This window comes from Chrysemys picta, chromosome 4 (assembly GCF_011386835.1).
Source record: "Chrysemys picta bellii isolate R12L10 chromosome 4, ASM1138683v2, whole genome shotgun sequence".
NCBI lineage: Eukaryota > Metazoa > Chordata > Testudines > Emydidae > Chrysemys > Chrysemys picta.
Window position 1 is genome coordinate 49,757,249 of NC_088794.1, and position 238,472 is coordinate 49,995,720.

The window sequence follows — 238,472 nt, forward strand, 5'->3', positions numbered from 1 at the left end:
TAAAGTCAGTGCTGACATAGAGGGGCCAAGTTTTCTGCTGGTGACAGGGGGTCAGATCAGTCTGACTGTTTACATGAATGCTGCCTCTGTCTTTCACATTGCGCTGGGTCACAGGTATGGTCATTTTATAAAGATCCTTTGGTCCCTATCCTGGTGATTGCCCTCAGCTCCCACTGACTTCATATTTCCCACAATAAGATTACAACACAATGCATGTTACACAATACAGTGCTCCTGCTGTGATAAGGCAGGTCAGATGGAACAGTGTGATTACCTGCTAATGGGGTGGGGAAAGTGTCAGACAGAAGGTAGAGCCAGGGGCGGGAGTGGCACTATTAACTCTGATTTCCATTGTTTTTTGGAATTCAGATCATGCAGAATAATGACCAATGGAGTCACTTCAATGCACAGTGACAGACATTTTCCAGAGCTGGACTCAGCACTTTGTAGGCAACATCGCTGACCCTTCAGGTCAAACAAGTAAATATAAAGTATATCATGAACAGTAAACAGGAGCCAGTCACGGGGACGCCTGCTTCGTCAGAAACACATTTTGTGCTTACCAAAATAACACCTGACTTTGGCTTCGATGATGAGGGCACTCAACACCTTCTGGCAGACCCGTATTATGCACATTGATTTTTTATGATGCAGAGCATTGGCACTTGGTTGATACAAGTAGTACTCCTTATTCAGCCCTGCAGGCAAAGAGATTACTAAAATACAGCCTTTATCATGGCAAAATCATTATTGTAGGCGTGTGGTATTTTAAGAATGTGTATCATGCAATGTCTTAACATGTCAGAAAGATATGGGCCACATCTGCTCAGACCTTGTGCACAGTAAATATGTTTTTGTTGATAAGAGTTTTACTCTGCTGAGATATGTATCATGATATGGCCTGAAGTTTCCCTTGGGGATGATGAAGACTAATGATTTCCAGAAGCTCTTCAGGAAAATTAAATCCTTTACAAGGTATTAGGTCTAATCATTTTGTAAGCATTTAAAAACACAATGACCACATTCTTCCCTCAGTTACTCATGTGCAACTCCAGTGCCATTAATGGAAGTTTTGCACATGCATGCAGAATTGGACAGTACTCCAACTAAACTGTGTAACCAGTTACTGATCACTGTCGCATCATTTCTTGGGAGAAATGTGTAGGCCATTTAAAATCTGCACTAAGGAATTTTAAGCATTGTAATTCTTGAAACAACATATCAAATCTTTCTTGCAGGAGTGGCACAGGCAGCAGTAGTGGAAGATATATGGGGCTAATTTCTGCTCTTATGTATATCTAATTCATTTTTTTCAGCTTAGAGAAAATGTAAAGAATGCTTATGCTAGGCTCTCAGTACTCATCGAAGCCAATAGAGATGCATGGGTATAACTAAGAGCAGAATCTGGCTAATGGTCTTTACTTTCATCAACAATAGTTGACCATTGGTTAACTTGTAATCTTGTTTGACTTTCTAAGGCCGTGCGCACATGGACTTTTCTTTTGGGGATTTTTCACCTAGTTAAATATGTCATAGGTCTTCCCTTTGTTCTTCTGCAGGCAGTATTATTTTCCTCCCTCTTCTGCTCTCATCATCTTTCTTTCAACTTGTTTGTCTGTGTGTTTGTGTGTGTCTGTCTGTCTGTCAGTCTCTCTCGCTCTCCTCCACCCTTTTTCTTTTTCCCTATTGAATGAGAGGCTGCATGTTACAAGTTGTTTGGTATCCTTAGCTGAAACTCAACAGAGCTCTCCCACCCCCAAATCTAAAGCAAAACTGATTACAAAGAGTTTTTCTTTTGAAATATTATGCATCAGTTTATTTTTCCATATTCACTGTTGCCAACTCTTGTACTTTTATTGCAAGTGTCTTGATGCTGATGTTTTTTCTTCAAGCCTGAATTCCTGGAGTCTTGTGATTACATGAGACTGTCATCTTTCATTTAACGCCCCTCCATCCCTAAGATTCTAGTGCTCATGATTGCCGAGGAAAGCTTGAAAATGTGACCGGAGTGCATCCTAAAGGCTCAGAAAGCAAAAGGCAAATAAAAAGAACCCAAAATGTATTGTTTTGTTTTTTAATGTCATGATTTTTTGGGGTCTGGGTCATGAGTTTTAAACATTTGAGGCTGGCAATACTGCATGTGTTATCTTTTATTTTTATAGTATTATTTAAACAATATGACTCTGTTTAGGCTTGATGGGAGGTTTTCCACTGACTTCAATGGACTTTGAATCAAGCTCTTAATGAGCATTTAGACACACCTACCAGTTGACTTCTTAGGCACATGGACAAGGGTAGATTGCTGTAAACAGGTCTAGACATGTGTCTGCCTAATTATTCACCCCCTCTGCAGTTTAGCTGTTATTATCAAATGTATTTTTATGGACTGCCCTGACGATCTCCTGATTGTTGGTTTTTGTGTGTTATGGGTGTATAATTATGGGTTCTGAGCTTTGATCTTTGGGAATGTGGTATGTTGAGTGGTATATTTTAAGGAAAAATAAGGAAAAAACTAGTTTATGTTAAAGATTGTAAAATGGTTTTAATGCAAAATTACATATTACTACTAAAATATATACAGGTATTCACTTTGCTTTGTTTTCCTTTAGCACAGACTATTGTATGCCTTAGAAGCAGGGCACTATCATGATACCATTTTGTCCTTATTTTAAAATGGTAAATTGCACTGCACACATATTTCATGTAATAAGCCAACCAATTCTGTATTTACATAGCAAATTAGCTTAGCATCTCCCTTTGATTCCTCAATAGTGAAATGTGGAAGGACATTTGAAGAGTTGAAGCCTTGATTTTATGCTTCAATTAAGTTTTAGGAACTTAGTTAAAATAGTTAGAAGGAAATATTTTAGGCCCTGATCCCACAAAGACTTAAGCACATGTGTAACTTTATGCATATGAGTAGCCGCATCTAATAAATTTGTTAGTCTCTAAGGTGCCACAAGTACTCCTGTTCTTTTTATGGAATTCATTGGGACTGCTCAGCTACTTAAAGTTACACAAGTGCTTAAGGACTTTGCTGATTTGGGGCCAGAGTTCCGAAATGCACCCTGTAGAAAATAATTTAGAAATGTGATGGGAATTAAATTGTTTGTTACAATTTACCACTAGTTCTGTATTTCTTAAGAATGCAGATCTCAAGCCTAGATTGTTAATAATATTAATGTTGTATTTCCACAGAGCATTACTTGAGGTCAAATTTAGTTCAAAACTTAGCATTTTAAAACAGATACTTCCTAGTGATAGGGGAACTTTTGCTCTTTAGCAGCACTGAAATCAATATACAAGTTCTTAAGACATTTTTAGATGTGAATTTGCTGCTGGAGCCACTTTCTAATAGCAGGCACATGCTGCTGTGAAATAGTTTGCATTTCATAACCCAAGATTTACAGGCTCCATATCATTGCAGCCTATAAAAAGGGGTTGAGTTGTTATGCAACGGTTAAGAGCTGACTATGGAAGGTAATAGAATATGATGACTTTTTGGAATAAACTACAGAAACTATTGAAATAAACATCCCTGTACTTTCTATTGAATGTATTCATTATGTATTACTTATAAGTGAATGTTAGCATAATCTAACGAAAGCTTATGCTCAAATAAATGTGTTAGTCTCTAAGTGCCACAAGTACTCCTGTTCTTTTAGCATAATCTAGGGTGCTTATAATGTATTCCCAGGATTGTGTTACATACCAGAGGTGGGCAAACTTTTTGGCCCTAGGGCCACATTGGGTACAGAAATTGTATGGAGGGCTGGGTAGGGAAGGCTGGGGGAGGTTATGCCTCCCCAAACAGCGAGGTGTGGCCTGGCCCCCGCCTCCTATCCAGCCCCCCAAAACTCCCACCCCCATCCAATCCCCCTTGCTCCCCACTCCTGACTGCCCCCGGGACTCCCGCATCCTAACCAAACAACTCTGCTCTCTGCCCCCAACCATCCCCCTGGGACGTCCGTCCCCTAGCCAATCCCCCCTGCTTCCCACCCCCAGACCATCCCCGGGACTTCGCCCCATCCAACCTCCCCTGCTCCCCATCCCCTGGAGCGCCCATCCAACCCTCCCTGCTCTCCCAGCCCCATGTTATCTGTGGGGTGGGGGAAACGGGGGCTCAGTCCTTTCCCTGTGCGTTTCTCCTGCTCCTTTGGCTGCTCTCCCTGGCAGTCGGGCAGGGCTTGCACCCTGTCTGGGCTTGGCTGCTGGGGACAGGGGCCAAGCATGCTGGGTGTGGAGGGGGGCCCTGGCTTGCTCTGCCCCTGGCCCCGGCAGCAGGGCCCAGGCCCTTGACCACCACCCGCCCCCGCAACTCCCCCTGTTCCTCGCCTCCCCCCCCGGAATTCCCCCTGCTCCCTGCCCCCTGACCACGCCGCCCTGGAGCACCAGGTCTGGCAGTGCTATAGCCATGCCGCCTGGCTGGAGCTGCAGCCACGCTGCCCAGGCGCTGGGGGAACTGTGACTGCGAGGGAGGCAAAGAGGGAGGGGAGCAGAATGGAGGGGCCAGGGGCTAGCCTCTACCCCGCTCACCGCGCTGCCGGGGAGTTGGGCTGGCTCCTCCGCAAGCTTGTCCTGACCCTGCTCCCTGGCAGGAACTCAGGGGCCAGAGGGAAGGGTCCTGCAGGCCGGATGTGGCCCACGGGCCGTAGTTTGCTCCCTGCTGTTATATACTATAGTATTTGTGCTGTTTGATATATGGATACTGGTTATCAATAATTCACAGTTATGGGGTTTTAAAATATGTCATTCACACTTTGTGTTTTTATGGTATCTAGCACAATGGGGCCCTGATCTTGGTTAATCCCTAAACACTATCATAATAAACTTGATTATTAATAATAACTATTCACAGCTATTTTCATTGTTCTTTTTCTAAGATACAACCACCTTCCCCACAATAAAAACATTAAACAAAAAAAATAGAAGTAATAATAATCATTCACTCAGAAAGTATAGATTTTGAAGAACAAATGAGCACCCCGGTCCCAAGTAGTTATTCCCTTGCTGTTACGCCTTTAAAAATCAATTTCCGCTTTACCTAAAGGAAAATTCTTAAAATATTAACTATTATCTCAATAAAAGGAGCTAAGCTGCAATAAAGAAAGCAAAGGCTTTATCATTATGCAACCCAGACACACACAGGGCGATAGCAGATCCAGGGTTGCAACATCCCAACTGCAAATTAGAACTTGTAATGTCAGTTTTTAACATTTAAAATCCAACTTGGTAGTGGCCACAGAATATTTATAACCAGCATGATATTTCTGTTTCATAATAGATTTTGCTTGTCCATCTCTTTCTCTGCCCTTTTGTGTTGATTCCCAACCTCTCAGCCTCGAAAACATGTTAAAGAAATAGAACTTAATTTTTAACTGAGTTGAGCTGGCTGCTGGCAGGCTGCAAAGGCCAAACCCTTGGCCACATTTTATGACAAAATAACTCAGCCGAGAGCTATAAACACTCACAATTTAACTTTTGGAATAAATGGTAGGTTTTAAGAAAAAAATTCTCGAAGTTGCTATACTACGTAAACGCCATCAAAATATGCAGCCAGGAGTAAGCCAGTTTGTATTTGCAGAGCAAAAATGAGTAAGCACAGCACCTGCTCTGGACCACACAAACCCCAAACGGGCTGCTGAGACATTTTCAAACATCTCCTAAGCGCCATCTCCCATATATCGACACTGATGTAACCCAACACCTCCTCAGTCATACGCGTCCAGCCTCCCTGCCTGGTGGGCCTCCTTCCATACACAGGACAGGAAAGCTCGTGAGAGATCTGACAAAAGTCCTGAGTGGGGTTCTCCGCCCTCCCTAACTTAAGCAGCACAATGAGAATCAGGAACAACTTCCACAGGTGAACCCAAACTTCCCAGTAAATTCTCCAGCAGACCAGTTTTTCATTAGAACAGAGCAGCTTTAGCTCAGCAGAAGCATGTCAACAAGTCCTAAACATCTGAGAGCAGATGGGAGTGAGATACCATTAATTATGATGAAATGTAATCCTTAACCTACAGGAAAGCAAAAGTTCTTATAGGATTGCCAAGAAAACCACGCTAGGACTTTCCAAATGGGTATGACTGACTGTTTATAACTGGAGAACTCGTAGGGCAGGGAAAAAAATGGCTTGCTCTCAGCAGGTTTTCCTTTCTATATTTACCCTCACATGAAACGAACACTATTGCACACTGCAACGTTTATTCCTTATGACTGGGGAAGCAGGAGAAGAAAATAACAGACCACACCACATCAAATAAATTGTTAATTTGATGCTTGTGTTGGGGTGGGCAGGTGAAGAGGGAGTCCCAAGCTTCTGGGCAAAACAGAGGTCCTGTATCATCCAAAGCCAAGTCTCTGTTACTGTGGTGAGTTATAACTTCCATTCAATCACAGCAGTGGACTTCGGTTTTATTGATCCCAGTTTACACTCATTGTTAAGACACTGCGTTCCCATAGCCACCTTCTGTGGGTGCTGATTGATGTATCAGGTAGCCAGGATGGGTAGGGATGGATTTTTTCTGTTTGCCAGAAGCTGGGGAACAGGGATCACATGATGATTTACCCGTTCTGTTCATTCCCTCTGGGGCACCTGGCATTGGCCACTGTCAGAAGACATGATACTGGGCTGGATGGACCTTTGGTCTGACCCAGTATGGCCATTCTTATGTTCTGGCCCCTATCACTGAGTGCCTCATGATTGTTAAAGGATTTATCTTCCCAGCATTCCTGTGAAGTAGTGATGTGCTATTATGATGGGAAACTGAGGTAGGTAGAGGCTAAAGGTATGTCTACACTGCAGTGTATGCCCGGGCTCAGACTTGGGTTTGAACCCAACCCCCCTTCCATCTATACACAAATGTGTCTCACTCAAGCCAGTAAGCCCTAAGGACGGGGGCCACAGAACTCGGCAGGAGGGGAGGGTCGGAGCTCAACTCCCACTGGGACTCGAGTCCCAACTCGATCATTTTGCAGTGTGGATGCAGCGCCGGCCCAGTTCCCAGACTTGTGCCCTGAGAGTCCACCGTTATCCCACAATCCCTTGGGCCAGTGTCCTTTGGCTTTTCTATCCCAAGACTAGCCAATCGACTCCCAGGAAACAGAAGCAACCCCCCCCCCCCACCCCACCCCCGGGTTTGAGTACAGCTGCTCAGCGCTTAACTCTTCCATTTTGTTCTGACTGCTGTCCTGCAAAAAGAGCGAACTGCTTCCTGCATTCGCAAAGGCCACCGACAAGAAGTTTTTTGCTAAGTATGCTGCTACCAGGTCACGGGACCACAGCCAGATTCAGTAAATCCCCCTCCCCCCAACCACCCCACAAGCCTACACCCCTCCCCATGCTTCAAAGCCTGAACATCTACACAGCGCGAGCACAAGTCTGTCAACCTAGGCTCTGAAACTCACTGCCACGGGTTCTGAAACACAGTGTAGATGTAGCTTTGGAGTGCCGTTTACAGCTGGCTGACTTGGCTCCGTATTGAAACGCCTATCGCCAACTCACTCTGTTCTTGCTGGATGAAGATTTGGTTTCTATGCACATGCCTGATTTGAGAAGTTCACTAAGGATTTGAATGGGCATAATAATTATTGGGCCAGATCCTCAACTGGTATAAACCAAGACAGCTCCATTGACTTCAAAATGCTCTGAACAGACCCAGGAGGTACTTAGCATCCCAAGGGGACTGACTTGGTTTACATGTCACTATCTAAATCTTAACACAAGGCTGGCCTCTCAGCTGTGAAATCTCCTCCCCATAATCCCAGTAGACTCAAGAAACAAGAGGAAGGGGATATCACATGACCCTCCCATGCTTTTTTCACATCACATGGCCCAGTCAGTCATATCTGCTCAGCTCACCAAATTCAAATCTGAGCTTGACCTCAGCTTTACCTTGATGTTTACCAGCTAGTAATGCAAAGAGCTTGGTAACAGACACATGCAGAAAGGGGTTCACAGAAAGACAGAGTGGAAGAGTTTGGGCCCAAGCAAATTCACTCCTCGGCTTTAGAAGAGCCCATCCCCCTCATAATCTAATAAATCTTTCCCCCCATGCAGAGAGCATTTGCAGCTTTTCAGGTTAAAAAAAGGCAGCCTCTCCTGCTTCCTCCTGCAGTGCCCCAACGCCTTCTTGACATAGCATCATTTCAATCAGCCGACCACTTAGAACAGGGAGCGATCACAATCCGCCATGGGATCCCAAGAAAGAGAGCTACGTGGCCCTCTTCACAAACAGGGTCATGCACATAAGACCCACACTCCAGTAGCAGTAAAGCAAAGGCTTTGACACTGGTAACGACCACAGCCAGCCAGTTAACGATTTCTTAAGCCTCTGGGTCCATCACGTTATTGCCCGCCTGCTGGAAAATGGCAAATCCCGGCATTAATGGGCTAAGTCCTCTAATGTTTTAGTTTCTCAAACATCTCCTCATAGACTTATTTTACACTATTATTTCCAAAGTCTGAACAGTGGGCAAGGCGCTGGTCAGACACATTGGAAGACAAGGTCTCTGCCCCAGGGAAGTTCCAATCTAGCATTATCCCACAGTAGGTTCTAGTTTCCGCCCGGACATACACCCCATTGATTTTCACAGGGCTGTGCATAGTTCAAATCAGGCCAGGATTGGCCCCTCCAGAAGTGTCACCTTTTTCTCTCCTGGACCTTTGCTCCTCCTTGAATCTCCTCTGGGAATAATACTCTGCAACAGCAGAGTTCACTGAATGAAGTCCACTCTTTTTGCCCAGCTACCCATGGGAACGCTAGCGTTTTGGATTCCATCCATGCATCACCACGGCTGACCGATCTACTTCGGGCACCGTCTGCAATGTCTTGTCATGATGCTCCTGGAGCTGCTGTCGTGTTGGGGGATAGCCTGGAGTTCTCTGGCGCTCCTTCAGCGTTCTGGCGGAGCTTCTCTTAATTCCCACCCCACAGCATGATGTCCCCTGACACTAAGCCTTTCACAAACACAGGGTGATCCAGTTCAGCACCAGATTGTCCTCTCACTTACACCAGCAAAAGACAGGAGTAACTCCAGAGAAGTCCATGGTATTAAAGAGGGAGGAGGGGGGAACCAGGCTCATAGAGTATTAACAGGCCACATTTGGTGCAGGCATAAGGGGGCATAACTCCAGTGAATTCTGGAGAAGTTAGCCCGTTATTATTTATATTGTGATAGCGCTAGGAGACTCCGTCAGAGACCAGAACCCTGCTGTGCTAGGTGCTGTACAAACACTGAAGAAAGAGGCTGTCTTGGTCCCAAAGAGCATACAGTCTAAGTAATAGGGATTGGAGTCTTGAAAGGCAAATCCATTCCTTTCTGCATTCCTTGACTCCTTGTCTATTCTTCCATCATTCTGCTGATCTCACGCTCAACACCAGCTCTTTCTCACAGATTTTTTTAAAGCTGCGGGAAGGATTCTAGGATTCTAGCCTGGGCCTCCGGAAACCCGGTTGCAAGTCCCTGCTCTGCCACAGACTTCCAGTATGACCTTGGGCAAGTCATGTAGCCTCTGCGCCCAATCTGTAAAAACAGGGATAATAGCACTACCCTACCGCACAGGGGGTCTGTGAAGATAAATACATTTAAAAAGACGGCTGCGCTACTTCAGTAAGGGGAGAGGGCTATAGACAGGTGAAAATAATTCAGTACATTATAATAAACAAACAATCATATGAAAGGAGACGCAGCAACTCTGACTCAGCCAGTGCAGAGACTCAGCATCTTCCCTAATGCTCACAGAGCTCACTGGGGAGGTGCGTAGGGGCCCACGCAATCTAAAGGGCAGTGGGGAGTGGTGCTGGAGCGGTCTGGAGTGATGCTCTGGCATCTGAAATCCGTTCCGGCACTTGGCACACCAAGTCACAACGCCAATCAAATTTAGCCCCGCCACCACTCTAAAATTCAGTGGTGTTGCAACCCCGTGCACCAGGTCACAACACCAGTCAAATCTGGCCTGGCTGCCAACATTCCCTTTCTGCCATGCACACACACGGCTTGCACAGCAGTAACTACTTCACGCGTTCGGAAGCGGGCTGGCACCCGCATCCCACTCCACCAGCCAGGCCCGCTGCCGGATTGCCCAGGCCTCTCTCTGCGCTGCAGGAAGCCTGGAGTCGAGGGGTAAGGAATGGAGCCGGGCTGGGGATGGGGGAGGCAGTGCAGCTGGGTCTTGCTCCGCCTGCTGGAACCTGTGGCAGCTGCTCTTGGTGCTGGAGACAGGCAGGACACCTTGAGCCAGCAGGGAGGGTAAGGAGCAGGATGGGGGAGGTAGGGGTCAGGGCAAAATTTAGGTAGGGTGGGAGTGGGACAGGGCAGCTGTTTATGGTCCCATCCCAGGATGCATGGAGCTGGCTGCAGAGAGGCTGGTCCCTGCCACTGGTAACAGCATCCAGGGGCTGGCAGTGCTTGAAGCAAACTCCTGCTGCCTGGCCCAGCAGGGAGCTGCAGCAGGAGGAGGGATGCGGGGAAAAGGGGCCTGTGCCACGGTTGGAGCCAGGGTACCCAGTCCATGTGCTCAGGGCTGAGCTGGCAACTCCACCCCAGGGACCCCAGAGTGGGGGGAGGAAGCAGGATTAGATGAGGGGGACAGAGAGGGGTTGGATTTTGGAGAGTCTCTCGTGCATGACAGAGCAGTTGAATTGGCATGTTTGATGGGAATAAGAGTTACACTCATTAAAATTTGAGGGAGGGGGCCCCCACAATAAAAACCAGCACGGGCCCATCTTTCAGTTCCACCACCGCTCCAGCCATTGAAATTGCACTTCAAAGCTTCGGTCACACTTCACTTGGATTACACTTCACTCCACTGCACCCCAAAGGCTCTGCAAGGGCTTATTTCACAGACAACTGCCCATGTGGCATCAAATTGGAACAACACACCTAATTTGTCAGCTCCATGGCCCTGGTCTGCCCCTGGGATTTCACCTGGTAGTGACTGGGGCTTGGTCCCTTCAGATAAAAGTATTGTCATATTGCTAAATGTGGTGTCTGTCCCTGGGGTTAACCCTGGCCTTCCCAAAAGGGGGGTTGTTGTGCAATTAGAGGTTGTGGGACCTGGGTTTTGGGATATCCCTTATCATCTTCTGAAGGATGCCCTCCTGACAATTGCAATGACTTTCTCAATGACAATAGGGTCTTCATGGCAATTCATTTTCTGGTTGTAATTGTTTTATCTTCCGTTGGATCCGGTGACTTGAATCACCTCTCACATCACTGTAAATCAGGAGTAGCCATGCTGAAGTCAATGGAGTTATAGCAGTGTAACTGAGAAGAGAATCTGTTCCATATGCGTGATTTACGTTTCTCTGCTGGTGTTCCACAAGATCAATTCTGACTCCCTTGCTGTCTGAGATATCATTCAAAATCATATGCAGCTTTTCACTTTCTACTGCAGATGGTACACAACTGTATTTGTGTTGGTTTCTCATGAGCTAGAAGCAGCCTGTTCAATCCTATTTGCCTGGAGGAGGCTTGGCTAGCCTTTTGGGAAAAAAGAACGGATAGTAAAGGTTTTGAAATATACCCTTGCTAAATGTACTGATTTTATTCTTTCTTTATGTGGAATTATTTACAGCTACTGTATCCTGTCTGGTTTAGAATGTGGGTGTTCTTTTTGCTTCTTCTCATCTGTCATTTGAGAACCATATTTCAAATGATTCAACATTTTCTTTTTACCATTTGTGGAATAGTATTGGATCTTGCCTCTGTCATCCCCAGATCTTTTGACACTTGCCAACACTTATATTGACAGTAGGCTGGATTACTGCAATTCCTTTATAACTGGTCATCCAGACACCTCTATTAAAAGATTTAATTAGATACAAAATATTACCCTAGAGCTTTATCACCTTTCTAAATATTCTAGATGCATTACTGTATTATTGAAATCTCTGTATTGTTTACTGGTTTATGCCCCTCTTGATTTTAAATTCTTGCTTTTTAATTTGTTACAATATGTATATCCTTGCTTGTTCCCTATCAGTGAAAAATATATGACTAGTAGGGTTAAGGACAATAAGAGGAAATTCTTTAACAATATTGGGAACAAATGAAATCCTAGCAATGGTAGAGATCACTAGACAAGGATAGTAAAATTATCAATCACAGTGCAGGAAAGGCTGGAGTATTCAATGAAAGTTTCTGTTCTGTTTTGGGGAAAGAAGCAGAATGATGTATTCCTATTTCATATTTCATAATGAAATACTTTCTATTTCATCCATACTCAGGAAGGATGTTAAAGAGCAAATAACTCTGACGACAGCTTGCACTCAAGAGTATTAAAAGAACTGTCTGAGGAATTCTCTGAACTACTAATATTGATTTTTAACAAATCTTGGAGCACTTGGGGAAAAAAGCAAATGTGCCAATATTTAAAAAGGGTAAATGGGATGACCCAGGCAACTTTAGGTCAATTAGCCTGACATTGATTCCAAAATCATGGAAAGGCTGATATAGGATCCAGTCAATAAAGAATTAAAAGATGGTAGCATAACTAATGGCCATCGACATGGTTTTATGGAAAATAGGTCTTGACAAACAAACTTTTGTTTTTCGATCAGATCACAAATCTGGTTGATAAAGGTACTTGTGTTGACATAATATACAATTAGACTTCTGTGAGGTGTTTGATTTAATCCCACATGACATTTTGATTAAAAAAAAACCCTAGCACTATACAAAGTCAATACAATCCACATTAAGTGGATTAAAAACTAGTTAAGTTATAGATAGCAGAAAGTAATTGTAAATGGGGGAATTGTCAGTGGAGATTTTTTCAATGGGGTACAGGTTGGGCAAATGCTATTCAATATCTTTGTTAGTGACCTGAAAGAAAATATAAAATCATTGCTGGTCAAATTTGCAGATGACGCAAAAATTGGTGTAGTGCTAAATAGTGATGGGGACAGGTCAGTGATACAGACTGACCTAGATCACTTGGCTCATTTGAACAATGTGATTTTCAACATAGCCAAATGTAAGGTCATATTTAGGAACAAAGTATATCAGTCATGCATACAATGGGGCAATGTACTCTGGAAAGCAATGACTCTGAAAAGGACATAGGCATCATGGTAGATAGCTACACCATAGCACTGGGAGTTCATTTTCAACTAGTTCAGAGGGTGAGTGTGATCCCCGGATGTACAGTCAAGTTGGGGTAAGAAAGTGGTATAACCTCTGTATATGGCATTAGTGAGATCATTACTGCAATATTGTGTCCAGTTCTGAGGAACGCATATCTAAAAAGATGTTGAAAACTTGGAAGGGCTTCAGAAAAGAGCTACAAGAATAACTCAAAGTCTGGAAAACCTGCCTTACGGCGAGAGACCAAAGAAGCTCAATCTGTTTATCTGGTGGAAAGTTATGAGGTAACTTGGTCATTGACTACAAGTACCTGCATGGGGAAGAGATTTCTGATAGCTGACAGCTCTTTAATCTAGCAGAAAAATGCAGAATGAGATCCAATGATTGGAAGCTAAAGGAAGGCATATTCAGTGGGAGTGAGGCACCTAAATACCTGTGAGGATCTGGGTGTAAGTTCGTGTACATGAGCAAAGTAATTAAAATGAAAAAATATAGAAAAAAGTTTTTTTTCATTATTTTTTTTTCTGTTAGGTTTTGTTTGTAGCTACAGCAAGTAAAAACTGTTGGTACTGTAGTGTGATGTTTAAACTGCTGGTGTTCCTTTAAGTCTTTGGATTGAAACTGAAGACATCACCTTTCTTTTCTGATTTGCTGGGAAGTCTATTATTATACACGGCAAAGTTAATTTCATACTGCTTCCAGTATTCAGTTTTCCCATTAAATGTATCATCCTGTAGCCATTTCCTTTTCTCTCTACAAAGAAAACATCATGAATGGGCCTCAGGGAGCTGGTCCCATATTTCTGGGCTCTCCCACACTAGGCTTGCTTTCTTGTAGGAATCACATCATACCAGGATTCTGTTCTTTCAGCATTCTTTCCAGGCTTCTTCCTAATGCAGGTCTTTTTTTTTAAACATGCTGGCTAGTAATAACTTCAAGTGGCATGGAATGGAAGCTTAAGTTAGTACATTTTTAGAATTACAGATAGTGAGCCAAATTCTGCTCCTGCTTGCAGAATGGGGCCCAGTGACTAGAGTTTTCTTACCTGGCAATAATGCTCAATATCACAAATCCTTATGGTAGTTTTTCTCCCAGAAGGGCAAGAGTTTTCTATTGAAAGCATATATTGAATAGAAATTATCTATAATTTATATAATATTGAATGATACATATTCAAAACTGAGAAATTATCATTCAAAAGGGAATTTAGTGAGACATGTCAGTGCTTTATATTAATTTCCTATTTCTTTATGCTCTGTATATGCCTGAACTCACTCCATGCAATCTGAAAATGGTATTTGACATCAGAAACATAATGCCTTTTATGTTGAATAAAAAGTTATATAATTAAAGTGTTTAATTATAACCTGGTTGACTCACTTACCTTTCCAAATCCTTATTTCCTAACAATTTTACAATAAGCTGATGTTTGCCAATTTTTGTTTTAAGTATTTCCCCTCATGTTTATCATTCAGGTTTGCTCTTTAACCCTCTTTCTTTCTTTCTCTGTTGTTTTCTAGAGCAAAGCCCCAGGCATTCAAACTTAGGTTGTTGTCCAAGTCTATTTTAAAATATCATTTTTGATCAAAACTTCTTTCAACTGTTGGTCTATGGTCATAACTACTAACCCTGGGTCAGCAAGAGAATTTGTGTTGATAATGGAAACCCCACCTCATCCTTCCCCTCCCCCAGAACACATACACAGACAAACAGCCATAGAGATTCTGATTTTCCCAAAGAGATCAAGATTACAGTGTCACATATAAGCTCAAGTGGAAGAAAATTTTGCTGGGCTTTTCAATAACAAGATAAAAAGGGGCTGATCCTCGCCTTTGGGTCTATGACAATTTACACCAGCTGAGGATCTGCCCCAAAGCCTTTAGGGTTTCGCCTCAGTTGATAGAAAAGACATAAACAGAAGCGCATCTACTCTTTGCTATACCAATAAGCAGATGCATTATTAACATGATGGAAGTGCAAGCTGTTCAACACCAGAGGCAAAGAAATGCAGAAACTGACGCAGCACAACAGACAGTGGCTGTTAAAAATTAAAAGGGATGGAATTGATGATTAGTGCCTTTCTGTACAAGACAAACAAGATGAGAAAAAGTAAATTTGTACCTAGCTCAGGCCTTCCACCTTTATTGCCTTATGAAACTGTTTATTTCGAGTACACTAAAGGAGGCTCTGAATTGATGACATATCTGCTCTCAAGTGAATTGGAGAGTAGAAGTCTCAGGGTGAGTATTGCTTCTAGACTCACTCAGGTTATGTGTTCCCTGTGGACCTCAGAGGGCTGTATTTTCTAGAGTTTCTCCATGTGACTCGATGAGCGACCATGTGTATCTGTCCTGGCCTGCCCAGTCTCCTCTCCTTCACACAATGATGTGTCCCTAGGTGTGTGATATTAGTAGAGTGCTGCGTTGTCATCTTGAAGACCCTGCTTCAGAAATGGTATGGTCTCTTCTCTTGGTGGAGATTAGTGTGCATTGTTGAGGGGACTGAAATATTGGAAGCAAATATCCTACTGGAGACAAAAATTGCTAAATAAAGTGCCTTCCCAGACAGAGAAGAAATTATGGCATCATGTGCATACCCACATAAGGCTTTCGCAACAGGTAGTGCAGCATTCAGGTTCTAGTCAAGACTGGGGAAAATGCTTCAGTGGTTATTTCATCTTCATCCACTCTCCATGTGGAACCCACAGCTGACAGATAGAAGGATAAATGACAAAACTGAATATAAGGAAATTGTAACGTATTTTACACATTTATGTCCAACAATATTTCATGGTTTTGTTTTTCCTAAAGGTTCTTTGCTGTTTCTCTCCCCCCCCCCCCATGTCTTTCAGCTGCTTTCAAGGCACTCTATAATACTGCTGGCTGAGAAAACAGGATAACAACTTCTCTAGGTAAAAGGCCAACAATGATAGTGCTGGAATGTGACCACCAGGATAGGCATTTATCTCTTTGATGTTGTCTGTCAGACATTGAGGCATTCTTATTTTTCCAACAACCTGTGGCATGGAATCAGGTCACTTCCGGAAAGTTGGGTCTGTTGCTTTACAGTGCAGTGCTGCATCTTCACCCCTTACTGGAATATTCTGTTTTTAGGACTCTCAGATTCTTCCAGGTACAAGGGTGTCTCTTGAGTTAATGATAAAATTATCTAATTCAAAGGCCTTATATATCTCTACTGTATACAGATATTGAATAATCTCTACCCCCTCCTTTTTTTATTTGTTTGACAATAGGAACTACTGGGATTAGAGAGGGAAGGAATTTTTAGTAACAAATAAGTTTGAAATGAAAATAGAACGAGGCAAATTTTCATGCCATACATTACAATTACTCCTTTGCTGACAAGACTTGGAGGTTTGGTCTACACTACCAACTTATGTTGATAAAATTACATTGCACACCCCTGAGCGACGTAGTTATACTGATCTAAACCCTGGTGTAGACAGCACTATGTCTTGGGAAGAGCTTCTCCCGTTAACATAGCTACAACTTCTCGGGGGGGGGGGGGGGGAGTACCTACGCTGATGGGAGAAGCTCTCCTGTCGGCGTAGGAGCGTCTTCACTAAGCGCTACAGCGGTCTAGCTGCACCGGTGCAGCACTGTAAATGTAGATAAGCCCTGAGTCTATAGACTGTAAAGTATTATAGCTTCATGCTTTACTCCATCCTGCCTCTGGACAGGAAAGTGTTTACCAGAAAAGAAAGTAGTATCTCTAAGATAGGATAGAAATATAATATCTTAAATATAATTTAACATAGTTTTCTTCACTCCATCATTTTTTTACCTGGAGTTTATGCAGATAAGTGGTTTGGTAGATAGAATAAAAAGCTGAAAGTTGGAAATGGGTGTAAGAAAGCATGAGTCCTATTCCTAGCTTGGCCACTGGCTCACTGTATGACCTTGGGCACATTACTTAGCCTCTTTGTGCCTCCGCCCTAAGTGGAAAAAAAAAAAGGGCGATCGGCGGCAGCTCATTCGCACCGCTCTATTCTTCAGCAGCAGTTCGGTGGCGGGGCCTTCAATCCCTCTCTTCCTGTTCAGCGGCACTTTGGCACTAACTCAAAGAGGAAGAGAGGGACTGAGGGACCTGCCGCCGGATTCCCGCTGAAGACTCGGACGGGCTTCCCCAATAGCGGACAGAGTGCCGCCCCTTTGTATTGGCCGCCCCAAGCACCTGCTTCCTTAGCTGGTGCCTGGAGCCGGCCCTGAATAGGGATAATGTATTGGTAAAGCACTGAGAGACCTCACAATGAAAAATCACTATGTAAACTCTAATTATTATTATTTTTAGTTAAGTATTGCTACAAAATTTGAGATTTTTTTTTTTAATTTCAGGTATCTCCCAAGTGGTCCCAATCTGACAGGAACATCTTTGCTATTGTAATGGTCTGCACAGATAATGCAAGATAAATGCAAGGCCAATTGCCATGAATATGGATACGGCAGAGTCTTCATGTTGAACAGTCAATCTGACAGCAGTGTGTTCCTTCTGCTGTTGGAGTGAAAGGAAATATTTCAGCTTCCCTTCTTTTACTGTGGGATGTGGAGGAAATTCTGTGGTATGTTTCTGTGATGAATCATGCAGATGGTAGCTAATACATAGAATTTTTAGACTATAGGTCCATCCTTAACTATAGGTCTATGCTCCTGCTTTTTTCAGGGGAATGAGGTTTGCTGACATTCTGTATATCATTCCACTTCTAAATTCTCCTTGCCAAATAATATCCTGGGTAACATCTATGTATTTAAACAGCTTCTACTGAGTTATTTGTGCTCAGAAAACATACAGGAGATCTCTGAGATCTATATGAGAGATGACAGATTCACAGGGCATAAGTGTAAGTATTTGTTTTTGGTGAAATATAATATCCTTACACGGCGTTGAAATAAATGAAAAGCAATTAAATGAATGAGTGGGTAAAAATAATAATACAATTACTTTAAATTGGTTTCCAGATTTCTAAAGGCAAACATGCTCTTCTTTTTTAATTAGAGCCCCAGTACATCTAATGACTAAATTGTGCAGCTTCTCATATATTTCTGGTGTGTAAAGAACCAATTTGTACATGCAAGCTTCAAGATTTTTGCAATATGCTCATAATTTTTATATGAGTTTGGAATCCTTTGTGAAGAGTTCAGGAAGTGAATAAATTGCCCGAGACACTTTCTGGTGACTGAGTGATGTGTCTGAACAGGAAACATATTGCAAAAAGTTTAAAGAGGGTTATAAATAGAACATGTTCTGAGAAAAAAAAAAAGTACAAAAAAGCAAATTCTATTGATCTTGTCAAGACCAACAGTATACATGGACAGGATTTATTACATGGAGCAAGATTTTCTGTGAAAAATTGGCTTTGATTTTAAAAACTGAAAAATATATTAGTTTAAGAAATCTTAATAACGCTCATATTTTTGGGCTTTTAGCATATTAATCTAAATGTCCAGGGACAGCGTAATGATTGTTAAGCTTTAAAATAACCTGCCTTGGCAGCTAACCTTTTCAGGCTTACTTTAAGGATTTCAGGAATATATTTTTGAAATATATCTGCTAAATTACAAAATATTAAAAGCCTGACTACTGAGTATTCCATTGCAAACAAACTGGGTCATATGTGCTTTCTCACAGTATGTAGTACAGCATGGAAGATGGGAGTGGAAGCTAGGAAATCCTGAATTTTAATACAGGCTCCGTCACTGAACTGGCAATTCATGTTACCTTTACCTCAGTTTCCTTAGTAAAGTTATTTGTTTTTAGTTTGGCTCTTCAGCAAAGGTATTTTAACAAACTGAGGCACAATTCAGCAAGGTACTTAAGCATGTACCTCGTCCGAAGTTCATGAGTAGTTCCGGGGTCCTTTCTACAGTCTGATTGATTTTTTAAAAAATAAGTTAGTTTAACACAATTGAAAATCCTCCTTAGCACCCACATAGACCTTATTCAACACTTTATTGATCATCTTATCTAGTTGTGTTGTAGCATAGGCTACTGCCACACTGGTGATTTGACTGAAAAGAATAAATGTATTGCTTTGGGATGAAGTTATTTCATTAACACAGAAGAAAGTGTGGGGGCCTAGTGGAAATATATTTCACTACAACATGATCAGTGTTTGAAATGAAGCTCAGAACTTTGTTGCTCTGGAACTTGCTCCAGAGCTCACCGATGTCAATGGGAGTCTGTCTTTCCATTGACTTCAGTGGGCTTTGGATCTGGCCCACGGTCACTGAGAGATAGGGTAGCTGAAGGTGTAACATATTCAGCCTCTGTGAATCAATCTACTTGCATTGTTCTCAACTGACCTCCCTCTGGCCATCACTAGAGCACCTTGAGTAAGAGTTGTTATGCAGAATGCTCTCGGGTGGTGGCAATACTAGTGAAGTAAAGTATAAGAGAAAGAGAAGTGCTCTGGGAAAACTCCTCCAAAAAAGAAACCCAGTAAAATACCTGAATATTACGGATTCTGTTGGTTCCAGGCAAAATCTACATATTTAAAAGAAATGAACCATAAACATTTATTTGGTTTAAAGCTATTAACTGATGTTTCCTAGCATCAAGTTTAAGTAAAACAGAAGGCAAGACTGGGCAGGTTTCCAAAAATTGGGCTTATTGTGCAAAAAAGAAAAGAAAATAGAATACAGTCCATATGAACATTCTCTCCATGAGTGCCAAATGAAATGTACACATTGGCTTAAAGTACTTACTATCATATATTTAAGAAATTCCAACTCTATCAGTGTCCAGTGTAAATGATAAGAGCAGCAATAGGGATCATGAAGGAAAACACTTCCTTCATTCAATTAATTAACTAAGAAAGCTTATCTGAAATCTGATATTTTTAAAAATCAAGGAAGTTTTGTTTGAAAAGTTTCAGAAAATAAATAGTTCTCCGGCACACCCGACTGAGGGAGTAAGTATGGTTTGCCGTTTATCAGGATTTAATTTAAATTACCCATGGATATAAAAAGTTATGTTAACAGATCCATGACAAATGTTTGGCTATCAACGGTGAAAGTAAAGGGCTGGATACTGCTCTCTGTAACACCACCAAAAATTCAGAGAATCTATTTGAAGCCAGTGAAGTTACTCCAAATTGACCCTCTTTTACAGAAACCAGGATCTGGCTTACAGTCTTTGGCTGCTAGGATTTATTAAATAGTGGTGCTCAATGGGCCATGGCCAAATGCAAACCCCAGTGAGCCGTATAGTTAATACAAATCAGAGCTACTGAATAGCTACAGGAAAATACCGCACATGTAGAAAAAATATTTAATTTCAAAAAGGTTAAGCTCCAAATGAAGAGAAGAATAAGTTCAGGTCCGTAAATGTATTAGGTTTAACAGTGTTGTTGGTCCTAGGATATTAGAAAGGCAAAGTGGGCGAGGTAATATCTTTTATTGGACCAACTTCCGTTGGTGAGAGAGACAAGCCCTGTGTAAGCTTGAAAGCTTGTCTCTCTCTCACCAACAGAAGTTGGTCCAATAAAAGATACTATCCCACGAACCTTGTCTCTCCTTAAGTTTAAGAGATCAGTCTTAGAGCTGAATTTGAAATAACCCCTGAAGGGCATTTTAAACAAATTAATATGGAGTGATAATGCAACAAGCTAATGTCCTAAATTCCTGCTCAACAAGATTTCCTCTAGGAATGTAGCAATGTGGCAGTTGTTAGATGGCTTTATTTCAGATATTATGAAAATGCAGTTGTGCCCATTCTTTGTTTCTGCATAGAGCACTGTTATTACCATCCCAGGGAGTTCAAAGTGGTTTTAGAGTAGCAGCCATGTTAGTCTGTATCCGCAAAAAGAACAGGAGTACTTGTGGCACCTTAGAGACTAACAAATTTATCGGAGCATAAGCTTTCATGGGCTACAGCCCATTTCTTCGGATGCATAGAATGGAACATATATTGAGGAGATATATATAAACATACAGAGAGCATGAAAAGGTGGGAGTTGTCTTACCAACTCTGAGAGGCCAATTAAGTAAGAGAATTTTTTTTTAAAGTGATAATCAGGATAGCCCAGTACAGACAGTTTGATAAGAAGTGTGAGAATACTTACATGGGGCGTTAGATTCAATGTTTGTAATGGCTCAGCCATTCCCAGTCTCTATTCAAGCCTAAGTTGATTGTATCTAGTTTGCATATCAATTCAAGCTCAGCAGTTTCTCGTTGGAGTCTGTTTTTGAAGCTTTTCTGTTGCAAAATTGCCACCCACAGGTCTGTCATTGAGTGACCAGACAGGTTGAAGTGTTCTCCTACTGTTTTTTGAATGTTATGATTCCTGATGTCACATTTGTGTCCATTAATTCTTTTGCATAGAGACTGTCCAGTTTGGCCAATGTACATGGCAGAGGGGCATTGCTGGCACATGATGGCATATATCACATTGGTATGAAAGTGGTTTTGCCGCCCTTGTGCTGGGGACTATAGTTTGCAATGAGATTGTCCTTCCCCCTTGTTGTAATCTGAGACTCTGACAAACTCATTGTTGAGCTACATTCCTTTGTTTAAACTGCTTAAGTGACACGTTTAAATATTAAAGTATAGAATCTATAGAAATATTCTACCAATATTCAGGAACTAAATTCCTTGTACTATGATTCTGTCAGATCATATAAACTAAGAAAAGCCAAACTGTGAACAGAAGACCTCCTTAGAAACCTTGGCGTTGCAGTAAGGGGTGATGGTAATTCCGTAGATGGCACTAGTCCCTCTGAGTTCTAAACTAATGCCCCAGGACAGTGTTATGGAGCCCTGTGCGGCTGATTGTGCAATCTTTAGATAGATGTAGAACCAAAGTCTTGAACCACTTACAGTCTTTAAACTTACCAAAGTTGTCTTCATAAGAAGAGGAGTATCAACCTTGATGAATTTTGTCCAGATTCCAACTCTGGTCATTGCATTATGCCTACTTACTGTAAAACTTATCTTGATGTTTCAGATGAATATAGCATTGTTCTTCATATTTGGTTCTAAATTAGTGTGCACGCCTGCCATGCAATATTAAATCTTTGCTGTGTTTCAGTTTAGAGGTAGCTTCATTTTAGTGGTGGTGATCTCTATATATCGTTTATATATCAATTTAAGTTTGTAAAGCACTGTGATTTAGTCCCTTTAGGAAACGAAGCATAGTATAACTCAAGTTCTCTTTCATATGTTTATGGAAAACTGACAACCTTGGAATGGAGCCGGTTTTAATTGGGGAAAACTGAAGCTGACTAAGCTTGAACAACCTAATTATAGCCAGAGGTCAAGGAAGTAAATGCCTTAGGGCCCCATTTTAAGAAACTAGGGATGAAGTGGTGAAAATAAGAGTAAGCTGCTTTGGTCTGTGATCAGATAGAAAAGCAGAATCTTTAAAGCTGTTGTGGCTGGATGCAGAATAGAAGAACTCAATTGCAATGAATGCTTTAAATAAATTATACTTTTTAAAAACTTTCAAGGTTATGTATTTCAGCCACAGTAAGAAAGCAAAACAGAACACTCCAATACATCATTACACTTGCTATCCACAGACAGAAGAAGTCCAATTTTTCTTTAAAGGTAGACCTCCTAAGGTTCAGGCAGTCACTCACACACAGGTATAGCTAGGAAGATTCTATAAATTTAGGGCAAAATTTCTTTCTCATATATGCAGTGTGGCTGTCTTATCACACCGTGAACATCTATTGTAGTAGTCATGCTGCTATGCTGCCCGTGGTCTCTAGTGCAATCTGCAGGATCTCTGCACCTGACAAATGTCCTAATCAATCTTTTTTTCTTCCTTCCACCATACAATGCATCACTCTTCACAGTCGCCAACTCTTCACTGTCACTGTCTTGCCCCATTAAAGTCAGTGGGAGCTTTGCCATTGACTTCAATGCCCTGTGGAGGAAGGACAACTGATGTGGTTTATTACAATGGAGAAATACATATTTCATCGCAACATAGACTATTTAACTCTGCTTTCCCCTAAAATAGTGTTATTTATTCAAAAATATCAAATCATAGACATAGTGCAATACTCTTGGAAATTAAAAATTACATATGCTCACATTTACTGACCAGCCTCAAATGCAAGTCCACATACATACATAATTTTAGCACAAATCAATGTTATGCGCTTTTCCCACTGGACTGTATATATTCACAATGACTGCTATTCATAGGGGCCTAAGGAGACTAGGTGCACAAGTCATATTAAAAGTCCCCTTTGAAAATCCCAGCCAACAGTATTCTGCAGAAGCAACAATTATAATTATAAAAATACTGTCAACTGATAATTATATTAACTGACATTTTCTCCTTAGAGGTATCTCAGGAAGCAAATATTTAGGTACAGAATCAAGACAATGAAAAAAATTAGGGCTGTCAAGTGATTAAAAAAGTTAATCGTGATTAATCTTCCAATTAATCGCACTGTTAAACAATAATAGAATACCATTTATTTAAATATTTTTTGATGTTTTCTACATTTTTGAATATATTGATTTCAATTACAACACAGAATACAAAGTGTACAGTGCTCACTTTGTATTTATTTTTGATTACAAATATTTGCACTGTAAAAAAACAAAAGATTATAGCATTTTTAAACTCACTTAATACAAGTACTGTAGTACAATATCTTTATCATGAAAGTGCAACTTATAAATGAAGAATTATGCGCAAAAAAAACTGCATTCAAAAATCAAACAATGTAAAATTTTAGAGCCTGCAAGTCCACTCAGTCCTACTTCTTGTTCAGACAATTGCTCAGACAAACAAGTTTGTTTACATTTGGAGAAGATAATGCTGCCTGCTTCTTGTTTACAATGTTAACTGAAAGTGGGAACAGGCGTTTGCATGGCACTGTTGTAGCTAGTGTTGCAAGATATTTACATGCTAGATGCAATAAAGATTCATATGTCCCTTCATGCTTCAACCACTCTTCCAGGGGACACGCGTCCATACTGATGATGGGTTCTGCTTCATAACCATCCAAAGCAGTGTAGACCGACGCATGTTCATTTTCATCATCATGAGTCAGATGCCACCAGCAGAAGGTTGATTTTCTTTTTTGGTGGTTTGGGTTCTGTAATTTCTGCATCAGATTGTTGCTCTTTTAAGACTTCTGAAAGCATTCTCCACACCTCATCCCTCTCAGATTTTGGAAGGCAGTTCAGATTCTTAATCCTTGGGTCTAGTGCTGTAGCTATCTTTAGAAATCTCACATTGGTACCTTCTTTGCGTTTTGTGAAATCTGCAGTGAAAATGTTCTTAAAATGAACAATGTGCTGGGTCATCACCTGAGACTGCTACAACATGAAATATATGGAAGAATGTGGATAAAACAGATTAGGGGACATACAGTTCTCCGCCAAGGAGTTCAGTCACAAATTTAATTTTTTTAATGAGCATCATCAGCATGGAAGCATGCCCTTTGGAATGGTGGCCAAAGCATGACGGGGCATACAAATGTTTAGCATATCTGGCACATAAATATCTTGCAATGCTGGCTAGAAAAGTGCCATTCAAATGCCTGTTCTCACTTTCTGACGGTGACGTAAATAAGAGGGCAGCATTATCTCCTGTAAATGTAAACGAACTTGTTTGTCTTAGGCAGTGGTGGGCAACCTGCAGCCTGCGGGCTGCACGCGGCCCGTCAGGGTAATCCACTGGCGGGCCGCCAGACCATTGGTTTACATTTGCACAGCCACTCCCAGCTCCCAGTGGCCGCGGTTCGCCGTTCCCGGCCAATGGGAGCTGCGGGAAGTGGCGTGGGCCTGGCCGCCACTTCCCGCAGCTCCCATTGGCCAGGAACGGCGAACCACGGCCACTGGGAGCTGCAGACAGCTGTGGAAATGTAAACCAACGGTCTGGCGGCCCACCAGCGGATTATCCTGACGGGCCGTGTGCGGTCTGAGGGCTGCAGATTGCCCACCACTTATCTTAGAGATTGGCTGAACAAGAAGTAGGACTGAATGGATTTGTGGGCTTGAAGTTTTACATTGTTTTGTTTTTGAGTGCAGTTATGTAACAAAAAAAATCTACATTTCTAAATTGCACTTTCATGACAGAGATTGCACTACAGTACTTGTATGAAGTGAACTGAAAAATGCTATTTCTTTTATCATTTTTACAGTGCTAATATTTGTAATAAAAATATACACTTTGATTTCAATTACAACACAGAATACAATATATATGAAAATGTAGAAAAACATTCAAAATATTTAATAAATTTCAATTGGTATTCTATTGTTTAACAGTGTGATTAAACCTATGCTTAATCGTGATTAATGTTTTTAATTGCGATTAATTTTTCTGAGTTAATTGCGTGAGTTAAATGCGATTAATTGACAGCCCTAAAAAAAAAAATTTAAAAAACTCACAACAATCCATTGGTCAGAATTAGAATTGTTGTGTTGCAATGAAATATGCATGTTCTTTATATTTACTTAATAAGAATAATTGTTTATTATGATTACAATGTAATATTTGTGAAGCACTTATGCATTTCCTTGTTTTCAAGTGCCTGGGTTTTGTAAATGATATGAAAGGTGAGTACATTGTTGTTGCTTGGCTACCTTAAATGATTTTTGAAACAACATGTGTATTATTTAAAGTGTGTATTTATTTATTTAGTGTTGTCAAGGTAGACTGTGCCGTATAATAGGTGACATTATTACTAATTTACTGAATGTTTTTATGTTATCTTCCTAGAGATAGATTAGCAACATTTGTGTTTAATGCAACTCTTAATAAATGGCCTGAAGATGCTTACTGGCCATTTCTGAGCATGAGAAGCAAGGCCATCCCTTCCCTGGTACAGTAAAGTTCAGTTTGTATAATACTTTCTATTCTTTAGTAACATTTAAAATTACTTATATACAGTAGGTAGCCCCTTGACTGAGAACTAGAAAAAGAGATTTACCATTAACTTGTAACACTGACATGTTTATACATTCAATCTCTCATTAACACAGAAATATATTACAAGTAACACAGGATATTTAGAAGTGTTTAAGTTAAAGACTCAGCATGGGGCAGGAGGGAGGATACAGAGAGAATTTGTGTATGAAGTTAGAACTACTGAAATAAGAATTTTTGAGGTTTAATCTTAGAACTAGGCAACCATGTCTGAGAACTGGAAACTCAGTTGTGTAGCGAGAAATAGATAGGAACTTTCCTAGAGTATCACTGGAAGTTCTCTCTAAACTCAGCAGGCTTATCACAATATTCTTCAGCTATCTAGAATTATGTTATTCTGTCTGGTAACACCAATGACTATAAAGAAACTCCACAGAGACTTTCTTCAACATAAGACATAAATAATTCTTAGCTAAATAAAAACTCAGCTCAGATTTGATACACTAACATCGAAGCTACTGTAAACCAATATTTGTTTTTGACAGCAAGTTTCACACAGACAAAAAGTTACATTATCTAATGGCAATACAAAGAGAATACTTAATGTACATTAAATGAAGATTCCACATATTTATGGTTTACAATCATATTCTTGTAACTACATTCAAAAGTGTGTATATGCTGCATATGTAAGATTCTCCATACTCAATTTTTATTTTTCTAAACACCTTTGAACTACTGTTTTATTTCTTGTGTTGACATAATGTGAAACAATGTGGTTGGTTATTTTATAATGCAATATAATTGACCTGATTTGTATTTACTGAATTGTACAGTTGCCTTTGTCTAGGATTACTTACTAAAGTGCAATCTGATTTACCAGCTGTACCGATTCTGTAGTCCTCTGATTTGAAAAATTATGAGTGGAATTGGACTTAAGTTTCTTTACCATTTGATTTAACTGGAGTTTTCTTTTTGCTGTGCAAAGTCTTATTCTGAAGTTAAATAAGATTGTATTAACAGTATTCGTTGTGATTAGTACAAACAGAAAATTCTTTTCTTTTTTCATTAACATCCAGGGTTTCACTATCAGTGGAAAGTAATATTGCTTTTATTGCATATTTTTAAGACTGTAGTTTTTAGAGGAGGAGTAAGAACATCAATACAGGAAGTAAACCTACCAGCACAGTAGAGATTGTTTGTTCGGTTTACAGTGAGTCATTTGTTGGTGGATATTAATGTAGCACTGCTGCGAGGATTGACTAAGGGCCTGACCCAAAGCCCATTGAAGTAAATGCAAAGAGACTAAGCAGTAAATTCTGCTCCCACAGAAGCCAGTGGGACTGTACCATTTACTTAATAGGGACCTGGGCCTTGATATTATCCCTACATATTTACTTCTCAAAGTGGAGGTTGCTGCAAATCATAGCAGAACAAAAAGGTTCACAAATCTAAATGACAGAAATGGAAAATTAAATCTCGGTGGAAGAAAATCCCAAAGGCACTGATGCTTCATCGGTAATAAACAGTGGTAAACTAGAGGATCTTAATGTAATAATTACTATCTCACTAAGGAAAACATGTAGCTACAAACAGCTGGAAGGCTAAAACTTTGAACAACAGCATGAAGAGATGTAAACTAAGCATAGTAGATTTAACGGAGGAAGAATTACAGCTGTTTACTTTAATTCTTTAATCTGAACGTACATTAGCATCTCACTGACAAGATGTCAAATCCCCTTTTATTTTCAAATATACCTGAGCAGATGTTCAGGGGTCAGTACCTGCAAAATACACAGCAATTGTGACTCTCAAGGAATAGGATCCTGGCTATTGCTTTCCAGAACCAAACACTTTTTCTTGACTAAAAACAACAGAATTGCTGTTATCCCAACTATTGCTTATGGTGCCTAGGTGCAGGTGAAATATCACTCTAAAAATCAGATTAAAAAAAAATTTAGAATAAATGCAGTGGTGATAAGTGCATACTCTGCTAAAATGAGAGTTTTCTCCAAGGCTGTTAAATATATTTCCCATGACTTTGATGAGAGAAGTTTTTGGGTTCACAAACTGCGGACTTTGAGGAGGCCATACTGGATGGATAGTCTCTAGATGACATCGAAAAGAACTCTAGTTTACAGAAATAGCATAGGGATGTAGGAAATTAGTCAGTTAAATCAATACTGAATGATATAACTAGGAATCATCGTGGGCCCGAATTTGGCAGATCTTTGTAACAGAAATACCACAACATTCCTTAAAAAAAAAAAAAAAAAGTTCAGGAAGACTTAACAGACTAATGTTGGCAGTGCAGTAATACATATAATTAATAATAATAAAAATAGTAATAATAAAGAACATTTCTTCAAATTTCTGCAATGAATGAACAAGAAAACCTCCAGGAGCAAAGGTGTGCTAGAGAGTTAGTTTAAAAATAAAATGAAGAAAGAGAATAGTCGTTATTTACCAAGGTCCCAAAAGTGTACTAAGCTTTTCTTTGACATACCTGCACAAATGTGCCAGTGCATTTAGAGACTCAAATAAAAATATTGCTTAGAATGTGTCTTGCCAATATACTGAGTAGATTAGCTGACACGTTCTGTGCAGTGTGTTTTGGGAAAGACTCCTTCCTGCATGTGTGATGAGAATATCCAGATATTCTAGGCTTCTGAAAATGGTATATTCCCACATCCAGAAATTAACTCTCTATCAGAGATATTTTTATTATACTGGATCTAAACTGCAAAATTCCTTTAGATAAACCACTCCAGTGATTTAAGTGTCTGTGTGATCTTAGCAAGTATAGCTGTATTGCTGAAAAAGAAACAACTGTCTTTTGGAGACAAAGTGGATACAAAGGACATAGTAAATTATGGTAATTGACAAATTATGTGTTTATACTGCAACATGGCAACCACACAGTACTTCAGCAACAGACTAGAACCTAACATTGGGCAAATATCTTTGGTACTTAATACATGGCCACTATTAGTATAATACAAAGCACCCCATAGTCTTGAATTTATTTAGTATCACCTCTATGAGTAGAAAATGCTACTATCCTCATTTTACTAAAGATGACATGGACAGGGCCTGCTCCAGGGTTTTTGCCGCCCCGAGCGGCGAAAAAAAAAAAAAAGCCGTGAGCCGTGATCATGGTCTGCGGCGGCAATTTGGCGGGAGGTCCTTCACTCTGAGCAGGAGTGAGGGACCATCCGCCGAATTGCTGCCGAATAGCTGACGTGCCGCCCCTCTCCGGAGTGGCTGCCCCAAGCACCTGCTTGGCAAGCTGGTGCCTGGAGCCGGCCCTGGACACGGAGTAAGTGACTTGCCCAAAGTCAACACAGGAAGTACACCTCTACCCTAACACAAATTTGGATATAACGCAGTAAAGCAGTGCTCCAGGGTGGCGGGGCTGCGCACTCCGGCGGATCAAAGCAAGTTCGATATAACGCAGTTTCACCTATAATGCGGTAAGATTTTTTGGCTCCTGAGGACAGCGTTATATCGCGATAGAGGTGTATGTGGTGAAACAGGGAATTGAACGCTGTCTCCCAAGTTCCAGGCTAGTGCTCTTGCCACTGGACCATACTTGCTCTCTATATAAAAGTTTTGCTAACTTTCAAGAGACCTAAAATCTGTCTAACAAGAACACACAAGAATACTAAGGCGAAGCATGGAGATAATATTACATTTATATGAATTTGAAAGATCTGTTTACATAAGTTAGAAGAAGCAGCATATTGTATGATCACATGAGAGGATGAGCATCCTACGGCAATGAGTTAGTGTGTCTTTACTAGATGATGAGGCTGCAATATTTTTCATATTCTGTAGTTCTATTCTTATGTTTTAATGTGTGTCTCTTCTCCTTCAAGAGGAGAGAAACAGGGTGGGGCGGGATGAGAAGAATCTACAAAGCAGCTGCACTGTTAAACATAAAGGCTGAAATGCTGGTTCCTGTGCCAATCCCAGGTAACATGTTCTTCGTGGAAGGGGGTTCCCCTCTCTGGCTTCTGCATCCCCAACCCCTTACATAAGGACATAGTGGGGTGGCTAGTAAGATCTGTATAAAATGCTGAATTCTGATTTAGTTTTTGTTCAGTCTTTACCAAGATGAACTCCCCTTCTTGACCCAAAGTAATTAGTATTACTGTATATCTTTGGAGGGACAAAGGTTGGCCTTTGAACTGTGTCTCTCTTGATTCTGGCTAAAAAAGTGCATAATATATTAAATTAAAAAACTGTTTCACAAACTAGTTCAAGTTGCTAAGTGACAACAGTGTACTCACTTTTGAAGCTACTTACAAAACCCAAGTGTTTTAACAACAAAGAAATGAATAGTTAAGTGCATCACAAATATTACACTACAGTCATAATAAGCAATTATTCTTATCACATATACAGGAAGTATATTTCTTTGCAACGCAAACCTAACTCTGACCAATCAATTGTTGTGAGTTTGTTAAATATATTTTTTTTATTACCTGGATTCTGTAAATAATGGTGTTGTAGGAGGAAGTAGCGTTAAAGTGGCTGGGTGGCCCTGAAATATGCATTTCTCCAGAGTAGTATACCTCTTACAGCGTTTCAGCCTATGCTTATTGAGGTCAATGGTGCAGGATAAAAGTCACCGTGATGACTGCATAGTACAGTGATAGAATGAAAAAATACTGTTTAGGATAACTATCAAATGGAAGGATTTTGCAGTCTGCCTTGGAGCCCACTGGTATCCTTCCCCACAATGCTGCTGAAGAAGGAAGAGCCGGTTACTAGTGGTCTTTCCCAATAGGCATTTGTTTCAACACAGCCTTGTGGCACATACCAGTGCACAAGTACCTTGTTTTCTATCTATCTTGAGGTTTTATACTGCCAACCATCACCATAGTATTTGCCCCCTTCCATCTAAATTAAGTAGCAATAGCAAAGTCTCCAGTGGATTTCATGGACTCTCTAGCACGTCTGCTTTTTCAGGGTCAAAACTCTGCTTTGGGTAGGGTTTACCCAATGGTGGATAGTTCTCTGAAGATGTCCACGCAGTGTGCAGAGGCAGTCAAAAAAGCAAACAGGATGTTAGGAATAATTAAAAATGGGATAGAGAATAAGACAGAGAATAACTTATTGCCCTTATTTAAATCCATGGTACGCCCACAACTTGAATACTGCGTATAGATGTGGTCTCCTCATCTCAAAAAAGATATACTGGCATTAGAAAAGGTTCAGAGAAGGGCAACTAAAATGATTAGGGGTTTGGAATGGGTCCCATATGAGGAGAGATTAAAGAGGCTAGGACTTTTCAGCTTGGACTAAGTGGTATGGAGAAAGTGAATAAGGAAAGTTATTTACTTGTTCCCATAATATAGGAACTAGGGGCCACCAAATGAAATTAATAGGCAGCAGGTTTAAAACAAATAAAAGGAAGTTCTTCACACAGCACACAGTCAACCTGTGGAACTCCTTGCCTGAGGAGGTTGTGAAGGCTAGGACTATAACAGGGTAAATTCATGGAGGTTAAGTCCATTAATGGCTATTAGCCAGGATGGGTAAGGAATGGTGTCCCTAGCCTCTGTTTGTCAGAGGGTGGAGATGGATGGCAGGAGAGAAATCACTTGATTATTACCTGTTAGGTTCACTCCATCCGGGGCACATGGCATTGGCCACTGTCGGTAAACAGGATACTGGGCTGGATGGACCTTTGGTCTGACCCAGTATGGCCATTCTTCCAATCTGGCCAAACTTCCAAAGTCTTTCTTCTCTATCCCCAAATCCCCCACATCCTATTGACCTTCCTCCTCCTCTTGCACCCATTCCTCTTTCCTCTCCCCAAGTTTCCAGACTCTCTCCTCCTTCTCCCCAAGTAGCTCATTCCTTCCCCCAAGCTCCTTCTCCCCGCATTGCAAATGTCCACTGTCTCCTCTGTCTTCCCTAGCCTCTCCAGCTTCTTTCTACAACTCTCCTCATCCCATCCTTCTCCTGACCATCCCCTCATCCTTCACCCCCTCTCCGCTCTATCCACTCTGTCTGCCCTCCCTCAACACCCCTCTCCCATTCTCCTCAAATGCCCGTTTTCGAAACCCTCCCTTCTCCCCCCTCCTAAAACCCTTTCCACCTTGCATCTGCTCACAGACCCTGCCCTCCTTCAGTCCCCACCCGCCCGGTGGCTGCATCCTCCCTGCCCTCCCCCTCGGCCCCCTCTCTCCCCCCGTCCTACCCTATCTCCCCCCATCCACCTCCTCGTGTCCTTCCCTCCCCGAGTGTTTCCTCTTCACCTCCCTCCAACTCCAGCACCTCCCCCGCCCAGCCCCTCAGCCTGCCCCACAGGCTCTGCCTGGCAGGGCTGGCTTTAGGTCAATTCAACCAATCCCCCTGAATCGGGCCCCGCTCCTAAGAGGGCCCCGCGCCCAAGCCCTGGTACCGGGGTGGCCCAGCTTCTCCAGGGGGCAATTTAAAGGGCCTGGGGCTCCCAGAAGGGACTGGAGCCCCAGGCCCTTTAAATTGCCACCAGAGCCCCACTTCTGGAGCCCTGGGGTAGGGCTGCGGGGCTCTGGGGGCTATTTAAAAAGTCCGGGGCTCCCGTTGCTTCTACCGCCCCGGCCCTTTAAATAGCCACTGGAGCCCCACCGCTTCCCCAGGGCTCCCGCAGCTATTTAAAAGGCCGGGGCGGTAGAAGCAGGGGAGTCCTGGGCCCTTTAAATAGCCCCCAGAGCCCTGGGATAGCGGGGGACTCTGGGGGCTATTTAAAGGGCCGGGGCTCCAGCTGCCTCTGCCACCCTGGTCCTTTAAATAGCCGCCGGAGCCCCGCCGCTTCCCCAGGGCTCCCTCGGCTATTTACAGGGCCAGGGCGGTGGAAGCAGGGGAGCCCCAGACCCTTTAAATAGCCCACGAGCCCCGGGCTGCTGCTGCTACCCTGGTGGGGGAGGGAGAAGGAGGGGGCACTTACCGTACAGGGTGGGCTGTACCCGCACCCCCTGCCCACACCTACCCTGCACCCCCTGCCCTGCCCACAGCCAGCCCGTCTCCAGCCAGCCCCACATCCCCTGCCCCACCTGCAGTCAGCCCCGCACCCCCTGCCTGCAGCCAGCCCATCTCCAGCCAGCCCCGCACCCCCTGCCTGCAGCCAGCCCCTGTCTCCAGGCAGCCCCTGCTGCACCCCCTACCCGCACCAGCCCTGCAACCCCTGCCCTGCCCACACCAGCCCTGCACCCCCTGTCCTGCCCGCACAAACCCCGCCCCCCCCGCCCTGCCACTGCCTGCAGCCAGCCCTGCATCCCCTGCCCACAGCCAGCCCCTGCCACACCCTCTGCCCACAGCCAACCCCTGCCGCACCCCCCTGCGGCCCTGCCCAAAGCCAGCCAGCCCCACACACACCCCTGCCCGCACCAGCCCTGCACCCCCTGCCCTGCCTGTAGCCAGCCCTGCACCCCCTGGCCTGTCTCCAGCCAACCCCTGCCGCACTCCCCTGCCTGAAGCCAGCCAGTCCCGCACTCCTTTGTCTCCAGCCCTGCCAACCCATGCCACACCCCTGCCTGACCCCAGCCAGCCCACCCCACTTATCCCTGTCTCCAGCCAGACCCGCATCCCTAGCCCTGCCTGCAGCCAGACCCTACCTCCAGTCAGCCCCTGCCCTGCCTCCAGCCAGCCCCATGTCCAGTGGTGCCCTGCAGCTCCCAGGGCAGAAACCCTCCACACCTGCTTCAATGAGGGGGGCAGGGAGCAGCTGGGACCCACATATGTGCACACCCTAGGGTGACCAGACAGCAAGTGTGAAAAATCGGGACAGGGAGTAGGGTGTAATAGGATCCTATATAAGAAAAAGACCCCAAAATCAGGACTGTCCCTATAAAATCGGGACATCTGGTCATCCTAGCACACCCCCAGGGAGTGGTGGGGACCCACACATGTGAAATGGAGCTCACGTCTAGTTCAGGCCCATCGTTTTAAAAAAGAACTTTAGGTAGGGTTAACATACAGCCGTATTTTCCCGGACATGTCAGGCTTTTTGGTTCTTAAATCGCCATCCGGACGTATGGTAACCCTATGGGTACAAAAAATACATACAGTGGCACATCCCTTAAATCAGAACTTTTTATAGGGAACCGGTTGCTAAGAAATGAAAGGCTTTTTTTCTTTTAGTCATCCCTGCCAGGCCCCGCTGAAAATGTTCGAATTGGGCCCCACACTTCCTAAAGCCGGCGGTGCTGCCTGGCCCGCTCAGCGCTGTGCCGGTAAAACAAAGCGCTGGGGGAACTGACCAGCAGCACCCGGCCCGCTCCCTACGCTACCGCTACCCGCGTGTCCCTCACCCTCCAAGGCGATCTCCCGCTCCGGGCACACTCGCTGCCAAGGCCGGGCGCTGGGCTTCCCACGTGCAGCGCGCTGTGACAGCGAGCCGGGCCGGGGCAGGAGCCCTCTGCCCCCCGGCCGCCCGCTGATTGGCCCGGGGCTCGGCCGGGGCCACGCCCAGCTCTACTGCTCTCCGCCCGGGCAGGCGGCCGGGGCAGAGTCGCTGGGCTGCGCCCCAGCTGGTGGCTGCGTGCGCGGATGTGCCCGCGTCCCCTGGGGAGAGGAGCGCGCGTGTCCCACCCTCCTGCCCCGTGGTGAGCCCGGCTGGTCCCCCGCGCCCAACATGCTGAGCAGGGTGCCCGGTAAGTCACAGCCGGGGCGGTCCCTGGCCCCCGCTCCCAGCCGGGCGAGCGGCTCCCAGACGTCCCCGGGGCGGGAGGAGGGGGTCGGTTTGGGGCTTGTGTAATAGGATTGTGTCCAACGTGCCTCCGTGCCTGTGTTGCGGCTTCCCCAGGCTCCTGGCTGCCCGGCTCGGTTTGCCGGCTGGGGTTTCGCAGGTGCCGTCAGCTGAGAGGCGGGAGCGCTCCTGAATAATTCACCTGGCCGCGGCTGGCCCGCAGCCCAGTTCCTCCCCACCCCGCTTCCCCACCCCACCCGGCTTTGGGCCGGTTCCCCGCCCCACACCGGGGCTGTATTGCTACAGCTTCATGGGCTCGGGTGGTTTTGAAAAGAAACAGGACGTGATATAACCACAAGTGAGATGCCAGCGCCTGAAAGGAGTGTGAGTGTGTGTGTGTGTGTGTGTGGTTAAAAATTTAACCGTTTTAGAAAACGGTCTTTTGTCAGGAATTAGGACGTTTTGGAAACTAGCGATTTCAGATTTCTCTGGCACAGGTGGATTTATAGGGAATTTCGCAGCCTACTCATGACTAACAGCTGCTTCAATCCTGACGTTTTAAATGGGAAGAGGAGTCTGACAGGTTGCGCCAGTCTTTATTTTGGCTAGGCTTGACATTGCACCAGAGTTTGATTTGGTCAATAACCGCCAAGGAAAAACGCACGCCATCTGTTTTGGCTTTTTGGGGGAGGGGGGTGTGGGGAGAGGGTCTAGTTCTCTTTGATAAGAACTGTATATATTTTTGAAATGTACCATCCCTGTTCCCTCTAACAGAAGCCATTTCCTGAAGCTGAAAGTAGCACATGTTAAGGGCTCACACTTCCTCCCTGAAGTTAGACAGCTAATTGTAAAGAGAGATTACTAGTAGAACTGGGGAAGAAGTGAGGTGCACCATATGTGCAATAGATAAGAGCTGGATGGGGTGGGGAGGGGAAGTCTGAGGTTGTTTACAGACAGACATGAACATGTTGTTCCTGGTAATGGGTGAAGGTGAACTGTCTGAACACTTTTTGGCTATAGAGATGAAAAAACTCTACTGAGGCCAGACTGGGAAGACTGTGTACCAGGCATAAGCCTTGCTATGCCCTTAGAATGATGATAGTGGGTGTGTGGTATGTGTACCATAATATGTAATTAGTGCTTAGCATTCACATAGCATTTCAGAAGTGCTCTACAAACATTAACTAATCAATCCTCACACCATCCCTGTGAACAGCATTTCTTAAAATTCTAACTGTTGTGATTTGCTCATCATAAAACTTTTTATTAACACACATCTCTTCAACTTCATCTGCATTTGTATGTAATACTATATGGAATGGCATAGCTATTAAGAGAGATTTTAGATATGCTGCAGTGGTCAGTAGATCAGCCAATAAATGTGAATAGACTCAAAATTGCTAACTGCTCACTGTCTGGCATCTGACTTCATGCACACTGTCCATACTGGATTACAATTGTTACATCTGTTAAGAATGTAAGCCTCTCTTGGAATAGGATATGTATTGAATGAGTGAATGTTTTATCATACTTGTATTTTTAAATTATATTATCTCACTGAATGCTAATATCGCTCTCCTGTATGAACTTTGCAGAGTAAAGAATATATATTTATTGGAAAAGGTTTTAATGCACACAAACACATATGGTTTGTGTTGTCCCCCGATGTACATCTGTCACTTAAATAGGATCTGCTGACTGGCTTTTTTTCCTACTGAAGAAGGTTAACTGCAGTTGCTTGGCTAGATTACTTTTATAGTCAAATCTACCACCTTGATTGGTCTTGGATATAGTTACATTTAATCCTAGTCTTTAGATCTGTCTAAAGATAGATCTTTTATTGCCGAGCTTAGAGCTTTTGAGCCCTGAAATAACTTTTACTTTTTTTTATTTATATTTCCTTATGGACTCTTTTTCTCTTCCTAACTTTTTGTGTGTAGAAGAATGTATGGAAATAAAGTACAAATATTTGATAGCATGCTGACTTTCAGCAGCATCTCTTTGTAAACTTACTGAAATAATATGAGAAACGCTTTCTGTGTATGCTTGCTACAACACTCTTCTGTGGTGTTAAGTGCGAATGGCTCTTGGTGCGCATTAACCAGCACAACATCCTTTCCTGCTTACAGATTGGGCCTAATTGGATGTGACAGCCATTTTCATTCAGGGCTTTGAAGTGTGGCTTAATCTACAGTAGTAATTATGTTATTAAACATTACACTTTAGGTATGGGTTGAAAATCTGAGTTTAAAAAAATGCAGGCAGCGAGTGACTGAAAGGGCTCAGAAGACTGATAATGGGATATAGATTCTGTTGCCTGAAAGTCATTGGACTGAATCTGACAGCTGTTGATAAATGAAAGCTAGTGACTTTCTGATATCTGTTTGCTGGCCAGCGTGAAAAGATCTAGATGCTTCAGTCAATTTTAAAATTCTGTTCACAATTGGCATCCTTGCTGTTAATCTCAACCAAGAAAGAATTCGAGCAAAGAAATGGAACTACATTCTTGCATATAGAGATGGTCCCTGCAGATCAGAGTTGAAATATGTTGGCAGGGCTAGGAAATTTTATATAACAGCCTCTGTTTTGTTTCAAGTTGACTTTTTTGTTAGACGTGTATTGCAAACTTTTTTTCATCAGAGAAACAGTATGGGCTAGAACAGGGGTTCTCAAACTGGGGGGTTGGGACCCCTCAGGGGGTCACGAGGTTATTACATTGGGGGGTCGCAAGCTGTCAGCCTCCACCCCAAACCCTGCTTTGCCTCCAGCATTTATAATGATGTTAAATATATAAAAAAGTGTTTTAAATGTATAAAGGGGGCCGCACTCAGAAGCTTACTGTGTGAAAGGGGTCACCAGTACAAAAGTCTGAGAACTAATGGGCTGGAACATAGTGCAGAGGGATGGGTGTTGGGACACCTGGGTTTTAATGCTACCTCCTCCACAGTCTTGCAATGGACCTTGAGCAAGATCCTTAACCTCACTGACTCCATTTCCTGATCTGTAAAATGGGGGTTGTGAGACTTGCAACATTTATCTCCCAGGGATGTTAACAATTAATGTTTGTAAAATAACTCTATCTTGGATAAAAGAGGCTATATAAGTATATTTCAATCTAAATAATTTTTAAAGGGATATCACTTTATACCAGGGGTGGGCAAACTTTTTGGGCCAAGGGCCACAACTGGGTGGGGAAATTGTATGCAGGGCCCGGGTAGGGGGTTGGGGTGTAGGAGGGAGTGCAGGGTGTGGGAAGGGATGCGGTGTGCAGGAAGGGTCTCAGGGCAAGGGATTGGGGCAGAGGAGGGGTGCGGACTGCAGGAGGGGGCTCAGGGTAGGGGGTTGGGGTACAGGAGGGGTGCCAGGTGCAGGCAGGGGGCTTAGGGTAGGGAGTTGGGGTGCGGAGTGCAGGCAGGGTTCGGGCTGCCGGGGTGGCAGCAGCACGCACCAGGGCCAGGGCAGGTTCCCTGCATGCCTGACCTGGCCCCATGCCAGGCCGCTCCAGGAAGCACTGTGGCCCCTGGTGGATGGGAGGCGGAGGGCTCAGTGTGCGCTGCCCTTGCCACGCCTCCAGGTACCTCCCCTGAAGCTCCCATTGGCCGTGGTTCCCCGTTCCCAGCCAATGGGAGCTGCGGGGGTGATGCCTGGAGGCAAGGGCAATGCACGGAGCCCTCTGCCTCCCACCCCCCAGGGAGCTGCAGAGAAGTGATGCTGGCCGCTTCTGAGAGCGACGCGGGATCTGCGGCACCACGGGGGGCAATCCTGCGGGCCGGATCCAAAGCCCTGAGGGGCTGGATCCGGGCCGTAGTTTACCCACCCCTGCTTTATACGCTAGATACACTTTCTTCTTCCTGCATGACAATTCACTGTATTCTAGAAATAAGGGCATTGTTGAGTGGACACTTCAACTAGTTTTTGATAACTTAGAATATTTTTAAAGACTTCTCTCATGCATAATAGAGTTAGTGATCATGTTTATGAACTAAAACAAAGATGCAGGGAATTACTGACCACTTCACTCCTGGCCTAATCGTACTTGAGAAAATCAAGGCCAAATACTTATGTTTTCTCTAATAATTTAAAAGCCTTTGCTTTGGAACTTGGGGATTTCTTTTATAGAACAATTGCTTCCTTGATCTTGTAACTATTTTTTCCTTTGGAGTAAAGCCCAAATTGTATTTATTCTCTTGACCTTGAATCCACTCCCTATTCCCCCAGTCCTCTTCTTTCTCATCTCTTGATCCCATTCTTTGGATAACAAAGTGGTGGTGGTTTCAGGCAGGCATAATGGTGTGACACACAGCTCCTTACAAAAGTACAGCGAACAATAATTCCATACGACAGCCAGCGTAAGTGGGTACACTTTATTATGACACATGTACCTTTTTATTTTCATACTTGAGACTGAAAAGTCTCAATCCTTTTTCTTAGACTTCATAATGTAAACACAGCCTATGATGGCATAGCCTTCTAGAGTAGCCGCAGCCTATGCCAACTGGGGTCTTTCTGTTGGTGTAGGAACACTATCTACCTGAAGGATATTAGCTACATTGACTGAAGCACTCTTCCATCATCAAAGCTGCATCTACATTGTTGTTGGCATAACTATGTTGGTCAGTGGTGTGGCCTTTTTCACACTATGCCAATACAACTTTTAAGTGTGGATTAAAGGCTCGTCTACACTACAGTTAGGTCAGTTTAAATATGTCGCTCAGAGTTGTGAAAAATTTTATGCCTTGTGTAATGGAATTAAGCCAATCTAAGCTCCGGTGTAGATACTGCTATGTCAGTGGAAAAATTCTTCCAGCAACCTAGCTACTGGCTCTTGAGAGGTGGATTTACTACAGCAATGGAAGAACCCATTCCGTCACTGTAGTAACTGTTTACGCTACAGCAGCACAGCTGCAACTGTGCTGCCCTAGCATTTGAGTCTGAGCCTTGGCTTTCTCTGTATTATGTGGTGATGTGTTGGCATACCAATCTTAAAACATTTTATGACTAATCTGATTAATTAAACTTACTACATCCCCTTATATATGTTTCTGACACTTTATTCAGATGGACCTTCCAAGTTTGTTGCTGCAAAACATATTTGCTATCCCTTCTGGCTCAGTAATCCACCTTTCTCCAGGTTAACTGATACCTCAAGTTTTGACACCTGAAGGACAGACCTTTTTAGAAATAAGAGTTCCAGACTTTTGATGATCATGCCCTTCCCGCAAAGTTGAAAAAATTGTAAAGCAACGAAGTTTATGGCATAGACTAGAGAAATGAGAACCAAATTGAAAACTGGAAAATGCTAAATTCTAATCTAATTTCTGCTAGAGTCTGGCTGTGTGGACAAGTAACTTGACCTTTGTCTCCCATCTATAAAATGGGGTAATCTTTGAAAATGTAAAGCTCTGTATGTGCTAAGTATTCTAATTCTTACTGCTGCCCTAAGACATGCAGCAATAAGACATGTTCTTGGTACGTGACTGACTTTGCGTTGAAGTAATTAGAAGTCCAGATTTGCAGGGGACTGTCCTAGAATCATGAACAGTCTTGAGTAAAACACACTGTACTGTCTGATGTTGTTTTTGTTTATTCTCTAGTTCTGCTGCAGAATATTTTTTTTTCATGCCCGGTCTCATGACTGGGCATGTGAACAAGATAATTGTTGGGGCGCGGGGGGTGATCTGTGTATGTAAGACAGCAGGACAACAGGGTCACTGCTGTGATTCTTTTTGGTCAGTAAATATTGAAATATTTCAGTTCCTGTGGCATAAATCTTGGATCTACCCCACATGTATCACAGTGCTATTATTTCAAAAACAGTAACTTGAAACAAAACCTTAGGGGAAACTCAGATACTGAGAGTTTTCAATTGTAAATTGAATTTTTTGTGAGCTGCTGGTAATATATACACCTCACTTTGGCTTTTGTGGTCATATCTTGATCTGACTGAAGTCAGTGACAAAACTCTGGTTGATTTCAGTGGAAGCAGGACTCCTTGTAAGAGGAACTGTGTGGTGTGACACCTTAGAAATTAACAAGTTGCAAAACAGAATGTCAGGTCACTTTAAATAGAGGCGTATGTTATTGCAAGGCTGTTTGTTTTTTTTCCAGTTAGCAACATGTGTACCTAATTTAAATTTAACAAGTTGTAGAATACAAAACTAACAATGAGACACATTTTTAGAGGCAATGCAAAAAATAATATATATGTTATTGTGTGTGGAACACTGTGTTTCTTCAGACCCGCTTATCCTTTCATCATCTGTTCTCTGTAGATCCCTGGTTTTCTTACTTCTTAATTTGAAAAATATTGTCACTGCTCCTGATCCGAACATTTTGGCTACCAGTTGATCTCCATCTTTAAATGTGTGGTTTGCAGCTCTTTAAGACTGTCTGTGGAGGTATTTACACTAGAGACTGACTCTTTCACCAGCAGTGTTAGTAATTCTTAGTATTTCAGTGTATTGCATTGCTTCCAGAAAACACAGACGTTCATTTCTAAACTAAGGCTGCTAGCTGAGCTGTCAACTGATTAAAAGACTTGAGATAGGTCTATTACTTTTCAGATTAATTGTGCATTTGCACAGTTAATGCTGCATAGTGACGCATTCTAGAGTTGGAGTTTGCTCACTTTATTTTTGACATGGAAGAGTTGAGTAATACTATAACTCTTTTGTCTCCAGACCATTACATTTAGCCTTGCAAGTAAGTAGAATTTTACTCCGCTTCCCCCAAAACTGGAATTTAGTCACATTGGGGCTTGTCGTTTGCTTACTTCCTTAAAAGGAAGGAAACTCTATTTAAGGCAACACATGGAGATTCTTACAGCGTATTTATCTTTTTACCTAGTAGTATCTACGCTTTTTGAGGCAGGGAACCATTTTGTTTTGTGCTGTTATGCTTGTGTACTATGCTTAGGGTGACCAGATATCCCAATTTTTATAGGGACAGTCCCGATTTTTGGGTCTTTTTCTTATATAGGCTCCTAGAGTTGTGAGTTCAATCCTTGAGGGGGCCATTTAGGGAACTGGGGTAAAAAACTGTCTGGGTGTTGGTCCTGCTTTGAGCAGCGAGTTGGACTAGATGACCTCCTGAGGTCCCGTCCAACCCTGATACTCTATTACCCCCTACCCCTGTCCCGATTTTTCACATTTGCTTTCTGGTCACCCTAACCATTCCTAACACGGGGGGTGGTGGTGGGGAACTAAATGAGAGATGTATTGTGCTAGCACATAGAAATTATTATTAATCAGTAGTAGTAGGAGTCTCTGCTGCATACAAGTCCATTTCTTTGCTCTGTTACACTGATACAGAGAGTAGAATTTCCTCTCCTCGCACCTCTGTAGCCAGTGCTCAAATTATGGGGAAAGAAGTATGGGAGTTGAGAATATCAAGTGGTTTGCTTTAATTTAAACAGTAGTAAGAAGTCAGGGTTCCGTAAGACAGGTAGACCCTAAAAGTAGTAAGGGGGCTTGGCCCTCCCCAGAGCCCCCTGTAATTTGAGCGCTGTCTGTACCCCCTTTCTCTTTCCTCTTGTATGTTGCAAAATTGAGACTATGAAGGGGAAATTATTTTATTAAAATTGACACAGGCCAGCCAGTGTCATTCAGTCACTGTACAGTATTGTGAATCTGACTCCAAATACTTTATGTACACGGGGCCTAATTCCTTCAGCAAAAGTCCCATGGGCTTTAGTGTCATGAATACAGGATCAGGATCATGTTTTCTCTTTTTTTTCCCGCTGCCTCCCGCATCCTATTTCCATCCACATAAATTTAGAAAATACACCAGTAATTTTCTTCTTGGCTGCATGCTATCAAGTTAATATTAAACTGAAATTTTGAAATGACTGGTCTGGCATTGCAAATATGTGATTTATGGAGTTTGTTACTGTTTTTAAAAAGCAAGTTCTTTGGATCTTAGTCCGGGATAAACCCTTCTCAGACTTTTTAAGCTTGCAGATTATTGACTGGATGTGCTGTTGCAACACCCAAAGAGCTGTTCCAGTTTACTCCTCTGTGTAGGAGTGCCAGAAATGAGCAGTAAATTAGAATGTATGAACATTATGTAAATTTTTCAGTGCGGGTTTACGCAGTGTTGTTTTAGCTGTGTGGGTCCCAGAATATTAGAGACACAAGGTTGGTGAAATAATCTTTTATTGGACTAGCTTCTGTTTTTGAGAGAAACAAGTTTTTGAGCTTATGCAGAACTGTTCTTTGTGTTTTCAGTGACCCATTTAAAAATGTTTTATTGTGGGTGTTCCAAATATTTCTTCTTAAAAAATTAAGCCACATAATGTGCAATAATTGGCCCCCAAAGTGCTGTCTTTAAAAGGCTGAATGCACCTTCAATTACTCTAATGTACAGTATACACCGTATATATTTTGTAGTTTTCACACCCAGAATGGTCATTTGGAAGGCTTTTTTTTAAAATCTGTGTGTTAAGATTCAGAGAATAGTTCCTAATATAAGCCTTTGAAATAGGTGTTGGGATGTGGGGGGAAGAAGATTGTTAATGCAGAGACTGAGGAAGACTCTGTCTCTTTGGGGAGACCTATGTTTGGCAGGTAATGGCATTTTCATTTATATATTATTGTCTGGGAACATATCACAATAACTGTCCTGATTACTGGCTGTTAGGGAGGTATGTTACCTCTAACACCCCCACACACAAATGGAGCAGCCCAGTGGACTAGGGAGAGGTAAATGGGAGACTATGGAAGCATAAAGATATTAAAAAGCAGGGAAGAAACTGCCAAACAATAATTCTTACTGACCTCAAATCGTCAAACCCTGGTACAGGGGATGCTGCTATATCATGTCCATGTGAAATGCAGCCTCAGCATTAAAAACAGGACATTTTGTCCCCATTTTACCTAGTCTATCTTTCTAATTTTTGTGTATTCCAACAACTTTGCTATCTTTTTCCAACTGAACAAATCTTTTCAGTTATTGTACAACCAAACTCATTATGAGAGAGGTTCAAAGTTCTGAGTGTCCTTTGGCTTCGCTGGGAGCTGAGGGTATCAGCCCTCTTGTGCGGACTCATGTGTCCCATTTGGCTGCTCTCCAGCTGTTTCTTGTGTATTTTCTGCGTGTGGTGCCATTCTGAAGAGAACAGGGTAAGATTCAGGGTCTAGGCAATGGGAAGTACAAGGATTTGGCCCAATGGCATGACATAGAGCAGAGGTTCTCAAACTGTAGTCTGTGAGCTCCATTCAGGTGGTCTACAGATAGTTCCCTCTAAGGTGCATGCAGGCGTGGCTCCACTAATTAGGTGCCTGGACCCTGGAGGAGTCACACATGTAAAGTGAGGTGGTGGCCTTGGGGGGAATAGGAGGTAGGTGGGAGGGTCAGTGGGGTGAGAAGAGGGGGTGGGGGGAATTTGGGATGTGCAGGGCTGCGGTAGACAGAGAGAGAGCCCAACTTTCCCCGGCTCAAGGGCTGCGGCTGCCAGGGAGAGATGGCCCTCCTTCCCAGCCCCAGCTCGGGGGCTGCTGCGGCGGGGGAGAGAGGGCACATCTGTCACATTAGAAAAGTAAGACTACTGATACTAAAATATGAGTTATGTGCTTTTATTTGTAGAACAAAAAAGTTTATTTTTTATTTATTTATATATATACACACACACACGTATAGCTCTTTTATTCAAAGCGCTTTACAATAGTTAGGTAACGGTACAAACAACGTTTGGAAAGATAATTAAGTGGTCCGCCGAGACTCTCCGCAATTTTTCAAGTGGTCCACGAAAAAAAAAGTTTGAGAACCACTGACCTAGAGGGCCAGATTCTCAGCTGTGTAAATTGTCATAGCTCTCCTGATGTCAGTGAATCTTTCGTAATTTGAACTTGCTGAGGATCTGGCCCAGAATGTATGTATGTCTTTACACTGCTGCTTTTCCCACTGGTGGTCACTCTTAAGAGATGGAGTGCTGTACAGACATATCAGCTAGAATATCCTTGCTTCTCTCTTCAAAGCTCCTGCAGTGGCAGTATTCTGTAGCTGAGACAGGAAGTCTTCTGCTTTTTAGCCTGCTTCCCATCCAAACTGAACAAGGGAGAGCCAAAATTGAGATTCAAACTTGGATACTACATCGGGGGATGGAAGGGGGGGTCTTTGTTTAGAAGCATGCTATGGGGTTCTGCTCCAGGATTCTACTTTTCTCTATATGCCAGTAACACCTGTTGATTTCATCTTTTCTTTTCTTTTCTTTTCTTTTCTTTTCTTTTCTTTTCCCAACAGTCATTATTTTAGTATTGCTAAAAAATTCTTGCATGCAAGTAGGGAGAGTGGAATATTTGAAGTCTAGATCCATTTTGAGGGGTTGAAAGAATTTTCACACTCTGTGTGATGCACACCCTCCAGTGTAAAAGCTGGTTTGCATTTCTATATACACAATTTTATAAATAACCAGCTGTCACTTCTACATACAGTATTTGTGTTTAGAACATTAGTGTGGTTGAATAGGTATCAGAAATGTGCACATGTTTAAGGACTGGAAACAAATTCCACAGATGTGAACTATTGGTGCATGATTCAAAATTGAATGGAACTCACCTAACTGAATACCTGTTGGCATAATTAGTCTTTGAGATATTGTCTTTGTGCCAGATCCAGTAAAGGAGTACAGTGGAGTCTTAAGTGATTGTTTTTCAGTTTAATTGCATTAATAAATAAATGTCTCAAGGTGTACCAACTAAAACATTAGAAGAGCACAAGTTCTGTGTGCTGAACTAAAACATGTTTTTAATAGTAAACCTGTTAAAGTGAATACTTAAACATGTAGTGCATTATTTTAATGGATTTTTCAAATAGAAAATGAAGACTACACACGGGGTTGGACAGTTTGCCATACTTTTTATTAAAAGTGCTCTGAAAGTGGGAGTTGTTTTAAATTTCTTGTCCACATTCTTGGCATGCTGTATTATGTGATGCTACATTGCCATATGGGCTCACGATGTGCCATGACGTATAACCACATACTAATGGTAACTTGATGCAACATGCCAAACATTTAATAAGACACTGTGTTGTGGCTTTGGTACCTGGTATAAATTTGGGAGCAGGTATTTGAGCTGAAATTTTAAGCAGAAACCTGTTATAATGTCTGAGTAACTTAATACTCCCTTTACTTAGTTGTACCGTGGGCTGCTGTGTGTGGTGTGAATGACAACCAAGGTTGCAGGTCAAGCCTATGTAGTTTTGTATTTTGAGCCTTGAGCCTTAGATATTTGGATAGGAAAATAGGTTAATGTGCAATAGGCTTACCCATATTATGCATGTTAATAGATATTGCCTTCATTATATGCTCTGTGCATTAATTTTAACTGTAAGTTAGTTAGATAAATATGATACCGAGGACCAGCTAGAACAAGTTAAGCGATTGGTGCTTTGGAAGGAGCTGACAATTCCTCTCTTGCCCCAAGAGATGGGCTTGGGGGATATAGACCTGGGGTAGAACAGCATACGTGGCCTGGGCCACCCTTCAAAAAGAGCTGGGGCTGTAGTGACTGTTCTGCAGCCCTTGCTGCATTAGGGAAACCATTCCTTGTGGTGGGAGCTGTCCTGGGGAATATCCAGGAACAGGGCAAAAAAAGTACTGGCTATTCCCTGGGAGAGCAAATTTCCCCTTGTGGTCATCCCCATGTCCTGGTAGAATGATGGGGAGTGAAACACCAGAATGTGGATCCTGCATGTATTTCCATGGGAGGGGATGATCCCCCAAAAGCTTGATCTACACTTGCTTGGGCAAAAGTTGTACCACTAAGATCCGTGAGAGGAGTTTTTACTTCTTTTGACTGAAAAAGTAGTACAGGATTTGTAGGCGAAAAGATGTGTTTATAGAAAACAGTCTCCATCCCAGTAATATCTCAAATGTATGAAATGTATTTTTTCTAAAAACCCAGCAGTCAATAATTTCTGAAGGCTTCCCTTCACTTTGAATTTAAACACATGGCACTATGCATTCATAAAGCCAACTATTTGTTAGCTAGTGTTTGACTTAATGAACGCATTGATTTCCACCACCACCCATCGTTATTTGTTTTTAATTTGAGTAGCAACTGATTAATGTATTTACTTAAAGGAACAGCTTCAGGTGGGGTAGTGGGAGAGAATTTACATCTCCCATTTAGAGAGCACTCATCATGCATTAATACTGAACAAAAAGAACTACATATCTATTTTAGATAAGTGGAGACTCTCTTTGTGTGTGTGTGTGTGTGTGTGTGTGTGTGTTGTAACACACTTTCACAAAGCTAGGTTCAAGGTGCAACTTGACATTAACTAAAATATGCGACCCAAGCCCTGTGTTTAATAGACTATTTATTGAGTCAGCTTTTTCCAGTGGAATATTTTAATGTACAAATGGATAAAACAGGAAATTCCACAACACAATGTCAACATGAAACACATTTCCATTTTCAATTTTCTTTCATCCATTCAAGCAAAGTTCTGTCTTGTGACATACTAGGTAAACTTCTCGAAGAAGCCTAACTCAAAGATATATGCCCCTAAATCAATTTGGAGCTTTTGAAATTTTTAATCTATATATGCCTGACTGTTAAGCAACTGTACAAGTATTTTTAAGAATCTCCTTGTTTAGTTCATGAAACACTATTGCCTCCTAAGGTAAACAAAGGCACATAATAGCAGGCAGTGTATCTGCAGCTGGCATCTAAGATTTCATTCAGATGCACATACTAGTATAGTTACTAAAACTACTCTGATGAAGAGGCAACAAGCTTTTTTTTTTTTTTTTTAAGTGTAGTATACAAACCATGCTAAAACTTCAGAAGATGATCTGACTGATCAGCTGCACTGCAGCCAGTGCACTATCCTCCTTCCCTTGAACTTTATTACGCACATATGTAAGAGAGTGAAAAATATTGCTACTCTTGGAGAAAATAAAAACTTTCTGGATAATAAGTTTTTACCTTCACTGTTTCATTTTTCTGGTCTGTCTCCCAGATATCAACTGACCTGTCAGTTTTGATCAGTACTTTAGACTAGACCTGTGGCATACAATAGCTGACCCTTTTTTTTCAAATTGTCTTTTTGAGATGACAACACAGGATAGTTCATGAAAGCCTTCATTACAATTTAGTTTTTAATTACACTGTTTCTCTAATGAGCAAATTATACCTCTTGTCACATGTTAAGAAACAGCCCATGCTTTGAATCCAACTTTCCTCCTTCCCACATGGGCATGGCCTGTTGTCTGATATTTTGTTGTGAAACTGTCAGTTTATCCTGCAATAATGTCATCCAGAATGGATTTCAATGGAGGGGAAGGAAAGATGTGTTTTTTACTTCTGATGATTCCATTAGGATTCTAAGAAGGAGCATTTTCAAAACTCTCCAGAAGGGGGAGCTTTCCTGTCTTCTACCTAATTCAAGGAGTTTACTGATATTTTAATGACTGGCACTGAAACAATGAGTTCTTCTTCGAGTGATTGTTCACGTCCATTACACATTAGGTGTACGCGCGCCGCGTGCACGGACGTCGGAAACTTTTTCCCTTAGCGGCTCCCGTCGGGCCGGCAGGGCCCCCTCCTTCCCGCCAGAGCGGCGTCCCGCTCCAGGGTATATATATCCCTGCCGACCCGACCCCTCCAGTTCCTTCTTACCGTCCGTGGCGGCGTTGGAACAACTCTGTCTCTCGTCTGAGAGTGTCCCTTAGCAATAGTCATAAGTGTTACTTAGCAGTTATCAGTTAGTTTATAGTAGTGTTGAGCCAGTAGTTAACAGCTCATTAGAGTACTTAAAGTTCCTGCCATGGTTGTTTGTTCAGCCCCGGCACCGGCCCTGGGCGGCGGGGTATGCCACACGCCCAAGGCTTCAAGGCTTGTGCCACGTGCCGTAGGCCTATGCCATTGAGCGACCCCCACGCCTCGTGTCTCCGTTGCCTGGGGGAAGCTCATCAGAAAGAGCGCTGCAAGATCTGCAAGGCCTTTAAGCCCAGAACTAAAAAAGAGGGACTTTCGCCTTAAGCAGCTGCTCATGGAGACGGCGTTACAGCCCTCCACTTCGACGGCACCGTCTGCCTCCGTGCGGAGCGCCCCGGCATCGGTGCGGGAACCGGCACCGGCGGGTCACCCGAAGCCCGCAGCACTGACCCAGCGGGGAAATGCACGACGCCGATCGTCTTCGCCGGCGAAAGCGAAGGGCCAGTCTAAGGCCCAAGGACGCTCCCCGCACAAGAGGCCGGCACCGGTAAAGACCTCGAGTGCCCCTAAGGCCGATATGGTCCCAACACGGACCCCGGTAGTGGCTCCGGCGCCGAAAGGCCTGTCGAGCCCCGGGATGGGCGCGTCGAGTGAGGATGAAGGGCTAGAGGAGCTCGTGGAACAGCCCTCCACTCCGGACACGTTTGAGGCAGCTAAGGACCTCATCGCGTTGTCCGTCGAGGCCCCGACACGCGCTGAGGGCGCTCCGCCGATGCTGCCGCGTAGAGGCAAGCCGGCGATGTTGCGCCCATCACGGTCGCTGTCTCGGCACCGCTCCAGGAACCGGTCCCGGTCGAGCTCCGCCTCGGTGGACTCCCAGTTGCCCTCGGCGCAGGAAGCACCGCAGCAGTCGGGCTTTATCAAGCGGTTGGCACCGACTCAGCAACCAAGCACGAGTCGGCACCGCGAAGCGTCGGCGGTTCGTTACCCAAGGCCGACCAGTCGTAGCCGTTCCCGGTCCTGCGACCACCGGTACCGTTCCAGGTCCAGGTCGGCGAGGCGCTATTCCAGGTCCTGGTCGCGGAGGTGCTACTCCCCAAAACCGGACCGGCACCATCCTACGGCTCCACCGTGGCCTTCCAGGTCACCGTCCGTGGTCTCGGGGACTGACTCAGACCGATACAGCGGGTATGCCCATAGGTCACGGGGCAGCAGAGACTACGGTCAGTCCCAATGGGGCCAACCGAGCCAATGGCCATTCTGGACACCATGGGCCTACCACCAGCAAGGACCCCCATCGAGGGCCTCGAGATCCGGGCCATCCGGGCACCGATCCCGCTCCCCGCGGCACCGCCCGCCATCGTACAGGGAGGCAACGGTCTCTAGACCGCCGGAGCGGGAAGGAGTGGACTCGGCACCGAGTACGGTGCCGTCCCAATCCCACGCTGCGGGTCAGGCCGCAGAGGAACAACTGGCTGATGCCGGATTGCTGGACAATGAGGATGGGCAGAAGGCCCCGACCTCTTCCTCCTCGCCAGACGAGGCGGTAGCGGGCACACTGGTGTCCGGCCCTCCCCCGATCGACCATCGGGCACACCCAGACCTGCTTCGCCGGGTAGCCCTCAATCTGGGCTTGCAAGCAGAGGAGACTGTAGAGCAGGACGACCCCATGGTCGATATCCTGAGCCCAGAGGGCCCCTCCAGAGTCGCTCTCCTGATTATACGGACAGTACAGTCCAACTATAAGACGGTGTGGCAAACACCGGCCTCTAGTGCGCCAACGGCAAAAGGGGTAGAGAGGAAATATTTCGCCCCATCTAGAGGGTTTGACTTCCTCTTTCTACACCCGTCTCCCTGTTCGCTGGTGGTCTCGGCGGTCAATGAAAAAGAGCGGCATGGCCAGCAAGCTCCTGCCCCCAAGGGCAAGGAAGCTAAGAGATTGGACTTATTCAGGAGGAAAGTCTATTCATCTGGGGGCCTTCAACTGCGGATCGCCAATCAGCAGGCGATTCTAAACAGGCACAATTTTAACTCATGGGCATCAGTTGCCAAGTTTAAGGCCTCCCTCCCCCCTGACACGCATCAGGAGTTCACGGCCCTGGTGGATGAGGGAATGGCAGTGGCCAAGACCTCATTGCAGGCCGCACTAGACTCAGCCGACGCGGCGGCTAGAACAATTGCGTCGGGAGTAGTGATGAGGCGTTCGGCGTGGTTACAAGCTTCAGGTCTCCCGCCAGAGGTAGAGACCACGCTGCAGGACCTCCCGTTTGAAGGTTCGGGCTTGTTTTCCGACCAGACGGACGCTAGGCTACATAGCCTTAAAGACTCACGAGCGACCCTTAAGTCGTTGGGTATGCACACTCCAGTAACGCAGCGTAAGCCCTTTAAACCCCAGCCACCGCAAAGGCAATATCACCCTCGCCCCCGACACGAGCCGTACCGCCGTCGAGGCAGGGATAACAGGCGGAGACGTAACAATACGCCTAACCAGGGCCAGAGTCACGGCCAGGGCAAGCCGCAGCCAGGGAACAAACCAGGCTTTTGAAGCTACGCCCGAGGACAGTGTACCATATCCCATACCAGATCCTCCTCTGTTTTTCAAAGACCGCCTGTCCCATTTCTACCGGGCATGGTCGCGCATAACATCGGACCGATGGGTCCTGCGCACAGTGAAGGCGGGCTATACCCTTCATTTTTCCTCGCCCCCTCCCTGCCATCCCCCTTCCCCGTCCCTCTTCAGGGACCCTTCTCACGAGCAACTTCTCACGCAGGAGGTGCAGACCCTTCTCGCTGCTGGAGCAGTGGAAGAGGTCCCAACAGACCTGAGGGGAAAAGGATTCTACTCCAGATACTTCCTGATCCCCAAGGCAAAAGGAGGCCTCCGTCCTATTTTGGACCTGCGCGAGCTAAACAAGTTTCTGATCAAAGTTCGCTTCTGTATGGTCTCCCTGGGAACTATTCTCCCATCCCTGGATCCGGGGGATTGGTATGCTGCCCTCGATATGAAAGATGCCTATTTTCACATCGCAATCAATCCAGCCCACAGGCGATTCCTGCGCTTCATGGTCGACCAGCGCCACTTCCAATTTACGGTCCTGCCCTTCGGCCTGGCGTCAGCACCACGAGTGTTCATGAAATGCATGTCCGTGGTGGCAGCCTTCCTTCGAAAGAGAAGGATGCGTGTGTTCCCGTACCTGGACGATTGGCTACTCGCGGGCAGGTCGGAGGCCGAGGTCCAATCTCATGTGAAGCTGGCCTTGCAGACGTTCGACAGGCTCAGCCTCCGGGTCAATGTGCCCAAGTCCACGTTAGTCCCCACACAGCGGCTGGACTTCATAGGTGCAACCCTGGACTCGGTAACCGCGCAAGTGAGCCTACCAGAGGCATGGTTCAGGTCAATTCACAAAGCCGTAAGTTCGTTCCAAAAGTTCCCCACGACAACGGCAAGGTGTTGCATGCAGCTTCTGGGACATATGGCAGCTTGCACACACGTGATCAGACATGCCCGCCTGAGGCTCCGACCTTTACAGTTGTGGTTCGCCCACACGCATCGCCCCAACAGAGACCCATTGGATCAAGTAGTCACGATCCCAAACCAGGTGCTCAGCTCGCTACGCTGGTGGCTCGATCGCCAACAGGTATGCGAACGGATCCCCTTCGCTGCCCCACAGCCCACCCTTACGTTGGTAACAGATGCATCGGACCTGGGCTGGGGGGCGCACCTGGGGGAACTGCGGACCCAAGGGTTGTGGTCCAGAGAAGACAAGCTGCTTCACATCAATCTGAAGGAGCTAAGAGCGGTTCGCCTCGCCTGTCAGACCTTCCGCGCCACCATAGAGGGTCACAGCGTGGCAGTCCTGACGGACAACACGACCGCCATGTTCTATATAAACAAGCAGGGCGGGTCCCGGTCTTCTCCCCTCTGTCACGAAGCACTCCAACTATGGAACTTCTGTATAGCCCATGTGATACACCTCATCACGACGTATCTTCTGGGAATTCAAAACGGCTTAGCAGACCACCTCAGCCGCTCCTACCGAATGCACGAATGGACGTTGAAGCGAGACGTCCTGCATTCGATCTTCCGGAGGTGGGGCTTTCCCCGGGTGGATCTATTCGCCACCAGGGACAACAGCCAATGCCCTCAGTTCTGCTCGTTCCAGAACCTCAGCAGGGGATCATTAGCAGATGCCTTCATGATCCCATGGGGAGGGAGCCTGAGATACGCCTTCCCCCCGTTCCCACTCATACACAAGGTTCTCCTCAAGACCCGCAGGGACAGGGCGACGATCATACTCATCGCCCCGGCCTGGCCACGCCAGCATTGGTTCACGTCCCTGCTGGAACTGTCCATAGCCGATCCAATCACCCTCCCCCTCCATCGCGACCTAGTCACGCAAGACGAAGGTCGCCTACTCCACCCGAACCTGTCTTCGCTACATCTCACGGCATGGTATCTCTCTGGCTGAGTGATGCAGAACACAGGTGATCTCACCAAGTTCAGCAAATCCTCCTTAATAGTAGGAAGCCCTCTACAAGAGCGACCTACCTGGCAAAATGGAAAAGGTTCTCCCACTGGTGTGAGCCTCAACGCATACAGCCTTTACAAGCCTCAGTTCTGTCTATCTTGGACTACCTACTGCACCTCAAGAATCAAGGGCTTGCACCCGCCTCAATTAAAGTTCACTTAGCCGCTATTTCGGCTTTCCATCCAGGGGAGTTGGGAGTGTCAGTGTTCTCCAACCCCACAGTGGCCCGATTCCTCAAGGGGCTGGAAAGGGTGTTCCCCTACTCGCGCCCGCCTGTCCCGGCGTGGAGTCTGAACCTAGTCCTAACAAGACTCATGAGTCCTCCCTTTGAGCCCCTAGCCACTTGCTCCCTCACGCACCTCTCGTGGAAGGTGGCGTTTCTCGTGGCCATCACATCGGCCAGAAGGGTATCGGAATTGAGGGCCCTCTCTTCGGAACCACCCTATACAGTGTTCCATAAAGATAAGGTGCAACTGAGGCCGCACCCCAAATTCCTCCCAAAGGTGGTATCCCAGTTTCACATGGGGCAGGACATTTGCCTACCGGTGTTTTTCCCTAAACCCCATACGGACCCTCACCAACGCAGCCTACACACTCTGGATGTCCGAAGGGCGTTGGCATTTTACCTGGAACGGACCAGGTCGTTCCGCAGAACACCCCAGCTGTTCATTGCGATTGCGGAACGTATGAAAGGCTTGCCTATCTCGACACAGCGCTTGTCGGCATGGATTGTGCTTTGTATACTCACCTGTTATGAGCTCGCCAATGTTCCGGCCCCGGAGATCCGGGCCCACTCGACTAGAGCCCAAGCGTCCTCTACGGCCTTCTTGGCACAGGTCCCTATCCAGGAGATCTGCAAGGCAGCCACCTGGTCGTCCATACATACGTTCACAGCCCACTACGCGATCCATCATCAGACCAGAGAGGACGCGATGGTCGGTTGGGCTGTGCTACAGTCAGTTGTACCTTGACTCCTACCCACCTCCAATGGTAAGCTTGGGAATCACCTAATGTGTAATGGACGTGAACAATCACTCGAAGAAGAAAGAACGGTTACTTACCTTCTGTAACTGTTGTTCTTCGAGATGTGTTGTTCACGTCCATTACACTTCCCACCCTCCTTCCCCTCTGTCGGAGTCTCCGGCAAGAAGGAACCGGAGGGGTCGGGTCGGCAGGGATATATATACCCTGGAGCGGGGCGCCGCTCTGGCGGGAAGGAGGGGGCCCTGCCGGCCCGACGGGAGCCGCTAAGGGGAAAAGTTTCCGACGTCCGTGCACGCGGCGCGCGTACACCTAATGTGTAATGGACGTGAACAACACATCTCGAAGAACAACAGTTACAGAAGGTAAGTAACCGTTCTTTTTCGATAGAAACTAACATTGACAATGTAAACACACACTTTTCTCTACTGGATTTGATTAAGCAAGTAAAGGCAAAGTTTTAAAAAGTGACTGGTGTTCTGTGAAGGGCCTTTCAGATAAAGACCAATTGACAAAGGAAGCAGACCTACATTCACCTTTCCTTTTGGGAGATCTACATTTTTCATGAAAAATATCAGAAGCCAGGAATCTATATTGAATAAAATCTACACAAATCTTTTTTTCTTGAACAAACAGTTCATAGACTAAGGCCAGAAGGGACCATTATGATAATCTAGTCTGACCTCTTCTATATCACAGTCCATAGAACTTTCACAAAATAATTCCTAGTCCATACCTTTTAGGAAAATCATCCAATCTTGATTTTAAAAGTTGTCAGTGATGGAGAACCACCATAACCCTTGGTAAACTATTCCAGTGGTTAATTAAGTCCCCTGTTAAAAATTACACCTTATTTCCAATTTGAATTTGTCTAACTTCAACTTCCAGACATTGGCTCGTATTCTTCTTTTCTCTGCTAGATTGAAGAATCCACGTAGTACTTATAGGCTGATCAAGTCACTCCTTAACTTTCTCTTTAAGGATACGTCTACACTACGGGATTAATCCGAATTTACAGAATTCGAATTTTGGAAACAGATTGTATAAAGTCGAATATATGCGGCCACACTAAGCACATTAATTCGGTGGTGTGCGTCCATGTACCGGGGCTAGCGTCGATTTCCGGAGGGTTGCACTGTGGGTAGTTATCCCATAGTTCCCGTAGTCTCCCCTGCCCATTGGAATTCTGGGTTGAGATCCCAGTGCCTGATGGGGCAAAAAACATTGTCGCAGGTTGTTCTGGGTACAGCCTCAGCCTTCCCTCCATGAAAGCAACGGCAGACAACTGTTTTGCGCCTTTTTTCCTGGGTGAACGCAGCAGACGCCATACCACGGCAAGCATGGAGCCCGCTCCGCTCAAGACAGCAGTCATGAACATTGTAAACACCTCGCGCATTATCGTGCAGTTTATGCTGAACCAGGACCAGAAAAACAAGGCAAGGAGGAGGCGGCGACGGTGGCGCGGCGACGAGAGTGATGAGGACATGGACATGGACACAGACTTCTCTCAAACTGTGGGTACTGGTGCTTTGGAGATCATGTTGTTGATGGGGCAGGTTCTATCCATGGAACGCCAATTCTGGGCCTGGGAAACAAGCACAGACTGGTGGGACTGCATAGTGTTGCGGGTGTGGGATGATTCCCAGTGGCTGCGAAACTTTTGCATGCATAAGAGCACTTTCGTGGAACTTTGACTTGCTTTCCCCTGCCCTGAAGCGCCAGAATACCAGGATGAGAGCAGCCCTCACAGTTGAGAAGCGAGTGGCGATAGCCCTGTGGAAGCTTGCAACGCCAGACAGCTACCGGTCAGTCAGGAATCAATTTTGAGTGGGCAAATCTACTGTGGGGGCTGCTGTGATGCAAGTAGCCAAAGCAATCATTGAGCTGCTGCTACGAAAGGTAGTGACTCTGGGAAATGTGCAGGCCATAGTGGATGGCTTTGCTGTAATGGGATTCCCTAACTGTGGTGGGGCAATAGATGGAACCCATATACCTATCTTGGCACTGGAGCACCAGGGTACATAAACCCAGTACATAAACCGCAAGGGGTACTTTTCAATGGTGCTGCAAGCACTGGTGGATCACAGAGGACGTTGCACCAACATCAACGTGGGCTGGCCGGGAAGGGTTCACGATGCTTGTGTCTTCAGGAACACTACTCTGTTTAAATGGCTGCAGCAAGGGACTTACTTTCCGGACCAGAAAATAACCGTTGGGGATGTTGAAATGCCTATAGTTATGCTTGGGGACCCAGCCTACCCCTTAATGCCATGGCTCATGAAGCCATACACAGGCAGCCTGGACAGGAGTCAGGAGCTGTTCAACTACAGGCTGAGCAAGTGCAGAGTGGTGGTGGAATGTGCATTTGGCCGTTTAAAAGGTCGCTGGCACACTTTACTAACTCGCTGAGACCTCAGCCAAACCAATATCCCCATTGTTATTGCTGCTTGCTGTGTGCTCCACAATCTCTGCGAGAGTAAGGGGGAGACCTTTATGGCGGGGTGGGAGGCTGAGGCAAATTGCCTGGCTGTTGATTACGCGCAGCCAGACACCAGGGTGATTTGAAGAGCACACCAGGAAGCACGGCACGTCAGAGAAGCTTTGAAAACCAGTTTCATGACTGGCCAGGCTACCGTGTGAAAGTTCTGTTTGTTTCTCCTTGATGAAAACCCACCCCCTTGATTGACTCGTTCTCTGTAAGCAACCCACCCTCCCCCTTCGATCACAGTTTGCTTTCAAAGGAAATAGTCACTATCATTTAAAAATCATGTATTCTTTATTAATTGATTATAAAAAAAGGGAGAGAACTGACAAGGTAGCCCAGGTGGGATTTGGGAGGAAGATTGGAGGGAAGGAAAAGGCCACTAAAAAAAGGTTAAAATAATGATAGCCTTTGGTTTGGGCTGTCCACTGGGGTGGAATGGGAGGGTGCACGGAGCCTCCTCCCACTCCCCTTCCCCCTCCGCCCCCCACGTTCTTACACGTCTGGGTGAGGAGGCTATGGAACATGGTGAGGGGGAGGGTGGTTATACAGGGGCTGCAGCGGCAGTCTGTGATCCTGCTGCCATTCCTGAAGCTCCACTAGATGCCGGAGCATGTCTGTTTGCTCACGCAGCAGCTCCAGCGTTGCATCCTGCCTCCTCTGATCTTCCTGCCTCCACCTCTCATCTCGAGCATCTCTCCTCTCCTCACGTTGGTCCCTCATGTCCTCATGTTGGTCCCTCCTGTCCTCACGTTCACTGGCATCTTTCCTATACTTTGAAACCGTGTCCTTCCACTCATTCAGATGAGCTCTTTCATTGTGGGTGGATTCCATGATTTCCGCGAACATCTCATCTCGTGTCCTCTTTTTCCGACGCCTTATCTGAGATAGCCTTCAGGACGGAGGAGGGAGGCTTTAAAAATTTGCAGCTGCTGGAAGGCGGGGGAAAAAAGGAGAGAATTTTTTAAAAAGATACATTTTACAGAACAATGCTTATATTCTTTCACGGTGAACAACACTATTCACATTACATAGCGCATGTGACTTCTGTGCAAGGTCACATTTTGCCTCTTAATATTGAGTGCCTGTGGCTTTGCTGCTGGAGATCACAGACGCAGGTCCGGGCAACAGAATTAGTCTTGCATGCGGCCATGGTAAGCCATTGTCTTTCGGCTTCTGCGCCCTCCTTTCCCACATACCAAGCAAAGCTCGTTGAGTGCTGCGGTTTTCCTGTTAACCTTCACCAGCAGAAAACAAACTAAGGGCCCCCCCCCCCAATCCAATTCTCTGGGATGATTGCTTTATCCCTCCCCCCACCGCGTGGCTGGTATCAGGGAAGATCCCTTCTAGCCACACGTGAAAAGCTCAATGCCAATCTTCCCTCCTTCTCCCCCTCCCCCCCACGCTTGGCTTACTACAGGGAAGGATTTCTTTTCAGCCACAGGCAAACAGCCCAGTAGGAACGGCCACCTCTGTCCTCTTAATTAAATTCCCGTATTTCAACCAGGTTACCATGAGCGATATCACTCTCCTGAGGATTACACAGCGAGATAAAGAACGGATGTTGCTTGAATGCCAGCAAACACCGGGACCATACGCTGCCAGGCTTTGTCATGCAATGATACCAGATTACTTGCTACTAGCATGGCGTGGTCAAGTGTCCTGCCATGGAGGACAGAATAAGGCTGCACTGCCCAGAAACCTTCTGCAAAGGCTTTTGGAGTATCTCCAGGAGAACTTCATGGAGATGTCCCTGGAGGATTTCCGCTCCATCCCCAGACACGTTAACAGACTTTTCCAGTAGCTGTACTGGCCGCGAATGCATCCCAAGTCCTCAGGGCAAATTAATCATTAAAAAACGCTTGCTTTTAAACTGTTTTATATTTTAAAAGATAAACTCACCTGAGGTCCATCCCATGGGGTCATGGTCTTGGGTAGAGGCTTGGGAGGGTACTTCAGTCAGGCTGAGAAAAAGATCCTAGCTGTTGGGGAGAACGGAGTGCTGTGCTCTCCGCAAGTTCGTCGTCGTCGTCCTCTTCCCCATCTGCAGAATCCTCAGGTGTGGCTGATGAGATTACCCCCACCTCGGAATTCACGGTCAAAGGTAGGGTAGTGGTGGCGGCCCCCCCTAGAATTGCATGCAGCTCAGCGTAGAAGCGGCATGTCTGCGGCTCTGACCTGGAATGACCGTTTGCCTCCTTTGTTTTCTGATAGGCTTGTCTGAGCTCCTTGACTTTCACGCGGCACTGCTCTGAGTCCCTATTGTGGCCTCTCTCCATCATGCCGTTGGAGATTTTTTCAAAAGTTTTGGCATTTCGTCTTTTAGAACGAAGTTCTGCTAGCACTGAATCCTCTCCCCATATAGCGATCAGATCCAGTACCTCCCGTACGGTCCATGCTGGTGCTCTTTTTCGATTATCGGCCTGCATGGTTACCTGTGCTGATGAGCTCTCTGTGGTCACCTGTGCTCTCCTGTGCTGGGCAAACAGGAAATGAAATTAAAATGTTCGCGGGGCTTTTCCTGTCTACCTGGCCAGTGCATCTGAGTTTAGACCGCTGTCCAGAGCGGTCACAATGGTGCACTGTGGGATAGCTCCCAGAGGCCAATACCATCGAATTGCGGCCACACTAACCCTAATTCGAAATGACAATATCGATTTCGGCGCTACTCTGCTCGTCGGGGAGGAGTACAGAAATCGATTTTAAGAGCCCTTTATTTCGAAAGAAATGGCTTAGTTGTGTGGACGGGTGCAGGGTTAATTCGATTTAACGCTGCTAAATTCGAATTAAACTCCTAGTGTAGACCAGGCCTAAGTTAAATAGACTCAAAGAGATCAATCACTTTAAGGCATGTTTTCTAATTTTTTAGTCATTTTTGTGATTCTTCTGACCCTCTACAATTTATAATCTTCTTGAATTTTGGGCACCAGAACTGGACACAGTATTCCAGCAGCAGTTGGCCCAATGCCAAATACAGAGTTCAAATAACCTCTTTACTCCTACCTGAGATTCTCCTTTTGATGCATTCCAGGATTGCATTAACTCTTTTGGCCACAGCATTGCACTGGGAGCCCATCGTAGTCTGATTATCCACCAGGACCCCCAAATCTTTTTCAGAATAGAGTCCCCATCCTGTAAATATGGCCTACATTCTTTGTTCCTAGATGTATGCATTTGCATTTAGCCATATTAAAATGCATATTGTTTGCTCACGCTCAGTTTACCAAGCAATTCAGACCTGTCCTTGTCATTATTTGCCACTCCCCCAATTTTTGTGTCCTCTGGCCTGTTCAAAGTAGCACACTAATTCTACAGGGCAACACTAGAAGAGATTGTAGTGGCAACTTGTGACTGAAGCTTAGAATCTGATTTCTTTCCCCCACTCTCCCCACGTTTTTAGACTTGGCTTTTTCTGTTTATTACAAATTGAAAACAACAAACTCATTATTTGTATGTTATGCCATTATGTAAATCTTAGAAAAGTAGAAATAAATCCCTTTCCATGATGTGGTTATTAACTGCTTACTGTGTCTAGTCGCCTTAATCCAATAGAACACTTTCATTGTTGAACCAGTTTGTTTTTTCAGTGTACTGTAAGGGCACTTATCAAAGGCAGCTTACTGCTACAAAATAAAAACTAACTGCCAAATATTAAAGAGATCAAATTATGATGTCTAGCCTGATAATAAATTCTAGGTGCTGGGGAAGAGCCAAGATTTCTCTGACAAACCACCTCATCTACAAAAGGGATCATATCCCATCTAATACATATGGTTGGAGAGGGGGAAATGGAAGATGCAGAAATGAGTGGGGGAGCGAAATATGATCCCAATTAGGTTAAAAGAAAAAATGGGACTTGTAGCATATCCTAAAGGCAGCCAGCAAGGGCTCTGATGAACCTTCTTTAGAAGAGTTTTTAATCATTTAATATCATCAACTAAAATTTATATTTATATTCAGCTGAGGCCTGGTCCCCACTAAGCCCCCACTTCGGACTAAGGTACGCGAATTCAGCTACATTAATAACGTAGCTGAATTCGAAATACCTTAGTCCGAACTTACCGCGGGTCCAGACGCGGCAGGAAGGCTCCCCCGTCGATGCCGCGTACTCCTCTCGGCGAGCTGGAGTACCGGCGTCGACGGCGAGCACTTCCGGGATCGATTTATCGCGTCTTAACCAGACGCGATAAATCGATCCCAGAACATCGATTGCCTGCCGCCGGACCCTCCGGTAAGTGAAGACGTACCCTGAGTCCTGATCTGAACGTTGGGCCCAAAAGCAAACTCACCCTGGTCAGCCGTGACAGTTAATCAGGATCATTGATGGAGAAACTATTGCTCAAATACTTGGGAAGCTATTTTTATCAAGGGTTTGGTATATCAGTTCAAAGGCTTGGAATTGTGTCCTTTTTCATATCTGCTAGTATAGTCACCAAGGGCAGGTTTACATATTCCCTCTGTTATACCCTCTGGAGCAAATAAACATGTGAATTCTGCAAGCATCACAACTTCTGGCTCCATTTCGCGGGCACACAATTGAGGAGTGCGCTACAGAAATTTTGCCACTTACAAACTTTCTCTGTGTTTGTGCACTATTTTATTTATTTATTCTTGCTTACAAATTTTATGGCTTTTAAAAATATGCAAACAATATTGTGCAATAATTATAATTACATTGTTATTGCATGGCATCACTAGTAGGCAGAGTTAAGGCGTCCAGACTGCTTTTACTGAATGTTTCTATACATGAACATGTTTAAATTTCTTTTAAGTGGTATCCTTAGCTCCAAACTTTCTGGGTTTGTAATACTTGTTTTGGTTTTTGCCCTGAATTATTGATACGTACTCAGCCTTAAAGCCTATATTAAACTGGCATTTCTGGGAATTTATGCATATTTTGACATTGGCATCCTACAAATCAAGTTTTCCCAGCCAGATATTTTGCTTTAAATCAAATCAACTGCGTGCTAAAGCAAATGTTAGGTATAAAAGACAGTGGAAAAAGTAGCATCTCCTTTAAAAGTTGTTTACATACCACCTTGTTATATGTCTACTTCAGGAATGCAGGCAGGGCTAGTGTGGGTGTACCTTCATAAACTCGGGGAAATAAGAGCTAAAGTTGTTCAAAAATAAGTGGAAAAAGAATTTGCTAACAAACAGACCCATGGTTTATTTTCTATTAAGATCTGAAGATAACATCTTGTAAGTTTCCTTCAAAGACATTTTGTTCGCTCTGTTGGATAATTGGAAACAAGTGCTTGTGATTTTTGCATAAGAGAGCTTAAGATAGTTATTGAAAAATCTTGGAAATTGTATTTTTCTTGTTGGCTTTAATATTTAATATTGTTAGCACAACAAATTTAACAGATCTTAACACTCTTACAATCAGGGTTTAGAATGTGTATTAGCAAGAGTCAGTAATAGTTCTGTCTGCATTTTGGAATGTTTTTCTTATGCGATCTTCCACGCTGTAGAAGATGCATGGGGACTTGATTAAATCTGACTGTCTATCAACTTGCCTCATGAAAGCATTTTGTTATAGTTTAGCTCTTTAACTTCCAGAGAAATGTTAGGGTGAAGCAGACTTCGGCTGTGTCATATTTCATCATTTTTTTTAGATACTTTTTTTTTTTAATTTTTTATTTTGTGTCTCAGCTTTCCATTGATTGGTGGGGAGGGGACATGGGCTCCATCAAGTTCCCCAACTGGTTGATGCAGGTGGGTGACATTTCTCTCCTCTCAGCTTACAAAGGAAGCCCTCATCAAAAATTGTGGTGCAGTTCACTGCCTGAAAACTCCCTAGCAGTCTTTTGACTGGCCCCCCTCTGTGCCCCCCAGTGGCATTTTCTGGCTAGGAGTCAGTGGTGGGTTGACATGAAATGGGACCTGGATGCAACTGAACCAAAGACACACTCCCCCCCATAAAAGAAAAAAAGGGGGGGGGGGAAGAAATCACAGCCTCCCTGTTTCCTGTATGCTTGAGACTCCCATGCATTTCTATCTGATTCAGATAAACTTTCAAGTCTGACTGACTGTAGGAAAATGAATTGATTAGTGACTATATAAACACTATAACAATGTTCATTTTAAAGTTTTATTTTCAAAAATTCTGGACAAATCTAGTATGTTGCACACAGCCACCATGAGGCACAACATACAAAGTCTGAGAAGTGAAGTTCAGAGCCATGAAAGAGTTCTCCTTGGATTTATCCTATTCCAGTTTCCTTTCCCTGGAAAGGCCATTATAAACTCTTGCGTGGTGACAGGTTTCAGAGTGGTAGCCGTGTTAGTCTGTATCAGCAAAAAGAACAAGGAGTACTTGTGGCACCTTAGAGACCAACAGATTTATTTGAGCATAAGCTTTCATGGGCTAAAACCCACTTCATCGGATGCATGCAGTGGAAAATACAATAGGAAGATATATATATATACACACAGAGAACATGAAAAAATGGTTGTTGCCATACTAACTATAACGAGAGTAATCAGTTAAGGTGGGCTATTATCAGCAGGAGAAAAAAAACATTTGTAGTGATAATCAGGATGGCCCATTTCCAACAGTTGACGAGAAGGTGTGAGTAACAGTGGGGCGGGGCGGGGAGGGGGGAAAATTAGCATGGGGAAATAGATTTTACTTTGTGTAATGACCCATCCACTCCCACTCTGTATTCAAGCCTAATTTAATGGTGTCCAGTTTGCAAATTAATTCTGCAGTTTCTCATTGGAGTCTGTATTTGAAGTTTTTGGAGTATTGCGATTTAAGGTCTGTAATCGAGTGACCAGGGAGGCTGAAGTGTTCTCGGACTGGTTTTTGAATGTTCTAATTCTTGACGTCTGTTTTGTGTCCAATTATTCTTTTGTGTAGAGACTGTCCGGTTTGGTCAATGTACATGACAGAGGGGCATTGCTGGCACATGATGGCATATATCACATTGGTAGATGTGCAGATGGACGAGCCTCTGATAGTGTGGCTGATGTGATTAGGACCTATGATAGTATCCCCTGAATAGATATGTGGACAGAGTTGGCAACAAGCTTTGTTGCAAGGATAGGTTCTTGGGTTAGTGTTTTTGTTGCATGGTGTGTGGTTGCTGGTGAGTATTTGCTTCAGGTTGGGGGGCTGTCTGTAAGCGTGGCCTGGCCTGTCTCCCAAGATCTGTGAGAGTGAGGGATCCTCCTTCAAGATAGGTTGTAGTTCCTTGATAATGCGCTGGAGAGGTTTTAGTTGGGGGCTGAAGGTGACAGCTAGTGGCGTTCTGTTACTTTCTTTGTTGGGCCTGTCCTGGAGTAGGTGACTTCTGGGTACTCTTCTGGCTCTGTCAATCTGTTTCTTCACTTCGCAGGTGGGTATTGTAATTGTAAGAATGCTTGATAAAGATCCTGTAGGTGTTTGTCTCTGAGGGGTTGGAGCAAATGCGGTTGTATCTTAGAGCTTGGCTGTAGACAATGAATCGTGTGGTGTGGTCTGGATGAAAGCTGGAGGCATGTAGGTAAGTATAGTGGTCAGTAGGTTTCCGGGGTGTGTGTGTGTGTGTGTGTGTGTGTGTGTGTGTGTGTAGGGTGGTGTTTATGTTGAAATGTAAGCAATTAATCCATGTGTAAGTGTCTAAATAAAAATGGTCTGACTTCCAGAGGTGCTGAGCAACCACTGCTTTTGTCACACATAGAAAGATAGCTAAGGGAGTGGCAGAGGCATAGAATCCACTGAGTAGCTAGCTAGCTAGCTGCTTGTGGGGGGGGGGGGGTCATACTTGAGTGACAGCCACCTGGCAGTGCAAGCTAGCTCCCACTTTCTGCCTCCAGCTCTCCCTTTGCTCCCCTGGGTGCACAGTAGTGTGGTGTGAGATTGGTAGTGTGAGGAGCTGGCAGCTGCTGTTTGTTAATGATGGTAGGTGTCCAATTGCTTTAGTGATTTGGTGTGAGAAAATCTAAGTTGCAAGTAAATTCTGAGTGATTTCTGCAGTTGTCTGAATCCTTTCTGAGACACAGCACCCCTCAACAGAGCAGCAGGAAAGTGCAAAAGCCATGTTCTGTAAAAACAGCCCATTCTGATGGTTTGTATGTTTGAGTTTGAATCTTTAAAACCAATTACATACTTTATGGGGGGGAAAACAAGCCAGGATTCTCACTAGATTTTAAGTTTGTCCCATTAATTGTTTTCAGTGACAATATATTTATAATATAATGTACTTTAAATAACAGGAATATTGTGCTAGAAGATGTACATTTGCTTGTTGGACACGTTTTTTTTTTTTAATTAAATTGCTTCCTGTGTCTTTAATATAGGTCCTTAAAATATTTTTTTTTGTACTTTCCCTCCTCCCATTTGGTTTTAACCTAGAAAAACATCAACATAAACTTCTTAGTGTTTATATCTCATTGTTGTGCTACTACAGCAGATCTAAAACATGTTAACTTTCATTCTTTTATAACCCGTCTAAACAACATTCAAGTTTAATATATTTTTGTATATACATTTAAAAAATTAATAACTCTTGAAATTATTGATCAGTTTTTTGTATTCAGGCTTTCAAAACTGTAGTGATTCTTATTTCATTTACTGAATCTTTTTAATAACACACATTATATATCTCCTGTTAAATTAACTAACTTTAAAATGTGTACATATATATATTTGAAATTTAAAGGGAATGTTTTAATATTATGAAATTATTAATTTAAAAACCAAATGTGAAGATTTTAGTTGCATTTCACTGGATTACCAGAAAATTTATATAGAGTAGGCCATGATATGTATTAGTGCATTACTGTTATTACTCAGTTACATTGGTAGTAGGCAAAGTTAGTCTGGTATACATGATTAAACAGGCTTGTGCTGTTTCTGGAACTCCCTGGAGAGAAGCTGACATGTATATGGATATATTTTAATTGTTACTAATTGCTGCTAATCAAGGCTGCTTGATTGTACATGTGTGTGTACTTTACACGTATGTGAGGTTTTTGAATAGCTTTAGTTCTCTTCAGTTCAAGAGCTCTTTCACTGGTGAGTTCTTTGTGGTGTTTACATGAGAGAGAGGTGCCTGAAAATCTCTAATATAGGATATGCACCTGTGCTAAGTTTCTCTTTTCTAGAAAAGAGTTCCAGACTTCCCTGAATATACCCAACTTGTTGTGCAGCTGACATGGATTTCTCCATCGCAGCAACTCCTATAATCTATTTCTGCTATTCTGCCAAAGTGGGCACATTCCCCTCCTTCCCCTGGGTACCTGCCTTTAAAAAGGGGAAGAAAGAGGACCCAGGGAATTACAGACCAATCAGCCTAATTTCAATACTTGGGAAGATACTGGAACAAGTTATTAAGCAATCAAGGTGTAAGCACCTGGAGGATAATAGGGTTATAAAGAATAGGCAGCATGGATTTGTCAAGAACAAATCATGCAAAACCAATCTCATTTGCTTCTTTAGGGTTACTGGCCTAGTGGATGAGGGAGGGAGGGAAGCAGTAGATGTGATATATCTTCATTTTAGTAAGGCATTTGATATAGTCCCACATGACATTCTCATAAGCAAACTAGAGAAATGTGGTCTAGATTAAATTACTATAAAGTGGGCGCACATCTGGTTGCCAGACCTTACTCGTAGTGTAGTTATGATTCGCTATCGAAGTGTGAGGGTGTATCTAATGGGGTCCCCCAAGGTCAGTATATTTGTTCAGTATTTTCATTAATGGCTTGGATAATGGAATGGAGAATATGTTTACAAAATGTACAATTGACATGAAGCTGGGAAGGGGGTGCAAGCATTTTGGAGGACAGGATTAGAATTCAAAACAACCTTGACAAATTGGAGAATTGGTCTGAATTCAACAAGATTAAATTTAATAAAGACAAATACTCCACTTTAGGAAAAATCAAATGCACAACTATAAAAGGAATTACTGGCTGGGTGATAGTCCTGCTGAAAAGGATATGGGGATTATAGTAGATCACAAATTGAACATGAATCAACAATGTGATGCAGTTGTGGGAAAAAAAGCAAATATTCTGCAGTATATTAACAGGAGTGTTGTATGTAAGACACAGGAGGTAACTGTCCCACTCTGCTCGTCACTGGGGAGGCTTCAGCAGGAGTAGTGTCCAATTCTGGGTGCCACGTTTTAGAAAAGATGTGGACAAATTGGAGAGTCCAAAGAAGAGCAACAGAAAATGGTGAAAGGTTTGAAAACCTGACCTATGAGGAAAAGGTTAAAAAACAAAACAAAACCAACCAACCAACCAACCAACCAAACAAACAAAAAAACCCTGGGCATCTTTAATCTTAAGGAAAGAGGACGGGGGGACGCGAACCTGATAAGTCTTCAAATGTGTTAAAGGCTGCTATAAAGAGACTGGTGCTCAATTGTTCTGCATGTCCTCTCAAGGTAGGGCAAGAAGTAATGGGCTTAATCTGCAGCAAGGGAGACTGAGGTTAGATATTGGGATTAATTTTTAAACTATAAGGGCAGTTTAAGATCTGGAATAGGCTTCCAAGGAGGTTGTGGAATCTCCAGTCATTGGAGGTTTTTAAAAACAGATTGGACAAGCACCTGCCAGGGATGGTCTAGTTTAGGGTGACCAGATCACTGACATGAAATATCGGGATGTGGGTGGGGGACGGCGGAGCAAAAAAAAAAAAACGCCGTTTTGCAGGTGCTGGGGGAATTAGCAGGTCCCGGCTGCGCTGTGGCTACGTGCACTGCCCCCCGCCCCTCAGGCCCCGGGCACATGTAGCGCGTCCCGCTGCCCCCGCGGGGAAGGAGCCGCTGGAGTGCAGCCGAGCGGGAGAGGCGTGGGGCTCCGGACCCTGGCAGCGGCGGGAGAGAGCGGCTCAGGGCCGCGCTAGTGGCCATGTAAAGTTTATCGGCTCGGGGGGGACCCCGGCCGGCTCCTCGCCCCTGTAGGGGGATAGCATCCCTGCCCCTGCGCCAGCATGTGTCGCTGGCCGCCGCAGGCCAGATAAGGAGCAGAGTCTCTTCCCCCCCCCCGCCTTCGTCCTGGCTCATCAGCTGAGCGGCATTCCTCCTCCCTCCCAGGCTTGCAGCTTTAATGCCGGCGCAAGCCTGGAGCGAGGGGGTGGTGGCCAGCTTCCAGTTCCTGGAGCTGGAAGCACCGGGCGGGCAGGCAAGGGGGCTGCTCCCCCAGGAGGGAGACGGGAGGTGGTGGGCCTCAGCTGAGGAGCCAGGACGAGGGGGGGAGGGGACTCAGCTCCTTACCACCCCCCTACAGGGACGAGGACTGGCCGGGGTCCACCCCGAGCCAATAAACTTTACATGGCCACTCGTGCGGCCCCGAGCCGCTCTCCCCCGCTGCTGCCGGGGGTCTGGAGCCCCCCCATCTTCCTCCTGGGGGAGCAGCCCCCTTGCCAGCCCCCCTTGCCCGCCCGGTGCCGTACTCACAAGCCAGCCACCCTGTGCTTGGGGAAGAGGCGGGGCCAGGGCGGGGATTTGGGGAGGGAGCCAATGGGGGGGAGAAGGGGGGGCAGAGCCAGAGCAGGGGTGGGGCGAGAGTCCTTCTGGGAGGGCAAAATTGCTTGTTTGTCCAGTGTCCCGACCGCACATCGGTTGGGACACGGGACAAACAAGCAAATATCTGGACAGTCCCGATAAAATCGGGACGTCTGGTTACCCTACTCTAGTTTTACCGGATCCTGCCAGAGAGCAGGGGCTAGAACTTCGTGACTTCTCAATATCCCTTCCAGCCTTATGTTTCGATGACTCTGGCTGAGGATTACACTTGGGAACAATTTTAATTTAGGGCGAATATTAAAAGAATGACTGTAGAGTGACTATTCATCTTGAAAGTGTTCACCATATGAATCCATAATACCAGACAAATAAAATTGGGCTAAATTTCACTAAGGGTGGTGGTTAGCTTTATTTTAACATGCAGGCTATTTTTAATCTTTTTTTATTAGTTTTACAGCTACAGTAACCATTAACTTCAGTTGTCTTTGCTGAGTGTCTTGGATAAAGCATAAAGCAAAGCCAGGAAGCAAAGGCAATAACACTGCTTGGCTTCCAACATAAAAAGGACTAGACCAGATCTTCATCAGAAGCAACTATTTCTGTAGTGCTCACATCACAAAATGGTAATTAGACTGAAGAACTTAGTTGTCCAAATGCTGGAACTTAAAGCTAACAGAGCTTAAATTTTCCAGAAATACAACATGATCAATGAAGTGTCACATTCACTTGCTCTGAAATATAAGCAGCTTGAATACTTGTTAAGTTTTACTTTTGTGTAGAATATATGGGAAAGTACTTTGTCATTTGAATTCACTTGCAATATTTGGCCTGCATCAGAGGATGATAGGACTTCTTGTGCAAGTCAATACTACTTGCATGAATGATGGTTTGCAAGTTAATGTTCTTTTTGTTTTTTGTTCAGATTTCAAGAATGTATCCATGTGTAAATCATGCTAATGCCATGTGGCTTTGTCTCCCTCAGGTGGCTAAGCCATGTACAGAGGTTTCTGAGTTTGCTTCTGCCTCAGAGCTTATAGACCAGGTCCTTTTTATGCTCAAGCAGTAAAGTATCAGGCTTTGACTGAGCTAACTGGGCAGGATTCAATATTTTGGATGCAGTAGTAGACTCCAACATCCTTATGTGACCTAGCCAGTAGTGGGGACAAAGAGCCACATTGTGGTGACATGGGTTACATGTATGGTTGCATATTTCCATAATAAAAGTGGAAACACTGGTTTGATAGTATGAAGAAATTGGTGTGCACTAAAAGTGTAAGCTGGATCACAAATATGTGAAATGTGCCTAGGTTTGTAGATAAAAATAAATGAAAATGCTACTTCTAATAAGTCTGCAGAGTTCTAGTAGACCGAAGAGTCCTTTCCCAGGAAGATATGCAAGTGCACACTGAAAAGTGTTGATGGGTGTGTAGATACTCATGCACATGCTTCTAGATATATTGTATTATTGTTGATTCCAGACGGAGCAGGTTAACTGGGCAGAGCAGCACTTGTTGGAAGGTTTAAAATGTCTCGTATAACTCCAACAAAGCAAGCTGATAGTATGTACGGTAACCTTGTAAGTTCATAAGTACAGAGTGTCTTGGTAGGAACTGTTTTGAATTCCATACTTGACCACAAAAATTATTTTGCAGGAGTTTTGTGTAGGTCAGCTTTCTGTAAAAATGAAAAAACAAAACAAAATCCAAACCTAACCAACCAAAAGAAGAAACGAACCGACAGATTCAGTTGTTAATAAAGGAAGAAAACTTTGAGCCTTTGTTCAGAAACATCTTTAGTTATTGTTGAATTTTAGGTTTGTGCACAGATTCAGAGCCACGAGTAAACAATATTTCAAGCAGTTTGGATTATATATTTTAACTAGTTTTCTAAGTGAAGTGAAGACAGATTTTGCTTTGTTATTACCAGAATAACTCTTTAAAAAAACAAACAAAAAACCACCACCTTGTTATTATGACAGTTGTGGGGGAGAATCATTGTTTTCCTCTAAATATAAATATTTCTATTTAAAACAGTGGCTATAAAAACAAAATGTCTAATATAAGTGGAAACTAATTTGGAAAGCCTAGAAAGTCCTGTAGTGCTGCCAGTTTCACTTGCAAATCTAATTGTAATGGTACTAAGCTAGGGTTACCATATTTCAACAATCAAAAAAGAGGACGGGAGGAGCCCCGCCCTAGCCCCGCCCCTGTCCTGTCCTAGCCCCGCCCCTGCCCCTTCCACTCCCTCCCACTTCCTGCCCCCAGAACCCCCAACCCTCCCCCCCACGCCTTGTCCCCTGACTGCCCCCTCCTGGGACCCCTGCCCCTAACTGCCCCCCAGGACTCCACCCCCTACCTAAGCCTCCCTGCCTCTTGTCCCCTGACTGCCCCCTCCTGAAACCCTCCCCCCATCCTACCTGGCCCCCTAGGACTCTACCCCCTACCTGTACCCTGACTGCCCCAACCCTTATCCACACCCCCACCCCCAGACAGACCCCTGGGACTCCCACGCCCCACCCAACCACTCCCCACCCCCTGACAGCCCCCCCCAACTCCCGACCCATCTAAACCCCTCTGCTCCATATCCCCTGACTGCTCCGATCCCTCTCCCCACTCCTGCCCCCTGACAGCCCCCCCCAGAACTCCCAAACACCCCCTCGCTCCTTGTCCCCTGACTGCCCCCTCCTGGGACCCCTGCTCCTAACTGCCCTCCAGAACCCCACTCCCTACCTAAGCCTCCCTGTGCCTTGTCCCCTAACTGCCCCCTCCTGAGACCCCCCCCACCTGTACTCTGACTGCCCAAAACCTTACACCCCCAGACAGCCCCCCCCCGAACTCCTGACCCATCCAACCCTCCCCCCTGCTCCCTGTCTCTTGACTACCCCCCCCCCCGAACCTCCCTGCCGCTTCTCTGACCCCCGGCCCCCTTACTGTGCTGCAGAGCAGCGCGCTCGGCTGCGGGGGAGGGGAGCAGGGTCAGAGCTCCAGACTGCCGGAGGCAGAGGCGACGGCCGGCGATCTGTGAATGCAGGGCGGGGGGAGAGAGGGAGGGAGAGGAGGGGAGTGGTCTCAAGTTGCAGGGGAGAGGAGGGGGGAAGTGAAGGAGGGGCTCTGGCTGCCGGAGCCCTGTGCGAGTGGCACCATCCGGCCGGCTGCCCTGTAAGCCCCGCACGCTCTGCATGGGGGGCGGGGGAAGTCCGGACATTGACAAATTCCCCCCGGACGCTATTTTTAACTGAAAAAAGCCGGACATGTCCGGGGGAATCCGGATGAATGGTAACCCTAACTAAGCTTTCAGACTTTCATGAGCCAGGCAAGAGAAATTGCTTTTCAGAACAGTTGCTGATTGTCCCTGGTCCTGTGCTTATCACAGTATATAGGCCCAGTTAGAGCAGAAATAAAGTGGCTTCTCCTGTAAAAAAGTAGAAGTGGAGAAAGGCCAAAGTAAATGATTACTACAAATGTTGCAAAATCCATTCCTTTGCTTCTGATGCTTGCTTAAGGTTAAAAACAGTAAGTTCATTGTATTCTGCATGCCTAATTAGAGTCTCAATACAGAAGTTTACTCTCAGTAAGCATGGAAGAATTAGGGCTTTATTGAAACTGGAATCAGGATTAATGGTATTGAAATACTTGGAATTTAATCTTTTTACAATCCACTCAAGAAGTATGTTCAAAAATATTAAAAAGAGAGCAACATAATGTATCTGACTAAGAAATAACTTTTCATGTTAAACAGTTTTTGAATTATTTTTATTCCCCCAGTAAAAAATTAAGTAGCAAGATAAGTTTTAAACTCTGAACACACTACCTTTATAAAAGTAAAGTACTATTTTATATTGCTCTGTAAAAATTAAAGTAGTTCTGGTGTGGATTGCTCCTATATTTTTATGCAGTTCAGTGCTTGTTGTATTCAGTTGCTTCTGAGTAACAAGCTACTGGCATTAGTAACGGCTGTGATAGCAAAGGAAGTAGTCCCTTGTGTTCTCTCACACAACTGACCACTTTTGAATCTGTTTCATTGAAAGAGGAAATATTTACCAAGGAACTGGCGTTTATACCTCCACTACCCAGGTTATTTTTCTTTATAAAAAGCCTAATTGCATCTTTTATCTTCTTCCTGCATAACCACCAGGGATGACAAAGGATACTTCAGCTGGCATCTCACCTGAAAGTTAGCATTTTTAATCAGTGGGTAGTGTAAGGTAGAGTTGGGGGGTGGGCAGCTAGAAGGAACATCAACTCTTCCCCATTGCTCCACTTCTTGTTTCCATCCTCTGTAACTGCTGCCTGCAACTATGCCAAAATCTTATAATAAAAAATATAATTAATGGAGATATCCCATCTCCTAGAACTGGAGATGACCTTGAAAGGTCATAGAGTCCAGCCCCCTGCCTTCACTAGCAGGACCAAGTACTGATTTTGCCCCAGATCCCCAAGTGGCCCCCTCAAGGATTGAACTCACAACCCTGGGTTTAGCAGGCCAATGCTCAAACCACTGAGCTATCCCTCCCCCCACTTCCACTGTACTGTCAATATTTTAGTAAAGACCAAGTCCTGGCATGAGACTTCAAATGTATGACAGTTGGGGGTTACAGTGGAGACTATTCCCAGTCTTCGGCATGACCCAAAATCACTAAAGGCAGTGGAGGTTCTGACTCTCAAATAGACAAAACCCCAAACTTACATTCCCACATATTACCATGCCCCAAATTTATCTTATATATTTAGGTAAGCCTTTATATTAACTTACATTATCCTAGATAAAGATACAATTATGTGCTTCAATGTTTCCAGAATCACTTGGGTAATATAGTCTAAGATTTCAGCAACAACATGTGCCCTTGGGACTTTCAACTCTGTTTCATCTCCAGAATGATTTGCATTTTAAAAACATAAATTTATAAGTGGTGGTACATCCAAGCACAAGGCAAGTCTGAAATCAAATATTTCCCTATACGCTGGTGGAGTTTGTATTTATTTCCTCTTAAATCATTTAAAAGCATTTTAGATGGTACTGAATTGGATGCATTTATCTGTGGTTAGGAATTATTCCATTCAACCCCAGTGGACAGACTTTATTGCATCATTTCTGGTGAGCTCAACGTGTGCATTGTCCCAGTGAAATAGCAGTTCTGGAGAGCATCAGCATTTCCTCTTCCATGCACTCTCTTCATCATTGTCATCGGTCAACATAATGCTCATGCCAAAAATAGAGCCATGGTGTTTTCAGTAGCAATCTGGAATTCACAGTAACCAGAGTCTCCTGCGCCTCATGTCCTTCAAACCACAAATTGTGGCTTTTGTGAAGAACTTGACCTCTGACACAATTTAAAAAAAAAAAAAAATCAGACAGTGAGCAAATATCTCTGCTGAGATTTCACTTTGTTCATATTAAATAGTTTTAGCATTATTTTGGAAACCGACTGGCCTAACGGCTCTCCTCCTTTGAAATAGCCCCACAGAAAGGGGGTGGAGGGAGTTAGTCGGGGCAATGGACAAGCCTCACCTTATGGCGTTCACGACTTCCACTCAAGGCTATGTGAAGGGGACAGGAGTCCTTCTGCCTTCATAAAAGGGCTTCCTATCTGTACGGCTTCTGATATCCTATCTCTCTTATCAACAGCATGGTTTCTTTTTGAGTCATGCTGCCACTGGCTCCCACTACCCTGCCAATGCCTTACACTCCTCCTCTTCCCCTTTCCTTTGCAAAGTGATGGTAGAAAGCACAGAGGGTACGTAAATGTTGTTAGCTTATCTGATGGCATTTTTAGAGGGAGTTTTCCAAGTGGTTATTAGGAAGGAGGCATGCTGCATAGAATGACTAGTCCCATCTGCTGGAGATCCTTCCCCTCTTTCTCCTCCTGAAGATCCCTAGCCATGCTGTAGTCACACGGTGTTTGGATGAAGGATGCTTAAATACCACTCAAGGCTGATGTAACAACCCCTCCCCCGCCGCCTTCCCCTCCTCCACATTAAAATCCTCTGGCATTCCAACTCAGCTAGTGTTTGCAATGCTGTGGATGGGCTACTAGACTAGACTAGAATCCTGCCCCCTTCAGCTGGAGTGAGTGTTACTGTGACAAAGGGCCCATGAGTGCATAAAAGGTGGAGGAAGTCGGAAGATCCTCCTCAACCTTAAAAAAGTCAGATGGAATGAAAACTTGGTTGGGACTCTCTTGGCTATAAGAGCTCCCCCCCCAATTCAAGGAAGCTCTGTAGATGGGCCACACACCAAACTTTTATTTTCTTTTATTGTATATCTCTCTTAGAGGCTGATGTCTTCTGCTTGCTAGGAGCCAAGAGTCCGTGGAAGGCAGGAAAGTGTCTCTTTCCTTTTGATTGGAGCCCTCTAGAAAATCAAAGCACTAATGGTTTAGGTGCTCTGGAGTGCTGTCTGAAAGTGTCAGTGCATGGTGTGATATAAAGACTTGTGGACGGGCTTCTTCCAGATATCCTGGTGACTGCTCGGACAAGGAGTTACTGGTGGCTATGGTGGCACATTGACCATTCCCCGTTTTTCTGAAGTTATCAGGTTTTTGCTGCAGGAAACGGTAACTCTGGCAGAGACCAGCAAATTTAATAGGCTATTTCTACACTTGCAGAGTTTTTGTGCTGTCCGTTTCAATGGGGATAGTGAACCGGTGAAAGAAGAGCGCTGGTTTGTGTACTCACTTTCACAGGCATCAGAGAGCGTTTATATTTGCAGCACTTCCATCCCCGGTGAGAGCTGTCCTCAGTGCAGCTTTCTCCATTTTGATTATAGGTCTTGTGGGAAGGGGTGGGGGGTATCACAGGGCATCCTAGGTCCCTGCACAGCCGCCTCTCCCCAAACACTGATCAGCTCCAGTAGCTCAGCATTGCTCCAAGCAGGAGAGCCTTTGCTCCGTGGAGCAGCCATTGTCACCTGGCCAGATAAGTGAGCACTTGCCAAGAAAACAGGAAGGGGAGATTCAAAGTTCCTGGGGCTTTACAGGGGGAGGGGTGGATGTCTGTTTACCTGGCGTCAGAGCTGCTGGCCAGAGTGGTCACCTAGGCACTGTGGGATATCCTGTGAAGGCTAAAAGCTCTGTAAACAGGAAGAACATATCTTCACTTGCACCTCACAGCAAAAGCATCACCGGTAAGAGCTGTACGCCTCTTGTGGAGGTGGTTTTCTTTTTGCAGTGAAACTTCCGAGTTTCACCGCAAAAAGTCATTGGCAAGTGTAGATGCTCCCATGGTTTTTGCGCAAAAAGGGGACTTTTTCCACTTTAAATGGCAAGTGTAGACATGCCCTAAGTGGGTGGCTATAGCTATATCACTCATCCTTTACTTTTCATTGGTTTCCTTATGCTGACTTTCATACATCATGGATGTATTTTGAGAAGTTAACAGTTAATCACCGTGGGCTTGAACCTTCAAAGGTGCTGAATGGGAATGGAAGCACTCAGTTCCTGGCAAGATTAGAGCCTCTGAGAGATGGAGCAAGGGAAAGGTTGTTTTTTGCTTCATGAAGCCCTTCACAAACGAAGAGGGAACATACCACAAATGAGGAACTCAGACTGGAAAACAAAATTGCCTAACTTATTTTTGGCAACAAGTATTTAATCATGGCCCTAGGTCCAAGAAAAGGTACAAACTCTCAACACTGGAAATTTATTATACCCTAAAATGGCAACAGAATGATGTAAAAGCAAAGATTATTTATTTTAAGTATGGCCACAAAATGTAAGCATTCCAAATGCTTCTCTGTTTCTTCCCACAGGAGGCTTTTATAGGTTGCCCATATTCATTCATGTTGAAAGAATACAAGATTTATGTGATGGGTCTCCTCTTAATTTAAATACATTGATTATTTTGGCTTCCCTTTCTGTTTGAAGTAAACATGGGTAGAGAATGAATGGTTTGTGAACAATGTTAAATTAAAAGTGTATCTGCAAAGGCCCTTCTAACAATTTATTTTAAATCTAAAAGCCAACTGATGGGGGTCCAAGTAAAATAACTAATTATGTGGGAGATTAAACAAGCCTCAGTTTGGTATTGTGTTTGGAATGGTAGGTAATTCCTTAATAGCAGGAAGAAGGGAATATGACTGGCCCCATTTAAAACTCTGGACTTGAATCCAGGTAAGCTCTCTCCAACTGTAAACAGCTAAATAATCCATCTTAATTCTCTTGGGGGGAAAATAAGAACTTGGGAATCTAAATCTTTTGACCTGGTATGACTTTAGTGGGGAGTGTCTGAAATTCAGAATGAGGGGTTAAAGTAGGATCTGGGAGTGGCCCTACAAAGTTATTTTAGTACTTTAAAATGTACACTAATTAGAGTAGCTTTCTCTTCTCACAGCTCAATAGTAGTTGTCCTAAATACTGCATGTGGTTTGACCATGAAGAACATGAATTACTCATTACATGAATGTAATCATTTTAAATAACAATGTGCAAAGAATGCAGGATTACCTCCCTTATACTGGAGAGTACTAGATTCTTTTTCATTCGGGCGTGGTTCACATGGGGGTTGGAAGAGTGAAATAGGTCCCCTTTTCCTGGAATTTCAGTTTTGGAGTAACAAGATGTGATGCAACTGATGACAAGATGAACAGGCTCCTCATGCTGAATCTAAGTTGTTCTGGGTTAGTTGTATACCAATGCCCTAGCTGTAATTGGACATCTTTCTTTAAAATAATGTAGTGTTGACTTATGGCCAACTCCCAGAGATACAAGGCTCTGACTACAGTTATGGTTGAGGGATGCTTCTGAGGAATTACTGTGTGTGTGAAGTGGTCAGAAAGGTATCGATTGCTAGCTAGTGGAGTAAGGCCCAAAATGATTGTCATTAGACAAATGTGATAGTGTTTTAGGGAGAATGAGTTGTCCTTAAAACGAACAGGAGTACTTGTGGTACCTTAGAGACTAACTACAGATGTATCCGAAGAAGTGAGCTGTAGTCCACGAAAGCTTATGCTCAAATAAATTTGTTAGTCTCTAAGGTGCCAAAAGTACTCCTGTTTGTTTTGCGGATACAGACTAACACGGCCGCTACTCTGAAACCTGAGTTGTCCTTGAAACTTGAGTGTTTAAGCATATTTATAATGGTCATTATGAAATAAACTGATGCCTAGTATTAAGAACATAAGAACAGCCATACTGGATTAGACCAATGGTCCATCTCGCCAAGTATCCTGTCTTCTGACAGCGGCCAATGCCAGGTGTTTCAGAGGGAATAACAGAACAGATAATAATCAAATGATCCATCTCCTGTTGCCCATTCCCAGCTTCTAGCAAACAGAGGCTAGGGATGCTTCAGAGCATGGTTTTGCATTCCTGCCCATCCTGGCGAGTAGCTAGTAATGGACCTCTCCTCCATGAATGTATCTAGTTCTTTTTTGAACCCTGTTATAGTCTTGGCTTTCACAACATCCTCATTGCAGGGGTGGCACAATTTTATTTATAATTTCTGCAATTGGTATATTTCATGCCATTACTAACTTTATTCTGCACTTTGTCTCATTTAGAGAGCTTTTCATTTCTGCATGCTTGTATCTAGCTGGTTTTAAATATGATTTGTAGGTTTTGGATCTTCATTATGTTGAAAATATGTTAATTTGACTTTCTTTTCTAGGTATAATATTCTTGGAAGTACTTGATAGTGTCTGTCACCAGTATCAGAGCACCACAGTTCAAGTTTAGTCCTTTCTACGCACACTGCTCAGAACATGGGGGAAAACGATGATGAAAAGCACAGCCACGGTGGCCAGATATTTGAAAACTTTGTACAAGCATCAACATGCAAAGGTACCATTCAGGCCTTTAATATCCTCACCCGTCAACTTGAACTAGATCCATTGGACTACAGAAATTTCTATACTAAATTGAAGTCAAAGGTAACCAGCTGGAAGGCCAAAGCTTTGTGGAACAAGCTTGATAAAAGAGTAAGTCATAAAGAATATAAGCGAGGAAGATCTTGTAAGAACACTAAGGTAAGTTGAGAACTTCCATTTCTAATTTATGGTTTAGAACAATTTTTAGTTGCCAAATTTTGCCACTAAAGATAGAGTTCTGCATAGTATAAACTATTTTCTTACATAGCAAATGAGTGGGGGTTGTCTGCAGAGCACTTACTGGAACCTGGAGATCTGGCTTGTCATGTGGCATTGACTCTCCTTGTTTCTAGCTATTAAACTATAGTAAACATAAATATTTAAATACCTTCTTATTGTTGCTTTTGCATACAAAAAATTCCTGTCGTTTTTCCCACTGATGTTACGTGATTGCAAGTAGGGATGTAAATATCATTTAAAAAAGTACCTGTTTAAACTATTACAATTATATCGGTTAACCATTTAACACAGAGGTTCCCAAAGTGGGCGATACCGCCCCTTGGGGGGCGCTGGAATGATCCAGGGGGGCAGTAGTAGCCTCGGGTGCAATTGGGGGGCGTTGAATAAAAATAAGGGGGCGGTGGAAGCATAAAGAAAGAATATAAGAAAATTTTGAAAAACCGTTCGTACATGTTTCATCTGTTGTGTAACATAGTTAAAGTTGTAGTGATTACTTTATTTTCCAAATAAATTCACAAATTATAACCGATCAGGTGTCAAGTCCGCCAACAGCTCTTAACAAGCAAGTGTTGGCAGGCAAGCGTGTCGCGCATTGTCGGGAAGTCCAGCATGCATCGGCAGGAATATGTGCGTGTAATGACTTGTTTACAATACGATACTATAAATAGGCGACATGTCTGAAATCTAATTTAGATTGTTTCTTAATTGTGTAAAGCAGTTAACAATAGTGCAATAAGTATTTAAAATTTTTTATTCATATTCAATACCTTCCATCTTTACGGATTACGGATCACATACAAAGCAAATTGTATTGTTGTTGTTTCAATAAAAGAGCAATTTACACGTGAGTATTTTTATACATTTTCTTACATATCTACTGTACGTTTCTGTGTCTCTAGTGCTTACTAATAATAAAATCGTAGCAGGCTTGTGGCGGTACAGTACTATTTGAAGTGTACAGTCAATATATTTGTCATTTTTTTATTACAATATTAACGAAAACGGGAATGAAATCGTAAAAAAACTTAACTATTAACATTTATTTATATCTATCGAATCATCTGTGTTAATTGGTAAATAAGGTGTGTGTTAATAAGGAACAATTATTTAAATAAGGGCAAACTAAATTAAAACTATTAACTGATTTTTAATTGCATATTGATTATTTTTTAATTATTTCTTGATAAATTTAGTTTGATATTTGACAGTTTAATATCAAATACATATATCTAATGCTGAGCAAAGAACAAAACCCAGTTTATTAGTTTCATTAGTATTTTAGTTTGGTTGTCTTTTGCCTTCTTACCCAAAAACCACTGTATACCTGATGTCGTGGGCGATATTCTAATAACACATCTTTCTTTACTATATTGTAGGACGTAGGTAGAAATATAGATACATAAAAGAACACAAATTTGTCACTGCATTTTTCTGTTTGTTCGCTTAAAGAAGGTAGATTTCCAGGGGGGCGCTGAGTAATTTTTTTTCTGAAAAGGGGGCGGTAGGCCAAATAAGTTTGGGAACCTCTGATTTAACATTTTACATCCCTAGTTGGTACCCTGTCACCACCCCCTCCTGCGCACTGTCCTGGTGACGGGGGGGGTGGGGAAAGGGAGAGACTATCCTGTGATCCAGGAATGTTATGGTGGCAGGGAGAACCTGTCGTGACCAGGAGGTGTCATGGTGACATCAGTCTCCACCATCAGATAACCCAGTCTCCCTCAGTGCGTCGTGGGACTTTGGATAGTCCTGGTCGCATGCCCCTTGCTGCCCAGCTCCCTGGCCACAGCCTGGGCCAGGAGGTGGCGAGTGCCCAGCACCATCACATCTGGTGGCAGCAGCCAGCAGACGCCTGGGTCCTGAGCAGCTGCCCATATGGGAGGAGTCTGGATGGTGTCCAGGGGCTTGGCAGAGTCTCACAGGGGGGTCGGGGCAGCGGGGGGCAGTAGCTGCTCCTCAGGCAGGGGGCCTGTGTCTGCGGGGGAGGGGATGTGCCCGGCTGGGGTCCTTGTACTGGCTCCTAGCGGGGAGCGAGGTACCCAGCTGTTCCGGGCTCCCGAACCATCACCATGAGAGGGCGGTTTGGTTTGTCCTGCTCTGGGTGCTGCTGGGGAGTGGGATGCAGATAGGGAAGAGGTGGATTTGTTAATGCACACAGTGTGCTTGGATGTGGGGGCAGGGAGCGCAGCCAACTTGAAGGAATGACAGCAGAAGTAGGGATGTGAAATGTCATGAAATTATTTTACCAATCTGTTTTAAAGGTTAACTGCAATATATTAACAGTAAGACTAATACTTATTGGTTAACCGTAGAATATTTTACATTCCTAATTGTGAGTAGAAGAGGAGGTGGTCTGTGTGATTGTGAACAGCATGGTGCTGTTCTGTTCTAGTAAGATGTAGTGCAGATCTGTCGGAAACCATTGGATTCCAGTGAGTATAAATGCTGTTACAAAAGTTTTATACTAAAGCTTTATTTTTAACCAGTTTAAAGGGGGGTGGCGGGAAATAGCTCAGTGGTTTGAGCATTGGCCTGCTAAATTGTGAGTTCAATCCTTGAGGGGCCACTTAGGGGGATCTGGGGCAAAATCAGTACGTAGTCCTGCTAGTGAAGGCAGGGGGCTGGACTTGATGACCTTTTAGGGTCCCTTCCAGTTCTACGAGATAATATATAACCTATTTCAGAGTAGCAGCCGTGTTAGTCTGTATCCGCAAAAAGAAGAACAGGAGTACTTGTGGCACCTTAGAGACTAACAAATTTATTAGAGCATAAGCTTTCGTGGACTACAGCCCACTTCTTCGGTCCGAAGAAGTGGGCTGTAGTCCACGAAAGCTTATGCTCTAATAAATTTGTTAGTCTCTAAGGTGCCACAAGTACTCCTGTTCTTCTTTTTATATAACCTACGGAGATATACCCATATGCCACTGGGGTCATCTGTTTGGCAATTATATTTCATTTTAGAGTAGCTCACTTGCAACTGTATAAATATGGCTCTCAGTTTTATTGCTGAGTTATAGCTATAAATTGAGATCCAGATTGAGAATTCCCAGCCCTCAGATGGGTTATTGATACTTGTGTAAGTAAAACACAGGGAGAAAGGGTATATAAAATATACACAGGATTCCAAACCATGAAGGGTTTCATAAATTGAAATCATTATGAATTTCATAGTTGTAATCTCTGCAAAGGGGCAGTTTGGCTTTTCTACCCCCTTCACTCTCCTTAAAGAACAGGGGCTTTTCAAAAGCATCTGGGAGAAAGGACTCTTAAATCACTTGGAATGCATGTAAGGGCTTCTGTTTTTGTTTGTAAAACTTATCTTTTGGATAAGCTCTTTGTTATTCTTTTAAAAAAATAGTTTTGAAATATTTCTGCTGCAAGCTTCTCTGGGAAATGAAGAGCCAAGAGATTTTGGACCATGAAAACTGTCCTCACCACTTTCCTATCTGCCTCCCACTTCTTCCTCTGTTTGCTTTTTTCTTTCCCTTCCTCCCGTCACTTCCATTTTCTCCTATCCTTCCTCTCTTTGTTCTTTTTGAAAGAGTTTAATATATGTCAGTGAGCAACTTCATGGTGAATGTACAGTCAGGAAAGGGAAGGAGTTGGACGGGGGGAGAGAAAGCATCTTAATTGTACCGTACTATACTCCATTCCCCACTCTTCCCCAGTTTCTGTTGTCAGTCTGAGGAGATAATAGCAGCAGAAAACAGGTAGTGTAGATGGCATGTGTAAAGTGTAGGGAGAGCATGGCTCTGGTCTCTGAACTGTGCCCATACAGTGCAAGGCCCTGATCCTATAAAACCTTAAGCATTTGCTTAATGGCACACGCTATGTGAAGTCACACTGAAGTCAATGGCACTCTCAATTTGTAACATTTAACCATCTGTGTAAAACTTTGCAGGATTGTGACCCAACAGTCTAACTGCCTTCTGTCGTATTAGTTCTGTGCTTTGAAATAAGGATTTATTTGTACTTATGGGGCATAAATATTTGTATAAACTAATGTGTGTATTATATGTTATGGATAAATGTAGGATAACTCCTCATAGACAAAAGGGTGCGTATAGGAGTAAGATGTATCTGTATTCGTTGTTTTATATTATCTACCATAATAAGACCTATAATTCACTCTCATCAAAGTGAGCTGATTGCATGTGAGAAGAATGAATCTGGAGGTTGCAGCAAATGAAAATGTTAACAGTGGTCTACAGGCTTAGTGTGGATATCTAGCAAACATTCCTTACATGTGAATCCTAGTCTCTTGTGAAAGCATATCTGTGCCACATGAATGGTGGGAAACACATTGAGACAAGAGGGCAGACTCTCTGATCATTACCTTGATGCAATCCGACAGTCCTATTTACAGATCACGCTAAAGTATAGATAAGTCATTTTCAGAAATACTAATGGTCCAATAAAAATACTACTGCACAATAGAGAAGATTAATGGTTAAATATACCAACCCATTACTAGTATGTTGTTAGCTTTGTTGATGCTACCAACAAATTGCTATCTTCAGACCTCTGTGACTTTTACCTATGCTGTGAATTTGTAGTTGAATAATGGCTCTGGAGTTTTTTGCACATTTTAAGCTTGGTGGACCAAATTCACCCTCTTCTTGCGTCTCATGCAACACTGTAGGCTTTTGTATGTTGCACAGTGTAGAATGTGGCCCAAACTTTCCACTTTCAGTTATATACGGAAAAGTGCTGGTTGCATTGGATCAGTTGGAATGAAAATCTGAACGGTTTCATATTTCAGCAGACCCAAAAGGTTAGACAAGTGGCTATTTGAAAATACAATTTTATTTGAGAGCTAAAGTTGCCAATAGGCATCACTTTTTTTAAAAAATAGCTAAAGACATTAGTTCTGTAGGGTGGTGGATGGGGAGAAGGTGTTGTCTGGCATATAAATGGGAATGGAATGAGATGCTGCAGTCTCTGGATTTTAGTGGAAGAATGGTGTAATGGAGGATTAGTTCTTGGTCCCACATGTTAGGACTTGACTGTAGAACTTTTACTGTGGAAGGGTGGGCAAAGAACATCTAAGATCTGGATTTTGAAAGGGAGCGCTGCGGGGAAGACAGTGGTACAGGGGATCTCGAGTCTCTTGATGAGCAGGAATATTGAGGGCAGCATTAATTTATGGACTTTGATGCCCTAATGGAGACAATGGCACCACTTGTTACAATCACTTGTCAAAGTTTCCCATCAGTCAGGATCGATTCCAAATTCCTTCATATTTCGCTTGCATGTGTCTTTATGGCGAAGCTTGGGACGTCCTGCTGTTCTTTTCCCTCTGATAGCTCCCCATATAGCATGTCCAGGGGTATGCGTCTGTCTTCCAGCCTACTCAGAGGACCCAGCCAGCGCAGTCGTCTTTGCTTGAGCAGGACTGTTGCACTTGGTAAATTTGCCCGTTTGAAGAACCTAAAGAGGCTGTAGGAAGCAGGCAGTTCCCAACCAAGACACCCACGTTTGCAATAATTGCCAAAGATCATGCAAATCTCAGATTGGTCTGTTCAGTCACATGGGACATTGCAAACTATCTACATCTTAGGCTGCAATTCCCACCGTCTCTTGCAGATGAAAGGATGCCAACATTAAGTTAGGTGTAAGAACTAATACTTGACTGAAAGGAAATTTAGAATTTAAGGAATGCTATTTAATTTTAATATGTTTTTTAAAGGGAGTGGGGGGAAGCTTTTACTTAAATTTACCGTAGAGGTTGTTTTATGGGTTTGGGAATGTCCTTAGGGTATTTTTTTTTTTAAGTAGAGTCCCCTAGCAGCTTTGCTGGTTATGTTAGCTGAACTTATAACCTTGGTGGGCACAATGACCAATATCATAGTTTGAGGTTCCTTTTACATGTTGCTTTATAACCTATCCAACTACCCAAAATCTTCTGCAATCTTTGGTGGCTGAGATAAAACGAGGGTCTAAACTAGCCTTGATCCTTGCTTTACAAAATCAAAATTGGCCACTTTACCTGATGTCTTCTCACCTCTTTCACAGTGCTTACAAGATCCATTTGCTGCACAAACCTTTTAGACACACTTCAGTGACTTGTAATTTCCTCTATACCAGGGGTTCTCAAACTGGGGGTCAGGACCCCTCAGGGAGTCGCGAGGTCATTACGGGGGGGGCGGTCGCGAGCTGCCAACCTCCACCCCAAACCCCACTTGCTTCCAGCATTTATAATGGTGTTAAATATATTAAAAAGTGTGTTTAACTTATTAGGGCAGGTCGCACTCAAGCTTGTGATGTGGAAGGGGTCGCCAGTAAAAAAAAGTTTGAGACCCACTGCTCTATACTATGTAGTATAGTAACATACATGGAAACATTTAAAAAAAAAGAGCTCTTATTTCCTAAAGAATGTTCCACTACAATTAAGTAGTAATAACCCTGTGCATTAGTTATCATTTAAGAATTGTGTCAAATTTTATTTTGAAGTTTTTACAGTGAAGTGTTTTTAAGTTGGGAGGACTTTTAAAAAAAAAAGTGTCGAATTTTCAAAAAAGTTCAAACATACCATGTTTTAGTCACCTATCTCAAAAACGACATTGTCATTTAACCTTAAAATTTGCAAAAGAAACCACAATTAAAAAAACCCCACTCTACTCTACTCTAGGGAAACACCACACACAACATTTCAGGCATAAAGTAACCTTTTTCAGAAGCTAGAAGTACAGGTCTGTCGCATCTTACGCGCATTTAACATGCGCGATTTCAACTTTACGCGGTCGGCAAAAAAAAACAAAAAAGAGAAAAACAACAATTTTAATACTATACCTGTAGTGCAGGCAATTTCGCCCGCCATTGAACTCAATGGGGTTTTGGCTATAGGTGGTTTTCGCTTTACGCGCTAACTGCGGAATGGAACCCTAAGGTGACCAGGAGTCCTGATTTTATAGGGACAGTCCTGATTTTTTGGGTCTCTTTCTTATATAGGCTCCTATTACCCCCCCACCCCCGTCCCGATTTTTCACACTTGCTGTCTGGTCACTCTATGGAACCCCCGCGTAAGATGAGACAGACCTGTATGTGTATTTAATAAAATAAAAAATGGCTCCTCTCCCCTTCACAGATTTGTAATGTTATGAGTGCCTTAACTATGCAGTTACTACCGTGATTCTCGTGTCCTACACAATGCACCTGGATTACAAAAAAACAGATCGTTTTCGGCATCCAAAATGTAGGAAAGCATAGTAATACACACACGCCTCCCCCCGCACAACACAAGTGAGTTACAGAAAACAAACTCCTGAGACCACTTCCTTTCAGTGTCTTCTCTACCACTGTGAATCCGTAGGTTAGGCAACACTTGCAATGTTCTCTTGCTTAGAGCTTGTTCCTCCTTTTTTTTAAAATAGCCTCTGCTACCTTTTCTGCCCCTGTTTCAGCTGGGGAATTTCCAAGCTCCAAAGCCAGCTCCCTCTGCTTCTGGGCAGGGAGTAATTCAGTCAATGACTCTGCTAATAGCAAGCCTATTGTTTCACTAGGGTGGAACTATTCAGTGTTGATGGTCTTTGATCCAGTCAGAGCTTCCCAGAATTAGGGTGTGTCTGTGCTGCTCCACAGTTAGGACAATAGGTGTCTGAACAATATTGAGCACCAAGGTGCTATTCTGTAATGTCCCCAGGTGGACAGTGCAAGCATGAACTAAAAGGTTGCAAGTTCCCATTAACATAGGTTCCTACCTCATATTGAGGACTTTTAGTTCACACATCCACATGGGAGAGTTACACCTCAGCACTCCATTCACATTGCTATTCACATCCCCAGCCAAACTGCAGTGTAGACATGCCCGTAGTCTCTGTACTAGGTGCCAAGTTCCTGCTACCAAATAAATGCTCAAAGCCTCACTAAAGTGTTCATTAAAAATGAAGGTTGACATACAACATGGTGTTCAGAAAGCCAAAGTGAAACTCATAAACTGACAGACGTATCCTCCCAGTCAGTCGCATAAGCATTATCTGACTGCTTAAAACATAAGGGATACTTAAAAAAACAAACTATTACTACTAAAAATTTCTTTACAGAGAATAGTGCTGGCGCTGCCTACATATCAGTACTAGGTACTCTTGTACCTGCCAGAGCTTATTTCACATCTTCTAATTAACTATTTACACTAGAAAATTAAACTGTTTTGAACCATTTCCTTGGGTTAATGACTACTTTTTCCTAGGTTTGCATATTCCTTTTGTATAGAAACCATGTAATTTAATATGCTATCAATGTGTGGAAGTTGCTGCTGGTGGTAGTGTAAAAATATAGAAACAAGTGAATTATCACACTTGTCAGTTATTTTGGTTAAGCAGGTACGGTAAACACTCAGCTTATTATTACAGTATGTAACTTCAAATTTGATATATGCAGAACATTGTGCATGTATGCAGGATTATTATAGGACCAGAATATGAATCAGTTGAGAGGGTCTGATCTCACAAATCATGAATGAAGTTGGAGTGGCTTGTGACTTAAGCAGAATACCAAAATCAAGCTGTGTCTTCATAATATAGCCACTTTCATTCATTAATTATAAAATAGGACAATTTTATCTGCCAAGCCCTTGTTTCTTCCTTTTCACAGTGTACCATTGAATAACTCTTTCCCCCATCTACATGAGTGGATTTTTTTTCCCACCATGTAGTATGGTCTAAAGACACTAAACTGGGCAGGTGACTCATATTGGCACCCTTGCATCTTAGCTATGTACAAAATATCTGCCATTCTCATTGGTCTTTAGTATGGACAAAAACTTGTGATTTGCAAGCAGAAAGTTGAAGCATTGTAAGGACACCGTGGACAATATATTTGTTTTCTGGAGGTCCTGTTTTCTTGAAGGCGCTGAACAAAAGTTTGTCTCATAATTAAACCAATCCTCCAGTGTGTTTTAACTGAAACACTGGTAGATTTACCTTCCCCCAAAAGCACTGTCATTTGTGATCCACCTAATGCTTCCAGAGACACCTCACTCTGCATTCTATTTACTTTAGTGAACGTTCTGAAATATTTTACAGATGGAAGATTTAAAATCTCCTAATTTTGCTCTTAATTAGAACCCGAGTGACTGACTCACTTTAGTGACTGACTCACTCAAAATAGAGGTTAACCTCTTGAAAACGAGGTTTGAAATGGCTGAGATTTTAAAGCTTTTTTAAAAAAATTTTTAATAATTAAACTTTATAATGAAAATCCCATCTATTTTATCTAAAATAGCACTGATAACTTTACTAGGATAACAGAGCAAAATGACACTAGCTGACCATTGTATTTTTTTATATTTGATGACTAAAATGGTATTAATATGTTTAGTAACATTAAATTAATGGATTATCTAACCCCTTGGGTATTTTTTTTTCTTTTTGTGATTTTTTGTTTTTGTTTTTTTGTTTTTGCTTTTTTAAATCACCATTAATTCTTTTGGGTTTAATGTACAGCAGATGTAACATGGAATCACACAATCTTTTCATGATGACGTCGTATTAAACTCCATTTAATGTGAAGTGATACCATAAATTCTAAAACCTGTTTTGCAACACTGGAAGCCACAGTTAGGAAATTCCACTAATCATTGTCCTTTATGCCTCTGAAAATATAGATGATATAAAAGGTGTGCAAAACTGCATCTAATTACTGTTTTACTAAAGACAACTCTCTGTGGTATACTGTAGCAAGCAGGTTGATCTCTGTATAGTCATCAACAGGTCACGAAATGTCGTAATAGGAATTAAGTACCATAATTATAGGAAGTTCTGATGAGGAAACTGTGTGCACAAAAATAGATTCTGATATCAACTTCTTTATTTAAACAAAAGAGAGCAAAAACCACTTGTCTCTTCAGCCCTTCAATTTAGGCTGGTCCTGAAGTTGACACGCTGCTGGTGGTACTTACAACCAACATATTCCACTGAATTAAATGGCAGCTGTGAGTGTTTAGCGCACTTGAAAATCATGTCATTCACTTAAGTGCCCAGGTTACTTTATTTTTGTAATTTATGGCATGTGTGCCTAGAGCCTCTGAGAGGGTCCTCTTTTAATTCTTTTATAAATCGATATAAATAAAGGTATAGAATGCTTTGAGTTCAGGGAAGGCTGTGGGATTATCTATGAAATAGTATGGAAGATCTACTGGGGGGAAGGAAAAAATGTGGATAGGGACAGTATGTTACAACAGAGCCCTTTAATTGTTGATGATGGGTTCAGACTTTTTCTTCAAGAAATGTTTTTTTTGTCTCTGAAAAGAGTCATGGTGATGAAGGGACATGGTTTTGTTTTGAGAGAATGATATCTGCTAAGTATTTGACTCTCTGAATCACTCTGTTTTCAAAGCAGGCCAAATTACATCACCAAAGGCAAAGTTTTGGTATTTGATTCGATAATGAAATCACTTATTTTTATTAGAACTTGTATACATTATACTACAGATGTTTTGTCAGGCACCCACTTTCCATTTTTTATCATTCATGAGAAACAGTAATCTACGGCCAGGAGAACCTAATCAGAAAGCCTGACTAATATTTTTGTAAACTTTTCTAGATGTTTGGAAGTCTTAAGGTTTGGTTGACAAGATAACGGCAGCTTTACATCTGTGTCCCTTGTTTTTATGTCTTCTCCTATTTCACGGATTTCCAAGATATATTCTTTTTTTGTAGAGATTTCCACTGAACTAGGTGTCTACACTCGGCTTGCTTTTACACAAATCACTGATATTGTTGCTGTCACATGGTTTAGTTAAATTTGACTGACTCGAGACTATCAAGAGATTACAGTGAGATACATTACTTTATTATGACATTTTGGTGGTTTGGATTTATAACTGTGTGAAAATAGTAAGGACAGATATCCATCCAAATTACAGGGTGGTGTTCCTAATGTGTGCCAAACCAAGGGAAATAGATGCAATCCAATGCAGCCTCAGGCCTGCCAGACAGTTGCTTTCCTTTGTTGGTGGTTTGGGGTCAGATCTTTGTTTCTGTCTCGGGAAGAGAGAGAGAGAGAGAGAGAGAGAGCCAAACTGAGCTCTGATACAGCTTTATTGTTAGTTACATTACAAGCTTCTATTTTTTTTTTATTTTTTTTTTTAGTACAGATAGGTGAGGAAATACATAATTTTGGTACCAAGAAAGGATTATACATTTGGCTGAGAACAGAATAGGTTCCAGATGTAAGGCAGTTTCCTGTCTTCTGTAGAACAGGTGCCTCTCATTTAAGTTCCCATGCTTGTTTCAAGAACCACCTAGTTTTTTTTTCCTGTTGACATAACATAGGGCATGTTATTTTGCTGTTTTGAGAAACATGTATTTTATCAAGAAAAAGCATGATGTGTGTTTGTGTCAAAGTTTATTAAGACACAAATTCTGTAGCTTTTCTGTATATACAAGAGGCACTGTAGCACATGGATACATTTTGTCACATTTTTTGTCATATACAAAACCTTGATTTTTTTTCCAAACAATTTTAATATCTTTAGTCAGAGTTGGGGGGGGGGGGGGAGTGTGTGTGTGTGTGTGTGTGTGTTTAATGCAGTGAATAGTCTGCAAGTTGCGGGAAATGATAGTTGTCTCCCTCTCCCACAGCACTTTAAAGCCTTTATTCTATACACTTCCAATGCAGAGAGTGATTGAAGACTTGGCTCTAGAGTGCGAGACTGATATATATTAACATGTTTGCATATGCCCAAAACACCAAAATACATGGTGCACGTAGGTATCCAGGTTCCTGGCCAAACTGGCAAATTAACTTGGTTTTGACATGTCACTAGCTACGATATAAACTTTGTATAAATCGAAAGGCTCACAAGATGGTGGGAATATATGAGCAGAGTTATAGTGGTTCAGGATTATTTATGGTAACTCCATATTGCCATGCTTTCCTATTTCTGGGCTATTTAATCCTAACTCCCTGGCATTCAGATGTGTTATGTAGGTTTTTATGTTCTTAATATGTAGTGTAAAATGTTGTTTTTGTGGTAGAAGAAAAACCTTAATAGAAACCATGAATAATAATCCAGTTTAATTTACTCTATTTTAACTATGTCTTTTGGAAACTTTGTCTCAATAAAATATTGATGAGGATGACATTTTTAACATTTCATATTTAGGTTTAACAGTTATACAAACCCATATCCAATTTGTTTACAGCTGAGTCCATTTCAAATGGAGAAACTGTTTAAAAGCAAACCATCAAAACCAACTGGCCAAACATCTTTTTTTGACACGCAAGTAAATAAGGAAGAATAACTAATTATTAGAGCTGAGCTCCCCTAAAGGATTGATCCTTCCAGATGTTTTTGCAACATCATTCTCCATGTGTGGGTTTATTTTGATTAAATGACTTTCTGCTTTGTGGTTTCCCTTGTTCTGGCTGAACAAGCAGTAGGAGGATGCAGTCACCACACAGTGAAGCACTGTAATAAACGGCTTCAGATCTCTTGCAATTAGCTTTTAGTGTGAAGGAAAAAAAAAATCCTAACAAACCCTCTTCATCAGAGGTCAATACATTTGACGCTTATTTGCTTTTGAATTTGTGACCAAGGTGTAACAGCTCCCGTAGATAATTGTTTTCTAAACTATTTGTGTTAAAAGGTAAGACCTTGTTTCCCTGGCATTGCGGGAGGCCGTGGGCACTGGTGCACCTCCGCTTCTGACACATAATGGACTAGTCTTCTGTGAACTCACAATACTTTGGTCTCGTTTCAGTTTATTGGGTTCAGGGATTTGGAGCAATCAAATTTTTAAATTGCTCCGCTCCAGCTCTGGAAAAAAACCTACTGGTCCGCGCTCCAGCTCCGGGCTCCGCTCCAAAGCCCTGATTGGGTTTAGTGTGTGGGTGATGATTGTATTTCTGGCCTGTGATATACAAGAGGTCAGACTAGAAGATCTGGTGGTTCCTTCTGGCCTTGGTGAGACAGAGTTTATGTAAAAAGGTTTCCTATAGATTTTTTTTCTTGACCTCCCTTTATTATCTCTGGGATGTTACCGTTGGTGCAAGCTGTAATTCTGAATAGATCTTCAAAACGAGAAGTGCTGTAGACAGGAAACCATTACCTAAAGCCTATGTTTCCAATGGCTCGCAACACTACAGTTTCAGCTCTGTCTCTGAACTGGCAAGTAGTCTATTGGCACCAGAATGTTTCTGTGCTGGCAGGACTTCTGATGAGGGTGTGTTTGTTTTTTTGTTTTTTTTTTTTTGTTTTTTTTTTTAAATGTTCTGAGATCTGGCAAATGGAAGGGTGAACTTTGCATCACCTTCAGCTATCTGAAGAGGAATAACTTACTCTCCTTTTTCACAGATTATCTGAGGTGATTTTACAGCCTATGACAATTGCATCTGGAAATCAATAAGTGCTCTGGACCTCTGATTTTCACCACTGATGAACCATTTAGGAGTTGGGGGCGGATGGGAGAGGATGATGATGCAGCCTTTTACTGAGTAAAAGATCTGTACTGTAGAAACTTACTGTCTCTTCTACTTACTGCTTATGAGTAACTAAGAATTGGGAAACATTTTGTTTACAAAAAATTTATTTGTAGAGTAGGTTTTTTCTGCTTACAAGGTAGGGGTGTGTGTGTGCGCACGCGCGTGTACAAGATGTCATGAACACCAGCACTGCCACCTAAGAGTTTTCCTGATAAGCTAACTGTATTCAGAATTTGTAATTCTGCTTTAAAAACTGTATGCTGGTTGGGGAACTTCAACCATTTTCAATCCAACTTTTAGATGTCTCCTTTCTACAGAAGAAGGTGCAGCAGGAGTGCCACCTCCCCCAACTACTCTACCAGTGTCCTTATGTTGCAAGCTGGAGGGACACACTCTAGGAATGAAAGATTAATTCAGTCAATTCTCCATTGTCTATTCTCTCCTTGAACATGCTCTGAGACAGCCAACGTTATTGTCAGTAGTAGTGATGATGATGGACACTTGAATAATGAAAGTTGAAACAAGGCCACCAAATGCCTTTCAGGCGATACGGATTTTCAACCTGGCCTGTATTCACATTGGCCCCTTAGGGTATGTCTACACTGCAATTAAACACTCACAGCTTGGGCTATGGGGCTGTAAGGCTGTGGTGTAGACCAGGGGTTGGCAACCTTTGGCACGTGGCCCATCAGGTAATCCGAAAGCGGGCCACGAGACATTTTGTTTACATTGACCATCCGCAGGCACGGCTTCCACAGCTCCCAGTGGCCGTGGTTCGCCATTCCTGGCCAAAGGGAGCTGCAGGAAGTGGTGGGCCGCCGTGAACTGCGGCCACTGGGAGTTGTGGGGTACCAAGCCTGCGGACAGTCAATGTGAACAAAATATCTTGCAGCCTGCCTTTGGATTATCCTGATGGGCTGTGTGCCAAAAGTTGCTGACCCCTGGTATAGACTCGTGTGCTGGAGCCTGAACTTTGGGACACTATGCGGTGGGGAGGATCCCAAAGCCTGGGTCTGTCTGAGCCCGAATGTTTACACTGCAACTTTACAGCCTTGCAGCCTGAGCCCTGTGAGCCTGAGTCAGCGGACACAGGTCAGCCAGGAGTGTTTAACTGCAGTGTAGACATACTGTTAGAGGTAAGAGCTTCTGAATCCATTCCATTGAGCTGTCGTGTCCCTTGTAACTAACTTCTCCTATCAGATAGTTGACTTTTTTACGTACAATAGAATTTCACTTTTAGTGGATGCTGCTCGTAGTGATTGTTCAGATACGTGAACCAAAGATGCTAACTATTGGATGCAGGTGGCTTTGCCTGCACTTCCATCATTAATTTGCACTACCACATTTAAATAAATAATAAGAGGGATTAAAAAAAGCTTGTGTTGCAATAAATGGTTCTCTTAATCTTTCACTGGTGTAACCATTGGACCTCTGTCGTTTGCCCCTTCCTCCCAACCTTTACACTTCGTCATCCCTAACAAACTGTACAGTTTTAGATGAGAGACAATCCTTGGGGCAATTCATAATCCAGATCAAAGAAATGTTGCAAGGGATGTCAGTTCAGTGTCCTGCAAAGCACGGTCTACTCCCAAATAATTTAGTAATAATTTATGCCCATCAGTGAGTCTTCAGTTGTAAGAAGAAAACGAAGTAATTTCTGATTCAAGGTGTGGAATTAAGAGGTATTTGCCTGCACGTAAAGAATGGCACAATTTGTAGGAGTGCCAGTCTTACCCAATTATAACCTGACTGACCTGCCTTGGCACATGTCTCGTAGAACTTGCTCTGTCCTCACAACACCCACATTTTGCTTCTGTGAATTTATCCAATGTAGGAAGTTCATTGTTTGTCAGTCTGGATATAGAGACACGGTGACCAGAACAATCACAAGTGTTGATCTTTGTATCAGAATTGCATGTATTTGGAATGTGACAACAGAGTTGCAATTACAAAGCCACATACATATAAACTTATATATAGAAAAGCCATGTTTCGTTTCTGTTGTCTTGTGCATTGACATAAATTGGCGCTTCATATAGCTTGTGTTCTTCTGTCCACTGCTGAACACTAAATTCCTCCGAATTCTCCCTGCCTCGTACATGCACACTTAATTTTTTTCTTTCCTTTTCCAAAGGCCTTCCTTCTGGCAACAAAGGCTCTAGCTGCACCTTGACCCCTCAGCCTGTTAATATTTCTGAAACCCTTTTTTGTCCAGGACAACTGAGGTCTCTGAACGCAGATTCCCTACAGTGTCTTAGGCTGTCACCAGACTAGTATGCTGGCCCTGTGAGGGAGTGTTATGTTAACACACTGTACTATTGGAAACATTCCCAATAATTGTTAAAGTAAAGGTACACGCTCAAATTCTAACTAGAATTTATAACTGTTCTGGGTTTCTCTGCCTGTTAACACTAGAAAACAATGGCACTAACAATGCTGAGTGGCCAATCTGTACGTTGTACCTAGAATGGCAAAATTTAAGAAATAAATTTTTATTTGGATATCAAAGATCTTGAATGTACTAGTGTGATTGCCTTGGAAAGGCTCAACTTCCCACTCTAGGGAGTGACCTTCAACAGTGCTAGTTAAGATGGGAGTTAATGATACTGAAGAGCAAAATGCATCCTTAATCAGAGACCGTTTTTTTTTTTTCTTTTGAAATATGGGAGGGGTGGACTGGAAGGGAAATGACCTCAGGAACCTAGAGTTATTACTTATGAAGTATTGCATCCCACATTTAACTATAACTGCCACTTGTTCTACAGTTGCTATGCTTATGATGATCAGACTTGATGAGAGGAAATGGTCTGCTCCTTTACAAACCTGCATTCCACTTCAAATGTGATTGTTTGTTACTACCTGAGCTCAGGCGTCATAGGTTAGCTTCTCTTGGTATTTGCCTGTAATAGAATAACCAATATTTAATTAAAACTGCAAATTAAACTATTTTGTGAAATATGCTGAGAAAGTGACTTGCCTTAAAAACATACCATGTGATCTGTTTTTTGTTTTTTGTTTGGTTAACCCTGTAAGCTTCTTGTTTTAAATGTATACTTTAACTGCTAGCACTGAGTGGAGTTGTTGCATCTGCTGTGCTCTCTGTAAAGCCCAGGGAGCTTCATTTTAACCTTGTCTTCAGCATGCATCAGCAGTATATAGTTACTAGATTTATTTTAAATATCTAAAACAATAATACTGTTTCTCTTCTTGGAAATGTTGATTGTACAGTATGTTCCTAGCTATACCGATACAATTAAAAGACGTACGGCATTATTTTTATTACAAGACTCTAAGGACACCCAGATAAATAAGCACTGGTACAGTGTAATATGCTGTCTCTGCAAACAGATATTATGGCTGTGTACAATAGTAATATTCTTATTGTAAATTACCAATTGCTCCTCTCCTCCTCGAAAAAGACTGTGGCTGTTGACCAGCTTGCCAGAGCTGCCTTTAACTCCATATTTTCCCCCCACACTTTCATTTAAGGAGACACAGTGTGACTTCCATTCCTCAAGCTAGAACTGACTCCCTTCAGGACCTATTAGCCTTGCTTGTTGCGGTCCTGATCCTGTAATCACACAGTAACCTTTCTCATGTAACTAGTCCCATTGACTTTAATGAGGTTACTTTTCCAAGAGTAAAGTTACTCACATATCCCACATTTGGCGCTCCAGTCCAGATCTGAAGTGTGGTCAAGTGGTTAGGGCACCAGCATTAGGTTCAAGTCCATACTCTGCCATGTAATTCCTCTGTGATCTTGGGTAAGTATTTTAGCTTCTCTGTGCCTCAGTTCCCCATCTGTGTGTATAGGTATTTGGGCAGGCTGGGGTCAGGGAGAGACTACAGCACTTGTATTTCCCAGGGATGTTGGGAGGATCAATACTCAAAAATGGTGAGATGCTCAGATACTATGGTGAGGGGGGCATATAAGTACCATAGATAAATAAACAGGTTCCACTTGAAATGGGTGAGGCACACTCTCTTCCCTAGGGGTTTAGCTTTCTACCTTTTCAGCCATTTTTGGCTCACAAGTGTGACAACGAAGAATTTAAAGCTTCTAGAGACACTTGTGTAGATTCTGTGTAATGTCTACCAATTACCAATTTACAATTATTTTTTTATAAGCTATAAACTGTTAAAGCTCTTTGGAAGCTGACAGACTTAAATATGACAAAAAGCTAATGAGAGAGCTGTATTGTACTAAAAAGCTAAAATCCAAAGTAAATTATATAGCTTGGCATGGTTCAGTTCTCCAGTTTTAAAAATGAAGATACTCAGTGTATCTCAAAATCCCTATAAATTGAATGTTTCAATGTGTAAGTGGAAACACAAATTTGTTGGATAATGGAGCATAAATTCTGGATCTCTTGCTTATGATGTGGTGGTGTTTTTTTAATTTTGAGTTGTATGACAAACGCTTATATGTGAGCCTAATGTTAATACATCAGTCCGAGAGACATAAATATATGGATATTTGGAATTCATTTAAAAAAAAATGAAAAGCATCTGAATTTTTCCAACTAGAAAGGACAATGCCCTGATTTAGAATCTGTGTCCCCTCACTTAGAAAATCCTGATAAAGAAGGGCCAACTGATTCAATGCATTAATGGATGTGTTTCATCTCTGACCATATGTGCAAAAAAAAAAATACAATAAAGATAAGTGCTCTTTGTTAAGAAATTATTTTTGCATAAGCACTCTATAGATTCTTGGATGGATTCCACTGGCGAGTAGCTGGAGAGTTCAGCTGTGGATACAACAGCTGAAGGATTTGCAAATTTGTTGGAACACAACAGCTGAAGTTGGAATTAGGCCAAATTTGTAAACTTTAAATCCTTGGCACATGCCTTTTAAAAAGCCAGTATGAGAGTTTCTGTATCTTTGTCACCTAACTCCAAGAGCTTGGAAGTCAGAAATTAGCAACGTTGGCTGGTTCATCAGCCTTTTATCCTTGGAGACCTATAGTCAAATGCTGCTCAGGTCATAAGCAAAAGTCAGTTTTGATGACAACACGCTACTTTCCTGTGGTCAGTTGCCCACATGACAATACAGCACACAACTTTACATAATTGGAAGTCTGTGAAAAATGATTCAAAGCCGAGTGTCTTTTGCCACATATAGTGATTAGAAATACATAAGCTTACATACTTACCTCTTCTGTCATTAAACTTCACCAACATCTTATTTCTGTACTCGTTGATTTTAAAAATGCACATCCAACAAGCTGTAAGTAAGTTTACAAACATTTGAGACAATATGAAGTGGAGTAATGTATGGAATGACTTTCAATGTGTCAAGTTAAGCACACACAAGTCTTTGTAAGATTGGATCATGTCTCATTAAAGAGACACAGTTAACTGAAAATTCACACTTTTTTCTCTCTGAGATTTGTTTTTTAATCTACAGTGGTTATAAGGAACACATATGACACTCATTCCTGTAACAGGAAATAAACAACTTTCTTTAGCTTACTTTATGTACAGTCAGTTTCATTGGAATCTTCTTATATAGTCATTGATCAGCTTCCTCCAACGTCTCTATGGGTTAGCAACATTAGAGAGGGAAGTGTGGGGGGGAAATATATATTTTAAGAGAACCTCTATAAACCCACAAAAATTGTCAGGGGCATTTGGAGGCAGATCTAGTATCTGAAACATCTTTTAATCTTTTTAACTAGATTTCAGGTTGGCAGTGATTCTTTTTAATATTAACCTTCCACAACATGGCATCATACCCTTCCTAAACTTACTGCCACTCCATCAAGCGAAAGCCTAAAGGCTTGTCTACACTTACAGCACTGCAGCCACAATAGTGCTTAATGAAGACGCTACCTACACCGATGGGAGAGCTTCTCCTGTCGGTGTAGGTACTCCCCCTCCCCGAGTGGCAGTAGCCATGTTGATGGGAGAAACCCTCCCATCTACATAGCACTGTCTACGCTGGGGGTTCGGTCAGTATAACTGCATCGCTCGGACATGTGGATTTTCCACACCTCTGAGCGACATAGTTGTACTGACAAGTTTGTAGGATAGACCTCAGTATCTTGTTTTGTCACCTTTTAATGGGACTTCTTCTGTACTAAGGTACTCTTTCACATAAGGGTGGTTGTAAGGCCCTGCCAGATTAGAGCACCATGCCTAGGGAGTGCACCATGCTCAGTGAGAGAGTGAATTACAGAATCAAGGGCTGTCCACAAGGATGCTCTACCTTCCATTACTCTGGTGTGTAGCCCTAGGGACTCTTGATGATAGCTCCTCGACTGACATCCGCTGACATGGTGGTTCACAGGGAGCCAAGTCTCTCTCATATGTAGGCCCTGATCTAGCAGAATGCTTAAGCACATATGTAGTCCCATCAAATCCAATGGGACTATGCATGTTAAGTGATTGTTAGACTGGGCCCATTGGCTAGCCAGGGCTCAAATCATAATAATATATATTATTATTACATATTGCTAGTTCTTGTCACACTTATTAGCTTGTTTTTTGTAAAGGAAAGTTTTGAGTGTGGGTATCTTATTTTGACTCAAATTGCATGTAGGATTCTATCTCTTTGAAAATTGGATATTATCATTTTCTCTCACATTATACAGTTTAATCTATATTGATTATTCTGGTCTTTTGATTCGGGGACACATTTCCCATCTGACTGTACTTTTACATCCTATGACTGACAATGAGCTTATGTGCTAAAATTGAAACTGGTAAATAAAGCAGCCAGAAATTATGTCATGACTCTCCTACAGAGCACCCATGTACTTGCCAGAAATGCTTCAATTTTTACTTAGAGATAAAATAAGGAGTATGGTGCTGGGGAGAACTTCCCATCAAAGCTTCTGTTAGCTGTCTGCTTTAGATGCTCATGCAGCTGTTTTTCCTTGAAACTGTTCCAGGGAAAGGGTCATTGCTGATCCAGAAAATTTATTATTGTTTTATTGTATGTTATGATTATCACTCATGGCATCGTGTTTAGTTATATTGCAAGTAAACATTGGCCCAGTTTCATGCCAGGTATGATTCTTTTGCAGACAGTGGAGTTACACCAAGGATTGATCTGGCCCACTGTGTAGTCTCTAATAGTGTCCTTAACTGCCGTTTAAAGAAGAGGTTCAGCTCTGTGGGGGGTGGGGGGTGGCAAAGGCGAAGCAGTAGGAATTCCGTTATTTCCTGCATACCATGAAGGTATCCACCAGGTATCCACTTCTGATCTCAGTGAGGTTGGAAGGGCATCATTGTGGGCCAAGAGCAGTGCCAATGGATAAATCTCCCTTGGGGAGAAGGGTGCAATGGCATGCATATGTGATAGTCCTCATATGAGACAGAAGTGACTTTTAGCTGGTGTGGGGTGCATGAGGTTAATGCTCCACCTCCTTAGTGCCACAGCAAAGCTTTGTTTTCAGAATTGGGGTTTGATGAAGGAGATTTCATTTCTGAAGAGTCCTTATCTGGAGTCCTTATCTGGAGTCCTTTTGAACACATACGTGTTTGGAAATATTGTTCTTTGTGGCTGGGTTTAGGGTTGTGTCTTGCAGGCAGAAATCCCTCCTCTGGGCTGAGTTCCTCTCATTTAACTTGTCACAATTGGGTGATGCACTGATGTTCTCTCAGCTCTTACTTCTCTTCATGTATAAATGGAAATGTCCTGACCCACATATTGGATCCATGGATGGATTCTTGTTCCTGGGTGGAGCACTCCCACCCAAGCCAGGGTCTGCCATGATTGATCTGATTGCTGGATCAGGGCCTGAAACCTACCACTCCTTCCCCCTGCCAAAAAGTCTATGTATCTTTCATTTCCATTGTTGTTTTTTTTCAGTGTTGGAATCTTTCTAATTTTCAGTTTTAATGTTGCAGAACAGTATTTTTTTTGTTGTATTTAAAATATTTTTATATATTCCAATATTCTTTTGTATAGTGCCTGGATCTCTTAGGTAAGAGAATGGCATTGCACTTAAATATAATAAGAAAATTATTATTATTATTATTAACATGCTGAGTTATAGGCTTTTTGTTTATTTTTAAATACAGAGAGAGAGAGAGGATTTTTTTTTTTACCCTATTTTCAAGGAGTTAGATTCCTTGAGTTCAGGTGTGTAAAGGGTGGATATACTTGCAAGGTAAATGAGTAATTATTATTCCTGTAATTAAAGTGAACAAACAGGATTTTTGTCACCAGATCAGATAATTTTCTTCTTTTAACTTGCTGATAATTATACTATCCTTTTTTGTGTTTGATCTCTCAGATACTTTAAAACCTAACCCCAGGACCCCCCAAACTGATGGAATTATTCACCTGCAGATCTACAGTACATTAAGCCACATTAGGCTTTTCCAGAGTAGGGTACAAGTGTTGAGGATTCTTGGTGTGCCTGCTCCACAGCAATTACTTGAGTCCAGTCCTGTTGCCATCTGTCCTCTCCACAATTCCTGCCTCCCAGCAGGAGGAATCTGCTCAGGGATTGTTGAAAATAAATGTCCAGAAAGGAGAAGCACAAAATAATTCTGGCTTTGCAGAGTTAACTTGTGCTCTTATTTGGCTCAGTAAACTGATGCCAGTTATATCCTACCAATGGTATAGAAACATGCAAAGGGGTTTATCTAGGTGCTACATTTCTCAAATGTCTGGTCGGCAAGAACTCAATAGTTTGACTATCTTTGAGTGGACCCCATTTTGAAGGTAACTAATACTATGTCTTCACTAAACTACAGAAACACAGAGCATATTGGGAAATGAAGCTTTCATATAAATAAATAAATATAAATAAAATTTTTAGTTCAAAACCATTAGTGACACCAGTACCCACTGCTTTCTCCAACTTTAAACAGAAATAGAGCTCGGCATGTTACGGTCTGGGGTAAGATTTGTATGGAAACAGATTTATACTTCAGAAACAATGTCCTCAATGTCAACTCTCTACAGGTACCATAAAAATAGCATATTTGCTCCATTAATATCTGAAGTATCTAAGATTTATAAGATATGCATGATTTTCTTAATATTTTTTTTAAAATATAAAATAACTATTACATAGGATAGTTAAATTTTATGAGAAGAAAAAAATGACCTGATGACAAATTTAAGACCATATTGCAGTTTAAAGTGACCTGTTTATGAAAGAGTGCTTCAGCAAGATGTGTATAACTAGGAATGTTAAAATTACTTTAAAAAGTAAATCAATTGAGTAAATCCACTTCTTACTGATTTTGTGTCATGAATATGAGATCTCGCAATGAAAGACCTGCTGTACTGATAACCAGAATAGTGTCATTCATGGTCAGGACAGGAATGGCAAGATAAGTAATTGAAAGTAATCTGGATTAAATTATTATGAAAAGTAATGGTACCTTGATGATTACTTTAGTAAATCTGGTTATAGATAAACTGTTTATGGTAAATCAATTACTTTAGCAATCCTGAATGTACAACTGGCAAACAAATATGTGATTTGATCCCTGTAATTCCCATTCTAGACAAGGTGATCAATCGTCTTTGTATGAAGATGTATTAGCCTTTGGTATTTAAAATTTGCCTGTTTAATCGGTATTTACAGTCTTCATTAGAATCTTGTAATTTCAACCTGTCACTTTTTTCCTAAGGTGTGGTGTGTGGAGCAGTGTGACATAGTGGTTAAAGCTGACAAATGTGAATCAGGAGCTCAGAAATTCTATTCATGGCAATGCCACAGGGTCTCTGGCTCTGATCAAGTCATTTAGCCTCACAGTACTTCAGTTTCTCCATCTGTACAATACTTATATAGTACTTAAAGTGTATTTAGATCTGTGGATGAAAGGTTCTGCATATAAAGTATTAATTATTTTAATAAAGGACAAAGCCCTAATTGTAAGCAGGTCTTAATTATAACTTCTTATACCTATAAAATACACTTTTTTAAATAGTGTAATTGTAATAATAAATTAATCTTTTGTCATTTTCAAGACCTGTACATTAGCTTGCAAAGTGACAGATAATCATATTATTCTCTTCCTTGTTCACTTTTCCTCCCTGTATTCTTGTCTTCTATTCTGTTCTCATTTTAGTTTAGGACCTGATTCTAGAAATGCTCACTTGTTAGGCCCATGAAATTCAATTAATTAAATTCTTTAAGTGAGAGAAATTGCTCACATGTGTAAGTGTTTGCAGGATCAGACCTCTAGACTGTAAATTCCTTAGAGAAGATCTGTTTTTATCTGAGTTATAAAACACCATACACCATGGAATGCGTTACCTAGGGAGTTGGTGGAGTCTCCTTCCTTGGAGGCTTTTAAGGCCCGGCTTGACAAAAGCCCTGGCTGGGATGATTTAGTTGGGAATTGGTCCTGCTTTGAGCAGGGGGTTGAACTAGATGACCTCTTGAGGTCCCTTCCAACCCTGATATTCTATGATTCTATGTACGGCCCTATGTAAGTAATAAAAAAGCGTATCACTTTAGCCAGAGGAGAAAAAGGATGCAGTGTTCATTCTTTTTTGTGGACTTCACAGAAGTGTAGCCGTTATCTTACTGCTACTCTTTAGTCCTCTATGTAGCCCCTTGCTTTCCTAACCAAATACACTCACTTCCTCCACTTGCAAGAGAAATATGGACAATATGGGGGTCATAGTGGATCACAAGCTAAATATGAGTCAACACTATAAGACTGTTGCAAAGAAAGCACACATCATTCTGGGATGTATTAGCAGGAATGTTGTAAGCAAGACACGAGAAGTAATTCTTCTGCTCTACTCCTAGGGTGACCAGATGTCCCGAGTTTATAGGGACAGTCCCGATATTTGGGGCTTTTTCATATATAGGTGCCAATTACCCCCCACTTTGTCCCGATTTTTCACACTTACTATCTGGTCACCCTATCTACTCCACACTGATTAAGTCTCAACTGGAGTACTGTGTCCAGTTCTGGGCGCCACATTTCAGGAAGGATGTGGACAAATTGGAGAAAGTCCAGAGAAGAAGAACAAAAACTATTAAAGGTCTAGACAACGTGACCTATGAGGGAAGTTTGAGGAAAATTGGGTTTGTTTAGTCTGGAGAAGAGAAGACTGAGAGGGGACATAACCGTTTTCAAGTACATAAAAGGTTGTTACAAGGAGGAGGGAGAAAAATTGTTGTTCTTAACCTCTGAGGATAGGACAAGAAGCAATGGCCTTAAATTGCAGCAAGGGCAGTTTAGGTTGGACATTAGGAAAAACTTCGTAACTGTCAGGGTGGTTAAGCACGGGAATAAATTGCCCAGAGAGGTTTTAGAATCTGCATCATTGGAGATTTTTAAGGGCAGGTTAGACAAACACCTGTCAGCCATAGTATTATCTAGACCATACCTATATCTACACTGGCAATTGAACGACATAACTTTTGTCTTTCAGAGGTGTTCACCCCTCCACCCCCTGGTTCCTGAAAGACAAAAGTTTTGCCGCGACATGTGCCAGCGTGAGCAGCGCATTGTCAGCAGGAGAGCCGCTCATTGGGTGTGGAAGTTTTTTGGCAGGAGATCCGACAGACAGTGGCTACGCTGCACGACTTTTAGTGGCACGGCTGTAGTGATACAGCCATGTCGCTAAAGCTGTGTAGTGTAGGCATAGCCTTAGTCCTGCCATGAGCGCAGGAGACTGGACTAGATGCTACTGGAGGTCCCTTCCGGTTCTACGATTCTATAATTCTTCTCCAAAGTTATCTTCAATTACTGTGGTTTTCCTCAGCTGATAGAGGGCTTTCGAAGAGCAAAGTGATCCTGGATCATAAAAATAAAGGGAGTTTTTTCCATTGGCTTGAATAGGAGCAGAACAAAGCCTTTCAGCCGTGAGTAGCATCTATGTGCCAAGACTCCCTTGATTTCCACAATGCTAGTCGCTACAGCTCAGAGGTCAGTTTCACCAGACTTGTTTGTACGGCAGTAGTTACTCACCATGGAAGAAATGGCTTCACCTGACTGTATGAAAGCAGCGATAAATTCATTACATTCTGAATATGGCCAATAATGAGCCAAAAGACTGGTTTATTAGTGGAAAAGATACAGAGCTAAAGGTTTCATGGGTCTTGCTAGAATGTTTGAAGTACTGTTTCTGTTTTTGCATATAAACAGAGAGCTTGTTTTTTCCATGTGTTGTCTCTTTCACTACTTAATAAAGGTAGAAGCTTCAACACTGTAAAAAAAAATATCTTTGCAATAGATTCTTGTTGTTCTTGGCTCCAGAAGTTTCCAAAATGGATGATAAATTGTCAGGAGGAGTGAGCTATACATCACTGGAAAAGCTCTCCTGATAAGCCAAAGAGCAAATAACTCTAAGACATGCAGATATCTATATTTATAGATGGTAACCATGGATGGTGGCAAAAATACAATTACTTTTCACAGTGCCCCCAAGCAAATTGGCAGATATCTTGTGGGGGAAGGGGGAAATTCTCTCTCTCTCACTCTCTAAAATTTGAATACATTCATTCCTACCGCTCCGTGAGGAAATGTCAGTGTCTGGGGTTTTATTAGTTGGCAAGAGCTACTATGACTAAATCTCAAAAGACTACTTTTAAAAAAAAATTGCATGTATTTATATATAATATTTCTTGTCCGCCAGAAAAATTCTGATCAATCCATGTATGGTCTGTATTTGCAAAGTGCTGCTAGCTGCTTGCTCAACATTACTGGAAAACTGCATAGCTGTAAATGCATTCACTTACTTGTCAGAACTCAGAGTTCCCATGTTAATCATAACAAGTATGTGCAGAGAGGAACTGACCCAGCCTCTGCCAATAATCCCACTCTCTGATCCTGGTAACATCTGTGCTGGATTTTCTTCCTTTATATAATTAGATCCATTGATGTTTTCTTAGTATTTAGCATACAGTTCGGTATGTTACTCTGAAAGTACAAGCTAAAAATGTATTTTAGGAGTGAGCAAGCTTGGGAAATAGCTGATGGAACTGATTAGCTTTAATTAATGATACTTTAATATCTGTAGCATTATTTTTTTAAAATCTACAGTACCTGTTCATTCTGTGGAAATTCCACTATTCTTGAATTTTTAGAATATTTTACTTTTAAAAAAGATAACTGTAGCTCTTCTCATCATTGGTTTACATTAAAGCCTGTGCCAAATAATTTTAATCTGAGATGTAAAACTGTAAAATAAATGGACAGACCAAAATAAATAAATAACCCTACTGTTATGAAAAAGAAATGTAATTAGAACCAGACTTACTGTAAACACATTCAACTAGGTTTAAAGTCCTTGCTTTTGAAACTGTAATCACTGTCTGACTATGTGTGAGAGAACCAAAGGAGCATGTTTTGATTGTGAGATAATGCAGTTGTACTTATAGCATTGATCAACATCTACCTCATAGTCAGAACTCTCTGAATTAGGTCATGCACACCTCAGCGGTCAGCAGGCTTCATTTGTTACCTGATTTGCTTCTCTAATAATTTGAGGTGATATATATAATTATCAAGAAGGGCTGTTTCTAATCAAACAATTTCTGGTAACCAAGTCAGAAAATGTAAGCATCTGATGCATGTGCAGTTTTCCAGAAATCACAGCTTTCTGGCTTGTAGAAACTTAAAGCTGCAGGCCAAAACTGAAATCCATACATATATAGGTGAGATTTGTGAATAGGCACTTTGAAAATCCCACCCTTAGGTGCCTAAATGTGGACATAAGAGCCTAATTTTAAGATCCCATTTTTGAATAGGTTGATCAGTGTTAAAACAAAGTAGAACAGGCCCAGTTCACAAGTACTGTAAATCAGGGTAGGTCTAATGACATCACTGGAGGTATGTTGATTTACATCAGCTGATGATCTCATCCGTTGTATTCAGAACACTATAACTTGCATTGTGGAGATAGTTTTACGCTAAACTAGTGTAGGAATATTTGGGGATTACTTTTAACCAATGGACTCTGGTCTAATCTGAAGATTGCAATAGCGCATTGATGTGCCTATTTATTTAAAAAAAAAAAAACTGCTTTGAGACCATTTATTCTTCATTTCCAAGTCTCTCCTGTTGTCTGCTGCAAGTAATTTTGAAATAACTGTTATATCCTTAACATTTATTTACATCTACTTAGAGCTGGATGAAAGCATTTTGACTAATTTTTACCATATTTTTTCCATCAGTTTTTCAATGGGTACGTACTTTGATGTCTGTGTATGAGGCATTTGCCAAATTCGATAAATAGTTGAACATCCTCCATTAAGTAAAATATTTGATGAATGTGACTGCTTCATTTTGTCAATAGTGTACTTGAATATTTCTGGAGGTATATGATCAGCTCTTGATACAGTAGCATTACTTCAGTTGACAGTCTACACCCTTTAGGTGACTTGGCAATTTTATATTGACTTCAATTTGCATGAACAAACTTCTTCTTTCCTCCCTCAGTGTTTGATTATTGGAGGTGGTCCATGTGGTTTGCGGACTGCCATAGAACTTGCCTTTCTGGGAGCCAAGGTTGTAGTTGTGGAGAAACGGGACACTTTCTCAAGAAACAATGTGCTGCATCTCTGGCCTTTTACAATCCATGACCTCCGGGGTTTGGGGGCGAAAAAATTTTATGGAAAATTCTGCGGAGGATCTATTGACCATATCAGTAAGTACCAGTGACTATATGGAAATGTACAATTTTGTTGAATGCTTGCTATGCAGAAGACTTGCTTCAGAAATATTAATAGCGGTCTTCTGGACTTGCTGTGTAGTGTTTCTTTACCAAGATAGTAATGATACATCCTGAATACACACACAGAGAAAAATCCCCAAAGTCAAGCACTTCTGATTTGCCAAAATTGCATAATCTTATTTGAACGATAACCTATGCTCCTCATCAAAGCTTTAAGGGAAACCTTGTGTGGACGTTTTTTTTAATTGCTGTCCAGAACCAGTTTAACAGACTTCATTTTAGGATGCCTTTAAAAGCAGGTGGGATGGAGGAGAGTGACATCTGATTGTGTGGCTATCTGTTTTCATTTGAATGTGTATTCATCACAGTATAACTAGATGTAATTTAGATGTATGTTTGACTAATATGAGTTAGATAGTGGATTGGTAAACAAATGTCCTTGTATATGAAGGTTGAAAGCTTGGCCCACAGAAGTCAATGCGAGTTTTGTCACTGACTTCTTTGGGACAGGATTTCACCCATAATATCCAAACATAAGGATACAGGACATACTTTTACACTGATAAGCCTCCTGAACAAGTAGACAGACCACTCTAGGGTATTTGCCTGATTGCTTCTATGGTTCAAAAGGATGTCACCACCACCTGTGTGTGTGTGTGTGTGTGTGTGTGTGTGTGTGTTTTGTAAAGATTAAAAAAAATGGCGGGGAAGAGAGGAGAAAACACCATCCAGGCCACTATGGATGTAGAAGCCCTCTACACCAGCATTCCACACAAAGATAGATTACAAGCCATCAGGAACAGTATCCCTGATAATGTCATGGCAAACCTGGTGGCTGAACTTTGTGACTTTGTCCTCGCCCACAACTATTTCACATTTGGGGACAATATATACCTTCAAGTCAGTGGCACTGCTATGGGTACCCGCATGGCCCACAGTATGCCAACATTTTTATGGCTGACTTAGAACAATGCTTCCTCAGCTCTCGTCCCCTAATGCCCCTACTCTACTTGCACTACATTGATGACATCTTCATCCTCTGGACCCATGGAAAAGAAGCCCTTGAGGAATTCCACCATGATTTCAACAATTTCCATCCCACCATCAACCTCAGCCTGGACCGGTCCACACAAGAGATCCACTTCCTGGATACTACAGTGCTAATAAGCGATGGTCACATAAACGCCACCCTATACCGGAAACTTGCTGACCGCTATACTTACCTACATGCCTCCAGCTTTCATCCAGACCATATCACACGATCCATTGTCTACAGCCAAGCCCTAAGATAAACCGCATTTGTGCCAATCCCTCAGACAAACACCTACACGATCTCTATCAAGCGTTCTTAAATCTACAATACCCACCCTGTGAAGTGAAGAAACAGATTGACAGAGCCAGAAGAATACCCAGAAGTCACCTACTTCAGGACAGGCCCAACAAAGAAAGTAACAGAATGCCACTAGCCGTCACCTTCAGCCCCCAGCGCATTATCAAGGAGCTACAACCTATCCTGAAGGAGGATCCCTCACTCTCACAGATCTTGGGAGACAGGCCAGTCCTCGCTTACAGACAGCCCCCCAACCTGAAGCAAATACTCCCAAGCAACCACACAACAAAAACACTAACCCAGGATCCTATCCTGGCAACAAAGCCTGTTGCCAATTCGGTCCACATATCTGTTCAAGGGACATCATCATAGGACCTAATCACATCAGCCACACTATGAGGCTCATTCACCTGCACATCTACCAATGTGATATATGCCACCATGTGCCAGCAATGCCCCTCTGCCATGTACATTGGCCAGACCGGACAGTCTCTACGCAAAAGAATAAATGGACACAAATCAGACATCAAGAATTATAACATTCAGAAACCAGTCGGAGAACACTTCAGCCTCCCTGGTCACTCAATTACAGACCTAAAAGTCGCAATTCCTAACCAGAAAAAACCTTCAAAAACAGACTCCAACGAGAAACTGCAGAACTGGAATTAATTTGCAAACTGGACACCATTAAATTAGGCTTGAATAAAGACCGGGAGTGGATGGGTCATTACACAAAGTAAAAACTATTTCCCCATTCTAATTTTCCCCCTACTATTACTCACACCTTGTCAACTGTTTGAAATGGGCTATCTTGATTATCACTACAGAAGGTTTTTTTTCTCCTGCTGATAATAGCCCACCTTAATTGATTGGTCTTGTTAGAGTTGGTATGGCAACACCAATTTTTTCATGGTGTGTGTGTGTGTGTGTGTGTGTGTGTGTGTCTTCCTACTGTATTTTCCACTGCATGCATCCGATGAAGTGGGTTTTAGCCCACAAAAGCTTATGCTCAAATAAATTTGTTAGTCTCTAAGGTTTCACAAGCACTCCTTGTTCTTTTTACAATAAATCAAAAAGTTTTGTGGAAACCTAAATGTGCTTCCCAACTCTTATTATAGGTGGGGCTGGCAGTACTACCTTTTAATAAGAGCGCCTGCCACTTCCCATTTTAAGATCCTGTTTTCAGTTGCTTATAACTTTCCCATATTTTATCTCTTTGGGCTGCAATTTTCTATGACAAGTATCTGTGTCAGGATGAACTTTATTTTGAAAATTTCAAGCAAAATGGTTTAGCTGTTTCCTAGAATGAGGCTAGGGATAAAGACTCTGAGAAGCGCTCTAGTGTCTCCACAGTTTGGAGCAGAGACTTGAAATTTGGAAGGGGAGTGGCTATTGTGTCAGGGATGTTTGCTTTCCCCTTGAAAATCTGCCCAAACTTGGCTAAAGTATAAGCCTTTGAAAAATTGCAGTAGGGTATCCTCTGTAGGTATTTACTAGATTTGAGTCTCTCTCCTGTGCTCTGTGCTCTCCTTGCTGGCATTCTAGCAGTGTGGAGAAGAAAGCTGCCTGAACCAACTGCAGAGGGGACAAGAGCCAAACTTGGGGCAGTGGCAGGGGGAGCAAAAAATGGGAAAAGGAGCCTTTGGGGTGTAGAAATGGCTGGGCTAAGAGACTGGGATGAGAATCCTGAGGAATTGGGGCTGAGGTTGGCTAGGTGAGAAGAATGGGACTGGTATGAGGAGCCAGAGGTTGGGAAGAGATGGGACTAGAGTAGGGCAAAGCTGGGGGGAAGGTGCAAAAGGGTCGAGCTTGGGAAATGGGTAGAAAAATATGTGCCCACTAGAGCTTGGAATAGAGCACTGTCCCCTCCAGAGCTTGAAGTGGAATCGAAGATTCCTCTGTTTTATGCAAATATCTGTGAAATCCAGTGTCCATGTCTCATCCCCTCTACTGCTAGTCCACACACAGGTCGACAACTTACTACTGCTGCCATTTACTCCATTAGCTCACATGGCAGAGGACTATGTGTTGGATCAAAACTATGTTAAAAGAATATGATTAAGGTTGCAGAATCAAGAAATACGAAGGTATTTAGAATTAAGGTTGCCTATTCAATCTTAATTGAGCCGCCTTGGGCATATGCATTATGGTACTGTCTTTTAACTATGTAACGTAACATACTATTTTTTCCGCAGGATACTTCCTCATTCAGTGCACAGGCTGGACCTGTTATGTGATGAATACGAGTTGTATAGTAAAGAAGAGTGTTGTCTGTAGAACTGCTACTTCAGTTGCATAAGTTGGAAGGCGTGTAGTGAATGAGGCAGGGGATTGCAGGAAGAGAAAGGATGATCTCTTGGTTCAGGCAGTGGTATGGTACCCTGGGAAGTAAATTCTACCCATGCCCTGCCACAGAATGATGCTGGGCAAGTCACTTAAACTAAACTTTTCACAGGTGGTCATAAATTGTGTGTATGTGCCTCATTTTCTGGGTGCCAGTCTTAAGACCCTGGGCCCCATTTTACAAATGGGGAACTGAGGCAAAGAAAGATTAAGGTAAAAAATATCCATTAATTTTGGATACCCAGTTTGACATGCCAAGGACCTGATTTTTTCAGAGTGCTTAGCATTATTTTAATACTCAATAGCTTCAAAACACAGTTCCCACTGTCTTCAGTTGCAAGTGTTCAACACTTCTGCAAATCAGGTCTCAGGGTCTCAAGTGAGGCACCCAGAAAATGAGGAGAACACAGTTAATGACCACCTGTGAAAAGTTAGGCTCAAGTGACTTGCCTAGTCTCTAGGAACTCCAGCAGAGAAACTGAAAACATGTTATGTATCTTTATAGTGCCTAGCACAATATGAGGGCCCCAGGTGCTACCACAATATTAATTTAATAAAGGAAATGCTGTTACATAGTCTAAAATGACAAATGTGTTATCATTGTTCACAGGTATTCGACAGCTTCAGCTTATCCTCTTCAAAGTTGCACTTATGCTGGGAATTGAAATCCATGTGAACGTAGAGTTTGCGAAAGTTCTGGAACCTCCTGAAGATCAGGAAAACCAAAGTACGGCTGACTTGTGACTTCAAATAACAAAATTAAGAAGCCAGTAACTTTGTCCTATTGAATTACTCTCAATGTATGAAATAACTGTATTATCATTTGTGAAATAATTTCTAATCAAGCCAAGGTAGCCACACTTCCTCTTAAAGAAACTTGTGCCTTTCTTATGAAACGGTGTATGGAATTGCAGGCATGATAACTGTCATTGTATCAATATACTGATCCATTTTAAAAATATGCCCGGGCCAGAGAAGTAGAGGTTTCTCACTATGCCTGCGGGCATGTGCTTGAGGTTTTGTAGGGAGGCTAGTATGGCCTGCTGCTGTCTTCTTGGCATGAGAATTTTAGGTTGATAAATATGAATTTTGAGGATATCTTTAAGCCCCATGAGCCAAATGTTGCTCTTTCTTCCATCGTATGTGACTCCCATTGACAGTTAGTACCCTATCAGAAGTTAGCCATTCTCATTGAATGGTATTTACCAGTATGTATAAATACGGCTGCGAGTCTGTCATGGATATCATGGATTCTGTGACTTTCTGGGACCTTTGGAATTTCTGCAGCAGCCGGTGCGGCTGGTCGGTGGGGCCACCTGAGCAGTTCAGGCAGCCCCTGGGCCAGCCGCACTAGCCACTGCTGGGGCAGTTCTCGGGTCACCGCCTCCCCCCCACAGCAGCAGCAGGAGGCATTTTGGGTGTGGGAGGGGGCTCCGAACTGGGGGTTGGAGCACTGGAGGGGGTGAGGGGACTCTGGGCCGCACTTCCCTTGTGGGGCTCCCCAGAAAATGGGTGACATGACTCTCCCTCCCTCCCTCAGCTCCTGGCTCTGTGCACTGCCTCCACCTGCAGGCACCACCTCCACAGCTCCCATTGGCCATGGTTCTCAGACAGCGGGAGCTGTGGAGCCGGCTCTTGGGGCAGGGGCAGTGCACGGAGCTAGGAGCTGAGGGAGGGACATGTCCCCACTCCCAGGGAGCTGCAAGGAGCAGCGAAGGGAGCTTGCCAGCCCCACCAACTTCTCCCCCCTAGCACCAGTAGAGGTCCTGGGCCGTGCACTGCCGCTCCCCTCACCCAGCACCAGCGGGGGTCCTGGGCTGCCCATGGTTCTTCTACCCCCTCCCCCGCCCCCCCCCAAAAGTTTTAATTGGGTATATAGTACAAGTCATGGGCCGTGAATTTTTGTTTACTGCCCATGACTTTTACTAAAAATACCTGTGACTAAAACATAGCCTTAGTTTATAACGTGGTGCAAAAATTTAATATAGAGTGAGCAAGTTTTCCATTTTGTATCTTGGTGGCTAATACTACTTCTGTGTTGTTTTTAATTGACTGTGGTAGATGAAATGAGATAAAGGGATACTAGTTATGATTGTCAGTATTTGTATTTAGAATATTTGTCATTAATATAAGTACAGGTAATACAAACATTTTCAGATTCTATTTTAGGTTAATGAAAGTGATGCATCTTTCTCTAAAAGGTTGTAGCATTTTGGCTAGATTTTATTTTCCCCTCTCTTTGTGTTAGATTAATTGGAATCTGCTTAACAGTTTTTAAAATAAAACTATTAGGGTCCAATTCTGCAAACACTTACACATGAGTGAGTTGTCGCATTGAGTTCAAGCTGGAACTACCCATGTGAGTAAATTCACTTGTGTATGTATTCACAAGATTGGGCCCATAGTCAACATAATGTTTTATATGATCCAAATGAAGGCGTTCCTTTCTGCCATCAGCTTGCAAGCTTAACCCTCATTAACATTAGTGAGAGTGGCATGCAGCTTTGCCGTCAGTGGAAGTTGTATGCAGACGTCTGAGGACAGATTTCGGTTCAGTTTGAAAGGAAAATAGACTCTTTTTTTTTATCCTAATTGCTTTCCTTCACATTCTAACAATGCTTCTTCTGTAACAGTGCAATGTCTGAGTAAATTGTATTACTTGTTTCTTTAGAGATAGGTTGGCGGGCTGAATTTCTCCCAATGGATCACCCTCTGTCAGCATTTGAATTTGATGTTATTATTGGTGCAGATGGTCGCAGGAACACTTTAGAAGGTGGGTAGAAAGATATTCTTAAGCTCAATAACTGTCTTAAAGTACAGTGGAAAGGCTAAGAGCTAAGGAGACCAGAAGGGAATGGGTTTTCTCCTTCTCCCTGTCCCTCTCCCTCTCCTTCAATGCATAAGTGTTTGCATATATGATAGTGGAAATTCCTTTATGGCGTGTCTCCCACCTTTATTATAGTTTTTCAGCTGTACCCCAACAAGTGAGACATTTACTTAATTACTGATTCTTAGGGCCATCTCTGCCAGTTTGTAGGGATCATATTGTGGTGGTTAGTACACCTCTACGCCGATATAACACGAATTTGGATATAACACGGTAAAGCAGTGCTCCGGGGGGGGCCGGGCTGCGCACTCCAGCGGATCAAAGCAAGTTCGATATAACGCAGTTTCACCTATAACGCGGTAAGATTTTTTTTTGGCTCCCGAGGACAGCGTTCTATCTGGGTAGAGGTGTACCATAAGTCCCTACTGCAAGGTTAACAAATAACATGCTGGTTTAATTTTATGGTGATTGACAAAAATGTTTTGGGAACCGCACATTCGTCATGTCATTGTCTCATAAGTCAGCTGAATATACTTGAAATAATGATCATATGGTGACAGCCAGGTATTTAATGAACACAGCAGAGGAGTTGTTCTTGGTCAGTGGTGATTAATATCAGAAGTAGTTATTTCAGTAACAGATGTAAGAGATAATAAATAACTGGAAGGAAAGGAAGGTCCTGCTGTTACATCTTACAGTCATCAAACAGAATTCCAACCCCCTGAGTTGCTTTTGTGAGTGAGACATTCGCTAAGCCGTTCTGGCGTCGCATGAACAAACCTGTTACTTAATTACATGTTCTTCTGGTAGCTTTAATTATACTCATGTTAGTTTCAACTCACCAAGTTCCTGATTTCCCTTTTTATTAGTCTTAGGAGAAAAAGCTGACATGTGGAGCAAACTATCTGCCAAACACAATACAGTGCTTATAGATTTTTTTTTTCCTTCCCCCTGTAACTTTTTAAAATAAAATTTTGGTCACACTTCCTTGGGTGTCTTTGCAGAAAGTGTGAATCCTGCAACAGACGTCAGTAAAACAAAATTACTGCCAGTGTAACACTAGCAAAAATCTTGATGACCCCTTAAAAAAAATAATCTGGCTAAGAGAAAGTATTTGATGCACACCATAGTTGATCAGACCAAAGACATTCATAAAATAGTGATAATTTGCACATTCTACCTACCCCAAGCAAAGGGTGAGGTCAAAACTAGAATAGAAACACACACCTACAGACACATCACTATATACTGTGAATTTCTTTATTTTCCCTGATACTGACTATGAAATACACTAGCTGAAAGTCATAATTTTTGCCATTGGTTTAAACTACTCCCTATGATCCTGATCCTGTAAACATGAGTCTGCTTAAATTTACACAAGGTTTTAATGGACTACTCAAATTGTATACACATAAGCAGATGCATATTTGCTGGATCATGACCTACTATCTCACTCTCACACATGCTTTCTTTCTATCTTTCTCATAGTTGTAGGAGCCAAATATTTTTCACATTTTCTGTGTTCCTCCTCTTGATTGGTTTTTTTTTTTTTTTTTTTTTTTTTTTTTTTTTAAGACTAACCAAATAGTAAGTGCTACCAAAACTCTGGCTTTTTCCTAAGTAGCTTTTACAAATGTTCTCCCTCATGGTTTTAAAATTTTCAAGTAATGAATACATGGGTTTGTTTTTGCTGCACACTTTCCTCTTTCTCCCACCCCAGAATAAACAATAAACCACCAAAACAAAAATCCAACCTTCAACTTAATGTTGTATATCTTCATTACAGTACCAGGCATGTATCTGCAGGTCTTTTGGGGATGGGGATATGCAGACACTTGAAATGAAATGCATGGGATTTTGGAAAAAAGGAGGAATCCACTGGCCATAAACTGGGGGCTGGATTGGTATTTGTTTGTGAAAGAGAGTTGCCTTGAAGGTTCCCCCATCCCAGAGCATGGTTGTAAAAACTTTGGCTGGTTTTACACACCAGCCAGGGTTACAAGAACTTCTCTCTGGATTGCTAGTCTTAAATTGTCACTGAAGGGGTATGATAGCACTAAAATGTTGGAGGGATGTAACCCAACTTTGTTTAATAAGGCTGCAAAAGCTAAGTAGTAATGCAGTATTTCAGAGTGTTTGAAATTAGCAGCCTTAAACTTTTCAAGATATGTGGGTCAGTCTCAACAAATGAACCTCAGTGTTGCAGTAATGGTAATTCTTTCCCTTGTTCTCCAGGTTTTAGAAGGAAGGAGTTTCGTGGAAAGCTGGCTATAGCTATCACAGCCAACTTTATCAACAGAAACACGACTGCAGAAGCCAAGGTAGAGGAAATTAGTGGTGTTGCTTTCATCTTCAATCAAAAATTCTTCCAGGACCTTAAAGAGGAAACGGGTAAGTCCTCATTCTCATTTTTTTTCATGACCAAACAAAATATACAGTAGGGCAACTTGATATATACAGGACCACCCACCTACCCCACTCCAAAAATAGTTTATAATATATTAAATAACATAAAGCAATAAAATTCTGCTGATTTCAAAGTCTTAGGGAGGGAGGTGTTCATACAATGGAATTTTTTTATCATGGATGTTACCACATCCTTGAACTTTTGATGTTTTCATTTTTCTCAACTGTAAAAAATATTTTTGATACAAAGTATAACTTTTTGTGAGAGAACATTCTCAATACCTAAAGATTTCCCATAAGGAGAGCATGCTTAGATTTCTTTGTATTAGTTCACGTATTGTATGTTTTAAGCACCTCATAAAATATGCTCACTTGCTTTCTTGGAAGCATCATTGTCTATTTGCTAAGAAAGTACTTTTTGCAGTGCATTTTGGTTTGCTGTCAATCGGCTTTTATATCACTTTAAAATAAAATATAAATAGTTGATTTAAAGCCATTCTCTCTAAATTATATAAACTGTATCTTGGCTTAACTCTTCATCCTTGAGTGTGTGAAAAAGGGGCCCAGAATAGGGAAACATCCACTAGAAGTATACTAAGGTTATATACTTCCTTTCCCTGGTTTCGGGAATATACTTCCATTCCCACATTGCAGTCTGTATTTTAAATTAACGTTTTAGTCACCATGCACTTGATCCTAGTCCAATTTAAATCAATGAGCATTTTATTGGAGCCGTAGCTAGGCCTATGGCAACCTACACATTTTGTGTCAAATATGGATCATATTTTTCCTTTCTTAGAAGATTATTTAGAATGCTAATAATAGCTACAAATATTTTACAGCTGGTCAAGGACTTTCTTGTTTTGGGGCCCCTTTGTTCTATGCACTTTGAAATCTCAGTTGAGGACTCCAAGTATTTATATTTGGAAGGTGCCTGAACTAAACCTTAAATGAAAGATATTTGTGGGGACTATATCCATTATTGATGGCAATGGCTAAACTAATGAAAACATTCATTTAAGTTAGGTTTTCTTCACAAATCTCTTGTCGTCTTTTCAGGAATTGACCTGGAGAATATTGTTTACTACAAAGATAGCACTCACTATTTTGTAATGACCGCAAAAAAGCAGAGTCTTCTGGACAAAGGAGTGATTATCAATGTATGTATAGATGCAGGGCAAAGCCCTCTATTTTATTTGTTCCTTTATTTAGTTGGTTGAGACTACATGAGAGCGGTTGAACGGAAGGTTTTAATTGACTCATTTAATCATTTTATGATTAGAGTATGACTCACTTAGATGGTGGTTTACCTGTGTTTTGTGTTCTCACTGTAAAAGTCAACCAAACTCAGAACTGAAAATGGTACTGCTTAAATGTGTCAGTTCTGAAACTGATTGTAATATGATCTTGAGTCACCCTGGAAGAGTGATTGGCTACGCAGGCATTGATATCACTGAAGACAATAAACCTCAGTGACTCAAAAATCAAATTAGGGAAAACTGTGTATGCTCAGCCAGCAAACTGAGAGAGCCTCAGATAGAGTCCAACACTGAAATATTACATTGTCCAAAAAGGATGAAAGGCAACAGGAAGGTCACTTCTAAACAAGTTGGCCTTTATAAACAAGTTTCAAAGTACCTAGTAATTCTTGGGTGTCTAAACTGAGATGGTTTAAAAGGCCTTAATTTTCAGAAACTGAGTGCTCAGCACTTTTGGAAAATCAGGCCCCTTCAAGATGTTTCCTGTTAGGCATCCAAAAATCACTTGTCATTTTGTAACCTTGCCAGAATAGTCATAACAGACTAGAATCTTCCTGGGAGTAAAGGAAGTACCTGTATGTGGGCTATCAAAATCTTGTTTGGCATGTGGTTGCTATTGATGAGACAAAGTTGCCACCCTTTTTGGAAACTGCTTCTCTGATGAATCTTCGGTAATTTATTTTCAGCTTAGAGTGTAGAAGGGAGTTCAGCGAGGCAGGGAGATTGGGGTAGTCTCACCACTGTCACCACACTCCCACTTTGAGCAGCCTCCCCTTCATGACTTGCCACAGGCTGGGATTCTGGGACTTACCATCACACCAGTGGGCCACCCCATCCCTCCCAATCCTGAAAGATGTTCAGAACGGACCAGTCGATGGAACAAAATAACATCACGGTCTCCAGGACTGTGACCTGGATGACTCCTGCAATGTGAATCTAAGACTCCTCTTTCCTGTCTTTCATGTTGTCTAAAAGAGTCCATCTTAGTCACCAGGACAAATCTAACTTTGCAATGCTTTGCTATGACCACTTTTGAACTAAAAGCAATGTTGTGCAGCCTGACTTCAGGGTTGGGCTGGTTAGTTTTTGTTTAAATGCCTTCCATGGACTGCCCAGAGGACAACAGAAGAATCTAGCCAAACCCCTTTCCCTACCCAGGTGGGTAAAGCTGAGATACTGGAATGGCTAATTGGATCCTGTGCCATGTGCTGTGACTGTGGCTTTCCAGCAACTGTACTGTAACAAAGTGACAGAAGCTGCATTTCCCAAACTTGAGCTAATCTTTTTTTCTGTCCCCTATAGACAGGATCAGACTTCAATAAAACCTGATAGTTACTAATCTCCCCAACAAGAACATTTAGAATCATTTTAGAGACTGACAAGTAGATCTTTCCAGTGGGGAACAAATGCTTGAAATTGTCTTGGGTTTCAAATGTTTTAGGTTTTTTTAGAGTTACCATACGTCCGGTTTTTCCCGGACATGTCTGGCTTTTCGGCAATCAAACCCCCGTCCGGGGGGAATTGCCAAAAAGCCGAACATGTCCGGGAAAATGCCGGCCGGGCACTTCCCCTCCCGTGGCTGCTGGGCTTCAGGCAGCCCCCTTGCCTCCGGACCCCAGCCGCCAGCCGGGCACTTCCCCTCCCGGGCTCCGGCGGCGCAGGGTCCGGAGGCATGGGGGCTGCCCGAAGCCGGTAGCGCTCGGGCAGCTCGGCTCTTAAACAGAGCCGAAGAGTCAGGGGAGGAGCAGAGCCTCCGGCTGCGGCGGCTCTGCTCCTCCCCTGACTTTTCGGCTCTGTTTAAGAGCCGAGCGCTACAGGCTTTGGGCAGCCCCCATGCCTCCGGACCCTGCGCCGCCGGAGCCCGGGAGGGGAAGTGCCCGGCCGGGGGTGCAGGGTCCGGAGGCATAGGGGCTGCCCGAAGCCCAAGCGCTACCGGCTTCACGGTTTGCCGGGAAGCCTCCAGACCCTGCACCCCTGGCTGGGTGCTTCCCCTCCCGGGCTCCAGCTGCACTGGAGAAGCACCGGCCGGGGGCGCAGGGTCTGTAGGCTGCCCGGCAAACCGTAAAGCTGGTAGCGCTCGGGCAGCCCTTTTCACATGGCTGGGAGGGAGGAGGGGGAGTTAGGGCGGGGACTTTGGGGGAAAGGGCGGAGTTGGGGTGGGGCCGGGGGTGGGAAAGGGGCGGGGGTAGGGCCTATGGAGTGTCCTCTTTTTTTTTTTTTTTTTTTTTTTTTAAATATGGTAACCCTAGTTTTTTGTTTTTTAAATGTTGTGGGAGGTGTTAGATGTACAATAAGCAAAACCAAATTCCTGTCAACAGAGCCACAGATACAAATTTCTGTTCCTTTCATATTGCCACAAAACTAACACAGTATCGTCAAAGGAATTCTATTCCAAAAGCACTGTCCCATTGTCTGGCCTTGCAGGAAGAAAAACAGGAGGCGATGGATGTGGTTTGAGCAGGCTACAACTTGATTCACTTAAAATACCTGGGAGTACCTGGCAATGAATAGTGCAGTGCAGGATATAATTAAATTTCACCTTTTTGGGAGAGGTACTGTCAGCCCTCCCCCTTCCCAACCTAGTCAAAGCCAGCCCATTGCTGGGACCTTGCCTCCCTCCCTCATATAAGAGTAAGGGGCCTGAAAAGGAAGAGCCAGACACTACAAGCCCTCAACCCTCCACTTAGCTTTCTTAAGTGCTGCTTTCCTCTAAATCCCCTTTCCAATCCATTTTATCCAATAACTGTATCCTTTCCATACTGAATATCTGCACTGGACATTTCTCACAAAGAGACACTAGTTTGGCTGCCTCACTGCTACCCTAGCTGAGTTCCCAGATATTTGCTGATATTTTTATCTAACATTAGGGAAAGACTGTTTCTTCCCCATTCAGATGGGTGTACCCCATTCTCCCTGAAGTTGGGCGCCCAGTAAAATATGTCCAGATGAAGTGGGTTTCTCTGGAACATCCTCTTCTCTGGTCACCTGGAAGGGCAATACCCCCTTCCTCCCCACCTGATCCAGCCACTGCCTGTTCAAACTGTTCCAGTCAGGTAAACTTTCCCCTTCCTCCCTCTCTGGTATCAATTGCAGAGGGATCCCCTTATAGGGGCAACACTGCATGCAGCTGTTGTGAGGGCATTTGCACAGCTTCACCATCACTTTTCTCATCTTAATCCTATTCCCAGGACTTTCTCACAATATGTACATGTTCAAACAAATCCTGTTGTGGAGCTAGAGGCACTTAACCAAGGTCACAGGCAATTGGCACATCCACACCATTTCTTTGATCCATTTGTGTCTCGTGCTAAACACAACCTGTCTAGAGATAACTGGGCTAATATCTGTTCTGCAGCATCATCCATCTAGAATGTGCCCGGTCAGTGGTCTCATCCATGATTAAGTTGGAAATAGAAATCGCCTTATCAGTCACTGACCATAAGCAGCATGACCCATAAAGAAAGAGTCCCTGCGAAGTTGAGCAGTTTTCCACAAACAAATTCTTTCCTTGCCCAATTTGTAGATAGTCTATTATGTCTTACACAGTGTCCATGTATATACAGTTTTAAGCCATAGGCTCATCAATATCCGGTCATATATGCCAGATCACTCATCACTCAATAGGGTGACCCACAAGTCCTAAAGTGCAATATTCTCAATAGTGATGGGACACGAAAGACAGACTTCATTGCATACTGATAACTAGTGGTGGTGATACCTTCTCAATAGGAGGGTAGTAAATTTACCAAAATAACATGTAGCTAAGGGGAGGAGGGTGAGGAAAGCACCATCTTCTCTTGTAAGTAGTAATGCTTATTCGGCTTGCCTAATCGAGAGTTGTTGTTTCTGGATTGGGCTTAGTATATAGTTTAAAATATTAAGCAGTGTGTTTACATATTAACAAGTTTTCTAAATATTTAAGTAGCAGCCAAATTTCTCTCAGTACTTTGCCACAAGATGTGATGTTGCCATCCGCTATGTGCTATTCTATTTTCTGTCCCTGCATCAGAATATTTTAAAATCTGGTGTTTTTGTCTCTTCAGGACTACATTGATACCGAGATGCTTCTCTGTGGGGAAAACGTAAACCAGGACAATCTGCTGTCTTATGCAAGGGAAGCTGCAGACTTTGCAACCAATTACCAGCTGCCTTCCTTGGATTTTGCGATTAATCACTATGGGCAGCCAGACGTGGCTATGTTTGATTTTACTTCCATGTATGCCTCTGAAAATGCTGCACTAATAAGAGAAAGGCACCGACATCAGCTCTTAGTTGCCCTTGTTGGAGATAGTTTACTTGAGGTATACCTAGCAGCAACAACAAAAAGCATTTTGAATTCCTTAAAGTAAAAACATGTTTTTATGCTGTAAGAGGAGTTTGGTTTGGTTTTGTTAAACCGCAGGTTCAGGTACTTTGGTAAATGCATTCAGATTGCTTATTTTGACAGTATAATAACCAGGAGGTGGCAATGTGAATTTTATCTGGTAGCTGACATAATCCTAAATCTTTCCTGAAAAGAATAGAATTAAGAAGATTCAGAAACCAGCTGAGCTGGCCACATGTTTAATAATATCTAGTAACAGACAGCATTTTTACTTAGTTTTTAAGCATGTTCATAATTTCTATTTGTTTAAAGGGACACTGACAAGTTTTGAACTTTTTAAATGACTCATTTTTTAAAAGCTGCAATTTCTCAATGAATACCATTAAATAGAATGGCTGGATTTAATTTTTTTTCTTCCATTCCTATAAGATTCTTTAAGGAGAAACAGGAAATAAGGGGGAAACAGTGAGGCTGCTTCTACATAAAACACTGGCAAATGCATAAAGTATAAAGAAACAAAAAATCTAGAGAAATATTTTGTTACATGCTGACTTCTTTAATTATAATAACCTTTAGGTGCCACTTTAAATTACAGTGTGATTAGGTACAACACTTTGACAGACAACTTTGCTTTAAAAAAAACAACAACAACAAAAAACCTCTAAAGTTGGAGGGGGAGTGACTCCTTGTTGGTCATGTCAGCTGTACTAACTGTGGGCCCAATACTGCAGACACTTGCTCATATGTGTAAGTTTACGTACATGAGTAATTCCAGGGAAATCTTCAAAGAAGTTGCTTGTGTGTGTAAATGTTTGTTACTCATTATTATTCATGCTTGTAATCGTCTGTATCAGAGTGTTGTGGCATTATGGGCTTTCTTCAGGATGTCTTGCACGAAATGGAGTATGTGTTGTTTACTGGGCTGACGTATACAATCGAATTGCCATTAGGGATGGCCTAAGAATGTCAGTGAACCCTCTTTACTTTGTCTTACAACAGGGGTTCTCAAACTGAGGGTCGGGACCCCTCAAGGGGCTGTGAGGTTATTACATGGAGGGTCGGGAGCTGTCAGCCTCCACCCCAAACCTCACTTTGCCTCCAGCATTTATAATGGTGTTATACATTAAAAACACTTTTTCATATATTTAAGGGGGGTCGCACTCAGAGGCCTGCTGTGTGAAAGAGGTCACCAGTACAAAAGTCTGAGAACCCCTGTCTTACAATACATGTTGTGAAATGTTGGTGCTTTTTTCTTTACAATAGAATTTTCTTTCATTTTCATACTATAACTTATCAGTAACTAATGCCTGACTAATGATCTCTGATGCGGATTCCACTTGTGTATATAACACAAGTTGTGTTTCACAGCTGAAAACAGGGAGCCAGGTCCTCGGTTGGTGTAAATGGCATAGTTCCCTTGACTGCAGTCCCAGTTAGTCAACTGTCCTGCTTTGTACTTTTGATGCTGGAAGTGTAGTTAGAGTGAACAAGCAGTGTACTCAGTATCGCCAACCCCCGATGTTCAGAAATCTTCTATCAGATCCCCAAAACATTGTGAGATTGGCTTAAAAATCAGGAGGGTTGTTTTTTTGTTTTGTTTAATAATAAGAAATGTTGGATCTTTCTACTTCCCTTCTGGTTTTTGAATGTTTTAGGGTTCACATTTTCCAGATGTTCTCTGCATAAGTGCTGGAAATTTCTTTGGACAATGAATATACAAATACAAAACTGAAGCTGAGATTCTCATGACTCCAGGAGCTGAGGCTTTGAGAAAAAACACCAAATATTGTGAGAGCTGGCAATACTGTATACTAGAACTTTCTCTGGCCTAGCATCTCAGAATGTGTGAAAACCTAGCCTGCAAGCCCACCTGGCAACTGCTTTGGTGATAAGTCTCTTATTAAGAAAGATGAGGGATAAATATGGCTAAACTGTAAATACTCTTTACAGCCCTTCTGGCCGATGGGTACCGGCTGTGCAAGAGGCTTCCTAGCTGCTTTTGATACAGCATGGATGGTGAAGAGCTGGGATCAAGGAAAACCCCCACTAGAGATCCTTGCTGAACGGTAAACACTTCCTTTCTTCTTCCCCTCCCATTTAAGCAAATTTTAAGGGAATACGGTGATGGTAGAAGATGTTCAAGGAACAGCGCAAGTAACAGAAGTATTCTGCTTACCTGTGGTGGCAGTCAGTTCATTTAGGCTACTGAACAGTTTTCAGATGGCAGGGACCTCTAGGCCTGGTCCTGCAAGTTACACTCTGCTGGTGCAAAGGTCCACTGATATCGAGTAATCTGAAGGATTAGGGCCTAAGTGACTATTGACCTGACCCAGATTGAAACTTTGAGGAAGAGGTGTAAGGCTTGGTATCAAATGACCAGCCCTGCAAATCTTCTGGTCCCCAAGCACTTGTTGTGAAATAATCTGCTTTTAGTCAAAGAACACACATGTCTTAGCAGCAGTAGTCTTCAGAATTGGCACCTCCATTTTTTTAGCTGAGCCTTTTAGTTCATGCTGGGACCGTGATGTGACTTTTATTGACTCTGTTAAATGTGCAGCAAGCAAGAATCTGCATAGCTTTTAATCATAAGTTCTTTTCTATAATCTATTATTCACTCTCCTAAAAACTGTTATTAAAGGCACCAACAAAAAATTTTTTTGCATGGCGATGGCCTGAATTTGCTGACCCTGTTTAGTGGTTCCACTGGCAAAGATTTGATACTGTTACAGCTGGTCAGGATGTTTTAGAAACTGATGTATCGTAGCTGTTTGGGAGCAGTATTGTTTGTGGTAATTATGAGATCAGGACTATAAGTGCAGTGCTGTGTGAGGAATGAGAAGGCAGATGTTTGTGGATGACTCAGAAACACAGAGCAATCCCAAATGGAAAATTGAATGGAGTAACAAAGGAAGGGCCGAGTGGTTGGGTGAATTGCAGGATGACTGGATCCAATGCTGTTTTGTGGTAAAAGGAGAAGTTACCCCTTGGGTGGAGATTAAAGCAAAACCAGATGTCTTTGCATGATGTAATCTTACTTCTTTCTTGCTCTCTTCCTGCCTCAGGAAGATACAGCATCACATAAGTGTCTGTCTCAGGTTTGGGTTGGAAAATTTCTCATGCTGAGACAGTATTGGCAGTTGGTGCAGATGCAGGTTTAGTGCAGGGTGCTAATCATTGACCGATTCTAAATAAAGGTGAGGGCAATTACAAAAGCAATGTAGGAAAAAATGGTTGCACTCTGTCTTCAACTGACACTTCTTTATTATTGTCTGTCAGAGAGAGCATTTATCGACTATTGCCCCAGACTACACCCGAAAATATCAACAAGAACTTTGACCAGTATACCATTGACCCAGGAACGCGCTATCCCAACTTGAACTCCAGCTGTGTTCGACCTCATCAGGTCAGTTCTTTAAAGGCTCACTTTACAAAATCACAATTCATTTTTGTCCCAGGAGTCACATGGCTGCAGTTGAAATGCTGCATAAACAAAACTTTCATGAGATTCTCTGGATGAGGTCAAGTTACCCGATAAAGTTCACGTGAAAAGAAAATATTATATTAAAATCACTTGCAGTGGTTCATGTACTCATGTTCAAATTGTTTTTGCTTTAGGTTAGACATTTGTATGTTACAAATGAGCTACAACAATGCCCTCTTGAAAGGGTCAGCTCTATTAGAAGATCAGTGAATGTCTCAAGGCATGGTATGTGAAATTTTCTGCCTGGTATGATTCTTTTACATTTCATGTTCAGAGCATGTAAGTGACTGAAATGTTCTCCCTATATTACACCTGCAGAATCCGATATTCGACCTAATAAGCTTTTAACCTGGTGTCAGAAACAGACAGAAGGCTACAGGAATGTTCATGTCACTGATCTCACTACTTCTTGGAGGAGTGGCCTTGCGCTGTGTGCAATTATGCACCGCTTCAGACCTGACCTCATGTAAGTTATGTGGGTAGAGTTTGCTAATTGTAGGATACGCTAAGTAGTTTATAAAAGTATAGACTAGTGTAAGGCCAACTAAAACAATGCTGGTGGTTTAGAGTCCCCTTTTAACATTTGTTTTTGCAACCGGGTGCATGCCATCGCTGAGTTTGGTTTTTTCCCAGATGTCCTTGGCCCAGCATTTAAAACTGACAGTATACATTTTCAAAGAGCTGCATGGCTTTTAGCCGTGTGATTCTTGTTGACTTTAGTGGAAATCACATGCCTATTTTTTTTTTTTTTTTTTAATGTGAGGGTTTATGTCCATGTGTTCCTCGAAGCACATTCTTAGAAAGGAGAGGCAAGTTCAGGGGAGTTTTGCAGCTTTAGACTGTTTCTGTATGTGCTCTGTCCAGAGCAATACAACACCCTTTCATATTAGCTGCATTATGAACACCAAAAATCGAGTAACAGATTCCCGAGGTAGTCCTGGCAAATTAACTCCCTCTTCTGTCCTAACCCCCTTCTTCTGACTGTAACCACACCATATCCCACTGGACCTAACTAATTACACAGAAACTTTTAGAGTGTGTCTACACGGCAACCAGACACCGGCGGCCACCCCGTACCAGCTGACTTGAGTTTGCGGGGCTCAGGCTGCAGGGCTGTTCAATTGCAGCCTAAACTTCCAGGCTCCAGGTCTCTGCAAGGTGGCAAGGTCCCAGAGCTCAGGCTGCAACCCAAGTCTCCACCTCCACTGCAATTATACAGCCCCTTAGCCCGAGTCCTGCAAGCCTGAGTCAGCTGGCATGGGCCAGCCGTGGGTGTCTAGTTGTAGTGTAGACATGCCCTTAGTGTGTGTCCTCTGCCCCAGCTACTTATTGAGACCTGTGATCTTCCCACATCCAGAGAAGCTGTAATCAGTCTTTAATGATCATTTCTGTTGAAATCTGTGGTAGGAGTGACTCCAGTGTCCTCTCAGACTCCCTCTGGCTCTGGAGAGTGCACACAGGCATGCTGGGCTACCCAATGCACACAGACTTTTAAATCCACAATGACACTGGCAGAAATTTGAAAAGATGACCTAACTGGAAACTCCAGAATGGAAAAAAATGCCACATGCACCAAAATAAGAGCTAGTTTAAATGGAAGCTAGTGTAATGGTTTCTGACATGGTTAAAGCTGATGGGTGTGCTAAATGCTAATTATTCAGCTGAATAGGAGGTGCAGTTGGGCCCCTTTTACCTTGTGAAACTGGAAATCGTAGAAGCCACCATGCAAGGTGGGCCACATGGCAAGGCGTAACTCAGGAGTATAAGAGGGGTTTCCCTTGGATTGACTGAAAACACAACGACCAAGGGATGGGTTGACAAGCTCTGTGGGCATGAGTAAGGGTGAGATTTTTGTCATGGATATTTTTAGTAAGTCATGGACAGATCACAGGCAATGTCCTGTCCTATGACCTGTCCCTGACTTTTACTAAAAATATCCCTGACAACATGAGCCAGCTGCGGGGTCCCTCCCCGCTGGCTGGAAGCTGCAGGGGGGTGCCTGCGGCAGCTGGGAGCTATGAGGGGCCCTGCCACCAGCAGCAGCTGAGAACTGCATAGGGGCTGAAGCAGAAAATGTCACGGAGGTCTCTGAAATCAAGGATTCCGTGACCTCTCTGACATAATTGTAGCCTTAGGCATGGGAGAGGCAGAAAGCGAGAGAATCTGTCGTGAATGTAGAGTGAGAAGGAGCACAGAGACCTTCTTTTGGGCACAGTACATGCTGGAAAGGGAAATTCAAATTCCTGAGCAAGAAAACTCCCTGCTGTTTTGTTTCTACTGTGTTTAGGGAAACAGGACTTTGCATGCTTTCTTTGTAACTAAAGAGGATTCCACTAAGAAATATCCGACTCCAGCATCAATTTCTCCTCCTAGAGGAAACAACCTGGCAAGGCCCCAAATACTGGCTAATCTCATTGGCCGGAGGGCATCAATATGAAGCACTAAACACAGTAATGAGATCCAGAACACTGTACAGATTTCTACCATCAGATTTTAAAAATTGATGCTTTTGGATTCATAAAAGCAGCTACTGGCCCATGACTGAATTTCAGCCATCCTGGGCATCAGGAAGGGATCACTCGTTTGGGGCATAGAATTTCACATTTGGCATGAGGTGGAGGAAACGTCTTTGCTAGCAGCTTTATTTTTTTTTTTTTAATGTCTGCTTGAAGCTACTTGGGATTGCAATTTTATTGAGTCTCAAGAAAATGGATTGGGGGCAGGTAATGCGGTCAAAAGTCTGATAAATTGGACAGTCGTGATATATTTATCGCAAGGACAACAATTTGTGCGTGTGCATGTGTGTGTGTTCGCGTGTGTGTGTGTGAGAGAGATGCTTTTTATAAGAGAATGTGGTGCTAGTCTGAGCTCACAATTCACTAGTCTATGTGGTCATGAATTTGATTACTTTTCTTTCTAAATGAATTGGGATTATTCCAGTGTTTAAAGGCAAAATGCATCACTTGCAGCAGTTGGAACATGTAGCAGTGCAGCTATATTCTGGAAGGGAAGGATTTTTTTGTACTGTTTGTGGTATGGTTACATTTTTCACATGGTAGATCAGGAAATTCTTTCTCTACAACTAGCTCAAATAATAATTTTGAAAAATTAGGTTCAGTGACATTTTTGAAATTTAATTTGAAAAGTGAACATCAAACGTAGGGAAGTGCTTTGGGTCGTATGCCTTGTCTGTAAATTTGGATACAGTTCACAAATGCAACCCTGTGAAATGTGCAGGCAGTCTTGAATCATGACTTCAGTCATGACATTCCCAAATGAGGCAAATGAGTGCTTTTATTGTTTGTTTGTGAAAATGGCAGAAGGCAGCTCTCCCCAAACCCACCCAATATTAATCTTTGTTCCTCAGTGACTTTGACTCTTTGAATGAAGAAGATGTTGTTGAAAACAACCAGCTGGTGTTTGACGTTGCTGAACGAGAGTTTGGAATTCCTCCAGTCACCACTGGGAAAGAGATGGCGTCTGCTGGAGAGCCTGATAAACTCAGCATGGTCATGTACCTCTCAAAATTCTATGAGCTATTTAGAGGAACCCCTCTGAGAGCAGTTGGTAAGCAAACCATTTGTTCTTCATTTTTACCGAAATTGGAAAAATCATTTCACCTAAGCTGCCTAATTACGCCTGATGTTGGGCCAAAGTCCGTTTCTCACAGCTACAGTATAATCACTCTGGAATGTTTGACTCCTTTTGCTGTCTGTAGTAGTAATCTCATGCTTAAAACGGAAAGGGAAAAAATATTTGATTTGGATCAAGACTTTCTATTCCTTAATGGTCTCAGAAAGCAGGAGAGCACTGAGTAACTGCCACTATCATTAAGATAATACTGTCAAACATTATAGTAACTTGCTAAGGATGTTGTTCTCCCCATATTTATTCATATGGGATTCTCTTCCAATTTTTAGAAAACATATGTAGATTTTATTTATTCATTCATTCGTTGTGCGGGGAGAGTGGGCTCCAACACACTCATAAATGCTACTATTAGTAGACTGCAAAAATATTGTTTCTACAGAGAAAATGCTTTGAAAAATGACTTTTTTATGTGAATACAATATCTTAAGAGTGCAATATCTTCATTTTAACAGATGCTGTGGATAAGCAAAATGGAGAAAATAATGACCTTGGCTCAGCAAAATCATCAAACTTCATCTTTAATAACTACATCAATTTAACGTTACCAAGGAAGCGAGTACCAAAAGTAAGGTTCTTTGCCCTCTACTACTTCACCTCATATTAGTAGGTTAAAGATATACTATCATTCTTCTACATAATGTAAACCAGTAGAATATATACATGATTATATGAAAATAATTCCAATGCAGACAAGGATGTGTGGTCTTATCATAACGAATATTTTTGTTTAATGTTTGTAACTCTAACCATTGCAGCATTATGCTAGTCATCAATTAAATTATCTAGAAACTAACTAGTTCTTATAATGCAGTCCTTGCAAATCCAAAATTCATGTTAATGTTCAAAGGGAGTTTTGAGTGTGCAAACAATGAAAGAGTAGAAAGCAAAAACTTATCTAACTAGTTTACTTTAACTGTCCAGACTACTGTGGTATTATTTGACATAGGTAAATAAATATCTTTTTTTTAAAGATGTAAGATTTTTCAACTTGCCAGTGTCCTTTCTTAAAACATTTTCTACTTTAGCTTTATTCAATTCCAGATTGTTCATTTGTGAGCAACATAAAAAGCCTGTTTTCGCAAATCATTTAAAAAACTTTTTTTGATATTTTTGGCCAGTTTTTCCACTGTTAATATATAATGAAAAATATTTTAGAAAGTTTTATAGACTAGCAAAAAAAACTGGAGAAAATCTTTTATTTTTCCCTGCATCAGTTAACCACGCCTTTATCAAAGGTGTACCGTAGCCTTACAGTACTTCATATAAAAGAGTGAAATCTATATTACCATACCACATGTACACTCAAATAATAGTTGTGATTCTAGGAGAATTTTTCAATTTATTAAATATCTTTTATTTATAGCAATGAAATTAATGACCTGGAAAAGCAATAGTTGAGGTTAATAGTACTGATACCACATTTTCAGGTTCCTTTCTCCAAAACATTTTAGGGGCCAATCCTCCAAACTTACAGAAGTATAATGCCTATGACCTTGAAATCAATGGGAAAGTTCACTACCAAGAGTAACATTTACTGTTGTAAGTGTTTGGAGGATCTGGCCCCTAGGCAATAATCCATTCACATGTGTCCCCTTATTTTTTCTCTCTCCTACTTTATCATAAGTCCCGCTGAGTAATGGAGAATTGCTATTAAGTACACAATTCCCTGTGCTTCATAAAGCACCCCGTGCCTGTCGAAGTCAGTGAAACCGTGCAGGGCACAGGGATCTGTGCTAGCAGAGCCTGATGCAGGATTGGGGCTGGTGAGAGTGGTTTTTATTTTTCCTTAAGTGAATAGACGCTCTTCCAAGACAATGACTTTGGAGACAGATTCAGTTACATATTTTCCTGTTAAATAACTTTGCTATCCTACATATTTACCCTTCTCCCCACCCCAAATGCAATCCTATCACTAAGTTAACAGGAACTTGGAGAGACTGTTTTTTGCACCCCCAATCCCACCCTCATTTCCCCTTTTTAAAACTGAGCCTGCACAGTCTGGCTCAAAGTCAAAAATTGTCCCTCTGTGATTGTTCAGATCTAATTGCTATGAAGTGCTAGCCAACCAACACCAGAACGTGGCTGCTGCTCTGTCAAGTTGTGATAACAGCATAGTTCGTTAACCTCCATGGATGTTTCCTGAAAATACAATCTAATGCAAACTTGTGTGAGGTTGTGTTTCCTGCACCATTCTGTAACCTTATTTTCTTCAATAATTCCAGCTGTTGCAAAGAAGCCATGTTTGTAACGGACCTAACTTGCTACTCTCTTGTAACTTTAGTCTGTTGCATAGTAAAAGAAAAAATATCTGCCATACAAGCACTTTGGATTTTTTTACTTTTAGTTTTTCATTGCCTCACATGTTAACTTGCAAAAGTAACAGAAGGCAGCTCTCTCACTCCTTCATTCCTAGTCCAAAGATCTTAACAGGAGAGTGTGTGTGTGTGTGTGTGTGTGTGTAAACGTGTGCGTGCGTGTGTGTGTGTATATATATGTATATGTATGTTCATAGTTTTCCTTATTGGTTACAAATCTGCTTCCAACTTGTCTTTTCAATTCTGGTGTAAACCAGCTACCTAAACAAGATTCTCCTAACCCAGAAAGTGCTTCAGAGCGTACAGATATTTCCTAGGTTTACTTGAATCTTACATGTTGCTAATTCCATAAACACATTTTTAAAGCATGTGACCAGTCAACCACTCACTAGTTATCTCATATATCCTTATTAGGTAACAACTTTTACCCATCAAACACCCACAAACAAAACCAGAGTGACACACTTACCAACCAGCCAAACTAGAGGCAAGCCAAATAGGCAAAATAAACATTGTGCTTGATTAAAACAGATGATTTCCTTTGGCGAGGAGCTCTTCTTATTGCCATGTTGTTTTTTCCTTAGTTACTCCAAAAAGTAAACAGACTTTCAGTAGTGGAAATCTTTCCCCACTACTAAGGTGTTTAATCCTCTCTCATTAACTGGTAGACAAAAGAGATACCGGTACTTTTTGACCTCTGCAAGCAGCAGAAGTAGGAATTAATACAATAGTTTAGCACTTTGCATTGTCTAGTGAGAGCAGCAGCTTTTGGGAGTTCTTGGAGTACAGCCGCACATGTACGCAGCATTTGATAAAACAATAACTGCTTCCCTTCCCCAAAAAAGTTTACAGATGAGATAAACGACGAGAGGGAATTTGCTTTGTGGCCTCCTGTTGGCACCACCATCACAATGCTCTGTGGAAAGGAGAAATAATGCTTTCCCTTCAGACATCTTTCATCTCCAACCCCAGATCCAATATAGTGTGTTTGCAATGTTTGTTGTCCATCTAGAAATGGCTCAGTGAGCAAGCATGTCAAGGTCACTTCTTTTGCAGGAAGCGCCACAGACCTTCACAGCTTCCTCTGTGATGTGTAGCTTCTGTGTTCCAAAAATGTTACCTTGTAGTGTGCATTTACACACCAGCTGGAAGGTGAATTCCCAGCTGGGGTAGATCTACATGTGCTAGCTGTCCTCAATAGCACCTAAAAATAGCATTGTAGCCATGGTGGCACAAGCGGCATCTTGGGCTAGCCACGTGAGTATGTACCAGAGTAGCTGTAGCTACACTGCTAATTTTAGCGCACTAGCTCCAGCAGAGCTAGCATGTTTTCATCTACCAGAGCTGGGAATGACACCTCCCAGCTGCTGCATGGGCACACCCTCAGTTTGAGACAGGAAGTTATGCAAACTATAGCTATCTGAAGAGGCGGTGGAAATGTAGCAAGGCAGAAAGTAGCTTCCCAAGTTAGAATTTGGCCATAACCTTAGCTCTAAGTCTGTTCTTCTGCAAAAATTGATATAGGACCTATTAAGTACAAATAGTCAGGTGCTTAGTGTTGTGTCTTGTTGGAGAGATGGCACTTCCAACACAATGGTATGCCCTTACAACATTATGTGGCTTTAATTCAGCACTGACCACAAGGGGAGAATGCCACCAACTGAATTGCCAGCACTGCTTCCTGCACTGTCTGGCTTTTCCTTAGAGCTGGTCATTAGTTGGATGGGAGACCTCTAACCCTGCCTAGTTTGTGAGAGATTAGGAAATTGAAAGCTGAGGGTAATGTGGCTGCAGTTTGTTTGCCAATATGTACTGGGCTAGATAATGTTTTTCATTTTCCTATTAGTGTCTGCAGTGCTCCAGAGGAACTGAGGTTTCCTGCACTTCTCCAGACTATAGAATGAGTTTTAGGTGTTTACATGATAATGAGCACAGTCTGCAGGCGTGGAGTCACTGTGCAATTAATTGCTTAGTAGTCTAGGTCTTTAACTTTCAAAATTTTATACAATGGGCTGTGATTAAATATTTTAATGTGCTGTTGTGCCCTTCATTCTCTTGTGTGGTCTCCGCTTTTATGTACAAACTATTCTGCAGAACACATTGTGCTATTGCACTGATCAATCTTGCTGGGCAGACTGATGCTTACGTAGGACAGGAAACTAGATTACTGAGAGCCAATGCTTGAAAGACACAGTATTCAAAATATTGTCATCTGTTTCTTTTGGTATTTGCCCAGAAGTTAAGGTTGAGATAACTTCAATTAACTCTAGAATGATTTATTATAAGCTGTGGAAAATATTAAAAGGAAGTTTGTATTCATTGTCCTCTCCCCACCTCCCCCCCTGTTCTTTTTATTACTGGCATGGAAGGTTGCTCATCAGCAGCTCATAGAAATACAAATGACTGAACTGTGTTTTTTATTGACTATTATACAGAAACAACATAGGCTGACATGTTTACCAGGCAGAAAGATTGTCCATGTTATAATTACATTTTTCTACAATTTACCTGTTTGTGGAAGTTGAACCGGAGTTCCAGGACTGAATTTTACTGAGAGCCGATGTAAATTTTAAATCACTAAGTCATTTGACAGGGTAATATCACTTGTCTGTCTATTCAAGTAGGCCCTGATTCAGTAAATTTCTTAAACAAATGCATAACTTTAAGCGTGAGAGGAGCCCAGTTGAAATCAATTGGGACTTCTCACATGCTTAAAGTTATGCATGTGCTTAAATACCTTACTGAATCAAGACCATAATCAGTTTGATAGAACTTGTGGATAAAGCAGACAGTTTTTCTGAAGGGGAGGAAATCTATGTTTGTGCTTGAGAATCTACCTGATGGGGTGCGTGGTGAGAGGTGGGAGGGGAGGGGGATGTGCCTGTGTATATTTGTTTTTTTTAACTTTACCTGAAATCCATTACAGTTTAATTATAATATAATTTGTATTTAATACCTTTCATCCAAGAATGTCAAAGTGCTTTATGAGCACTAAATACCTTTAAAAATTGTCCCCTAAATCATTAATCCCTGAAGCACTCCTTTGAGATTTCATACAAGGGAAACTGAGACTTATTACTGAACTTCAATGGGACTAATGGATATGATTAGTTATGATAAGGCCCCAAGAATTCAATCATATCCATTAGTCCCATTGAAGTTCAGTAATAAGTCTCAGTTCAGCAAGGTACTTATGCATATACCTAGCTTTAAGCATGTCAGTATTCCCACTGAAGTCAATGAGACTATTTGTGTGCTTAGTTAGGCATGTGCTTAAGTCCTTTGATGAATCAGGGCTGTAATCCGTGTTAGGGGCGGGATAAGTACCCAAAAGTCCTGAAACTCCTGAGCCCAGTCCCACTCTGCAAACTACCCGTGGGCCCCACTTCCATGTTTGCTAAGTTTTTAATATTTTTAACATACTGATTAATAAATTCTGCATAAATATAGTTGTGCTCAACATACCTTGTTTGGTTTTATTGTTGCAGGTTGAAAGGAGAGAAGAAAATGATATGAACAAAAGGCGTCGAAAGGGCCTCGGTGGCTTTGAAGAGGTGGGTGTTAAGTCTTGTTGCTATGTTAACCCCATCTTCTGCATGAAGAGAGTTAATGAAGTAGCAGGAAGCAGATTCAACAGAGGCCCAAAATCTGAACTTTTGTGTTCTGTGCTGATTAAGACATACCCCCTCTCTCTTTCCTCCCTCCCTCCCCCCCCCCCCCCGCCCGCCCCGAGAAGCTTGCAGTCTTTAATTAATCTTGTACACAGTAGTGAACCTAAATTTTTTTTTTCAAGTTATTTATAAAGGAAAAGTGAGAGATCTCCATTCAAGTCCTATTCTGGTTTAGGAAATACATATATATAGTTACTTTTCTTGTCCCAGCTCAGTTATTTAACTTTTGTTTTATAACTTCTTAACAACATTTCCTTCCGGCAAGAGTCCCGTTCCTTTCCTGATTTTGTTTTTTATGGCTTCTTGCTCTATGTTCAGCAGTATCAGTTCAGTCTCTGTAAATCCTGTTCTTTCTCTCACTTGAGGGATAGGCCACCAAGGAGAATAATCTGTTTATATAAGTGATTTTTTTTTTTTTACTGTCCCATAAAAGTGAGTTCCTTTTTGAAATGAGCAGATGTGTCACAAAATAACATCATTCTTCTCAGCCTGTGAGTGTCTTGTGTAATATCACTGAAGTCTCAATTTCAGATTTGAAGAAAAATTCTCCCTTTGGTTTTTTTTTTACAGGCTTCACGTTTTTCTAGTCGGGGTACGAATTCTGGTAAAGATCAGGGCGACAGAGAAGGAATGAATCAAAATAAAGTAAAGTCAATGGCAACGCAGCTGTTGGCAAAGTTTGAAGAAAATGCCCCAAACACATCTCTCCGGAGACAGGTGAGTGACGAATGTAAAATTCACCTTTGAAATTCAAGTAATCTCTCCTCATGAACAAAACAGTAGTTCTCAGATAAAAATTGCATCTGTAGTGAGTTTGAAGAAGCTTTTTTTAAGAATTTGTCGTCTAAAATTTGTATAGAAAATATCCTTTTCATTGCATTTAGGGAGAAACTAATTGGTGACTATGTAGGTGCCCATTGCATAGTAATACATAGTGCAATTGTGTTGGTTTGAAATGTACTGCGAAATTATCTCTGAAGCTATGGCTTTATAGTGGAGGTTTGTAACAATAAGTTGTCATAGGTCTGCTGGCTAAGGTTTTGTAAAAGCTCTTCAGTTTTCATGTTTTGTGGATGAAAGGATACAGAGTCACTTTCAAGACAAAAAGATCCAGTGGAATGTTTTCTTTTCACTGTAATTCTTGTCTAGGAAAGAAAATGTAGAAAATACAAGACAGTGAATCTAATCTTTTGATGCATGCATTGTCATTAAACGAACAGAATATACTGTGCATGTTTTGCAGTTGATCACGAGTGACTTCAGCAGGACTGCTCAAGTTTAAAGTTAACCATAGTCTCTGTTTAAAATATTTAGTATTCCACATGCGCACTTCCAAGTACAGTTGTAATGGGAGAGCAGACCATTAATTTGGGTAGACTCCAAAAGGGCTGTGTAGAACATCTGGATAAAGCCCTTTTTAGGGATCCCTTTAAGCAGTTTTTCTTTCTTTTTCTGTTTGTCTCAAAATATCTTGTTCTATTTACCTTTTCCTAAGATTTTCCAATCTTATGTTTTGTTTTGACTCAAAATGTTATACAAGGAGCTAGTAGATAAACCAGCCCTGCTCTCTTCTTCTGATCCTCCTGCTAATCCTCGCTTTACTAAGCCTAAGGAGCCAAGTCCTTCACCTCCACCAAAGAGTCAGGTAGGAATTCATAAGGAGAAAATCCTCTATAAATAATTAACGTACTATTTTCATTTAGTACGGCAGGATTCAGTGTCTTCAAATGACTCCAGAACACTCAAATTAATGTCTGAATTTGATCACATAAGTGACAGGTGTGTTTAGCTGTTGCATGCCAGGACATCTTAAAGCAAGGTTCTTGAATTTAGTGTGGTGGTATCCAAAATAATACAGAAAAAATAGGTGAATGATAAGAGACACCCCTACCCCCCCCCAATGTTAAAGTTACATTACACTCTTCAGGCAAGATTAGAAAGCTGACTGAAGAATAAGTGTGTGCATGCAAAGCACTCTAAATGTGTATGGGTCAAGTTTTAGTGCTTAAATCAAGCAAACTCCCATTGACATCAGTGGAGAAGTTGTGTATATATGTTGTAGTGTATGTATAAATTTTGTATGCTAGAAAAATACTTCAATACATTCAATGTGTTGATATATGCATGTACAATAATCTGTGTAGTTTGATAGAATGCTAAGACAAAGGGAGTTTTGCTGAGTTTGACCCTATGAAACAATTCAGAATGACCAATGACTCAGCGCTCAACAAAGGGTTGGGATTCAGTTTAGAATCATAGAATATCAGGGTTGGAAGGGACCTCAGGAGGTCATCTAGTCCAACCCCCTGCTCAAAGAAGGACCAATTCCCAACTAAATCATCCCAGCCAGGGCTTTGTCAAGCCTGACCTTAAAACCTCTAAGGAAGGAGATTCCACCACCTCCCTAGGTGTAACGCATTCCAGTGTTTCACCACCCTCCTAGTGAAAAAGTTTTTCCTAATATCCAACCTGAACTTCCCCAACTGCAACTTTGAGACCATTACTCCTTGTTCTGTCATCAGGTACCACTGAGAACAGTCTAGATCCATCCTCTTTGGAACCCCCTTTCAGGTAGTTGAAAGCAGATATCAAATCCCCCCCCCCTCATTCTTCTCTTCTGCAGACTAAATAATCCCAGTACCCTCAGCCTCTCCTCATAAGTCATGTGCTCCAGCCCCCTAATCATTTTTGTTGCCCTCCGCTGGACTCTTTCCAATTTTTCCACATCCTTCTTGTAGTGTGGGGCCCAAAACTGGACACAGTACTCCAGATGAGGCATCACCAATGTCGAATAAAGGGGAACGATCACGTCCCTCGATCTGCTGGCAATGCCCCTACTTATACAGCCCAGAATGCTGTTAGCCTTCTTGGCAACAAGGGCACACTGTTGACACACATCCAGCTTCTCGTCCACTGTAACCCCTAGGTCCTTTTCTGCAGAACTGCTTCCTAGCCATTCGGTCTCTAGTCTGTAACAGTGCATGGGATTCTTCCGTCCTAAGTGCAGGACTCTGCACTTGTCCTTGTTGACCTTCATCAGGTTTCTTTTGGCCCAATCCTCTAATTTGTCTAGGTCCCTCTGTATCCTATCCCTACCCTCTAGTGTATCTACCACTCCTCCCAGTTTAGTGTCATCTGCAAACTTGCTGAGAGTGCAGTCCACGCCATCCTCCAGATCATTAATGAAGATATTGAACAAAACCGGCCCCAGGACTGACCCCTGGGGCACTCTACTTGAAACCGGCTGCCAACTAGACATGGAGCCGTTGATCACTACCGTTGAGCCCGACGATCTAGCCAGCTTTCTATTCACCTTATAGTCCATTCATCCAGCCCATACTTCTTTAACTTGCTGGCAAGAATACTGTATCAAAAGCTTTGCTAAAGTCAAGGAATATCCACTGCTTTCCCCTCATCCACAGACCCAGTTATCTCCTCATAGAAGGCAATTAGGTTAGTCAGGCATGACTTGTCCTTAGATAAGCATCTAAGAGCTAAACAGTTATCCAACTTTCCAGTCCTTTTGAGTGGAGCCCCAGATATTTTGTGGTAAGGATCTATGCTAGGAACCTCATTGTAGCCCAGAATGAAACACGGAATAAATTTGGCTTCTTAAAAAAAAAAAAAAAAAAAAAAAAGTCTCATATCAAACAATGCTGATACTTAATTTTAAAAGGGCTGAATATTTTCTTATGCAGTTCAGGTTGCTGTCTTGTTTCCATTTTGCGGAAGACCATTCTTGGCATGCCAGAAAAATCAGAGTGGCCTGCTGTAGAATGTGAGCTCCTTGTTCCATACTCCTTCCCTCTATCTGATGGGTATAAGGGTAGATCAGCCGATAATTCAGACAATGAACATGATTTGGTTTGCATGAATGGGATGAGAATCGTTGTTTAAAGAAAGATATCCTTGTGTATGGTGTACCATTATTAGCAATTTATAGGCTGACGTGTTTGTGTTTTTGAGAAATGATTATTTTTTGTGTGTGCTAATTTCATGTAATTGGTCAACCATTATAAAATAGAAGGCCTGATTTCATGAAAATACCAATGGGAGGATCATTTTTAATTACAATATGAAACCACAGTTATGGTTCAAAGACCATTTCTATTTGTAGACTGATTTTTTGGAACCACCTCTTACTTTAATAAAACCCCCAAACCTTTGGACCTGAAATGTATTCTGCTTAGGCTCAGAATAGAGTAGATCTCGAATTATGCGAAGTAAGTTGTGTTCCTCAGAGGTATTTTTGCACTACAATAGTTCAGTTTCATGCATGTTTTCTGTGGCAATAATGCACAACACTGCAGGACATCACAGGAGAATGTGTTGAATTCCCCTCTAGTCCAGTGGTTCTCAGACTTTTTTGTACTGGTGACCCCTTTCACACAGTAAGCTTCTGAGTGTGGCCCCCCCCTTTATAAATTAAAAACACTTTTTTATATATTTTACACCATTATAAATGCTGCAGACAAAGTGGGGCTTGGGGTGAAGGCTGATAGCTTGCAACCTCCATGTAATAACCTTACGACCCCCTGAGGGGTCCCGATCCCCAGTTTGAGACCCCCTGACTAGTCACGCTATTTAGAGTTCACATAGAGACTGTAAAAAGCGACAGAGTCCTGTGGCACCTTATAGACTAACAGAGAGACTGAGAGATAGCTAGACTACAGGATGTGAAGACTTGCATGTGTTGTATAGTCCAAATATACTTCAGTGCATGGAAATATGCATGAGTTGTATAGTAATGCAGTGTTTTAAAACATGGAAGAATACTGCATTATATGAAATGCATAGACGTGCCTGGCTATGATACACTGTTGTGTATGTTGTCTTAGAACATGTGTGAGTTGCATGATAGTCCAAGAACAACTTTTTTCATTTGAAGTGTTTCCCAGTTTCAGGCAGTAGCTAGGACTGAACATGTGGTCAGAGAGCCAAAGCAATCTTTGCATGGTTCTGATCGTGTGGCCAGGGGATCAAGAATTGTAGAAAAAACAGACATACAGTCCAGGCTTTCAGAAACTCTTGCATCTACCTGTCCTGCTGCATTTGTGATTTCTGGAGTGCTTAAACGCCTTCAGCACGTGGAGGAAAAAATTAATCAGGTGACAAGCTATTTCATTTTTAACTTCTGTCTCTCTTAACTGTGTTTATTCTGGTTAATTCTTCTATGCAGACTATATATTCTGTACTTTACATGCTTCTGTTACATAGTTAAGATATAAATTGCCTTTCCCTGTACATACTGAACTTCTGCCTTTTCTTGTATGACTGCTATCTAAAATCTGTCTCTCTGTTCTGTTTCCCTTCCTTGGCTTTTATTACAGAAGAAAGCTCAGTCCGTAGCAAATAGGGAATTTCATAAAAAGAACATTAAAGAGAAAGCAGCTCATCTTGCCTCAATGTTTGGATACGTGGACTTACCAAAGGTGAATATTTAGGTTTTGCAGCTGCAAAAACAATAGTCTAGAAGAGACCAGATGTAAGTTAGACATTTGCAACAACTTTGTATTTTCATTTCTTCTTTTCATCTGGGGTGAAGCTAAAACAGTCAGGAGTTCAGATTCCAGTACATCATGCAGAATGACTTATGTTATTAAAATATATAATACCTTCTTTTTAGTGAAAACATGGAATAACCAGATATTTAAAGTGTGAGAATATTTAAGCATACCTGAAACATACTAGAAACAGCTCATTATAAAGGTGGCTTGAGAATTCAAATGTTGGTAGCTTTAGAAATAGAAATGACTTGACAAGGTGAATATTCAATCAGCTGATCAATGTGTTCACTGTATAGGTTTGTTTTATCTTAAAAACTATTCCACTTCTTCTGTTGCTACTCATGGGTGTGGTTTCTGATTGAATGGCCAGGTGCAGTCAGGATATTGGTTGAAGTGGAGGTTTAGCGGTGACGATTTCCGTGACTCCTCACTGTCAGATGTACAGATAGGCCTGGGGTATGTTATCCTGTTGCAGACCAGTATCCCAGATTCTACTGAATCTCTCTTACCCTCTCTCTGCACCGCTGCAGTGAATGAATTTTATTTGGAAACTACTAATGACCCTTCACTGCGCTGAACAGAAAAGGAGCTGACTTAATGGCGACTAGGGAATTGGGAGAGGGAGAAATTCTTGTTAAGGCTTTTGTTGACTGATACGAAATAGAGATCAATATTTTCTCTTGAGGGGCAACGTAGATATTCTCCAAAGAAGTCAGTATATGTGTAATTCCATAAATCTCTATCAGAAATATTGGAAACTTTCTCCAATATGTTCATGAATTCCAGTGTAACACTTTTTCCTTTGAAATTAAGTGGTACAGAGGAGATGGAAGTTAGTGATTCAGAAAAAATTGACTGCACCTCTAATCCACCAGGAAGCAGAAAGATGCTATCTAATTGGCTCAGGTTTCAAAGTGGTAGCCATGTTAGTCTGTATCAGCAAAAAGAACGAGGAGTACTTGTGGCACCTTAGAGACTAACAAATTTATTTGGGCAAAACCTTTCATGGGCTAAAACCCACTTCATCGGATGTATATAGTGGAAAATACAGTAGGAAGATTCATATACACAGAGAACATGGGAAAAATGGGTGTTGCCATACCAACTCTAACGAGACTAATCAATTAAGGTGGGCTATTATCAGCAAGAGAAAAAAACTTTTGTTGTGATAATCAGGATAGCCCATTTCAAACAGTTGACAAGAAGGTGTGAGTAACAGTAGGGGAAAAATTAGCATGGGGAAATAGTTTTTACTTTGTGTAATGACCCATCCACTCCCAGTCTTTATTCAAGCCTAATTTAATGGTGTCCAGTTTGCAAATTAATTCCAGTTCTGCAGTTTCTCTTTGGAGTTTGTTTGTTTTTGAAGTTTTGTTGTTGAAGAATTGCGACTTTTAGGTTTGTAATTGAGTGACTAGGGAGGTTGAAGTGTTCTCCGACTGGTTTTTGAATATAGTTATAATTCTTGACGTCTGATTTTTGTGTCCATTTATTCTTTTGCATAGAGACTGTCTGCTTTGTCCAATGTACATGGCAGAGAGGCATTGCTGGAACATGATGGCATATATCACATTGGTAGATGTGCAGGTGAATGAGCCTCTGATGGTGTGGCTGATGTGATTAGGTCCTATGATGGTGTCCCTTGAATAGATATGTGGACAGATTTAGCAACGGGCTTTGTTGCAAGGATAGGTTCCTGAGTTAGTGTTTTTGTTGTGTGGTGTGTGGTTGCTTGTGAGTATTTGCTTCAGGTTGGGGGGCTGTCTGTAAGCGAGGACTGGCCTGTCTCCCAAGATCTGTGAGAGTGAGAGATCCTCCTTCAGGATAGTATCAAAGGGGTAGCCGTGTTAGTCTGGATCTATAAAAGCAGCAGAGAGTCCTGTGGCACCTTATAGACTAACAGACGTATTGGAGCATGAGCATCCGAAGAAGTGGGTATTCACCCACGAAAGCTCATGCTCCAATACGTCTGTTAGTCTATAAGGTGCAACAGGACTGTTTACAACCTATCCTGAAGGAGCAGCAGATCCTTGATGATGCGCTGTAGAGGTTTTAGTTGGGGGCTGAAGGTGACGGCTAGTGGCATTCTGTTACTTTATTGGGCCTGTCCTGTAGTAGGTGACTTCTGGGTATTCTTCTGGCTCTGTCAATCTGTTTCTTCACTTCACCAGGTGGGTATTGTAGTTTTAAGAACGCTTGATAGAGATTGTGTAGGTGTTTGCCTCTGTCTGAGGGATTGGAGCAAATGCAGTTGTATCTTAGAACTTGGCTGTAGACAATGGATCGTGTGATATGGTCTGGATGAAAGCTGGAGGCATGTAGGTATATATAGCTGTCAGTAAGTTTCCGGTATAGGGTGAGGTTTATGTGACCATCACTTATTAGCACTGTAGTGTCCAGGAAGTGGATCTCTTATGTGGACTGGTCCAGGCTGAGGTTGATGGTGGGATGGAAATTGTTGAAATCATGGTGGAATTCCTCAAGGGCTTCTTTTCCATGGGTCCAGATGATGAAGATTTCATCAATGTAGCGCAAGTAGAGTAGGAGCATTAGGGGACGAGAGCTGAGGAAGCGTTGTTCTAAGTCAGCCATAAAAATGTTGGCATACTGTGGGGCTATGCGGGTACCCATAGCAGTGCCGCTGACTTGAAGGTATACATTGTCCCCAAATGTGAAATAGTTGTGGGCGAGGACAAAGTCACAAAGTTCAGCCACCAGGTTTGCTATGACATTATCGGGGATACTGTTCCTGATGGCTTGTAGTCCATCTTTGTGTGGAATATTGGTGTAGAGGGCTTCTACATCCATAGTGGCCAGGATGGTGTTTTCTGGAAGATCACCAATGGATTGTAGTTTCCTCAGGAAGTCAGTGGTGTCTCAAAGATCGCTAGGAGTGCTGGTAGCATAGGGCCTAAGGAAAGCGTCTACATGGCCAGACAATCCTGCTGTCAGGGTGCTAATGCCTGAGATGATGGGGCGTCCAGGATTTCCAGGTTTATGGATCTTGGGTAGCAGATAGAATACCCCTGGTTGGGGCTCTAGGGGTGTGTCTATGCAGATTTGTTCCTGTGCTTTTTCAGGGAGTTTCTTGAGCAGATGGTGTAGTTTCTTTTGGTAACCCTCAGTGGGATCAGAGGGTGTGAACACCACCTTCTACAGGCCATTACACTCTGATCCCTTTGTGTGTGTGTGTGTGTGTGTGTGTGTGTGTCTTCCTACTGTATTTTCCACTGCATGCATCCAATGAAGTGGGTTTTAGCCCACAAAAGCTTATGCCCAAATAAATTTGTTAGTCTCTAAGGTGCCACAAGTACTCCTCGTTCTTTTTGCTAATTGGCTCAGCAGATTTCACTTAACTGTAGCAAGTTGGAATGCACTTATTTGAGGATAAATTCTGTTTGGCTAATGTTGTACCAAACTTTTGCATTTACCTCTGAGGTCAAATTTACTACCTCATCTTGTGACTTTCAGCCAATTGTGCCCCAATAGAAAAATAATTTCTATTTATTCAATAGTTGTTGAATTACTTTCAAATTTTAACCAATCACTTGTACTAACTTCAATTGTTCAGCACTTGTAGATACCAGATCATAATTAAATGTTATTAAATTCATATGGTGAAAATTGATGATTATCTCATTATCCCATCCATTCATCTTGCCCACTTTAATATATTTTCAGTGTGGCACACACCAAATTGAGTGCAGATTCCATTAATCATAATAATAGGCCTTATTGCTTATGTGTTAAGTGAAAATGTGCACTACAAAGTTTTGTACATGCACAAGATCATACACCTATTGTCTGAAATGACACTATTTCCTAATATATTAAAATAATGGACTGAATTCTGTAAAACACTCCATAGTAATGAGAAACCTAAGTAATTGCAAAACACACTCTGAAGAGGTTAATCTACTAGACTGGTGCATTCCCTTGTAAGAGTTGAAGCAGATATTGTTCTCTGGAGGCTGCTTATTGTTGTGTTCTGTTACTCTTCACTGTACTTTTTAATAATGTGTACCTTAACAAAGAACCAAGTCGTGTTTATTTGACCAGAGTAGCAGAGTTTCAGTTTTGAAGTAATTGTACTGTTACTACCTTCCTAACCTTTTCTTGTGCATGGTTGTGCAATTCCGCCAACTTGACATTTGTTAATGTGACTATCCTCTCTGATAATGTTTCCTCTATTTCTGCTCTATACAGAATAAACTACCTATTAAAGGTGTATCCTATTATCAGCCCCCAACTCCCTCTTGCCTTCCAGCTCATGATTCAGCTGCTACTTCATCTTCATCATCTATTCACTCAACTTCCCCTGCTGTTCAATCTAGCAAGGTATTCTATTAACAGATTTTCATGTAAAATCCATTCTTGCTCTAAACACTGCAGAAGAATTGGCTCAGATTGAAGGTCTTGGCTTTGCATGGAGAATCTGTGCGTACTATGTTTCACATTGGACGCAGAGGTTTAAACCGCTCACTTTGTTTTGTTTACTCCTGCATGTTTGTAAAAGTAAAATATCATAACAAAAAGTAATTCAGATTAAAAGCTAAGAAGTAGATCATACATTTTTGAGAATTTTAATCTTAGCAGTAGCTAATTTTAAATGTTTTTTTGTTTCCTTTTAATAATACCGCAAACTCTCTTGTGAGAATTAAATGCTTGAGCACGCATTTCCTCTATAAAAGAAGCTTTGATACATAGGAAATAGGCATAAAGTGACTGAAGACAATTCAATAAATTAGAATCCAACAAATATAGAGTTCCCATTAATGGTAAAGTAACAGAAGCTTTGATCTGGATAAGCTTAAAAAGGTTCAGCTTCCTTCTCCCCTACATTCAGAAACTATTTTAATTGGGGTATTTTCAGCCATCTCCTTTGTAGGCCAGATCTTTGGGAAGGACCTACATGTCCTTTCTTTCCTCCAGTGGCTATGGCAACAGCAGCACAGGTTGTCTTTCAAGCCTCAGAACAAGTAAGCATATTGAACAGGTTTGGAGTAAGAATAAGTGGGGAAACCATAAAGTTCCTAGAAATGTTAAAGAGCAGCTGTGGCATCTGGAACACTGAGGCGTTTGGAACCAGTAGGTTCTACCACCACGTTTAAGAAGTGGGAGTTAGGGACGGGTTGTTTATCAAAACCTAAAATGGTTTGCCATGTGTTTTGGAGGATGAGAGATCATCTGCTCAAACCTTTCAACTCATCCTTCCTCAACTTAAGTGTCTCTGCTCACTATGAAAACAATCATTCTTTTAAAAAAACACCATGTCATAAATTACTCATGAGCATGGTCAAAATCCAGCCCAGATAATTAATGGCTGAATGTAAAGATATTCAGGAGTATAAATTAGTTGTTTCAGTCAAATTCCTGGTGGATTTATACCCATCTTACAGTTGACTGGTTAGAACTTTGACTTGCAGCCTCGGTAGAATGGGCAATGACTGAAAGGTCTGACCTGTGCTTGCAACTCTGGAGGCTGGTACTTCAGATCAGAGGCCAGGTGCTTAAACTTTCATGATTTTGGTGGTTGTGGGTTTTTGGGTTTTTTGTTGTTGTTGGTTCTCTATTAAACACCTCCCATGAGCAGTTGTTTTAATTAAAGGTACTGTAACTGCTATTTTAATTTTAAAATAAATATTTTGGTGAATTTAGCATTGTATTGAAAGAAAGTGGCTATAGCTTAAAGTTGTTGGCTCCTTAAATGGATTTTGTTATGTGATTTTCAGCATTACTGTAGGTTAGAATGTACTAACCTGATGTAATGGTGGAACAAAAATAATCCATGCTCAAAATATCTTTTCTGTTACCTGCACAAAACCTAGTGACTTTTTGCTAGAGCTTAGTAAATATTTGACATACTATTGAGGACTAGAAAGATCAAATTCAATATGTAAGCAAGTGCTTACACATTCTGCTGCTCAGATGCTCCATTCCATAGAAACATGCAGGAGCTAATAGGGACTAGCTTTGGGGTGGGGGGCAACCACTTCCCCTTCCCCCAGCAGCCTTTAGGTATATATGTGTGGTGCCTTTCACACAAGGCTGGAGAGCGAGCCTGCCCCACACACTCACCTGGCAGCAACCATTCCTGTCTTGTGGGTCTGGGTTCGGCATCCTGTTCTTGGTGCTGTGAGATGGTGCATGGGGTCGCACTTGACCCTGTGTGACATGTCGTTGTTACCCCATTCACTCAAATTTGGCCTGGCCCAGCCCCCCTCATGACAGAGGGAAGATCAGGTGAAACCTGAATGGGACTATGACCCCGGGCGCCAGTTTGTAATGCCTGGAGTGTGGAGCTGGGCCCAGCCCTGCAGACAGGAGCTGAGCTACAACAGGAGTGTGGAGCAGTCTTGTTCTCCATCCCATCACCAATGGCTCAGCATGCCCCTCCGCCCCCAGTTATAAATCCTTGCCCTGCCACTGACAGTTTGCAGGCTTGGTTAATGAAACACTTGGTTAATAAAACAGTAGCGCATGTGGAGAAATGTCACATGTTGACAATGGTGTATTGGGGATTTTTGGCATATGGTTCATAATTTAAAAAAAAAAACACACACACACACTTAGAGCTTGTTAAATGTTTTGACCTCCTTCCTTGATTAGGGCTAGCATTCTCACTTCTAAGGTAGATGCATTCATAAGGAAGCAGTTATGACTGAGCCTGTAATATTATTAGATTGTTGGTTTTTTCGAGAGATGGCGAACTTGTTTACAGAAGTGACCGTAAGTCTTTCTTGCTCTATTGCCGGTGAATCCAAACCGTTACTATTGGTATCCCACTCCCTGAAGAAATACCATTTAACAATGATCTAATACATTTGACAATTGTTGTGTCCCCTACATATCCTCTCAGGTCACTTCAGTCTCCTAATACAACAAATTATTTTGCTTGCCATTAATTGGCAAATCAGCTTGTTTTATTTTCCTTTTTGAATCACAAGTCACCTCTTGATTATCCAGTAAATTTTCAAATAAAGTAATTTTCCCAAGGAGTAAACTACTGCTAATATTACAGTAAAATTAGCAGTAAAGACTAAATGCCAACATTTACAAACTTGGGTCTCTATACTTGAAACAGTCTCCCAGCAAGACCACCCCTATTTTAAATCCTGTGTATTTCCCCCCACACACACCCGAAAATCCTTCTAGCCTTGATTTCCTAACCAGTAATCTCTCCATACCCTTCCTTACTTCACTTAACAACTCAATTAAGTGTCCCGTATTTGGTCTGTTTTAGATGGCAAACTTTTTAGGGCAGGGATTGTATCTTACTCTGTCTAGAAAGCACTGTCTAAATTTCTGGCCTTATATAAACAAATTTTAATAATGTCTCAGGCTCACAGTGCCTATTTTCAAGTACTTTGGATGCCAGTTAACAATGTATTTGAACTTACCTGATGTAACTATACACCACAAGTTGCCTGTGTCAGCGTTATGTTACGACTGGTTTTAAAGGGCTCAAGATTTGCATTGGTGATCTGTTCCAAATGGTGGCACTAGTAAAGTGCAGATTTCAATATGTGGACGTGCTTCAGGGCCAGCAAGCCAATGGGGGGAACCCTCATTCATTGCACTTCTGGAGTTTACTCTTAATCTACAGGGGAAAAAATGGAGAGTGTAAAAGTCTTTCTGAGCTTCTTGAGACTTCACAACTTGTCCTGTAAGAATGCCAGCCTACTAACATCTTTGAGTATTTTTCATTTGAAATACATACTGAACTGCTTGTGTTCTCTGACATCATGTTCCTACTACCAGTTGAATTCTGATTTTATAGAATTGTAGGACTAGAAGGGACCTCGAGAGGTCATCTAGTCCAGTCCCCTGCATTCATGGCAGGACTAAGTATTATCTAGACCATTCCTGACAGGTATTTGTCTAACCTGCTCTTAAAAATCTCCAATGATCGTGATTCCACAACCTCCCTAGGCAATTTATTCCAGTGCTTAACCACCATGACAGTTAAGAAGTTTTTCCTACTGTCCAACCTAAATCTCCCTTGCAGCAATTTAAGCCCATTGTTTCTTGTCCTATCCTCAGAGGTTAAGAAAAACCATATTTCTTCCTCCTCCTTATAACAACCTTTTATATACTTGAAAACTGTTATCATGTCCCCTCTCAGCCTTCTCTTTTCCCGACTAAACAAACCAATTTTTTTCAATATTCCCTCATAGGTCATGTTTTCTAGACCTTTAGTCATTTTTGTCACTTTTCTCTGGACTCTCTCCAATTTGTCCACACCTTTCCTGAAATGTGGTGCCCAGAACTGGACACAATACTCCAGTTGAGGCCTAATCAGTGCGGAGTATTGACTTCTCATGTCTTGCTTACAACACTCCTGCTAATACACTCCAGAAGGACGTTAATTTTTCTTGCAACAGCATTACACTGTTGACTCTTATTTAGTTTGTGGTCCACTATGACTCTTAGATCCCTTTCCGCAGTACTCTTTTCTGGGCAGGCAATTCCCATTTTGTATGTGTGCAACTTCTTTGTTCCTTCCTAAATGGAGTACTTTGCATTTGTCCTTATTGAATTTCATCCTATTTACTTCAGACCATTTCTCCAGTTGGTCCAGATCATTTTGAATTTTAATCCTATCCTGCAAAGCACTTGCAATCCCTCCCAGGTTGGTATTGTCAGCAAACTTGATAAGTATATTGTCTATGCCATTATCTAAATCACTGATGATGAAATTGAACAGAACCGGACCTAGAACTGATCCCTGTGGGACCCCACTCGATATGCCCTTCCAGGGTGACTGTGAAGCACTGATAATTACTCTCTGGGAGCAGTTTTCCAACCAGTTTTGCACCCACCTTATAGTAGCTCCATCTAGGTTGCATTTCCCTAGTTTGTTTTTGATACTGTCTTGCATGGCCTTCTCATAAGCTTTACTAAAGTCATGATACACCACCTCTGCTGTTTTCCTCCCCTATCCACAAGGCTTGTTAGAAAGCTATCAGATTGATTTGACATGATTTGTTTTTGACAAATCCATGCTGACTGTTACAGCATTACCCTTATGAGGCATTCGGAATGCCTCATAAGGGTGTTGACGTATTTACTCAAAATAGTGGCTGAAGAGCTTTACATGTTGAAACCTATTTTTAAGCTTGAGGCAAGGATACCTCTAGAAGGGAGGTTAAGGAAATGTAACATGCTTTCCTATTCCTTTTTAAAGGCATATTCTTTTAATTAAAGTGTTTTAGCTATTGCATCTTATTAGGAATGGAAGAGAACTTTTAAACTATGCCACAGAGAGGTTAGTACAAATGAATGTTGAATACTCCTACTGCCCTAAATCTGCTGTGAAGAATTCAGTGCAGTGGTGTACACTCTAAACAATAATCTCCAATGCAAATCAAGATGATCCAAAGTTTAGAATGACCTTTAGAAAACAGTGCTTGTCTAAGCTTTATGCTACCTAAACCCTAAAAGTCATACATACTATAAACATGTTGCAATCAGTTGGCTTTGCTATCTACAACACCTCAGATTAACTACTTCCCTTGAATCATATGATTGGAATTACCAGCTGAAAATAAGGGTTGGGTGTTTCCTACCCAGATAAATTTACTACTTAGATAGTGTTTATGCCAGGGCAGTCAGTCAAATTTTTTTTAAAGAATAAGCAAGTGCTTAAAAGTAGGACATTTGGTAAGGAAAGGAGACAAAGTAACTCTAACAAGGAGGGATAAAGACTGTATGCCAGTGGTCCCCAACTTTTTTCATCTGGCGGGCGCCAGACGATGAGCCGCGGAGGACCGTGGCGGCGGACAAGCATCCACCGAAATGCCGCTGACAAGCGGCAACGTCAATAGGCATCGCCGCCGAAATGTCGCCGACAAGCAGCGTCATCCAGAGGCATCGCCGCCAACGCCTCCGGATGCTGCTGCTTCTCGGCGGCATTTTGGCGGATGCTCGTCCGCCAGGCAGTACGCCGGTGCGTTTAGATGCCCCAGCGGGCGCCATGTTGGGGACCCCTGCTGTATGCTCTTTGGGGCAGTTTTCGTGTTTTCCTTTGTGTTTTAAAACTACTAGCACATCTGATTTCTGATTGCTGTGGCAATATAAATAATATTATACAAAATTATGAAACCCAGGCTTCTCTCCAAAACCCCTTAGCTAACGAATTAATATTGGAGCAGTTAACCAACCAGATAAACCTGCTCTAGAGCTTTGGCAATGTACCATTAATAATTATGTTCAACAATCCTCATAGTGGTGGGGTTTTTTTGTTTTGTTTTGTTTTTTTTACAAAATATTCTATTCGCTTTTTTTTTTTTTTAGATATTTGCTTAGTGCCACCTTGCATGTTGCCCTATGAGCAACATAAGGGCCCCTTTTTAGGAAACCTAGATACCCAACACCACTACTGTAGACGCAGGGCTGGATTTAGGGAAGGCGACCCAGGCGGCCAACTGAGGTGCCAGGCTCACGGTGCTGTTTTTGTTGTAAGCGACAAAAGGGAAAATAGAATGTTTGACAGGGATAAATCACGCATTCAAATTGTGAAGCAAAGTCATGAAGTGGGCTACAAATGCAATACAAAATAAGATATTCAAAAGTTTAACAAATGAATGGGGGGGGGGCACCAAAGACATTCCTCGCCGGGGGCACCATTTGGTGTAGGGACGGCCCTGTGTAGACGTATTTAAGTTATGTGCAGCAGTATGTCATGTAGAGCAATAACTATGGCCATGATCATACAAAGACTTAAGCATGTTTGGGACTTTATTAGTAGTCACAAGGGAATTACGTGCATGAGCCAAATTATGCTTAAGTGTTTGTAGGTTCAGAGTAAATGATCAGTATCAGCAAGCAAGGTGCAACACAGCAATGTAACTAATTTAAGCTGTATGAAAGCTGGCAGACTTCCATATATTAAAGGATCATCTTTCTGGTATACAGATGTGGGGCCAGATTCTCTCCTCTAGCTGAGATCTGCTCAGCAAAGGAAAGTGGAGGGGGGACATTGTGGAACTGCTTGCAGCTCCCTATTTCTGAGGGGCTGCCTGTGCTGACTCCAACCCCAATGAGATTTAGAGCAGCAAAGGAACTGCTCTAAGTTATGACACTGGCTAGAGCCCTGAATGAACACTACATCAGGGAAGATAGGTATAACAGAGCATGACTCTGCCAGGCACCTCCTCTTCTCCCCCACCCCCCCAACACCTACCCTCCCTCAGTTGACACACACTCTATATTGGAGGGGAAGGGGGAGAGACAGATGGCACTGTAGCTTGCTGTGGCATCTTTTACACCAAGAGGGAGTTTCCCTACACCGGGGAATTTACTGCTGACCAGTTGAAACCAGAATCTGCCCTTTTGTGTCACTTGAAGGGCCAGACTTTATTTGATAGTCTAAACTGTGCTGTTCAGCTAACCTACTTGGAGACTGAATACGTTTATGCTGCCTTGCTTTCTGTGGATAACCAGTCCCATTTTGTCTTGTATTTTGAGTTTGCAGTCATGATGCATATAAACTTGATTACCATCGTCATCGAATCTGCCCAGAGTTGGAAAACTCTGCTAAGAACTATTGGTCATTGATGTCAGATTTGGAAGGAAAAAGAGACGAAGGATGGGATGGCCTAGTAGCTGCTTTTTAAAAACCTGTTATCAATCCAGTAGCTATGGAGGAAGAGTTCAGTTGGTTCCTCTTAAATGTAGTTCCAACACTGTTGGCTACACAATGAATACACTTCTGTATTCATTTAACTAGGTCTGGGATCAACAATTTGAAAGTAATGTTTTCTCCTACTTTTGCTATTTTTAAAAAAAATATCTGAAGTCATTGTTTATGAAGGGTGCAATATTGAAGTATTTGCAGACTGACCTTTTTTAATTCATCTGCAGTACATGTACAGCATGGATAGTACCAGTACACTGGAGGGACCATGGAATAAGATTTAGTTCAGTCTTCAATCCCATTCAGTTCTTACCCTACCTGCTGAGACTTCTGACAAGATTACTGTTTAGTGTCTCTTGTATTTGTGGTTTCTGTGATGTGGGCATGTGTTCATGGGATATTAGACAATCAAGATAATTTTATATAGACCACTGAACAGCCATCAGATGGAAAAGTTACCCTGTGATTTGAGGATGGGAATGCTTATGGAGAGGGTCATTTGGTCACTACCAACCTGGATTGAAGTCACTTTTTGTTTTACACTGAATTTGCATTTATTTTTGTAATGAATACATTTGCTTTTAATATTGCATGTAATAATAAGCATAGGTATGCAATTTTGCTAGCTCTTGTTTTGGTTGTTTTAATGTCAGCACTGATTGTTTTAATGGGTGGAGAAGAGAAACCAAACAAGGAATGTAGGTTAGCTTCAATAGTATTTTGCCCCTCCTTCAAATAGTCACCTAGTGTAGCTTTGTTGTTTGTTTAAATTATTACATGACTATTTAACAAGATGAAGCTGAAACTTCCTGCTTCAGCTGATGTCTCAATGAGCTCTTTACCTCTTTATTCAGGAAGCCATAGTGCAATAAGTAAATAGCTGCTTAAAATTTACACAAATGTAGAGTTTTGGGAGAAAAGTTGTTTTTAAAAATGTAATGAAAGGGAAAGAGAGGGAGGTTCACCTTCAGTGAAAAATACCATAACTATTAATGCTAAGATCTGATTTAATATGCCATCCTGTACACTACTTGGGCCTGACAAGGTGATGAATATACATACTTTACAGCAGTTACTCCCATTTTTAAAAAAACAAAGAGGTTATTTGGCTTTGTCTGTATAGCATACATGCTATTCATCTTTTATCTACTAGCCAAAAATGCATATCATTTGATTAACATTCAAGAGACATTGGTGGCTATAAGTTGCAGGATATTTCAGAAGTTCTGACGTGCACTTTAATTTTTTTAAATTTCATAGACAATCTCCTTTATGCTCCTTTCACCCCACCCCAAAGTAGCCCAAGTGACTTGTCGTTACTGAGGCTGAATGTTTGTAACAATTGTCATGAATTCTATGGATGTTTATGTTCCCCTTTTTGGTTTGTTTCTTTTAAACATCTTTTTGACGTCTTGGGGCTTTCCCGTTTGAGTGAGTGGATGTGATGGGAACAGCTGATTACTTTTCACCAAGAACTTAGGACCTGTTTTGTTGAAACCTCGGCTGCATGGGGGATTAACAGGGAGCATAAACGCTCATTCCTGAGGGTAGTAGTTTGAGGTTCTGGAATGGATTCTATGCCTTCTCTAGCTAGGGTGGAAAAAGTCCTAGCTTCAGTAGCAGGTTAAGAGACTCGCTGCTCCCATTCTGCTACTGCTACCTTTGTAGAGGCTTAGGCTATGTCTACACTACAGCTTATGTCTGCATAAACCACCCCCTTGAATAAACCACCCCCTTGAGCAATATAAGTTATGTTGACATAAGCACTCATGAGCTTCTGCCGCGAACATGACTTCTGCTGTTCGCGGAGGTAGTTTTATTATGCCCACGGGAGAGCTGCCACGCTGTATGAGTAGACGTGCCCTGAGACTAGAAAGCAGTAGTAATTCTCTTCCACCCACCCTTCTGTTCTGCTGCTGCAGAGAGGCTGGACTGTCAGTCAGTGAGATGAATCATTATGGGTCAATATTTAAATACTGAAATGCTTTTTAATAGCTTTCATTGCGAAATACAAGCTATTTGGGTTTAAGATAATGCAAAACACGATTTTCAGTGTTTTTAATTTTCAGTTTGTGACATTGCCTTTTTTCACAACCAGACTGATTTTACACGCCCTTTTATAGTGACGAATCATTAGCCCTAGTCATTAAGTTTAAACACATGAGTAGTCCCATCAAAGTCAATGCTCACATGGTTTGAGTTAAGCACATTTTGTTGTTATCTGGAACAGATCCAGAGTGCTCTGTACTTTGCAAGGTCAAGCACTTTTGGAATCAAATGTCATGCTCTTAGTTGTATGTCTTCCTCATGATTAATTTCTTCAGTGCTTTTGTCCTCCTACGAAGTACTGAATTTTTCCATAAGATCTCCATTGCAAATTGTGCATTAATGGAGACTCAGTCTAAATTAAAAAATAAATAAAATTGAGAGCATAGAAAATTAATACAGGCTAATGCCTGGGGAATTGTAATTCAGTAGGCAAAAAGTTTTCAGAGGAAATAAAGCTCAAGCAACTGATACATTATGACCAGAACGGAGTAGCTTCTTCCCTAAGCCATAGCTGCTTCTGTGGTATCACCCAATACCTGCCCCAGCTCAGGCTGAAGTGAATGTTGTTGGTTTAAGCAGAGACTGGAAGTTCTATAATAATAATGACTTTAGGGCAGCTGCTATACATTTTTTTTTTTTGGCCTTGAGAATATTGTTCTGAAGAACTACAGTGTGGCTAACAAAGGTTGTCTGATGTAAGGATGGGACTGGATGGTTCTTACAGTCCAGCTCATTTTACAAATATAATGAAGAATAACCTAACCACCATGGTGCAAATGGTGGAATTAAGCAGATGCCAACCTGTTTCCTTTCTAATAATTATTTAATGTATCCTCATAAAATACCAATAGACACTAGTTCTTTGTGATGTTATAGCCATGTGGGTCCCAGGATATATGAGAGAGAAGGTAGGGTGAGGTAATATCTTTTATTGGACCAACTTCTGTAGCTGGTCCAACAAGAGATATTACCTGACCTGCCTTGTGTCTCTAATATATGGGAGTGTCAGTTCTGTGCATTTTATTTTAATTAAATAGGCCATTCATAACTGATGCAATATGCTTAGAAATATTTTGTCATAACTAAAAACTGTTAGGAGCAGACGAAGGTATAATCTCCCATCACTAGAGTCTAACCTACATTTCCTTACTTAGTCTTTGTTATCTTGTGTTAATCCATAAATTCATATTGTTCATATGAATTTTATGCTTTTGCTGCAGTGGTCTGTTTTGGCTGCAGTGGTCTGTTTTGGCATCACCTTCAGGGTGGGTGGTGGTTTTTGTTTTTTGTTTTTGGGGTTTTTTTTTTGCAGTGGGGGAGGGGTTGTTAAATTTATATTAAGCAGTTGGTTCCAAGCCTCTCAAATTGTTTCTAATATCAAAATCATAAGATAAGAGTGGTTAGGTAGGAAAATAATGAATAGTTTGTCAATTTTAACTGAATATTTTCTCACAGAGCTTCCTGTGAACTTTTGTGGAATGTTTTATGAAGCTCTGGGATTGGTGAATCTTCACTGTGAAGTTGTAGTTTCCATTCCTCTCATTCTCTTTGGAATATGTACATTTTAGAAAATGAGCATCGTATTAAGGAGAAAAATTTTACTTAAAATAAAAGAGCAAATTCATTTAGTTTGTAGTGTAGATAATGCATGGCAATATCCACACTGTGCTAGGTTTCAGAGTAGCAGCCATGTTAGTCTGTATCCGCAAAAAAGAACAGGAGTACTTGTGGCACCTTAGAGACTAACAAATTTATTTGAGCATAAGCTTTCGTGGGCTACAGCCCACTTTTTCGGATGCATAGAATGGAACATATATTGAGGATATATATATATATATATATATATATATATATATATATATATATATATATATATATATATATATATATATATATATATATATATATATATATATATATATATATATATACCCTGTTTCCCCGAAAATAAGACATCCTCCGAAAATAAGGCCTACTTACAGTTTTGCCTCTCGTTGTAATATAAGGCATCCCCCCGATAATAAGACCTCCCCGATAATAAGGCATCCACCGATAATAAGGCATTTTTCATTTCTGAAAAATAAGACATCCCCTGAAAATAAGACCTAGCGCATCTTTGGGAGCAAAAATTAATATAAGACACTGTCTTATTTTCGGGGAAACAGGGTATATACATACACACACACACATACAGAGAGCATGAAAAGGTGGGAGATGTCTAACCAACTCTGAGAGGCCAATTAAGTAATTAATTAATTGCGGGTGGCAATTTTGCAACAAAAAAGCTTCAAAAACAGACTCCAACGAGAAACTGCTGAGCTTGAATTGATATGCAAATTAGATACAATCAATTTAGGCTTAAATAGAGACTGGGAATGGCTGAGCCATTACAAACATTGAATCTATCTCCCCAGGTAAATATTCTCACACTTCTTATCAAACTGTCTGTACTGGGCTATCTTGATTATCACTTCAAAAGGTTTTTTTTCCTCTTACTTAATTGGCCTCTCAGAGTTGGTAAGACAACTCCCACCTTTTCATGGTCTCTGTATGTGTATATGTATCTCCTCAATACATGTTCCATTCTATGCATCCGAAGAAGTGGGCTGTAGTCCACGAAAGCTTATGCTCAAATAAATTTGTTAGTCTCTAAGGTGCCACAAGTACTCCTGTTCTTTTCACACTGTGCTAGACTTTCTTCTTTCTAATTTCTAGCCTGTTTTTATCACTGCTTGCATTTGTGTGTGTGTGTTTTCAAATAAGTTGTGTCCTTTTCTCATACAGCCCTTTTCTCAGAAATAATGAAAGCTCTTTCTTCTATTCTTCATCTTCTCCCTTTGCTGGTTAGATGACTGTAGGGAAGGTGTCACGTGGAATAGGGGTTGTGGCTGAAGTCCTTGTCAATCTCTATGTGAATGACCACAAGCCCAAGCCACAGTTTTCCTCCCCAGAACTGGTAAGGCTAAATCCACAAAGAATCAAATATCTTCATTTTAAGAGTAACATTTCCAGGATCACAATGATCCAATTTAAGATTCTGGAATTGGAACAATTCTCATCCTTAAGCATTCTGGAATTTTTTTCTTCTTCTTTTTCCCAAGAACTAGGTGCTTATTAGCAAAAGATATGCATGCATGGGTATATTCTGTAAATGTCAGAGACCAGGGCTTCTATTATATTTTATTACTTGCCTCTGTATCTTAAAATCTTGGGAGCTTCTGCTAAATGTAATTGCTAGTGCAACTAATAAGTAAAGACAGTTATTAATCAGAGTTGGTTTCTGGAGAAAGTTTATTAAAGTGCATGTTTGTACAGTTACACCCACATATGTATGTTGAATAATTCATGTTTCCTTTTGAAGAAAGCAGTTCTAAACTATGATAATATTGTGTTGAATTCAGAACCAGTCATTGGACACAGCTACATCTTTCCCCACTTCCTATTCCACTTCTCCAACTTTTGCTTCTACTGTTCAGAGTTGTCAGGTAGTGAAAGGCAAAGTGAGATGGTGTTGTGGTGGTGCTCTGGTGGTGCTCAGTTATTAGCAAGCACTAATATGCAGTTGTTTCAGCTTAGCGATAGTTCATCACTGTCCGTACTCCATTAACATAGTATTTGCGACTGGCTTTTTTCACTTGTATGCTTGCGTATTTTGGAAATTTTGTGTATAGAAATAATCTGTTTGGGCAAATGGGATGGAGGGGGCAAATGATGACTGGCACTTGCACTTATAAGCACACGAAAAATGCACAGCTAGAGGGGAAGCATAAGATGGAAGTGCATCGTGCCCTGATTGTGGTTAACACCAAAAAATGAGGTACCACAAAACGATGGTCTCTCTGATGGGATCTGGAGATTAGGTGGTATAGTCTGCATGTTGCCTATGTGTATCTTGTCAATGCCCCAACTTCCTCCTCTCCATATAGATTACTTCTTCTCATGTAAGACGTAGGGGATAGTTCTGCATGGGCCCATAGCTAGGTAGAATAAGGGTACACAATAGAGGTTCCTTTTGCAGCCTTGTCAGACATGCCCTTTTGTGGGAAAACTGAAGCATGACCAGATTTGGTCTGCTTGGTTCCTGATGGGCCTTGCAGACACAAGGATCCATCAGTAATAAAGAATGTCATTAACATTTTAAAAAAGATTTCAGTAGTTAATACCCTATTTTAAAACCACAATTTTTAACATATTCTAAATATACCTTGGGAAGAAGCAATGTAAAAACGTGTACAGGCAATCTAAGGACAAAAAAACCAACCTCAAAACAGTTAGGTATAAATAAATATATTTTTGAATACTAGCAGAGCATTTCATACTCTGGCATTTGTAACCGTGGCAGTTTCCTTCAGTGGGACTTACAGCATGTGGCTAGATCTGCCTCAGAAGAGTGTCTCTTCTGTTGAGTTGATTTTTATTTTTAGCATGTACACTTTCAGCACCTAGGCCCCAAATACGTATGTCTGTGCTTTGCAGGTGCAAACATCTGCCTAAGCTCTAATGCTTATACTCATGCAAATGTTAGCATTTGAACCAGCAAGCTGTAGTTTAACAAATGAGTGTTGGGGGTGAATATTACCTTGTACCTGCGCAAGTACAAAAGTGTGTGTGTGTGCACATGCGAATGCAAACTTGGTCCCTTAAAAGTCTTAGTAAAGTGAGAATTTTTGAGTGTTGTATAAACACAAGGTATCCTATTAAATGAGTACAAAGAGGAGACAGCAGAAAAGTTGACAGCAGCTACTCATCTTAAGTACGTGTGTGAAAACTGCAAATGTGATGGGATATTTAATAAAGCAGCAATGTAGTAGATGGAGTATATGCATGTACTTTAGTTGATTGACAACACAATACTTTACCCATGTTTTAATCTTTTACTTATCTTTAACAGGGATCTCTGCGAAAAGAATTTCCTCAGACTATAGGTGGCAGTGACATCTGTTATTTCTGCAAGAAACGGGTATATGTCATGGAGCGCCTGAGTGCAGAGGGCCACTTCTTTCATAGGGAATGCTTTAAGTGTGATGTATGTTCTACAACGCTCCGCCTAACAATCTATGCATTTGATGTAGAAGAAGGTAATATAGTAACTATTTAAGAATTTTTTTTTAAATGTATGCATCTTAAAGCTTGAACAGAGCACAAAAACGTAGAGGCAAGGTTGCTCAGTCAGGAGATGTGCATGATCCATTGATGAGTTCTGCCCGTGCTGATCTTTCACAATTTATATTCCCACTGCAATTGAAGTCCCAACCCTTTTAGTGAAGCCTAATTATGACTGACCTCAAGGTAGTTCTGTTTAAATGAAGAAATGTTTGCTGGAAACTTGGTTGAGAGATCAGACATGTGTCACTTCTGATTGTGGGTTGAAGTAAAGACAAAAAGGTTTGGTTTCCTGCGTTGACCTTCACTTGCCAAAGTAACACTCCAGCCTCCTGATCATCCTCCCAGTTTATAAAAACATTTTCCTTATTCAACAATGAGAGTGAGGCAGAATTAATGGCAGATTTGAAACAAATAAGAAAAAGTGTGGATTCCCCCTCCCCGCCCCCCAAAGAGGCTGTAGCTCGGAAGTTGGAAGCTGCAACTTTAGCAAACTGCTGGTACAATCTATTCTAGTACTCTCCGGACTTTAAGGATGTTGGGATCCACACCTGGCCTCCGTGGCTGACCCCTGTTTCTAGAAGGGATATGTTAAAGTACAAGAATGTCCCCTTTCCTTCCCAAAATGTTCACAATAGGGTCTGAACTTTGGTGACTGTACCAGTGCATCACAGTATATAGAGACTTAGAGTAGAGCCACAAAAGAACTTTGCCACCTAAAGTGGCAGTTAGGCACCTAAATCCAACATTTAGGCACCACTGAGCCTCAAAACCCCGACTCCGCTGCCACCTTAACCCTGTAGGCACCTAAAGTTCCTGAGCACCTAAATTTCCATTGTTAAAGTCCACATGGTACTTGAGTTCCTGCTGCTTGGGTATGTGGCAGATAGTAATGCCCCACTTACAACTTTCAAGTCTGTTGTAGGAAACTCGCCCAGGATGTGCGAGACCAAGGTTCGATACCTCTCTCTGCCTGATATGGAGAAGGGATTTGAACTTGGGTCTCTCATCTCTCAGGAAAGTGTCCTAACTACCGGCCTTTGGGGTATTTTGGGGCCTGGCTCTTTCAATCTCTCATGTTAAAACTATTCCAATCTAAATATTCACTGGGCCAGAGTCAGAGTGAGAAGAATCTCTAGCCCAGGGGCTAGGGCACACAGTAGGGAAGAGGGTAGACCCAGGTTTCAGTTCCCCCGCTTCAATGACTGTTTCTTTATACACAGTGGAACAGGTTCAACATGTTAACTAGTTTAGTATCTGAAATTGGGTTGTACTTCTAGGATCTCAAAGCATTTTACTGAGGTTAGTTAAACCTCAATGCCCTGTGTGATAGAAATGTGACGTGGGGTAATGCCGCCTGTATGTAAACCAGTACACAGAAAGCAACTTGTTCAGGGTCATTCAGTGTGTCAGTGGCAAAGCTGAGAATAGAACAGAAGTCCCAATTCCTCTTGCTGTCCTCTAACCACTAGACTTGCTGCTTAAGTCATCTTACAGATACATTGGCTTGTTTTTAGTCCTTGGACCTACCGGCTAAATATAATGTCATTTTTTTTACAGGTAAATTTTACTGCAAACCTCATTTTACACAATGTAAAACAAGCAATAAGCACAGGAAAAGACGATCTACATTAAAAACGCAAGATAAAGTATGTATTGGTTATACTTCTAATGTAATAAATGTTGACAGTTTTGTGGGGTTTGGTTGCTACCCCCCCCCCACACACACACATGGAAAAACAGGGGAAAGTATCTTCAAGTAATGCTAACCTTTTATTCTTTTGCATTTGGCATATTTATGGTTTGAGAATCAATAGCTATAAGCTAACATTGTGAAAGTGAGCTCTGACTCGATAAGGGAAGGCTGAAGGTTCCACTTCTGATTGATGTCAGCTTAGTTGATGTTTGTCTCTCAGTGATCACAGAAAGTTAATCACTCTTACAAATACTTGCCTGTGCTACCATCCCAATACTGTGTGTGTCATTGTCATAGACTAAGGCAAACTGCAGAACAAATTATATTCTACAAATAAGATAATACAAATAAAAACAAAGGTTGTATGGAGGAGCCACTTTAAAAAATTATGAAGATAAAATATTTGAGTCTTGGATTGCATGTTTGTGTATTTAGATAGCGACAGTGGGAATTTTGTGGAGCTACATTACATAGTTCACCTGAAGGTGTCAGACACAAGAATATATAGTAGTGTGCCAACAGTGAGAATAAATAGCCACTGGAACAACTTACCATCACTGGTGATTTTTAAATCAAGATTGGATGGGTTTTCTAAAAGATCTGTTCTAGCAATTATTTGGGGAAAGCTCTATGGCCTGTGTTATACAGGAGGTCAGACTAGATTATCATAGACTAGATCAGTGGCTCTCAACCTTTCCAGACTACTGTACCTCTTTCAGGAGTCTGATTTGTCTCCACTTACCCCTCACTTAAAAACTACTTGCTTACAAAATCAGACATAAAAATACAAAAGTGTCACAGCACACTTTTACTGAAACATTGCTTACTTTCTCATTTACCCTATAATTATGAAATAAATCAACTGGAATATAAATACACATTTCAGTGTATAGTATATAGAGTAGTATAAACAAGTCCATTGTATGAAATTTTAGTTTGTACTGATTTCGCTAGTGCTTTTTATGTAGTCTGTTGTAAAACTAGGCAAATATCTAGCAAGTTGATGTACCGCCAGGGGGTTGTGTACCCTTGCTTGAGAGCCACTGGAATAGATGGTCCCTTCTGGTCATGGAATGTACTAATCCTTGTAAAGACATTTATATTTCAGCCCTTGTGCAGTTATTTTTAATTTTCCTTTTTTAAGGTGGAAACAGAAATGTGGATGCAAGAGGAACCCAAGCACCCAGAAACCACAGAAAGTACTACTTCTACTGTTAGCAGTCCAGAGGACAGGCCCCCAGGTATCATGACTTCCTTCTTTAGGAAAACTCTAAGCTGGCCCCTTAGGGTGACGAGGGATCTGCTTGACATTCCAAGACGCCTGTCTAACTGGATGCATGGTTTTCTGCACGCTACCAATCTTCATTTAAGGGACAATGCATACAACTATACCTATTTGTATGAACTCTTGAGCCTTGGTGTGCCATTCCTGTGTGCGCTGCTAGAGGTACTTACTCATATGTACCGGGAAGCAGAGCTATCACTTGAAAACATGCTTGAATGGGTGAAAAAGTTCTTTAGGGTTTAAATTCTTAAGTGTCTTGCTAATTTGTGCCTTTCAGATTTCCAAAATTAACAGCCTTCCAATATGTTTATAAACATTTCAATTTAATATGTGCTTTAAGTGAACAAAGAGCTCACTTTGATAGATTAAGTGCAATCAAAACACACTATGAATTTAAAACATGTACTGTACAAGAAAGGTATCATGAAGTTCAGTGTCCAGATGCATTTCCAGAACATGGGGACTAAATGAAGGATATTTTATAAACATTTGTGCAGGGGTAGGTTTCTGGCTGTGAACAACCATGTTTCTGGGTTTACATTTTAAAATTCTTGTTTTAAAGACCAAGAAAGAACATGTTCTTTCAGACATTTCAGGGTGGTAGTGACAAGTGACTGGGTTTTGAAACCTGAATATGGCACATCCCTTTTCTCTTGCTTTCATCTTTTGCTCTGGGTACAAGGTTTACTACTTGCATGGAGATGTTTTGAAAGGAAAAAAAAAAAGCTTTTTACTGTACCTAATGCACCGACTTCTAGCCATGCCTTTTTTAATTTATTACTCCTTTGGTATCCTTTGTTAATACTAGGTATTTTCTGTAATACTAGCTTATTTAAACCTGAAATAAATTTAAAGTGCAAATCTAGATGAGTGGATGATTAATTGAAATGGTCAGATCTAAGAAACATAGTGTAGATAGCTGCTATTTATTCCCCAAATTAAGAGGTTTTTCTCATTTGGGGGCTGATCCAAAGGGGAGTTGAATACCCACAGCTCTAGCTGAAGTCAGTTGGAGTTGTAGGTGCTGAAAATGACTTTGGATTGAGCCCTAAACTTGCAATATATTGCACTCAGATATCTAAAAAGCCATATTTGAGTAAAATAGAAGTACTTAGAAATAATGTGTTGTTTTTCTTTTAAACTGATGATTTTCTGTTAGATGTTTTATTTCAATGTAAGATGCTAATGGAAGAAAATCAAAATAGTTATAAAGTTGCATCATCTCTGAAGAAAAAGGTTTTTGTGGTGGATCTTGGTATGAGGTACCTTAACCCAAAAGCTTCTCTAGAATGTATAGTGCTACCTGATGACAATTAGTCATGAACAATTCCCCAGACTCTAACTATTGTCTAGACTCCTCTAGCTAATTATACACACATTCCCTATCTCAGTGCTTAAAACTGTATTTGATGGAGAAACACATGGACAGATCTCCAAAAAATTAAAAGCATCTGTAGCATTTTTTTCTAATAACAAGGTATTAATTTAAGCCACAGAAAACATGTTGCCAGCAGTTGGTAGAAAACAATCAGGAGGGGTCATCTGCCAATGACCTTAGGTGGGTTAATTTTAATATGTTTATTGCAAAAGACCAAATGGAAGCTTCTATGTTTGTTTGGCAGTAAAAAGAATGTATGTTGTCTTTAAAAAAAAAAAAAAAAAAAAACACTAGCCTGGTGGTTTAATAGAAACAAATTTTTCTCCAGATAATTTTATCTTTATTTTAAAAAATACAGAAAATGAAACCATGTACAGTTTTCAATGAGAAGGCATTTCAGGATTTTTTCAGGGGGATGAGGAAGATATTTGCAAAGGCTTATACAAAGAATTTGTATGGTTTTCAAGTACAGCATGTCATTTGCAGCAACTTGCCACTAATGCTCAAACATACTACAGTGAGAATTTGCTAGACTTTTGACAGGAGACAGTGATCGTAACAGTAATATGGTAAGCAGCTATAGAGATGCAGAGAAATGTTTTTGTACTACTTGAGTATTTTGAATACTGGACTCCTCTTTAGTAAAAATTTAATTTAAAAAAAAAAAAACCTCCCATAATGTTGTTTACCATGTTACTCCAGCCATCCTAAAGAATGTTAAGAAATGCATTTTCTGATTTTTATTTAACATGTTTTGATTCAGTGTGTTGGACTGTCGGACACTAAAACAGTCTAACAGACTACTTTTCCCTAAGATTTCTCCACTAATGTTTGTCACTTGTTCTGAATTTTAGCAGCTTGAGAATAATGGTAGTCTAAGTGAATAACTCTGTAGTAAGAAGCTTGAAAACCTGTGATGTACCATGAATTTTAAGAAAATGAACCTTATTAGTAGAAAGTGAGACACAGAAGTTAAGTGTAGGTTTTATATAGATTAATTAAAAAACGCAACAAATTTCAGGGCATATTCACGATTATAAAGTTTATAATATTCATAAAAGAATATGAAATTGTATATATGCTGGCATTTCAAAATCATTAGTATTGCTGAAAATGTCACACTGGTATCTATATAATTAATCCATGTATGTTTTATCCTTAGCCTTAAAATTCTACCAGTAAGGTTCATAACTGTTCATCTTTATAAATTAATGAAGAAAGCCATCACTCATAAATTAATAAGGCAGTTTAATTTTGGTTGATTTTTCTACTTTTTTTTTTTGCCCAGTAATCTGTGAATAACACCTATAGCCAAACTAAGGTTCCTCTTTCTTTCTTTTTTCCTTTCTTCCAACATCCTGTGTTGCTTTTAGTTCATTTCAACATTCCAGTTCTACGTCCATTCATTGGCTGAAACATTTCTGTTGTAAGGTGATTGTTCTGCTTGCCAGTTTCAGAATATTGTAACTAACCCCTAATATCGTTTGACAACATTTTGGAGCAAACTGTGTGTGTCTGGTATATTAATGGATGAAAGCTTTAGCATGATTATTTTTTTTTAACCAATTGCACAGCGCACAATGCAAGAAAAGATCATTTCTTATGTTTCTATAAAGGACATTTCTTTCTTTCCTCCCCTGCATGTACAGCTTTTCTCATGTTTTTAAATATTAGGCAACTCCATTGTTTCTCAAATACTAATTAAATAAAACCCTACTTCTTTCAAAGTATTATATCTGCACTAATTCAAAACCAGAGCATGAAGAATCTTACAGATGGTCTTCTGTGTCTTGTTTAAGTGGGGATAGTAATGCTTACCAGTTTCATAAAGCACTTTTTAGCTATGGATGAAACAGTGCTATATAAATGTGAACCATTTCCCCTCAATATTCAGGGAGGGAAAAAAGTTGAAGTTTCTGATAAAAACAAAAATCCACATTCAGAGCAATAAAAATTCCTATATGGGGGGGGACGGGACCCACAGTTCATAGGCAGTTTAATAAAAATGGAGGTGCTCTTTTATGTTTAAGGCACTTCGATTTGTAATAAACAATCAGGGTTCTGTAATTAGAATGTTTTATTCCAATTGTTTTCACTAATAACAGTTTTAACTATGCCCCATTAGCAACTTTGGGGTTTGTTTTATTAACTGATAATAGATTTGTCTTGGTGCATGAGAAGTTACTTTTATTTCCTATGATGGGCTTGTGGGAATTTTTTTTTTTTTTTTTTTGAAATGCCAAGTATATTTGAATAAAATGATAATCTAAAAAGAGAGATTACTACAAATGAGAACCTATGTACCAATCCTGCAAATGGATCCATTAGCATGGAACCCTGCACTCTTGCATATTCTAATTGAAATCACTGGGACAGTGGTTCATGTTGTGAATCCAATTGCACATGCAGGATCTTAGTGAATTAATCTGAAACTCTCTGAACAAAACATTATGGAGTTTGTAAACATCCCTGGCGAAGGATTCATTACTGTAGAATGAGGAAGGACTATAGGATCAGGTGTGCAAACTCATTATCTTGCTGACCTGTGTGTGTATATAGTGCTAAAATAATTGAGCGTGCTGGTATTGTTTAAACTCTTTATGAGAATTAAAAATCTTTTTAAAACTAAAAACAACCCCCCCCCCCAGCTTGCTGCATGGCGTTGACCCATCATTTCCTGCACCAAACTTTAGGGTTGTTTGTTTTTTTGTTTTTGTTTACTAAACTCTGCATGCTTCATTAAGGTAAGGTTTATGAAGGACTGGTCTCTCTTTTCAAATCACTTGCCATTGCTATGTTTCTTTACCTTCTGTTTCAGAGTCTTCATTTCTTTAAAGAATGCCATCAAGGATTCTGTCCCTCTCCTCCTAAATCTTTTTTGCTTTCTTTTTGCTTCATGATCTTAATTGAGCAAATTTTTTATTAAATAGGTTTTTTTAATTCTGTATTTAAATTGTCACATGGAAATTCTGTATTTTGCACACTGTGAGAGTTGTTTAGCTTTATTTATGGCATTTGCTGTAAACAAAAATAAATGTAGTTCTTTTTAAAGCTCACTGTTTCCGCTCTTCCTTTAAAAAAAAAAAAATTCTTTTCCAAAGAAAGTATCTTAGGAGTCTGATGTTCAAATTCCCACTAGAAATTGGCACCTGTTGTGTATCTCACTGTATAGCTGCAACAGGACTTGGAATATTGCTGGATTGTGACATTTTAGAGCATCACACATTCTGTTCAGGGAGACTCAAGACTTTTGCTAACATCTTTTGATACATGTCTATTGTAAATACTGTAGACTGCATAACTGCCAGCAGTAGAAATTAAAATGTGTTCAGATTAAAATCCATAAAATAATTTGCTTGTGACACTTATGTAAAAAGTGCTGTTGCGTTCTAATGTGCTTTATTGAGCAGTTGTCCAAATCTAGAACATGGGGAAACATGGAATTGATGCTGATTGAACATATTTTGCCAGTACATTTATATGCTGACTTTACTCTATACCTGGAATTTCTTAATACAAGGCATAATTTATATTTGGGGGGATGCCTGTTAGTTTATTCAGAGTTCAGCTAAAATAGGTTATAGTCAGCCTTTTACTGAAGAACCTTTTACATATAGAAAGGGAAAGCACAATATATTTTGCTATAATCTTATTCGGATCATCTACAGAACAGCTCTTGCAAACTGAATAGCAAATACCCAAGTTGATTCTACATGTTCTGCTTCTGTTAGATGCTGTAATATTATAGCTCTTTTGTGGTCTGATCCATAGTCCACTGAATTTAATAGGAGCCTTTCCACTGATTTCATAAGGCTTTGCATCAGGCCCATAAGCATTAATGTTGCACCACAAGTTGTCACATCTACTTAAGATGAATAGGAGCTTGGTGATGGGATTACTCTCCGTGGGAACAATAACTCAGGGATTGACAGAACTGTATACACAGATGAAATATAGCTTCTTTCCTTTAACTTCACCTGCCTCACCCGTGTATTTTTTTTTTCAAATATTTGTGTTACGAAGGTCAGGGTGTAGTACATGCTGTGTGTTCTTTTCAAAGACTATATTGCATTCTAGGGAAAGCAGGTAATGTTTGTGGATAAGCTTTATCCTTCTGTTATCTCCAGCTCTTTACAGAAAGATGTTGCTACTCCAGTTTGTAAGCTCCAGAAATCTGTTGGACTCTTGGCTGCAGTTCACAGTAACCCTTTGTATGGTAACATTGTGATTCCTTCCTCTTCCCCCAGTTAATCGTGTTCTGTTATCTTTTTGCTTATCCTATTTTCTCCTCCCCTTGTATCTGCAGTTCTTTAAACTTTCCTTGCTTCTCTCAGCAAAAAATATGGCTGGTAAAATAATGGAGAAATTGGCTTGCAAATAATTTTATTACAGAATGTGTTGGCAATTAATATTACTGAACCTGTATGAGCTACTTGAATAGTGGAAATAAAAAACATTCTCAACGAATTGTTAGATGAAGAACTGCCACAATGAATAACAGATGTTGTTTTCAATGAATTATTCAACCATCTCTGATTAAAAAAAGGCAAGACACACAATCCCCAAGGCCCAAATGCCATCAGAAATGGAAAGTTTGCCTGGCTAAGAGATGTACAAATCAAAATAGGGACTAGTGACTTTTATGTAAAAGAATAAATGTTGGGTAGCATTTTAATAAGAATGGTCAAAGCACCTCCAATAAGAATGAAATCGACCCTTCAGGCAAACTGATCTTGCTTGGGGGCTGTAAGTTTTGCCTGTCTTCGTGCTTTCTGGTTTTGGATAGAAGCAAAGGAATTGAAATACTTTGAGAGATCAGTGTGCTGTTTCCACCCTGGCCCCATTGTAGGATCCATTTGACAAGACTCATTCATTGTTGACTCCCTGCGTTATAATGTATCAATAAATAGTCTAAATCCTCTTTTGCATTAGGAGTAATGAAGTTCCTAAGTACTGTTTTGCAATTGGCGCGTGTGCTTTAGTGTGAAAAAATGAACCAGTCAATTAGAATTGATTCTTATTCATCATGTTTATCCTGTACCCAGGGACCAACCAACATTGGGGCCCCAGGTGCTGAATAAATACAGCATAGCAGACCGTCCCTACCTCAGATCGCATACAATCTAAATTGACCAGACAAATGCGGGAAAGGGATGTAACATATAAGCAGAATGATCAGTGTGAACATCATGTTAGTTCCATGCTTTAGTCAAAATTGTTGTTAAATAAAGCTTTTATAAGATTTGAATGCCCTCTGTTTATTCCTTATAATACTACTAGAAGAAGAAGATAAACTCATACAGATGTTAGTACATTAACAGCTGTAACTCAGGACTCCCATCCTTCATGAGTTCTCTGTGCTCTGGCCATGTGACCAGGCCACACTGTAGATGAGAAGACTGTGAATGCCTTTTTCCTTGCCTACAGTTGAGCCATTTCCAAAAGCTCCTACACTCTCTAAATCTCCACCCATAGCACATGCCATTTTAAACACATACACACAACAATGATGCCTTTTTCTTTTCTATACTTTGTACAGGTCTGTTTCATCTTATGTGGGGGTTCCGTTCCGCGGTTAGCGCGTAAAGCGAAAACCGCGTATAGTCAAAATTACATTGAGTTCAGTGGCGGGCGGAATCGCCCGCACTACAGGTACAGTATTAAAATGGTTATTTTTCTCTCTTTTGTTGTTGTTTTTGTTTTTGCTGACCATGTAAAGCTGACATCGTGCATGTTAAATACGCGTAAGATGTGACAGACCTGTATTGACAATAGTATTTGTTTAAGAAGAAGGAGGGGGGTGGGAGAAGCAAATCTACTGCAGCGCCAGTCTTGATGCACTTGCTTAACAGATCCCTTCCAACCAACACAGGTTTGGAGCTGATGCTGGTAATGCCTCCTTAAATCATTTCATTCTTTACGTTCTTCGGTATTTTTTTTTTTTTTAAGGAACGCAAACTATATCTAAGCTCCAGACCTCATTAGTGTTCAGTAGTTACAGCGATATAAAGCATCTCAGACATGTCAACTCATGGTTCTTTTTTTTTAATTTGGTTCAAATTGTTTCAAATATAATTACTATACAGGTATTAGAATCACATTGGTCTGTACCTTTGAAAAGTCAAGCTGATTATGCTTGGGTCTCATAGTTATTAATTCAATACAGGATTACTTGCCTAAGTATCTGTTAATGAAACCATACTTTTTAATGTTGTTCTAAAAGATAGACATCCTTTACTTTCATGCTAATACTTTAGGATCCAAAGAAGACCTTACATTTTTAAGCATCTGAGAAGTAAGTTTGGTTTTTCAAACAAACAAAAACCGCTTGAAATTGCCAGTCACTGTGTTAGTAATTCCTGCATGAATTCAGATGTTTTTGATTCATAAAAGCCACGGTGAAACAACCTTTTCCCCTTCCTTCTGAATTTTGGAGTACATGAGAGCAATAAAAATATGAGCAAGATAATGCAGTATGAGCTCCTACCTCAAGAATGAGGTCACAGGTCTGCTTTGCCCCCACAATGTGCATTACAGATAGTGTTATCTTAGTTGACTTTCCTCCACTTGCTACCCATACATTCCTCACATTCCAGTTAAAGTGATGAATTTAGAAATGAATTGAATTTCATCCTGAATATTTTTGAAAGCATGACATGTTTATGAAGCACTGGATTGTGTATGAAAGATAAGGTTGTAGAAACTCAAAAGACATAATGCATTCATGCTTGGTCCAAATATACAAATTAGCAATGTAAATATTTCTCTAGGCCACTTTCCTTTTCTTCATGACCTGCAAACAGAAGAATAAGGGAAAAGACTTTGATTTCATCTCCTTAGGTGGTGGTCTCTGAACTCATTTCAAATTGCTGGAATTTCTCATGTGTTCTTTTGAAATGTGAAATTACAAAGGAATTTGCATGTTACTATAGTGAAGTACCCTTGAACTTGCTGATTTGACATTTCTCGGCACATATTGGTTCATGTCTTCGTTTTATTATTTTACTGCTTTTAGCATATTGTAAAAATCACTGTTTGACAGGCATTAAACTAATGTTTATTACTCTAATGGCTTAAAATATTGCTGCTCCATGCTGAATCTGTTGTGATTACGTGCATTAATATACCAGACTAACACAAATTGCTCCAATATGTTTTATGTAACGTTTGTTATAAAATGAAAGCTGTAGTATGCTAATGACTCCTTTGTGAAAAACCTTTTGCCATAAATATACAAACCCATCTTCTTCACCTCCTGCCTTTGTTTCTAATAACTTTTCAATTAATCGCTTTTACTTTAGCAGGTTGCTACATTTTGCTTATTTTTTGTGGCGTGTTAATGTTGTCCTGGGATGCATTCAGAAATTGCCTGCTTTAAAACGTGTATTGCTTTCCTAGTCAGAATTGTCTGGTTATGTTATATGGCTGAATTGCAAAGTGTTTGTGCACCGACTAGGTAAGAGATTTTTAAAATGTTTGTTAAACTAACTTGCTAGAGAAGAACTTGTGTGTGTGTGTGCGCATGCACACTAGAGTTGGACAAAAGATCCTTTTGACACAAGGTTAGCTTGTTCGTTTAGAGCTGGGGAGCTGTAGCTGAGGCACAAAGGACTAGATTGTCACATCTTTTACTCAGTTTAGCAGGCGCAAAAGGGGGACTAATGTCCCAGAATTTACTCTTCTGTGTGACCCTGTTTAGACTGCAACTCTAGCCCTATAGTATGAGCTACTCACTTGCCAAACTCCACTGAGAGCCAATGGGCAGGGAGGGGATGGGATGGGATGTGGTGTGGGAAGAGCAGTGTCTGGTTCCACCCCTCCTATTCTCCAGTCAGAGAGCTGATCAGGGTCACAGGTAAGAGTGAGCTGCTCCACAAAAAGGGTGGAGTAATTTACTTTCCTTTTCAGAGCAAGGGCTCTTCCGGTGGTGGAATGTGCCATCCCTTACTCAAGGCAGATTGTAAGGTTACAGACTTTCAAAGGGAAAATTCCTTGCCTAACATTTTTTCGGATGGTCTGAAATGTCCTTGTTGGGGGAGATGGTCAGCTAATTTTAGGTGTTTGTTCAAACTTGGTTAAAGTTCAGACCTAAAACAAGACCAGACAAGCAGTCACAAAGAGATGAAGAAAAAGAATAGTGAAAATACAGCTTCTGTCTGATGCTTGTAGTTCAGTTGCTGGACTACCACAGATACAGACCAGAGTGTGAGGCCCAGTTACCACTCAGGGCTTCTTTGGCTTGTGAAAATGTTTGGCTAAGATACTTTTATCTTCCCGGGGCCAGTCTGTGGAAAGCAAATATTCTTTTTGCCTAGGTTGGGCTGTTCAGCATCACTTGTGGCTTGCCAGGTTGATTAAGAGGTGTCAGACACGACCAAGATGTTCTGTTGGTATCAAGCTTTTATACAGTCTTCAACCTGCCCTCTTACTCAGAGTAGTTATCAAGCTGGTAGCTTCCTGCCAACTCCAGCATCACCTCAATTTTTGATCCTTAGCTTGTAGCCTGGAGCCTTTTGTATCTGATTTCCTTCTGGTGATGGGGAAGAAAGACCAGATGTCTATGTTGCTCTTGTTAGAACTTTCACGAATCTCTGACACAGCAGAGCACACTAGGTGGTGGTGTTGCTTTGCTTGCAAGACCTGACGGGAGTGAACAGGAGTATGCAAACGTGAGTACATTTGTTCATTTCAAGGATTATCATGGGGATAGTTGAGAATAATTTCTTCTCTTTGCTGATGGGGCACCAAGGGTGTCCATCTTGTCATCCCTCCAGTTTAACATCTATGTGAGGAGCACTGGTCAGTGGTCCATCTAGTCCAGGATCCTGTCTCTGACAGTGACCAGCTACTTTCAGAGGAAGGTTCAAGAAATCCTGCAGCAGGGAGTGATGGAATAGCCCATCCCCATGGAAAGTTTCTTCCTAACCCCAGTCATGTTGGCTTATTCCCTGAGGCATGAGGGTTTCCACAACTTTTTTGTTTTTGTTTTGATTCTTGCTGTTATAATTCTGGATATTTTTGGTTTTGTCCATACAAACGTCCAGTTTTTTTTTTAATCCGGCTTGGTCTCCATGTGCTTGTGGCAATGAGTTAAACAGGCTCATTGTGCATTGCACACTCAGTCTTAAATTGTCTCCTGAAGTGATGGGAGTGATTGTGAGCTATTCTCACCAATGTAGAATCATGGATGAAGGCTGTAATAAGTGCCTGAAGATCAAGCATGATCAAACAGAGCTAATAAGTAAGGGTAAGTATCTGGAAGAGCTGACAGTTGTTACGACTTCTCTTTATCAATGGAAAAAAGACTCTCCTGGTCTGGATGGTGCACAGTCTTCAATAGTTTAGTGGACCCACTGCTCTCACTCTGTGAGAGTAGCATGAAATGCCTTTTTGTCATCTTCACCTGACCTAGAGCCTGGGATTCTTATTTGATATAACGTTAGCGTCTGTCACCTCCGTGCCAGATTCCAGTAATGTGCTTTGCTTGAAGCGAACTTGGCAGACCACTCAGAAGCATCTGTTAATGCAGAACACTACAGCCCCCGGGTTAAATAGGGCTCGTCAATGTGACATCTTTGCTTTGAGCTCTTCATCGGCTCCCTGTGTGCTTCCGGGTGCACCCAGATGCTGTGGTGAGGAGCACCTTAGTTAGTATTTTACAAGATTTTAGAAAGAGTTGATAATTGTCTGTAAAGCCCTAGATAGGCTAAGACTCAGCTGTTTTGGAGACTACGTCTCTCCCTGTGCCCAGTCTAATCGACTGGAATGCTCTTACTGTCCTTCCCTGCAATTTAACTTGGGAGAGGCAGAGCATTAGAATAGTGCTTGGAACTCATGCCTACTCTCCACAACGCCAATGTGGAGACCTTTAGGATGAATGAAACAAGCATCTGTTTAAAATAACTTTCCATCTTTGAGTAGGGAATTTATGAATTGAGAAGCAAGGTAGGGAATGGGCTGGCAGAGATGGTCCATGTTTACTAACTATTTGTACAGTGTGTTGTCTTCATGCCTACATTCCATTTGGTAGATATCTTATAAATGTGGCATTAGCCTGGAATAAAACGGTATCAGAATTCCTATTTTATCATGTCCAGTATTTCAACACCTCATCATTTAGTGTCAAATATGCACCATATCCATGTGTCACCATTACGTCACTCAGCATTTTTATCTTACTAATGAAATACAAATAAAACAGATGTCTGAAAAAAAAATCCTGGAAAGGAAGAGGAGGCTGGAGTAGACTGTTCTCACTGTATTAGGCCAAGGTTTAGTAACAATTAGTAGAAAGGTGTGCAATGGATTGGGCCTTTTATCTCCCATGTTCAATCAGATAAGTTGCTCCTTGACCTTTGATTTGTTTTTATTAGTCATGAAGGATTAGTAAACCGCTCACAAATAAATCTGACCTTTTTAAAATCTGAGCTTGATCTCTCTTATCGAACTGATTAAGAAATTTCAAAGCCTATAAGCTCCCTTCTGCTTCACATTGCAGAGGGGAGCAGTCTGCAGTAACTTCCTACAAGGATAGGCAGCATTCCCCTGCACATTGAAGTTTTGCCTAAGTAATGTGCGGTCTTGAGGATGCAAATCAAGAGGCCAAATACGGAGTCATGACTATACCCTTTTCATGTATGCAACCTTCAAAAGCTGCAGACTTAATGACTAAAGAAAACAAGTATCTGGACTGGCCATTGTCTGAAGACAAGATACTGGGCTGTCACCATTGTCTTAATGCACCACATGTGTAGAGGGCCAATGAAAGCATCTGCAAATATAGTTGGTCTCAGGTTCTCTGCTACACCCTCATTTCTCAGCTGCAGTTTACATATCCAGAACACACATTATACTGTAGGGATAGAATCATAGAATATCAGGGTTGGAAGGGACCTCAGGAGGTCATCTAGTCCAACCCCCTGCTTAAAGCAGGACCAATCTACAGACAGATATTTACCCCAGTTCCCTAAATGCCCCCCTCAAGGATTGAACTTGTAACCCTGGGTTTAGCAGGCTGATGCTCAAACCACTGAGCTATCCCTCCCCCAAGGGCAGTGGCTTCCAATGGTCCTTTTAGTCATGCCCACAGACTGCTCTGCCTTCTTAGATTGGGGGAGGCATGTGCGTGGATGTTTCATTGTGTTCTACTGCCCTCCCTCTTTCCTTAGTTCTCTCCTGTCTCCACAAGGGCTCCTGCCATATGGGATAGTGCTTGCTCTAGAGAGCTGATAGGCCTTATAAACATTCCGCATATGGTGTTGCCCAAAAAAAAAAGTCATTTGAGATCATGGCTCCAGCCTTGCTGGCTAGGAGAATATTTTGTAAGCTTCTCGACTATCTTAAACTTGTCATCAGCAGAAGCATAATTACTGACATAATTTCAATGAGCAGAAAAACAATTTAATTTGTGTGAGCTTTTTTGTTAATATAAGCTACTTTTAGTCTGTATACTTTTTGAAGGACTTAAAAGGGATCAAGCCAAAAACAAGGCCTCCAGAGAAAGGAGAGGAAAGCTATGTAATAACTTCTACTACGCTGGAGTCACTGAAGTAGCATGAACTGGGATCTTAAGGCTTGTCTACACTGCAAAATTAGGTTAACTTAATTTAAATCCACTTAAGCCACTTCAGTAATTCAATCGACTGTTGATGTCCATCGTACCCTCCTGCCGGTGGAGCACGTACTCACCAGGAGCGCTTGCACTGACTGAAGAGGGACATTATGGGGTGACACTGCGAGCTCCGCGCTGGCTCAATTTCACAACTGAGCCTACCAGCAGTGAAGTTGACATTGAGAGAATTGAAATTGAGCAGGGAACCTGGCCAGCAGCCCAGCTGGGAGCCAGGGGAAAGCAGGGCACTCCCAGTGCGGAGCAGGGAGCCCAGGCAAGGAGCCTACCTGGGAGCTGGGAGCCTGGGGGGCAGCGGCCTGCTGGGAGTGGGTAGCCAGAAGTCTGGGGGAGGAGCAGCCGGGCTAGAGCCCCCTGACCCACCCTGGGGTGACGGCCTGAACTGTGAGCCTGGCACAGGGTTCACAGCAGGGAACCTACTAGCCTTTCTTGTCAATTTCACAGCTCTGGCAGGGAGCCCTGAAATTGATAAGAATTTTAGCCAAGAGCTGATGTAAGTAAGGCAGTGTCTACAGAGACATTGTGTTTCCCTAACACTGACATAAGCCCTCTATGCCTCTTGTGGAGGCAGAGTTATTATCCTAGTGTAGTAGGGCACTTATATCAGCAGGAACAAGGCTGTAGTGTAGTCACCGACATAGGTTGACATAAGCTGCCTTACGTTTACCAAACTCTGCAGTGTAGATCAAGCCCAGGATATTAGAGACACAAGGTGGGTGAGGTAATATCTTTTATTGAGTTGCTCTTCTGTCAGGTAGTATACTAACTACTGTTCATCCACACACATAAATAAGACTTAGAAATGGGGAATGACTGCCTAATTGTCTAAGGGTAGGACCAAAATATCAAAGGATGATCTATAAGTGAGCCCTACCTCATTCTTCATATACATTAGAGAGGTATATTAAGTCCATCCCCTGACAATATAGGATTTAGTCTTAAAAATGTGGGGGTTAAGTGATAATTATCTGACTGTAAGTCAATTAAACGTATCTATTTTTGAAAGCACATGAATGTACTCTGTAGCTATGAAAGGATCCCATTTGTGTCCCTCCTTATAATAATTATTTCTAACAGTGAAATGTACTGTCTTGCCATGTCCGTCTGTGTTCACCTGTATTGGTTACAAACCAATAGCTTTCTTCAGTAGGAGCTGCTGGCTGCTTTTGATCACTGGGCCACCAAATACGGACTCGGGAACTTCAGGCACCCAGGTCTGAACACTTTGGTCATAGTTATAAATAGATTCTGCTATTCATTTCTTTCCCCCTCTTTGGTTCTTTTCCCAAAGGAAAATCTTGTTGAAACATCTTTGCTCATTTTCAAATGTTGGTTTTGAGTTTGGTGCTCAGAAAATTGATTCTGTGAAACTGATTCTGTTGGGGTTTTCTGTTTCCCAGTCATAACTCAACAATTTAGTGACCGAACAAACAAGTGCTTATTACTGTGCTAGCACTGCAGTATATTCTCTCTGCTTCACTCATCATTGGCCACATTGCCAATTCATTCTAGAATCTGTTGCTGGTGGTGATGGCACAAGGTTATCCCAGACTGACTTTCAGATACAAAGATGAATTAGCACGGCCAATTGTTAAAAAAATAATGAACCAAGCAAATTTAACATAGTAGTTGCTGAAAATAAATGTGAAACATAAAGGTGCTATTTCTATTAGAGATGGACCTGAACCAAAATCTAGACTTGGGGATAAGCAAGGTCCATTGCTGGACTTTTGTGGCTTGGCACTTTATTTCTAATGGGTTAATTTAAACTTTGGTTGAATTCGGAGATGGATGTGAGCTGCACAAGTCGGGACGTTCTTTTAATTTTTAAGTTTGCTTTTCCACACATCACTGTGTGGAAAAGCAAAAGCTAAAGCATTAGCTAAATCCTTTGATTCCAAGGAAAATAATTTTCTCTCCCAGTGTGTCTATCTGGAAGTAGTTAGTTAAAAGTATAGACAAAAGAATTGTTTATCCTAGGTTTCATCTACATTTGAGTGGGCGGGTGGGATGAATACAGAATGGTCTCATTTAGATCATTGAAGATGGTGCCAATTTTAAATGTAATTGAAAATAGATTCTGTCACCTACTAAAGAAGAGAGGAAAAGATTTCATATGTACTCTTCCTGTAAAAAGATGAATATTGTCAGTTTGGGACTGCAGTAGGAAATGCCAGAGTAATGAGGACACGTACACTGAAGAAACTAATCCGAAAATTTAGGTTGAATAACATATAGAATCAATTCCAGTAAATGAAACCTTTGGAACCAGCTTGGCAATTTGTATGATCAGAAGCTTGTCAATGGTGATTGTAAGATGAACATTTCAAACTTCTAAAATGCTGCACTAATGCATTTAATATATCCCTAATTTGGGGTAACCTGAAATGTAGGGTGTTTCGCAATGTTTTTACAATTTTGGATAAAATAAATCTTTATTTTTGTGCAGGCTCTTTTAGGCACTCCTCACACCATCGTATTTGAGTGCTTTGCCAATAAATTCATCCTCCGTACCCCTGCAAGGTGGGGGAAATACCATCTGCATTTTGTAAATGGGAAAATAAGACAGAATGGTTGAAATTAGGATTTTTCTTAATTTTAGTGGGAATCGGTGCTCAAATTTCTTAAATTGCTTAGAAAATCCCACCTGAAGTGACTCGCTCAAGATCATACAGGAAGTCTGTAACAGAGGAAATTGAACCAGATCACCTGAGTTAACAGACCCATCCTTCGTCCCTTTTGTACTGTAGAACTCTGCTCAGGTTCTTTAGTGGGTGCTCCCAGTGGCTTCAGCATGGACTGTAGGCACATGTCTTCAAAAACAGTCATCATCATAAACTCAACAGTAAAAGTGCCAACTTGTGGTATTCGCCATACTTTCTTTTAGTTGCACAGTAATAATCCCACAACCACATAGTTCCAAGTACTACGTCTCAGTAGCATAGTGATGTGTTACATCATTTCTTCATTCACGACTGACAATATCACCACATTGTTTACCAGAAAAAAAGATGAGCTAGGAAAAAATTCATAGTGTTGTGCTTCAGTGTAATAAGACATACCCTGAGCATCTTGTGTGTGTGTGTGTGTGTGTGTGTGTGTGTGTAATATAGAGAGAGAGAGAGAGAGAGAGAGAGAGAGACAACAATGGAACTAGGATGAGGCAAACACTGATTTGTGGTAAGGGCTATAGTCTTTATAGCCCTTAGACTCATCAATTTTTCCAATAACAGCATATTATCTTTGTGTAAGTATAGCCCATGTACAGCAGACAAAATAAGCAGTCATTATTGACGTTACAGAGAGACGTTTACCAGGGTCTCTGCTGGCCATTAATAGGTACAGCTAACAATATCACATTTGCTCACTAACTTATTCTTTTTCCTGGTTCTGTGTACAGTAAAGTATCAGAGGACTAGAAAGGTTTTGACCTAACATATTAGCTCCTTGAATCTTTCATACTGTATTGTAATGCTGACTAATTTAGAATTTTCTGAAACAATAGATGCTGTTGTATATTTAATATACACTGACAAAAGTAATAGATTGTCATTAGGACATTTTCCATTTTAATTGGCTCATAGTCTGGCAGTAGATACTTGGAGCATGTTATCTACCCACTGGCTGCGGTTAAACTTCAGATTTGGCTGAGTAAGTGCTACCATTAGGGTTAACACCTTGCAGCTGCACAGCATGTCTATAACCTCAAGGATAAATTTATTTAAATATTTTGGCAAGAGATTAATATGAACTTCAGTCCAAACTGTAGCCCCAGAAAGTGTATGCTTACAGTAGAGATCATTAGCATGCTCAAACAGAAGACACAAGGAAATTCAGTATTAGCCTGTAGTGGAATGAAGAAAGTTCTTATATGCATGCAATAGGTAATTTCAAGTGGCTATTTCCTATGGGCTATGTCCTCTGCCGGTATAAGCTACTAATATGGTGCTACTAATAAATAAATGGCTATATCCTATCTCGTCCAGCCCCCTGCCGTCACTAGAAGGACCAAGTACTGATTTTGCCCCAGATCCCGAAGTGGCCCCCTCAAGGATTGAACTCACAACCCTGAGTTTAGCAGGCCAATGCTCAAACCACTGAGCTATTCCTCCCTTCTGCTTGATCAACTTCAGTGGAGAGAGATCAACTGACACCAGCAGAAAATTTGGCTCTATGTGTCCATTCCAGAGAGTGGACATTTCAGTGACTTTTATGTGATTGTGTATGTTGATCATTTAAGGTTCAAATAGTCATATTAAGTCTGTGAGTTTATAGTAGGAAAACATTACAAAATGAGGGCCCAGTCCTAGAGAGGAAGGATGAACCTGTGGTTACAGGACTAGCCTGGTGTTTGAGAGATCCAGTTCCCTGCTGCATCACAGACTTCTTATGTGACTTTGGGCAAGTCACTTAGTCTGCCTGCCTGCCTCAGTTCCCCCTCTGTAAAATGGGAATAATGGTTCTTCCCTACCTCACCCCCTACAGGGGTGTTGTGAGGATAAAAGGATTAAAGAGTGTGAGGCTTTCAGATACTATGGTAACAAAACCATAAAGTGCTATAAATACATAGATAGAAAACTGAGGTGCAGAGCACCCTCAACTCCTCAAACAGGAGAATGACTCCTCACATGGGCACAGATCAAGCATGACACTTAACATGTGCTTTTAAATTTATACACTGGCTTCAGTGCTTTGCTGGATCAGGGAACTTACTTCAGGCATCCCTTTTTTTATTTTCTTTTGCAGAAGAAGGTCTCGTCACTTCTAGTTTATTTACAATTCTTTCTTTAAATCAGAGCATTTTCCTGTCTTTTCTTTTCAACACTTGTCTCCTCTTCCATGTGGCTTCTAAGGAGAATGCAGCCATTGTCCAGTTGACAGCTGATTCGATTTGTTTTCATTGCTATGAAAGTGTAGGTAATAATTAACAAAAGGATTGCAAATCTGTATAGCATCCAGTCTTTTGTTTGAACTGGCGAAGCTCTTCATCTGTGGTGTTTACATGAGCCTACCAACAGCTTGTCACTGCTCTTTGTACTAGGTTCATACCGTTTCTTTTTCAGAGGGATTGAAATGTTCCTTGGGTAAGTGCATAACGGGCCTGATTCCACCACCTTTAATCCCAGTGAGCAGTACCTTACTCTGACAAATGTCACTGAAATCAAGGTGCTGTTATGTAAAGTACTGCTCAGTGTGAGTGAGAACCAGGTTTAAGCAGAGAACATTCAAATTGCGTAGTATATTTAGGCCCTCATCCTGCAAAACCTTACATGTGTTTTAACTTCCTGCATTGTGGGAGAAATGCTGATCCCACTGAATTTAATGGGAGTTTTGCCAGTTTTGTCTTTGTAAAACTCACACTCAGGGTGGTCCCCTTGACTACATTGGGAGTGTTCACACTGCAGAAAGTTCAACAGGTGTGTAAGTCGTTGCATGGTTGAGTGCATTAGAGAAATTCCTAGCCTTTCTTATGAGAAACAGCAGTCATTACAAATTAATATTTTAAAATGTCTTGTAACATTAGTAACCAAATATTTGGTTACAATATGCACCTAAATGTAGCACAGATACCGAGACTAATTTCTTTCTACTTCAGGATGAGGTGGGAATACGATGGAATTGTTACATAGAAACTTGAAAAGATTGCTGTTCAAAGAAGTTTGTGACGGACTGTGGCCAAGAGGTGTCTTGTTAGTAATGGGCTTTCCCCTGATCCTGTTGGGCAATGATTCTGCTCTTTGAAGTGTGAGGAAAATTAGGTACTACTCTCAAGCCTGATCTGTAAAATTAGTATGGTAATTTACCCATTACAAAGTTGGGCCAACTACATAAAAGAATAGGAATTGAAATCAATTTTCACATGATTATTTAGAAGAGCGAGCCAGCCCGCCATGTACTTAAAGGGCACAGTTGTCTGTAAAGCATAACCTCCAGGTACTTAAATTGTGTGTGTTACGGCTATTTTAAAGGAACTCCATCAACTTGAAATCAAGTCAGTTTCAAAAAAGGAAGTTAGTAAGAGTTTCACATACTATATCTGTCCCTGAATATTCAGGTCCATTTTTGTGATTTAACATTTTCCATGTTTTAAATAAAAGTTTTTTCTCTTCCTTGTTGCTATGTGGAAAAAACACACAGACTGAGTGTACAGAAGAAACAGAAAAACTGACTGTACACAAAGTGCAGTCAAATGCCAAACTAAACATACTAAAATAAGAGAAAAATTGCTTCTTTCTCATCTCTCAGTTGTAGTAATTTCAGGTGGTAGTCATTACAATGGTAGGGACACAGTTTTCAGGCAGAATGTGGTGTGTATTTTTTAATGAAGTGTCCCTTTAAAAGTTTGTCATGCTAAACAAAGCATGTTTTATCAAAATAGGCTTTAACAATTGATTTTTCATTTGGATCAGTCTAATGGTATGCCAGGCTCTGATTTAACTCTAGGCAGTGTGTACAGGGGAAGAGAGGTTCATTCCTGTGCAGATACAATTTGCCCAGTCTCTCCTGTCCAAGTTCTGCTTTTCCCATTAAACAGGAACTTCTGTTGTGAGTCACCATGGCTGGACCTATGTTGGGTTCCATTCCGCTTGTAAAGTAAGAAGATAAGGGTTGTACTAGCAATCTTAACACAGTGGGACCTGTTACCTGGATGGAGGAGCAACTTTGAAATAAATGAGCTGGCTCCCAACACAGAAGAGAGGCACAAAAATTGAGAGGGGTGAATTTCCTTACAAGTTTAAATGAAATCTCTGCAGTCATGGGGCGCATGACTATATATGCATGCTAGCAACCACATAAACATTAGGGGCTAGATTCACCGGAGTCGTTCTCTCTCTCTAAAATTGAAACAGACCAGTGTGAGTGTAGAGTTCTTAGCTTGATAACTGGCCAGTGTTTACTCAAAGTGGACTTTTAATGTTGCAGTCAACATCTGAGTGAAGACAGTGGGCTAGATCCTGGTCTTTGTTCCAACTGCTGTGTGTGCCACTCAAGCAATATAAGAGGCAGAATGCCAGTTTAAACTTTATTCCTCTGGAATACGAGACCCACAGATGGTGTAGAGTCAGCGTAGTGTTGAACTTTTGGCTAGGAAAAGGGGGTGTTTGGGAGAATTGTAACAGCTCTGTCCTCTAGGGATCCCCAGCTCAGGACAGCCTCCTCGGGGCCATTAAAGCCAGGAATAAGTTAGAGCAGACTAGTGGCTGCTCTGATTTCCACTGGGGGCCAAACTAGTGCCTCTAGCTGGCCCCAAGATTGGGAAGGTGCAGACGTAGTATAAAGCCTCCTTTGAAAGCCCTTGGGCCCTGTGCGAAGCACAGCTGAGCTACTGTGGCCTTAGGCACCCCTGTATTCACACCCTACACACTACTGCAATAATATTGTACAAAACATGTCTTGTGAGGTTCCATATGAAATCTAACACATGCTGGTTATTAATATAATTGTAAAATGCATGTGTTAACCTTATATGTGAAGTTATGGATTCCCTGTATATGCTGTTACTAGAACATGTTGAAGACAAGACAGTCTAGCCTAGGTATAGGTGGTAAACAGGTCTGTCCTAGACAGAGGAATGTGGGTTTACCTCAATTTACATAGTAGCAGTAAACAAAGCCATCAAGTTAACCCACATGGTTATCCTGAACTTGAGAGAGAGAGAATTAACATGGCTTCTGCATCCCAGAGAGACATGGGAAATTGAATCCCCAAAGTAGCCGTCTTGACTTCTAAGACAAAGACATGCCTTAGGGATAGAAAGAACAGAGTGTGACTCCATCTTCATCCTTCACCTTAGGGGACAAAGAAATCAAGTGATTTGATCCCTATGAGGATCCTGGTCAGTAAAAGGCTGGAAAGGAGACTGTGGGTGGGAGAACAAAGACTGTATTTCTGTATTAAGTTTTAGACTTTTAGATGCATGCTTTCACTTCTATGTACTTGTAACCATCTCTACCTTTAGCTCTTTTACTTGGGATTGAGTGATACCCGCTCTTTTGTTAATAAACTTGTTTTACTTTCATAATAAATCTTCAGTGCTGTGTAAGTTCAGCAAAGTGTGTGCTTCTAGAAAGCCGACAGGTTGGAGTGTTGTATTCTGTAAAGGCCATGAACCAAACACTTCCTCTCATTGCACCCTCACAGAGAGACTGGTCCCCGAAGAAGGACGATTTAGGGGTGAATTCAGAGCTTGAAGGGTACTAATGTCAGCTTGAGAGGAGTAACCGGGTTGGGCAAAGCCAGGGTGAGGCTTGTGGGCTGCGGCCAGGCTGTTGAGGTTGGAGCTCTGGACCAAAGATGCACAGCCATTAAGTCCTTCTTAGTTTGAGTTCTTTGCCTCTCAGGTACTTGGGGTTGCTCTTTTATTTTCTTAACTAAGCACAATAGATCACGTTGGGAAGTCCACAGTAGGCCGATAAGACAGAAGTAACCAAAGAAGTAATCCCCTACCCCCTGCCACACACTCATTGTCCTTTCCTATCCCTACCCCTTCCATTGTCTTTTAAACATGTGGGTGTTTCTCACCGTGACTATAGTATAGTCCAAAGAAGGACCCCACAAAGATAATACCCTTCCCAGGAGCAGGTCATGTGAACAGTTATTGGCGATCACATCACAGTTCAGATTTTTTTAGATGAGTTGTAGCTTCTGTTGCTGGGGTGTGCCAGATGTATGTTAGTACTCATTGTCTGAAGATAGATGCAGTCTTTGGTTTTGTTTGTTTACCCTGGTTTTATAAGTTGGAGGCAATGGAGGTCTAAATTTAGCTCTCGGTACTAATAGTTGCTATTAAGTTGTGCAGAGCTCTCATTGTTCTGCGTGTTCCGGCCCTGGACCACATACCTTGGATTAGTCTGAAATTATCCCCTCTGGCTGTGATGGAGGCTGACATATTGAAGGACTCTGAAGACGGCCACTTCTATTTTCATTGGAAGAGCCAAAGGGAAGATCATCTTGTTCTATGAACAGAAGCTGTATTTAGTGATATTTTTTTTTCTTTCATCTGTTGTAAAAAATGGGAGCAGTAGGACTATAGTAATGAAAGCTGCGGAGCCCTCTGTCTGTGAAAGTGTATTGATTTTAAGGTATGTGCAAAATTAGATTTAAAGAGCTTGACAATGAGAGAAGTGCTAGATGCTGTGCTCCTAGATTTTTTGGAGCCCAGGTAGTCCATAAAACGACTGGCCCCTCCCAACAAAATCACATATCCTATTGCTCAGAGTCTGCGATAGACTGAGTAATGACACTTAATCAGATTGGAACAAAAGGGTACAACTGTACCGCAATCACTCCTGCCATTAGGGACTGGGTTTTATTATTATTTCTTTCAGCATTCAGCTGGATTTAGCTAAAGGGGCAAAATACAAATGCTCAAGCCAAAAGAATCAGTTTTCATTTTCAGTGAGCTACTGAAAGGTTCTGTACTATAACAAGGAAGCTGCTTGAGGTCACAGAAAATAAGGACATGCAAGTTGTACCACAGCCTGTTTGTGATTTGTACTCTGTGGTTCAGTGTAATGGATGGGGGAGGGGAGAAAGATGGAAGGAAAAACAATATTCAGATTTCCAGGCTAGACCTCGATACTGGTTAGAATATGCATATATGATACTGCAGTATACATTCCCAGCCACAGTTGGAGAGCTTTTCTGAGAGTGCCTTTTGTGTACACTCTAGAAGATATGTAAGATTGCAGATTGAGAATGCAAGGGGAAAACTATAATTATAGGCAAGGAACAGCTGCTCAAAACTGTCCTACTGGCAAACACTTGAGCTGCATAATAATATTTCTGTGGCAGCCTTTTGGTTGTAACACTTAGTCCCTCAGCTGGTTGTTTTCCATGTTTAAACTGGACAAGTACTTAGTGTTTGAGTTATAACTATTAGTTATAATATGCAGGAGTGATGAATGAACTCATGTCATGTATAGAAAAGCTGTGCTGATGCAACTTAAGATGGATTTATTTCATACATGAGAGAACAGTCCTTGATCTAGACATTTGGTCTGATTCTCCTTTCATTTAAACTGGAGTAAACCAGGGGTAAGTTTAAGTTAAATGGAGTAAAGCTGGTATAAGTGAGAGGAGAATCAGACTAGTGTATGGATCAGTCTCTTGTAAAGTGGGCAAGTAGAATGTTGTAAGGGAGATCACTGGGGTTTTTAGTAGGCAAGCAAAACATTGTTTTGTTTGTGTGTGTGTGTGTGTGGTTTTTTTTTTTTTTGATTATCCCCAGTCTTCGTGGTAATAGGTGGGTAACTAGATGTTGCTGGTAAATTTTCATTGCACATTTGCAAGGTGTGATGGCTGTATGATGCATCTCCTGAGGGAGTTGGGAGTTTCAGAGGGTGACGGGCACCTATCTCCTTTAGGAACTTCTGAAAAATCTCACCTGTAAAGGAAAGAGCACTAATTTTGAGTTTTCATTTATTCTGCATGCATTGGAAACCTAGGGATCATGTCAGTTGATTGCCAATAGAGGATCCTCTTCCCCAGACTCAGTATTCATACTTACCTCTACAAGAAAAAAATCATGTTCTGAAAAGACCGGACCCATTTTGCTATGCCCAGCAGTCCTAGTTCACCAAAAACTATGAAAATACTTGCCAATAAAGGGCTTGGGTTCCCCTAGATACTTCTTCACATTTAATTACTCAGATGCATAGTTTGTGTGTATGTGGGGCCTTCAAACCACATTACCTACCTGATGCTCGTCAGCTGAAGGGAATGCATCTAGCAGGCAAAAATGAGGTCTTGGCCTGATCCATCCTTTTTCTTCAAGCTACTTTAAAGAGACCACACAAATTGTGGGAAGAGAGAACACAAATTCCTCCAGGCTACAGGCAAAGGGAGTAATGCTGCTTCCCCCCGCCACCCGGCTCCCTTCCTAATGTTTGACCCTTTTACTGCCTTTTTCATACATACCTCTCCAACCATCAGCAGCAGCCATCTTTTATGCTCCTCCACATTTCCACACTCCAGCTCTGGCACCCCTGATTCCTTAGCCCATGACCAGATGCCACTCGCGCTCACTTGTCTGTCCCCTCCCAACCCAACTCCCAGTTTGGGGAGTGATTTATGAGCCATTGGATGGCCCAGGGGACTGATAAGATGGAGTGAAAATGACTGCGTGTGACCTATGTGAAATGAGTTTGGAGTGGCAACTGGCATTAACCAGCCAACTTGTTGGCAAAGACATCAAAGATCCAAGCAGTCATGAAGACTTGAACTACCCCTCATCTTTAGACTTGCTCCCCTCAGGTCTGGGTTGGTGCAGACTGGTGAGACTATATGGGAAAGCTTGTGCTGCTGCTGCTCATACTGTTACGTATATGTTGTGTGGTTAAATACAGAAGATCATTCTATGGCAGTGTCAGTCTGGTATCTGAATAGAGTGTTACCGTGTTTTAAGCAATGTAATGTTAATTATTTTCAGAAGCCAATGAATAAATGACCACAAGTATTTTGGATCTGAATCTCCTCCACTGAATCCATCGCTTTTCATTGCCTATGATATCATGAAGTATGTTTTCATGTCCTTTGCTTTTTTTAGACTACTACCTCAATATAGCAGATGAACCTACCTCTCCTAAGAAGCCTAAGAATGCCCCTGAGCACTATGACTTTGAGAGCAGGTGTTCGGCCCTTTCCTCTGATTGGACTTCTGTGAGAATCATCCCAGAGGAAGAAATGACAGAGCACAACCTTCTGGCCATTCGAGTCATGGTAACCAGTGATGGGAGCAGGTATATAACCTATAACAAAAAATCCATCACAAAGCTGGATCTGTTTCTCCCAGGAACAAGTTATCCACAACATGCAGTGCCTGGGTTTCTTCAGACTGTGCTCATAAAACAATTGAATATGGCACACAACAAAAACCCAACAGAGAAATCAATGGTAGTCCTTCCTGCAGCTGTTAACCTCCCCTAGACATATGACCCGCTTAGCAGGGAATTTTCAGATGTTCACATCCCATCCAAGGGCCTGAGTCATATGATCCCTGATCTAACCAAGTTCAGCTATTCATTTTCCAGAAGTGACAGTATATCAATTAGAACAGTGGGAGTACAATCATGGCAAAAGTGAGTCACATGACATGCCTCCTACCTCTCAAAGAGGCTTCCCTGCCTCAGTTGTTCTTCTTGTCATATGGTGGGACTTTCCATCCTTATGGAATTAGAAATCTGATCATCCTTTGAGACTTTTGTAAGGAAGCCCAAGTCTTATATAAAAATGGAGAGAACATCTTAGACTTCTGTGCTCAACTCTTGACAGAGTCCTGTAGGAATCAACTTGCACCTCTACAATAAAGGCTAGATCTGCATTTTTCAGTGAGAGCAATTCTGCTGACTTAAAATAAAAAATCTGTTGCAAATGCAAAAAGCTTTGGTTAATAAGGAGCATTATTAAAATTATAGAAATCCTTTAAAATATCCATTAACGTTCTTTTAGCGTTTGCTAAAACTAGATAATGTGGTCTTAGAAAATAACTTATTTCCTACGAATGTCTTGCATAACTCTGCACTGTGTCACATGTCTGGCTATATCAGTTAATGTGCATTTCAGACAGAGGGGGGAAAAATCCATTCCAGGATTCATCTGTTACTGCCACAAGGGTAAACATAACCTCGGGGAGGAAGAGAGAAAACATTTTGTAGTATGGAGGCTTACTGTGCATTATATGCTTGGAACCGACAATAATACAGTGTGAGGGACAAGGCGGCTGACGTAATATTTTTGTATTGGACCAACTTCTGTTGGTGAGAGAGACAAGCTTTTCTACGGCTGTGTAAGCTCTCTAATAATCTAGGATGGACATGGCTACAACAACATTGCATACAATAATACAGTGTGGCTGTTTGTACTCTCCAGTGGCTGGACCACATACAGATGTTTGAATCTGCTACAGACTCTGAGCTGATGTATCCGGTCCTTTTGCTCAGGCAATAGAGACTTATGCTTTCAGATCCAGAGGTCTTTGATTTAGTCCCAGCAGGAAACCCGGCCTAGGATGGCGTTGCATCTGTCATCAGAATGGCTTGCGCCAGCTCTGCTGATATCACTTTCCTGGTATTACACTAAAGCTGTAATCATTTGCCTGACGTACTAGAGAGGGTACTTCAGTCAGTAGATACTTCAGTTGCCTAAAAAGGGAGGCAAAATGAAATGGCAAGTGACAACTGACATTCCATGACTTAACGGTGCATTCTGCCCATGGGATTCTCAGTAGGAGGATGCAAATGAAAAGCTAGGCATCACAAAGGCCATTGCCTTCTTAGTACTAGCTTGAGATACTTATGAATAATGACTACCTAATGAGTGAAGATCAGAGGACAAACCTCATACTGTGGTATTTATACTTTTGCCAGCCAAGGAAAATAAATACTTTTAAACAAAAATATATTTATCAAAACTAGTGGCATTTCCATTTTCTTTTCTTATGGCACAGTGCCCAGTCACAGTGGTCAATCAATCTCCATTAATTATCTTGACTATCAAACACTTAAACAGGGTTTAAATAAAAATAGTTTTCAGGCTTTGTTCGTTTACTAGAAATCAAATCTGATGCTCTAAGAGGAATCTATCAGCTATTGCAGGGGCGGGCAAACTTTTTGGCCTGAGGGCAGCATCGGGTTTTGGAAATTGTATGGAGGGCCAGTTAGGGGAGGGGGGCGTGGCCCAGCCCTCTCCCCCTCCTCCCTCCCCCCCCCCCGCTTCTTGCCCCCTGACAGCCCACCCCTGGGACTCCTATCCCATCCAATCCCCCCCCCATTCCCTGACAGGCCCCCGGGACCCCTGCCCCATCCACGCACCCGCTCCCTGTCCCGGATCACCCCCGGAACCCCTGCCCCTGACTCCCAGGCTGCCCCATCCAACCCCCACCCCCTTCCTGACTGCCCCCCCCGGACCCTTGCCCCCATTCAACCCCCCTGTTCCCTGACCCCTATCCACACTTCCACCCCCAGACCACCACCCCGAACTCCCCTGCCCTCTATCCAACCCCCTGCTCCCTGCCCCCTTACCACACTGCCTGGAGCACCGGTGACTGGCGGCACTACAGCCATGCACCGTGCAGCACAGAGCACCTGGTCTGGCCACAGCTCTGCAGCTGTGCTGCCCCAGGAGCTCGCAGTCCCGCTGTCCAGAGCATTGCGCTGGTGGCAGGGTGAGCTGAGGCTGCGGGGGAGGGGGAACAGCAGGGGTGGGGCCCGGGGCTAGCCTAGGGTGACCAGATCACACAGGTGAAATATCGGGATGTGGGGGGAGGGAAGGGGGGAGCAAAAAAAAAAAGCCGGTGGTGGAGCAAAAAAAAGCCGCCGGAACAGCCGCCGGAGCTCCACGCTCCACCCTGCCCCCCCTCCCCGCACCAGTATGCCTCCGCTCCGTCTCCATCTCCCCCCTCCCTCCAGCGCTTGCGCCGCCATACAGCTGATCAGCGCAAGCCTGGGAGGGAGGGGGGAGGAGGAGGAAAGCGGCGTGCTTGGGGAAGAGGCGGGGCCAGGGCGGGGATTTGGGGAAGGATCCAATGGGGCAGTGAGGGGGTGGAGTTGGGGGGGGGGCGTGAGCCCCCTGCGGGCTCCACTCCGCCTGTGAGCGGAGGCAAAATATTGGGACAGTTCGCTTCCTAACCGAAGGTAGGTTGGGACGTGGGACAAATAAGCAAATATCGGGACAGTCCCGATAAAATCGGGACATCTGGTCACCCTAGGCTAGCCTCCCAGGCCAGGAGCTCAGGGGCCGGGCAGGAGGGTCCTGCGGGCCGTAGTTTGCCCACCTCTGCTTTAAGGGTAGTGAGGGGGGGTTGTAGCCTTCTGCTCCTCCAAAATTTCTCTACCTCACTTTCCCCTTCTCATCTTCTTCCCACACTATCTGTGCTACAACCATGAACCATCCACTCCTCAGAACAAGGGCTCACTGAGCACCCTGTCTACTCCTAACAAATAACAATGCACCAGGCTTATGTCAGCCCAGGGCTATTAGCTGCACAAATTGGGTGTTAATGCCAGTTCCCAGGTGGTCATGAGACAGACTTCAACAATCACCAACTTCATTCATATCTAAAGCCTGTCCTGGGGTTGCCTGGGGAATTGGAATAAACGTCCTGGGTGGGCCTGACTCTCCGGCTGGATTTGCCAGGGTTCGTGCAGCAATGGTTCTTGTCATGAAAGGCGGCGGGAGGGGGTTCCCTGGCACAGCCCCAGGGATCTCTAAGGAGGAGTTTGGGTGGTGGTGGCTCCTGGGTTAGTCCCACTTGGGAAAGCTTTTTAGTGACATTACTCTGCCTTCATTCATCTGTGTGGACAGGTAGACATGGTGAAAACCTGCCTTTCTACTCAACTTCAGCTTTGTTTATGCTAAACCATTTTCTGAACCAAATACAAATTGAACCAACTCTTAGTATCCTGAAAATGTCAAGTTAAAACCCCGATTCTGGGTGTATTCATGCTCAACCCAAATTTGAAACACCGGCCTAATGTCTAATTGCGTTTATCACTGTGCTGTATTTAGCATGTACCATTAAAATCACAAAGTAAAAATAATAATAATAATAAATTATTTATTTAAGAAACTGTTCAGTCCAGGGCACTGCAGAATTATTATTATTATTATTATTAAGGAAAAAGCCAGAAATTATATTCACATTACCATTATATCTTGTTGCTAGCATGATGGGCATTAGACATTCAGGTATTTCCCCCTCTTCATTTAACAGCAGACTTGTAGGAAGACACACTTAACTTGTTCAGGACAAAGAAGACCCACTATAATTCAAAAGGAGACTCTGACTCTCAGCAGCAGATTTCAGACTTTGAATATAATTGTCCATGGCTATCATGGTCTTAATCAGAGTTATAAAACTATTGGGTTTATTGCAGTTTTCAGGACATAGTATTGTCAGCAAATTACATTCCCAGAGCAAAAAATAAATGTGGGGATGGAGACCAGCTGTAAAAAGTCACATTATATCACACACTTTGCTGTCAGGATTTATTGCATTAAAGGTGATACTTGTAATTAAATCCATAGCATGTGTTTTCTAAAATGTTTGACTTTCTCATTTTATTTTATATTTTTAGTTCAGAGCTGGAATCTGATTTTTATGGTGACTCATTGAATTCTGAAATTAGTGAAGGACAGATCTCATTGCCTGAGCATGTGTCCCATACAAACCCCATAAGAAAGCATGCATTGCTGACCACCAGTTCTGTGAAGGAAGAAGAGTGCTGTGAAAAGTCCAAAGCTGCTGATGGTAAGTGAATCCACTGTAAATAAACTAGCCCAAGCCAGTTATGCTCCAGCTACTAAGCCTGTTTGCTGTTTCTGAGGGTGTTGTCAAAGCAGATAGGATCTTGTTGGTATTATCAGTGATGCAGTAAGTTTATAACCTATAAATACTATCTTAATTCTTTGGAAGACTTCTTGTCACGGTTCACTGCCTCTAGATACTGTAACAGGATCCAGCAAAATCCTCTTTTTCCCTCTTTACATATTGTTTCAATCAAATAACTAAACCCCTATGAACCAGCAGTGTGAACATAGGCTCATGTAATGAAGGAACTGTTCAGTCCAGGGCACTGCAGAATTCTTAATTCTGATCTTGATTCTAAATAGTGTCGTGAGAGTTTGCACAACAATTAGGGTTGCCAGTTTTGGTTGGATGTATTCCTGGAGGTTTCATCATGTGACATCTTTAATTAAAGATTTATCTTTAATACCTGGAAACTTCAGGACAATCCTGGACGGTAGGCAACATTAACAACAATAGGAGTATCTTATCTACCCTAGAGGGCTCTACAGAAACAGACAACAATGCCTTGGTATCAAGGTACCTAAAGCAGTTCTGTCCCCATGCTTAACTCATGAGATGAATCCTTTCCTTGTGACACAATGTCGGGACACTCCGATAGAGGCCCATGCTGTGTTGCCTAGGCATAGCAGGGATGAGTCAGTGTCCTCACGGGAAGCAAGGAGGGTGCTCAATTTAATTTATTTCTAGATCTGTGACTGATTAGAAGTTTTTCTCCATTGAAAGACTCCATTGGGGGGCAGGATAGCTCAGTGGTTTGAGCATTGGCCTCCTAAACCCAGGGTTGTGAGTTCAATCTTTGAGGGGGCCACTTAGGGATCTAGGGCAAAATCAGTACTTGGTCCTGCTAGTGAAGGCAGGGGGCTGGACTCAATGACCTTCAAGGTCCCTTTCAGTTCTAGGAGATAGGATATCTCCATTATATTTATTTATTTAAAATATAATGGGGGAAAGGTTGTAACCAGAGTGAAGGCAATTAGACACTCAAGAGCTGTATAGATAGGCGGTTCTATCTGGAGCCAGAGTTAAGAGGAGAAATTCAGAACTGGAACTTGTTTAATAATTAAAAAAACACAACTGTCTCTGAAGAGCTATTGCCAACTGGTAGGAGCTATATCATGTTGTGTGGTTCAATCATAACAATCTGAGGCCTTGAAGAATCCTTTGTGGGTCATGGCAGAAGAAAGGGGCTTGGCCAGGGTTTTGATCTGTTTGCGCAATCTGGAAGGGTTAACACTAGAATCTGGAGGGCACTTTTCAAGAACTTGTGGCAGAACAAGAACAGAGGTAGATAAATCTCCATTGCTGCATGATTTCCACCTACCAGCAATAGTAAAAGAACTGGAGTAGCCTCCAGCAAGTCTTGGAAAAGGAATACTGTCCTGCTTTTAAAGGGAAGTTCAAACCCCATCCCCCTACTCTTAACACAAAGAAGCCAAGTGCAGCCAGCCTGAAATATGTGTAACCCCCCCAACTTCTCCAAGCTCATTATCAGAAGCAAGCTCCCCACAGACCGGGACTCACCAACTCAAAGCGGCACCAGGCCCTGCCAGAACAGATGCAAAACCTACATATATATCTCCACTGTTACGATGATCAACACCCCCCACAACACACCTTTCAAGATCCATGGATCCTACACATGCCTATTACAACATGTGGTATACTTCCTCCAGTGCACTAAATGCCACAATAACTGGTGAAATCAGACAATCACTACACTGTCGAATGAACTCTCATAGGAAAATAAGACAAAAACACCTGTGGGTGAATACTTTTCATAGAGCAATTGCTCTATATCTGACCTATCAGACCTCATACTCCAAGGAAACCTGCACAAACTTCCAAAAGACGAGCTTGGGCGCTTAAATTCATTACTCTGCCAGACACTAAAATCATGGACTGAAACAGAGACACTGGATTTATGACTTATTACTACAATCTGTAACCCACTAACCCCCTCTTTTTGTCCTACGACTTCAGAGGAGTTAACAGGTCACCCAACCCTGAATGATCCCTTACAATATATGCTAAACTATTTATGCTAAACAACCTGTTCCACCTTGCATTTTGCTGTGATGCTCGGAGTACCTTTGCCAAACCTCAAGAACAAGCTTTGTGTAGCTTGAGAGCTTCTCTTTCTCACCCACGTTGTCTCAGTTTGAAATATCTGCAATTAATGACATAGAAGCCTTGGTTGCAGCATAAGTATGGGATCTGGAGGAGATGGAGCAAGAAAATGATTCAGCAGGTGTTTTCATTTACAGATTAGATGATGCAGGTGGGAACCAATAACTTGTTTAGCTGCAGTGGCTGGATAGTAATCAGGATGGATTTGGGATGGGTGAAACTTTTCTGCTGGGCTAGGGAAAAAAATAGACAGAGATGATGAATAGGTAGATAAATTGTTAGAGGGAAAAATAAAAGAAAACCATTGTTTAAGATTAAAGGAGGTAGGAAAGAAGGATGGTATAAGAGTAAACGAACCAGAGCGCAAAACAGGAATGAAAGAGAGTGAATGCCACAATGTCAGGAAGCTTTTTCTGTTTCCCCCTGAGCTCTAACCTCTTATCCTGTCTCTCTCCCAAGATCACCTTTCTACCAAGGGTCCCAGGCATAACCACCAGACACTACTGAATTAGCCTCATTAATGTGTGGACCAGATATTTACCATTCCAAAGGCCTGGTTTTGCTATTTTTACCTGGATTTAACACGGTCTGGCCTCTGGGCAGACTGTATTGTAACCAGATTTATGAAGCTGCTTTTACTTTAGGCCTAGTCTGTGCTTTGTGTGTTCAGTTTCTAAAGGTTGTTAGAAGAGGATAAAATCTGCTAACGCTCCTGGATGTCATAATGTTGTTTCAACTTAATTTGTATATTTAAAATATGTGGATATGTTAAACACAACAGTATTCCTGGAATTCTTAACAGGTTTTACTTTTAAATAGGAGCACTTTATAGTTTGTAATTGACTGGGTTCTTTAATTCCCCTCTCTGCCCTCCCCACTCCCCATCCCCACTTCACTGTGTTCCAAGCTTCTACTGCCTTTAATGGGAGGTTGCTGAGAGGAATACCATGTAGCATTAACTCCTCCCACTATTCCTTCATGTGAGGGGACTCTGCCAGCATGTGACACAGTGGCAGTGAACTCTCAGGGAAGTAATCTGGTTTAAAAAAACCCCCCAAAATCATGCTTAATACAAAAGGCAAAGAATCTTGCATATCTTGTTAATTAACTGTTTTACTAAGGAGTTCCTTGTTTAGTGCAACAATGAATCACAACACATGCCCACCAGAACGTGTCCACGTTGTAATATAATGAGGGCAGTCCTCTCTCCCACTCCATTCTATCCAAACTACTGCTTCTAAAGTCATCTTCCTCTCTAGTCCCTCTCTAATCTATATCTGACCCATCAGTCTTCATGTTCACTGGAAACCTGCACAACACTTTCAAAAGACGAGCCTGGGAGCTTAAACTCATAACTCTGACACTAAAAATCAGGGACTGAATAAAGACACTGATTTTATGACTTATTAGAACAACCTGTAACCCACAAGCCCCCTTTTTTTGTCCTATGACTGCAGGGGGGTTAACAGGCCACTCTACTATGAATGGTCCTCACATACAAGGTACTACATACTGTCATCCCCCACCTGCATCTTTGCCCTCTGTCACCCCAATTTTCTCTTCCCCTTTGTCCCCTTCTTCCCCATTATGCATGAGGTTATGTTCCTGCTCTCTCGTTCTCTTGGTAGCTATGAGGTGAAGCCAACATTCTTTCTGGGATAAGCTGTCCGAAATTAAGTTTACTGCATTTTGTGTATCCCTATGGAAAGGTTAAATACTTTTTAAAAAATAAGCCACTGTTTGGACGCTGGGCTTTTTTCTTTGGTGGTTAATATACCACCACATGAGTAAGAGAAACAGTGACCACACTAGACATGAACTATGTAATACAAATGGGCTTCTGTGATGTAAACAATTTGGTAAAAGTTAACTATAACATATGAAGGAGAATGCAAATAAAATAGTTGTAAGGATTGGCTTTGTGGTTAGCACTTGTTGGTGAGTGTTGCCCTCTATTGGCAAAAGTCTGCATTTTTTTAAATGCAGCTTCTTGCACACCAGCTGCTCAGAGCAACTGGTTAAAAATCAGGCCTAATGATTTTACAGAGCAAAAAATGTCATGTTGCAAGTCCTGTTACCTTACAATAAAATTTTCTCAGTGGTTCAGCATTAGGACACACTGCCCCTCAGTTTACTTTTCACCGAGGTCTCTGTCTGTAGGATTTTACTTCACCAAAACAACCGCAGGAGGCAGGTGCAGGTGATTCGGAGGGCAGAAGCAGCAGGGCTCCAGAGAAGAGGGGGAATATGCACTATGTACTCTGTCTGCTTCTTTCAGAATAGAACAATTACAACGTTCTGTACTGGCATTATGACTCTCTTACCATGTTTAAACTAGTTTTATAGAAAGTCTAGTTTTGTAATAACTCTCTCTATTTGCTTAGCTTGTTAACAATGTCTCTTTCCTATTTCTCTGAAGCACTACAAAGAGCCAATAGTTTCCACTCCTCTACACTGAATAAATACCAGAATTGGAGAAGAAAAATTCAATCTAGTAAGTAAAGCCTTAGAATCAATTGAATTTTCTATTTGTTCAGTAGCGTTTGGTTGTATTCCTCTTACTCAAAGGCCTGTTTAGTTACCTTTTATGGTAGGAACTGGGTTAAAGTTGTATGTATTTGAGCCTTTTCTAGTAATAAAGAAGGAAATGGAGATTTTAAAAGCCCAGAAAATATTAAAACAGACTCCCATCTTGTGTGATTGTTTCTTAGATAGTGGATTATTCTACTGAACAATGTACTCTGTCGTGTGTACAGTATGTATTATGACTCATTCTTTGCGATTCCAGTACTCAAAGGATCAGTCATTAAATTTATATAGTCTGGACTCTGGGCAGCCTTGGCTGCATGTATAGTCTAAATGCTTGTATGAGGAAAGCTCAGTGATCGTTGTGCAATCCCCTTTGAAGTTACATAGTTACGATTTAAGGCTGTGTTTTGTGTGTGTTGGTCTCCTTAGTCCACAGCCTCTCATGATTTACACAGATGAAATAGAAAAAGGAGGTTTTAAGGTAAGAGGTTTTAAGGCTTCTGACTCAGAAGCAGTTTGGTGAGACAAGGCTGCACAGCATCACCTCAGACTAGGGAAGGCCATGATGAGTCGACATACATACAGCTGGGATGTGGAAGTGTGGCGTGAGCAGAGCATTGGGAAATGGATAGGAAACCACTGGAGGTGATATGTTCTTATGGTGTGGCTGCCACACTCAATCAGAGGATTAGGAAAACCCTGGGAGAGGGGTTTGAAGAAGGATTTTAGCAGAGACGGAGTGAAGGTAGGTAAGAGTAAGTTCTAGCTATAACCCAGAGGTAGCCATAAGGCAGACATACAGAGGAAAGAGATGATGAGGCTGGATGATTGTGTTTGGGATCAGGAGTATGCACAGGTGTAAATGTATTTGCTCTTGTCACATTGTTTTATGGAAAGTGAATCAGTAACAAATTGAGTGAAATGAAACAAATGTTAGAGCTCAATCCTGCCAGGAGCTAAGCATCTCCTGGAAGAGCGGAGAGCCTTCAGCTCCCAATTAAATTCACCCCTGTGCATAGTGGCAGCACAAGGTCTGTGCAATACTCACATGAGCACTATTTTGAGAGCATAAGTGGCACATATGCCCATTGTGCTAACCCTTTTCACAGGAGAGAATTTCACTCAAACTGGAAGATATTTAGTGAGTGAAACAGGGATAAGGGGTTCTGTTATAACTGATTTTAAGGGATAAGAACATAAGAATGGCCATACTGGGTCACACCAAAGGTCCATCTAGCCCAGTATTGTGTCTTCTGACAGTGGCCAGTGCCAGGTGCTTCAGAGGGAATGAACAGAACAGGTAATCATCCAGTGATGGTTTACATTGTTCTGTTTTATTCTATGTTCCATCATTCTGATAATTTTATCTCTTGCTTTTGTTTCTTTGTTATAAGTATTTTATAGCACTTAGTTGTGGGTTTTTGTGGTTTGTCTGTAATACAAAGGAAATTATATTTAAAAAAAAAAGTATTAGCACAAACACGTCGCAGATATGTTCTCAGTTATATCACTGAGTAAAGTGACTTGTTGTCGTGCTTTCCAACGACAAGTACTTGCAATAACTTGTAATTCTCCAAACAAGAAGATTCCCTCCCCCTACACTTAGGGGTGCAAATACACTGGTGCACTCAACTAGATGGCAGCGGCTCCATGTCTACCTAATTATTTCTGTGCTCTTGTTTAGGATCCCAGTAGGTTCTATGCTTTTGAGCACCACCTGGTGAAAATATCCCCATGCACACATGTGTAGCATTGCCAGTTAGATGGGAAGCATTGCATATTTTACAGCATATCCTTTCGATAGCTAGCTAATGTAACCAAAGGAAGGAATACTGCACCAGCAGAGGAGCAAAGGAGAAGGGTACTACCTCGTCTGCCCCCAAAATAATTTCATTTAAGGGAGTCTGATCCACTGACTTTAATGGAGGTTGGGTCAGGCCTGGGTTAGATCCCAAGCAGCACTGGTGGCAAGAGGATTGATAATAGAGTAATTCTTCTAGTATCCAGGTCTGAATCAAATGATTCATCTTCTCCTATCAGTTAGTGAACTTCCCCTTTTCTGCAACTAGTCTGCAGTGTGTGAGGCGTCTTCTGTTACCTGCCTAGATCAATAATATTGGCACTGGAGTTTTGGTCTGTTTTTGAGAGGCATCACGACCGAACTTTAGCAATAATTGTAAATTTGCTTGAGTCCACCTGCCTTCCCAAAGTACTAAAGGAGACATTCATGCCACAGGCAGGAAATCAGTTAGACCTGGATTTTAGAGAGACAAGGTAGGTGAGGTAATATGTTTTTTTGGACCGACTTCTGGTAGTGAGACCAACTTCTGCTTAAGCGTCAAAGCCTTATCCAGCCATGGGAAAGGGCCTGGCTTCAGTGTGTGATGATGGTAGCACTTTGTCTGCTTTTAGCTGAGCCCCTTCCTAGATGTGGAGGTTAGTGCTACCTCTCCCATTAGTACTCAAATGCCTGTTGCCTTCAGAGAATTAATAAAAACAAGTACAATCCCTGTTTTCCCCTTAGAAGTCAGTATCAGGGCACGCTTGTGCCTCACTGGCAAACCAGAATGTTTGGCTTGGGATCAGAAACATGCTTTTGAAAATTAGTAAGAAGCTTTCCTAGAAATATTCTTGTGATTCTTACCTCACATGTCTACCAGCCAGACTGAAGGATGGATCTATCCCGGGGTGGGCAAACTTTTAGGTCTGAAGGCCGCATCGGGTTTCCAAAATTGTATGGAGGGCCGGTTAGTGGAGGCTGTGCCTCTCCAAACAGCCAGTCGTGATCCGGCCCCAGCCCCGCCCCCTATCTGGCCCCTCCTGCTTCTCACCCCTGACAGCCCCCCCAGAACTCCTGCCCCATTCAACCCCCCCATTCCCTGTCCCCTGACAGCCCCTGAACACCTGCCCCTGACTGTCCCCCGCCACCCCATCCAACCCCTCTTCTCATTCCTGACTGTCCCCACAGGACCCCTGCCCCATCCAACCACCCCTTCTCCCTGACCACCCCTGGAACCCCTGCCCCTGACTGCCCCCTGCTGCCCCATCCAACCCCCTGTCTCATTCCTGACTTCCCCCACAGGACCCCTGCCCCCATTCAACCCCCTCCCTGCCCTCTGACCTCCCCGACCCCTATCCACACACACCCCCGCCCCCTGACCATCCTCCTGTACTCCCCTGCCCTCTATCCAATCCCCCTGCTCCCTGCCCCCTTACCGCGCTGCCTGGAGCACCGGTGGCTGGCGGCGCTATAGCCGTGCCGCCCGGCTGGAGCCAGCCACGCCACCGCACAGCACAGCACAGCACAGAGCCAAGCCGGGCTCAGCAGCTGCGTTGCCTCGGGAGCTTGAAGCCTTGCCACCCAGAGCATTGCGCCGGCGGCAGAGCGAGCTGAGGCAGCAGGGGAGGGGGGGGACTGCAGGGGAGGGGCCGAGGGCTAGCCTCCTGGGGCAGGAGCTCAGGGGCTGGGCAGGAGGGTCCCGTTGGCCGGATGTGGCCCGCGGGACGTAGTTTGCCTCCCCACCCCTGATCTATCCTCTCCCATGTACCCCAGCCTCAGATTATAGTTCCAGTTCGATAGCTCCAGATATCTAAATATGGGAGTGTTGAAAAAATCTGAACAATAAATAGTAATTAACCTGGCAGTCACTGGAAAGTGAACAAGTGGGAACAGCTGACCCTCATTCATAACCTGCCCGATGTAGAGGAATCTGGTTCTCCACCCATGGAATAGCTCGCAAATCCCAGGAGAGTAAACTGTCAGAATATTTCATGGTTGTGATAGGATGATCCCACCAAACAGGGGAGGTTAACAAATTGAAACATATTCTAGTCCTCCAAAGGAAGATTCATGACAAATGAATCACCAACCCCTCCAGGGGAAAATTCAACAAGGCAACCATTAGATCTTCAATAGACCTTTTAATTCACATTCTAGCCCAGCCTTCCATCTGGACAGATACCTTAGCTACCTACGCTAACTAGAAATACTAAGTCCCCTTATTGTGAGGGATTCACAAGCTTGTGACAGCTGCTAAGTAGTGACAGGTAGTTGAGGCAGGAAAAAGCTTCCATGTCCCATGTTGATAAGGAAGTTGGGTCCAACTTCTTGGGGAGTATGGACTGGGGTAGGAGGAAGTCTGGCAACATCAGAGCTAGGGTTGCCATAATTTAAATTTAGATATATAAAGCCATTGTTATAAACTGGTGGAGGTTATCAGAGACCTACTTCCTTCCTAACACTTCCCACATAAGTCTTGGCTACCTTAAGACTCGGGACTGTCTTTGAAAACATCCACAAAGAACTTTGTGGATTTATTCATGTTCTGCATCCATAGTTGACTAAAAAGACTTAAAACAAAAACTGGCCTCAGTTGATCTTTGGTTTAAAAATCACACAAGAAAAATGCTTAATCCAGGTTTAAAAGAAAAAAGGCCAGGGGGCATTTCTTAATTCCAGCTCATTTTCAGCTTGTTCTCGATAAGCACATTACCTTCTTAATTAAATTTTTGCCTATTAATTTTGCTTTGCTTTATTAAACCCTCCTGTGTACCTCTGGAAGGAGTCTCTAGAGGGAGCTAAAAGCCTTTTGAAAGGAAGCAGTGTGATTTATCAATTTGTCAAAACCTCAAGTCTGCTGCTGCAATGAGCAGCAACATACTGTCAGCATACCCTGAACACAAAAGAAAGGCATTTGTCCCTCTCTAGGAGGAACACTGTGTGACTTCACTTCCTTGTAGAATTTACTACCTGATTACAGGAATTTGTCACTCATCTCAGAAAAATATTAGTCCCCTTTTCAGACTTGTTCCCTAACCATACATTGCTCATAAATTACTTAAAATATATAGTCTAAAAAGCCTATGTCTGATGGCCTCAAAGATCCAATGCAGGCAATTGCCCTTCTAAATCTTAAGACTTCTGTCTTTCAGCAGTGTGGATTTCCACACTTTTAACTTGTGATGTCTAAATCAACAAATTTCATTTTTACTACCTGAAGAATCTGGCTATATCCTAAGAGTTAAAGGTCCTAGTTTGAATGCTACTTAAACATAGTTATATCCACACAGAATCCACTGAATTCTGGGGGAGTCCCTGTGGGAGTAACTTTACAGTGGGGTTTAGCTGTGTAGAATCCAGGGACTTAGGGTCTAAGCCTATGACCTGTACTCTGCATTACAATCGACCCTGTTGAAAGAACTGGATTTCCTCCAGTGCACTGAGCTGTAATACTTACATATGTTAATAAATGCCCCCAGGTACTCCAAGCTGTACAGACATGAATATTTTCTTCATTCACAAGTCTGTTGGCAAACCTAATTCCATATTCTGCTGTTCGACTTCTGTGATCTGAGGATCCATATTTCAATAAACAACATCTCTTGGGTTGCAGAGAACAAAAACATTTCCCCTCATTACACATTAAATAAAAGGCCCTCTGACAGCTGCTGCTTCTGATCCCTGCTGTGATTAATTGGCACCTCCAGGAGCAGCGCTCATCCTCTCAGTCAAGGAGGGGAAGAGCTGCCCCTGGGTTTGACTGAGCAGAACCAGAGGCTCGGTGAGAAATAGTAGTGTAGTGATAGGTTCTTTAAGTGTCCGTGAGTCTTGGAGGGAAAATGGGCATTCTAAATCTTCTCTTCTACCCAACAAAACATTCTCCCCAGTCATCTGTCCTGTAATTGTGTTCCTTGCTGTGGCAGGTATGAGTTTATGTAGTTGTACCAAAGGAACCTGACACCACCAGAAGGGTACTTTCAAAGTATCAGAATCATGACAGTCTTTTTCCAAAGAATAAACCAGAGCAACAGCATTGGATATAAGTGTTTCAGAAACTTTATCAGCAACATCACAGACACAGGATCAATATGTATGCAGCTGTGATGAACTAAAACAAAAGAGGAAATAGGAATTATTTGTATTAAAGTAATGCCTAGAGGCCACAATTAGATCAAGGGCTCATGTGTATGAACAGTAAAAGGAAGCCTATGCCCTAGGGAGATTGTCATTTATTATTTGTTCTGATGGAGGATAATATATTTTGCAGAGGATTATGGGGAGTATGTTGTGAGGGGCACACTGGAAGAAAGAACAAAAGTGCTAGTTTGAAAACTTCAAAAGTGAGCAATGGAGGCTAGCATTATGAGCTCATTGACTATCGAGACATTCACTCCCACCTCCAATGAGAGAGAATATAAAGGGTGAGGACAAGTTGGAAAGGACCTTGAAAGTAAAGACTGGTATCTTATGTTTGATGTGATGATCTTAATGGAAAACTGATGGATTATCTTGATCCACATTATACCTCCCTTATTTGAAGCTTTGCCCTTACACAGTGGTCTAGTGGCTCCCAGTGGTGCCACTTAAGATGGCACCAGCATTTGCATTATACTTTTTTTTTATCCAACTATAAAAAATACTTTCCAAGCTAAAACTTGGCATGTAATTTCCCCTCTGTGTGTGTGTGTGTGTGTGTTTGTTTTTTCCCAAAAACAGGTTTATTAGGCTGCATTTTGTACACTTGCAAATATTAAAGTACACAGTGAGGTTGCTATCCTGTTACTGACTGCATGCAGGCACAAACGACTGGCATGCAATTTCTTTCCCCATGTCTAATTTTCCCATACTTGCTGATTCAGGGTCTTAAACAATCCAGAGTGTTGTACTATTGACCAGCTGATAATAGGGACTGTGCGGTAGTTTTTAACCTTACCTTCCAACCATACGTCTCAATTCTTCCTCGTTACGATGGACATGCCTCATTTAAGGCATGCATTTTCCTCCACCTCACAGAACTCTTGTCCTACGTGTTCAAAAGTGACTAGGGATTTTGGGTACCTCTATTTTTAGGGTGCTTCAAGGTATCAAAAAAGTGCTGATTTTTTTTTCCAAAATGTTGAGCCTTTCAGATGTTTTAAGTTGAGCAATGAAGAACTGAGAGCCACTTTTTTTGAAAATTTAGATACAGAGAGTGTGTATGCACCTCTGCTCCTACATGCATGTGCACACAGCGTGGGTATATAAACTTCGCCATTTAGATGAAATCTTTGGGGAAATCTTGGACTTCATCTTACTGCAGTTCTTTAATTGCAAGTTTTATTTAGGTCAAAGTAGTTAGAGCAAAATGTACAATCTTGTTTTCCTTTGGCAGATTTCCCTCTACTGTACAGCAAGAGAATTGGGCTTCATTCACAGGAGACCTCTACCAGATCTCAGAGTGCTCTTGAAGATTGTGTATCCCAATCACAGGTATGAAGGAAAACTCTTAGTAAAATAGCAGTAACAAAACAGTTATGTCTATCTCTCTCTCTAAGATACTTCTATGGCTCCCGTTACTGTGCTATCTGAGCACCTCAATCTTTTAAACACTCTTTTTCTCTGAGCACCCCTGCGAGGTAGGGAAATATTGTTATCCTCATTTTATAGGTGGTGACCTGAGGCACAGAGAGGCTAAGGGTAAATTTTTCAAAAGCACCTGAGGGGATGTCTACACAGCATTTTGGATTGAGCCTCCCAGCCTGGGTCAATAGACTCAGTCTAGCAGGGCTTGAGCTCCAAAAACAGCTCCAAAAACAGCTGTGTAGAAAGTGATTTGAAGTGGTAGCTTGGGCTGGAGCTTGGGGTCAGAGTCTGAGTCTATTGATCTGGACTGGGAGGCTCACTCCAAAATGCTGTGTAGATAAAACCTAAGTAACTTGGGCACTTAAGTCAGATTCTTTCAATGGGACTTGGGCACCTAAATTAGTCACTTATGAAAAATTTGCCATGCAACTTGCCTGAGGTCATACAGGTAGTTTGTAGTAAAGCAGGGACTTGAATCCACGTCTCCCAAGTCCTAGGTTAGTGTCCTAACCACTGGACTATTAATTAAACATGATTTAAAACAATACTTTACCTCAAGGCTTTGTCATAAGATTTAGAGCCTTCCATATCTATGGCACTAGTTCAAACCCAGTCCGGGACAGGAACTGAGCATCGCCTGGGGGCTGATCAGTAAAATGCTTTTGGTGATCTTATTTCAGATAACAGCAGAAACGTCTCCACATTAGAAACCTCTATTGCCATAACTGGTACTAACTGTCATTCTTGTTAGAAGTCTGAGCAGAGTGGATTGAATGGACATATTTATTTATTGGCATTTCTATGGCATTCATCACTGTAATATCGGAGGTCCTCACAAATGTTAATTTAGCCATCAAAACTCTACTGTGAGTCCGGTAATAATTATTATTGCTCCCATTTTACAGATGGGAAAATGAGGCACAGGAAAGATTAATGACTTGCCCAAATTCACATGGGACAGAGGTGGAAATAGAAACCCAGATCTCCTGACTATCTGGTCCTGTGCCTTAACCACAAGGAACATCTTTCCTCCTCAAAGCATGGAGAATGACATTCTTCACTTCTAAAAGGAAACCTCCAGGTTAGGGCTTGGGCACATTGGCTGGACAATGTAGGAATCTTGCAATGGTACTGTCTGAATTGCAGGTACCGTGAAGGTTTCAGTATCCAGAACTGTAACTGAGGCTTGGTCTACACTACCCCCCCTAATTCGAACTAAGGTACGCAACTTCAGCTACGTGAATAACGTAGCTGAAGTTCGAAGTACCTTATTTCGAATTAGTTCAAACTTACCTTGGTCCACACTCGGCAGGCAGGCTCCCCCGTCGACTCCGCGGTACTCCTCTCGGCGAGCTGGAGTACCGCAGTCGACGGCGAGCACTTCCGGGTTCGACTTATCGCGTCCAGACTAGACGCGATAAGTCGAACCCAGAAGTTCGATTTCCAGCCGTCGAACTTGCCGGTAAGTGTAGCCAAGGCCTGACACAATTTGTATGTCCATTTAATAGCGTGTAAATCTATCATCTTGCATTTCCCATTTGTTGCTGGGTTGCTTCAGTCATTCCTGGCTGCACTACACAAAAAACAGTGCAATATTTCTGAAGCAGCCAGATAAACTGTGCCACAGTGTTCTGTGTTTGCTTTAAACTGTGCAGCTGAAATATACAGAAGAAGAGGGTGGGTCATCTTTTGTTTATAGTCCTGTAGCCTGGAGAGATTCTTTCCAAGAAAAATATTGAAGGAAGGACTACTTAAGAAAGTAAAGATAGCATCCACTCTCAGTATAGGTTAACGTTAGGCCAATTTAGAGTACCAATTTACAATGCTATTCTCAATCCTAGATTACAAAAATATAGCACTTGGGAAAGGGAAAATAGCAGACAGTATTTCTTCTTACTGGATGGGTTTTTGAGTGTGCACGAGTGTGTGTGTGCGCGTGTGCACACATGTACCTGTACATATTCAGCTTTATTTGGGACAGTATATTTTGGCATGATTTATTTTAAAATTCCAGATAAATAAAAATTATAATTTATACCACTTAAATAACCATTTCATACACTCCATACAGTTGACATCTCACAGCAAACCACCAGAAATTGCAAGAGGACTTTTCAAACCCTACATCCCAGTGTTGCAAAGAAAGGCAAAAGCCAAAGAAACACCTGAAGAAATCCACCGATATGTGCCCCATCACCCACTTCAGAACAGTACTACTGGATCTCCATTGATGCATTCTGGAAATGTTACTTCAGTGGCTAATGTATATAAGCATAGAGATGAAAATGGTAACAATGAGGAATATAATGTAGGTAACTTGAATGAGAGTGAAGAATGTACCACCAGAACAGGGGCCTTCAACAGAAAAAATATAGATTTGTCCCCTCTAGACACAGAAAAAAAAGAAGAAAGAAATCCAAGACAGCTGAAAGAACAGCCTGACCTAGAAATAAATGAAATAAAAAAACAGATAAGGAACAAATTAATGCTTGGTGCAGAGCAGCAATCCAAATTACTTGATTTGAACAATGCAGATCTAGGTGGAACAAAACCAGAACATCAAAGCCAAAGAATGCTGGAAATTTCAGAATGGAAGGATGTTGATGGTAATAGGGGAAAAAACATATTCAAGCAATCCAGTCTTTCTGTGCCTCTTCCATTTGCAAATGATGCTTTGCCAACTTTGTCAGCAGACACAAAAGATATTCCAAAGAGTCCAGACAGTTCTGTAGAAGAACATCTGTCTAGCCAACCAAAATCACCATTGAAACTAATTGCCAATGCAATAAAGAGATCCATTCTAGAACCTCTTGTGTCTCATCCAGAAAGCATAAAAAAGAACCCAGACAGTAAAGCCAACCCTACTTCAGAACACACCTTTTTCAATTCCCCTAATACCTTTGGCCACTCTGTACGTTTAAAGAACAGTAACGGTAATAGAGAACATGACGTACAACCACAAGAATCTAATGGACTGGAAACTAGAAGCTCAGTCACAAACCCACCTAGTCTTTCCTGTAGTCTTGAAGAGAAATCTTCATGTGATTCCACAGAGGTATTGCTTCCGGTTTACAGTTTGCACACAGGTCCTTCCAAAGCTGCTGTTAAGCCTGAAAATTCATCTGGTGCAAAGACGGAGGATGTACCCAGACTCCTAGAAAACTTTACTCTCAAAGAAACTCCACTGAGGGCTTCCACTGATGACTTATGTATCTGTAACCAGAAGAACCTTCCTTTTTCATCTCTAAGTCTCAAGAACAAAACTTCCGAGGACATCCTTGGAGATCCTGCACAAATAAATATCTGCTCGCTCTTTAGTAACTTGAGGAATAAAGTCAATGAAAGGGAAAAGAACGATTCCTTAAAGTCATCTATGTCCTTCATTAACAACTTTTCCCCAGAAAAAGTGCTAAATAATCCTTCCACTGATGAGGACTCAGGTAAATAGGATTGTTCATTTTAAATAATACAATTTTTTTAAGTTTAATATACATATGCATGAATTATTGTAAACAATTTCTTTGCCTTTTATTTTGTGTGTGTTTATTTTGAAGTTATGCTATTTAAGGAAAATTTAAGAAATGTTAATTTTAATTAAGAATATTGATTAAAATTTGGAAGATGATTGAAGCATTTAACAGGAGAAAAACGTACTGCTAACCAAGGATCAGAGGTCCAGGCTCAAGTCTGGTTCTCTGTTCCTTTGGGTTCGACATGACTGTGATAAGCGCAATGTAAATACTGAGATAGAAAGACAGGTGGGATGGAAAATTTTGTAGAGGCTACCTGAGGAGTAATGGTTGCCATGATGTTAAATGTTCTGATGGAGGAGGGATCAAGCAGGCAAAGTTAAAAGCCTAGGAGAGGAGGGCAGAAGATCCCACTGTAGGAAAGAGGGAAAATACCAGTTATTTATGTTTCAGAGTAACAGCCGTGTTAGTCTGCATCCGCAAAAAGAAGAACAGGAGTACTTGTGGCACCTTAGAGACTAACAAATTTATTAGAGCATAAGCTTTCGTGGACTACAGCCCACTTCTTCGGATGCATATAGAATGGAACATATATTGAGGAGATATATATACACACATACAGAGAGCATAAACAGGTGGGAGTTGTCTTACCAACTCTGAGAGGCCAATTAATTAAGAGAAAAAAAACTTTTGAAGTGATAATCAAGCTAGCCCAGTACAGACAGTTTGACAATAAGTGTGAGAATACTTACAAGGGGAGATAGAGTCAATGTTTGTAATGGCTCAGCCATTCCCAGTCCTTATTCAAACCGGAGTTGATTGTGTCTAGTTTGCATATCAATTCTAGCTCAGCAGTCTCTCGTTGGAGTCTGTTTTTGAAGTTTTTCTGTTGTAATATAGCCACCCGCAGGTCTGTCACTGAATGACCAGACAGGTTAAAGTGTTCTCCCACTGGTTTTTGAGTATTTTGATTCCTGATGTCAGATTTGTGTCCATTAATTCTTTTGCGTAGAGACTGTCCGGTTTGGCCAATGTACATGGCAGAGGGGCATTGCTGGCACATGATGGCATATATCACATTGGTAGATGTGCAGGTGAACGAGCCCCTGATGGTATGGCTGATGTGATTAGGTCCTATGATGATGTCACTTGAATAGATATGTGGACAGAGCTGGCATCGGGGTTTGTTACAAGGATAGGTTCCTGGGTTAGTGGTTTTGTTCAGTGATGTGTGGTTGCTGGTGAGTATTTGCTTTAGGTTGGGGGGTTGTCTGTAAGCGAGGACAGGTCTGTCTCCCAAGATCTGAGAGAGTAAAGGATCATCTTTCAGGATAGGTTGTAGATCTCTGATGATGCGCTGGAGAGGTTTTAGTTGGGGGCTGAAGGTGACAGCTAGTGGTGTTCTGTTATTTTCTTTGTTGGGCCCCAACTTTTCTCAGTTCCCCTTTATTATTATTCTTGTCCACATGTTATCCCCTGCCTTAACACACTGAGTCTAAAATCAAGATTTTACAAGAAGACTGAGTCTTCCAAAATGTACAAGACTATAGCAATGTAAACGTTCCAGTTATGGCCTCAGAAGTGATATGAAGTTTCTTTAATACCAGGACAGGAAAGAGAGACTATAGCTACAGTGCTATGTATTGACTGGATGTGGTCTCAACATAGCAATAAATATTGGGAGTTGGCCCTTCTTGAAAGACAGTTTTGCTTTTGACACATCGAAATTCTCTTTGCATTTCATGTGTACTCCTTGGAAGTACATTATGATTTAACTAACTTTGAAATATAAACTTATTGAATCCATAAAATACATTTTGATCCAAACCCGCTTTATTTTGTTAAAACTGATCCAGTGTTTAAATAGGTCCAGCAAAGGGCTAAATTCTGACAGGTGTTGAATCACACTGAAATCAGGATTTGGTCTTCGATCATCTCTTACTCATGGAAAGCAAGAACCAAGGCTAGAAATAAGGAAAATCCTCCAAAATATTCCCCTTTTAAAATACAAGAAAAAAATAACTTTATGCTTGGGATGGCCCCTCCGTGCAGAATCAGTTTCACCCTAAGGCCTGTGACCATTGAAGGTCCCTTTAATTCCTAAAATAAAGCTTAAGTGGGAGTCAGGTGGTTCAGAGGCTTTGTACTTGTCCTCTGCATAGCAGTGAATTTCACCCGTAGTGGGCTCACAAGCACTGAGATCTTTCAGTGTGTTCTCAGTGCTCAGCACTACTGAGGAACTATTCTGACATAGCGATGGAGCTGAAGGAGCAGTCTGGGTCCTTGCATACAAATGAATATACCAAGTATCCCAGTATTCTTTGGAAATCTTATCTCTAGTGCTACACCAGTGAATAGCTTTTGAACTTGCGTAGCTTTTACACATCAGGTAACCAGTATGAGAATTGCTTGTCTGCACCTCTCACAATCAAGCCCTTAGTGTAAACTCTTATAATTCTTCCTATTCAAACTAGCCTTTGGTATGACTATTGGAACATTCCTTGCTGCAGGGACAGTCCTTATTATAAGCAAAGTTACTTAATAGACCCCTGAGGCAAGAAAGCTTTCTGTCAGATTCTTTCCTACCCACTGCACCCATTACACTGAAACAAGACATTTTTACCTCACACAGGGCTCATTTGTAAGTCCCTAAGGTAGCAAAGGGTATTCATGGATGTAACAGAGTGCACTCACCCCTCGTGAGTGCCCCTTTGGCTGAGTGCGCATGCCTGCACACACGCACTCTCTCTCTGATTGTCCCTCCTCTGGGATAAAGCAGCACCCCAGGGCTCCCTCCCTGGAGACAATGTCTTCGCCCTCTTGGAGCTTCCTGGCTACGGCTCTGTAGGTCAGTTCCCCTTCCGGGGTGCCTCACTGTCCAGGCCGCTTCCCCCCAGTGGCTAATGGGGGGTGGGGAAGGGACACAGACCTAAGTGAAGACTCCTGGTGTCGTAACATCCTCTTTGAGTGGGTAGGGGAGACTGAGTCTGCTGTCTCCACCAGAGTCTGTTCTAGGGCCCAATGTTGATTGTGTCTAGTTTGCATATCAATGTTGGCAGCTACATCCAACACCATGGGATGCTAAGCTGCTGCCCCCCATACCCTAGACCACTTCCTACTGCAGTCTCCTTTTAGCTTCCCAGAGTAAATCATTTCAATCAAGGCTCTGACCCCCACACTCAGTCACTTACCTCTACTTGGTGGGTTTGCACAGGTTTGTGTTGTCAGGTCTTAGGCAATGAGCTCCTGGGCAGTACTTTCCCCTCCGAGCAGCCACCTGCTCCCTTCTGCTGCCTGCCTCTGAACTGCTCTGCTCCCCAGTTTGTGCAGGCTTTGCAGGAGTGGCTGGGCAGAGATGCCTGGGCCCAGAGCTGTTCCTTAACCCCTTGCTCCCCAATGTGGGCTTTACATACCCCATCACATTTGGGCAAGTCATTCTACGTGCCTCCATTTGTAAAATGGGGATATTCATAAATACCACAAACTATAGAAATGCTCAATATTTTTCATTGTGCACAGGATCACATATTAAACACATTATCACCACTAATTGTGATTGAGTATTTTTATTTGGCCTAAATACCTTTCTGTCTTCAGAAGAACTTTTCCATGAAGGGGCATTGCTAGTTGTCACTTAGTTGCTTGGTGTCTTCTAACAATGCTTATACAATGTCCCTTGAAAGACTGGACTTTTTACAGACCATCTAAATTGATTTCCCAAGCAGAATAAGAGACAGATGCCTGACATTCCAGAATACATAAGATGACAGGCAATGTTGGGACTATACTATTAATCCATTTTATGTAAGGACACTGACTTCTTCATCCTCTGGTGATGGCCCTTGTCCTAAACCCTTAGGGAAGTGAATGACACTGCCTCTGTTCCAAAAAGGCAAACAACTCCCAAGTCTGAGTCCCTTGAGAAGGAGACAGGTGCTTTTGTATCACAGAAGGCTGTTTATCCTCTAGACCTTGTAACACTTTTTAATTATTGATGTAACTCAGAGAGGAGGACAGAGGAAGGCAATAATTTATTCCCACTGAAGAAAGAAGAAAGGGAGCATGTAATTGATTGTGTTGCCAACCCCACCAGAAAATTTTGTAAAGCTTAAAAATTTGCATTTTATGAAATTTTATTTCAATGACAGTGTGATCAGAAGAAAGATACTGGAGATATTTGGTAAAGAACAGAGGAAAAACAAAATCAAGTGAGAGATGATATTTGAATGAGTTAAACCATCAAAAGAAACAAGACTGCAAGCCAGAACTCTAATTCATTCCTTTTTACCCATTCTGACAGTGTGAAGGCTGTCTTAGAGAATTTCCCTGGATAACATAAAGCTGGCAAAACTGGCTGTACACCATCTACTGCTGGCCCTACAGTGTTCTGGACATGCCGAGGTAGGCATGACCTTTCTGTACACTGGCAATCCTGATCAGCTGATCAGTCCCTAAAGGGCTATTTTAGCAGGTGCAAGTTAGAGCCACTCTGACTTGTACCCTGTCCTTTTCTCTAAAGATGGGGTGAGGAGTGGAAAGCTCCACATTGTTCCCATACATAGAGTACAGCTCAGGCACACTTGGAGATGTGGCCCTGTGTCTTTCAGAATGCTAACTGTAAAGTGGCTTCTTGAGTCTAGACAGCTCCTCTTTTTATGAGTAACTGTTTTTCTTGACCTGTGTAGCTCCTAGAAATCTTATGAGGACCCATTCTGCTCTCAATTAAACCTTTCTAAGCCTGCAACTTCATTAAGGTCAGTGGTTTGGTGTGAAGTCAACGGAGTTATGCCATGATTAACGTTGATGTAACTGAGGCTATGTCTACACTAGAGAGCTTACAGCAGCACAGCTGAGAGCTCTCCCATCGATATAATTAAACCACCTGCAATGAGCTGCGGGAGCAGCTCTTCCACCGACATAGCATTTTGCACACTGTCACTTAGGCCGGGGTAACTTTTTTGTTGCTCTGAGGGGCGGTGTTTTTTTCACACCCTGAGCAACATAAGTTTTGCCAGCCTAAGTGGTAGTGTAGACCTGGCCTTATTGCAAGCAGAATTTGGCCCTCTATTGTTGTGCTTGCTACCATTTACTTACTTTTTCTGGAATGAACATGTTTCAGTGACTCCAATTTTAAAGTCTTTTTCGAGACAGAAATTACATCTGCTTTTGAAGGGTTTGGATTCACAGTGAAACAAATGAGAAAAGGAAGGGAAACTTACACAGAGGGGAATGGGAAGTGATCATATTCCAAATAAAACTTGCATTCATATACTGGATTATAGCAAATCAACAGTTACCTGGCAAATGCTAAGCAAGAAGTCATTGATCACTTTAAATTGTGTGTACTCCCAAGATGCAGTCCAGTGCAGATGTTAATCATTAACCTGTAGCAGGTTGAAGTGTGGAGACAGATGTTCCTGGAGCAGTTTTATTTCTTTAAACAAAGAGAATAAAGATATGAATTAAACAAATAAATTGAGAAGAACAAAACAGCCAGCTAGAACAAGACTCTGGTGAAATGGGCATAATAAAATTGTTGTAGTTAAATATACATTAATTTGTATCCCTGAATGCATGTTTTTCCCAATGATATCTTTTGAATTTCCCTCAGAGTATATTGTTGTGATGTATGGATTTTCCTGACTTATTATGGCATTTTAATCAACAGTTCAATGATGTGATAATATTCTTAAGACAGAAAAATAAGTGACATTTGTTTAGACATAATTAATGAAATATTTATGTTGCATGAGACTATGTGATAAAACCTTGTTCTCTTAGTCCATTTGCTTCTGATTACATTTGTGATTTTTTTATATGACCAGACATTCTGACGCCAGCTATTTTACACTGAGCAGATGTCATGTAGTAAAAATGGGTGCCAGATGCTAGAAGCCACAAGGGTAATTTGTTTAAGAGCTGGCTCAGACTTTTTGCATTCAATTACACCGCATGGTGAGCCTTACACAATCATTTAAGTAATATGGCTAACTTCAGATATGCTTTTTAATAACAAATTTCATTTCTGAATACATTTTGAGCATCATGCTACATAGATGGCGTTTAAGAAATTAATTGATTGATACATAATACTGGTATGTTTAAAAAAGAATTCCAAATAACAAGCAGCAAAGGCTTTGGACAGTGGCCAAAAATTTAATTAACATGATCAGCCGAATTTCCAAATTGCCTTTAGGTGCAACCTAATAAAGCTCAGGACAGGTGCATTATGCAAGTGGCTAGGGTGAATGTCCATATGTCTCAAGGGAGAATACTTCCTGCTTCACTTTGTTCTTGCATTTTAGGCTCTGAACACCTATCTGTCAAAAAACAAGTGACTACATGTTGTTGTTCTTCCTCTGATGGTGAATTTGAACACAAGCCTTCAATAGCACTCAAGGTAACCTTTACTTAGAAACAAAAATAAGCTTTCACTGTTGAATTATACTTAAGATTTGTGTGATTTTGATTTTAAAACAGAATAGTTTTGGGGGGGTGTTGACATCTAAACGTAGTATTGTAATATATAATGGATTGAACCACATCAGGTCTCTTTCCGAAAGACAGGTACCAGAATTTCTTGTACCTATCAGAACCGCCCCCCCAGGTTATAAGAATTTTGACAGAGATGGATTTAATTTGAATAACAGACGTGCTTTACATAAACCACTTTGAAGCTGCATTTCTTAAGTGGTTTTAATATGTAGCCCAACAAACAAACCATTGAAAAAATTAAAACAAACAGATGCAGATTTCCCTTGGGGAAACACCACTTCATTTAAAAAGAACTACAGGCAGATTGCATGGAAAATGTTATATTTATTCTAATCAGAAATATTAAATGAGCCATGCAGTCCCATCACAAAATTATACCCCCAAAATGCCTACTGAATACTGGGCTCAGATAGGTCTAGCTGTGTTTCTGTATCTAATAGGAAATAAGAAAGCTAAAATACCAATGAGGTTTTGCTCTTCATCTCTTACTTGCAGAGAGAGATTCTGTAGGCTGAATGGCTCATCAGAGACTTGTTTACCCTTTCTCTGAAAGTGGAGGGGCTTCAATAAGTAGCATCAGTAGACGGCCTAACTAGAGAGGTTGCTTGATTAGGAGGTGGCATTGTGAGTTGTTTTGTTTTTTAAATTAAACAACTTAATGTTGGTAGCGTAACCCACACACCTTCTGGGTGTGGTGTTCTGTCCCATCTAGTGGTGGGGAGGGAGAAAGAGAGAAAATGAGTCTGCTCTACAGCCTTAGCTAATAGCCTGCTGGCTTTTAGCTTATGCTGTAGCGGCTCATGCATTAAGCTGCAGAGGTCCCCGGTTCGATCCCGCCCACCAATGACCGGGGTCTGTACACGCAGTAGCACGCTGCAACCCAGAAGGTTGAACTGAGGTTAAATCAGGCTTGGAATGACCAAAACCTGAAGGGCCCAAAATCCAATAACTTATTTCCACAGGAATCACAACATTTTGAAATACAAGGGTATGACACTTTTCGGGCTTACCTGAGGTGTCTAGGGTTTATCCCAGCCATCAGCCCACAGCAGAAAGGAGCTCTGTCTCCTGCCAACCAGGGGAACACTCCCTAGCCACTAGCTGCTGGCAACATAGGCACTCTGCTCCAGGCTCCAGGAGACCTACTTTTTCCTCCTGCAGGCTAGCAGTTTACACACCTCACTTTGTTACACTGGAGTGCCCAGTCCCCTATCTTCTGGACACCCGCAATGTACTCCTATCTGCTGCCTCTGTGGAAGCAGTGCAGCCCAATTCACTGGTTTCACCTCAATTTGACAGTCTCCTTAGCACAAGGCACTTAGACTTGTCTATAGTGAAACTAAATTGAAGTTTATTTAACAAAGCTTCAGATACAAATCCAAAAAACCGCAAGTATAACAGTTTGGAGACACAAGGTTACAAATAAAAGAAAACCCTAAAACACAATCTATAGCCTATACTTATTAGACAGGAAAGTAACTTTTTAATAAGGTATTTCTCACCCAATGGTTAGTCCTTGCAGCACTTGTCCAATTCAGAAAACTGGAATCCTTTCATGAAACCCACCGACAGGCAGAGTTTCTCCTCTGTAATGGATAACAACGTGTTGCCATTTCTTCTGCGCTTATGCAGTTACAGACTATTGTCTCTTAGCCCAGGGGTCCCCCTCTTCAGAGAGCTCTCCTGGGGTTCCTTTGTCTCAGGTCTTCACCTGGTCCAGGCAGTAGACCAAGTGTTGTCTCCATGGATGCCCATTGTTCTCAGCATTGATTGAGTTAGCCATGAGGCCCTACCTCACCTCAGGTGACAAGTCTCACTTCAATAGTTTTGCAACTTAATGTGCTACATTTTGCATGTCTCTTAAACTATTTCCCATTCTCCACTGACAATAACCATGACAATCAGCTAGTTCTTAGCTTTCGGCAGAAACCATCCATGATCCCCTTCAGTGAAATATTGAGAAGATGGTCAGACACAGATGTAATATACCTGCCTGGGTATGTCTGTGTCAAAAAGGGCAAAGGTTCATTGAGGAAGCAAGGCAGCAAACCCACTAGTTTATTTTTCAAAGGTGCAGATTAATATTTTGAAGGACTCTCCAAACCAATGCAACAAAGGGTAAGCTGATCTGTTCCATTTGACCCCAATCTTTCCCTCCCAAACTCATCAAAAGATGTGCAAGAAATATCAATTTAAACTTTGCAAAAACTTGGCTTAGAGGGAAGGACTTGAAAAGTAGAAAGGGTGGCCACTTTCTTCAGTTCTCGTTACATTTGTCTTTTAACTGCTGCTCCTCCCACTGCTCCTACCTACAATTCCCCAGCAAACATGTCTCAAAGAGACAGTTTAGGAGACATTTTCAGGGTGGAAGAGGCTCTCCCACATGCATTCCTACGTGGAATGGAGATGCAGCAACTGCTTCCCACTCACTTTGATGTTTGAGGCTACCATCAATGTTATGTAATTTTTTTTTAAACCAATTATTGGCTATAACAGTGTTTCAAAGTTTTCCTGGGTATTCTGTGTTGAAGACATCAGTTATTTGTAAAAGAAAAATGAGTAAGTGATGGTTCAGAGACCGATCTTGTTAAACTCAAAAACCAGAAGCTTCAAAGAATAAAGCCCTTTAAATAAACAAAACCAAAAACCACAAAGTGTGAGGAGAAAGAACCAGAAAAAGGAACTGAAATAGAAAAAAATATAATGGGGAATTAAATGAAATACAGAAAACATATAGGTGAAAAAACAAAGAAAACAAATCCAGGCATGAACTGAACAGGAATGAGTTTCAAGAATTCAACCAGCGGCAGGCACAAAGGGACATACGGGAATGAGCAAAGACTAGCTCTAACCTATGTCAGGTGGAATACGGTGTAAATGACAAACGATAGCACAAACCAGTGGCTCAGGCCTGGCATTTCTTGCCCTATTTTGAGTCACATCCACTATTAAATGTATCAATTCATTTCAGTCGGCGCCCTGTGACAGTTGACATACCAGTTTTGCCTCGTATCTTAAAGATGTTGCCATGCTCCACTGACCAAACTGAAGAGAAACTGAAATGTAGCATTCTGAGAGTACTGGCTTCTAGACTTCTGTTTTCTTGTCTATTATTCTCTTATTTCCTGTCTTTCTTTTTCCTTGAGTGGGAAATCATGACTGGTCTTGAAACATTTTCAGATCATATAAGTGAGGAACAAGATTAAACAGTGCATGCCACTCCCTACGTGAACCCTTTAACAATTGCTTTGTTTGTACTTCTTGGAGGGCATTGCAGTGGTCAGTGATTTGTGTCCATAAAAATGTTCCCATTGCAACATACCTGTAACTTGAAAAATGAGGGGTGTTGGTTATCACCGGGAAGAGAGGGGACAAAAAAGAAAAGAAAAGGATGCTCTTTAATGGCAATAATTAAGCTGCTTTTGGAGAAGACAAACATTATCCAGTTTCAGATGCTAACGTGATTGTTGCACTGCTTCAGACTACATCAATCTTGTTACATTACAAGCTGCTCAAAGTGAACTGCTGTTGTATAATATGACTGACTTCAGAATTGCATCAGAGTTGATTAATAAACAGAGGGCCAGATCCTCTTCTGGTATAAATTGGCATAGTTCCATGGACTTCAGTGAAGCCACACTAGCTAGGGATCAAGCCCAGTTGTTTTTGGAAAGCATATTTTTACATATAAAATAAGATTTTAACTAACAAAGAAATGATTATTTACACAAAGGAACTGAATATTTAGTGATTGTCGGATACAGTAAAAAATAGGTCATGTTTTTCATAGGAAGCTGGTACTTTCTGTTCTCTGGTAACCATGATGTTCACAGAAGTTCTTGTGAGATGTGTGGTTATAGGCGTGTAGTTGTGTAGCTCTATTGATTCAATTTTCCCTTCATTGACAGAAATAGCTAATGCTTAACTAGGGATGCAGTGAGGGTCTTTCTGATAATGTCTTAATGGCTGAGAATAAACCTAGCTGAGTGAATCAAAAACTACTTAACATTTGCAGCTGGCAAAAGTCTATGAAAATCTAAGATGACTAAGTACAGGGTATTGATTACCTTCTTTTCTCCCCTTACTCTTGTAGGCAAAAAGGACCCTTAGAAGAAGGAGAAAACTAGAAAAGGAAACAAAGCAACTGGTTAAACAAGAGGAGCTGAAAAGACTCCATAAAGCCCAGGTGACAAAGTAAAACTGAGCTTGTGTCACACTTAAGGGTATTTTGTGGGTGGGGGAGAAAAGAGGGTGATGAGGGATGGGGGTGTAGTATGTACTGTGAGGATATTTGTCCTTTTAAATAATTTGTGAGCCCTCTAGTGATGCTTACTGTGTTTTATATTGCAGAAGCTCTCGGAAAGCAGTCAGAGCAGCAAGATGTATGCAGCTAGCCTTGCATGTTTATCTATAGTTAGTAAAGATGATTTATTTGGAACCCAACTGTGCCCATGTAGCTTCTTCATACTATTTTTATTGTCCTATAAAAAGCAAAAGATGTAACAATTGGTGACGAAGATGAACACCTAACTCAGGAATACAGTGCAATAGAGAGTGACTGCAAAGACCATTGAAATTTAAACAAAAAGGGCCTGCAAGTAAACTGCTAATTTAGAAAGGATAAAAAAGGATACTACCGTATTACTATACACTAGAGAGGATTAGGAAAAACAAATTATTTTTTTCTGTGCCTCAGTTCCCCTATCTGTACAATGGGAATATTAATTCTTCCTTTGTTAATTGTGCAATAAGATGGCCCTCTGTAAAGGCTCTTTTCTCCAGACAAAGCAGAAGGAACTGTAGATTCTGTCCATGGTGACTCATACAGTTGTGCACTTGATCCCTCCTATTGCAAGTATCTGTCATGCAGTGTTTTGTGAGCACACTTCTCAATGAGTTGATCTCAAATGGTGTCTGATGCTAATGTGCCAGAATCACAGGTCATAGTTAACTCTTTTAACACATGTACATATGAGTTGCATTCTCTGTCTGAATTTGCATTGTTCAGGTATTACAGGCTAAATTTTCAAAATTCCTCAGCTCCCATTTTGGCTCCTAAATGAAGTTCTCAATGGGATCTGCTGGGTGCTGAATTCTTTTTTGAAAATCTGGCCCTACAAATTTATGTGGCGCATCAAAGGCCACTTTTGCCTGTTCAGACATACCTTTCTTTGAGGCAGGGACTGTCTCTCACTATATGTTCGTACAGTCTCCGTTTCAACTGGGGCCTCTAGGTGTTACTGTAATACAAAGAGTAAATATGTATATATACAGTGAAACCCCACTATAACGCAATGATTGAGGTCCAAAAAATTTGATCGTGATAAATGTGGGGTCGCAGTATAGCAAGGTTTACCATTTTAAGCCAGTCAGTTTCAAGCTGGTCAATTTCTCTTGAGCAGAAAACGACTTGCATTTGCGAACTGCCCGTAACAGGAACTGAAAGGGTGCAGCTCCAGCAGCGGGGGCTCTCAGCCATGCAGCAAGAGAGGGAAACACTTGGGGAGAGCAGGGGAGACGTGCAAGGGGCAGAGGAAGAGTGAGGAGCAGCTGGGGAGGAGAACGGCTCTTCTCGCCAAAAGGAGAAGCGGAGGTAGGGGGGGAAGAGGCAGTGGGGAAGGCACATTCCATTTTTTGTTTGTTTTTTTCTTCAGCGGCACTTCAGCCTCTCTCTCTCTTTTTTTTTTTTTTTCTTCTTTTTTGCACTTCCACAGCGCTCCGGCCGCTTTTTTTTTTTTTTTTTTTTTTTTGGCGCATGGAGCAGCTGGAGCCACCTTATGATCACGTAATATCCAAATTTGCGTTATCGCGGGGTGCATTATAGCGGGGTTTCCCTGTAATTAGCATGTGCATATATATTAAGTATTATAATAATATAAATATATATACACTATATAATGAGAAGTGAAATTGAAATCTCTGGAATTTTTAAATGGGTCTCCTCTGCTGATTTACTGTACTTTAAATGAACAGATATTTTGTGCTTGAACCTATTACATTTTTCTCTATATTTTAAATAGAACCTATTACATTTTCTTTACATTTTAGAAAATATTAGATTAATCATTACTGAGAAATCAATGACAAAATAGAAGCAACTACAAAAGAAAAAATCCACATGTGCTTAATGTATTTTTTGTAAAACTGAAATAGCAAAAATGAAACTAAATAAGTAAACAAAATCCCTTGGGGGAGGGGCGGGGGGAACACATTGTAAGCGTCTTCCCTTATTTTATGGTGGTACAGTAATAGACATTTTCAGAAAGTGCCCAGTGATTTTTGGGTGGCTAACTTTGGATACCTTCACAGGGCCTGAATTTAAGGAAATACTAGGTACCTACCCTTTCAAAATGTGGCCCTTTAAAGGTGTGTCAGATTGGGCAATGGATGCTTTTGAAAATAGTTGGCCTAGAACACAGACCTGTTTAGAGGGTATGGTCAGGTCAGCTCATCTGAGGGTTACCTGTGTAGTGCCAATTAAAGGGAATTCTGGAGCTATATACCCTTTTCTTTTCCATATCAAAAGGTTATATGAGAAGAAAAAATAGCTGAATTATCCCACTCAATTCAAAATAGTAGACAAACCCTTTAAGTTATTTTAGGTACCAATATGACTCCCATTACCATAGTGTCTGCATGCCTCACAATCTTTAATATATTTACCTTCACAGCAGCCCTGTGAAGTAGGGAGCTGCTGTTATCCCCATTTTACAGATGGGGAACTGAGGCACAACAAGACGAAGGGCCAGATTTTTAAATGTATGTGAGCACTTAAAGATGCAGATAGACACCTCACGGGATTTTCGAAAGCACTTTTGAAAAATCCCGCTAGGTGTCTATATAATCAATGGTAAATCTGGCCCTAAGTGACTTACTCAAGATCACACTGGAAAACTTTAACAGTAACGGGACCTGAACATGGGTCTCCCAAGTCCCAGGTTAGTGCCCAAACCACCGGGCCATCCTTCCTCTCTGTATTTTAAAGCTGTATTTTTATCTTTTATAATCTTTATAATTCTGCAGGCTATCCAGCGCCAACTGGAAGAAGTGGAGGAAAGACAGAGGGCCCTAGAGATAAATGGTGTTAAACTGGAGAGGGAACTGCGAGGAGAATCAGGTAAATGGGGCAAGAAATTTGTGATTATTTGGTGCCTCTTTAAAAGCAAAGCAGGTTTTACAACTGTTTTAAAAGTACAGGTTGTTGGAAATTTTTCCCTGAAACAATAAATAAGAGAGAAAATTCACCTATTTTTTTTCTATTTGCCAAGCAGCTTTAGATGTTATCAGTTGTGAATTTGTAACTATTGGAACTTGAAGCTGAATCTACTTCCCTCCCATTGTTTAAAATCCTGAGCCTGATTTCATCTACACTACAGAATCAGTGATGTTTCTAGGTCCAGTAACTCAGTTACCAAGCCAGCAGCCTATGCTTAGTAACAAGGTCCTTAACAGCTTCTCTCTGAGTGTCAATAATATGATTGCAGTCAGTGACTGAACTGTGGAAATAACTCAGACAAGCCATGTAAAAGGGCAGTGTGTAGTGAGACAGACCTGAACTATGAAATGCTGTTTTCTTATGGACAGGAGATAATTAGGATTTTTCCCTGCTCCAATGAAAGTTTAGGTTTTAATTAGTCCTGACCCAGCTGTGGAGGGGAGTTAGAGGGTATAAGGTCTCCCCTACATGTCTACATAAGGACTATTCACATTACAGTTCATGCACAGAAGGGTGAGGCGCAGATTCATAGATTTTTAAGACCAGAAGGAACCATTAGATCATTTAGTCTGATTTCCCTAACCATGCCTAACGTGATGTCTTTCCCTTCTGCTACATGAACTATTGGACGGGGAGGAGAAGGGGAAAGTGGACAGTGTAAGTGAAGAGTTGAGAGTTAGTAGAGCCATAATGGTGCCTTCCCCAGCGTGAAGACCCCGCACAACTGGCCGGGTGCAAGGGGGGAAGCAAGCTACACCTCAGAAAAGGGTGACACTACTTCCCCCCAGAGCAAGGAGCACAAGAGGGACTGTGCCTCTCGGAGACGCAGCTCTTCTCATAGCTCCTCCTGTGGTCAGCACAGCTTGACCCCACCCTTTTCTAAGGGATGAAATTTCAAGACCCAATCTAACCTTAAGGGTTTTTTGTTTTTTTTTAATAAAATATGAACATAAATGGCTGCCCTGATGCAATCTACCTTCTGAGGAGATTTGAAAGCTATTTTAGATGTAAAAGATTGTCTGAAAGCCAGAAGTCATATTGCAAATCTGCTTTTTATATTCTTCCTTGTTACAAGCCAAAACTCCTAAATCACTAGTGTGATTTTGTGCCAGGGAGCTACGATGTTTTTTGATGCAACACCCAACACTTGGAAAATGTTGTTTTTATGCTTAGCTGCATAGTATGGTAAAGTCGCTATGTACTTTTTTAGTATTGTATTACAAAACCACCGTAATAGCAGCAAAATCATGCTGGGCCCAATGCTGAGTGCCTTACTGAGATTTTTATTCTCTCTGTGGGGGAGAATAAACTCCATCACTGTAGTACACAAACACTGAAGTAAAGAATTGGCTCTAGTAGTTGTTTGCCCAAGTAAAAACTGTAAGGTCTTCAGTATTTACCCAACTGGTTTATAAAACAAATGCCATACAACTGATTGAACTAATCTATTTAAAATGTTCTTTAAAAAGCTAATGTCAATCCATCTGTTAACTTAAAACACTGTCTTTTTGAAAGGAGAATCCCCAAAGGGTTTTTAGTGTTAGGCCTGGTCTACACTTAAAAAGTAGATCATCTTACTTAGCCATGTCATGCAGGGTTGTGAAAATTTTTGTCCCTGTGCAACCTAGTTGGGTAGACCTCTCCCTTCCCCCACCCCCGTGCAGACGTGGCTAAATCAACAGAATAATTCTCTGTCAACTTCACTACCTCCTCTCGGAGAGGTGGATTATCTACATGGAGGGGAAAAACCCTCCTGCCAATGTAGGAAGTGTCTACCCTATGGCGCTAGAGTGGTACAGCAACAGTGTCATGGCTGTGCCGTTGTAACAGCTGTAATGTAGACATCCCCTTAGTTATAGAAAAAAAAAGTGATGCTCTTCTCTCTAGGTCTCTGAAAATATGGAAGATCAAAACTCTTCTAACTGTAGGGAAATAGGGATACGTGCAGAATACCAGAATGGATGGCCCAGAGCCACCTCTTGTTCCCATTATTTTGACAATCACATTTTCTAAAGAAAGCTCATCTGCTAAGAGATTGATGCTCCTCATTCCCTTTTCATCCTTAGTAATTTAATTCCTTTCATTAAGATTAGAGTGCTATTTTTTTCTCCCTGTTGATTGTTTTCATGTGGGTGGCCAGCTACAGATGCAGGCAGATAGGAAAAGGGGTGAGGACTGTTCTGTTTGAATACCTCTTATTGTGTAAAATTTCAGGCTGAAATTCTCCAAACTAGACATCAAAATGTTAATGCTTTGTTGCTTGTAATAACATTTGTGTAATAGTGCAGGATTCAGACAGATAATATTCCATTCATCCTTTTAAAAATGTGCATTATTGTTTAATGAATGACCAGTGCTTATTAGGTTAAGTTGTATTTAAGTAGGCCTGTGCTTATGTAGCTCAAGTGATTTAATAGGTATTATTAAGGTAATTAGAAAATGATCACAGTTAAGCAATAATATTGAGCTGCAAAGGTTGTGAATAACCGAATTTAGAGACAGGCCTGCAAACACTAGTCTTCGGTGACATTTATGCAACTCTCCTCTAATAATTATGTGAGCATGGAATGAAAGGCTCTTTTGTTAGTGGGAGTTATTCATTAGCTACTGAACTGAATTAGAAGAGAACATGCGTGGGTGTGAAACAAACTGCCATGAAGACTGATGAACAAAATGAGGCTTTGATGATCTCGTAATTGTAGTGACAACAATTCATGCATTTAAAGAAAAATTAGAAATAATCAATACTATGAATAATTTTTGGTGGTTTCCCCCCTTCATTTACTTTATTCTGTGCTAAATACCAAATAATAAATCATTAATGTATTGCTGCTTTATTTTTTAGTGATATTTGTGTGGGTTTATAGGGATCTTTTGCCTACAACAAAATTCAGTAATGTAGGTTTTGAACCACATTTTCAATTGAAATTTGTATAACTCAAACATTAAACAAGTTGTGAAGGTTGCTAGTAAAAAAAAAAAAAAATCCGTGCTGAGGAAGCACCATTAGTCTCTCCATATTTCAGTATATCAGTGAATAGCTTTCTATAGGCTTATGCTTTTATAGATAGTGTACACAAGGTTTGTTTGCACTGCTTTTTGGAAAAGGGAAGTATTTAAAACTGTAAACAGAGTCAGAAATATTAGACCCTTTGAAAGTGTGTGTGGACAGGAATGTGAGTTTTATACCTTTTTTTCCCCAAAAGAACAAGTGGAAGAAGTTGAAGGAAGAGCCTGCTTATTCTCCAACCTTTTGTCTGCAGAAAGATGCTAAGATGGCAGGAAATAGAAAGTTTGGGAGCCATGTTTAGTAAATGCTGTTTTTAAATAGGCCATCTTAAATTTGTTACTGTAATAAAAAGAAAAGGACATCTTAATTTCTAATGGAGCCTCAAATGAAAGGGATTTGGATAAATAAAAAGCCACCCTTTTGCAAAACACATTTTGCAAAAAGGCAACAAGGCTCGATAAACAAACACAGGAACTGGCATCCAGTTGACCTTCCCTATCTCATTTGGGTGTTGTGGGGATTACTTAGTTTGTTGTATTGTTCTTGGAAGTTACTTAACCGTGCAAGTTAAGTAACTATTGGCATTAATAATAATGATAAATCAATAGAGAAGTTCAGTGAGTAAATGCAATGCAGCTTCAGGACACTAGAGGGCACTCTATAGGACAGAGAAAGAACAAACAAAAAAGCTACATATCAAGTATCGGGGGGTAGCCGTGTTAGTCTGTATCTACAAAAACAACAAGGAGTCTGGTGGCACCTTAAAAACTAACAGATTTATTTGGGCATAAGCTTTAGCTACGGTTATTACAGCTACAGTAGGTGCTTTTGCTAGAATGAGGCATTTTGGCAAACCACATTGCTGTTTGCTTACTTCAGTTGAAATACAACTCAAATCTTTTATTAGAGGGAGAAAGTGATATTTCATACTATAAGCATGGAAATATTTAAAAAGCAATATTTTTCCAAAATAAGAATATAGCAAAAATTGGGAAGGAGATGGAAGAAGGACAGAGTGTTTACACAAGTGCAGTACATATGCACATCTGTGAAAACAGATTCTCTTGCTAGCAATAAAATAAATGTTCTATTCAAATTTCATTTATAAGAACTGGATGGGGTAAGTGTGTTGTCTGGTTTAAATTCTGGCTGCATTTCTGGTGTGTGTGTGTGTGTGTGTGTGTGTGTGATAGATATAGATATATATATAGATATATAGATATATATATATATAGATATAAAAAAAAAAAAAAAATCCGGCTATATACAGGCATTTAAACTAGATATGTCCCCATTAGAGCTGGTTGGAAAAATTGCAACAAAACCTTTTTTGTCTGAATTTACCGATTCATCCAAATCTATTGACTTTGACAAAGTTCTGCTGGAACCCAGGAGTGGCTGAATTGGAATTGTGCCTCGTTTTGTGCCAGCTCACCTGCTCAGCATCTCAGTATCCTGCCTGCCAGACTGCCTCAGAGTCGGGGACCCCAAGGGCTGCCAGAGTCCATGACATCAGGACAGCCCACCAGGCAGACTGCCCCAGAACCAGGACTCCATTGCCTTTTGTGGAGAATTTTGAATTATTTGGTTCCATTCCGCACTAGAATGAATCCATATTTCAAAATATCAAAATCCTCCAGGAAACTGAATTACCTTTCTCCACACAGCTCTAGACATCATATACCTGTACCTTGCTATTCCAGTTAGACAGCTTTGGCTTTCAGGAATGATAATGCCTAACCAAGATGGCAGATTTCTATAAGTACACAAATTTAGCTTCATCATATTTTCAAATTGAAAAAGCGAGAGACAATGCCATTATCTCTTGTGCTGCTGCTCCTGGCCCATTAGGTGTGTTACCTCTGTCTTTCTCCTTCTGGATTATCTATACTTATTCCTTTTCTCAGGTTGTTCTCTACTCCTTGCCTCAATTTCTAACCTAGTTTAATGACACCCTTGACAGATCGCCTCTGTGAGGTCTGACCCAGGGACCTCTAAAAACATGCGTCCTTAATTGCTTGAACTAAAGGCCCAAGTCCATTAGTTAGAGGCAGTAGCAGTCCAGCCACTAGAAGGGGACAAAAAGCCACCTTGTGTTAGCATGAGTTATATTAGCAAACAAAGAGGCAGTTGCTTAACCTAAACATTTTTTTGGAAATCACAGCTGCATTCCTTTACCCCTGAGTCTCTCTCTCTCTCTCACCTGCCCCCCCCCCTCCACACACACACACACACACACTTTTTCTGTCCCATACTCCTTTCCAGTTCTATTCTTCTCGTACTGCCCTCCCAGGGAAGCAGCAGATTGAAGAGCCAACTGCCATTCTCTGGGTTGGGAGCTGCTGAACTCGTGGACAGCTCATCTCTTTGTGCCTCTGAGCAGTTCGGTGAGTGGTTCTCTCAGCTCTTCATCCAGGAGCAAGATGCACAGAGCTGAAATGCATAGTGTACTGCAGGAGAGGAGGAGTTGCTGCTTCATGACTGATGAAGGCACTGCTCTGGAGGATTTCAACACAGTGGTATCACTATGTTGACAGTAGCCAGAGAGATCAGATGTCCTGGGATTCTACTGAAATGCAGACAGAATCCTGACATTGGTGGAACTGGCTGGACATTGGAATTGTCCCTCAAAGTTGGGACAATCCTGAAGTAAATTAAGACATCTATATCCTACCTATTATTATTATTAATTATTATTATTATTCACTGTACACGCCGAAAGGGAAGTGCACTGCAGTATGGACGTGACAGACATTATGGAGACATGTTTCCAGCTTCCTCAGTACTACTGTAGTTAGTAACAATGGGAGCCATATTACAGCGTATTTAACTATCCCTAAATATTTAAAATCTAAAAGCGCCCCCCCCTCCTCCCCCAAGGTCATCTTAGGCAGGATAACTCTTTCTTTCATTTAGCAAAGAAGAAACTGGAAAATTGGGCAGAAGGGCAAGCTAGAAAGGGGGAAAGAGATGTGTATAGATCAAGGGGGCTCAGATCTTTTGAAAGCCTCTTGGGCCTAGAGATTTTTTTTTGGCAGGTCTGGCTGGGAAATGGTTGGTAAAATACCAAAGAATCAGTTTAAGGGACAAGTGTGTTAATTTTGTAGCCAAATTTTCAAAGGTACAAACAACCTGCACCAAGGGGTAGTTGGGTATGGTACACAAGCATCCATTTTAGATTCATCCATGTAGGGGGCTTCCTCAGTGCACTGCATCCTCTTTTGAAAATTTAGCCATATGTATTAATGACCTGTGGGATCCTACTGTTGTGAGGAGTACCTACTTCTAACAGAACATTAAAAGGATAGATGATTATGAATAGAGTATTTATCTATTGGTGGCTCAGTGTCAAACTGGCAGGATGTATCTAGTTGGCTCCTACCAGGATCTGTCCTGGGGCCAGTACTGTTCAATATTTTCATTAATTACTTGGATAATGGAGTGGAAAGGGTACTTGAAAAATTTGCAGATGACACCAAGCTGGGAGGGGTTTGGAGGACAGGATTAGAATTCAATACTTTGGAGGACAGGATTAGAATTCAAAATTATCTTGATAAATTGGAGAATTTGTCTGAAATCAACAAGATGCAATTTAATAAGGACAAGTACAAACTACTACACTTAGGAAGAAAATATATGCACAACTACAAAGTGTAGAATAACTGGCTAGACAGTTGTACTGCTGAAAAAGATCAGGGGGTTGTAGTGGATCACAAATTGAATACGAGTCACCAGTGTCATGCAGTTGGAAAAAAAAAACTAACATCATTCTGGAGTATGTTAACAAATGTGTTTGATGGAAAACATAAAAGGTAATTGTCCCACTCTACTCAGCACTGGTGAGGCTTCAGCTGAGGTACTGTCTAGTTCTGGGTGCCACACTTTAAGAAAGATATGGACAAATTGGAGTCCAGAGATGAACAACAAAAATGATATAAGATTTATAAAAATCTATCTATGAGGAAAGGTTAAAAAAAACTGGACATGTTGAATCTTGAGAAAAGACAACGGGGGGGAGGGGTGGAATCTGAAAACAGGCTTCAACTATATTTAAAGCTACAATAAAGAGGACCATGATCAATTGTTCTCCAAGTCCACTGAAGGTAGGACAAGGAGTAATTGGCTTAATCTGCAGCAAGGGAGATGTAGATTAGATATTAGAAAAAACTTTTTAAACTATAAGGATAGTTAAGCACTGGAATAGGTGCCCAAAGGGGTTGTGGAATCCCTGCCATTGGAGGTTTTTAAGAACAGGTTAGACAAACACCTGTCAGGGATGGTCTTGGTATACTTGGTCCTAATTCAGCACTGGGGGCTGGACTAGATGGCCTCTCGAGTCCCTTTGAGCCCTACATTTATGTGATGATGGGCTATTCCAGGTCTTAAAACAAAGTTTCACCAATATACCCTGAATGACAGCTTGAAAAGGCCAGTTATCCATTGCCATCTCTTCTTGTGGGGCAATATTGGCACTCAGTGAAGGAATGCTTTCATCTTAGGGAATCTGTTCTTTATAGAATAGTTGTATCCACTAATTGTTTATAGTCTGAGTTCTTTGGGGCGGGGGCCATCTCTTTGTTATCTGACTCTACGGCACCTAGCACAATGGCATCCTGGACTTGAGACACTACTACAGTACAAATAATATTAATAATAATAAGGGACTTTCTATAGTGCAGCTTTTCTAATCAGTCAAAACATTTATTTCACAGATGCAGATTTAAAGACAAATGTCAGATGGCAAATGAGCTGGGGGCCCTTTTGGTAGGGACTTTGATTAAGAGTGAGGGTACCACCAGGAAGAAGGACCAGTTGACATATGCCATCCTTGCCCACCCTTAAGTCTGATCTTTCTGATGGAAGTATCCACCTAAAATAGATAAATCAGGTGTCGTGTTAACATAAAAAAATGAATTATTTATGCCAGAATAAGGAGCAATTAATACCAACCATTTCAAAAAGGAGTAGACAAATATTTTAAAAACAAAAAAAAGCCTGCTAATTTTCAAGATGGAAGTGGGATTCTTTTCTTGTATTTATTCTAGCCTAAAATTCAGTTTATCCTTAACTACAATAAACTATAACAATAAACTTTATATCGGGTACCTTGGAAAACTAGTGACAGAAATATCACATCACAAAGGTTCTACATGGTACACATCTAGCCATACAAACAAGGATCATTTAAAGTGGCTTCAAAGCAGTTTGATCATGGAGAGGGAAATCCAATATAACACATTTATTTTTTATATCTCAATCAGATTCAGGCACACAGGATGAAACTCAGCTGTTACATGAATGGTTTGAGCTGGTCCTGGAGAAGAATAAATTAGTGCGTTATGAGTCTGAGCTCTTGATCATGTAAGTAAGAAAACACAGTTTGCCATCAGTAGTAAAGATGTGGGGGGTGGGGAAGTGGACTCATTTTAGGTCCCAGGCATAGGATTTTCCTCATGATACATGTGGCTCTCATTATTGAGCTAAATTGCCACTTTGCGTCTTGCATAGCATATCGCCATTAGCACACAGAGAGAGTCCACGCTTCTCCTTCTTGCATTACTGTTTCCTGGAGTTGGAAGTGTGTTAGAATAAATGGACCCAAAGCTACATTCTATTCCAAACACAGATTTGCACTTGAACTCCCCAGTGGTACAGTGGTTTTGATCCTATAGGTCTATTACATAGCACTATTTGTGGATGCACTAATGGGCCTAATGACCTCCCAGGCATTTAATCCACTGGAAAACAAATTGGTCAAGGCACCGAATGAGTGGGGAGTGGAGGGAGATTTCTAACATACCGTATATCCACTTTTCCTGGGCAACACGAGGAAATGAGAGGAAAGATTAAACTCATTTGTGAGTAGAGCTGGGTGAAATGTTTTGGATGAATAGTTTACTCATCAAAAAATGCAGTTTCAGGTCAAATGAAACTATTTCTGAATTTTGGCCAAATCTGGTAAATAGTTTCCATTGGGGGGAAAAGAATGCTGAAAAAGCTGAACCATTTCCATTTTGGGTTGACCTGAAATTAATTTTTTCCCCAGATATTTTGGTTTGGCCACCAGACTAAACATTCAGTTATTCATGCGTACAATTTCACCACACTCAGATGCCCGAAGTGAATGAGGGAAATGGAGATCCTATGTAATGATGCTATCCAGTTTGTAATGTGAGAATGTAGGAAGAGCCAAAACTTTTGGATCAATCTCACTGATTGTATAGAGAAGATACTGGAGATGGGGGATATACACAGTATACTCAATGACTAGAGTCCATGTCTATAATAACGTTACCATAATATCTCAGTATGCTGAACACTAGCATTGTTATTCATTTTCTTGACAGTTATTTTAACAGGAACAACATTTGTCCATTATAGTGGTGGTGATTGTAATAAGAAAAAGGAAATGATCTTACCATTTTCTCTTATTATTTTAGGTAATAATAATAGCATACTCCTGCTGCATCTCACTAATTTTAGGGAAAGAATGCCCTTCTTAATGTGCATGTACCACTAAGTTTATCCGCCAGAGATCTAAGAAGCAGCAACATAATAAAAGGACAGCAGTATTGACAATCAAATGAGCATAAAATCATTATAATCTTATTAAAAAGGCCAGATCCGTAGGAGCCTGTATATCAATCTTTTTAACAGGTCTGCTGAAGGTTGATTGTTACCTTCTGAGTTCTAAAATCCTTAGAAAATCTGTCAGCTGATTCTTTGCCATTCTTATTTTTGTATCTAGAGCCCAAGAACTAGAACTGGAGGATCACCAAAGAAGATTGGAGCAGAAACTGAGAGAGAAAATGGCCATTGATGGTAAAGAAACTGGGAAGTTAATTATATGTTTTGGTCTACAGTAATGGTCCCAATTTACAATAGTGTTTTAACTGCTTGTTTTGCAATCTCCTAGATAGCCTAAAAGATGAACGAGAACTGAACGAGGAACATGAAATTTTTACTGAGATGATGAAAGTGATAGAAGAAAGGGACAAACTTGTATCTTCCTTAGAAGAGCAGAGACTGAAGGAAAAGGCAGAAGATCAGCACTTTGAAAGCTTTATATTATCTAAGGGTTATCAACTCACCAGGACTTAGCCACATGCAAATGTGTGGAACTTCAGCTATATTAACCAACATGGAGACAGTCTTTTGGCAAAGATCTGGCTGAAATTGAAGGAATCATATCATTTTAATATCAAACACTTTTAAACAGGCTCCTTGCTTGCACAACAGTGTCTCTAGTTCCACACAGATAATTACAGGAAGAAACATCGCAATCTCATTGTCAGCAAAAAGGGCTAGTCATCCTGTGAGATGGAAAAGAACTGAATTCACCTGTGTGATGGACAGTGTGTGAAAATTACACTGGAGCTGTCCATTGTTTTCCTTTTCCCTGTAATTCTATTTTAATTCTGAGAACAGAGTTCCTACAGACGTAACTACATGATCTGGTACTTTTGAAACAGCAACATTTTCCATTCATTTGTCTGAATCTGTGTGTATTTTTTTCTATTTTGGCATGGTTGAGCCACAATGAACTGTATTCAAGTGTCAAAAATAAGCATCACCAATGTAAAAATCAGGTTAGTGTTTAAAATGTATTTCTAAAGGAGTAGGGGAAGAGTCTTTAGAATACTGACTACACATGTTGTAAATAACAAGTGTAAATGCAAGGTCAGGCAAATTTAATTATCAGGTGTATTTGCAAGCTTGAGTGCACTGTATGTATTGAATGAGGACTTAATACAATATTAAAACCTTACATTATGTAAAACTGTAACTTAATACCAAAGGGATTACTATTCTTAACAAAATGTTGTAGAGTCAGAAGACCTTTTGTCTGTAGCTGACCAAAGTAATCATTGAAATATGCTTGAAGAACATTTAAAAAAAATTGATTAACATGTATATGGTAGATTTTGCAATATGCATTCTTCACAAAAGCATGTACTGTATCTCAAAGTTATCACTAGTTAGAGACTTTGAACTGAACAACAACAAAAACTGTGGCAAAATTATATTCTGCATTTTTATGCTGATAGTTGATGGTTGCATATCAACCATATTTAAACTGCTGCTAAGATGAATGCATAAATAAGACTGTCAGAGCTATATCTGTTGAATGCATTTTTTACTTTAAAAAAACATAGAAAAGTGCCTTCTAGCTTTTCTCGCACATGCATAGACATAGCAGTTGTGCAAAAGATTTCCTTAGGCTATGTTTTCAATTTACTGTGAGCAGTCTTCTAAATCTGAGATGATTTTGTAATTTACATTTGATTGTTTCTCCCAGTTGTATGTATGATAGTCTGAAAATTCAGTATAAGAGACGTGGAGAAACTGGAGGACTGTTTTTGAATATTGTTTTACCTCATGTTCTGACTGGAAGGGTTTACTGTTCTCATTTCTAAATGAAAGGTGCTTAAATGCTGTTTCTACCTACAGTTCAGCAAAGGCAAAAGAAACTCTTCTAAATGTAATTGTAAAACCATTTATAATCTACCTTAGTTTTTGTTACACTGAAATTTCTTATAATACATCTTTTTAAAGATAAAATCCAGATTTTATCATCATCCATGGATTATCAATATACCTCTGTAGAGGCTGAGATAAGAATACTATTGTTCTACAGTATTTATCTATTATTTATTTGTATATGTATCTGTTTACAGGAAATACCAATGTCTAATAATATTTTACATAGTTTGGTGAATTCTGTCTGTGCTTTGGATGGCAGCTATGAGATCTACAACAACAACATGATGGTAAAGCTATGCATAGTAGAGCAGAGGATTAGATCACTAATGTATACAATAGGAACAAAATATAAAGTAAGACACAAACAATATCGTCAGATATTACACATAGGAATACGTTTCTAACATGATGCACAGGGATTTAGTTACATTACTTCCATTAATCAGTGGGAGAGGCATAGCAGAATCCCTGTGTACATTCAGAATCTATCCTCTAGCATCTTTATCGGTTATATGCTTGTATCTGTTATATGCCTGATCTTTGTGAGTCATCTTCTTAAATTGTCTCTCTTGTTTAAGGTGGACTCAGTGGTATTTACTATTGAAGATGAACTATATATATAGTGAAGACCAAAATTAAATAAATCCCAGGTTTCAGTGCAGACTTGCCTGTGTTTTGAATGCGGGAGGCATTCAGCACAGAAATAAACATTTTTAAAGTTATTTTTTCTCCTTTGGATTTCAAAGGAGAAAAAGCTTTGCCAAGGATTTCCTAGATTCTTTTTCCTTCTGGCATCATTGATACCAGAAGTTTTATGCAACTCAATGAAGTCACAGAATGATGCATTCTGGGAAATCTGTAGCCTACCAGGAGGGGGCCATAACTTCACAGGAGTTTTAAAAAGTTATAGCACATTACTTAGCTCAGTGCCTTGCATAGATGAGAAATTCATCTCCAAAATCCAGAATTACATCAATCTTCAGTTTTGTTTTGCAGTTCACCTTATGAAAAAGAGGCCATTCGTTTTAATTTGTGTTACTGCCACACAGAGAAAAGGAGGGTAGAGAAAAGGGATAAGGAGTGTAGAAATATACAGTATATATATGTCTTGTTGTCAGGACCGGCTCCAGCTTTTTTGCTGCCCCAAGCAGCGAAGGGAAAAAAAAGAAAAACCCAATTGAGCTGCCGCCGAAGTGCCGCTGAAGAGGAAGAGACAGAGTGAAGAGACCCGCCGCTGAATTGCTGCCGAAGACTACAGCGGAGCTCTTAAGTTGCCGCCGAAGACCCGGACATGCCACCCCAATAACGGACGAAGTGCCGCCCCTTTCTATTGGCCGCCCCAGGCACCTGCTTCCTTCGTTGGTGCTGGAGCTGGCCCTGCTTGTTGTGATGAGGACATTGCAATCCTCCTTTCACAAAGCGTAACTTCCTCATCCAAAGTAGGATGCATGAATTACAAGTAATCAGGTCAGTTCTAATTTATACACAGATCCTGGAACTTCAGTTTGCAACAGATGTGCTTTCCAACAGCAGAGCAGGCAACACACAGGTCTAGAAATGTACTAGGTGCTACACTTTCCTTTTAGCTCTGAAGAACTAGGTTTTGAGGGTATTTGAGACAACAGGACTTGAGGGCACTCTGCACCTTACAGGGTAAGGTCCATAAAAGGGATAGTCAGCATTTTTCTGTATGCTGACTTAGTTGTAATATGCATGGTGCACAAATCCCCTCTAAATAGCTGGTCTCCTGTGATTAATTGTAATCCCTCAAATGGCAGGGGGAATGCTCCTGCCTGGTAGGGTGACCAGATAGCAAATGTGAAAAATCGGGACATGGGGTGGGGGGTAATTGGAGCCTATATAAGAAAAAGACCCAAAAATCAGGACTGTCCCTATAAAATCGGGACATCTGGTCACCCTACTGCCTGGTGCTATTCCCCCACTGAACCAGAGTACCTCACAAGATCAGATCTAAAATATTTGCTGGAGATGTTTTAGTAAAGAGTGAAGAACATAAGTCTTCACAGAAGTGTAGGGATTGGGAGGAAAGAGAATCCACATGCACTGATCATAGGCCAACATGATATGTTTAGCTCAAACTCCAGAAATACATTAAACACAAAGGTTCATGTTTAATTATGAATGTTCTTTCCCATTACTCTGCCTTTCCTGTAAATTGGCTCACTAGCTTATAAGGGATTTATTGACTTTAAATCTTTGGCACTGTTATTGCTGAGTAAAATGTGATGTGATGGACCATATGCCTATGTCTAAATTTACTACATGTGAGCAGTTTTGTATTTGAAAAATTAAAATGGTTTCACTCTTTAACGCCCCTGTGTCATTTCTGTAATAATCTCTCACCCTCCCCATGTTCTGGGTGAAGTAGATTTTTAGAAAAATCTTTTATGAGGAGAGTAAAGTATATTAGTATCTCACTCCACATACTGTTAATTACAGGTACATTTTAAAAAAACCCATCGCAATTTAAATTCCCTTTAGCTTGCACTTACATGTTTTATTGTTAAAAAAGCACACCTGAGCTATATGGTGTTAAATTCTTCATCCTAGTGCAGTCGTTGACACGCATGTCTGAGGAATTCATCCCCAAATTATGTAAACATGACACACAAACTATATCATCTCCCTTGATTGAAAAGGATTCTCTCTCTTGATCAGGAATATGGGATGTCTGTGCTCTCTTCAAAAATGCAGTGACCAAAATCTGTAGTTACTAATGCTCTAACTTTGCCACCTGTACATTAGATTGTATCTTATTCTGCAAGTAGTTGTACTGACATCAATGGTACTAACACATGGAATTTGAACTACTGAATGTGAGCAAGGTGGGGAGAGCTGGCTTAGGCAGCACATTTTCTTCTCTCCACTCACCCTCACTTCATCAGTTCTGAACTGATGGATGGTCCCCTCTCCTCAGATGACAGATGGACAGAAGCTGCCTCTCAAAGGTCAGGAGAGTTTTTGGCAGCTTTGAGCTCTCACTTTCCTCCTGCTGTGATATCATTTTCCTTCTCTCTGATCTGCCTCAGAGATGGACTCTCAGAGCAGTGGTGTTCCTGATATTGTGACTCCTAAATTCTCAGATTTCCATAGAATGTATCCACCCTCTAGCTTTACTGGAAGTTGTGGGTCAAATTCTGTCCTCATTTGTACCCAGGCAATTGAACTAACTTCAGTAAATGGCTGCCAAGCAAACTGAAGTCAGTGGGGTTGCATTGGAGTAAATGAAGGCAGGATTTGGCTCCACATGGCTAAATGTTGCTCAGCTCCTTGAACCCTTAGAGGTGGTTATTCTCCACTTCCCTCCCCCACCCCCCAAGATCTTGTGCTTCTCCAGCTTGGAAGCAAAGAGGAAGCAGAAAATATGGCAGCCATTCAAGCTTGTTACAATGTGTGTAGCAAGCTTGTATAGGTTGGCATATCTAGTGATACTGCAGAGCTGGAAATGAGATATATATTGTTACAATATACAGTCTGAATAGCTCTTCAGGTTTGCACTTCTTTTTTTTATGAACACAGGACATATCATTGTGATTGCTTTGAGGTAGCTGTCTGGGTCCCTCTGAGCAAAAGTGACAACAGTAGTTTACAACATTGTATAATGAGGCACCAGCATTTTTGTTCACTTATATCCAAAATAGACTGCAAATGCACCCTGTGCTGAACCCCAAACTGATGATGGGAGGCAGGTTTTGGCAAAAGCCACTTCTAAAAAGCTGAATTAAGCTGCTTTTTCTATTAAAAATGGGCTCCGTTTTATACCTTAGTAAGTCTTCCCACCATTAAAAAGACCTATAGCTGTGACCATTGCATTTTAGACTGTGCCCTGAAGTTGTTTGTATGGTAGTATATTTACATTGTTATAGAGTGACAGCTATCCCTATGGCCTTCATGACAAGCAAATCTCATATGGCTAGAATTTAGCAAATAACTTGTAATGAATACATTATTCAATGGAATTCACCTCAAATTTAGTTTGCATATTGTGCGTGAACAGATTGTGTGGTCTCCTCAAATGTATTAGTTATTCACAATTATTCACCCAATAATTCTTGCAAATAAATTTAAGTCCATAGCTGGTTTGTGAGCAGTTTGTGGCAGGTATTCAATACTCCAAGGTCAAACATTTTTGATTGGAGACACAGATCATGTGGTATGTTTCCATTCACTGACAGGATGAGGGTGCCTCTTACAGTTGGTTTCTAGTGTGAATATCTCAACTACAAATTAGGAACTCAAGTTGCACAAATATACATTGAAAATGTTGCCCTTTTGAGCCCCAATCTGAAGTCCACAGTGGGGAGTCCTTCCATGGATTTCAATGAGCTTTGCAGCAGACCCTTGGTGACCTTTCTTGACAGGAATATTCACTTGCCGGAATATTCATAGAAATGTGGTATACGAGGCTTGGGACACAGATGAAGCATAGGCATTTGTAAATACAAAGGATTATTCCCAAAAATCTTTCAGTGGTATTTAAGTGAGGCTGTCCCAGTGAGTTCAGATTTAAATAAATATGATAGGGCCTGATTTTAGACTCATGTAACTCTGGCCTATTGTTTATAGTTGACTGTAAGTAGTGACATATCACTAAAAGCTGCGTGAGCTTATTTATGACATTGTATACATTAGGCCTCCTTTTTCACCTACAGTTTTTATTTATTAAGTGTTGGGCTAGTTCTTTAGAGGTCCTAACATACAAGATGAGCACACAACATATTTATGAATGAGCTACTTGGAGTTCAACTGTTTTCTTGAAATTTATAATGGTTGTTTTTATTTCTATAGTGCCCACACTGCTGGGCATGTTAGGAAGGTATAGAGACAAGATCCTTGTCCCAAAGGGCTTACAAGCTAACCAAAAAATGTACAAACAAATGAATGTGGATGTGATTCAATGGTGAAGCTAAGCATGAATCTTGTTAATTCTGATTTTTTTTTTTTTTTTTTTGGTTGAGGTGTAGGGGGCTCCTTAGAGGAGTGGGGGGAAAGAAAAAAGGGCTGCCAAGAACTTTTCTTTAATGTTGTCAAGTTATTTTATAGGTATTTGCTCTCCATTTTTTTGATTAGCAGAGAGAGAAGCAAGTAAAACTTAGGTGGATATGCACTGTCACCTAAGTATCCTCTCTTAATTTGCTGTTGGCTATTAACAAGTTTACAGAAATAATGAAATGAATGTTTAGCAATTAGCTGCAAAGAGTTGGCAGGTCAAGTCTTCAGCAGATGGTTGATTGCAAACATTCAGAAAAATATGTAGGGTGGGATTTTCAAAAGCATTCAGAACTGGCCTAATTCTGCTCTCACTGAAGCCAATGAGAATATCACAACTGACTACAATGAGAGCACCAGTATGCCAACACTGAGTGATCTTGAAATTCCACTCAGTGTCTGAGGATCATGTGGTCTAAAGGTTAGAGAAAAAGTGTAGTTAGAAGAAACATGTTGGCCTCTAATCCAATCTAATTTACTGTGTGACTTTGCCTTAGTCAGCCCAGCTTGAACCCTGTGTTAAATAGCAGAAATGTACTGAAAACCAGATATGACATCAAAGCTGATCTTTCTCCTGTGAATCAGTTATCTGAGGCCACATATAAATATAAGCTGTGGTATTCTTTCCACTAATCTAGCTCTCCTTCCTATTTGCCTACCAGTGGTTCTCAAACTCCCCCCCCCCCCCCCCCCATGGACCACTTGAAAATTGCTGAGTGTCTCAGTGGACTACTTAATGATCTTTCCAAGTATTGTTTGTACCATTAGCTAACTATTGTAAAGCGCTTTGGATAAAAGCGCTATATAAAAAAAACTTCATTATTAACTTTTTTTTGTTCTACAAATAAAAGCACAACTCCTATTTTAATATCAGTAGTCTTACCTTTCTAATGCAATGGATGTGCCCTCTCTCGCCCGCTGCGGCAGCCCCTGAGCTGGGGCTGGGAAGGAGGGGGAGTCTCTCCCTTGCCACAGAGCTGGGGCTGGGAAGGAGGGCTGTCTCTCCCCGGCAGCCACAGCCCTGGAGCTGGGGAAAGTCACCTCTTTCTCTGGCCACCACAGCCCTACATGTCCCAGATTTCCCCCACTTCCTCTTCTCACCCCACTGCCCCCTCCACCTACCCCCTATTCCCCCCCAAGACCACCACCTCACCTTACATGTGCATCTTCTCCAGGGTCCAGGCACCTAATTAGTGGAGCCACGCCTGCACAGCTTCACTAATTAGGTGGGTGGCCCTTCATTCTTTTCTGTGTGGCCGCCCAGGTGCGCACCTTAGAGGGAACTATCCGCGAACCACCTGAATGGAGTTCATGGATCACTGGTGGTTCGCAGACCACAGTTTGAGAACCTCTGGCCTAGACTATAATGAGCATATTATTCTATTCCTCTCAGCTTATTGAGAAAATTAGTTTGGATAAAATCCTTCCTTCACTGCAGTTGTACACCATTCTAACTTGATCACTCTGAGCGATATAAATCTGTGGTAACCTCAAAAAAAGCCAGATATGAAGGGCTGTATAAGAAGGAGCATATGACTGTGTAGATATGATGTTTTTTTTGTGTGAGCCCTAGGGATACTGAATGTAAAAAACCAAAACAACCTCTCCCCCCACAAACCCACTAGACCTATATTACTGCAACTTTATATAAGGTTGAGAGTTTACACAAATAAAAACTGAGAAATTTAAAGTTGTTTTCTACATCAACCATAACTTCCCCCTTATGCATATGTATGTAGTCTTTGTATTATTGTATGTAGTTTTAATTCAATGTTCTATATATGTTCCCAGACAGAAACACTAAGTTAAGACGGAGAGTACGTAGCAGGTAAATAAATTAAGGCTAAAGAACATTACAGTGATGTTGTAATTATTCCAGTACTAAGAATTTCAAACCAGGAAATTCAGAGTTAAAGTTTTATACTTAAAAGAATTCCAAACATGTTAAGGTAAATGCACAGTTAAAGCACCCCAACAACCATAACTCTGCCACTATAGTGTCCCCAGGAAATAACAATTGTTATTAAGGCAATTTAACATTTGTGGTCTCAAATTAGATTAAACTGATTTTAAAGGCACATTCATTTTTCCCCTCCCCCCTCCCGGCACCAAAATCTCTCCCATAAAAGATGTTGCATAATATATTATTCTCAATTAAATGTCCATATTTTGAAAATAGAGGAAGACCGGGTAGAAAAAAGGTACCGGGGCTTTTTAGTTGAACAAGTAACCTGGCAATTGAACATTTAGTTCAGATTTTGCATGCTAGAAGGCTATGTGCCCCAGTATGCATTGTAGCCGGCAAAATATCTGATTTGTCCTTTCTGTCTTTAAGATGGAATCTTGTGGCAGAAAGGCAGCCAGACCGGCACTTGAAAAAAATCTTTTTCATCTCCTGTGCCCATAAGATTTACATCCATGAGCACGTATTTATATGCATAAATTAGGTATAAATGGGAATCTAGCTGTGTAATTATGTGTAAATATCCAGGCCTCCTGTGTGTGCTCATATGAAGGTCTTGAGGCTATATTTATTTCTCTCTCCTCTTTTAGAAAAGTCTCTAACTACATCCTTAAAAAAAAAAAAAAAAAATTAAAGCACCTACTGACCTGATCCACACAGTGTCTGATTAACAAAACGTCTGAAAAATAGAGTTGATTTTAGTAGCATGTGAAACCCTGTAGAATATGCAGATAACTGTTCAAAAATACGATAAATGTTATGAGTCAGAGAGAGCAAACGTAAGGAAATGTGATATCCTGCCACCCCT

At 41.6% G+C, this 238,472-nt stretch overlaps 1 protein-coding gene across 50 annotated transcripts; it reads left to right on the top strand.

Moving 5' to 3' along the window:
* The first annotated feature begins 34,420 nt into the window (after positions 1-34,420).
* On the top strand, positions 34,421-233,019 carry MICAL2 (microtubule associated monooxygenase, calponin and LIM domain containing 2). Of its 50 annotated transcripts, none has more exons than XM_008178916.4 (36): positions 34,421-34,587; positions 77,346-77,703; positions 105,583-105,790; positions 110,101-110,217; positions 112,162-112,263; positions 114,553-114,708; positions 115,783-115,883; positions 120,026-120,283; positions 122,257-122,372; positions 123,583-123,709; positions 123,922-124,012; positions 124,106-124,253; positions 127,155-127,354; positions 127,891-128,003; positions 133,242-133,307; positions 133,995-134,141; positions 134,965-135,069; positions 138,323-138,532; positions 138,755-138,856; positions 143,138-143,269; positions 155,467-155,574; positions 156,020-156,103; positions 157,510-157,696; positions 159,282-159,370; positions 160,562-160,658; positions 185,258-185,450; positions 189,786-189,958; positions 194,565-194,639; positions 201,826-201,923; positions 204,088-205,456; positions 211,792-211,886; positions 216,075-216,167; positions 219,005-219,098; positions 227,469-227,568; positions 228,956-229,029; positions 229,124-233,019. In XM_008178916.4, the coding sequence occupies exons 2-36, from the start codon at positions 77,440-77,442 to the stop codon at positions 229,306-229,308; spliced, it is 5,877 nt and encodes a 1,958-aa protein (XP_008177138.2). In that variant the 5' UTR covers positions 34,421-34,587; positions 77,346-77,439; the 3' UTR covers positions 229,309-233,019. The 50 variants fall into 50 exon arrangements, 44 of the variants coding, with proteins under 44 accessions (XP_008177138.2, XP_023955523.2, XP_023955518.2 ...); XM_024099755.3 differs by having other exon boundaries at positions 229,128-233,019; XM_024099750.3 differs by having other exon boundaries at positions 138,758-138,856.
* The last annotated feature ends 5,453 nt before the right edge of the window (positions 233,020-238,472 follow it).

Bases quoted from the DNA above. Each gene is read 5' to 3' on its own strand.
- MICAL2 (XM_008178916.4), top strand. From the start codon at position 77,440: ATGGGGGAAAACGATGATGAAAAGCACAGCCACGGTGGCCAGATATTT. The intron at 120,284-122,256 runs GTATACCTAGCA...TACTCTTTACAG, and splicing joins TTGGAGATAGTTTACTTGAG to CCCTTCTGGCCGATGGGTAC. The intron at 194,640-201,825 runs GTAAGTAAAGCC...TTCCTTTGGCAG, and splicing joins GAGAAGAAAAATTCAATCTA to ATTTCCCTCTACTGTACAGC.